This window comes from Natator depressus, chromosome 15, assembly GCF_965152275.1.
Source record: "Natator depressus isolate rNatDep1 chromosome 15, rNatDep2.hap1, whole genome shotgun sequence".
Classification (NCBI taxonomy): domain Eukaryota; kingdom Metazoa; phylum Chordata; order Testudines; family Cheloniidae; genus Natator; species Natator depressus.
Genome location: NC_134248.1, coordinates 28,712,871 through 28,918,094, shown reverse-complemented (window position 1 = coordinate 28,918,094; position 205,224 = coordinate 28,712,871). Strand labels below are relative to the sequence as shown.

At 44.2% G+C, this 205,224-nt stretch overlaps 6 protein-coding genes across 18 annotated transcripts; 3 read left to right on the top strand and 3 right to left on the bottom strand.

The window, feature by feature from the left end:
• Positions 1 to 11,516: 11,516 nt before the first annotated feature.
• UNG (uracil DNA glycosylase) lies at positions 11,517 to 19,219 on the bottom strand. The gene is made up of 7 exons (XM_074972342.1): positions 19,005 to 19,219; positions 18,059 to 18,271; positions 17,834 to 17,929; positions 17,254 to 17,351; positions 16,123 to 16,211; positions 13,982 to 14,160; positions 11,517 to 13,428 (listed from the first exon to the last, which is right to left on the bottom strand). The coding sequence occupies exons 1-7, from the start codon at positions 19,095 to 19,097 to the stop codon at positions 13,288 to 13,290; spliced, it is 909 nt and encodes a 302-aa protein (XP_074828443.1). The 5' UTR covers positions 19,098 to 19,219; the 3' UTR covers positions 11,517 to 13,287.
• Positions 19,220 to 21,825: 2,606 nt separating this feature from the next.
• ALKBH2 (alkB homolog 2, alpha-ketoglutarate dependent dioxygenase) lies at positions 21,826 to 26,753 on the top strand. The gene is made up of 3 exons (XM_074972481.1): positions 21,826 to 22,501; positions 23,282 to 23,480; positions 24,297 to 26,753. The coding sequence occupies exons 1-3, from the start codon at positions 22,231 to 22,233 to the stop codon at positions 24,604 to 24,606; spliced, it is 780 nt and encodes a 259-aa protein (XP_074828582.1). The 5' UTR covers positions 21,826 to 22,230; the 3' UTR covers positions 24,607 to 26,753.
• Positions 26,754 to 27,982: 1,229 nt separating this feature from the next.
• USP30 (ubiquitin specific peptidase 30) lies at positions 27,983 to 47,744 on the bottom strand. 3 transcript variants are annotated; one of them, XM_074972745.1, is made up of 13 exons: positions 47,645 to 47,744; positions 45,975 to 46,084; positions 44,630 to 44,812; positions 42,593 to 42,696; positions 40,460 to 40,558; positions 39,677 to 39,719; positions 38,248 to 38,342; positions 37,354 to 37,413; positions 35,732 to 35,818; positions 35,016 to 35,096; positions 33,661 to 33,880; positions 32,426 to 32,534; positions 27,983 to 31,161 (listed from the first exon to the last, which is right to left on the bottom strand). In XM_074972745.1, the coding sequence occupies exons 1-13, from the start codon at positions 47,704 to 47,706 to the stop codon at positions 30,897 to 30,899; spliced, it is 1,518 nt and encodes a 505-aa protein (XP_074828846.1). In that variant the 5' UTR covers positions 47,707 to 47,744; the 3' UTR covers positions 27,983 to 30,896. The 3 variants fall into 3 exon arrangements, with proteins under 3 accessions (XP_074828846.1, XP_074828847.1, XP_074828848.1); XM_074972746.1 differs by lacking the exon at positions 47,645 to 47,744 and adding an exon at positions 47,429 to 47,484; XM_074972747.1 differs by lacking the exons at positions 35,732 to 35,818; positions 37,354 to 37,413.
• A 91-nt stretch (positions 47,745 to 47,835) lies between these two features.
• Positions 47,836 to 91,660, top strand: SVOP (SV2 related protein). Of its 6 annotated transcripts, none has more exons than XM_074973199.1 (17): positions 47,836 to 48,566; positions 60,037 to 60,112; positions 62,305 to 62,465; positions 65,105 to 65,190; positions 66,378 to 66,476; positions 69,512 to 69,583; positions 70,168 to 70,292; positions 73,377 to 73,440; positions 75,146 to 75,271; positions 76,381 to 76,509; positions 77,655 to 77,728; positions 78,044 to 78,120; positions 79,827 to 79,934; positions 80,698 to 80,809; positions 82,283 to 82,364; positions 82,604 to 82,693; positions 85,343 to 91,659. In XM_074973199.1, the coding sequence occupies exons 4-17, from the start codon at positions 65,113 to 65,115 to the stop codon at positions 85,547 to 85,549; spliced, it is 1,443 nt and encodes a 480-aa protein (XP_074829300.1). In that variant the 5' UTR covers positions 47,836 to 48,566; positions 60,037 to 60,112; positions 62,305 to 62,465; positions 65,105 to 65,112; the 3' UTR covers positions 85,550 to 91,659. The 6 variants fall into 6 exon arrangements, 5 of the variants coding, with proteins under 5 accessions (XP_074829300.1, XP_074829301.1, XP_074829299.1 ...); XM_074973198.1 differs by lacking the exon at positions 47,836 to 48,566 and adding an exon at positions 53,947 to 54,190; XR_012642031.1 differs by lacking the exons at positions 47,836 to 48,566; positions 60,037 to 60,112 and adding an exon at positions 53,964 to 54,190 and having other exon boundaries at positions 85,343 to 86,734; positions 91,375 to 91,657.
• Positions 91,661 to 92,049: 389 nt separating this feature from the next.
• DAO (D-amino acid oxidase) lies at positions 92,050 to 118,215 on the bottom strand. 3 transcript variants are annotated; one of them, XR_012641975.1, is made up of 12 exons: positions 109,839 to 109,989; positions 107,792 to 108,001; positions 106,312 to 106,426; positions 105,838 to 105,914; positions 105,136 to 105,201; positions 101,711 to 101,765; positions 100,828 to 100,932; positions 100,125 to 100,207; positions 98,177 to 98,294; positions 96,765 to 96,863; positions 94,754 to 94,870; positions 94,529 to 94,663 (listed from the first exon to the last, which is right to left on the bottom strand). XR_012641975.1 is itself a non-coding variant. In XM_074972480.1 (11 exons), the coding sequence occupies exons 2-11, from the start codon at positions 107,983 to 107,985 to the stop codon at positions 94,532 to 94,534; spliced, it is 1,044 nt and encodes a 347-aa protein (XP_074828581.1). In that variant the 5' UTR covers positions 107,986 to 108,001; positions 117,954 to 118,215; the 3' UTR covers positions 92,050 to 94,531. The 3 variants fall into 3 exon arrangements, 2 of the variants coding, with proteins under 2 accessions (XP_074828581.1, XP_074828580.1); XM_074972480.1 differs by lacking the exons at positions 94,754 to 94,870; positions 109,839 to 109,989 and adding an exon at positions 117,954 to 118,215 and having other exon boundaries at positions 92,050 to 94,663; XM_074972479.1 differs by lacking the exon at positions 94,754 to 94,870 and having other exon boundaries at positions 92,050 to 94,663; positions 109,839 to 109,988.
• A 720-nt stretch (positions 118,216 to 118,935) lies between these two features.
• SSH1 (slingshot protein phosphatase 1) lies at positions 118,936 to 183,300 on the top strand. 4 transcript variants are annotated; one of them, XM_074972352.1, is made up of 15 exons: positions 118,936 to 119,001; positions 125,982 to 126,022; positions 149,146 to 149,249; positions 157,842 to 157,906; positions 158,596 to 158,717; positions 162,047 to 162,115; positions 162,666 to 162,731; positions 164,102 to 164,296; positions 164,545 to 164,638; positions 165,627 to 165,755; positions 170,485 to 170,531; positions 171,914 to 172,060; positions 173,968 to 174,168; positions 175,193 to 175,814; positions 176,348 to 183,300. In XM_074972352.1, the coding sequence occupies exons 1-15, from the start codon at positions 118,936 to 118,938 to the stop codon at positions 177,623 to 177,625; spliced, it is 3,246 nt and encodes a 1,081-aa protein (XP_074828453.1). In that variant the 3' UTR covers positions 177,626 to 183,300. The 4 variants fall into 4 exon arrangements, with proteins under 4 accessions (XP_074828453.1, XP_074828457.1, XP_074828454.1 ...); XM_074972353.1 differs by lacking the exon at positions 125,982 to 126,022 and having other exon boundaries at positions 118,975 to 119,001; XM_074972354.1 differs by lacking the exons at positions 118,936 to 119,001; positions 125,982 to 126,022 and adding an exon at positions 146,012 to 146,029.
• Positions 183,301 to 205,224: the final 21,924 nt, after the last annotated feature.

Below are 205,224 nucleotides of genomic sequence, written 5' to 3'. Positions count from 1 at the left end.
ATGCTGGCTAAAGCCACCTGTTTGGTTGGTTTTTGGAGAGGGCAGCAGGCATGCTGCTCCCAACAATGAAGGCGTGGAAAGGCATTTCTATACATCAGTGGTTCCCGAACTTGTTCCGCTGTTTGTGCACGGAAAGCCCCTGGCGGGCCGGGCCGATTTGTTTACCTGCCGCGTCTGCAGGTTCGGCCGATCGCGGCTCCCACTGGCCGCGGTTCGCTGCTCCAGGCCAATGGGAGCTGCTGGAAGCGGTGCGGGCCGAGGGACGTACTGGCCGCCGCTTCCAGCAGCTTCCATTGGCCTGGAGCAGCGAACCGCGGCCAGTGGGAGCCGCGATCGGCCGAACCTGCAGACGCGGCAGGTAAACAAACCGGCCCGGCCCGCCAGGGGCTTTCCCTGCATAAGCGGCGGAACAAGTTTGGGAATCACTGCTATACATGATTGTCTAGCTGACTTTTTGTTGAAATCATTATTTTAATGGTGCTGAGATATTACTGGATTATTGATGATGTCTTATGGCACTTAGAGCCTTGGATTCTTTTTATCTAAAGCTAAATAAATAAATTCCATGAGTAGTCTCATTATTTCAGTAGCAACAGTAAGCATGTGCACAAGCGTTTGCAGGATCTGGGCCTTAAGGGGCAGAAAACAAATGCACCCATTGTAACAGCTAGAAGACTATTACAATCAACAGCTGAAAAAACATACAAATGCAACATTTAGGATGTCACTTTAAAAGTAAGTAGTTTTTATATTCAGACCTGGGCTTTCAAAACTCTACATAGCATTTAAAACATTCAGTATTTAATCTTTAAACAGCTTTTGTAAGAGTTCAGAGTAACATAATCCATTTAAATAAGGTCAGGTTTCAGAGTAGCAGCCGTGTTAGTCTGTATTCGCAAAAAGAAAAGGAGTCTCTAAGGTGCCAAAAGTACTAACAAATTTATTTGAGCATAAGCTTTCGTGAGCTACAGCATCCGATGAAGTGAGCTGTAGCTCACAAAACCTTGTGCTCAAATAAATTTGTTAGTCTCCAATGTGCCACAAGTCCTCCTTTTCTTTTTAAATAAGGTCGTAATTTATACTGCTCAGTTTAGATCCAAGTAAGGAACATCCAGCCCCATTATCAGTTCTTCTTCATGACCATAGGTTTCCAAGAAGCCAGATACAACCCGCACTAGCAAACAATCACATTATCTCCCTGCACAGATCTGCTTCTATTTCCACATTAGCCATATTAATTTTTAAATAGCAATATTAGTTCCATTACAATTAAGACACTTACCATCCTATCTGGTCTCTGGATCTTCACACATGCCCTTTGTTTCATGACTGCCGCACTCTGCTTTCAGCATTACACAGTTCTTGAAGACTAAATATTTATTGTACCTTGTCAGGCTACTGGACAAGAGGTTGAGCATCGGAGACTGTATTTGGCAGTGGTGACTGTGATGAACATAAATTTTAGATTATAACCAATCCCGGCTGTACAAAAGAAGCTTATTAGCATTTAACCAACTGAAGAGAGTTAATAATCCTCTGGTAAGAATGACAGACAGTGCAGCAATATATATACTTAGGCACTTGCTATGCTTCCTAACACAAAGTTTACCTTAACGGATTCCCAATTTTCCATGGTTTGTTTGAAATTCAAAGCCAGGCTAGATATCTAAGTATCTCCAGAACTAGAATGATCTGAAAACATGCAACAGAAAACCCAACCTACTTTCGTAATGCATGACCCACACCCGAACAGCCCATCTAACGAAAGCCATATGCACAGAGAGGATTATTTTGGTAACCTTCCCATGGCTGCTGGTATTTCCAATCATCAGAGGCCTTATAGGGTTAAAGACACCAAATGTCACCTGCGTTCTTTGCATGGTTTCACATTTCATGCAGTTTCCCTAAATTAAATTGCTCATCTTACTTGTGACATTGATATTAAATAAAATCCCTTCAGTCGTTCTGCTTGAGAAACTTTTACCAAAGCCATGTTTAAAAAAAAAAAGGCCAACAACGACTCCACATCAAGCATGTGGAGAGCAGCTACAAGTTATTCTGTCGCATACCAAAATGGGATTAGATTTATGTGGGACAAAGGTCACCCAGTGATGCAAAATGAACAACTGCTTAATGCTGTGTGCTCAGCACAAACATTTTTTGTGTCAGCCTGCTATAAAATTATATAAACAAATAAGGGGAGATTGATCTATTGTGGAAAGTTTTAAACACACACACACAAAAGTCCTGAAAATAAGTAAAACTGGCATTGTGCATAAAATCATTTGTAGCTATCCTATGGCAGAGTACAGCCGAATTAAAAGCTGAAGATATCTAATTCTTTTAATGATTAACATTTAATTAAAATTATAAGACCAAGACCTATGTTTGGTCTTATTTTTGTGTGTGCATATGGGTCTATTTACTATTGTTCCAGGAGAAGTCAGATCAGGTCATGAACTGATTTCAATTTGGATTCTGCATCTGGCCACCAAGAGTTATTGGTAGGTGTAGCATATTAAAAAGACAACATACATGTAGAAGGTCCACTTCCAGGAAACAAAAGGAGTTTCTTTTGCATGGCTATTAACCCAAGATTTTTCTGCCTTCATTTACTCAAAGCCCTAACACTGTCCAATCCAAAAGCTCCCACCTCATTTTTTTTGTTTTATAGATTAATTGACTTCACATTAAAAAAATTATTTTATCAAAGCCCATAGTTCTGTGGGAGAAATTAGTTGGTTACTAATCGTGCAAGGCTTCTACACAAATATATATACTACAATTTATAAAGCTAAAGTAGGTTTCTTATTCTTGGTATCAGCCCCTTATTTGTGGTTCCCAGTTCCTTACTCAAAGTCCAAAATTATTTAAAAATACATTAATGTAGGATTAAATTTTTAGAAAAGGTCACCAAATTAATGATTGAATGTGATAAAAATTTTAATTACAGATTACTTAATTATTTATTAAATAACCAAATAAGGAGCTGGGTTTTGACTGGCTGTTTGTAAGAAAATAAGTTTTGGATGACCCCAAGCGACACATCCTTGTGACTGACAGACTGTTCTGAAGGTGCCAGGACATGCCACTCACCAACCCAAAGCTTCGTTCCTGCGCAATGGGCTGCCACATGTCACACCCTCATCCCAATTCCATATTTGGCATAGAGTTTGAATAAGGCGCTGTTTTTTGACAGACTGTAGGTGATTAAACAGGTCTCAGGTCACCCAAAGCCACAGTCCTCCTCAACCATCAGACTGTTCTGAAGGAGCTGGGAAATGTTAACTCCCCCACCCGAATCTTCATTCTTGAGCAATATGCTGCCACATGTCACACCCCCATCCCAATCCCAATCGGGCAAAGGAGGAGGGTTTTGACTGACCCACTGACTGGGACAAAAGGAGTCTCAGGTCACCCCAAGTGACATGTCTCCACAACCAGTGAATAAGTCTTTCCCTGAACCAAAGCTGTGCTCCTGTGCAATCGCCTGCCAAATGGCACACCCCCACCCCACTTCCATTCTGAATAAGGAACCAGAGTTGACAGTAGGACCATTCTGACCTAGCTGAGGCATGGAACTCCCTGACTTGAAACATTTTCTTTGTGAAAAACTGTGGCCCTTGTCACAAGTCCTTCTCACCCTCCAGATGCACAGACATCCTATAGCGGGACAAAAGGAGCAGCGAACAGGAGAGGTTCAGAGGATGAAGCTGTGCATCCTGTGCTTGCAGGGAGATGGACTTAGCAAGTGTTGTGTTGTTACATCTGTTTGTTCTCCACAGAATATTGTGTGGCTGGCTGTGCGCCCCTGAACTGACCAGCTGAGTCAGGTTTGTTTGTGTCTCAAAGAGAGCTTTGTTGCTGGGACCCTTCGAACAGAACCAGTGTCTGAAGTCTTTAAGTGGTTATTCCCTCCCTGTTTCCAAGGAAGGGAGCTGAGCAGTGAGGCTTGTATACAAGCCAATTGCCAGGTCAACATGAGTGGCAGATAGGCTGTTCCTGTTGTAGGTATGGCTCTGCACCAGAGGTAGCAGATATGGATGATGAAAGAACAAACTGCTGCGACCTGCTTTGAATGTACTATGTTCTCATTTCTGCTGGAAGACAGAATAGATTTCTAGCACAGAAAATGCAAGCTGGGAACCTTCCTGGAGGAGAAGACGTGGTCTGGAAGCATGAGTTGCCACATTGTGCAGCAGCCAAGAAAACAAAGTGTTGGACAACCAGATTTGGAAATCATGGTCACAGATTCACAAGGTCACATGGTCACAAGGGAAGGGATCATCAATAAGGGAATTAGTGAGAGTACAAACCAAAGAAGTGGACAGGCGATTTGAGACCAAGAAGGGAGAGAGCCAGGAGACATTCAACTCAACTAGAAGTATCACAGAATCATAGAAATGTCAGGCTGAAAGGGACTACTGCATCCGCTTCTGGTGCCCACGTTTTAAAAAAGGATGTTGAAAAATTGGAGAGAGCACAGAAAAGAGTCACAGAAATGGTTCGAGGGCTGGAGGAAATGCTTTATAGTGACAGATTTACAGAGGTCAATCTGTGTAGCTTATCAAAAAGAAGATTTGATTAAAGTGCGTAAGTACCTTCATGTGGACAAAGAGCAGGTACCAAAGGGCTTTTCATCGAGCAGAGAAAGGCAGAACAAGAACCAATGGCTGGAAGCTGAAGCCAGACAAAGTCAAGTTAGAAATTAGGCACAAATCTTTAACAGTGAGGGTGATTAACCATTGTAACAGACTGTCAAGGGGAGTGATGGATTCTTCGTCTCTTGAGGTCTCCAAATCAAGTGGATACCATTCTAGAAGAACAATGCGGAGTCTGGTGGCACCTTAAAGACTAACAGATTTATTTGGGCATAAGCTTTCATGGGTAAAAAAAACCCCACAAGAAGTGAAGAAGTGGGTTTTTTTACCCACGAAAGCTTATGCCCAAATAAATCTGTTAGTCTTTAAGGTGCCACCGGACTCCTTGTTGTTTTTGTGGATACAGACTAACTTGGCTACCCCTCTGATACTTGGCATTATAGAAGATATATTTTAGTCAAACAGAAGCTGTTTTGAGCCCAGCAACAAGGGTAACAACTGGATGAAATTTGCTGGTAACATACAGGAAGTCAGACTAGATGGTCCCCTCTGGCCTGAAAATCTCTCAGTCTATGAAACCCCATTACTGGTCTTTTTGCACACACAACTTTGTCAAAGTTTTCCTCTCCACTTGGAAGTTTAGTGCAGTAGCTGGTTGTGTACAGACCATAAAAGCCTCCTTATGGAGAGGTAGACAGCACCACATTATGCAGCAATTCTATGCAGAAATTTATGAAGAAACTTCCCTTCTATGCAAAACAGGGTCTCAGCATGCAAATCCTTCGGAATGCTTAAATATAGGGGTCACCGGTGATCAGCACCAACAACTGCTCAGGTAAATTTTTTTTATTATAATAAATGACTTCTTTGCTTATTTTATAATTTCATAGTCAAAGTAAACAAGTGCAATGGATTGCATCAACTGAGTACATGTCCTTTCATTAATCGTGATCCCTGCATCTTTCTGTGCATCACAGGAAATAAACTGAAAGAAAACAAGATGCATTTTGGTGGAATCCTCTTAAAGCAATGACCTGCCTCTTTTCAAACACCACTCACTGACTATTCAGACAAAAATGACATGCCCCCAACCCCCGAAAAATCCTTCATCTGTCCTCTCTGTAGCTCTTTTACATGCAACTTGAATAAATCATTAATATTTAAAATAATGTTTTAAATATTGCTTAGTTCAACAGAAGTCATCAAAATTATTTGCATAAACAACAGGGTTTATTAAAGCAAAGCTGTTGTCATTATAGGTTCAAAGTTGTTGAGATAACGTACAACACCAGGAAGCATTTTGTATGTTTCCACATGCTTAATCAAATTTAAGGCTGGCATTTCTATGATGGAATTAAAAAGGAAAGGTGGTGACATTCTAGCCACCGAAAAGAGTTATCCAAATTCTGTTAAAGTGCACTAAGACACATCGGTGTTGTACAAATCTCAGAGCAATACTAAAGACACTAGCAGGTTCAGTAATTGTAGTATATAAGAATATGGTAGTATTCATTTAAGTAGTTTGTGAGCACTCTTGTGGTACTCTGTTTTCTATGTTTTAGAAGCCATCAGAAACCACTCAGAGCAGCAGTGTGCATTCAACTAGGCCTTGTATTTTTGCATAGAGTTAATAAACATGATTATTTGGGAGTCAATGGTGCCCAAGCAGCGTCCCCTTATTATTTTTGTTACATAATGAGCACAGAACACAACATAGAATCATAGAATCATAGAATATCAGGGTTGGAAGGGACCCCAGAAGGTCATCTAGTCCAACCCCCTGCTCGAAGCAAGACCAATTCCCAGTTAAATCATCCCAGCCAGGGCTTTGTCAAGCCTGACCTTAAAAACCTCTAAGGAAGGAGATTCTACCACCTCCCTAGGTAACGCATTCCAGTGTTTCACCACCCTCTTAGTGAAAAAGTTTTTCCTAATATCCAATCTAAACCTCCCCCATTGCAACTTGAGACCATTACTCCTCGTTCTGTCATCTGCTACCATTGAGAACAGTCTAGAGCCATCCTCTTTGGAACCCCCTTTCAGGTAGTTGAAAGCAGCTATCAAATCCCCCCTCATTCTTCTCTTCTGCAGACTAAACAATCCCAGCTCCCTCAGCCTCTCCTCATAAGTCATGTGCTCTAGACCCCTAATCATTTTTGTTGCCCTTCGCTGGACTCTCTCCAATTTATCCACATCCTTCTTGTAGTATGGGGCCCAAAACTGGACACAGTACTCCAGATGAGGCCTCACCAGTGTCGAATAGAGGGGAACGATCACATCCCTCGATCTGCTGGCTATGCCCCTACTTATACATCCCAAAATGCCATTGGCCTTCTTGGCAACAAGGGCACACTGTTGACTCATATCCAGCTTCTCGTCCACTGTCACCCCTAGGTCCTTTTCCGCAGAACTGCTGCCTAGCCATTCGGTCCCTAGTCTGTAGCGGTGCATTGGATTCTTCCATCCTAAGTGCAGGACCCTGCACTTATCCTTATTGAACCTCATCAGATTTCTTTTGGCCCAATCCTCCAATTTGTCTAGGTCCTTCTGTATCCTATCCCTCCCCTCCAGCGTATCTACCACTCCTCCCAGTTTAGTATCATCTGCAAATTTGCTGAGAGTGCAATCCACACCATCCTCCAGATCATTTATGAAGATATTGAACAAAACCGGCCCCAGGACCGACCCCTGGGGCACTCCACTTGACACCGGCTGCCAACTAGACATGGAGCCATTTATCACTACCCGTTGAGCCCGACAATCTAGCCAGCTTTCTACCCACCTTATAGTGCATTCATCCAGCCCATACTTCTTTAACTTGCTGACAAGAATACTGTGGGAGACCGTGTCAAAAGCTTTGCTAAAGTCAAGAAACAATACATCCACTGCTTTCCCTTCATCCACAGAACCAGTAATCTCATCATAAAAGGCGATTAGATTAGTCAGGCATGACCTTCCCTTGGTGAATCCATGCTGACTGTTCCTGATCACTTTCCTCTCATGTAAGTGCTTCAGGATTGATTCTTTGAGGACCTGCTCCATGATTTTTCCAGGGACTGAGGAACACATGGCTTATGGTCAGTGTTTATATCTGTCACACAATTAAACACGGTTCTATCAGTTTAGCCAGTTTTCCTGTCCTTAACTCATGTAACAACAAACCAAAAGTTCCCATAGACTTCATTTCTAACCATCATACAATTTCTGTGAAAACATTACAACTGCATTTGCAGCAAATTTGCCAAATACTGCTTTTGTTGATTTTTTACATGCATATTGCATACTGCATTTTTCTTATTAGTTAAGACACAAAATAAAAATTGGGGTAATACATTTGTCAGACCAGAAATAAAAGTTCACCTCTGGGAGTGGCATATCCCCAGCTCTTCATAACAAAATAACGGTCGTAGTGATGTGTCACTTGGGGTAACCTGAAGCTTTTTTGTCACATACAATCTGTCAAAACCCAGTTCCTTATTCAAGTCCTGTGTACAAAATGGAAGTGGGGTGGGCACATCATAGCTCACTCCACACTGCTCAAGAACAAAGCTTTGGGTCAGCAAATGAATGTCCCAGTGTTATGCTGATCCTACTACTATACAAGCTCCTTCACAACAATCTGACAGACATGGGGACACCTCACTTGGGGTGACCTGAGACACATTTTGGCACATACAGTCAGTCAAAACCCAGCTCCTTATTCAAGTCTTGTGTAAAATATAGAAGAAAGGTGGAGGCATGCTGCTCAAGAACGAAGCTTCAGGTAAACAAGTGCCATGTCCTTGCTCCTTCAGAAGAGTCTGTCGGTCACAGGGACACATTACTTCAGGTGACCAAAAACTTAGTTTGTCATTTACAGCCAGTCAAAAGCCAGCTCCTTATTGGATTTTTAATCAACAAATAATTAAGTAATTAGAAACTGAATTTTTATCAGATTCAATCTTATTAATTTGATGAAATTGCTAAAAATTTAATCTTACACTGATGTATTTGTAAATAATTTTGGCCTTTGAATAAGGAGCTGGACCATGGATAAGGAGCCGGACCATGGATAAGGAGCCAACTTCAGCTTCTTGTGCAATTTTTCACTGCACTTTTGGGATTCCAAACTCTCCCTCTAGTGGTTAATTTACTATGGTACCTGACAGCTGTTGCTTTCTTTTGGGACAGAAATAGCGTGCTGTCTGGAAAGAAAAGTTTGTAACACACAGCAGGGAGGTCTAATCTTCTTGGGAGGTGAATTTCCATTAAAGTTTCTCTGTTTATCTCAGGATGTGATAAGGAGAAATAAATCCTCACAACGTCATTGCCTTTCTAAGCAAGGAAAATAAACTGTAGCTAATCAAAGGCTTTTAACAAGGTATGAAGGACAAAATCTTGCTTTAGATCACAGAAGAGAGAGTCCGAAGGTATCATCCTAATCCTTGTTTAAGCCACATTATCAAAACCACAAGTCCCTGAAGAGAGGCCCAGGATTAGAGGAGCAGGACTGTGATGCAAACTAGGCCGGAGATACATTTTCAGAGCTGGAAGGGAGTACAAGCCACTGCTCCTAGGACTCTCACCACTCAGTTCACCCACCCTTCTACAAAAAAAAAAAAAAAAAAAAGAATAAATCAAGCTTGGTATGTCAATGGGAAGTTAAACAATAAACGCTCTTCCATAACCCCTAAGCGAGGAGTGACAGATCGCAGTGCAAGTAACAGGCAAGAAAACCCTCAAGTTATCTTCTTCAAAGACCCGTGGCCAGGGCAGAGAGGTTCCTGCTGCTTTGCTTCCCTCTCCCAAAATCAATGCCTCACCGCTCTCCGAACTCCCCCCTTTTGTCGCGCTGCGCACTTAGGGGTTAACTCTGGACAGCCTGGTTCACAAGCCCACCGGTGACAGCGGTTTGAATATTAATCCAGCCTTGCCCCAGAAAGCCCACGGTGAAGGGAGCTCCCTGGCCTCTAGCTTCCTGCCTCCCACGGGTGCGGTGCATTGCCCTCCGCGCTGGGGGCCCTCGGGGGGCTTTGGAAATAAAACTGGAACACCAGACACGTCCAGCAGCCACCAACCCGCCTGGTTCTCCCTGGGCTCACCCCGCGCTGGCCACGGGGCAGGTCCCGGTTTCAAAGGAAGGGGGGAGTACGGGGGTGGGGGAAACAGCGTGGGGGGGCGGGGAGCCCCCGAGCTGTAAACCCTGCATGTGATGGCAACCACGTCAGGCCGAAGTGGGGGGGGGGGCAGCAGCAGCTCTGGGGGAGCAGCTCTGAGGAGCAGGGGGCTTGGCGGACCCCCCCCAGGCCGCGCAGGGAGGCCTTGGGCCTGGCTCACCTGCCCGGGGAAGGCGCTGGCGGCGGCGGCTGCGTGCCGAGGCCAGGGCCAGACCCAGACCCGCCCCCGCCCCCCCGGGGTGAGGGTAGCACCGGGCGGGGGAGTAGCGGCAGCCCGCGCCCCACCCTGCCCGCGGGGCCTGGGGAGGACGCGCCGCCCGGGGGACCCCGCAGCGGGGGCAGCGCCCCGCGCCGGGGTGGAGGCCAGGCCGCACCTCACAAGCGGCCGGCTGCCATGGCAACCGAGGCCGGGCTCCGGGGGGGGGCGCGAAGGGATCCCCGCCCCCGCGCGCCCCCTGACGTCGCGTGAGCCCGGGCGCCGCCGTGCTGGCACCTGGGGGTGGGGGGAGCTCGGGGCTCAGCCGGCGGCTCTTGCCCCGCGGCGCCCCGGGCAGCAAAGCGGCTCCGCGCGGGCCTGGCCCGGGGCGCGGTTTTGTGCGTGGCCGGTCCCCGCGGCCGTGCGCGGAGTTCGCCTTTGCAAAGGCCCAGCGCGGAAAGGCTGGGGGCTGTGAGTGTGCATAGGGCCCCCTCGCACCTCCGAGAGACGCGGCCCCGCGTGTGCCCCGTGCGGCTCCCTGCCGGCGCTTGCCGCGTCTCCGTGAGGCCAGCACGGCGCTGGGGAATTCGGGCACAACGGCTATCCCGCAGGTGTGAAAACAAGCCTGGACACTCGGACCAGTCTGTTTGCATTTCGTTTTGAGCCCAGATCACTCCGATGCGCTCCCGGCTTTCATCCTAAGGTCTCAGAGCACTTTACAAAAGGAAACGCAAACCCAGAGCATTGCAAAGCGACGTCTATGTTTGACACGCTAGCCCGTTTGCAGAGTAACCAGCTCCATGCCTCCTTCAAGCCCTCCCAGCCTGGAGCTGCTGGAAATTCCAGCCACAGTAAGAGTATATAAAACACTGGGAATAGTTCCCCTGGAATTGTACAAATGCCCATAAAAGTTCCCTACACCAGAATTAAGGCCAGGGGCCACGCTGTGTAGTCTAATATTCTCCAGTAGGGGCCGTAGGGAATGTTGCCTAGGGACTGCTGCATGGCCTAATTATTGAAGGATACTATCGAGGCCCAGTTTGGTGAAAGGTGTAAACCTTGCACATGTAAAGCGTTCTGCAGAGGGAAACAACTGATAATGATCTGTACTTCAGCTGCTATGGAGGTGGCCAATATGGGTAATGGGTATATTTCATACAGGTGTTTGGTTTTTGTTCTTAATTTACAGGATGCCAGCTGAGGAAACACTCTCAGAAAGTGATATGTTCTATTTGACTCTTAGAGTAGAAGGAAGATTTAGATGAGGTGACCCATTAGGTTTTATTGTCATTTGAATTACAGAATTTAGAAGTACCAAAAAATATTTTGAGGGGAAAAAACAGGTCTGTGAAAACAGAAAGTAGGATGGAGAAGTAGGAGTAAGAGTTCAAGTTCAAAGATTACTATGTTTAATATGAATTTTTTTTGGAAAACAGGCTACAGCACACTTCTGAGAGAAAACATTTATGATAAGAGGAACTTAACACGGGGGATGCTAAGTAAATGATTCCAGCACAATAGCATAAAGAAAGTAGAATTTTTATTTAAAAACAACACCTTGGTTAAACAATATCTATAGAAAACATAGAATCTTTTCTTTTGTACTAGTGTTACCTCCTGGGACAAAGATTCAGAAATGGCTTCTCCATACATAGGTACTAGTGTAAAATGTACTAGTATAGTACAAAATAAGGATGCAGTTTCACAGAAGGGATACACTAAACTTTTTCTCTACTCAGTGACAGTTAATAGAAAAGAATCAATTAATTCAGAGCTAGATCTGAAATCCTAGAATGTCATCAAGGCCCCACCTTGCTCCCACTGACATCAGGGGGAGTTCTGTCACCAACTTTGTGGGAGCAGAATGAGGTCTTCAATTTCTATTGGAGCCAGCCATCACGGTGGCAAACAGATCCTTTTCTCCATGAACATTTTGCTCACTGTCACTTCCATACAGCAGTTTGCAACATACTGAAAATAAAAAAAATAAAAGGCAATAATTCACTTTGAAGTAGTTGACCCAACTCCTGTAGATCTTACTCAGGCAAAACTTCTATTATTTTCAATGGGAATTTCAACTGAGCAAATATTGCTGGATCAGTATGGCATGAGAAATAGGTTTGCACAATCTAACCAGATGCCAAACAGGGACTATGAACAAGATTGCTCCCCCTTGTGATGTGCTAAAGAACAGATGTATCTTTTCAGAAGAAGGAACTCTGTAACTTTAGAGATGCTAGGCACCTCCAACTTCAGACCAGCTCTGAATGAAAGCAAAACTGTAATTACTGGTGGGAGAAAGGTACACACTGGAGGAGAGGAGGTTCAAAAAAGTGAAATGAAGACAATTCTGTTCATTCATGACTATGAAATGCACAGAACCAATTCTACATCTGAGGTGTCCTGATTTTACTGTACATTCAAACATGTTGAAGAGTGACATGAAATGTTCTAATACCATCCTGAAGGATCACCTTGAAGTTCAGCTGTCATCAGCAGGTACATATGCAGGTGACAAAAGACACGTAACTAAATAACATGAGAATACGTCTTCTGGAAGTCAGGCTGTTGTGGTAGTTAGAAGGAGGTGTTATATGCCCAATGGAACTTTATGGTGAGTTTAATACCATCAAAGTACTTTGCATATGAAAAAGAGAAACATCACTAATATTGGTCACAACTTCCCCAATTGTCTGGGATATCAGCCCTGAAATCCTCAGGGAGTTCAAAGGCGTGTTCAGTAACACCACACATCTAGTCCAGCTGCCTGATAGAAAACAATCGATATCTGGAAAATTAAACTGGATTAAACAGATCTTTAGCAGAACAAACAGTAACTAGCTTTTTTGCTGTAAGAGTATAAAGGTGCTTCCATTTTCCCCCATGTTTAAATCTAGATTTTATGTTTGGATAAATACAGGGGAGAAAATAGCAAATAAGATGTGTTTCACTAACCATAAAAGGGTGCTCACAAGAACTGAATTTCGTATAAGTTTAACTCAATACGAGAATTCCCTATATAGTTCCATTTGAGCAAAGAACAGACATGGTTTTTGGTTTGAGAACAGGCTAAACAGATTTTAGCTTAAAATTTTTTGACAACCTAGAAGTTTCATTATTCTTTACATCAAACTCTAGTTTTCCCCTTTAACATATACAGTATGTAAAAAAGAAAGATACTTAAAAGGTAGCACTTCTGCAAAGTAGGCCATTTTGTTTTTCAGTTAGACCAAGTCTAAAGAATAATTCTCATGCCAGCCCAATTTTTCAAGAATGGGATGATCCTTGATAGAAGGGCTATTTCAGGTTACACTCCCCAGTTCACGTTTGTAGCTCAGAGTGCTTTCCAGTCAATGGGCTTCTTGCCAGACTTCTTCAGCAGTTCATTGGTTTTAGAGAAATGCCGACAACCGAAGAACCCTCTGTGCACAGAGAGAGGCGAGGGATGGACAGTCTGTAGAATATGGTGACGTTTCTGGAAGAAGTTGGAAATAAGAATGAGAAATTTTGCAGGTTTTCAGATCCTAGATGGAGGTTGCTCATCTGTGCTATTATCAAATACAGAAATGAAATTGCAAGTATCTTTTCATTATTCGAGTTAAAAAAAGAGCACATAGGTTTGCCATGAAGCCCAGGCTTTCTGCACTCAATAAATGGCTGCATTTCTAACAAACAGCAACAAAGAGTGTAAGATGTTCTGGGAAGTTTCCTAGGGGAGATGAACTACACATTGTAATGTTGAGGCTCTTCACACAACAGTATCTTAACTTCTTCCACACTGATTGTTCTTGTTCCTAGAGGATAAGCACTCTTGGAACAAAAAGAGGTGACAGAAGTGGACACGCACAGTGGACAGTGAACTTGAGACCCTTAACTGTCTACTTGCCTTTTTAGTTTAATAGTAGGCAGCAGCAACCAGTTTTTCCACTTATGACCAAAAGCCCCCTGTGGATGGCATCCTATGAAAATGTCCCAAGTGAAGCAAGAAGCAATAGGACTTCTAGAAAGATGGAAGAATTAAACCATACCCTGTCAATAGAGCTGCCTTTCTTCTGTGCATACGCTCCCCACAACATGAAGACAAGTCCATCCAAATTATTGTTTAGCCAGGACACCACTGCATCAGTGAATTGTTCCCAGCCTTTGTCCTTGTGTGAATTAGGTTGGTGTGCTCGGACTGTGAGGACAGCATTGAGCAAAAGTACTCCTAATCACAAACAAGACATGAACATATCAGTGTGGACAGAGAATACATGAATTAGTTTGCAAAGTAGTAAGCTCTCTTCCAGTCTTTTGCTCGATCTGCAATGGTAAAAAAAAATCATTTAATCTTTTGTTCACGGGAAACTATCGATAAGAGATACCAGTACAGAGTTTTCAAACAATCCATTTGTCGAAGCAGGGAGAAAATAAGTCACTAAGAAACCCATTTAAGAAACAGACCCATTTAGGGGCTAAATATAGTTCCTGAAAGTTAATAGTGCTTTAATGGAGTTTTCCTTTAAAATTACAGCATGCCCGCATAAACAGATTTACTACTATAATGCTGAGTCAGTAGCATTAAATCATAGGACTGGAAGGGACCTCGAGAGGTCATCTAGTCCAGTCCTCTGCACTCATGGCAGGACTAAGTATTATCTAGACCAGCCCTGGCAGGTGTTTGTCCAACCTGGTCTTAAAAATCCCCAATGATGGAGATTCCACCACCTCCCTCGGCAACTACACAGCAGCCAAGCACAATTAAAAAAAAAAAAAAAAAAAAAAAGCGAAAGTAAGTAAGTAAATAAATAAAAAGGATGCTATTTCACTCACTCCTCAAAAAGCTATTCCCCCAGGCAAATAGAATTTTGCAAGAGTTATTATAGAGAATACACCTCAAGAAAAATTTTAAACTCTTATCTTTGTTAAAAAGGCCAGCACATTGCACATGTGATTTGTCGGGAGAACATGAAGACAATTATGTAGGTGTAAGGTCAAGGCTGACATGGTTAAGCTGTGCATAAGCACATGCTCACTTTTTACATGCTTCGACTCAGTATTATTTAACCGCTTTACGAACATTAAAAGGCTGGGGTTTTTAAATGGTTCCTTTTAATAAATCTCAGCCAAGTAGTTTGGAAAGTACCAATAGATCAGGGGTGGGCAAACTACGGCCCCTGGGACCCTCCTGCCCAGCCCCTGAGCTCCTGGCCTAGGAGGCTGGCCCCCAACCCCTCCCCTGTTGTTCCCCCTCCCCACACAGCCTCAGCTCACTGCTCCGCCGGCGTGATGCTCCGGGCGGCAAAGCAGTGAGCTCCTGGGGCAGTGCAGCTGCAGAGCCCGGCCTGACCTGGTGCAGCCACAACGCCAGCCACCGGTGCTCTAGGCAGCGCGGTAAGGGGGCAGGGAGCGTGGGGCGGGGTTTGGATAGAAGGCAAGGGAGTTGAATGGGAGCAGGGGTCCTGGGGGGGGACAGTTGGATGTGGCGGCGGGGGGCAATGAGGGGCAGGGGTTCCGGTGGCAGTCAGGGGACAGGGACTGGGGGGGTGGATGGGGCAGCAGGGGGCAGTCAGGAGCAGGGGTTCTGGGGGCAGTCAGGGGACACGGAGGGGTGGATGGAGCAGGTGTCCCGGAGGGTCCACCAGGGAACAGGAAGGTTTGGATGGGGTAGGAGTCCTGTGGGGGGCCATCAGAGGGGTGGATGGGGGTGGGGACCGGGCCCACACCCCCCTCCTCTAACAGGCCCTCCATACAACTTTCAAAACCCGATGCAGCCCTCAGGACAAAAAGTTTGCCCCGCCCCTGAGCTCAATTAGCATTGCTACTACAACCTACTCACTGAGGAGGAAGATCCCCACTTAGGCCGTGTCTACACTTAAAAGCTTACAGCAGCACAGCTGTACTGACAGAGCTGTGTTGCTGTAAGAGCACTCAGAGCCGCGTTATGCTGACAGGAGAGAGCTCTCCCTTCGAAATAATAAAACCAGCTCAACGAGCGACGGTAGCTATGTCAACAGCAGAGCATCTCCCACAGACATAACACTGTGCACAAGAGCGCTTATGCTGGCAATACTTATGCTGCTCAGAGGGGTGGTTTTTTACACCCGAGCGACAAAAGTTTTGCCAACGTAACTGCTAGTACAGACACAGTCTAAATGAAGAGCCCAGGAAGGATGAACGGATTGATTACCTTGCTTGGCCCACCCAGTTAGATCTCCATGACCGGGATGGGTGAAATCTTCTATGTCTGCAGACAGCTCTTTGTAAATATTTTCTAAACTGCAAACAAAAATAATGGAAGAGATTTTTAGAATATTTCTGTGAAATTATCAAACAGACAAGTTAATGATTGTGTATATTACAATTGGAACTTTTACCAAGAACTAAAAAACTGAACTCCCATTTAGGAAAGTTATAGTCATCTGATGTGTATGACAGGTCCTTTTCTTCACCTCTCCCTTTAATTTATACCAAGTCCCTGATCCTGCTAACTTTTATGCAAATGCTTACTGAAGGCAATGGGACCACACTTCTGCTTAAAGTTAAGCATCTGCTTAAAGATTTGCAGGATGGAGGCCTGAGTAAATAGGGCCACAGAATGGTGTCTGTATGCAGTATAGGAAGACAAGCAAATTTAATCCAATCCATTTAGAAAATAAAGACCTTTGTGAAACCAAGACAAGAATGGTTCTTCTGTGCCATCAGGCTGCAGGCCATTCCTGTGTAAAACCCTGACAGTACAACTGGATCTGCATGGAAACCCAATTTCATAGGTTTGGAGCCTAAATCCGTGGAATACATCACCACCTTGGAGGAGCCAGAAGTCTATCTAGAATTCATCCATTTATTTTTGCAGTAATTCTTTCCCAGAAAGCTCTGGGTGCAGTGGTACGTGCCTGTAATCCCAGCTACTTGGGAGGCTGAAGCTGGCAGATCTGGGCTGTGCTGCACTATGCCAATTGGGTGTCTGGTGCCACAGACAGCCTGTTCAGCGGGTAGCTGAAGGACTGGCTAGAACAACATGAATGATGTGTTGTGATTAGTGCTCTCTCTGTGAGTACTGATGGACCCATTGATCAAGGTGATCTTTCCCACAAAGCATACACCTTAAAATTCAATATAAGTCACTCTTCTGATACCTTTCTGCTCCCCAACAAGTAAAAATACTCGGTCATATGTTATAAAATTAATTTTTTAGCAAATCACAAAACAATTACCTCAAAGGCAGTCAGAAAGGCAAAGTCACAAACAGCTGTATGTTTATAAATAACCTACCTAGTAAACAGTGGCAGATTTTTAAACAGATAAAGCATAACCATACCTAGGTGGAGGTGGAACAGGTCTCTGGACGCTAAAGCAGAGTCCATGAGCTTGACTGGGTCCATGATAAGGATCTTGTCCCAAGATGACAACCTTTACCTGAACACAGACACTAATTAGTACTGATAAGCCAGCAATATTTCTTAATATTTCAAAATATCTAGTACTTAATATATTGCTACAAAGCAAAAATTTCTAGATCAGAGCCAAGCTGCATCTGAAAGAAAGCAGTGCAGAAACGGGGAGGGCCCGGGGAAAAGAGGCCAAGAAGACAGCTAAAGTTTTTAAGAGCATTATGTTGTAGTTATGGATGGAAATAACCAATGTATAAATCCGTATTTCAGTATCTAGATGAGAAAACAGGGGCAAAGTATACAAACGCTACAGGAGACAAAGCAGGGTTCACATCCTAAAGCACATCCTAAACTTTCCAGGGAGAAAACCATGAAGAGTCGAACACATGCGTGGCATCCTGGAGCCTGATTGCAAATGCAGCTTTCATCGTATTATCAGAAACATCAGAAGGCGGCAAATCCTGACTCTCTCCCCGGCACTGCAGGGGTCGCCCCAGGGACACTTACCTCTCGGATGTCGCACATCTGCGTCCAGGTGAAGACTTGCTGCGGCGGTGGGTAGATGGTGTGACGTTTTCGCTCGTCTGCTACAAATGCCGTTAGCTAGAGGAAGCAGGGTGGTGCGCGGTCAGTACAGGCAAGGGAGAGCGGCGGGCACCGGCCAGCTACAGAGGAGCTGCCACAGCAAGACGCTCCTCCCCCGGGCAAAGCCTCCCGAGCTCACTCACTCACCTGGGAGAAGTAGGGCTTAGTGAACTCCCCCGCCACCGGCCGCCTCCAGCCCTCTCCGAACCCCGCGGGGACGCTCCGCGAAGCGAGTCTCTGCAGAGCCGCCTCCTTGTTCCTGCGGATCCGCTCCAGCTGCTCGGGGCTCAGCGGAGGGGAGCAGGGCGAGGCCTTCCCCGATTCATCTTCCACCGGCTTCTGCTTTTTGGCGACGTTGGCCTGGCGGTCGCGACACAAGAGACGGCTACAGGGGGGGCGCAGCACGCGGCGGCCCGGCCCCGCGCGGAGAAACCAGGTGCAGGCCAGCCCCATGGTGGAGGGAGGGGCGTGCCGGGCCGGGAGGACGCAGCTCGCTCCCAGCCACCCCGGGGTACCGCAGGCGAGCTGCTGTAGCCGGAGCGTCCGGGCCCGAGCGCAGTGGAGACCGCTTAGGGCCCCCAGCCTGGGCGGGGCTAAGTCACAGCTGCGCCCTGCGCCGCGCAAACATGTGGCTACTTCGCGGGAAAACAGCGCGTGTTTCCCCCTGGGAGCGCCCTTCCTATTGGACGTTCAGTCACAGAAAGCGCACCTGGCACTCTAGCCGCGCCCTCCCGTTCCTCATTGGGCGCTGGCAGGGCCACCGCTCCCCTTATTGGCCCCTTGCTATGAAGACCCGCCGACTGACCTCCCCGCGTTATCAACCCCGCCCAGTCACACTCCTCCGATTGGACACGGAGAATAGAAAACAGCTCCCTACTGGCCAGTGACTACCGAAGTCCCGCCCAGTTGTCTGGCCCCACCCCTCTCCCAGCTCTGCGCTCCCATTGGACCGTGGGCCACGGAGAGCCCTCCTATTGGTCAATCCCCCAAAGCGGCGCCGCTTTGATCGGCGGGACTTTTAAATAAGTTGTGCTCCGGGCTCGCCGCCTCGCCTATCCGGATTGCCCCCGGGTCCCGCCCGGCCTCTCGGTACCTCAGCGTCCCCGCCCTGCTCCGGGGAGCGCTCCCGCTTCCTCGGCGGCGGCGCCGCGCGGAAGAACGAGTGCAGCGTCTTCTGGCCGATCATGCCGGCGGCGGGTAGGCTCCGCGGGTCCGGCCACACACGGGACCCGGCGGCGGTCCGGCCAGCCGGGGACAGGCGGCCTCTTCCCCACACGGGAGCCGGCAGCGGCAGTGGCCGGCGGCTGCCTGGCTGAAGGACTGCCCGAAATTGGCGCCAAGCGAGTGCGCATGCGCGGGGAGGGGGGCATGGGCATAGCACGTGCAAGAGAAGGTCCCTGGACGCAGTCAGCGCGTGCGCATTAGGGCAGTCTCCTCCCCCGCCCCTCAGAGCCCTCACGCACGTGGGTAGCAGGCCACGGTTTTCATTCCCAGTTCCCGTGTGGATCTAGCCCCCCTGCCCACGCTCAGTGACTCACCCCGCCCTCCTTTGGGTCTGTCCTGCTCCCTCCTGCTGTGTGTATCCCACCTGTCCCCCACACTCCCCTCTGGCACCCCCATGCACCCCTCTCCCGCCGTTCTCCTGAGGGGTTCACCCCCGCTTCATAATCCAGGTGCTGTGTGGCCTGCAGGCAGATGGGGTGGAAGCAGCACTGAGGGGGGCAATGACAGAGCATCGGGGGGAGGCGGGCTGCACGGCCCGTAGAGTGCCCAGCCCCATGGGGCCCTGACCCTGACAGCTCTTTGGGTGCTGCAGTGATAGAAACGGAAGAACTGGGCCTGAATAAAGCAGGGGGATGACACCAGGAAGGGACACGAGCCTCAACTCCAAAGGGACTGCCCAAGTAGTGGAGAAGCTAGTTCTGCCCTCTGAAAGCTTTGGCTGTGCTTGTGTGGTTTGTCATCCCAAGAAGGCAGAGCGAACATGCACGCTTCTCCCCTCTATTCTTGCAGTCAGCCTTTGTCCATTCCCAGCCTGCCCTGATCTTGTTTTCAAACTCAGAAATTGGCACTTTAAGGCTGGCCACCACATCTCTCCGTAGCTTCAGTGCAGTGCAACACAGGTGGGTTTTGATGGATCAGAACAAGGGCTATTTGGCAAGCAAAATAAAATAACTTAACTCTTTCATGACAGGTTCCTCAGAGCTCTTTACAAATACTAAGTAACTCATCTTATCATCCTGTCAGAGGAAGCTGAAAAAAATCAACAGGGACTTGTGTGCATTACAATTAAAGTTTATTATTATTGTTTATATGACTGCACCTGGTTAGTAACCTCAACACATTAGGGCCTCATTGTGCTAAGTATTATACAGATGCTGCCCCTGCCAACCCTGAGTTTACACTCTAAATAGAGGAAAGTGACTTACCCAAGGTCATCCAGCAAGTCAGTGGCAGAGCCAAGACTAGAACCTACATCTTCTGAGTCCTAGTCTATCTCCTTATGCAGTAAACCAGGCTGCCTCTTAAGTTGTGCCAAAGACACTAGGGGTCCAGAACACCATGGCCCTGTCAGTACAACTGTGAATAGCACTTGCACCTCAGTTTCGTTCCATGCATGCCCCTCTTCTGCACTGTCTCCCTCTCCTTTGCATTTAACCGATCCCCTCCTAAGTACACCTACACCAAAAATAAATAAATAAATATTTAAATATGGTACTAACATGGCATTTGCCACAACCCATCATTCACTCTGCTGGTGTGTTCTACCCCTTTTCCCACCCTGAATCTATCTGGTCTGTTTAGATTGTTAGGTCTTTGGCATAGGGACTGTTTACTATTCTGTGTTTGTACAGCACCTGACTATGGGCCTCATTCTTGATTGGCCGTCAGGCACAACTTTAATAAAAATGATTAATAATATAACTGATGTGGGATAAATCCCTCATTTGGTCATTTCGTTAGCAAAGGAGTGAACACACATGTGACATGGATCCTGGAATGCATGCATGAAATGCAGCCTTAAATTTTCTAGGCCAGAACACTAGGAGCTGTGCTATAATGAGTGTTTACTAAGCCATACACATTACAATAAAAGTAGATTTCAGAGTAACAGCCGTGTTAGTCTGTATTCGCAAAAAGAAAAGGAGTACTTGTGGCACCTTAGAGACTAACCAATTTATTTGAGCGTAAGCTTTCGTGAGCTACAGCTCACTTCATCGGATGCATACTGTGGAAAGTACAGAAGATCTTTTTATACACGCAAACCATGAAAAAATGGGTGTTTACCACTACGAAAGGTTTTCTCTCCCCCCACCCCACTCTCCTGCTGGTAATAGCTTATCGAAAGTGATCAAGGTGGGCCATTGTAAGGAGAGTGATCACTTTCGATAAGCTATTACCAGCAGGAGAGTGGGGTGGGGGGAGAGAAAACCTTTCGTAGTGGTAAACACCCATTTTTTCATGGTTTGCGTGTATAAAAAGATCTTCTGTACTTTCCACAGTATGCATCCGATGAAGTGAGCTGTAGCTCACGAAAGCTTACGCTCAAATAAATTGGTTAGTCTCTAAGGTGCCACAAGTACTCCTTTTCTTTTTACAATAAAAGTGCCATTGAGTTTTGTAAAGCCTTATATGAAGCCCTCAAAGCCACACAAAATAAATAACATTGTTTGGCCCAGTCACCTGTTAAACAGGGCTGTGTACACTTATGATGCATATAAATAATGTGGTGGATTCAGTAAGCAGGCAGATAGTGGTTTCTAATCATTTATAAATGATTCTAAGAAGATCCAGTAGGTGGTGCCAGGGGACCTTGCTACAAGCTTTGCAGAGCACAACAATCGCTTGGCTGGGAGAGCTGAGCAAGGGTGGAACATTTGGCTCACTGTCTCAGACAGGAAGTAGTGGGAGGGAAGTAGCTATTGCTGCTGGAAATGAGGCCTGCCAGAGCTGTCTCTGTAGCCTAGATGCTTTTAGCGAGCTGAGGGCCCAGCCAGTTTCAGTGGAGTCCTAAGTAATGATCTGTCTGACCTTAGGAGCATTGCCCAGACTGAGGATTACCCTGGAATAACCGAGTGCATTGGAGCCGGTACTCCATTCCGCAGAGGTACAGCGATCCCCCATCTCAGTTAGGATTCACATTAAGGTATTTTTAAGTCTCTGTTACTTGGGAGCAAGGATTTTACAGGTGTGTTTCAACGAAGCATTTAAAATTTCCCAGGACACTGTAGTTCCACACAGCCCAGAATCTAACAGAGTGAAATCCCATCAGGCCCTTTATTTGCAGGCTGATGGCTGTTTCTTAGGGGCAGCTAGGAATGGATAAATTCTTGGTCAAAAGGCCTTCCCCATGCAAGAACAAACAAGAGCCCTTAGAGATGAAGGGAGGAGAGCTGGACTGTATGAGAGATGGGGGAGAGAAGAAAAGGCCCCGGTCAGAAATGCCAGGTGCAGATGAGTTCTTGGTGCATTCTCCATGGAAGCAAATCCGGGCTGAGGGTCTGAACTGCGATTACAAGATCCTGTTCGGCAAAACTGAGGCTGACAAGATTTTCCAGGAGCTGGAAAAGGAAGTGGAATATTTTGAAGGTAAACAGACTAACGGACCTAATGTCTCTTCCATCTCTAATTGCCATGACAAATTCTGCCTTATGACTTCAGTGCAGGATTGGATAGGTGGGAGGAAGTTTTTACGCATAAGGCCCAAGCCTGCATGCAGTCTGCACACTCAGACTCTTACTTCTAAGTGGATTCCCATTGGCTTTAATGGGATTAAAGATCCCAGTGGGTAGATGTGTTTGCATGATCAGGTAAGTGGCAAACGTAGGCTCTGATCCTTCAAATATACATATGCTTAACATTAAGCACATAAATGCAGTGGGCTCACTCACATTCTTAAGTTTATGCGTGATCAAGGCCCCAACATGAAACATGTTTCATGCAAAACACATGAAAGGTGAAAGGATTCAAGTTTTTAGCTCTGTTATTTTACAGTTATTCCCTCCCATTCAACAACAGGGAGTGACGTGGGAGAAGCTCAGACCACTGTGCTACTTCCATCCCTCATGAGGAGTCTCATACATGTAGATCTCTAGTCTTAGTCAGCTTCCCGTCATTTTTCTGGACAGCAACACTTAAAAACTGAGGGGTTTTTAAGCTAAGATGTGCAGTACCACTTAGTTGCATTGTCATTCTAAGTCACACTCAGAGCAGCTGCACAGCAAGGAATATGTTGTACTCTGCTCTGCAGAGGGAATGATTGATAATTGCACTTGACGTAACTCTAAACTTAAAAAAAAAACACTGCTACTTAGCTATCTAAAAGGAGGGCAAATTGGTCTTGACTTTCCCAAACTCTTATTCAAACAGGTGATCTTACCAAAGTGCAAGTGTTTGGCAAATGGCACAACATCCCAAGGAAGCAGGTGACATATGGAGATCCTGAGTTAACATACACTTACTCAGGTGTTACCTTTTCTCCTAAGCTATGGATCCCAGTTCTCAACCGTATCAGAGAGCGCATCACCCTGGCCACTGGACACACTTTTAATTTTGTTCTTATTAACAGGTAACATTTGATTTCTGATGGCAGTAAGCATCTCTCTGTTCAAGCAACAATTTGATTGTAGGACATTTTACTAATCAGGTATCATTAAGCAGTTATTCGCCACTTCATTTTACCCTCGAAAAGGAATTTGTGGATATGCAACTTCCAATTTAGCGTTAACTAGCTAATAGAGTACTTGAAAGCATTCAAAAAGCTAAGCTCTTTCTTTAGTGTCTGCATTGTAGTATCTAAATGGAGATAGTTCTGTTACAGCTGAATGATTAAACACCGGGGACCCAATCCTATGTTCCTTGCACACCTGTTGAGACAAGGAGTAGGCTCAGCTGAGTGGCATCCCAGTGACTGCAAACCAAGCAAAGAATTGGTGTTTAAACTGGGTTATTTTTGAGGAGGAAAGAGAGAAGTTAGGGAGGGAACCTCTCTCCAAGATATGCGTTTGTCTGAAACAATGTGGCATATTTTCAATGTGTTCTGCAGAAGCATAACCAAGTCACGGGAAACTCTCTTCCATTCAAGCCCTGCACAGAATGCACATTTGTCTGTGAGGCTAAGGCAGTTACGTTTCAAGGGAGCCCCTCAGTCTTTCCCATCCAGATAACCAACTCGCAAGCGTGTGGGTCAGTTTTGTGTGGTAGAAAAGCATCCAGGAGGGTGAGAATGCTAGACTCATTTGTGACTAAATTAAGATTTGAACTCTGGTTTCCAGTAACAGTCTCCATGTGTGGGTATAAAAAATAAATATGCTGAAGTAAAGCAGTGTCTTGGCATACGCTTGTACAGTTGATGGAAGAACTAATTTAATCCTCCCCCTCACAGATATAAAGATGGCTGTGATCACATAGGCGAACATCGAGATGATGAGAGAGAATTGGTTCCACAGAGTCCCATCGCGTCAGTGTCCTTTGGAGCCCACAGAGACTTTTTCTTCAGGCATGGTGCTTCCCGTGGGAAAAACGCCTCATGCCACATCGAGCCAGTCAAGCTGCAGCTGGCCCATGGCAGTTTACTAATGATGAACTACCCCACCAACGTGTACTGGTATCATAGCCTGCCCACCCGCAAGAAGGTGCTAGCCCCAAGAATCAACCTGACATTTCGGAAAGTGATGGCTTTAGCAAAAAAATGAAGTTATTTAACAACCTGACGTCTAGCTTTAAACAGCCCCTTTTACCTCTGAAAATGAGAACTTTCTTTCCATGTCATAAGTCGATTTCTCTTTCAAACACTGCCTTTTCCTTTGCATATATAGCAAGAGATAGGAACCTTGCTGTGATGCAAGCTTTGTCACATGAGTGTATTTAAATTAGGAAAGCAAACGGGGGGAATAACATGCAGTTGTTTAGATACAAATATGGCAACCACTTGATCTTGGATGTCAAGATTATATTCCTACAGCCAAGTACTACTGTAGACTGATAGTATATTTTTCGAATGCTATTCTCCTTGGTTCAGAAGGGAGGTTTATTTTTAAGCCCATGGTAGTCCTATCAGTGAGTATGCCTTGTTTTTTGTTTTTAAGTCTCAAATGTGTACAGCTGCCTACTAAATACTAATGTACCATAGAATGTAATAATTCCCAGTAAGTCTGAAATGTATGGGAGCGCATGACTGCTCTACAACTGAGTCATGTATATTTTTTAGATAAAAATAAAAGATTCTTCTACAAGAAGGGAATGCTGATTGTTTAAATGACAAACTTCCCCTTTACAATTTGATTGTAACTGGTGCAGGTTTGGAAACAGGACTGCACAGTTCTGGAGCGTCTGAAGATATATACCAACAAAGCAACAAGAACTGTTACTTATCTTACAGTAACTATGGTTCTTGGAGATGTGTTGTCCAGATGGATTCCACTTTTGTTGCGTATGTGCCTGAGATTGAATTCTTTTGGCCAGCAGTGTCCCCTGGGATTGCACCTATTCCATAGATAACCTCACACACCGACCTCCCGAGGGCAGAAGGGGATAAAGCAGGCCTTCCTCAGTTCCTTCGCCAGTACAAATCCAGGAGGTATAAGACGTCATCATGAAGCCCTGCACATCAGTGGCAGTAGTCATTAAATATGCTGCCATATTAGATGGGTCTAGAGCTGCCTGCAGAGATGTTTGGCCCACTAACTACCCCTCAGACAGTAGGGGACTGTGCTGTGGAAGCTTCTCTATGAATTGTGACACCTTGTCCCAGTTCAGATAGTTGTATTTTGAGAGCAGTGCCTGATAACTGGAAATTTGCATCTGGAGACTAGCTGAGGAGTTAGAATAAGTCAAGCTTCGTAGGATTCTTGTTCCTACATCGTGTCTTTGGATGCCCCTGTTGCTTAGATCTTTCATCTATCGCCGCCACCACCACTAGTGATCCAGGGGTGGGGTGATACTGTAAACATATTCTAATCTCAGAGGGTAACTGATAGCACTTGTCAGCTCTTTTGGAAGTAGATGCCACTGATGCTAGGATCTGTCACAACTCCTTAGTTGGTTCTAACAAGTAATGTACATGACAAACCTACCAGGCATGAAGGAGTGCAGGAGGCCTAGTAATGTGTGACTTTTCTTGTACAACCTCCACTAGAATCTCTGAATTATCTGCCATGCATTTTGGAAGGCCTTGAAGTTAGCTGGCTGGCTAGGAGTAGGAGTGACTGCCTCATCTGGTGAGGAGGAAGAAATTTCTGTTGGGAACAGCTGATCTTTCACCTCCTGATGCTATTCTTCCTCACTGCTCTCTTCTTGTTGTAGGATGTGGGTTTGCACCAGCTAACCCTGTTGAGTAGATCTCTCTTGTCTTGGAGGGAGATTAATTCTAGAGGGGGTAGTAGAAGGTGATCCTAGGTTACATATGCTAGGGAGCCCAAAATGGCCAAGATTGCATGCTGTTATAATACAAGGCTGGACACCACATGGGTGGAAACCATAAGGAATGTTCTCTATGAGATCCCGGAATCCTGTGCTTATTAGGGTGACCCATGACTTTCTATCAGACCAGTGATGCTCAAAAGTGTGAAACTGAGGTGCAGAGGAAGACCATCTTCCTTACTATGTGAAGGAGAGAAAGAAAATGAATACTCTTCCTCATGCTGGGGAGCTACCCTGTTAGGTATCATAGGATCCTCCTGCAACGCAGACTTAACAGGTGAGTTTATAGGTACCGTGGTAGATTAGAAGTTGGTACCAAGACAGAAGCACCTCTATTGACTGATGAGGATAGTAGGGGTGAGTCTCGTTGCTTGGTTACCATAAGATCACTCGGTACTGAGAATGTCTTCAGAGCCAAGTAAATCTGTACTGGAAACATCTGCACCATAGAGTCTGGTGTCAAAATCATGGGCACCAAGGTTATCCATACTGAGGATTTGGTAGCTGGGAAAATGCAGACCAGAGTTTCAGGTGCCATCTCTAGTACCTGATGTTCAGCTAGTTCTGAGGTGTCAGAAGGACCCGGTCTGGGCTGTGAACTGCCTTTTGGCTGAAGGCATGAGCTGATTCAAAACCATGGTGGGTTTTGTCTTACTGCGTACGAGGGTGGGTGACCCTTGCCTGTGCTTGTCCTTGGAACAATGCTTCTTCCTACCCGTTTCAGACAACGGCTGGGTGGAGGAATGCTTGTCTGCTCTGCCATACCCAGTAGCAGAAGGGTACTGTCTCTTCGACAAAGAATGTGCCTGGGAACTCAACAGGGCACTTCTCAAAAGAGACAGAGGCAGCTTAAGAGGATTTTTAGGTCCAGGCTCTGAAGAGACCCTCATTGAGCAGTCTAAAAGGAAGAGCTAGGAGGCTTCCCTGGGTTTGTTATACACTTGGGAAAAGAGCGGCAGACTGAACCTTTATCAGGGCTATATACCCGAGACAGAAGAGTCTTCAAGAATGTCAATCATTGAGCTGTACAGCAGCTTCACAAGAGGGACAAGTTTTAAATCCGGAGGATTTAGTCTCAGCCACAGTAGCTATGTACCATGGTAGCCCCTAAACATACAAATAGATGTACTGCCAAAAGGTGTAAGAAAAACAACTATTAACTACACTAACTAATGAATTATACTAACCTAACAACCATTGCTTAGTGTGCAGAGTATGTGGATGCTACAGGGGTTCTGTCCCACTGCCATGGGCGGTAAGGAACGGGTTGGGGCCTATATGCCCTCAGGTTGTAGCTGCAGGCATGTCCCCAAGAGACAATGCTGGCCAAAAGAATCCAAACTCACGGTTAGGGGCTCCATACACACAAACACTCCAAGAACTGGTTGCCTATGCATGTGTGCTGGTGTAGCCCTCACGTTGATATTTTACTGTGTGTATACAAGATTTGTTACACTAACTAAAAACTCGTGCTTTGAGTACTACAGACTTGTCAGTGTCTTCTGTTCAACCACGGAACAGAGCAAATCAGGAGCTCACAGTGGCCGATATTGCAGGCCACTGCATTAGAAAAGGAAAAGACATCGCTGCTGCCTCTCACTTGTCTTTTGTTTCAATCCATCACCACCTGTATCCAGATACCTTTTCTAATAAGTTGGTTCTTTTATTGCTACTGTACAGGACAGGTACAAAAACTCCCGTAAGGGAACAGGCAGTTCGAAGACAGCAGTGTTGGAAATGAAGTGCAGTGGTTTGGACTCTTAACATCATACCTTTTATTAACATGTGCATTAAAACAAGAATAATTCAATTAAAGAGCTGTTTTCTTAGTTCTACCAGAGTAAGCAGAGGTCAGTTTTCTATATGGTTAATGTGTCATAACATTCCTTTATTCCATTCATAAGCACCTTTTCAACAACTCTAGCCTTTGAGAAATTAAAATGCTGTTATTGGCTGGCAGAGACTAGCCCCACAATCCTACAAGCTGAGCCATTTGGGTGTACCCCTCCCCCTGAACAGAGACATATTGCTTTCAAAAGGTATCTGCCCAGGAGGCTCAGCTGGCCAGACTGCATCCAGGGTCTGACTGTGAGGGGTGCCAACCATCTGCAAGTCTCTGAAGCCAAAGTAAGTTGTGGGTTCTCAGCATCATGACCAAGATGCTGACACTTCTCCACAACCAGTGCTAAGAAAAGAACTCCTGTTCCTTCCTTGCAATGAAGATAAGAGATTCTGCCCAACACTCATTCCTATTGCCCAAATGAAACTTCCAGTTCAGTGGCAGTATGGCAAACTAGTAGCTTAGCGATGTGTGACAGTGAGCAGCCTTTCACTCACCCCAAACTGGCACAGAGAAATGTCGCTAGTGACGAGCAGGTGTATACAAAAGGAAGTTTTCAGAAAACATTACACATACACACCCAACTTGCAGCAGTGTGTGGCTTCACACAATCATATTGAGGCTGCTGAGTCCTAAAGCCTACACAGTCCTCCCAGTGGGTAGTATCTGACACACCACACATTACTGCATAATAAAGTGACTTGTTCAAATACTATCAATGAGCAGACACTCCCACAAAATCAAAGGAGTTACAATTTCAAAGCAGACCCTGTTGAGCCTCGCTATGGCAGCATATACACTGTCAGATGGAAATGTTTTGAAGGTCAGAGGTACAACTGGCAGGATTTCTGTAGACAGATGCTTTGCATGCATTTCTTGCCCCACTGACAACCAGCACTGCTTTGCAAAGCCCATAGTGCTCACTTCTATCTATCTGCAATAGAGAAGCGTCAGCCTCAGGTATTCTTGTTTTGCTTTTGTGGGTCACATGCTGAGTTTAGGTCTTATTTCAATAGTCACAAAGTTCACTGGTATTACATATTTTTTTAAATAGTAATAAAATTAGTAAGGTAAAAAAAGTGCTTCTAACACAGAAGCCAAGGTTTCTTTGGACCGGATAGGTCAATGGATTTATACAGACTTCTCTGGGTTATGAGCATTATTCTGAGTAGAGATTATGATCCCCACTCTGGAATGACTTCAGCTAAGTGTTATATATATTCATAGCCTATGATCTTGTGGCTGTTTTTCTCAGTCTTCTATTAAAAAGCTCCGAATGCATATGAACAACATTGGGCTGTTGAATGATATGGATCCAAAATATACAAAGTTACAGTAAAAAACTTTTTGGAAAAAAAAGCTACTTTAGAGAGGCAGTAGATATTGTCTGAAAAAGTCAGTCACACCCAAAGTACATAAATAGAAAAGAACTCCCACATCTGTCCATTTTATCCCCATTAATTTAAAAACAGCCAAAAGGATTTCTTGCCTCTGTCCCCATCTTTTTTTTTTTTTTTAAACACATCAAAGAGCACAGAGCAGCAATATACGGTTAATATCAAACTCTTTAAAAATAGCAATATCTAATGCAGTGATACCAACCTGTTCAGGCTACTGCACTATTTTACTGGACTAAGTGCCAACCACTGCCCATGCAATTGTGTGTATTCTAACCCACCATGACACATGTTGCTTTAAATCCCAGGCTCACAATCACAATCGGTTCAAGCGCCATTGCAGATCAGAAGGCATTCATTAGGAGGGATGATAGGGAATGGCAGTGTTCATCATTAAGATAGGAAAGGTGAGTTTAGAGTACCAATCAGTCACCTTTAAGATTAGCACTGAGAAGCACAGTCTACCTGATGCTCTAAAGCAACAGTATCGAATTGTTTTACAGAGACAGAAGACATTACCATAGTGATTGCTAGCAGACACTGCTCTCTCTTCACATCTTTTAACAGTATGAGGATATGGAACAACAAATCAGTGTCTCAGTTCTAATTGATCAACAATTTGAGTATTTCCCTGAAACAGAAAACTGCAGTTTGGATTGACATAAGTACTTCTATGATGTACAAAGAAATGAAATATTAGGGGAAAAAGATACAAATAGGAAAGGATCAGGCATGTTTGGTAGAGACAACTTGTTTAGTTGCTTAGCTGGGGTTATGACAAGAAATGTGATTCAGTTAATAGTTCTTCATATCACTTTGATATCAATGTTTACCAGAAAGTAGACAATGGTAATGTAACCATTTAAATAATCTCAAGGCACTTCATTTTTTTAAATCATTGCCTTTGATAACAGTAATTTCTCATCAATCACTTCTCGGGCTCCCCGCTAAGAAATATCTTAAGGTGACACTAAGCAGCTCCACCTGAAAACATGCATACAGGTCAGAATAAAAAGATGTGGCCCTGGAAAGTCCTTGTTTTAAATTCCATGTTTCAAATCTGTGGTGCAGAGAGAATATTATCTGAACAGCAAATATGCTTCTCTAATGCAGACACACTCTGGAGTGCCCAGCACTAGCAGACCAACTTTGGGCAGCGTCGTTTTGGTATCAGACACTAGTTCCCTGCAGTAGCCAGGCTCCATTGCCAGGAAGGTGTGGACTATCGAAGGGCATCCAGTGGGCTATTTGCACAACAGTCAGGAGGTGCAATGTACATCTCACAAGAGCAGTTTTCTCAAGTTTTATCCTTCTCTAGAGGTCCAAGTTATTCTTCAGCCCTGAACTCCTGAGTTTGGTGCTGCACTCTTGAGGGAACACGCTCATAAAAGAGCAGGTAAGCACTAGATGAAAGCACTTCTTGCAAACTAGCTTTGCGCACAGTGTCATCTGAAATCCACAACCACTGGTTACTAACCGAGAGTGCGGTCTTGGGAGAAGGCGGAGAGCGGCGATATGTCACAAAGTGTCCAGAATGCATGTCCCCATGATGAACTACAACAGCCATCAGACGGTAGAGGTACACTGGGGAACTGAAGGGAAAATGAGAGAAAGGAAGAGGTCAGCAGCACTTGTGTATCAAACATGTACCAGGAGAATCACCAATCACTTCAATTTTCAGTAGCAAGTTCATTTTAGAGCATGTTTTTCGTTCCATGGACCCCCTTCATAAGAGATGCACTCTCACACCAACACATTCCCTCATAACACCCGAGGCCTTCACTGTGATTGTCAAAATGCTTCACTCTTCTCCATCCGGGAGAACAGAACTGCTGCTTTGAGGACTAAGGAAAACAGTTTCTGGAATGTCTTCTAGAGAGGGCCACTGCATACTGTGCAGCACACTGGCTCTGAATTTTGCAGGGAGGCCTCCCACCTGTTTCCTTTAGTGTGTGAGTGCTAAGTTCTACAGCAGCATCCATGGTAAAAGTTATCCCAGGACGTGATTTTAACAGAAAAAACATAAAACTACATGACACTATCCCTATATAATAATGGAAGCCTCTCAAGTACTTGCTCCATGCACCTGTTTTTCTAACCTATGAATCTCACCATACCCCTCCTGAAACAAGTCATGGGTGCGAGCAAAGGCAAGGAATACCTTAAGTCAGTATATACCCCAGGGAAAAGATACATGATTACAGATAAGAACAGACGTTATAGGAGCTATATATCAGCCACATGGGAAAAGTGAATATTCTCAGAAACTAGGAGAGCTCTGGGAAAAATATTTAACAGGACAAATATTAGGCCTGATCATCACAAGAGCGGAGTGCCCACAGCTCTAACAGAAGCTGCAGGGAGTAGCAAGCACACAGCTCCTCTGAAAAACAGGCTCCTTAAATACAAGATTTTTTTTTTTTTTTTTTTAAGTCTACACGAAATGACAAACACTTATTTGTTCTCAAAAGTCAAGAGAAAAGAAAAGGGAGATATCAGGGAAGAGGCAGCAGTTAGAAGATGATGGCTCTGCAATAAGAAGCTTGCTGCACTCGCGATTTTTTCTCCATCAGAGCAAAAGCAACCAGAGAAAGGAGATTTTGAACTCTTCACTTATAATTCACACAACTCCTTTTACTAGCTGGGGACACAGGGAGCAGAGTAGAACTGAAAATCACCCAAACAGAAAGGGGTAGAAATCCTTTGCTAACGAGGAGGACACTTGCAGTAGCTGGGATAAATGGTAAATTATGTGACTACTGAATCACAGTAAAGATGGAATAAAGGAAATTATTAACCTACATCAGTTTTAAGCACAGGTAGAAATTATGAAATAACTTCAAAAGTCTGTCTTACCTGCAGTCTGGAACTACTGCAAGTGGGAAAGTTATCGGGGACGTTAATAATGAAGGAGAGCAGGCACCATTCATAAAGAATGATTTAGTGCTACATGTCTGCTCCAGATCTGCCAGAGAAATGATACATTCAGTGATTTAACTGATCTGCAGCTTAACTATTAATATTACAAATAGCCCTGTGCTCTCTATGGCACCTTTCATTAGAGAATTTGAAAGCACTTTACCATTAATTAATTAAATCTCACGATTCCCTAATGAGGAAGGGGAACATTATATCCAAGGACACTGTTAACAGCTCATAGTACAATTGGCTGCAAGAGACCTGCTCTTTTTGGGTTATTTGAAGTAGTAGTTAGCCTTCGATTCAAGTAATCATTTGAAGACTTGGGACCAGCAGCAACAAGGGAATTAAGCTCTAATGATCTGATACAATATAGCCATAGAGATTTGAGCAATCTGTTTCCAGTTTGTGACGATTTTCTTTATTTCTTTAAGCAAAAAGTTGTGGCATTATTAAGCAAGGGCACAGTCTGCATGCCTAACGCCTCCTCAATGGCTGTTCCTGCCAACAAAAGACTTCTTTAGAGCTGAATTCTGACTTTAACAGGCACCCAGCACACTGAAGGCTGACTGGATCCAGGGCCATTTTTCAAATGCACAGTTTTTGACACAGGATCCTATAAACTCTTTCCTATGTGAACAGGCCCCATGAACTCTATGGGGTTCCTCACATGAACAACGGTTTGTAGGATCAGGCCCCTTTCATTAAACACTGTATAATTTGCACCTTGAACTGCCCTGCAATTTCAGTTTTGACACAGGGTCTGATTGTTTTAGTTTTGACACAGTTTTGACACAGGGTCTGATTGTGACCACATTATATGAAAGCTCCAGGGTCTGCTCTCCCCCTGCAATACAGTCATAGTTGGAGCTCCCTTGGTTTAAAAGTTGTGGTCTACGAACAAGACATTCTCTGTGAGGACCTATCGACTTTGGAACTCACTCATCCTTTGGGGCTAAAGCAGCACAGTTCTCCACAGCCCACCTATACTCCAAGTATTTTGGAATGGGAGTGAACAGTAAATTTGTAAGAATTGTATTTTAAATATATGTCAAGGGGCCAAAGACTGCTGGGAAAGGGGATCTTTCTAGGTTTTAGTAAAATCAAAATAAATATATTTTTTCTTATACTCTGATAAACTACCTGATATTTTTTATTTTCAGATCAAATACCTGAGGCTTTTACTGCTGACCCATCCTTTGTTTCAGACAACATCCATGGATTGCCTTTCTGGTTTAGATCATGCTGGCTTGATTTATGGACAGGGAGGTGGTATTTGTAGATGTCCATGATCAGGAACTCGTTGAACTGCACATGTTCATGACGTTTCAGAGGCATGCCTTGGTCTGACCAGCTCAGCCTTTGCAGATGGATACATAGACACTGAGGGAGCTTCAAGCACATTCCACAGAAATATGTCAACAGACATATTAAAAAGAAGAAGAAACGACTGCTTGATTTAAAACTATATTCTTGGAACTAGAATTAAAGTCCAAGAGAGTAAATGGTGAAGTGGATTACTAAACTGGTTTCTCATCTGCTACTATATCTGTATGTAAGCCCATTAGAAGTAATACCTATAATACAAAGTATAAAGCCTGACAGTCAGAAGAGTGGTTTCTAATAACACTAGCATAATTTATTAGATAGGATGATGGACAAAATTAACAGGGTTTGCCACATGTGGGAAAACTCAATAAAAACACATGCATGTTTAAACTTGTCCAGCGCAGACCAAAGATTCTGATCAATATAATCCCTTGGGGACAGAGGATCCGGGTCCCTTGCAGTTAGTGCATTCTACTGTACCCAGAGCTAAGTTTTCATGTGCAATGTTTCTGTGCCTGGTCACAGCGAAACGAGCAAGCGCCGTGGAAAACAGAATCAAACGGTTACATTGTTTTACATCCAAAATGCAGCACAGGGTTTTACTGTCTCTTTCAGTTAGGTTATTAGTATTACTGTCGTGCCTAGGAGCTCTAGTAGTAGACCCAGACCCAATTGTGCTGTGTGCTGCACAAACACAGAACAATCTAAGTTGTTTCAGCTGTTTATTACCATGTTCACCCACCCAATCACCTGGACGCAGAATGGGGTTTATTTATTTATTTTAAGAACATGCAATTGCTTAGGGATGGCAAAGTGCTTAACAAAATATACATAGGAATTATTTCATTCACCACTGAAATACAGAATCACATATTTTTATTGCTGAATCTCAAGGGACATATAAGCCACAACTCAGCAATACATATGTTTACACACACGGTAGAATTAAGGTGAGATTATTCATGTGTTTAACGTTAAGCATAGGCTTAAGTGCTTTGCTGAGTCAAGGTGTTATGGCATACAAAACTGCCAAATGAGCTCACATTTAAGTGCAAAATAGAATATGAATGGGCTCCAAGCTCAATGCCAAGAAGTGGGTATCAAAATAACAGACTGAAGAGATAAGTCACTGGATTGTTTTAGAAGACACTTCTGTAAAGGCTTTAAAAAATAAATTTGCCAGATCAATTTGTCTCACCTTCCCTAGCTTTAATTGTTTAACAAACGTTGTTCTCTGGTTTTCTGTGGTTTGCCCATTCAGTGTCTCTTCTGCCTGAATCTGAAATCAAAGGAAACACAATTATAGCCATTTAATTATCCATAATATTAAATTATACAAACCAATATTGGGGGTGTGCATATGCCAAAAAACAGTAGTTTCTTATCTAGGGCTATGCTCAGGTTTAAACAGTTTGTTTTGATTTAACCATTTCCCAGCTATTTGTAACCTCAGAAGTGCAGAACTATACCAGTGCATGAGAATTAAGAAGTGAAACTAAATAGAAACATTTATAGAAAGTGCCCATGAACACAGAAGTTCTGGGTTCAAGTCTAACCTTTAGCCATTCTCTGTCTGATCTTAGACACGTTACTCTTGCTCCCTGTGCTACAGTCAAGTTACAAGTATTTGTAAAACAATGTTTAAAGATCAGAAAAAAAACATCCCACCCAGGATATTATAAAATGTAATACTTGGCAATCTCTGAGTATTCCAGGATCTGTAAAGTGCTTTACAAACTACTAATAATTTAAGACTCCTAACAGCCTGTGAGGTAGTATCCACACTTCAGAGATGACGAAACTGAGGGTTCAGCAAGTCAGCAGCAGTGCAAGGAGTAGAACCTAGGAGTCCTGACTCTGAGTCACTTGATCTAGAAACTGAGCTGGAAGAGTATATAAATTAAAATTACATACTTTAGTGCAATTGTCACATACAACATCCTTTACTGATTCAGAAGAGATGAAATGGTGGAGGCAGTGGTCCAGTGTCATAGGACGACCCTGAGTGCGAGAAAAAATAACTTTGCACTGATTTTATGATGTACACAATTAAATTCTGTTAAAGGATTTTAGTCATCTATTTAATAGGAATTAATACATTCTGAGCTAAATCCTGGCTCCTCCACAAAGCTAGAGTAGAAGGGCTTTGAGCAGAGAACATACACAAGGTTGGTGGGGGAAATGGAAGCCTCCTCCTTCCGCCCAGTTTATCCTTATAGTCTATGTGCAGGAGTAGTAGCCATAGGATCGTAAGACTAGAAGAGACCTCAAGAGGTCATTTAGTCCAGTCCCCTGCACTAAGGCAGAATTAAGTATTATCTAGACCATCCCTGACAGGTTTGTCTAACCTGTTCTTAAAAACCTCCAGTGACAGAGATTCCATTACCTCCCTCGGTAATTTGTTCCATAACACTTCCTGTGTCACCTTCTTAGTAGGGTTTTGAACCAGTGGATCCCTGGCCCTCTTACAATACTTCCCTCCACAATTACACAGTGCCCCATGAAACACCTCCTGCAGCCCGACCCCTTGCCCAGCAGGAATGTGGCCTTCTGGCTGTATTTTATGTCTCATGCATTAATTGCTTTCTTGCTATTTTTCACTGTCTTTTCGATGGCAAAAATCTATACTGCTGGTGAGCTGGGGTCATCTTCAACTTGGGTATACAAGTAGAAAACTAGCACAGACAAAGTGTCAAAAGCCTGGTTCTGTTCTCCGCTAGGCATTGGCACAAAACTCCTATGAATGCAAATGGCTGTTCCATGAACACACTAAGGGGATAACGGACCCCTTGTCTGGAGACACAAACTTGTAGCACACAGTATATGAGGGGCCCAAACTTTGCAATACCAAGGACCACACAAATTTTGAATACAAGTGGACTATTGGTAATCTAATAATAACTTTGCACACAACAATAATATTTGTCCAGACTTGTATCTCCTTTAGAGCAGTGTTTCTCGATGACCGGTATGTGGACCAGTACTGGTCCCCGAGATCTACGTGACACAGTTTAGAAAGGCAGCAAGCTGGTCCCTTGTATCAAAAAGGTTGAGAAACACTGCTTTAGAGATTAACAGAAATGGCTTCTTCCTTGAAATTACCAGCTCTAACAGCCTACAATTTGGCAGCTTTGTCCTCACTCTACTCATAGAGAGAAAGCAAGCAGAGGCACATTCTAGGACTTTGCAGGAAACACACGGCCCTCGGTTGCACTTTGGTATTTCTAGATATGCAGACAGGGCCAAATTTATCACTGGTGTAGGCAGACAGCTCCACTGGTATCAATGAAGTTACACTTGGTTACCTCGGCTAGAAATTTGCCCCACTACGTTCAGAGTAAGATACTGAATCAGAAAAATCTACTAAAACAACAACAAAAATTAATAAAATGTAATAAAATTAATTCTAAATTACCGATTTACAATTTCACCCCATCATCTTAAATTCAGACATAGGACTAGAGTCTAGAATAAAGCTTTGACTATAAGGCAGCATGTAGTACAGAATGGATCATGCTTCAGCAGAAAGCACATACCCACATGGCTCCTGGAATACTCAGCGAAAGACTGTCAAATGTATCACACCTCACAGGACTCTGAAAGAAAACATTTCACATGTCCACAGGGTTACAGTCCACCTTCAGCCTAATGAAAACAGGCCCAAGCACTCTCTACTTCTATGGACCTAAGTGGTAGTTAAGGGTACTAACACCTCACAGGACTGGACTCTAACTAGATATAACCTGATCTGGATTTGTATTTCTATAGCAAATACAGCAAAACTAGTTACAAACAATCAAAGATCGGGTAAAAATATCTTCTGGTTAGTTCAGTGGAGGGCAAGTTCATTTTTTTCTGCAAAGAAAGAGTTTTGGAAATTGTTTTGTAAATATTTGAGTAGAATTTTTCAATGGCAGCAGAAGATATTCTGTAAGCATTAGGTACTGTTTCCTCTGTCCAGCACAGAAGTCAACACTCCCGGCTCAATCCCACATTTACTGCACAAGAATCAACAGGAACACTGGCTGTTTGAAGACTGAATGATCAAGTCTTAAAATGCTACCTGTGCTACCGCATGTCTCTTATAACACGAATGTGTCTGCAAGGGAAGGGCAAATACTAAAAGCAATATTTAAGTTACAATCACCACACTTATAAAACAAAGCATGGTCACAATTTTGTTTTTTTCATTATTACTACATATTTGTACGCACCAATGCTGTCCTAGGCACTTTACAGACAAATACGAAAACAAAGTCCTTGCCCTGGTGTGGTTACAATGTAAGTCCCCAATCCTGCAAATTTTCAGGATTGCACAAAATAAAACAAAAGATGGTAGTTGTCACTAAAGAATCCACTAGAATGTACTTTGATTAAGCTTTCCTTTTTTATTTGTTTATAATTAATATCAAACACACAAATTCTTGTACCTGGTGTTTGCAGTGTTTGCAAAGCATGTTACTTGTCAACCTTCCATGAAAAGGATGTTGAGACTTCCAGTGACTTGACATGGGGTGAAGTGACCCTAAATACAAAGTTGTAACTGTCTTTAATATTTAGTACTTCCATGTTCATCATGATCATTATAATACCTGGATTTTTTATTTCCTTGGGGTTGGTTTTTTTAACAGCTGTTAAAACCCAGGTTTTTTAAAAACACTTTACTTTCGGTTTACAAATCTTTAATTAACATTGTCTTTGGAGACATTTAAAGATGCATTCCAGGTCACTAGAAACAGATCAAATAATTGTTGTCATAACCATACAGCTAAGGGTAGCCTAGAATTCCTCTTACCTGTAAGGGGTTAAGAAGCTCAAATAATCTGTTTCAGAGTAGCAGCCGTGTTAGTCTGTATCCGCAAAAAGAAAAGGAGTACCTGTGGCACCTTAGAGACTAATAAATTTATTTGAGCATAAGCTTCGTGAGCTACAGCTCACTTCATTGGATGCATTCCCGATGAAGTGAGCTGTAGCTCACGAAAGCTTATGCTCAAATAAATTTGTTAGTCTCTAAGGTGCCACAAGTACTCCTTCAAATAAGCTGGTTGGCACCTGACCAAAAGGACCAATGGGGAAAGAAGATACTTTCAAATCTTGGGGTGGGAGGATAGGCTTTGTTTTTGGTGTGTTCTCTTGGGAAGCAGAGAAGCATCAGGTCAGAAAACTCCTTCTCCTATAAACCATCCTAAAAGTCTCTCATATTACAAATTGTAAGTAAAAGCCAGGCAAGGCATGTTAGATGATCTTTTGTTCTGCTTGTTAATTTTTCCTTTGCTGGAAGGAGGTTTATTCCTGTTTTCTGTAACTTTGAAACTAAGCCTAGAGGAAGTTCTGCTGTGTTTTTGAATCTTTTGTTACTCTGTAAAGTTATTTTCCATCCTGATTTTACAGAGGTGATTTTTACCTTTTTTTAAAATAAAATCCTTCTTTTAAGAACCTGACTGATTTCTCTATTGTCCTAAGACCCAGGGGTTTCGGTCTGTGATCCCTTGGTAACCAATTGGTTAGGATATTATTCTCAAGCCTCACCAGGAAAGGGGGTGTAAGGGCTTGGGGGGATATTTTGGGGGAACAGGAACTCTAAGTGGTCCTTTTCCTGATTCTTTATTAAATCACTTGGTGGTGGCAGCCTACCGTCCAAGGGCAAAGAATTTGTGCCTTGGGGAAGTTTTAATCTAAGCTGGTAGAAATAAGCTTAGGGGTTCCTTCATGCGGGTCCCCACATCTGTACCCTAGAGTTCAGAGTGGGGAGGGAACCCTGACAATAGTAATATTACTTCAATAAGTAAAACAACTACTGTTGCCATGTCTATAAGCAAATGGAAACATTTAACATTTTTTCAAGGTAGAAAATGTTACCTCTTGTCCTGCAGCTTATTTGCTTTTGGGTTATTTCTGGCTGCTACAGAGGAGGAAAAAATATTGTATTAAATCTCACCTTACAAAATCTTAAATATGCTCTCATTTTAGTCTAAAAATTGTACCTTTAAAAATCATATTTAGGGACAACCAATGAAACTGAAAAGCAATTAATTTAAAATGGATAAAAGAAGTGTTTCTTATATAATGCACCATGAATGCTGGAACTTGTAGCAACAAGATACTGAGAGCTTACAACAACTGCTTACAACAATTGCTAAAAGCTGAACAGATAGAACATCCAGTTACATTAGATAGAATAAAATTGCTAATTGTGGAAGATTAGGAAGAAACTTCTCCTCTGAGTAGTTTATTCCATAATTGTCCATTATATAGTTTCTTGTATCTCCCTCTAAAGCACTTGGTGTATTGACAACTGTTAGAGACAGGATATCTGATTAGATGGACTAATGGTCTTGGCCATTATGGCAATTCCTATTGTCCATCCATACAGTATACTGAGATTCTCAAATGGATGGTGCTGTGGGCCCAATCCCATGTGATGCTGAGTGCCCTCAATTCCCACAGCTCCTTGCATGACTGGGTCAATATAAATGCAAAGTACTAAAATATTATATTGCTTTGAAAAGTTTTCTTTTTCAATTTGCTAGTTTTATTAATTCATTTTTATCGAAAGATGGAAGAACAGCATTGCATATTTAGTATCTAAACAGGCTCTATCACTTTAAAGGAAAAGGAAATAACATTTTTATACAGCTTTACCTGTAATGAATGCACATCAAACAAGTGTGTGATCCGGGGCTGACGATCTCGCTCATCTTCCAATGAAGATGTAAGAACATGGAATAGTTCATGAGCATCCTATTAAAGGGTGATATACAACTTAGAGGGAAATCAAACAAGACAGCATCAACAAACATACCAAGAATGTGTGTGCACATAGGAATCTGTAATGGCAAAATGGGGTGTTAATTTTTCCTTTAAGAAGAAATTATTACACTTTTAGGACCCAGTTAATTTAATAATAACCACTTAGGCTGAGAGGAGATATGATTGCTCTCTCTAAATACATTTGGGAGTAAACACAAGAGAGGAAGAAAAGATATTTAAGCAAAAGGACAATGCTGGCACAAGAACAAATGAGTATAAATTGGCCATGAATACATTCAAGCAGGAAATGAGAAGGTTTTCTAACCATTAGAGGAGTAAGGTTCTAGAACAGCCTCCCAATACGAGTAGTGGGAGCAAACAACCTTGCTCATTTTAAGATGGAGCTTTATAAATTTATCAACAGGGATTATATGACGGCGTTCCCTGCAATAACAGGGGACTGGACTTGATGATCCACGAGGTCCCTTCGAGTCCTATATCCCTATGCATGTGCTACAATTTTGCTAACAATCTTTTCTGCAAAGCTAGGCCCACAACAGTGTACAAAATTTTTTTTAAATGTATTTGTGGCATATAACACTGAAAGAATACCGAAGAGTACATATGCAAAAAATATACTCACAATAATGACCCAAAAGCCTGCTTTCCACTGAGGTCAGTCGTGAAATTGACTAACTTCAATGAGAGCAGAATTGAACTCTTACGTCATTTGTTTTGGATATGAAGTATAAAATATACAACGATATTTATAGAAGAGCAACTGAACCAATTTACTGACCCCAACCAACTTCACACACTTAGGAGCAGAAAATATTTTTCAAATACAATAGATTCTACTTATTCTCCTCAGTTGCCAGGAAAAAGTTGCCCTTATCCGGCAGTTGCTAACAAGGAGAAGGCAGGTTTGCGAGGCTGCAGCGAAAAGGAAATGCTGGGATGTGCCTTCCCTGGCTGCACCCCTGCAAACCAGCAGGATGATGGAGTTTCTGTTGGGAGCTGGGGGCTCATGGGACTGCACCATATCCCTCTCTGTGCTCTCTGGGGATCAGAGCTTAGCATGTGCCAGCACTTCCTTCCCTGGGTGCAGCCCCCGAGCAGGGTACAGCCTGGAGAGTGCAGGGAGAGGTGCCATGCAGCTCTGGCATGTGGGCTGCAGCCTCCCTACCCACTACTGCCCCGTCCACAGCCTCTTACCTTCTGTGCCATCCCTGTGCGGCAGCATGTTTGTTGGCCTGCAACCCCAGAAGGAAGCATTGGGATGGGCTGAGCACCAGCCACAGGCAGGTTTGTAGGGCTGCAGCCAGGGTAGGCAATCCTTAGCACTTCCTTCCCTGGCTGCATCCTTGCAAATCTGCTGACAGCTGGGGCCTTTCTTACAAGAATCAAAGGAATGGTGTTACTAAGCAGCATGCCGTTGCCAATATCTGCATCCTGTTAACATTACAGTCAATGTAATGGGATTGGTTCCTGGCAAAACGCTACTATTAACCGGAAGTTGTCAATACCCACGTTGCTATTAAGCAGAATCTACTGTATTGGGTATCTCTGCACAACTTGCAGACATATGCACTGTGTACAAGATCTAGAAGCCCCGTTGGTTATGTGTAACTAAATCTGGGAGCCTTAAGAAAACAGAGGGAACTTCCTTAGAAACAGAAACCAGGTTATTTTATCATGGCCCTGTTGAAGTCAATGGCAAAACTTGCATTGACTTTAATGGGGCCAGGATTTTACCCCCTGGAATCTTGTCACTACTGGCAGCATCATACCAAACACTGACAGTTGAAAGGCATTAGAGTCTGAATCAGGCATCTCTAAAGCAAACTGAAGATGTCATGTATTAATCACATTGCTGCTTTCTTTTAGTTACTAAAGACAACTTTTCACCATGCTGAAGAGGATTCAGATTTGATACTCAGATCTATAAATACCATATATTACATAAGGCACCTATCATCACAGTATCTAACATATACTATAATCTAGTTTGAAATTTGTAATCACCTGCTCTTCAAATGACGAGATCTGCCACCTGTACAGCCTTAACACTTCTAACAAACAGCTTGCATCCAGGACATCATCTTCTGTGACCTCTTGGCAGGATAAAGCTGGAGGTATTAAATTCAAAATGATAAATGGAGCCACTAAGATTGGTTAGATCACAAAACCTGGATATAGTGGGCCTAATTTCTTTTCACTTACAACAGTGGAATGATTTGTTAACACATGCTTAAGTACAAGGAGCTGCCCCAGCCACTGATCCACAGCTGCGCAGTTATTTCTTAGTTATGTCTGAGAGGAATGATTTGCAGAATGCCTTTTTTTCCCTTCCTCAACAACTGTACATGATTGTAAATCCTTGTACTCCAGTTATATTTATTTTAAAACCTCGCCCTCTGATCTCTCCTTCAGATTCCATAATAACAGTGCAGGTGGGGGCAGGGAAAGGAGCAAGACCCTGGCACCTCATTCAACTTTACAACAACTTTGAACAGGAAAATCCCTTTTCAAGGAAAGAGGAGAGTAGAGGGGACTTGGAAAATGAAATATTACTTATCGTGGAGCTAATCCTTCCTTCAGAAGTAGAGGTTTGAGAGATTCCTTGGTGGGACTTAGGAAGGAACTAATAACCTGAGGACAGGATGGATAAAAATCAATGATTTTTTTTTTTTTTTAAATCCAAAAGATCAGATTTTTTTTTTTAAAATCAGATTTTTTTGATAAAATGCTTTTTGAGGAAAAAACCTATCTAAAGGTAGTTTTAATTAAGATACATTACAGCTCAAAGATATCTCATCATGGAATAGGGATTATAAATTCTAATTCTATGGTATGAGACAATATATTCATGTAATGGCAAAGAAAAAATTTTGTAAGTGATTTCCAATAGTTCATGGATTAGGAACCCAATTTTATGGGGTTCCAGGGGCTTCTGTATAGATTATTTAGGTTAATCTTTCTATCTACCCAATGGGACTCAGTGCTCAGCCTAGAAGATACCCTCATAGACGCTTAGTTTTGCAGTTCTCAAACTGTGGATTTGTGTCCCCAGAGATAACAGGCTTGTTAACAGCAACAATGTTTTAAAATAAATAAATATATAGAGGTGAGACATAACAGACCTCAACCTTATTGTCCCTCTGCAGATTTGTGTACACACAATCCCTTACCTCTCTCTAAAAGTGCAAAGTTTCAAAAAGTTCAATGAATAGAAGATTATTGAGGGAGGAATAGATCTGGACAAGGAGAAGAAGTCTGGAGATAAATGTGAGAAGGGAGGGACAGGCAATAGAAGAAAAAGTGAAACTGTTTGAGCAGCATATTCCAGAAGTCTTGAGGTCTTTCTGTATATAGCCTTCATTGATTTGAGATCTACCATATCATTCTCTCACTAGAAGGGAAAACCTATAATGGCAGCAGGCAGTAAAAGAGACCCAGTTTGGGAATATTTTAATGAAGTTCCTCTACCTGCGAAGAATATGTATTAAGGTTATAATAAACAACAAGAACGCACTTTTATGTAGAAATCCATGACTAAATCGAGTCTTCCTGATTTAAATCACCCTACCTCAGGGAGCTGCATTGACTCAATAGTAATGAAAATCTGAGCAAATAAAAAAATCTGAGCTTTCAACGGAGTTAATGGACCCCAAGATACAGTCATTTCTTTGTACATAGAGAACACCATCAAGTCAGCTAATTAAATTTGCCTATTAAATCCCCCAATCTTCATTAAAGTATAAGAAATTTAGTTTTCTGATCTTTTTATCCAACATCACATATGCTCTTTCATGTATTTATTTGAGAAATTTCCTTCTCTCTAGGAAATGTTTACATTAAATTATAGTAAATGAAAGTACTTTCTGACTGAATTCTGAGCGTGACAACTGTTGTGAGACACCTTTGTGATATTAAAAATTAAAGATTTCTTACTTTCTGCACCGTGCAAATTAGTTTCTTAAAAACAGTAACATATTAGGTTTTATCAGTTATTTTCTTGTTAATGTAACCTAATCCCTTAAAAGTTTAACAACATGATACCTTTCAGGAGGCACAGCAAAGTAAGGGACAAATATTGGTGCTCCGATGATTCATTCTGATCAGTCTTGTATTGGGCTGTAAAGTCCTCCAGCCACTTGATGAAAGATGGACAAGCAGATAAGCCTTGCAGCAAAGAGTTCATGAAACAGGTGTTTCCTAAGTTGAGAAGGCCAGGCACAAGCCCTGGAAATATGCATTAACAATTTACATTCTAGAGTCTAGGACAGTTTTTTTTAATGGAAAGTGACATGGTGCATGTGATCTTTTATTTGGTATTTACAACTGTTATTTAAGAAATCAGAAGACACTCAAACATACAATAGTGTTATGGTCTCTAAGAATCATGCCATTATAAAAAAAAATTTAAACTTTCTCTGAAAAATGTTCTTGACTGAATTTTAGAAAGCTGTACTTTAACACTATCAAGCATGGATTACTGTAGGATTATCTGCAAATTACCATATAAATTGAAATTAACAACTGTAATGTATTTAATTTTCAATTTGTGACTTGTTATACTATCTGCAAGGTCAAAGGCCCTGATTCTGGGGTCCTGCCTCATGACTGCGGCTCCTAGGTGTTACAATAATACATAAAATAATAATAATAATCCTGCTAACATTTATATATGTGCTTAATTTTTTACACATGTGAATAGCTTGTATGAGACTATTCAGATGTGTGAAGTTAAAAACATTCATAAGTGTTTCCAGGATGGGGGCCTAAACTATGTGCCTTTGCACACCTGGTCTCAATTTAGTGAGATCTCCTTCCCTATGAGATTAGTATTGTATTAGGGATGCTCTCCAGTTCTCAAAGATTTGTGTAAAATATTTCTTTACTCTAGCTATTTGTAGTATGAATATTTACTTTCCAAAGCAGAAGACATTAACTTATCCTGTGCTTATGTTCAATCAAAAGGTGTTTATTTTGTGTATTTGTTTAAATTTTATTGAATTTCCGTAGGTAATACAAACATATTACAAAACACAAAGCATGCCTAATATGTATCATCATAATTTTTAAAATTTTAAACTTACATAGAAAATAAAAATCTTTTATTGATACAGACTAATTCAGATAGGAGGCAACATGATCCACTGACCAAAATTTAAATTTTGCTATATAACAAAAGGTTTTACAAAATCTAATGATTAAAAGAAAAGGGAAAACATTTCTAACATCCAAAGTCTCAGCTCAAAAGAAATTTAAACCCACAATAAAATGAAAAGTTTACTATTCTCTCCTCCTTTCTAGAGAATATTATGAGAATTTATTAATCATTAGCACACATTTTTCTGTTACTGGATATGGATAATTTTGATCAGTTTAGAACTTTCCCCACCTTTCCTGCGTTTCTTTCTTTCTGTGATGGGACCCCAGAGAACATATATGCCTGCTGCCAGAGCAGCAGCAATTCCACCAACAACACCCCAGTTCTTCATTACTTTATGCCTAAAAAAGTAAGGGGAAAAGTCTGCTTGCTGTCTTCTACTGGAAAATCAGTAACAACATTAACACATCATGTAGGAATTATAGGCAAGGACACTGTAATACACAGAACACTAGTACTTGTGGCACCTTAGAGACTAACCAATTTATTTGAGCATAAGCTTTCGTGAGCTACAGCTCACTTCATCGGATGCATGAAGCTCACAAAAGCTTATACTCAAATAAATTGGTTAGTCTCTAAGGTGCCACAAGTACTCCTTTTCTTTTTGCGAATACAGACTAACACGGCTGCTACTCTGAAACCTGACACAGAACACTGTTATTTTTCTCTGGTACAATCCTATTTTTGTGTGTTTTTACCCCCAGTCATGTCTTTGGTAATTGTTACACCATCAGTACATCTCTCCTGTAAACAAAGGATCCAAAGTTTGCAAATCATAGGACTAGCTTTCAGCACAAGTTGCTAATATATGGTCCCTCTGAGTTGGGGTGCTGCGCTCAATCCAGTCACCCTTAGGCTGGCAGTATTATAGACACAAGTGCCTGCTGTTCCCTGGGGGCGGGGGGGGGGGGGAGGATCTCTCTATATACATGTTTCAGAGTAGCAGCCGTGTTAGTCTGTATACGTAAGAAAAGGAGTACTTGTGGCACCTTAGAGACTAACCAATTTATCTGAGAGTAAGCTTTCGTGAGCTACAGCTCACTGCATCGGATCCCATGAAGTGAGCTGTAGCTCACGAAAGCTTACGCCCAAATCAACTGGTTAGTCTCTAAGGCGCCACAAGTCCTCCTGTTCTTTCTATAGACATGGTAACACACAAGAAATAAATCCTGGCTCACGGCTGAATGAAACCGGCCACATGACAAGTCAGTAAATTAAAGTTCAGAATAACGCCAAGCAGTCAGAGTCCACATGCCAACACCGCCCCCTCCTCGGCTCTGAGGTAAATTATTTTCTGGATGTGTAACAACGGAAAGTGAAACGGGCGGGGGTGGGGGGGAAATCTTCAGTGAATTCACAACCCAGGAAGGGTTTCAAAATACAAAGTCCCCGCTGGCCGGCCGCCTTCCCGCTGGGGCGAACCGCACGTGTATCGACCCCCCGGCGCCGCGAAATGCCCCGGGCTGACACCGAGACCCGAGCGTGCCCCCGGGCTGAAGTGAAACCCCAGCGCGCGCTGCCGCCCGGGGCGGCGCTCCTGCCTCTCGGGCAGGGCGGGACGCCCGCTGCGGCCACCCCTCCGGGGCGAGGAGGCTGCAGCCGGTGGCCGGGCTGGGCCCCGCCACTCAACGGCCTCCCTGCGAGCCGGCGCCAAGCTGCCCCCTCCCGGGGTGTCAGATACGTACCCGGCCCACCTGGGTGCTCCGGCCACTGCCGCGCCGCCCCGGCCTCCATGGAGGGGCCCCACACGCTGCCCCCCTCAGGGCCTACTCTCCCCTTCGCACCCGCCCCCACTCTCCTCCTACCCAACCCCATGCTTCCTTCTCGCCCCTCCCCCCTCGGAGGCGGCGGCGGCGGCTGTAGTAGTCCTCCCCCCCCACCCGGTTCCCGCCGTTCCTGACCTGACGGCGCCTCCGGCCCGCAGGAGCCGCCTGACCGCTCTGTCCGTCTCCCCGGCCAGCATGCCCCGAGCCCTTCCTACTGCCGCCGGCCGGAACCGAAGACACCGAGAGGCGCGGGGTTCAGGGGGCGGAAGATGGAGCGGACCGGAAGCGGCCGGGTCGGACCTTGTTAGCGCGCGGATTCCCTAGCAACGGGCTCCTGGGGAGCGGCTGGTTGCTACGGCCTGGAGACTGGCGGCAGGATTCCTCCCCTTCCCCCCAGCCCAGCTGCGCTCGGCGGGGCCGGGTCGATCCGGCCGGGCAGCTCAGCAGAGCAGCCAGCTGCCCTCGATGTGTTGCCACTGAGCCAGTGGGAGGTTTGCTCCTGGGGTCAGCTCCTTGTGCGACAATCCCAGCTGGCCCTACACGAAGAGCGAAGTTTGGCGCTGGGTGCAGAAGAGCTGCAAAGCACAACCCCTGACGCCCCAGCCCGGGAGGCCACGAAGGAGCCAGTAGTCCTTGTTGTTGTAATGGAAATCTCACCATTTTTCAGTTACTCTCACCATTTTAGGGGCCCCGAATCATGCTTTTTGAACGCTTGGGGTTACTTGTAACAACACCGCAGCCGCAACTCACAACATCATTTTGCAGCATCGCGAAATGTCGCCAGAAAAGGTTTCTGCCATGCCACAAAGTGTCACCAGGAAATGTCACTGCGCTGCCTCAAAATCTTGCCCCGAAATATCTCGGTGGCTCTGCAAATGTCTCTGCATTGCCACAAAGAGTTCTGCTTGCGCACCTGCCCTGCGGCCACCTCTCCTCTCATACAGCAGCAAGACTGTGGGGGCGCTGGCATGGCTCTGTTTGTGTTTCCCCAAGCTGGTGGGTGGATTTCACTCTGAATAAATTTCAGACCCAACTGACTTAATTTACAAGTTAACAGGTGAGTTTTCTAGCTACCATTGCTGCAAGCTACTCAACTGGGATCTAAAGACAAGCTGAGTTCTGTCTGTCTCATGCATCACTGCTAGGAGTAAAGATGTTGCAGTTGGAAATTAGCTGTCCATGTTGATTAATGGCCTCCAGAATAGAGGCTCCAGCTCATTCTCCTATAATTGGATTGGCTCCGAAGAGCTGACAAGAGGAAAAATTAAAAGTCAGATCTGCTCACCTTCCTCTTATGAGTAGTCCCACTGATTTTAAGAGTGAGTGCCGTTAACTAGAACAGTTACTCATGTGAGTAAAGTGAACATGATTTGGCTTTTGGTTTTATCGATAATGTAAGTGGATGTGACAAAATATAGGCCAATTTAATGAGTGAATGTTTTTTTAAACTACATCTTGAAAAACAGAGTTACTGTAATATTAATAGAATACTTTTGAACAGTTAAAAATCACAGATTATAAAGATGAACAGAAGGGCTTTCACTTGTTCACAGACTTCTATGTTTGTCTTGCAAGTCAGGGATGTCACAAATGTCTAAAGCAGGGCAGGAGTTACTTTCCTTAGGCTGCTTTAGGGGTACATGATGTTTATCATCCACTCTAGCAAAGGTAGAATAGAACTCTGGGCTTAACAAGTCAGCCAGACAGAAACTGATGCGGAACACTTTTCTTTCAATAAATATTTATGAATAATTTTGAAATCTTCACGTGTATTCAGTTTGGGGTTGCCAATTTTGGTTGGATGTATTCCTGGAGATTTCATCACATAATATAGTATTTAATTAAAGATTAATCTTTAATTCCTGGAGACTGCAGGACAATCCTGGAGGGTTGGCAACCCTAATTCAGTTAGGCCCAAATCCTCTCTGCTGTGCAAAGCCAGAATAAACAGGCATGCCTGGCACAGCAGCCATTGGAGAGAAGATAGAGGAAGAATCCTCCCAGACTGTGGAAAGGCAGTGGATCTGTTCAGGAAATGCTACTGAGACTTTTGAGAGCACCTCAAGATGGCAGCTGCCACTCATTATTAGGGGCCTTGGCAGTTAACAGTCATTTTCATTTTCAACTAATTACTAAATTGATTCTAAGGGCTTTTGTTAGCCAAATGTCTGGCATATTAGATGTCTTTCAGGCCGAGCTCCTATTTGCCTGAGATCATTCAGTGCATGGCAGAATGACAGAGGAGCAGCTGTTAGAGAGAAGGAGAGCAGCTGGAAGGGTAGGGGGAATAGACAGCAGGGGGTTGATAGAACTAGGGGAGCATTAGAGAGAAGATGAGAAAGAAATTTTAAAAAAGAAACAAACCTAGGCCTGGCAGCTGTAGGATGCATATTGAATGTATCATTCTCATAAATGTCTAATGCCTATTAAATGCTTAGTGCACGAGGAGAGGGACAGTGTATGGCAGTGCTTCTCAAGCTATCTGATGTGGGGGACCGGCAATTTTTTTTTCCAGTGTGCGCGCAGACCGGCAGCTGATGGCTCGCGGACCGGCACCGGTCCGCGGACCACCACTTTGAGTAGCACTGGTGTAGGGAACCTTATATTGCTATTTTAGACCTTTAATTTATTGCATAAATTGTCTTATCCAGAGGCACCTGGCTTAGTAAAGGAGTAGTGTAGTCACTGTATTGTTTAAAAAAAAAAGTTCTCTCTGCTACAGAATGACCTTTTTCAAATAGGACATTAATTTAAAATGCCATTTGCTACCAAGATTTTGGAAGAAGCTGTAGCTACATACAGTTGCTGTGATCTCATCTTGTCAGAGACAATTTTGTGGATAAATTTCACTCTGGGATTAGGTCAGTCTGCCCTGCTGAGCCAATTCTGGTTAAGGGCTGTAATGACAGCTTTCCCTTAGCAGTTTCAGTTCAATAACTCCCCTCATTGTAGTGGATTTATCTGCAGCATTTTATTCTGTGGAACATAGCAGCCTTCTTGGATCATTTAATGAATTGAACTGTGTTTGCCTTAACCTGGATTTTCTGAAGAGAAGACACAAATCTTCTTGAAATTTATGATTAAATTTTGTCGGGTGGTCAATCCTGTCTGCTGAAGACTCTTTAACTCTGTATGTTCTGTCTTGAACTATTATCTTCTTTTATTAAAATAAATGTATTGCCTTAAAAAACATTGAGAATCTTTCTATTCCAGGGTTATGGACCTCTTTCATCTCTCTGTGCTGAATCAGTCACTGCCTCTGAATGTTTCCAGTATTCAAGTGACATGACAGGGGTGTGTGGAGGGATGCTGGTTTATTTTAATAGTCCCTCAGAATAATTCCTTGCTCCTCCTTTGTTGGCCATTATTTTTCATCTTGTCTCTATAGCCAGGACTTAAGAACCAGTTGGCTTGTCAAGAATTACTGCCAACTCTACTTTCTTAATATGAGAAAGCAGCAAATCTAAAATGTTAGCCAGTGGTCAAGAATTAATCAGTATTGGGTTAAACTATTAGCCAGCAAACACTAACAGGAAATATTGTCTGGCTCTAGCAATATCTTTTGTTGCTGATTCCTTTGTTCTTTTGGCCTTTGTCTTATGAGTCTTTAAGGGAAGCACTGCAGCACATTCCCTACCAGATGGCCAACGACAATGCTGGCCAGCACAGAGATTGGGGAGAACCATTGGTTCCACCTACTCTTTGTTCCTCCTTTCCTCTTAGGGGAGCTGTTACTAATTGGGGAGCAGACCCTGCACTCCATTCAGCACAGGGACTGCAATTCTACCTGGCCCTTGTATGGACTGCACAAGGAGAGAGGAAGCTCCTCACTCCTACTTGCCAGTGCACACCCACATAAGAGTTAGCTGGAATCTAGCCCATAGGTGTGGGTGGTTGGGTGGGCACAGATGAACCCACTATTGTGAACTAGGATGTATCTTTCAAAACTCTAGGAGAGGTCTCTGCTGGAGTACTGTGTCCAATTTTGGGAGCCACTTTTTAGCAAAGATGTGGACAAATTGGAGCGAGTCTAGAGGAGAGTAACAAATATAAAAGGTTTAGAAAACCTATGAGGAAAAGTTAAAAAAACAGGCATGTTTAGTCTTGAGAAAAAAAAGACTGAGGGAGGACATAACTATTTTCAAATATATTAAGAGCTGTTATAAAGAGGACTATGATCAGTTATTCTCCATGTCCACTTTAGGGAAGTCAAGAAGTAATAGGCTTAATTTGAAGAAGGGGAGATTTAAGTTAGATATTAGGAAATATTTTCTAACTATAAGGGTAGTTAAGCTCTGGAATAGGCTTCCAAGGGAGGTTGTGGAATCCCCATCATTGTAGGTTTTTAAGAACAGGTTGGACAAACACCTGTCAGGGATAGTGTAGGTTTACATGGTCTTGCTTCAGGGTGGGGGGCTGGACTTGATGACCTCTCAAGGCCGCTTTCAGTCCTACATTTTTAAGATTCTGTCTCTTGCTGTGACCTCTTTATTCCATAAAGGAGACAGAGTGGCCCCTTGGGAATTTCCATAGCACAACAGTGGTGTAGGGCTCATGTAAGTAGCCTTATGACATGCTCCTGTGCAGCTGTTAGCATAGGATCATGCCAGGGGCAAGAGGAGAAGTGCCTAGCATACTCTGTGCTCTGGCTATTCTAGGCTATGGAAAAGCCCATAGATAGCTATGCAAGCCTGCCTCAAATTACACTGGCTCCTGGGCTTGCTTTACCTAATGCTGGGGGTGGCATCAGACCTTGGAGCTGCCCAGAATTATGGAGATGGGTTTAAAGTCACCTTCACACCTTTTCCACCTAGGTTCTGACTCCTGTGCTGCATCTTGTCGGAAATGCAGGCTAGAATCTAGCCCATTGTTTCCCATGGAGGAGAGGGGAAGTCCCAATTGTTTCAGTGCACAGTGTGCAAATTTGCCAATTCTGGTTATAGGGAAACCCCTCAAGTTATTTTGTAGGAATAAGTGACTTCACAGTAACAGAGTCCCGCGGTGAATTAGGGAGCAACTGTGTCATCCCTAGAGAAGATGGGAAATGTATCTCCTGCTATATAACTCCTGGCAGCCCTTCTGTATCAGCAATGCACATGTTAAAGTATGTGCATGGTTGGAGGGACTGGCTGGCCAAAGAGCAGCAGTTAAGGGACAGCTGCTACCCATAGGATTTTCTCACCACAGCCACAGCTGTTCCTTGCAGTATTAACTCCCCGCCCCTGGCTTTCACCGCACTTGAAAGATGAAGTTCCAAACAGGCATAGAAGGGGAGTCAGGAGCAACATGGCCAGTGAACCAGCCATCCGAGGGGTGGGAGGCTGGTCAGTATACAGAAGGCAGGCATTCAACCTGGATGTTCCTACATATGCAGCGTTGGGGCTGGGATTCTCCAAAGATCCTCAGAGTCAACATTGTTCAGTGATCATGCCCTTGCTTCTTCTGCCTACACAAACCCTGCCAAGGGGAGAAAGCAATACTGTTTCTTCATCATCCTCCTAGAACATTTTTCCTGTAATTTTTTCTGTTGGGTCTTTCTGTGGAAAGGAATAATAGATATATCCAGTCACACACAGCTAAATTACCCTTTCCATCTATAGGAAAATCCTGTAGAAGGAGAATATCAACAGGAAAAGGTGTGCTAGGTTGATGGTGCATTCTCTCAGATAATGAAGTTACATATTTTGCACAACTTCACTCAAGTACAAGTGCACACACATGTAAACACTGTGAGACCTCTACAACAGATCACCTTTACTAGGCAATCTCTTGCCTTAAGAGACTGCTCCAATGTATCTCCAAACTAAGGGCCTGAGCCTGCAAGCTTCATTCATGTGAACAGCATGCAGTGAGTTCACACACATAAATGTTAGCAGTCTCAAAGCCTTAGGGTGGAATTTTAAAAAGTGCCTAAGTGAGTTAGGCACCTAACTGCCATTGATTTTCAGTGAGGGTCAAGCACCCAACTCCCAGGGTCACCCAAAATAGGTTTTACTCTAATCTATCTACCATCATAAGTATGTGTGTAGGTGTTGTCTGTCATTTATCTAAATTAATTTCATTTTCTGAGAAACCCCCATTAAAGGAAGCAGCTGGACAGCTCAGCCAGTTAATAGCTAGTCATTTTAAGGACCCTCTGCTGCCCCTTTTGTGAGTAGATTCACCCCAGATAACTTTGAACCTCCTTCTATTTGTGACTCCTCATTAGAATGTTAACTGCATTTTCCTGTAGTGTTTAATATTCCCTGAGACGACATCTTCCTAATAAGCAGATGTTTTCACACTAAGTATTGATCACAGGGACTGCAACCTCATAGAATCCGATAAAATACTAAAGCAAAAATACAGCAGCCACCCTGCTAAAATAGTAGTAAGGAACCTGTGAGCTTCTGTGGCCAGAGCAACCTCCTGCCCTGGACTTCCATCAGCAGCAGCTTCTCTCTCTCTTCCCCAGGTCTTCTCTTTCTTTCCCCTCCCTTCCTCCACTCCCTCTTGGCTGCCGCTTTGTTTCGGTGGCTGCTGGTGCAGCTGCTGCTGCTGTAGCGGAGGGAGCTGTCCAGCAGCCAGCGCTCCTGAAATCCCAGCCTCTCTCCATTAACCACAATGTAAGAGCAATGAGAACAGCTCTACCAAACCCAGCCTGGCAATGGAGGATGATTTATTCCAGCTAAGACAGCTGCCGTAAGTAGCAGGGGGAGACAGAGACACACAGGGATTTTTTTTTTTAACAAACTGCAGGGTGCGAATCCCAGTGATTTTTTTCAATTGAAACTATTCCTGGGAAATGGCTCAGGCCACAGGAAGCAGGCCATTTTCCTAGTCTGTCTGCCCAGGTTCAGCATCCTTGATCCCTGGATCTGCTGTAGGGAGCTGTTTGCTTTATTAACTCACTCAATTTTTATTTTTACTTGAACTTCGGGTGGGTGGGTGTGCATGTGGGAGGTGGTTATATAATCTCGGAGGGTGCAAAGCGTTCTAGTGAGAGGAAATATTAGCAATGCATTTGCAATGTGGATTGCATCTGTAAATAACATCGTGCCAAGGTAGGCATCTTCCCTAGCCTTCTATTTCATGCAGCCAACTGATTGCAGATCACAACGTTTCTTCAAAGGGTATGTTTGCAGCGAGGGCCACTGGTGTTTTTAAACTGTGTGGTTTGAAGATGCAGACATTGCTGTACAAGGAATGTTTGTGCATGACAAACTCCTTGCTGTTTGTACCTAAATGCTAGATCTGTGCAAAGAGCTGATAACAACCTGATTGCTGGCTTTGTCATTTTGAAATGGTTTCACTTCTTCTGAATGTGAGAGGTATCCTTTAATAATTACATTTTCTCCATGCTTTGTTGCCTTGCTGCTTAAAACACATCCATATTTATAAAACATTGACTCACGGAGGCAGAGAATAAAGGATTGAACTGAATTAAAAATAATATTGAGATGATGTAAATTAAATAATTTAGTTAAATGTTTAATCAGTTAGGCTTATACAATGACATGAACTTCAGGCTGTGTTGAAAACCATTTGTTATGGTGCAATTCTGCTTTTCAGAAGAGAAAAGATGCATGTTTTCATTAGGCCATCTTTTTTCTATTCTGTTATTTTAATGTACTTAATATTTATCTACAGTGCCTTACAGTGTAGGAATAATTGGATTTATTCAGTATTATGGGGTCTAGCACAAAAATGCAGCTCTATAAGGTGCTTCATTAGTGAAGAATTTCCGAGGTATGCATCAGTAAACTCATCACTGTGTTTTTCTTCTGTTTCAAATAGTTTCACAGGTTCTTTGTTCAAGAGCTGTGTTTTATTCCTTACAATGAGGTTTGGAGCCAGGTTCTTCAGTCTTTACTCAGGCAAAACTCCCATTGAAGTCAATAGGATTTGTTGATCATTTACAATATGTTTGTACAGCATCTAGCACCATGATGCCCCAAACTGGTCACTCTTTAGGTACTACCTCAATATACTTGTTAAATAATAATAAATAATTATTAATAGGTGGGGTTCAAGATCAGGCCCTTTATTAAGAGACAGGTATTTATTAGCACATATTTTGTATGAAACCTAATAATACACTGTAAAATAGTGATATATGTTGTATGAACAATTTTCAGTTATAACCTCAAAGAGAAATTGGGTATGACAGGCCCGATCCAAAGCCCACTGAAGTCAGTAGAAGTATGTCCATTGACTTCAGAGGACTTGGGGTCATGCCCTGGGAGTGCTGAAATTCTAGCATGTGGATTTACTATACAGATAATGGTGCTGCTAAAAATAGCAAAAATACAACAGAAAACAAGTCAATTCACATCCCACATAATTAAATCTGGTGCTCATAAAGCTTTTGTACATAAAATATGAATGGAACATTCATATTAATTGCCTTTTGATAATAAAAATCTTACTGAAGTACAACTTTCAGTATGTGTTTGCGAGCATACATGCTTTGTAGATCATATGATGACTACATATGCATTCTGTTGACAAGCTGACATTGTTATAATGACAATTCTCAAGAGAATGTAAGAAAGTAGTAAATTATTTCATTCATCTTTTAGGTCCAGCAAAGGAAAATTCAAAGCAATTCTGGTTTTACTGAGGTAAAAATACATTTGGGAGAATTTAGAATTAAATTTGCAAATGGAGTTGAGCATAAACCTGAACTGAGAACCTTTTTTATTTCTACTGAATGCAAAAATCCTTTACATATCCCACATCATTAACAGAACATGGGCTAACTCCTAGTTCCACTGAAGTCAATGGGGGTTTTGCCATTAACTTCAACAGGACCAGGATTTGGTCTTATATAATTAGATTTCAAATTTACAAATGCATGTATTTTAAAACAAAAATTGATGAACATCTGTTCTTCCTTTGCTTACCTGCCAAGGCCTAAATCCTTTCGACCAGATGCTCTGTTTGTCCTGTTGCAACTGTTAGCATTATTAAAGAAGTGTAAATAATGCAAGGAATTAATGCAAGGGATGTATTATTATGCAGTGGATCAAATCCTGGGATACCCTGAGTACCCGAAGAAGACCCCAAAACTTCTTAAAATATTTTGCAAGTCAGTTGTTCAAGGGAGCTATAGCAGTGATATTCCCACACAGGTGGATGCTGGACCTTTCCACTACCCATATGCAGCAAAGATTTTAGTGATGAATGACTACAGGTCTTCAAGTAGGGTGTAGTGGGAGAAATAATGCATGTGCCAGGATGGGTCAGCAATATGGTGTGGTCTATGTACTGCCTGATTCCACTAAACCAAAACTCTGCACTATAGGGAAACAGCAGGCCACGTTCACTACTCCTCTCCATGGCCTGTATTAGTGACTGTGGCCCAGTTGCACAGACACTCTGGTGGGATGGGGCTGAGGCTCAGCCCCTGATGTTTTTTTCATGGATCAAAGTCCTTTTACCTGAGCTTTGCTGATTCCCCAGCACTTTGCCCTATTTTAGGTCTAGGGTGTCATCAGCTTTTGCAGGAAAAATACAGAACTCAGGTGTCAGGGTTCCTTCCCCACTCTGAACTCTAGGGTACAGATGTGGGGATCCGCATGAAAGACACCCTAAGCTTATTTCTACCAGCTTCGGTTAAAACTTCCCCAAGGCACAAAGTCTTTGCCCTTGGATTAGGTAAACGCTGCCACCACCAAGTGATTTAACAAACAATCAGGGAAAGGACCACTTGGAGTTCCTATTTCTCCAAAATATCCCCCCAAGCCCTTACACCCCCTTTCCTGGGGACGCTTGAGAATAAACAAGATGAGCACAAATCAGCCTTGGATTTTTAAGACCCAAAAAACCCAATCAGATTCTTAAAAAACAGAACTTTATTAGAAGAATAAATAAAATAAGAGAATAACTCTGTAAGATCAGAATGGAAGATAATCTTACAGGCAGTCAGATTCAAAACATAGAGAATCCCTCTAGGCAAAACCTTAAGTTACAAAAAGACACAAAAACAGGAATACACATTTCCTCGAGCACAGCAAATTTCACAAGCCAAAACAAAGAAAACCTAACGCATTTTCTAGCTAGAGTACTTACTAACTTTACAGGAGTTGGAGGGCTTGCATGCTTGATCTGTTCCTGGCAAAGGTATCACACAGACAGACAAAAGCCTTTTCCCCCTCTCCAGATTTGAAAGTATCTTGTCTCCTCATTGGTCATTTTGGGTCGGCGCCAGCCAGGTAACCTGAGCTTCTTAACCCTTTACAGGTAAAAGGACTTTGCCTCTGGCCAGGAGGGATTTTATAGCACTGTATACAGAAAGGTGGTTACCCTTCCCTTTATATTTATGACATCAGGCTTGCCAAGTATAAAGTCTTTCACTTCACCTTTTAAAACTGTCATATGTGCATGTCTGACTGCAGCAGCTGCAGCATGTAAGGATAATTGGTGGGTATTTGATGTTGTTGTCCCTTAAAGAGAAGGAAAATGAAATTAAATAAGATAAAGACCATCACAGCTAATCTTTATTCTAGGCTAAAAATATTAAGTTACTGAAGACCAGAAGAGACACAATCAAGGCTAAGATAGTTTCTCCAAAAAACAAAACAAAAAAAAACCAAAAAAACCATATTACACTGAAATACAAGAGGATGTCAGTGGCTAAGCTCTATAAGTTACACAGGTGTTACAAAGGGTGGGGATAGAGTGAAAAAAGGTTTGAGGACTCTGTGACATTAGTTGTGCATTTTGAATAGAACTATTACAAAATATTTAGCCTTTAGCTGTATCCTGATTGTTTGGCACACACGTGAAGGTAATAAGATGGATCGCTCTTGGCTCTAAGCCATAGAGAGGCCTGGGATACAATTGTGACTACAGAGAGTGCCATTATGAAAATGAATATGGAAATGTTTGTGAGCAGTGTTCTGACATATACTGCAAATTCCAGTGTGATGGACTTTTAGGTAGACGCCACAGTTTTAACTTTCTATTCTCAATTATTTTTGGCGCCACCTTGTATATAGGAGGAAGGGTAGGATAACCTTCCACTTCCATGGTAGCATACAGTGTGCATCCAAAGAGTAGGAGGGACACCTGGTGATTAAAAGAGAGAATTTTGATTCCTTAATAAGTATTTGGTTGTCCAACAAACCAATGAAAGAAAAATGCATGGATCTGAGACCAGGGCCATAAAACAATATATATTTGCTAACTGGTCCCTCTCGAGAATACTTGCGCTGGATTCTGCAAGTTCTTTGACAGTGCACAGCAGGATGTGCAAGTTTTTTGAACGATGTGCTCGCTGCTCCTTCAGCCTCTCTTCTACTGCTAGGCAGGAGTCGTTTGGCAGTTGGGCAGCAGCACTTTCATTAATGCAGGATTGGGTTCCCCTGTACTCCCTACTCATCGCTTGATACCGTGTGCTTATTCTGCACTTGTGCTGTGCAGGGCCAAACTCTTAATGACTAGAGTTGGGAAGTGATTATTGCACGTTAGATAATAACCTTGTACATTGAAATAAGAAATAAGTGCTGTAGCGTTATGTTTTCTTTCAAAAGACTCAACGAAAATCTATTCCCCAGGATAATAAGTCCAAAATAATTTCCAAGAAGGGTGCAAAAAAAGTCTTTTTGATTTCCAATGGCTTTCGCCTACATGATTATGTAAATAAGGAAGTTTGCTAAACATTTCCTTCTGTTTTTTAATAAACAGCATGTAAATCACAAATCTATAAATCCAGAGATAGCACATTTATTCTTCATTTGCTTTACTACAGTCATGTGTACCTCCATTTTGTTGTATGTTGTGAATATTTATAGTCCTGAGCAAGTCTCCTTTCTGAAAGCAGCTTTATCCCAATGGGATCTATTTCTAAAATAATTGTACATGAATAAAAATGGCCAAATCTTGACTACCTTTCTTTGGGGAAAACTTGAAGAGGCTAAAGTTCAAAATGGCAGGCAATTACAGTAGTTTCTCACTGCTATATTTCTCAGTTGTGAATTTATCTTTTCTGGGGCAGTCTATAGGAATCATCTAAAATTATGGATCAAGAATTCAAAGGTTTTGCTATGCATATAATAACAGCAAAAGAAGCTACCATACATTTACAATGTCAAACTTTCTAGAAATGAAGTATTTGTTTGTATGCAAGAAAAGTAAAATACTGCTTAATATCTGTTAACATGCAGAGACTTTCACTGTGGTTCTTTGCTCTGCTGACTAGTCTCACAAATGGGGTTACTTTTTAGGGAGCCAGGATGAGAGGAAACAGAGGGCCAACTGCATGCAAAACTTTCTGGACCTGTTTCTTTGCTGGTTGTTGGTATGATCAAAATGCCCAGTAAACCTTTAGGGCAGTGTTGTAGCAGCCTGTACAAGCAGTCTTAATCCCTAGAACTCTCTTAAGCTCTGGGTTGCAATCTTGTCCTGCTGCTGCATCAAGTAGAAGAGGCTCTCTTCCCCCCACAAGTGATACCTGCACAACACAGGGCAGATTTTGTCCCATCAACTCATCTCAGGGCCAAATACTCAAGTCCTTACTTGGTTTTTACTCATTCCTTATTCAGGCAAATCCCTGGAAGTATGCCAAAGTAAGGAGTGAATAAAGACTAAGTGAAAACCGAGTAAGGACATCTGGATTTGGTAAGTAATGTTTGATGTTTTCAGCCTAACTGTTTACATTGATTATAACCATACTATCCACATAAATTAAGATTAAGAAAATGACTGGCCAATATAAGTGTGCCCTGAATCCTCTGGGGTGCTGAGATCTCATACACTTCAATGGGAGTTGAAGATTCCCCACACCTTGAGGGAGGTAACCAGCCACAAGATTGGACCTCCATTCCATATACATGGTCTAACTTAATAAAATCACAAGTATATTAAAATAATTTGCTCACTGTCACAATATCAGAAGATGGATCTGCAGAGCAACCAAATTAATAAGCAACCAAATAATAACTTTACATATAGTTGTTCATGTTAACAGCACAGAATTGTAAGTTATTTTCTGCCAGGGATTTTCTTTCTGACTACTTGTCTGTCTGTCTACATGCGTACAGGCACATGGATTAAATAAAGTTGTGTCATTTAGTTTCAAATGCTTTGTCCTTGTTGTAGAAATGGACTGTATTTAATTTTCTGCATTGTTTTCAGAAGATTGATTTGTGTCCCAGAGGACAATTAGAAATCTTGAAATTTGGCAGGTAGCTAAATATTACATAATGAAGCAGGATTCATAAAATAATTCAGTATTAGAAAACAACTGGCTATCTGCACTAAATTGACTACTTTCTTTTTTCTAGATGGTCACTGTGATAGATCTGTGACTACAAATCTGATTGCTTTTACATGCTACTGTCTTAAACTGAGCTTGTGTCTTTAGCATTATGGAATTGTCTAAATATATTTATTCAAATAAATAATCTGAATTAAAGTAGTTGTGTTATCTGTGTGTTTCTGGAACCTCAATATAGTAGGTGAAGTGATGAATGATAGTATTTAAAAATGAACCGAGGGATGCTAAATGGCTAGCGAGACTGGTAATGTGACAGCCTTTTACATTTGGTCACTACCTCATGTTCATCCCAAGTCAGTTGTGAAAGTGAATGGATATTGTTACTCTCTGATGGCTGTAAGGTACCCTATGTGAAATAATTTGGTGATTCTCATTTTGGTTCCCAGTAGTCAAGTGTCTGTATTTGCCATCATAATCCTTTCTAACTGGGCCGTGCCTTGCTGGCAATCTCGGCAGCAAGGCTGAGGATTGAATGAGTCCTGAAAATTGAACTTCCTTCTCACTTTCAGAAGGTGGTCCTTCCAGTTCAGGGTTGAGATAAATTTATAGGAGACTGTGGGGATACTTTCCCTTAAGTAAAAAGAAAAGGAGTACTTGTGGCACCTTAGAGACTAACCAATTTATTTGAGCATAAGCTTTCATGAGCTACAGCTCACTTCATCGGATGCATACTGCATACTACCGATGAAGTGAGCTGTAGCTCACGAAAGCTTATGCTCAAATAAATTGGTTAGTCTCTAAGGTGCCACAAGTACTCCTTTTCTTTTTGCAAATACAGACTAACACGGCTGTTACTCTGAAACCTTTCCCTTATGTGACGCATGTTACACCTACTCTGTGAACAGAGCACTTCAGTCTCCAGTGCTGTCAAACTGGCACTTTTTTGCCTGCACTAAATTCATACACTCGTTTTTGTTTTGTCAAAAAGTGATTTTATGCAGTGTTAACTGTATATGCAGCAGCCCTATCCTTTGAGTCAATTGGCATTAAGAAAACTTTGCTGTCAAAAAGATTAAACCTTGTAAATTGTTAATACAAACATTGAATTCAAGGCATCACTAATGGTCTTTAAAGCCTTGAATGATATGCGACTTGGATATCTGATAGTTCACCTCTTGTTTTAAGATAGGCTAGGAAACATCCACTTTCAGAACCTAAATATGAATGCTTAACATTTCAATGGCCAACTATGTGATTTCAATCAGGTGGTTAGATATCCAAATGCTCATCCATTGTAGATGCAAAAGGTAGGGAGACAACAGGAGGTTAGTTTTAAAATTAAGATCTTCCGTATCTAGTGGCTGGGCTTACACCTCAAAGCATGATACAAGACACATTTGTTTTGCTTAGTATTTGATGAAATGGTTTTGGTTTGTGCTTTAATCTCAAAGGGTCCTGCTACCACAGCAACAGGCACTATAGAAGTTAGTAAAATAATAGTTAATAAAACATAACTAAATGAAGCTTCAGCAAATCATATTACTATCCGAGAAAAGACCCACAGGAGAATTTACTCTCATTTCTATATTCTTAGGGTGGTCAAGTTTCGCCGAACAGGGGAAAGTTCCAGGTCAGACGAAGATGCCATTTCAGGAGAGCATGAAATTCAGATTGAAGGTGTTCGGACAGAGCTAGAGGCTATAGAGCTAGAAGAGGGAGCTGCAGTGCCAAAGGAATTTGCCAATCCAACTGATGGTAAGCAGGACTTTGGTTCTCCTCTTAGAAAAGGGATGTGGCTTCTACATTTCACTCAAACTGCAGCCAAGCCTGAGCCTACTCGTTTGAGAGAACTAGAAAACCTGCAGGTAAAAGTGATAAATAACAATATGGATTAATTATGATGCAGCTGATACGTCACCATTTAACTAAACCGTCTTCTGAGGGGGTTGGATTGTTTGCTTGTTTTGATGTTATCAGAACTGGAGCCAAAGCAATTCTCAGATCAAAACACACCTGAATTTAGGGGATGGTCAAAGTATGAATCCAGAACTGGTTCCATATTTTCCAAATCCTTCCTGTCTTCATAGCTTGCCAAACCAAAACTCTGGATCCAAACACTCCAAAATTAGGGACTGTTCAAGATCTGGATCTGAATTTGGGATCTTAAACCCATATCTAGATATTGTAGATTATAGGGCAATACAACTGACATACTGATCAGTTCAGATGAGTCAAAAGGTCAAATAAAAGCATATTTAGGATTTATTGCTTGATCCTGATCAGTGGGTTTGGACTGAGCCCTTGCAGCACTATTTCAGGAGGATGGAGGATAGTTAACTCGGTATGTTAATTTTGTAGTATACGTTCAATTACATGATGGCTGAAAGCTGATGGCATCTGACAGTTGTTTGGTAGCCTGCATGACACGAGTTGATGCAGATAGTTGAGTACTTAGTGGAATTGCTCCTAGCTTCTTTGTTTGGGGCATTTCAGCACTGAATACTAAATGTGCACATTTTTCTTTAGGTACTTGATTGTTACCTTTAGATAACAGAATATAAATGTGACTAATTTAATTCAAAATGTTCTGTTGACCTAGTATTAACAATCACAGTGTAGCTGGATATTTTTTGTTCATCCACTTCTGTTCAGTATTTTTCCTTACCGTTTCCCGCCACATCTCTCTCCATATCCATAATGAGAAGAACACAACACCAGTCAGGAACACCATGGCCTCCAGGAGGGGAAAGATGGGAGAATTACCTGTTTGCTACCAAAAAAGCACTTTTACTGCCTTTGTAACCCTCCATCCTCCTTGGAACTGGGTCTTGGGTCACCACATCTTTCCTCTGTTTGAGAGGGCTCGATAACTTCCCTTTAGAACTGATCACTGCTGCTCTTAAATCATCTTGCAGGGCTCACTAGAGCAGCAACACACGGCCTGAGGATGAAGCCTCTGCAGTGTTGCTGGCTCCCACTTGTCCAGAGGGAGAAACTGAGCTTAGCATTCCAGCTTTTGTCTGCTGGGACAATTGCCAGCCAAGGGAGCTTATTTACTTAAGAGGTTGATGTAATTTGAATGCACTGTAGCACTTGGAGTGACTTCTAGACTGATTGCATAGTATGGGCTGTGTTTCTTTTCCCTTTTCTGTTTCTTCTCATTCAGTTATGGTGGAAGAAGTGGGATGGAATTATAATGTGATATGCCCTCCTTCTTTAGAGTATTTTATTTGGGGTTTTCTGGCTCACTGTGCATTTTCTCTGTTGCACAGTTGTGCCTTTCTATTTATTTATTTTACTCTAAGTTTCCCAAAATAATATTCAAACCTGGGTGAATCTCTCCAAAGAGCTCAGCATACCAGGGAAGGTCTGGGACATGCATTAATATGGAGAGAATTTCTGTTCGTGATCCACCCTAAAGGAAAGCTCAAAAGCATTGAAGAGTCATACAACCTACGGCAACACCGTGTCTCTCAGACACATGGATGTGAAACCACATACTGACTTTCTGAAAAATCTCAGCACTGGTTTATTTGGGACCTGATTTCCAGCAGTGTATTACAAGACTAGCTGAAGTTTTACTTTTTCTTCAATGAGGGCATTTTAATGGAGAAGTTGACTTTATATTTACTGATAGTTGGTATTGGTAAAACTTGGAGACTTAAACTGATTTCAACCACTACAAAAATAAAAATGCATTTATACTGACATCTTTTTATTCTAAATTTTAGACAGATGTGGTTTGTAATGTCCAAGATAGTAAACTGGAGATGTTTGATAGTCTTCAGATGAGACATAAAACTGTGGTCCAATGCATGACCATTTGCAAGATTCAAAACCCTGGGGGCATTTTTAGAAACAGTATCAGTGATTGTCCACGTGTCCTGGCCAAATTATCAACTCAGACCATTACATTCTGCCTTCTTAGATTCCCTCTGTAATTTTAATTGGATAAAATATCCTTCACTTCCTGTCCTCTTGTATAGTATTGCTGTGTGCTGTTAAACAGCTGCTGTGCTTCACTCCAAAGAATGCTGCATTTCAGTGGTGGGTGAAGTGTCCCCCTTAAACTTAGTGTCAGGTCTTCAGCTTTTACAAATCATTGGAGCTCCTCCAAAGTCATTGGGACTACACTGATTTATATAAAAGTGCTGTATAAATGTAAGACATTATATTAATATTTAGAATTATTGTATTTGGGAAAATCCTTGAAGAGAATGGAAGTTTGCCTGAGTAAGAATTGAATAAAAACTAAATAAAGCCCTAAGGATTTAGCCCGTTATTAAATTATTATTATTAATTAGATGTATTATTAGAAGCTCTATCTTAGAGTGTGGCTCTTATAGGAGGGAAAGGAATGCAGCGCTGAACCAGAATTGTTGATTCTTTTCTAGATACTTTTATGGTGGAAGATGCGGTGGAAGCCATCGGGTTTGGGAAATTCCAGTGGAAGCTCTCTGTTCTTACTGGATTAGCATGGGCAAGTAATTGTTGCCAAGGGCAATGGCATATCAGCCCCTCAAGGAATCCATGTAATACACTAATATCCACATGATGTATTCATGCTCGGGGACAAACACAAACAAACAAAAATGTAATGAACAAGGACTTGAAATGTTAATAACTACCAGAATGAGACCTAGCATGTGAGGAGAAAGCTGGTTAGGCTTTTTCTGTATGTCTTATAAGACAGGGCTGGAAGGAACCATTTGGATCCTGTACTCTAAAACTTTGCTTCAGGTAGGAAGGGTCCCAAATTACACATACAGTAAATTGATCTCACTTTTCTTTAAAAACAAGCTAGAGATTTTTCCATATTTATCACAGTAGGCAAAGTGTTCTATATTTTCTGTGAATTCATCATCAACATGGTTTTCCTGATAGCTGAATATATCCCTGTTGCACATCAGCCCAGTGCTTTTAGGGGTTGGTATCCAGGGCAAATGATTCTGTTTTCTATTCTTTAATTGTCAATATTTTACTTATAAAGAGCTATAATGCCCCTCCTCTGTAATATTTTTAGGCTAAATGTGTCTAGATCCTTCATTTTCTAGTTATTGTCTATATATAGGATTACAGTCTGCCCTGATTTATATCCCTGTGGGTAACTGAGGTAGATTTTGGCCCATAGATGTTTTCTCAAAGTATTTGGACCAAATCCAGCAGTGTTGTATACGAGGTTATAAGTTATATGGCAATAAGTAGGTCTAACTCAGTCTGCTTTTAGGGGAGTCTAAAGCTAATACAAATCTTGCTAAGTAACCAGAAAAAGGAGTTAAAACAACTTAGATTCCCTGAGACTCACACCACCTTATGCACCACTTCTGAATTTGGCTCTTTGAATCCTACCTACTAAAAATTCTGATATCTTGTAGGCTTAACTACTTTAACATAGCAGACCATTCCAAGGCTATGGGGGCAAAGAGAAATGAGTTTTGAAGTGCTCATATCCCAGTGTAAAGCTAATGCTCAGAAAATATAGTGCTTATTTCACTGCACTGTGCAAATCTGCAATACAATATCTGTCTTTCAAACTGCACTGCCATGTTTTACCTCCACAGCAGGAATGGCTTCAGCAGGGAGGGGTTAACTTAAAAGAGGAATATACTCGGTTGTTATAATGATACTATTCAGGCAGTCATTATTTTTTCTTTATTGCCCTTCTAGATGGCAGATGCAATGGAAATGATGATTCTAAGTATCCTAGCTCCTCAGCTTCATTGTGAGTGGCGATTACCAAGCTGGCAGGTTGCATTGCTTACATCGGTAGGAAAAATAGCTGACAGCTCCTGTATTCTGTAAGGTTTTTCTACTCATTGCTGTTCAGACATTATAGTTTATATCACAATGTAAAATCTGTTCATGGCCTTTGCAAAGGGGAGGAGACTAGACTAGTATGGATCTCTCTGACTTTGGCTCACTGGTGTTGTAGGAGCCTTTCTTTTTAAGAGACAGAATTTGAAAATATGAAACCCAGCCAGAACCGCACATTTTGCCTTATGTGGGTTTCCCATTAAATGTAATTTCCAGCCAAACTTATAAATTGACCCAGGCTCATCCCAAAAAAACTCAGACGCCCCACCTTGACTCACAGAAAGGGTTTGAAAATTTTGGTCATCTTTTCAGAGGACCTGCTTTCTCACCCTGTTGGGAAAGTCTAAGCTCCTTTGTACATGGAAGGAGTGGGAGCCCTGGGGTAGAGTGGGATTTTCTGGTTGAGTTGGGCTCTCTAATAATCCTGAAAGTAGAGCCCTCAGAGAATGGTGCAACAGTGCTGGAAATGCAGATGGGCTTTAGGGATGAGAAAACCAGAGTGTAGGACATGGATGAGTGTGAATACCTTCTACTTACAATTATTGCTTCTTTGTGGCCTACAGCTTAACTCTCAAATTCCCATAACATTTTTCTCTCCCATGGCCTTTGATGGCATTTTTGAACTATACCAATATTGCACAAATTTGTAAATATGCTAAATACATTTAAATCAAATAGCCAGTGTAAACATCATGCCTTTCACCTAACTGACCTCAAACCAGCCCAGCTAAAGGAGGACCTTAGCCAGTGTTTCAGCATAGCACAGTTTTGATCTCAGTGTGTAAAGGGTCAAAAGGATGGAGTATCATCAAATATGACATGAAAGCTGGTAAATGTATAACTTTTAGAAATGGACCCTTTCTTGCACCACATATTGCTTGAGGCTGCAGTTCTTTCTTAGATAAAACTCCCATTGACTTCAATGGGATTTTTGGCCATGTAAAGACTGCAGGATCTCACCCGTGGGTGAAACCTGGTAGTCTTTGTCATTAACTTCCATGGGACAGGATTTTAACCTTATGTTTATTTGTGGAGTATGCTATATTTCCTGTAGTATCACTATTACTAAAGGTACAGTTTTTTCTTTAACATTATAATCTTTTTAATTGACTTCTCTGAAGTTGTAAAATCTAATTATGTCTCCATTCAAGGACGGTTATATAACCTGTGAGACCAAACCTCACACAAATTGCTGGTGAAACTGTCAGAGGTTAGAGAGGAGCTGAGTGAGACATACCTAGTGTCACCAGGCATCCGGAGGAGCTCAAAGCTGCAAGGTGTTGAGCACTCTAGCCTGATTCTGTAAAAAGCTTAGGGCCATGTTTACTTTTAAACATGAGTAGCCCCACTGAAGTCAACAGGACTGCACATGCATGTATGCTTCAGTGCTTTACAGGATCTGAGCCAGAATGCTTAGCATCTTGCAGAATCGAGCCTCAGATGAGTAGGATACCAGCATGCACACTGTAATGTCAGTCGCAGATTATCTCTGTGGACAGGGCTGTTAGGGGGCTTATTCCTTCACCCACTCACTTCCCTGGTCCTTCTCGCATGAACAGAGAGCAACAATACCCGAAGTCCAAAGGTGCAAACAATTCGATGTTTATTGGGGTGAACTTCCAGCAAGCATGATTCCAGTTTCCTTCCTTAGTATCCTCCTTCCCAGCTCTGACACCACAGAGCCTTACACCTGTGTCCCTGTTCCCATTCCTGCCCTTAGCCAAACATGATTCCAATTTCCTCACCCCCATTCCCTGTTCCCATTTCCCCCTTTAGCAAAACATGATTCCAATTTCCTTACCCACATTCCTTGTTCCCATCTCCCCCTTTAGCAAAACATGATTCCAATTTCCTTACCCACATTCCGTGTTCCCATTTTCCCCACACACACCCACCCCCTCCCACCCACGCCCACTCACTTCCTCATTGACTGCAGACTATATAGTAAAACTTGAGTTCTGCTTAGCTATACCTTAACCAATCATTTTCCTGAAATTTAACTAACCCATCCTAACATATTGTAACATGATTATGTAACCAATTATATCCCACCACCTTAATTAGTTTACACCCAGCAAAATTAATTATACAGCAGACAGGAACAATCACAGAACCAGACAGAGATTATACAGACAAACAATAGCAAAGTGGGAACTATAATGACAAAACAATACAGAAGTGAGGATTTCACATCCCAGTATTGATAAGTGAGTTCTTGCCAGACAGGATGCTATCAAACTAAGTTTCCTTTTACATTTTCTAGGCACTTCCCTTTCTCTGGAGGTGATAGGCACTATCAGGACAGGATTGTATTCCTAACAGCCCAATAGCACCTTCTTTCAATGTGACTAGTTTGGAATGTGAGGATGTGACCTGTCGCTTCCTAGCTTATGGCTGCCTCTGCTGCTTAGCCAAAGGTCTTAGCCTAAGCACAGGGCCTCAGACTGTCACAGTAAGAGAAGGCCCTTACACCAGCAGACAGTGATTTTGATTCTCTCTTTTATATCTCTAGAACTAGCCAAATGATAAAAATACACCTAAATTCTTAAAGTACAGGCCTTTGCAGACAGGCCTGAATATCTATATCCTAACAAGGGCCTTAATGACCTTTCATTTATTGGCAACTTACACTAACTAGTCGTCTCATAATTCATTATCACTTTGTTTATCAAAAATATATGCGTTGGGTTTTCAGAAATACTCAGCATCAGTCTAACTGGTCCCATTGAAATCAATAGTAAAACTTACATTGTCATCAGTGGGCCTGGAGTTAGTCCATTGTTGAGTGGTTTTGAAAATCCTACTTTGTATATGTAAAACTCCTTTAATGGAAACTGGACCCACAGCACCTTAACATAATACAGTAGTGACAATGAATGTTTGAATTTTCTGGTTTGATGGTAAAGTTGTGCAGCTTTCTTTTCTGAGCTCTTCTCTGGAAATTTATACGTGCTGTTAAGAGGAAGGCTGTTTCTGATTTTCCACAGGTGGTGTTTGTGGGAATGATGTGCAGCTCTACACTCTGGGGAAATATTTCAGACCAGTATGGCAGAAAAACTGTAAGCCTCCAACTTTTACTGAAATAGGTGCCATTATAACACAGTTACAGTGCACTCCACTTCAGTGCATAACATTTCTGAATTGCATAATCCACATACTTGTACAAGAATCAAGCAGGCCAAAGCCAACCCAGTTTCTGCTCCCAGTGAGGGCAACAGGGTTGTAACAGTAAATGAGAGCTGAGAAAAATAAAGAATGAAGTAAATAACTGTCTGACTGTGTTATGAAATGAAGCATGTTTTCTTTAAAGAGAGTCTTTATGATATTCTGGGCTCAGGTTCAGCAATGCATTAAAGCACATGGTAATTGTCCATGTTGCACACAGTATACTTATTTGCTCGTGCAAACTACAGGGATTTTTGCCTAATGAGGGCCACAGGCACGCAACATTTGCACATACAGTTCTGAAGTCTCCTTTAACTATTTTGGGCCTAGCTTTATGAAACCCTTGGCTCCCAGCTTCACAAAACTGTTCTCCTAGAGTACTTTCTGTGCTTCCTGATTTAGGAGATCTGGGCATTAGTCTATAATTTTCTAATTTGTGTTACAGCATCATCCTTTTTCTGTTGTTTGTTAAATGCAGGGGCTAAAGATCAGTGTGTTCTGGACCCTGTACTATGGGATCCTCAGTGGTTTTGCACCAGTATACAGTTGGATCCTTGTGCTCAGGGGACTGGTGGGCTTTGGGATTGGAGGGGTACCTCAGTCGTAAGTAAATATTCACGTTTCAAAATATTCTCTTTCCCGTTTTTCTTAACACTGAAATCAATGCTCCTGTGGAATTGTGTATGTGACTCTGTGTAGGGGCCTTCTGAAACTAAGTTCCTCTAACGGTGTTAACACGGATGTATTAAACTCTAGGAAGGCTTTTGAAATGCACAGTATTTCTGTGAGGAGGTGATTAGACCCCTGATGACTAACACATCCTTCTGAACAAACTGGGTGTCTGAATTTAATATGGTCAGAAGCGTTACATACTTGTAAGTTCTATTGGATTTTCCTGTACTAAACTAAGGCAATTAGTCATTGATGTTCAGTCTGCAGATCTAGAGCAGGTTTCAGAGTAACAGCTGTGTTAGTCTTTATTCGCAAAAAGAAAAGGAGTACTTGTGGCACCTTAGAGATGAGACTTTAAAGCAGTCAATGAGTTAGATCAGCCGCTTATTTTGGTGCTTTTACACAGAGCAAGTGGAGTGATAATCACTGGAGTTCTGCCTCCTACAAGCAGACAGAGCAGAACAGACAGGATCCTTCTCTGTCCCTTCAAGTGTCCAGGAAGTGGGGTGAAGGCAAAAGGCGCTAGCATCCCACTCTTGCAGCAGCAGGGAAGAGAGAACCGATAGTGTGAAACTCTCAAAGAGACGTAAAATAACCCAATAGCAATGGCTTGACATTGCATTTCCATGTTTGTATGATAAAATTGAGCCAATAAGTGATGATGCTGAATTTTGACAATACCAGGTCATGACATGAACACTACTAATTAGAAGTAGGGCCAACCTGGAGCCCCCTTGAACTTTGTGAAACTTTGGATTCCTATCCAAATCTGAGCCTAAACTTTGAGCCTCAGGCCCATCTGTGTAATGGATCCAAACTGGAATTCCAAATCCAAACAGCGTCCAACTTGGAACAGTTTGAATAGCTTCATGGATGAGGCCCATCTCTGGTCAGAACAGAGAATCAGGACATAACTCCATGACTTTGAGGCTCCCCTCACTTTGGAAGAGGCTTTCCAGATTTTCAGGGGGAAGACCCCTGCTGCAGCCTTTTAGTTGTAAATGGAAGGAAATGAGTGTAGCTGTTTACTCTCCCCTTCCCATTTACTGTATTCTCATTAATAATTGATGTGTTGCATCGCGAGAGGTGCTATTTCAGTGCCAGAGGAGCCTGACTTAGATTGATGGCTCATGGATTTGTTTACGAGATGAGTCAATATCCTGCGATGGCTGCAGCTTTTCTAGTGCCATTCCCACAAATCCAAATAAAGGAACCACTGCTCTGAGAGGCTTCTGTAATACTATTAGTATATTTCCATTGCTCTTTAGCCTCCCTCCAGTAAGACTGCTAATGACAGCAGTATGTGTGTAAACTAGGAAAGTCATTAATCTGCCACATGTTTATTAAGTGTGAGCCAGATTCCGCCACACAGCTCCCAATATGCGTTACTAGAATGGGGCAGAAGAGCAAAAGAGGCACAGCATCAGAGTTAATGCTTTGCATGGCAAACACTTATGAAGAGATAAGTCCCAATTAATGCCATTTTGCAGAAGAAGAAAGTAAAGCACATGACTTTCCCAGGGTCACAAAGTGAGCCAGTTACAGAGGTCAGAATAGAACTCAGATCTCCTGAGCCCCTGTCCCGGGCTCTAATTCTGAATGGTCTGATTGGCAAATGGAGAAATGTACTCACGGCGGCAGAAAGAGCTGGGGTTTGTTTTTTTTAATAGTCTTAGACAAGCTACAATATTGCATATGAGAGGCAGAATTTCTGTAGAGTTATTTAGTCCGTAGAGTCACATGATTGTATTATTGCATTCTGTAATGCATTTTGGGATAGAGTTTTTATGAAAGATGCTGTTTAAAATAATGCTTTGTACAATTAGAAATTAACATATTACATGTAGGAGCACGTTTATCTGCATATGCAGGAGCTGTCTATAGGAATCAGTGGCCTCCCAGGGAATCTTACTATGAGATACTATGTGACACTGAGTAGGACATAATTATTAGCATTCACAGCATCCCATAGATACAAAAGTAGGAGATGCAGAGCATTCTCCTGAAAAGAACAACCCACACACAACTGTAATCACTGTACTCTATTACATTATATGGGGAATGCTCTGCATTTTATTACACTTGACTCTATTTCCTTCTGTTTTTTAATCACTGATTTAATATTTGATATTTGCAGTGTTATCCACTGATTAACTGAGCTCTGCAAAGTCACTGAGAGCTCAGACCTGCACCTCTGAAATCAGTAGGAGTTTTGCCATTGACTTCAAAGGTAGCAGGATTGGACCCTAAAGGTGTTTCAGCAGCAGATACAGGGCCTGGCAAGTCAATGGAATACAAATATGGTAGGAGCAGAGAAATACAAGTCCTAACAGACTGTTTAAAACAGACAGGACAAACCTTTGGTTGGCTTCTGTCCCTTGTATTAATCCTCAGGAAACGCTCACACAACAACTGTACAATTCAAATGTATTGCCCTTTGGCACAGTGGGGTACAAAGGCATTGCAGAGAATCAAGTCAATTTTTTAAAATTCCCGCTTAATAAAGGAATGCAAATTATTTTATATGAGCAATAACAATCACAGCCTCAGGGTTTTCATCTCCTGGAGGACTGAAACCTAGCAAAGATGAGTGACCAGCAGTGAAATTCTCCTAACCAATTTAATTAAGCCCTGGGGAACTACCCTGCCCAGCAACTGTAGGAGTTATGCATTGAATTCCACTGTGTGAATGCCTGTCCAGACCAGAGCTCTGAGCAAATACACATCAAGGTCTGCTAGATCTAGCAGGTTTGAGTCCGAGGTTACAAAGCCACAGAGAGGATCAAATTCTGTCCTCCATTACACTGCTGCAATCCATATTAAAGTAAATGAGATTGTGCTGGTGTAAATGAGAGAAGACTCTCATCCAGTGTCTGTAGTACTGCTGGCTGTGTGGGCTGGGAAGGGTTTTTATGTTGTCACTGTGGTTTGGCAGTTTTAATAGGAAACAAATCAAACGCCTGAATATAGCTCAGTGTGCTAACATGACATTTTTCTCAATGTTTATCTTTACAGAGTAACCTTATATGCTGAATTCCTTCCAATGAAAGCTAGAGCAAAATGCATTTTATTAATAGAGGTAAGTGGTGTAGCAAGCTGTACTTGTTCCTTAGACTTGGAGGCCCAAATTCTGCTTTCAGTTGTGTCCATTCAATCCCACTGACCTTAGAAAATTCAAAACCGGCTACAACACATAGATGGCTGAATTCAGCTCTCTATGCCAGTGTCAGAGAGAGCTGAATTTAGCCCATAAAGTGTTAAAATGGAAAAAAGTATGCCTGCTTCATGGATGTTTGAAGGCAGCCAGGTGTTACTGTTGAGAGAGCTGTTACTTGATCTGCACTCAGCGGCTTTGAAAGGGCTGTCCCTGTGAAATCTTGTCCTCCCTGAATTCAAATAGCCTTTTAACAAAATTAATCTTCCAATATAGTTGCTGCCTAGAATTAGTTTTCGTTGCCTGACCTTCACTAAATAGAGTTCAGTAGATGAGCAACTCTCTTTCATGGTGTTGGTATTCTTTTACCCTCTTCTTGGTCTGGCTAGTTCTGAGCATTCTGGACCCATGTAATCACCCAGTGGAATCAGAAATTTATCCTAAGCATTGACTAGTTAGTTAACAGGAAAAGGAAATTAGTCCCTGAGGGAACTAAAAATCAAAGGGAAGAAAATATCAGATGGACCTGGGTGGCTTTCATGACAGAGTGTCCCAGCTCTGGCCTTACTAATAAGGGTCTCAATTCCTTCCTTCTTTTGCAGGCAAAGCTCCTGTTGGTTTTGATAGTTTTACCTATGTAAGGAGAACAGGACTCTAGATCTCACAGCAGTTTATAAGAATTATAGTTAGAGATAGATTATTATTATCCTAAGCTACTTTATTATGTCCGGGTATCAACTGAAGGGGATCTAGAATCATGTCTTAATCATTCACACCATAAGGAAGTTGTAGCTGTTTTGAGGAAACTGTAGGCGATGTGAAGTATATGTGGCCAAAATCTACTGTCAAGTGACATCATTGAGGCAGCCCCTGTAAATTGGAGCAGAATTTGGCCCATCAACCACAAATTAAGTGTTGACTCATTATTTACCTGTCTGCAGTTCTGCTGTAACAAATGAATACAGCACATTGATCTTGCTGAAGGTGAAATTTAACTGTTTGAAACCATCAACATGAGTAGCAGAAAATGTCCCATCATATGAAACCTTTTTTTTTTCCTTACTCAAAGTTTTCAGTAACCTGAGTTTTAGAATGGAATATGGATTTACGAAATGCTTGGAACATAGGGAGAGTTATGGACAAAGTCTGAAGACAAAAGGTATACAAATATAGAAAAGCCCTCCCATATATGAAATATGAGGCTATTTTATATAAGAAGCTGCCTCTGATACCAGTTTATTCGTCTACATTTAAACATGGCTTTCCAGAGAACATTGGTAATAAGTTTTCAGAGCTGAGCTTGTGGAACATGAGAAAAAATCCCATTCACAAATGGCTGGATTTCTCTTGGCTTACATCTGTGCACATTTTACATGTCTCATCCCTGATTCACCACCAATCTCTACGGTACAGAGTTTACAACAACAAATGCTGTATCTTGGCAGGGGATTAGACTGGATGACCCTTGCAGTCCCTTCTAACCCTATGATTCTCTGATTGTAGAACTTCCGGTTGAAGAGGGCATTAATAGAGATGGTCCTTCTCCTTTTTAGTTACTGTGCTGTTATCAATCATGCATCTCAGAATTCTTTTATCCCCCTTTGTGACCGTTTCCTTTTCGCTTTTGCAGGTCTTTTGGGCCATTGGGACTGTATTTGAAGTCCTCCTTGCAGTGTTTGTGATGCCCACTCTTGGCTGGCGTTGGCTGCTCATTCTTTCTGCTGTTCCACTCTTGCTGTTCGCCATCTTATGTTTTGTAGGTATTCTTTACTGGAGAGATGTTTGTGCAGCAAATCTAACATTTCACAATAAAAATATAGTTAATATGGAGCCTGATTGAGTGGAATGTGACAGCAATGAGTTTCCTGATGGTACCCTGTTAATAAATCTGAAATTATGATGTAAATGATACTGCTTCAAATGATGCTGTTTCAACAGCTCGTAATAGTAGGCTTTTCAATGAGAGTTGTTCTGATGATGTAATGCTTGTAATCTGATGCCCTACTGTAGAACGCTGATAGTTTGGAGTTCTGTGAAATCAGTCAGAACTGGGATTCTCTCTCTAATTTACTCATGCAGTTTCAGTCAAATTCAGTGGAATCAACCTCTTATTCTTATTAAAATCAGTTATTTTCTGATTCATCTTGGGACCCTTAAATAATTTTACTGCAAGTCACAGCTTCCATCTAATCTGTTGTCAATTAAAAACTCTGAGAGCGCATGGCAATCTCAGCATGATATGCTATTTATATATTACAGGTCAGATTCTTAAACAGATTCACATATTAGTGACACTTGAACTTGTCTACCCTGATTGATGAAAGTATATGTGATAGCAACCCATTCCCTTACAAGCTATATATACACTCCTGTCTGAGTAATAATTTGACTATTTGGCTGCTGTTATTTTTTAGCCATTGTCATTGTTTTTCAGGAATCTCTCCAGATAATTACACAGGTGTTTTAAAATCTTATGTGTTAAAAAAAAACTTTAAAAATGGACAATTTTGAATATCTTCAGACTCCTGCTAACTAATTGACTGTTTTGCCATTCCTGCTGTGAATGTAATACCAAAAAATTCCAAAGATATAGTCAAATCTTTCAAGAATAAAAAGCAAGTAATGGAGGAGACCTCTTGTGGGATAGTTTAGGGATGGATGCCTGATGATATGATGAAAGTGGTATCTGGAATTTCTTAAAGCCTGTTGCAGAAAGAAAAATCTGTAATTCATCAAGGGCTGGTTCTGCAAGCCTTCGCATCTCATTGCAGTTAATGGGACTACTCACATCTGCCCCAGTCAGTTTATTGTCCTGTCGTTGACAATATTGTGTCTGATCTGATCTGCTGTGCTTTGCTTTCATAGTGGCTGCCAGAAAGTGCAAGATATGATGTGTTATCTGGAAACCAAGAGAAGGCTATTGCCACTTTGAAGCGGATAGCAGCAGAAAATGGAGCTCCAATGCCTCTGGGAAAATTAATCATTTCCAGACAGGTGAGTACAGGAAACAGACATATTGACAATACTGGATATAATAGAAACTGTGCTACTTTCACAAGTAATCAGTGTTAAGTTTAATTTTCACATCTTTACCAGTAATAAACACTAATGAGAAGTGATCACATATGCTAAATTAATGGGGAATTACACCAAGGGCCTCATTCTGATTTATACTAAAAATGGTGGCAGTGTAAAGGGGCCTTTAAAATGGGCATAAATTACATTTACGCTCACTTTTAGGCTTCTTTATACTGAGACTCAGACCATGAGAATACTGAAGGGCCCAAATCAGAACCCCAGATCTGAACACCTCAGAACTATATGTGGAATTTTGGATCCCAAGTTGAATCTGAATTTTGCAGCTAACCCCCATCTCTATAATGAGACAACCCCAAATCCCAGAGCACACCCAAACTTTGGGGAAGTGCTGCACAGGCTGGCTTGCCTCTTTGTCCTTCAGAAATTCTTGGGCCAGCCAAAATTCTCCTGCTGAGAAGTGAAGAAATGCTTTGCTTGCTTTGGAGGTTTGGTTTTTAGGGTTGGATTGCAAAATGTTTTTTCTAAACCACAAAACTATGGATCAGATGCTGTCCTGTTCCAAGATCCATCCTGCACAGGAGATGGGGAGGAGAGTCATCAAGGAGGTGCTTACAGCCCCTTGACTCTCAAGCTGCCTTGGCCTCAGCCCCAACCTAAATTAGAGCTATCTAGAGGCTGTTCTAATTTACAGCAGCTACTAGCTGTCATCCCTAAGAGATCATACACCACCTGTGAATTGGCATAATAGAGCTGTGTCCCTCTCTGCATGCTGACACTCTCTCTTCCTCCCCGTGTGCTGGGGTGGTATGAGCCAGCTCTGATGACTTTACACCAGCTGAGAATTTCTTCTGGCAGGGGAATTCTTAACTTGGCAGCTGCGACCAGATTGTGGCTCCTTTATACTGCTCGTGTGCATGAAGGGACCTGAACAGGGCCTGAATATCTGGCCGCAAGCTGTGTAATATATATCAGATGGCCCGACATAAGAGTGGAAGCATGTGATTCCATGCAATCAAGTTTCCTCTGACTCTTTATGACCCAAAATCAATTTTAAATAGAAACCAAATCAAACAGTTGTATTTTTGCTTGTTTCAAAACAGGAAGACCGGGGGAAAATGAGGGACCTTTTCACACCCCAGTTTAGATGGACAACATTGTTGCTTTGGTTTATATGGTAAGAGGAGATATAAACTGTTCAATGCCAGCATGCTTATGTATGTTTTTCAATGGATGCATTTACAATATCACTAAAATGGAGAAAATCTCACTCCCCTCAAACCTGCATGACACTGTAATTTCTTAAACCACCAAATAACATTCACTCAAGATCCGGTGGCCTATTCATTTTCTGGGTGGAAGTAGGAACCATACTTTAAGAAAGTATTTAATGGAAGTCCTCACTTCCGTTAGGTTCCATTTTGATTCACATTGCTCATTATATTATATGTCTGACCATCTCAGACTTCCTCTCTCATTTCCTTCCTCGCAGGTTTTCCAATGCATTTTCTTATTATGGGTTAGTTTTATTAACTACAGAGCTCTTTCAAGCAGGGGATGTCTGCAGCAGTGAGTATTAGCTCTTCTCTTCTTTCTAAATATGCCCTGTAGATGAGAAAAAAAAGGTGGGATTCCTTTTATTGGACCAGCTTTTGCTGAAGGCTTGGAAAGGGTCACAATTTCTAGCGCACACTTTAGGAAACCTTGTTAAGAGTTTGTTAATTTTGAACATAAGTCAGCTCCTGTATCCCGCTTGCTGCTTGATGCATAGGGGTTCTGTGGTGGCCACAGGAAGGATTCCCCAAATCCAAGTTGTGAAATAGCAGTGGAGCCTGCAAAGGAGGCTTATTAGAGGCAAGTATCTATTCTTGTTGAGTAAAGTGTGATTCCATAAATGTGACTTTCCAGATTTGCCACTCCCAGGCCTAATTAGGTCTGAAATAGAGAAAATTGCCAGCTGCCATAGGGCTTCTGGGTGCTTGAAATGTAAAGAACTGCTGGGGGAAAAGATTTGCATAGAAATTCAGCATCTTTTCTGTTGCAGTTTGTTGTGTTATTGTCAGTGTTTTAACTGTATAAAGAAGATCTTTAAAACTCCTTGAAAATTAGATTCCCCTAGGGTGAGTGTTACTGTGTTCTGAACACACTAAATTAGGGAACACACCCTGGTGGTTGGGAAATTATACAAAGGGGATGGGTATTGCTGTGAGAAGGTATCAATTCAGGGTTTGCCTAGCAGCCTGGGAATAGAATGAGAAGTCTAACTTTGGATACTAGAAAAATGTGGGTAGTTATTGGGAGACAGTGTGGTCTGGTGATTAAAATGCAGGTCTAGGAAACAAGACTACTGGTTCTTTTCCTAGCTCTGTCACTAACTTGCTGTAAGGCATTGGACAAGTCACTTCACCATTTAAGCCTCAGTTTCCCCACTTGTAACTTTGCCCTACCTGGCAAAGTAGAGGAGTCTGTACTGGTAGAGCACACCTGCTTGTGCTACAGAGAATCACTTACATCCTGTGCTAGAAGGCGCTATACAAGTATGATGTGTTGTATGCTTTGGGTGAATGTGAGGAAGGTTAAAGACCTTTGGAAAGGGAATACAAAACACTGTAGACAACTGACATTGACCTTGCATTTTAAAAGGAAGGATCATGAGAGAGGGTTTGGCAATAAGAACCAGGAAGAGGAAAGGGGTTTGGGTTAAAGGGGGAAACAGGAGTGCTGGTCTGTGGATCTCAGAATCATAGAACCATATGGCTAGAAGGGACCGCAAGGGTGTAGTCTAACCCCCTGCCAAGATCTTGTTTCAAGCAATAGAATAAATAATCATAATACTTTGCTTTTCTGTAGCACCTTCTATCCAAGCTTCTTGAATCTCTTTATGAATCCTAATGAGTTAACCCTCACAACCCTCCTGTGGTGTAGGTAAGATATTATTATCCCCATTTTACAGTTGGGATTACCGACATCACTAGCCTGAGGTCACAGAAGCCTGTTCTGATTTAAAAAATAGTGTAAATCATGAGTCTGCAGGTCAGGGTTGCATCCTACTAGAAGCAAGACTGCTTAGGAATGGTTTGGTTTTGGCTCGGTGTTCCGGGTACGACATAGTCCGGTAAAGTGCACCTGCTGTGCTGCTGAATTCCAGCCACATCCACTCCACTGGTTTCAGCAGCAAGTTTATAGAATCACAGAAGCACAGCAGGCTTATGGGAGGGTCAGCAGAGAAGAGATTACTTAAAATATCACAAGTGCTTCTTTTTCTCCTCCCACAGTTTCCAGTAGAAGGAAAGCAGTTAAGGCAAAATGCAGCCTGGCCTGTGAGTATCTGACAGAGGAAGACTACACTGATCTGCTCTGGACCACTTTATCGGAGTTCCCAGGTAAGTGACCATATAAGTGCCAGGGCATCACTGAATGGAGGCTTACTGCAGAAGCAGTCTCTGGAAAGTGTCTTGAGAAGCCACAGTGGCCAGTCTGGTTATGGCTCCAAATCCAAACTGCGTGCCATGTATTCTGAGGCAGAGTAACAATTCAATAGGATTTTATCATCCAATTAATTTCTGTTGAAGCAGCAGAGTCATATAAACTTTCTTCCAGGTGTTGGCTTTCCAGAATTATTTTTAAAGGATCCTGGGTATGGTTACTCAGTGTTGGACCTGCTTCCTTCAACCCCTTCTGTGCACAGCCTTGCACACCATCAGAGCCATGACTTTTAAAGTCACCATTATTTAAATGAGCAGTGTGACGATAGAGCAAGAAAGATAGGTGACATATGGTAGCAATATGAATATTGTTCCATTAGACTTATAACTATATCCCTAGGTATTAATCGGCTTGAGATGGCATATCACAAGGCAGTGATTCAGCATATTATCACTGCTCTGGATTAAAATCTCAGCTCAGAGAAATCCAGCTCTGGTGTGAGTGCAACTCCACTGCCCACTGCCTGTGTTATACACGTTTTGTCCCTGGAGAACCCCCTTCCCTTGGATCGCCAGTCTGACTCCTTTCCTTGCAACAGGTTCACACAAAAAGGAAATAAATTACAAAGCCAAATAACATCGTGTGGTAATTGCTGGATGCTGCAGCTCAATCTGAACTCATTCCACAGATGTGGGCCAATCAATTTCTCTTCCCATACAGGTGTCCTGGTGACCCTATGGATTATTGATCGGATAGGCCGTAAAAAAACCATGGCGCTGTCCTTTTTTGTCTTCTCGTTTTGTAGTCTTCTGTTATTTCTCTGCGTTGGAAGGTACGCAACACAAAGTGAAAACTAAACCCTGATTCATTTACTCTTCCATATGGGACAATAGGTTGAAAGTGATGGTTTTAAGAGTCAAGAACTGACCAAGTTAATTTGTGAAAAGATTTCAAAGGAAAGTTAGGCTTTTCTCTACAGAGTGTTTAGAAGAAAAATAAAAGAGGCAGGTGGGGAGAAAGCCTGTCTTCTCCAAAGTCCGGTGTTCAGAATACGCCAAAGGGGATAATAGTTGACATCAAAGTAGGAAATAGCTCTCTGAAAAAAGTTCTAAATCAAGTCTTGTGCAGTGGGTCTCAACTACCGTTACATGTAGTGATGCTGGTATCTCTAGTTTTGCAGTTAGTTATCTAGGTTTCCCCCTTGCCAAATGAATGATGTACCTCTGGGCTGGAATCCACTGCTGTGTACCTGCCTCCCATTCAGTTACTCGTGCCAATTCGCAGCAGAGCTTGGCCTTTAATTGTAAGACTGGGGTTCAGAGCAGTCTAAGCCGTGTTATGGATTAGAATGTGCAATTATAGGGCAAGCGATAGGCACTGACTAGTGAAGTTGAGGTCTTGGCCTGGAAAACTGGTACATTTGACCTAAGAATTTGGAAATTACTGCACTGCTGGAAGGATCCTGTATTTTGGCATTGCAGCCAGTTAGGGCCCACTTTTCCAAAGAGCTCAGGGCTAAATTTTTGACTGCTCAGAACCCACAACTGAGGCCAGATTTTCCAAAGTTCACAGCACCCAGCGTCTTCCATTGTGACACTTATGGCCAGATTTTCACAAGAGCTGAGCACCCACCATTGACTCAGTGCGCTGAGCTCTTTGGAAAATTTGCCTCTGATTATGAGTGTTGGGCCTTTTGGAATATTTTGGCCTTCCTGTCACTTGTGCACAGTTCTTTCTCTACTCTGGGGCTGAGGGTGGGGGGCACAGAAATGGCATCTTAGTTGTTGCTGGACTGTTTTGTGTAGAGAGAGCTCCTAGAACACTTTTAGGCACTGTATAAATAATAATAAATCCTAACAATATGAATACATAACCAAGTGTGTTCAATTTCACACCTTTACACAGGAAGCCCACAGCCTGATTCTGATCTCATTTACTCCAATTGTGCTCCAGTTGAGTTATCCCAGTGTCAGACTAATGTAAGGTCAATCATTTAGTGCATTTTTTCCTCATCCAAATATCTTTAGGCTGGGACTAGTACATGTAATTTACTTCACTGGTCACTGGCTGTTGATAGTGCTCTGTCGAAATGCAGACTCTTAGAAAAGCCCAGGTGTCTGTAGTGATCACAGATTTTTTTGAACCATCCTTGTATTAAAGGTCCAGAAAAATGGAGGAGGGTCAATAAAAAATAAAATGGATCTAGCTAATAAAATTTAGCATCTTTTTTTAATTGCTACTTGTCTCTAAATTCAAATAAAGACTGAACTGAACAACCCAACCCCTGCTCTCCTTATTCTCACAGAAATGTTCTTACTGTGCTGCTCTTCATCGCAAGGGCTTTCATTTCAGGAGGATTTCAGGCTGCTTATGTTTACACTCCTGAGGTGAGTACGGTCATTTTTGTAACAAGAAGGTTTAATGGGAATGAGGCCCTGGTGGGACAGCTGAATTTTATGATCGTCTCATAATAGGCCTTATACAGGCTACAATTTCTTAAGCCATTATGTTGTCTGAGAGTTATAGACCTGACAGAACTTACATTTAGTATCGCTCTTTGATAAAGAGATGTAAGGTAGGAAGAGAGCTGTATCCTAGGGTTAATGTGCTGATGCTTTGTCTACAGGTTTACCCAACAGCTACTCGTGCTCTGGGCCTAGGAACATGCAGTGGAATGGCCAGAGTGGGAGCCTTAATAACTCCATTTATTGCACAGGTAAAAATCCCTCTCTTCCAAACATTTTAGTAGCACAGGAATGCGATGGAGAAAACGGCCTTTCTGTATTAAGGGCCAGTTGATGGCGGTCCTCACCCAAGTATGTTGGAGTGGAGGAAGTACATTGGTGCCTGTCAGAGGGTGAGCTAGCCCTTTAAGTGAGAGCTGGACTCAGCCTCTCCTGTGACTGATTTACCTTTCAATCCAGGGGTCACATGATGGGAGCATGTGAGTAGGAATCAGGCCTGCTGGGGGATATAAGGACAGTCTGAGGTCAGTTGTGGGAAAGTCTCAAAGCGGGTAAAGGGGCTTTGTGAGTGATTCCATGCAGGTGGCTTGCAGAGTGCAAACCTGCAGGGAGCAGGAGCCAGCTAGGAAAGGCCGGGGGGGGAACAAGCCTCAGCAGGGATAGGACTAAGAACCCTGCACCAAGGGCCGTGCCCTCACAGAAGGCTGCACGGAAGACTTGTGGTGTTTTGAACTTCATGTAAATAAATCAGACTGCTAAAGGGGAGGGTTATTGTGAAAATACCCACAGGGAGAGGTCTGACTAACTGGGGAGGAAGGTTTCAGAGTAACAGCCGTGTTAGTCTGTATTTGCAAAAAGAAAAGGAGTACTTGTGGCACCTTAGAGACTAACCAATTTATTTGAGCATGAGCTTTCGTGAGCTACAGCCGTAGCTCACGAAAGCTCATGCTCAAATAAATTGGTTAGTCTCTAAGGTGCCACAAGTACTCCTTTTTTTGGGGGGGGGAGGAAGGGAAACTGAGGCAGTGGGGGCACCTGAAGCCAAACGAGGTTAGCCCCTAATGTAGTGCCCTTTTCCCACCATTGCTCCCACACAGTAGAGACCCATACATGACAGTATAGGGTGCCATTAACACTGCTCATAATGATCAGTATCTCAGGAGGACATAGGCTAGAAGGGTAGGGCCTGGCCATTGCCCCATTATCTCTACACATTGGGAATTGACTGGAGACCTGTGCTTCATCTGAGCTAGATGTCTGCTCTCCCCACCGCATGCCAGGAGCACTGCACCTTCTTGAGTCTCCATAGGCATAATGCACTCAAAAACCCACACTTGGGTGGCCTACCTCTTCCCATGCTATCCCAAGGGATGCGGATTCTGAGAGTGTCACTGAGCCTGAAGTGGATTCCATCTGTAGTAGTAGTCACCACACCACTGAAAGGGGATTGTTGCACTGGAGAGGGTGTGTGCAGGGCAACCTAGATGGTAACAGGCCTCCACGTTTTTCTGATCTTTGAACCTTGAGAGAGATGATCCATTTCTCATAAGAACATAGGAACGGCCAGATTGGGTCAGACCAGTGGCCCATCTAGCCCAGTATCCTGTCTTCTGACAGTAACCATTGCCAGATGCTTCAGAGAGAATGAACAGAACAGGGCAATTTCAAGTGATCCATCCCCTGTCATCCAGTCTCAGCATCTGGCAGTTGAAGGTTTAGGGACACCGAGGGCATGGGGTTGCATCCTTGACTTTCTTGGCTAATAGCCATTGATGTACCTATTTTCCATGAACTTATTTAATTCTTTTATGAACCCAGTTATACTTTTGGCCTTCACAACATCCCCTGGCAAGGAGTTCCACAGCTTGACTGTGCGTTGTGTGAAGAAGTACTTCCTTTTGTTGTTTTAAACTTGCCACCTATTGATTTCATTGGGAGACCCCTCGTTCTTATGTTATGGGAAGGGATAAACAGCACTTCCCTATTCACTTTCTCCACCCTCTTCATAATTTTATAGACCTCTATTATTTCCCCCTTAGTTGTCTCCTTTCTAAGCTGAACTGGAATATAGGAGACTTTAAAGTGATATAATATTAAAGTCAATAAAGAGGCATTTTTCACACTAGCCAGAGGATCAGGATTAGTGGATAAAATCTGAAGAATAAGAAAATCAGAATAAGCAGGGAGCTCAGGCAAGATTTTTTCATTCAAAGGGCAATAACAAAAACAAATGGAATAAGCAGGCACAGAGAGTGGTTGAAGTAGAGACTATTGATGAGTTCCAGACACTGACATATATTTCTGTTAGCAATGGATCTGAGCCACGAAGTTCAGAGCTGAACCTTCCCAAAGCAGGTATTGTTCAGATATGGGGTTTTCATTCCAGTCCATCAGGACTTGCTGGAGAAGGAAAAGACTGAAGGACCCATTCAAAAGGGAGGGAGACAGTAAAAATGACAGAACTGACAAATGGGTCAGTACGTGAAGTCTGAGAAGCTATTTTCTGTTCCTTATTTTATTTGCATGGTTGCAAATCACTTTCATGAGACTCCTAAGAGAGAGGGTAGCCTAGTGGTCTGACTACAGGACTGGGAGCCAGGAAGTCCTAGCTCTGACACTGGCCTTGGGCAAGTCAGTTAATTCTCTGCCATGGTTTCCCTATCTATGAAGTCAGAATAACATTAGCCTATCTCAGATGGGTGATGTGAATCTTAATCCAAGGTATTCTCTGTGTATTTAAGGGATAAGTATTATCTAAAAAGAAAGAAAAGTATGTAATATAGTGGCTTTTAAAAAGTGATGTTTTCCCCTAAAGCAGTTAACATTTCTACCCCAGTCTTGTTTTCTTTAGCAATGGATTCAGTTCATCCTTTCTTACCCTTTCACTGACTTTCCCATAGGTGATGCTGGAATCTTCAGTCTATTTAACTCTGGTGGTTTACAGTGGATGCTGCCTGTTGGCAGCCTTGGCTTCCTGTTTTTTGCCCATTGAAACCAAAGGGCGTGGTCTGCAGGAGTCCAGCCACAGAGAATGGGGACAAGAGATGGTTGGGAGAGGATCCCACAACATGGGAGTCACCAGGTCAAATTCTGGATCACAGGAATGATAGGACATGAGCCCCCTCTGCCCCCTTGCAAGGAAGGGTGAAACAAGCAAGAATTGTATTTTTAAAAACCAAGCGTATAAAGCCGACCGTGCTGTCACTGCCAATGTCATGTGTCAAAATGCAGGAACTTTTGATTTGGACCTAAGCAAATTGTGTCTTTCCTACTCTTTGCTCACACTCATAAAAATTTACTTGTGTAATGAGAGACATTTGATCAGGATGTCATTTGAAGTTCAGAGAGAAGGGGATTTTTAATAGTCTGTTGTGCTTGCATGGTCAGATACTGAGCTTAAAATGTCCTGTGTCAAGCAAATAGCTAACTGAATGCAATTCAGTATCAGCTGTAATTTAAAAAAAAAAACAGTACTTTTGATGCCTAAACGCAAAAGATTAATATTTACTGTGTACCTGGCATAGCACACGGTGGGTTCCATACACTACAGAATAGGGTTTTTAAATTAGATGCCTGCCTTGCACTTTTTAGTCATCAACAACAACATGTTGTAACAGCAAACCAACCAATGCTTTCCAGTTCCCTTGCCTATAAGTTCTGTTCCTTGAAAATTACCAGGCACTGAGAAGGTTGTTTGGAACGTATCTTGAGTGTTTGTTTTCCTCAAGGCAGAGTAGTTTGAGTCTGTGAAGAGTGCTGTTGGATGTAGAGATGGGACATTATATAAGAAATGTAAATTCTAGCGGTTTGGAACAGAATTTACCTTTTGCCAGAAGCATTGAGCCCTCTGTCTGTTGCATTGGTGAAGACTGCTTCAGCTGTCCTGATGTCTCTGTGTGTGTGGAGATGCACGCTGTGGTTTACTGCATGGGTCCAGATATGTTTCTGTTCAATTTGCGTAAGTACATTCCCATAGTGGTGTAGCCAATGCCTATGACACAAATGTCTTAATCTGAACAGCTGCTTGTAGCACTTTCGATGGAACTGCCTTCATGTGTCTCCCAACAGGAGCAGGTTCTCTGTCAGCTGGGTAGAGCTCTAGGGTAGCTGCCAGTTGTACATGGAATGTAATGGCAAGTTATGAAGGAATGTAACTGGCGTCACATCTTAAATGAGAAGAAGTCCTGGGAAGAGCTATACCAGTGTCATCAGCAGAAGATTGACTCTCCCCTAGCAATTTTGGTGTAGTTGATACAGTTCTTTCTCTCACCACAGGGAGTGGTATAGTTCAGGTGAGGACAACTCAATTCATATGTACTGTCTGTGTAGCCTTTTGGTTTGTAAGGAATCTGTCTGAGAATGGGGATTCAGATTTCAAAACTTGATGGATGTAAAGCAAAGAAAGGTGTAACAAAATCAGACAGTTATCATCCATGGGTCTTGGTATTTTTCCAGAAATCCAGTCTATGGAATACACCATCAAAAGTAACTGAGAGGTACTTAATTCTAGTCGCTAGGCTGTGGGAAGCCATGTGTTTTCCATAATATGTCTGGTCAGTCGTTTCACAGAAATATAGGGTTGTGCATGCTATGGATTTTGCACAAGACCATATTTAACTACATGGTGGATCAAGCCGTTCCCTACAAAGGCCTTTTCTCTGGGGCTGAAATAGTTCACTGAGTATGCCGATGGGTGCAAAATAAGAGAACACAATCTACATGTGATATATGCCATCATGTGCCAGCAATGCCCCTCTGCCATGTACATTGGTCAAACTGGACAGTCTCTACGTAAAAGAATAAATGGACACAAATCAGACGTCAAGAATTATAACATTTATAAACTAGTTGAACACTTCCGTCTCTCTGGTCACTCGATTACAGACCTAAAAGTGGCAATACTTCAACAAAAAAACTTCAAAACCAGACTCCAACGAGAGACTGCTGAATTGGAATTAATTTGCAAACTGGATACAATTAACTTAGGCTTGAATAGAGACTGGGAGTGGATGGGTCATTACACAAAGTAAAACTATTTCTCCATGTTCCCCCCCCCACTCCACCTCCCACTGTTCCTCAGATATTCTTGTCAACTGCTGGAAATGGCCTACCTTGATTATCACTACAAAAGGTCCCCCCCACCCCTGCTCTCCTGCTGGTAATACCTCACCTTAAGTGATCACTCTTGTTACAGTGTGTATGGTAACACCCATTGTTTCATGTTCTCTATGTATATAAATCTCCCCACTGTATTTTCCACTGAATGCATCCGATGAAGTGAGCTGTAGCTCCTGAAAGCTTATGCTCAGATAAATAAATTTGTTAGTCTCTAAGGTGCCACAAGTACTCCTAGGTTGTTTAACTTATACCATTATATGAAATTACACATGGGAAATTCCTTAAAGGAATTTGAAGATCTCCAAATTACCAGGAAAGGCCAAGTCAATTGTTGGCATTCTGCCTGGAGGTGTCTTATGGTGCAGGAGGTGTAAGACTGACAAGGGACCCAAAGTCTAAATATTCACCTAGCATTAAAAGATGGTGGTTACAATGAAGTACTCCAGAAATAGCTGGCTGGTCTGAACAGGTTAATGTTACATTTTCATATTAATGTTAATATGAAAATGTAATTCAGTTCAGAGATATCCAGCTTTATATGTGCTTGATGTCATAGGAGAATGTTGTCCATTTCTAATACTAACACTTTACATTGGTATGAGTATCTCTGCCTGTCTATTAGTTCGGTATTCAGTGTTGACTCTCCAATGTGCTAAAAGTTCCAATCAATCTAAGGGAGGGGTTCTCAAATGTCCTTGCACCATGACCCCCTTCTGACAACAAAAATTACGACAAGACCCCAGGATGGGGGACCGATGCCTGAGCCCGCCCGAGCCCCAGCACTCCAGGCGGGGTGCCAAGCTGAAGCCCAAGGGCTACATCCCCAGGCAGGGGGCCTGTAACTTGAACCCTGCCACCAAGGGCTGAAGCCCTTGTGCTTTGGCTTTGGCCCTGGGCAGTAGGGCTCGGGATTCAGCCCCAGGCCCCAGCAAATCTAAGTCAGCCCTGGCCACCCCATTAAAATGGGGTCACAACCCACTGTGGGGTCCCAACCTACAGCTTGAGAACCGCTGATCTAAAGTGAACAGAAAGTATTCTTAATTAGAAGACAATGGGAGTAGTTCCTTCTTATCTCCTCACCATTCAGATTCTAACTGGATATCCCTCCCTCATGTATTATGCAACTAGAGTGGCTCAGTGCTGCCCTCAAATTCATGTGGCACACCTGCTTGTTTACCTGGGGCTCTCATGGTAATGTACACAAGATATACAGCATGTTTCTGAGGGGAGAAACAAGCCCTGAATGGGTTTAAATTGCATATTGTAACATTCAGATAGCCAGAGTGCAACTCCTATTAGCTTTTGGATTCATGAGCACAGCTGTGTAAGGTGGTCCCTGAACCTTGCAATGAAAACACTATATAGGGCCTAAGCCTGGTCTGTAATTTGGCACCTGTAACCAGTTGCAAGCACAAATGATAGAATTTAGATCGTTACCTGATGGGAAGCATGGTTAGACACCCAACTTCTATCATTTGTGCTTGCAGTGAGTTGCACTGGCAGTTAGTTGGATGCCCAGAATTGGAGGCTCTTTTGAAAACTTGATTCATTGTAAGTGTGTTAGAGGAGAGAACATATGCATGAAACCTACAACCTCATAGGATTGCTGTGTTAACAGGCTAGCTAATGAGCCTTTTAGCTTGCTATTGAGCTCCTCCTCCACTTAAAAATCTACTTCTGCCTTTCAAATGGTCATATGCACACACTGCTTTGATTTTTGAGTCAGCATTCAACAGTTTGAAGATATGATATTGCAATGGCCTTCAAAATGTGCATTCAGAGAGTTTTATGTGAAGTGTATGTGTGTGTGTGTATATATGTGTGTATTTATATACACACACTTCCAATAAAATATTTCATTTTAATAGATATTTATAGGCTATGTAAAGGCTTTTAATCCTGTTGAGAAGCTGGTACCTGTTTAACCTATGACATTTACAATATTACAAAAAGCCATTTAGAGGCATTTTTGCTTTTTATTTTATATAAATGCTGCATTGAAAAATGTACCTTGCTATAAAAATACCAGGATCAGCCCTGCTGAAGTAACTATAATTCATAGGCCTTCAGTCAAGAACAGTGGTCCCTACCTGAGGCCTGATGGAAAGCCCATTAAAGTCAATAGGAGTCTTTCCACTGACTCCCATGCCCTTAGAATCAGACTCTAGGTAAAAGGGGACAGGATTGGGCCCTTAAGAGCTGATTCTGTGTCACTGAAGTCAATAGGAGTTTTGCTACTGACTTGAGTGGGAGCAGGATCTGGCCTTTAAGCAGCTCAAGTGAGTGTCCCTGAATGCTGTTAATAATGGAGGAGGATGTTCCAGCATGTCCATTGAGAAAAGCTGAAGAACATTTCAGTTGATGCACTACAGCCTATAAATAGTCACGTCATATTTTGTTAATATGGCAACATTATTAATGTAGATAATTAAGCTTCCAAAGATTTTGTTTTAAACACTGTTGTGTATTTTTCACTGGGGAAGGAATTAATATAGCTAGTTCATTTTAAAAAATAAAATAAAATGAAATCATTTTGAATTAAACTTAGGAGCAAACAGAATTGTGGGGTTCACAGATACATTAACTGTCCAATTAATTAATGTGCAGAGCTGTTGTGGGGAACGTAATTCTCCCAGCATGCTCTGACAAGTGATTTAGTATTCCTAAATGCTTGCTGAAAGAACATTGAATGTTATCTTGTGTTTGAATGTACAGTTTCTAAGCTGGATACATTTTAATGTTTAAAAAACTTTGTGTATATTGAGCTTGTTGTACAATATTCTTTTTGTTCCTATGTTAATAATGCAACATTGGATAGTTTGATTCCACACTTGATATTTTATGTTGAATAAATTAATAGTTTTTACAGTAATGATGCTTTTGCTGCCCTAGATGTGTAATCCATTATGGGACCTTGATAACTGCAGGTGTTATGAAGGGTCAGTAGTTTCACAGGATATTTGTGTCCTGATTTTTAGATATCCTAGACATCTGAAACTCCCACTGATTTCAGTTGGATCTGTAGGTTCTAAAAATTAGACCCTTGTGTATTTGTTTTACACTTGAAGGGATACTGTAAGGTGAAAAATTACACGTTTTCTTATCTCCTTTATAAATAACCCATAGCTTATGAAAACTGAAAGGGCTTTAAAGACTTGATTTACTTTTCATTATTAAAGATCTTTGTTTACTTTTTGAAATGCACATAGCTTGTGCATTAGAATAGACTGTCCGTCTGTAGTAACTTTCTAGCAGATTCCACTCTCGTCCTCAGTGCTGCATACACTGCAAAGGAATGTTTATTTGTTAAACCTTCCCATTCAGATTGTATTTGATGGAAACATACTGGCTTTAGATTTTGCAAATGATTATTTTTATAAAATTTCAGGCCATATTTGACCTGACAATATCCCTTTAACCCTCAAATGATTTATTCTCCTTCTGCTGTCCGGTAATTCACCGATGGAATTTCCTTCATATCTGGGTCAAAATGACCAATGGGCTTCAAGCACTCTGTAACCTGAGGTTGTACATTCTTAATGTGCAGCTACAGTAGAAGCCACAACCCATCTGGATGGAGACACCTATCTGCTGGGATAGGAGTAAGCAATAGCTACAGAATGGGACTGGGTTGTGATGGTAGTGTCTGGGAGTGGACAGGAGGGTTAAGCTTTTGGAGGTTTCTCTGAACTTACTGGACTCTCAGGCCATTTCTGAGGCTCTCTCATCATTTCTTCCAGCGCAAGACCCTCCTTTGTTTCCAGGGAACATATTTATTGACATTTGACCTACTTTTGGCTTTGCTTCATGACAGTGTGTAATTGTTGTGGAGAACTGAGAGGCAAACAGTGCTGATTGGCAGCCCCTGGAGATTGGGATCTTTCGTCTACAGAGCAGGTACAAGGTGGACCACGGCAGTGCAAGCTTCCACCCCGCTTTCCCTGCTTATGTGCCTCAACCCTGAAGTAGGAAGGAAGATCTCCAGTTCTGTTCATCCTGGGAATCTCTGTTGAGACTGTTAGCAGAGCCTAGAGCTTAAGTATAGCTTGTATACACTGAAATGAACAAATTATCTCAATTACACAGGGTTCCAAACAGTGCCAGCTGTGATTGTGTTTTTAATGGTCACTTGCCCACTAGGAATAAGATTTAGCCAACTAGGTAATTTCACGTTATACAATTTCAGAACCTTCTGTTTGTCCAGGCCCTAGAATTGTGGCAATTCATCAAATGTTAGTTACAAATTGATAGAGCTAAAATACTGGAAACATGTAATGAAGATCTGGAGTGTTTCTGTTAAATTACAGGTTTCAGAGTAATAGCCGTGTTAGTCTGTATTTGCAAAAAGAAAAGGAGTACTTGTGGCACCTTAGAGACTAACCAATTTATTTGAGCATAAGCTTTCGTGAGCTACAGCTCACTTCAAGTGAGCTGTAGCTCACGAAAGCTTATGCTCAAATAAATTGGTTAGTCTCTAAGGTGCCACAAGTACTCCTTTTCTTTCTGTTAAATTAGCACTTCAGACCTTGTCAATCCCATCACTAACAGGAGAAGCATCATGCATGGGCACATTTAGATCTAACCTTTAGCAGGCACAAATATTAGAATCTGGCCTTTAAGCTGTTAGACTGCAAATAGAATCACACACCTAATCAGCTCTGTTAATATTTTTTAATAGCCAACTTAGGAGCACATTTGTCATCTCAAGCAATGAAGAGTAATAGCTCCCATGTGCTTTAAGCTCTGATGAACCCAACATTTACTTAGGGCTATATGATGATTTGTTATTGCAGATTTACACTGATGTAATCTTCTGAAGTCAACTGAGTTGTTACAGAATTACACCAGTCTGAGGAAGAGCAGAATCTGGTCCTTAATATCTCATATTGACACTAAGCGAAATTGAGTAGATGACTATTTCATTTGGTGGTTTCTGTTGAAGTGCCATCACAAATCATTAGGATTCACATTAACCAGTTTCATTTTTTTAACTCTCTTGACCTTACCCTTCTGATTGTGATTGACAGTCAGTTGAGTTGGGCACCTAAAGTCCATTTGTGCCTTTGAAAATCTCTCCCCTATGAATTATAGCTCACAACCACCCTGTACTGTACAAATGGGGCGCTCGAGACAAGTAAAATGACTTGTCCAGAGGGATGGAGGGAGTTAGTGTCAGAGCTGAAGTTCCTAGCTCCCAGGCCTATGTTCAGACCTCCTCCCTCTCCAAAGGGAGTGCTCCATCAAAGGCATCTTTTATTACATCCAGCTGCTCTCCACCACCTGGGACGTGTGACTCTGTCATGCATAGGCCTTTAAAAGAGGCAGAGAAAGAGAAAGGAGGCAGAGCTGTAGCCACATGCCTTTCAAACGTTCTGGTGCCTCTGCCTTAAAGCAACCGGCCCAGCATTTGTCAAGTGGCACAAGCCTAACCGGCATCCTGAACAAGCTGTGTTGCGTGGGATGGGAGCTGGTGGCTCTCAGATTTTTTACTGTTAAGTTAAAGGAGGTAAACGGTGACCCACGAGACCCTGGTCCACACTGTGAAGATGTACATGAAAAATGAAACCCAATGGGCTAGGCTTGGCAGTGTGCAGCCTGACAGCGTTACAGTGAGAAGAGCCCCACACTCCTAATGGGGTTACCCATTACCATGGCAACCACTGGGAATAGTCGTGAAGATGGGAAGGGCCCCATATTTGTAGACAAGGCAGCAGACCTGGGTTCTGAGGGTACTTCATGCTGTGATTCTGAATGCTGGACACAGCCTTCTTGGGGAGTGCTCTCCTTTGAGCACTCTCTGGTCTTTTGAGTTGGGGGCATGTTCTCTTGACCACTAAGACCTTTCCTTTCCTGCTTCTTATGCCTCCTGATCTGGACCCTGACCAGACCAAACTGAGGGAGGAGAGACCAGGCCAGAGCAAGCCAACTCATTGCTCAACACCTTGCTGATGACAGCCCTAATTCCTGCACAGGATATACCCCACCCCAAGGCCTTGTAACTTCCTGGCAGCCCATATGTAATTTGTACAGCAGGTGCAAGCTAACAAGAGTCAGACCTTTTCACAAGCTAATGTTTCCAGCGATGTACCAAGGTGAAAGGAAATGAGAGACTGAAGTGCCAACGTCTATTTTAGATGCAGGTGCAGCTATTCTGCCTATCATCTCTGCTATATGTAGAATTTGGCAAACACAGCCTGAGTTCCCTTAGGATGTTCCCTTTGGTGCTGTATAAATTATCTGAAAACCCCGTCTTCGGGAACATGTCTCGCAGTAGAATGTGTACAACAGCCAAATGCTTTAGCCCCAACTTCAATGTAAGAAAAACTACTCTGCCTTCAGCTTGTATCTTAGACCCGCTGCTACTTTCGCAGGAATTCGAGAGCCTCTTTCTATTAAGGAGCTTTTATCTCTTGGGCAAGGCTTACAAATCTAACTGTGTGCTGGCTGGCTGAACAGCAAGCTAAGACCTCAGCTGACATTGGATCAGCTTCAGGTCCTGTCCAGCAATGCTAACACATCTCAGAGATGAACTGCAAGCCAGCGAAGAGTTAACTGAACTCCGTCTGCCCTTTGGAGACCGACCTAGCAGCGTCTGGGTGCTTCACTACAGAGACCATTTACAATAACACAGGATTTATGTATATTTCCATGATGTAGTTATATGAGAACAGAGCAAGGATGAGCCAGCCACCTGGCAAACAATAGCAACAGGGAGTTAATTGGTAACAATCCGAAACCTGTACCCTAGAGACCCATCTTGGAGCTGCTGAGGGCATCAAACAGCAAACATGCATCACTGAGTTATTTCTTTTTGCCTTTGCCCGTGACGTCTGAGCTACTGGTGCTATTGTAGGACGGGTGATTCCTGCACACAACCAAGTTTCTCCCCATCCATCCTCCAGTATTGCTGTGGGCTATCACAGATTTGCCATGGAAGAAATGTGGCTGATCATTAGAGTATTTCTGTTAAATCAAAGGTGGGACTGTGGTGGTCGGGCCAGCTTCTTTTCTTCTAGAATCCTTCCGAAGATCCTGGCAGCTTCCATGGCACATCCCCAGTGGATGGTGAGTCCGAAACCACCATGGCCATAGTTGTGTATCACCTAAAAGAGACGGAAATGTGGATGTGGAAAAGCCCTGGCAACTAAACACTTGGGTTCAGATGCCACAGTGTAACCCTGCAAAACAGTGACCTGTCCAAGAGGAGTCCAATCAGCAGTTATAGTTTTGAGGCCAAGAGAGCTTCACAGCAGGAGGACGACAGCACATGACAGGGTATGGACTGCATCAGTATGCACCAGAATTGGATACTAGGTAAAAGCACATCTCAGTTAGTTGTTTTTCGCTTTCTCCTGTCATCACCTGAAAGTGATTAAGCCCCCAAGTGCTGCAAGCTGGCCCTATGGCCTAGCGCAGGGATGCCTTTGTGTAGCTGAGAGCTACTGTGGCAGCTTGCCAGGAGCCTGGGGGCTGTACCCAATTTACATAAAATGGAGCAGCTTGCAGCTGCCCTTGTTTTCACTCTGGAGAGATGTCCCGAATAGGTGAGAGCCCAGCCTCACCCCAGGGCCTGCATCTACCACAGAGCCCTCATGTCAGAATCACCTTCCTGACCACAACCACTCTTTAAATCTGGAAGCCTTGGGATGCATAGTGAATTCACTCATTGCAAGTTCCCTCCCTCCCCATGTATTGGGCCAGCATCTGGTTTTGGGCAGGGGAACAACTGATCTTTGAGTGGTTCACAACATGTAGCTCTGTTTTCAGTTTTATTCAGCAATCTCCTGGTTGAAGTCACAATAGCCTTGGCCACAGACAATTGGAGCCTGATCCAAAGCCTACTGAAGACGAGAGAGTCCTGTTGAAGGCTCTGGATCAGGTCCTTACCAGCTACCTTCAGTGCAGCTCTTCACCAGTTAAAATCACAACAGCAGCCACGGCACTTACAGTCATGTTCCTGCAAGTACAAACTGTGATACCCAACTTCTTATTTGTGCCTGCCAAGGTAAATTACTTTGTTTCAGCAAGAGAATGACTCAGGGTCAGGATCGATAGCCAAACGTCTGTCTTCTATCAAGATGATGTAGAGAGGATGTGATGATAAAAGAACAGAGTGATCTATAAATTAATTTTAGTACTGCACTGCTTTGCGCCATGCTAAGGGTCTCAATTAATATGCTGGTTTCTTTCCAAGAATCCTAACTTGGAATAATCTCCAGCTAAATTGAATATATTTTAATCAAATTTAATTACATTTCACAGTCGCCATCTCTATTAGAGCTTTAATCTCTTCTGCAGAGCTTTACACACATACACACCCAATCAAATCACAGAGTCCTAATACAGACCTACCAACGAAAATTAAAATGAAATCACTGAGGAGTGATTGGGGCATAAACAAAATGGGGCTGCACAGAGGGCCCTAAGAACAGATGGCACATATAAACTTGGATTCCTAGAGCTCCTTTATCACAAGATGCAGATAAGCAGGTACATTTCAATGGATGTTATCCTGGTGAACTTTTAACACACAGGCCAAATTTTAGAAACTAGAGTGCCCAAAATTAGACACCTAACTCCACATTTAGGCACTTAAAGTGGTATGATTTCAGAGGTGCTAAGTAACTACAACTCTCATTCATTTATTTTTACAATTCTGTGCCACATTTCGAGTAAACTGGGTCCCTGTCCACTCAGCCACTAGATGTGTTTTAAACTGGGAATCACTGGAAGAAATCTGAGGGTGGCCGATAATTCTTACAACAGACATTTCATGGCATTTAAGTTGGTAACATGGATAATGATCCTTGAGACCCTGAGCAGCTGGGTTAGGGTCAGATTTTTACGACGGGAGACATAAGGTCCACATGCAAAAATGCCACAGGCTTTGCGCTCCAATTTGTAAAATCAGCCCCTTAGTATACACAGCCACTTTCAGCATTAAGGGACTAGATTCAACACAAAAATATGAACAACCCTGCATGTTTTAAAGCGGAGCTGACCTCTATAGTCTGCATGAAAACAAAGCAATGTGAGTGAAATGTTGATGCTTCATTACCATCATCAAAATGAAAGCTGCTAAATTAGTTTTGCACTAACTGGTTATTCTGTAGAGGAGCTGCGTGATTGATCTGACAAAACGTATTGCTTCAAGTGCCATCACTCAGAACTCCAGCGGATTTCTACATACAGAATGCTGTGTACCTCTGATTTTAAAGGTCCATGACGAACTGCCTCCCTCTCCAACCGAACTGTGTCACGCACAGGGCGGAAGCCACTCCATTCATCCACAATCTTTGCCTTCTGGAGATGATAACATGTCACTGGTTTTAGCAGTTAAATGTCAGTAACACAACTGCATTAAACAACCAATTGGAGTGAGGAATTTTGTGGACTCTTGTCCGCTGGGAACAGAACTGAATCTTACCTGCTAACTCAGTTCACATAGTCCAGCCAAGGGCCATCAGACAGGAATAACTTTTGATCAGGACCAGTCTAGGCTACGTGAGAGCCAGTTACACAGACGCAAAAGGCTCTTGGTCCTGTTACCAATTGTGTGAGCCAGCCAGTGCCCTGAGCTGTTTTTCATGTTGTCCCAAGGAAATTTGGCAGCATTACTGGGAGTCGATGCAAACTGCCACATCTAAACTTCAGACTTTCCTTAACACAGCACTGCAAAGGGGCATGGGGGATTGTAACACAGCTATCATCGTGTAATATCAGAGATGGGCCTTGCATATCAGTTTAAGTCTGTGAAGTGCTTCAGAGCTCTGTGATGAAAGGGGCCTGTAGCAGGGCATATTACCCCTTTAAGGGCCAGACAGGAGCCGATAGCCAAGACAGCCTGGATGCAATCAAGGAGCAACCTGTCCTGCCTCTGGGGCTGGACTATATAAACAGGAAAAGGAAGCTGAGCAATTAGAGAGCAGAAGCCATGCAGGCTGCTATGGGTAGCATGTCCCAGATCACTGGGCTGACCTGGGCCTTAAAGACTTTGGGTTTTGACCATATGTTTGGTATCTCTGACTCAAGGCTCTGCAGAAAGGGCCTTATGAACAGGGTTAAGCTACTCCCCAGAGCTGATGCTTAAGGGAAAGGAAGAAAGCCTGCATGCCTCCTAGAGCACTAAGAGAACCAGGATCTCCACCTACTAGAGTTGATTTGGAAGCCTTCTTAAAGGGGACATATTTTTTTGTTAGCTTGGTTTTGGCCTCCTGCTTCTCAGATCCTGTACAATCCCATATACATGTATAATATTATGATATGCCCTCATGCAATATCAGACACTGGCTCGGGGTCTCCACAGTACTACGACACTGTACTGATGAGTTTGAAAGTAAGATGGCCATTACTTTATAAGGGGAGATCACCTGAACAAATCCATTCAGTCCATCCAGTTTGCTGAAGCTGGATCTCTGATAATTTGCATTACTGAGATAACAATTATTCTGAGAGGTTCATCTTCAAAACACTTTCCCAGGGGATTCAGCTTAGCCATGGGGGGAAGTTCTCCTTGGCCCATTGTCTAATACTTACATTATCCCCATATGCCACAACACACAAATCAGCTTTCTAAGGCAACAGCTGTTCTGTCAGCATTGGACGATATAACGTACCTGGAGACTCGGGAGCAGCCTGCAGCAATTTTCCCAAATTGTTTTGTGATCCTGGGGGCTGTTCTCTTTGTTCCAGTTTCCCAGCTGAAATATCCCTCCCAAGGTCACAAGCTTGCTCCTGGAACAAGGGCAGAGGGAAAGGGTTTACAGTGAGGGCTCAGCAGTGCCCTGGTACCACAGACAAGGATGCCATCCATATTACTAGCAACTGCCCTGCTCAGCTTCTACAGCTGGTGCAAGGGAAACCAGACTGTCCACACTACGACCAGATACTGAGGACTGTTTAACACAAACGGTTAGTCAGACCTAGTTCTCCTCCAGAATCCCTTCGTCAGTATGACAACACTTAGTCCCAGGTACTCTCAGAAACAGAGGCACTGTTCTTTCGCGACTGTGTAAACTGTGTCCCCTCCCTGGAACCTGCACCTGCCGTTCAGAGCTCCACAGTTTGCAGTTATTCTTAGTTTTTAAACCTTTGTTGTTTCCCTTGGAAGTCTGTCTTGTCCCCCAGCTATCATGGCTGAGAGCTGAAATAAACCCACTAGAAGGAATTACATCTGCAGCTGGTGATAAGACACCACTTGGAACACTTTACTTGGGAGCTACAATTGTTCAAAGTTCATATTTACGCAGAGGTTTTATGGCTAATCTTGAAATATTAGAGCAAAAGAAAGTGCCCAGAAATGTAGCATTCAGATTACAGCTAAGAAAGCTCTCCTCTCCCAAAGTGGGGCCAGGTCTCTGTTCTCCAGCAGAAGTGGAGACCATGCAACAAGCATGTGTTTGTTTATCCTGAGGCTTAGTTCTCTCCGTGTGTGCAGCTTCCAGACTCATGAAATTAGCTTCCAAATCCACATGAACACTCCGCTTCCGGAGCCACGTAGGAAGTGCAGGTTACATGCAGAAAACTAAGATTTTAGATGTATAATGAGGCCAAGGCCTGCCAGTCACTGAATTCAGCACCTTGGCTGAGTGGCAACTGCAGGATCAGGCAAAGATTTCAGAACTTCACACTGATGTGGAGACGATGACACAAGCAGGGTTTGTCCCAAGGGCTCATTTCTGGTCCTGCTGGTAGTGAACAGGGAAGCCAGTTACGTAAGCTAAGCAAATCTCTGCCAGTGGTGGAGACCCTTAGTCTCCTTCTATGACCCTTAGTCATAGAACAAATGGCCAAAGCTGCAATTTACATGTTGCAAGGTAGACTGGTGTGGAATGGATGACATTTCTCTCATTGTAGTTGGAATGCAAAATTCTAGGGAAGTCAATTTATAACCAGTTAAAGGCCCAAACCTGCTCCCACTGAAGTCAGTGGGAACGCTGCCAATCCTGCCCTTGATGTTAATGGGTATGTGACTGCTCGAAGCGCTGTACAGAAAAGGAGGACCCAGAGCACAAGTGCTGAATGGAGTGTGGAAAAAGAACAGGCTCCACACAAAAGTGCCTGGGCTTCAATGGAAGGTGGGCGTGCTCAGCACCTCTCAGGACCTGGCAGAATTCTGCTGAAGTAAGGACTATGGACGGCAGGGTTTGCCTATTGGCAAACAGCTGTGCAGGTGCAATGAATGCTTCTTGGTATCCCCAGCTCCTACCAGCCCAGGAAGCTCCAGAGCCAAACCTGAACCTTGCTAGACCGAGGGGAGTTTAACTGTGAACTTGTGCAAGCAGCCCTCTAAGTCAGTGCAGACACTGGGAATTGCCTTGCTTTTTCCATGCATGCCCACTGCTCTCCTCCCACACACCTAATAAAAGGAACATCAGGCAGGGTACAAATCCAAGCCCTGGTTTAATATTTAAAGTGTTCTTCTCAGAGGCTTGCTCTTGCAGGATTTCTGCATTATAGATGTCAGTGGGGAGCCATTTTAGAGTCTTTGTTCTATAAGCAACATTGGTAGAAACATTACTGATACCTGATGGATCCCAGGACAGTCTGTTAACTGTTACTTACCCAGGTATAATGTATGGTGAGTTATAGACTCCAGATTCATGATCATGAGTCAGGACAAAATGCTTCACCCAAGGGGCCAGGACCTAAGAGATGAAGAAAACAGAGCAATATAGATCCACAGATATCGGAATTGAACATCTAGGGATTTCTTTGCTCAGGTGGATGGAAAATTGAACAGGCCAAAGAAAGTCAACCCCTGGCCCGACACACAAAAGGAAGAAATGTTCACTCATCAGTAAACACCAGGAGCAGGGGTTCTGCCACGCAATTTCTTTTGTTACATTTATATTATATTTACGCCACGTCATCAGCATTTCTTATAATGCAGCGTCAAGACAGAGGGGCAAATGGATGGTAGGTAGGTGGGAAGATGAGTACAAGTGCTTCCCACCTCATTTACTGTGTTTTTTCAGAATAATAATAATAATAACTCTTCAAGACTTTGGCCAAGGATTTCACAGCATGTTACATATATGAACAACTGAGCCTTAAACCCACCACCCACACGTTACAGTTGGGGAAAGAGGTTTAGGGACCAGCCCATGGTGGCATTGTGAGTCCACAGCAGAACCAGGACTCTTAGTCCTGTGCTTTGGCCACCAGACCACACACATTCATACATCCCATGAGCTGGGCCTCGTGAGTCCAACCATCCAGCAAAAGAAACAAAATCTGGCACCCACCCCCCCAGTACCATCCTCACCTTTATGATTTGTCCTCGGCCTGGCATTAACCCTGGGTCTGGTTGCAGTTCCCCTGCATGGACCCCGGTACAGTTTATTATAACATCCACGCCTTTGGCAACCATCTAACAAGGGAGAGGTGCACAGCCATGAGCAGGACATGCAATCTGGGGAGGCAGAGGAACTCGTAGACCCACTTGGGGAGCACCCACCACTGGTTCTGCAGTTCTCTTCCAGGTGTCAAAGCCAAGCCAAGCACCTGAACTGCCACCCTCAGCTAGTAATGAATGCGCTAGTCCATAAAGCAGAGAGGACAAATCCGGCACTCAGATCCTCAGGCACAGCTCTCACTGAAATCCCATGTGTGCACATGAGGTCGGGATCTGTCACATCCTCCCCTGAAGGGGACACCGGGATGGCTATGGTAACTGAACTCCTATCTGCAGGTAAAGGGATAATGAGATCCCAGCACAGCCAGAGCACTCGGCTCATTTGATATTCTCCTGAGTGCTGTGCCAGCCCCCCCTTGCAATGCACATAGCACAGTCCAATGATCGAAGGGAGTAGGGTCTGCCTGAAAGAGGCTCCCGCTCAGGGATAGTTAAGACTGCTTCTCTACCCTGACTGCTGCATTCTAGTGAAAGCAAGTAGTTCCCCACAGCATCTTGGAGCGCCTGGCAGATTACACGCCAGATAGAACTGTTGCCTCCCCAACAGCTGTGGGAACCATGGTTGCCGTTAATAAGGCATTCATGCAGTGTGGTGTCTCCCCTGCCCTGCCCCTGCACAAGGCAAATGCTCTTCCTCTCCTCCCGCCACAACTCAGGAGTCTCGGACTTGTCTTTCTAAATGTCCAGCCAGCCCTTCCCCGGCAGATTGTCTCCAATTAAATTCCCGGCCAACCTCCTGGAAGGATTCAATCTTCTTATGAAAAAACTTGACTCCTCTCTGCTGTAACCTGAAAGAACAAAGTTCATTTGTTAATGACAACTAACAACAACAGAACAATTCAAACCAGCCACCAGGGAAGGGTTGTTACTCTTCATGTACTACCATATACCCCAGTCTTTCTCAATGGCTCTTAAACGGTCTCCTATCATTACCTCATTTCTTTAATGCACTGGGATACCGCTAACTGACAATCACACTAATCATGCTAAACCATACAGCATATGCCAGACTTTCACATGTATTGTAAATGGCTCATTCATTACACATTTTAAAACAAACAAAACCCTTTTCTGCAGCGATGCCCCATTTGCAATCTTGCATTGTTAACTTACTCCATTTTATTTCTTTTCATATACAAAATACAAAGTTAAATCCTAGTAAGGAAAATAGAAAGGAGCATAAACTCTGGCAAATGAAATGTAAAAATATAATTAGGAAGGCCAAAAAAGAATTTGAAGAACAGCTAGCCAAAGACTCAAAAAGTAATAGCAAAAAAATATTTAAGTACATCAGCAGCAGGAAGCCTACTAAACAACTGGACAATCGAGGTGCTAAAGGAGCACTCAAGGATGATAAGGCCATTGCAGGGAAACTAAATGAATTCTTTGCATCCGTCTTCACGGTTGAGGATATGAGGGAGATTCCCAAACCTGAGCCATTCTTTTTAGGTGACGAATCTGAGGAACTGTCCCAGATTGAGGTGTTATTAGAGGAGGTTTTGGAACAAATTGATAAACTAAACAGCAATAAGTATTCACCCAAGAGTTCTGAAGGAACTCAAATGTGAAATTGCAGGACTAGTAACTGTCATCTGTAACCTATCATTTAAATCAGGTTCTGTACCAAATGACTGGAGGATAGCTAATATGATGCCAATTTTTAAAAAGGGCTCCAGAGGTGACCCCGGCAATTACGGGCTGGCAAGCCAAACTTCAGCACTGGGCAAACTGGTTGAAATGATAGTAAAGAACAAAATTGTCAGACACATAGATGAACATAATTTGTTAGGGAATAGTTAACATGGTTTTTGTAAAGGGAAGTCATGCCTCGCCAATCTACTAGACTTCTTTGAGGAGGTCAACAAGCATGTGGACAAGGGGGATCCAGTGGATATAGTGTATTTAGATTTTCAGAAAGCCTTTGACAAGGACCCTCACCAAAGGCTCTTAAGCAAAGTAAGCTGTCATGGGATAAGAGGGAAGGTTCTCTCATGGATTGGTAACCAGTTAAAAGATAGGAAACAAAGGGTAGGAATAAATGGTCAGTTTTCAGAATGGAGAGAGGTAAATAGTGGTGTCCCCGAGGGGTCTGTACTGGGTCCAGTCCTATTTAACATATTCATAAATGGTCTGGAAAAAGGGGTAAACAGTGAGGTGGCAAAATCTGAAGATGATACAAAAAAGTACTCAAGATAGTTAAGTCCCAGGCAGACTGCGAAGAGCTACAAAAGGAGCTCTCAAAATTGGGTGACTGGGCAACAAAACGGTAGATGAAATTCAATGTTGATATAAGAAAAACAATGCACATTGGGGAAAAATAATCCCAACTATACATATAAAAAGATGGGGTCTAAATTAGCTGTTACCACTCAAGAAAGTTCTTGGAGTCACTGTGGATCGTTCTCTGAAAACATCCAATCAATGTGCAGTGGCAGTCAAAAAAGCGAACAAGATGTTGGGAATGATTAGGAAAGGGCTAGTTAAAAAGACAGAAAATATCAGATTGCCTCTATATAAATCCATGGCACGCCCACATCTTGAATACTGCGTATAGATCTGGTCGCCTTATCTCAAAAAAATATATTGGAATTGGAAAGGGTTCAGAAAAGGGCAAAAAAATGATTGGGGTATGGAGTGTCTGCCATATGAGAAGAGATTAATAAAACTGGGACTTTTCAGCTTGGAAAAGAGATGACTAAGGGGGGATATGATAGAGGTCTATAAAATCATGACTGATGTGGAGAAAGTAAATAAGGAAGTGTTATTTACTCCGGCTCATAACACAAGAACTAGGGGCCACCAAATGAAATGAATTGGCAACAGGTTTAAAACAAACAAAAGGAAGTATTTTTGCACACCATGCACAGTCAACTTGTGGAACTCCTTGCCGGAGGATGTTGTGAAGGGCAAGACTATAACAGAGTTCAAAAAAGAACTAGATCAAATTCATGAAGGATAGGTCCATCAATGGCTATTAGCCAGGATGGGCAGGGATGGTGTCCCTAGCCTCTGTTTGCCAGAAGCTGGGAATGGGCAACAGGGGATGGATCACTTGATGGTTACCTGTTCTGTTCATTCCCTCTGGGGCACCTGGCATTGGCCACTGTCGGAAGACAGGATACTGGGCTAGATGGACCTTTGGTCTGACCCAGTATGGCCACCTGTCATAAATATAAAGGGAATAGGATTTTATAGTACTGTATACAGAAAGGTGGTTTCCCTTCCCTTTATGCAAAAAGAAAAGGAGTACTTGTGGCACCTTACAGACTAACAAATTTATTTGAGCATAAGCTTTTGTGAGCTACCAGCTCACTTCATCAGATGCACTCAAATAAATTTGTTAGTCTCTAAGGTGCCACAAGTACTCCTTTTCTTTTTGCGAATACAGACTAACAAGGCTGCTACTCTGAAACCTTCCCTTTATATTTATGACACCGCTCTTATGTTCTTATGACCTTTCAGAAAGCTCCATTAAAAGAACATTGTGAAAGCTGCAAAGTTAAGCACTTCAAAGTTAAGAAATGCCAGAATTAAGGTTCCCGATGCAACCTTAATTCAGCCCCCCCAGAAGCTGCATTATGATATAGTCTTTAATTTCATGATCACAGACTATTTTCTTAATTTTTTTAAGGAACAAACTGGAAAAAAGAAAAGAAAAAGAAGTTGATCATTTGGACCCTAATATGTATGGATTTTTTAAACATAGGCAAAGCAACATGTTTTTCCCTAATTTCATCCTTAGAAATGGCTGAACTGTTTTTGCTAAAATGTTCCCAAAATATTCAGCCTGAGGCAGACACCCAGCATGGAAAATTTCATCCCAAACAATTAAAGTCTGGCAAAGTTACAAGCAACTGTAACAAGGTCTTATAATGAACAGTGTCAGCCAACATTAACCATTGGCAGTACTATCACCTAAAATACATCCAGCAACTTTGGGTCAAAGGAGAATCTTGAATAATATTTGGTGTTTTTCCCCCTTTTGTCTGAATGAAAATGGAATTTTCAAAATTATTTATAAGTAGGCTGATGGGTGAACTGAGTAAAGAAAGCTGCTTTTTATTCACCCTTAAATCTACAGATTACTGCACAAGTCTGAAAATGGGGGCATAATCCATCCATAGCAGAACAGAAGAAAGATAATAGGCCGGCACTCACCTCTTGGTCAGCCAAGGCAAATAGCTCTTGCCCTCTAAGATTAGTGCTGTGTTAAACCAACCATAGCTGAAAACAGAGGAAGAGAAAAATGGACGTGCAACGTCATGTGATCTCGTCTTATTGGCACAGAATTTGCTTTCACGTCTACTCTTTTTAGGGCATCTCCTGAAATATTTTTAGCAGAGGAAGGAGCTGAAAAACTCCACATGTCCCTCTCTTCTGTCTTATCTGAGTTGATTCCACCTTCTTATTTATGGAAAAGAGCTACAGCTCCATAATAACTCAATAATGCTTCGCACTTACCTATCAACATCCACTGAACCCGTTCACAGAATCATAGAATATCAGGGGTGGAAGGGACCTCAGGAGGTATCTAGTGCAACCCTCTGCTCAAAGCAGGACCAACCCCAACTAAATCATCCCAGCCAGGGCTTTGTCACATTAATCCTCATGACATCCCTGGGAGATAGGTAGTATGACTATCCTTGGGGGGGGGAAGTGATGCATGGAAAAATTAAGTCACATAGTGGGACAGTAGTAAAGGCAGGAATGGAACCCAGGAGTCCTGGGTCTTGGTCACCTGTTTTTTGCTCTAGATCATGCTGCTTCTCACTGTCTTTATGTCTAGTACACTATACCTATTGTATGGTGCAGTGCATGGGATTCCTGGAGGTGTAGGTATATTTATGCATTGTATAATACCTGTAACCAGGGAAGAGTTCAAGCTCTTTTGGTGTCAGATTCCTAAATCCCAGGACAATGTCCTTCCAAGGTGGATTCTGCAGAGGGGAAAATGTTCCAGGCTCGTTAATATTATTTAATCACTATAACACATTCCTAGAGTCCATGTAGCTGAACATGGGAAGGATGACATGGGACACCAGCGCATGGCTCAGTCCAGAGGAATGGAGGGCCAGACCCTCTGCTGGTGGAAACTGTCATTGCTCCATTGAAGTCAACAGAGCTACTTCGGTTTACACCAGATGATGGCTAGCCCGGCATTTATGTTTACATATCACTGGAGAACCAGCAAGTGCACAGTCCAGACAAACTGGCGACAAGATGAACTGTCAGCTGATCTGGTAAAGCTTTATACACCAGTAAACAAAAACCACAGGTTTGCCCCGCAAGACTTGAGCCATTGACCCTTGGTCCCTTTCATCTGTATCTGCTTACCGGAACTGGCTGTGTGAAGAGATTGTAGCCAGAAAGTAGGAAGAGTCCCATTTCCTCTGCTTCCGGTGAGTTCAGGTGTCCACACAGGTAATCAAATGTCTCTTTGTTCCAGAGCCTAAAATATAATATCACACAGATTTATCTTTCAGAAGGCATCCTAATAACATACCAGCTTCAGTGCGTGTACCGGCACTCCCTTCCTCCCAGGTCCCTTCAACTGATGGCAGTCTACTCACCTGAGTAAGGGTTTGCAGGGCTAGACCATGCTATTTATCATCACACCTTTAATATGGATTTACAGTTCCAGAGTCATCATTAAATCATAGCAGAAGGAGAAAGAAATGAAGAGGCCCAGCCAGGGGGATGGAAGGTGGGGAAGAGATGAACTCCTCTGGGATTGTAAATGAGCAAGGAGGCAGGTGGTGGGAGCTGCAGAGAGGCAAGCTCTCGCCTACGGCTGGTGAGATTAGGTGAAGGGGCAGAGAAGAGGCTGGTGCTAGCCAAATGCAGGAAGAGAGGCAGGAGGCAGACAAGGTCCCTGAAGGTGGCAGAGGCAAGTCCACAAAAGGCTTTATTAAAACAACTGGCAAGCTGACCCCAGCTCCTGGTGGAGTTTAGGAGCCATTGAGTCAGACTGGAGGGCGGGGGAGATGCCTCCTGTATATGGAGCAGCAGCATCAATTTGAGTAACTAACTGCTGTGGGATTGTCTGTCTGCAACATGCCCCCTTTCAGAGCTCATGTCTGAGCTCCGGAGCACTTTTGTTCATGAGGCAGAGGCTGGCGGAAGGTGGGATTTCTATTTTCAGCTCCTCTAGGCAAATTTCTTGCAGGGGACTGCCATCAGTGCAGTGGCAATGATGAGGCACGTGGCCTTGTTTACACTAGGGATCTGCACTGATGCAGCTAAGCTGCGGGCTGAAACCCCAGCGCAAGCAAGGCCTTAGAAACTTTCCGGAGACTGGTTTCACACTTAGTTTGCCAGCCCCTCCCAATCAGTGAAGAGCTGGCAGAATGTAGAGGAGCTAGGTTTCCTTCCAACCATTGATCAGTTTTGTACCAAGCGTGTCCCACATTGTGTGGGGGCATATCAGATTCTCAACAGCATCGTGCCAGGAGAGAGCACCTGCAGAAGGCAGAGCTAATGATCTTGATTACACAGCAGTGCTTTCGTCAGGGCCACTCAATAGCCATCAAGCTGAATAGCAAGGAGATGAAATGAATGACCCTCCAGGCAGACTGGACCCAACTGATTACGAGATCTGGAAGCGACCCAGAACATATTTGCCTTTAAAAGCATTTCAGCCTGAGCGGACAGTGGTTTGCAAATGATGAGGGGAATTGATCTGGGATGTAATAATTATTTAATTGCCATCACTGGGGCACCTGAACACACTGGTCAGTATCACCCACATCCTTGCTTGCCAGGCGCTGACCAAACAACATGACAACCGTATGAGAGCCAAAGCCGCCTCTCTTACGTTTCTTGAGCGTTTCTCTTATCGTCCAGGTAGGGCTGCCAGAGCCCTGCTGCTCCATCGCTGGTGGTGAGCGGCGTATACTGGTCAGCGTAGACCTCAATTTCCAGGGGTTGGACAACCGAGTGATACTGATCGTAGATGCACAAGGCTGTGGATAGCCCGATCACCCCCGCCCCGATCACCACTACGTGCATGGCAGCCAGGTCCCTCCTGCAAGGACAAGACAAATTAAACCAAACCCCCAAGACTGTGCCCAGGAAGGAAATAAAGTCAGAGTGCCAGGGGAGCTGCTTGAATGGGCCTGGTGCATCCCAGAGAAGGCCTGCCCCTACAAGGCTGCCCTAGAAGTCCTCTGATGACAATGGGACAGAGCCAGTCTGCAAGGGCAGCAGGCCCAGCAGCAAAGGGGCTAAGCCACATCTCAGTGTTTATATTTAACCCCATTTCTCCAACAGTAAAAGCAGCTGCTGACTCACCTCTCCGGCCCAAGGGAGGAGGAGTGCACCACAGACTTGGTAAGGGAGCATCGTGGAAGCTTTCCCCACTCTTAGCCTTGCAGGACTTGTGTAGACTGAATCGCATCCTCAGCTATCCCCACCCCTGTCTAGGTTGCTACACCAGGCTGATGAGCCCGAGCACATTATTCCTGAGACACTGCCCGGGGTCAACACACTTTGCTTCTCTTTTAAAAGCTATTTGCGACCGCCCTGGCCATTGCAATTCTGAAGCAGAATGGGCATTTGGCGAGCTCCTTTACATCTCAATACCTAGGATGCTCGCTCTTCCAGCTCCCATGGCACTGCTGGCTCGGACCTCTGGCAGTAGGCAGAGACTTGGGCACACAGGCATCTCTTTCCTCAGAGGGGAAGAACCGGGGGCTTGTGCTTTCTGGGCCAGCGTGTCGCACTCACCACGTTCCACTTGAAGGCTTCAGCCTGCTTTACAAACCCAGCAATTCCTCCAGCCACTCAAGCTAATATCTAACAAGAGAACTCTCTGTGCTCCGGAGTGGCTCAACCCACCTCCCGCGCCTGTGTTCTCTAAACTCTGCTCCCGCCTGCCAGCACTCTTGGCACCCCAACGGCTGGGCTCTGAATCCTTGTCCTAGCACAGCAGAGTCTTTTGTAGAAAGACACCCTGGAAACGGTCGACATTTACCCAGCAAAACCAACGCCAGAAACAACAAATGGAAGAAAGGTTTTATTGTACTGGCTTTGCAAACTTCCCCACTCAGCTCTGCGAATGTACCTGCAGCCTGATCTGCATATCCCAACACTGGGGAAGCCCCTAGAGCTACACTGATACCCTGCAGCTCAGAACTACAGCCTCAGAAAGGCAGGATCAAACCAGTCATTCCTAAAATTTGTGCCTCTTCCCCTGTATAAGCCTTAAGCCTCACCCATCCCTTAAAATACTGCATTGATGACAGCTCAGGGATCAAAGGGTTAAAGTGCACGTCTTTCAATTCACTGTTGACTGACTCAATGTTCCTCTGCTTCTCATGGCCAACATGCAGCTGCAGCTCTTCCCATGGGCTTACCAGAGCAGCTGTTGCTGCTAAATGCATCCTGGCCAACAAACCCCTCTCCGGGGTCCTGTCTGGCCAGCTCCCTTAGCAGCTGCTGCTCCCCAACCTGGTACTAGTGAGCATTCCAGCACAGGTGTGTGAGCAGGTAAGTGCTCAGGTGTGCTTGTGCGGATCTTTGCCTGCACACACACCTGAGAGCTCCGCTTCACCCTTTTGAAGATCGGCCTCATATTTTTAAAATAAATGTTAATTTACTCTGTTACCCACCCACATTCCTAGAACTCCCTCAGCACGCATGGAGAATTAAACTCTTGCATAGAGTCCTGCTCCTTCCATTACTGTGACTAATGATCTGATCAGATAACAGAAATTACAGTCAGAAAAGGCCGATGTGCCCCGCCCAGACCCGTCCCCAGGGCCAGGACAGACTACCCCAACTGTGCAAATTGAACAGACGGCTTTCTCGCCAGTTCTCCAGCTGATCAATAAACCAGAGACAAACACATTCCCCAGACTAACCTGCAGAGTGACAGGTCCCCAAGAACGTTCCTAGACCCTCCGCACAGAGCCTTCTGCACACAAGCTGTTTATCGCTAAGCATGAACTGTACAGACTGAAGGTCATTCACCAGCGGCAGAAAGAGCAGCATCAGCAACTCGCTCTTCCTAACAGCTGGGCAGTAGGTCAAAGTCTCCCAGACAAAGTGACACTGGGCAGGGAGATGGCGTTTCACAGTCCTGGCGGACTCACTCAGCCCAGAGAGCATGACTGGGATCTTCCCCAGCGCAGGGCAGAGCTCCACCCCCATTACTGCCATTGAGCTGCCTTGCCTGAAATTAGGGAAGGAAATGGAGTGACAGGGCCTCCCAGGACTCCTGAAAGGGGTGGTCACTGCCACTGGTCACCATGGAAATTTTTCGTTCCTCTGACCCCAGAGAAAGGGAGAGGCGTCTAGTGGGTAGAAGCAGAGGAATGGGAGTCAGGACTCTTGCATTCTCTTCCTGGTTCGGCCACAGGCTTCCTGCAGGACCCTGGGTGTGTCATTTACCTTCCTTGCCTCAGTTTCCCCTTCTGTAAATGGGAATAACTCTTCCCTGCCTCACACGGGGGCTGTGTTTACAAAGCGTTCTGGGATCCCAGCTGGAACAGGGAATGCCCTGTAGCGGCATCCCAAGCGTTAGTAGCTGAAGGAGCTCTCACACCACTGGGGTCTTTGTGCCTGGCTGTCCCCTGGCAATAGGCTGACAGCCCTGCAGATGGTTTACTCATCTCCATCCCTCCTGTTCATAGCAGTGCCTGGAGCTGGAATAACTCTCCCATGCAGCAGTGACTTCTTTACCTCAGGGAAGCAGCTGGGAGTATTTACTTAGCCATGGACCTCCACTGTGCGGAGCAGACCCCTCCTCCTAACACATACGCTTCCCATGAAAGAGCCAGGACCCCTCAGCTTCTAGGGCAATGGTTCTCAACCTATTTACTATTGTGGGCTGCATATATGTGGCTCGCCATGTGTTATGTGGGCTGCATCCACACTGCATGGCCCTGATGATGTCACATGGGCCACAGCTGTGTACTGATTGGGCTGCAAGCAGCCCATGGCCTGAGAAACGCTGTTCTAGAGTTTGTGCAGCCTGGAATGCTACACTCATCTGCATATTCAAATCCATCCTGTTTAACCTCTAGACACCTACAGATATAGTAAAATCTGCCCTAAGCAACCACACAAAGCAACCAAACAAGACAACTGCCTAGTAAGAGTGAGTCCTTATCTAACAGTCAAAGAAAATTGTCCTGGAAATCTTGGGGAGATTTCCAGGTGGCTTCTAACAACAGGAAGTTGCCTGTAGGAAAGGGATCAACCCTTAGGGCTGGTGACACATATTTATGGCATTTGTATATTTCTGTGGGTTTATCCTATCCAAAAGGTCATCTGAACAGCCACCAGTAGTAATGTGAGCTGGGCAAACAGCAGAAGCATATTGTGTTTACAGAAGGCCATGCTACAAGCTAATCCCTTGTGTAGCCGGTTTCTAGCAGTTCTGGCGTGAACTCTGGATTACAGCAGATGGGACAATCTTACCTTAGAGTGGCTGTACTGCTATCCATGTTTCCCAGTTTACATGTAATACTTTAAAGAAGGGAAGCTCTGTTGCAGTGAGGCTCATTCCCCAGTGTAATAATACCCCAAAAGGCCTCCACATCTCTTTCTAGAAACTGGTGAGATAGAATCACCAGTTCTCCACGCGGATTTGAAATGGTGCGGAAAAGTGCCTCTTTGACTTCTAGAGCATGTTTCATCTGAGGATCTCAATGCTTTAAAAATGTCAGTTAATTAGCTAACCCTTGTGAGATAGGTTAGCATTAGCACTCCCATTTTATAAATGGGGAAACCCCAAGGCACAGAGATTTGCACCTGAGGTCATACAGTGAGTCAATAGCAGAGTGGGAATAGAACCCAGGAGCTCTGACTCCTGGTCCACTGCTCTAAGTGACAGACACACTCTTTCTCAATCCTCCTCTAGCTGGAGAAACCCATAATTTCATCCCCTGCCTCGAAGATAGGTTTCTTTGAGATTGTGTCTCTGTGTAGATACCCATAATGTTGAAGAATGAGGGAAGCATACAGTGCATAGGCAGGCTGGTTACAGACCAAATTTTTGGTGAGTATTCCAGGAGTTGTCAGTAGCTTTTTAAAAATAAGTACAGAGGAAACAGAAATGTGGACTGTTCTCCTAAGTAATGAAACTTAACATATGTATATGGACTTCTGGGCCAAGGATTTCACTCTGAGTGGGTGGATGAATTTTTTTTCTCAGTGCAAGGGGCTGATCATTTATTTACTGGCTAATGTACAAAGAAGCCATCTCGCAAAAGTATCTGGGATGCTGTGCACAAACTAAAATTAAATCAAGATGGTCTTGGGGCCCGGAGGAATCCACCTCCAAACAATGTGAACAAAGGAAAGGATCCAAGAAAGGACAGAGGTGATTAAAAGAAAAGGTGCAAGGGGGTCAGAGGCAGCTGGAAGGAACAGAAAGGCCTTGCACTTGGCAAGGAAGGAGGCATGCAGCCATGTGTATATGCTCAGTCAGAGGAATGACAGAGAGAGAGTCAAACCTCCAAGCTTCTATGTCTTGATCCCCCTGCAGCCATTGATGCTGTTGACGATCAGGTGCTGTTGTTCCTTGTGGGCCCTGGCGCAGCACTGATGGGGCCAGTCGTGCCTGACAAATGTTCCTGTCTACCAAGAGCCTCCACGTGGAGTGACACAGAGGTCCCTGCTGTCTGCCCTTCTCTCCAGCATCCACATGAGACAGCTAGTGGGTACTCCGCGATCAAGAGCATGCTGACAACACAGCTCTATGCACCTCCTCCGTTGTTATACCAATAAAATAAAAACCAGCAGGATCTTATTAAAGGGGAAAAGGCAAAATGCCACATTTATTGTGAATACTGAAAGAATCATAGTAAGCAGTTAATTATAGCTATAACATTCCATTCAATTTCATATTTATTCACACATTCATTCATACACACACAGGTTCTGCAAGGTTGTTATCATAGTTACCAGCCTTAGAGTTGCTCATGCCAAGCCACTGGCCAGGTGGCCTGGACATGAGGAGGGAGCAGGGCCTTGTCAGATGCTCATCTGATGCTCCTGGAAGTTGGTTTGCAGAATCAGACCCCAAAGTTCTCACTTTCTAGAGTCCATTTTTATAGGAATTTCTTCCTATGCCAGTCTATGGGAATTGCTTCATCATAGTGTTGCTGAATCAATCAGCAGATAGCGCATTCCTGACAGCTCTGTGCTGCCAGATGTTATCTTGTTCTTTGGTTCGCCCAGCCTTGAGGCTGTTGGGTGGATTCCAGTCTGCCCTCCGGAGGTCCTCTGGTTATTTCCACTTGACACCTTCTTCAGCCGATGGACACTGGATTCTTAGGCTGGCACCTCCCTGAACATTCAGTTATTATCCACACCAAGCATCCATCCACATACATCCTCTATCTCTATTTTAATAACAATTGTTAACAAAGCGAGATGAATACAACAAAAGGGCGGGGAGTCTCTGGGTGCTGTTTCTGTTGTTACAGAGTATTGCTTTGAGTCTCTCTCTGTGTGAGTAGTTGTTGTTACAAAGAATTGCTTTGAGAACAGACTCTGTCTTAGAATGTACTAACACAATTAGCAGCTTGCAAGTTTCACACATAGAGGGAGAGAAACAGTACCAAAAACCAAGAGACCTCTTAATTAGTAATACCCTGGAATTTAAACTATGGGGAATCAAACTCATTTGTGATTTTAATACAGAACTTCTTTAATATGATCCAACACCGTGAGTGCACCCCTGCCATCACCCAGGAGCACCAGTTGGCATATGGATGGATGACAAACATTTGGTACAGGTTTGATCCAGGGAAGACAGAACTGACGATGGAGATAGGGAAACACTGGGAGGAACTGAGGACACTTTCCAGCCCCCAGTCATCCAGGCAGGGCAGAGCCTTGGGGCCATGCTTAGGGTCCTCACTGCGCCTGGACGCATAGCCCACACCAGTGCTGAGGGGTGTTCTCCACCAGCTGCAGCTGGCCCGAAGGCAGGGAAGCACCTAGCTGCTGCCTTTGCTCATTGCTCAGGTATCTTAGATATGACATCAGACACACTGATCGGGGCCCTGCAACAAGAAGGCCTGATTTGTATGAACCCCTAAGCTTCAGATGCCTTGGAGAGATCTAGGGGGAGAGGCAGTTGCTCAAGGGCCTAAATTATTAAGGGCTTTCTATACAATCAGTAAAGCCTATTATACTAATTACCCTATTACTTGTTTGCCTCTTGCTTTTGGCACTGCTGACCCCTCACACTTTCTCCTGTCTGGCAATTAGACTTTTTCCTTGCATGGTGCCATGCCTTTGATGCTGTCAAAATGCTTTACAGACAAGATCTGTAAAGGCCCTAGACAAATTAGAGGATTGGGCCAAAAGAAATCTGATGAGGTTCAACAAGGACAAGTGCAGAGTCCTGCACTTAGGATGGAAGAATCCCATGCACCGCTACAGACTAGGGACCGAATGGCTGGGCAGCAGTTCTGCAGAAAAGGACCTAGGGGTTACAGTGGACGAGAAGCTGGATATGAGTCAACAGTGTGCCCTTGTTGCCAAGAAGGCCAATGGCATTTTGGGATGTATACGTAGGGGCATTGCCAGCAGATCGAGGGACGTGATCGTTCCCCTCTATTCGACATTGGTGAGGCCTCAGCTGGAGTTCTGTGTCCAGTTTTGGGCCCCACACTACAAGAAGGATGTGGAAAAATTGGAAAGAGTCCAGCGGAGGGCAACAAAAATGATTAGGGGACTGGAACACATGACTTATCAGGAGAGGCTGAGGGAACTGGGATTGTTTAGTCTGCGGAAGAGAAGAATGAGGGGGGATTTGATAGCTGCTTTCAACTACCTGAAAAGGGGTTCCAAAGAGGATGGATCTAGACTGTTCTCAGTGGTAGCAGATGACAGAATGAGGAGTAATGGTCTCAAGTTGCAGTGGGGGAGGTTTCGGTTGGATATTAGGAAAAACTTTTTCACTAGGAGGGTGGTGAAACACTGGAATGCATTACCTAGGGAGGTGGTGGAATCTCCTTCCTTAGATATTTTTAAGGTCAGGCTTGACAAAGCCCTGTCTGGGATTATTTAGTTGGGGATTGGTCCTACTTTGAGCAGGGAGTTGGACTAGATGACCTCCTGAGGTCCCTTCCAACCCTGATATTCTATGATTCTATGATCTAACTTGAACAGCAGCTGTACCCTTGGGGGGTGGGGGGGTGCGTGTCAGAATTATTACCCCCATTTCACAGATGGGGAGGCAGAGGCTCAGGGAGATGGAATGATCTGCCCCAGGTCACACAGTGAGTCAATAGCAGAGCTGGAAACAGAGACACCCCCTCCAAACTGCTAGACTGCACCCTCCTCCTGCCAGGTTGGGTCTTCAGCCAGGAAGGACTGCGCTGTGTAAAAGAAACCAGCATATGACAGTACTTGGCTAATGGCAGCTCCTGCTGCCACCACTTCTGCTCTGAGAACATGGGAAGCTTCCTTGACCGGATTATGTAGCTGTTTAAATATTTCATGCAACATTTTTGTAGCAATTCTCTGTTTGATCAGTTACCTCTGACTGCCCACCTAGCGCTCCAGAGGCAGCTGTGACTCAGGTCTCATTAGGAAAAGGCTAATAGTGACACATGTGAAAGGGAATAATTTTCATGCCTGTCTAACATGGTCAGATGCTTTAAAATACCTTCTGTACACTCGGTCTGTATGGATTGCAGGGTGCAAAATTTGCACACAGAGTCCATCTCCTACAAAGCAGGGCAGTTCAGGGTCTGCTTGTTTCACTTTTAAAAGCATCTGTGATTATTACTGCAGATCTGTCGGCAGACTGAGCTCTTACAAATTCATCCACTAATAATATAAATAATAACAACAAATAAAAACACCTCTCTCTTGTACAGTGCTTTTCATCCATAGCTCTCAAAGCACTCTACAAAGGAGGTCAGTAGCATTATCCCCATTTTACAGATAGGGAAATTGAGGCACAAAGAGTGGAAGTGACTTTCCCACGGTCACTCAGCACAACAGCGACAGAGTTGGGAACTAAACACAGGTCTCCTAAGTCCCAGACCAGCACCCTATCCATTAGGACACACTGCCTCCCCATTAGTCTACACTGTTTAGTGAAAACAATGAGGAGTCCTTCCTTGTTGTTTTTGCTGATACAGACTAACATGGCTACCACTCTGAAACTGTTTAGTGAGTGGTTGATGTGAACGTACTTCAGCCTACGGGCTCCATTTGCCAGGGTTGTTATAATTCACTATCCGTGCTACGTGCTGGTCGCCTGAGTCACATGGTATGGTTTGTGCTCCATTACTGGATGACTCCATGAAATGTTTCAAGATGGCGGTCAGGTGTTTCCAGAAAGGCACGTTCCCATGAGCATCTGTGACGCTTTCTCATTCCACAAACAAATTGCTCATGCAAATATTCACAGGAAATGAGTAAAAGGGGCCGTGAATACTGTCCAGATACATTCACAGGGCTTACCTGAATGAATGTTTGTGGGTGCTTTGGCACAGTATTTATCCAGCTCTAGCTAGCACCAGGAAGGTTTTCTTCCTGAAAAGGGCCCTCATTTGGAATTAGTGGCTCAAATTCAATCCTGGTTTAACAAAATCCCCTGAATCATAGGGAGTTGCATCTGTATCTATGGGCTCAATCCTGCAGTTCTTACTCAGGCCAAGCTCCTACTGAGGTCAGTGGGTGGGAGTATTGCCTGAATAAGTCCCATGTGTAGATCTCAAGTTGTGCCACTCCATGTTTGCCCTGTCCTTTCCTGACAGAGAGGCCCCAGCCTCACCCTTTATGCTTATTCTAGAAATTGATTCACTCTTAAAAATAAATAAAAAGCATATTGGTCCCACAGGCCTGTAGAACTGACCCGGTCCAGGTGCAGGACAGAAACCGTAACGAGTTACTGCGAGGGACAGAGTGAGAGTCTGGAACTAAAGCCAATGTAAAGGCAGAAAAACAAAGGGAGCGTCTCTGATGTTTACAGTATGCAGCACTGATTGTCAGGGGTGGTGAGGGCTACTCTCCAGAGAGCATAGCTAATATCCTTCCATCTGGACAGGAATTTGGTCCAGCCTAGTGGATTCTGAGAGTGAGGGCTTGTTTGCCAGTCCCTTTATTCTAGAAGGAAGGTCTCTCTGCAGGACACTCCCTGGAGGCCTGGGGCACACACAGAGAGGAGCCCCTTTGCCTTGTCTTTGCTGAGAGTCGAGGGGAGCCAGCCCTCCTTTGTTCAGTGCTTCCACACAGTTAAGGGGAGTAGAACTGTTCAAACACTATTAGAGAGGACACATCAGTGAGGTACATGTCTCCAAGACAGACAGATGTAATAGGCTCCCAGAGGGACTGTGAAACACTTTTTGGTCTAGTGTGATTTTAATAAATGCCCCTGGCCATAATTACTCCAGATGACAATCCTGAGTATTCACATTAGCAACAATGTAGAAGGAGAGATCTAATAAGCCACGCTCCCCTATTCCCCAAGTATCATTATTCTCCTCACTGACATGGAGCATCTTTATAAGACGAGACAAATTATGCCCATAAAATTGTAATTGACTTTTATCTCCTTAAAATTCCTTGGCTCTTTCATCTGTGAACTAACAAGCCTTCAGTGCCTTTGTTCTATACAAATGGAATCACAAGTATTCTCCTCCTCCCTTTCTGCCCCATTTGCTTCTACAATAAACCACAAGAGTGTACCCCTTGTTTGCACCCGTGCAATGGCACTGAAGGAGGGCAATAGAATGGGTAGGATTTGCTCCATTACTTGGGAGATTCTAATAATTCCCTTTGTTTTCACAGTCATGGTTGCATCCGATGAAGTGAGCTGTAGCTCACGAAAGCTTATGCTCAGATAAATTTGTTAGTCTCTAAGGTGCCACAAGTCCTCCTTTTCTTTTTGCGAACCTCCCACATTTCATTCACTGAAGAAATCCCTTGTAATTTATTTTGCAAACAACACCATTAAAGAAATCAGTATTGCACTTGTCAATGAAAAGGATTCTAAGCAGTACCTGTTTTCTAGCACAGCCTCCAAGGGACAGACAGAAGGTTGCCAAGTGCCCGTCAGCTGAGCTGGATCCTCCCTCACCAGGTGTCACATAGGTCAACAGAACATGAGAACACGGTTTTGATTTGCACTGATAACAGTGCACATGATGCTCCTCTCCTGTGCACCAGTCACCCTCAGTGGGGATTAACGCCAGTGCAGTCCAGGCAGTCGCCCCAGTGACCAAACCAGACCCAACTCTGCTGCCAACAGGCCCCCTCCTGTGCAGATATCCCCGCAGCGGTGCCAAGCTTCCTTTGCAGCTTCCCCCGCCCACACATACACCCCTGCCAGAACGCACTGCTCACCTGCTGCTGCCCCCCCTCCATCCCCAGCCTGCCCCCACCTCCCCTGCTGCCCCCTCCCCACCCTCAGCCTGCACCCCAGCCCCCTGCTGCCCCCCACCCCTGCCTGCACCCCAGCCCGGTGCTGCCCCTCCCTACCTCCAGCCCCCCTGCTGCCCCTTGCCTGCACTCCAGCCTGCCCCCACCTCCCCGCCCCCAGCCTGCCCCCCACCTCCCCTCCTGCGGCCCCCCCACCCCCAGCCTGCCCTCCCTCCCCTGCTGCCCCCCCTGCCCTCAGCCTGCCCCCCACCTCCCCTGCTGCCCCCCGCCCCCTACCTGCACCCCAGCCCCCACCCCTCCCGCTGCCCCCCCTCCCCTGCTGCCCCCCGCCCCTACCTGCACCCCAGCCCTGTGCTGCCCCTCCCTACTTCCAGCCCCCCTGCTGCCCCTTGCCTGCACCCCAGGCCCCACCCTGCCCTCCTGCGGCCCCCCGCCCCCACCTCCCCGCGGCCCCCCGCCCGGCGCCGCAGCCCGCTCGCCCCCCCCGGCCGGAGGCTGCGCAGCAGCAGCGGATGGAGGCGGCCGGAGGCCGGGCGCCGCCGTCGCTGTAGCCGGGCCCCGCGCTCCGCCCCGGCCCGGAGCCGGCAGCCCCGCGCCCCAGCCATGGCCCTGGTCACCCTGCAGCGCTCGCCGACCCCCAGCGCCGCCTCCTCGGCCAGCGCCAGCGAGGTGAGCCGGGGGCGCCGGGCCGGGCCGGGCCGAGGGGGAGGCCGCGCCAGGCCCCGGGCGGGGAGCGGGGTCCGGGCCGCCCCGAGGGCTGCGGGCGAAGGGGGATGGACCGGTCCTGCCCCCCGCCCCGCTGTACCCCCCACCGTGCCCCCCGCCCCGCTGTAACTCCCCGCCCCCCCACCGTGCTCCCCGCCCCCAACCCCCGCTGTACCCCCCACCGTGCCCCCCGCCCCGCTGTACCCCCCACCATGCCCCCCGCCCCGCTGTAACTCCCCGCCCCCAACCCCCGCTGTACCCCCCACCGTGCCCCCCGCCCCGCTGTAACTCCCCGCCCCCCCACCGTGCCCCCCGCCCCCAACCCCCGCTGTACCCCCCACCGTGCCCCCCGCCCCGCTGTACCCCCCGTACCCCCCACCGTGCCCCCGCCCCCAACCCCTGCTGTACCCCCCGCCCCGCTGTGCCCCCCGCCCCGCTGTACCCCCCACCGTGCCCCCCGCCCCAACCCCCGCTGTACCCCCCACCGTGCCCCCCGTCCCGCTGTACCCCCCGTACCTCCCACCGTGCCCCCGCCCCCAACCCCCGCTGTACCCCCCGCCCCGCTGTGCCCCCCGCCGTGCCCCCCGCCCCCAACCCCCGCTGTACCCCCCACCGTGCCCCCCGCCCCGCTGTACCCCCCGTCCCCGCTGTACCCCCCACCGTGCCCCCCGCCCCGCTGTACCTCCCCGCCCCCCCCACCGTGCCCCCGCCCCCAACCCCTGCTGTACCCCCCACCGTGCCCCCCGCCCCGCTGTACCCCCCGTACCCCCCGCCCCCAACCCCCGCTGTACCCCCCACCGTGCCCCCCGCCCCGCTGTACCCCCCACCGTGCCCCCTGCCCCGCTGTACCCCCCACCCCATGCCCCCAGCCCCCGCTGTACCCCCCGTACCCACTGCCCCCGCCCCGCTGTACCCCCCACCGTGCCCCCCGCCCCGCACCCTGCCCCCCAACCCCCGCTGTACCCCCCACCGTGCCCCCCGCCCCCGCTGTACCCCCTGCCCCCCGCCCCAACCCTCGCTATACCCCCCACTGTGCCCCCCGCCCCTGCTGTACCCCCGTACCCCCTGCCCCAACCCCTGCTGTGCCCCCCACCCCCCGCCCCGCTGTACCCCCACCGTGCCCCCCGACCCCACACCCTGCTGTCCCCCCCACCCCCGCTGTCCCCCCTGCCCTACCCCTTGTCCCCCCACTCCCCGCAATACACTCACCCCCCGCAAATACCCCCTGCCCCCCACTGTGTCCCCAACCCCTGCCCCCCACTGTATCTCCACCGAGCCCCCTGCCCCCACAACACCCCACTATAACCCCTTGCCCCCCACCGTACTCCCTGCCCCCAACCCTCTGCAATACACCCACTATGCCCCCCGCATTCCACTGTACCCCCTGCCCTCATCTCTCTGTACCCCCTGCCCCCGTTATACCCCCATTCCCACCATAACCCCTGCCCCCCACTCCCTGCTATACCCCCACTGTGCCCCCTTCCCTCACCCCCACTGTGCCCCCGCCCCTGATATAACCCCACCCCCCACTGTGCCCCCTGCTATACTCCCACCCACCACTATACCCTCTGCCCCCCACACCCTGCTATATCCCCACCATGCCCCCTGCCTTCACAACACCCTGGTGTACCCCCAGTCCCGCACAGCCCCACTGAGCCCCCTGCCCCATACATCTTGCTATATAGCCCTTCCTCTACAGAGCCAATACTCTGCTATATGCCTCTGGCCCATACCCCTGCTGTACAACTCTGCCCCATTCTGTCCCCTGCCTCTATACATCCCACACCTGCTATACCCTCTCTGCCCTATTCACTCCACTATACCTCCTCTCTCTGCACCAGGCCCCACACCTTACTATACTCCTCTGCCTTATTACCACCCCCATAGGCCCCCACTTCTGTTATCTCCTCTGCCCTGTTCCTCTTCTCCTGCCCTATACGCTCCTGTGCCCTTCCCCTGCCTTATAAACCCCAAAGACGGGCTCTGTGTTCCCCTACCCTAACTCCTCGCTCTCCTGTGTCCTTCCCTACACCCCCATGCCCTCCCTTTACACAGCATCCCACTTGCCTGGGCCTTCCTCCCATATACTTCCCCCTGTGTCCGTTCTCCTATCAGGTTAACAGTCCTATTTGTCACCTGTCAAATCCCTGTCACTAACCTTCTCCCACTGATGATCTCAGCTGAGTATGGGAGGTGGTGGGGAATGGCTGGTAAAAATCTCATTGACTGTCCCCAGCTCAGGGATGCTCTTCGTTTACTTTGTTCATTCCAAACTGTGGACCTTGGACTCAGCCTTTAATTCCCTAGTGGCTCTGCCCTCGCTCCAGGTTGTTGGTTTGAGTTTACCAAGCCACAGAGACACGGTTTATTTTCTAACTGTGTTCACTGAAAAATATGAATGCAGTGTTGTTGTCACCGTGTGGGTCCCAGGATGTTAGAGAGATGAGGTGGGTGAGGTAACATCTTTCATTGGACCAGCTTCTGTTGGTGAGAGAAACCACCTTTCAAGCTACACAGTGGTCTTCTTCCTGTCAGAAGAAGAAGACCAGAAGAAGAGCTCTGTGTAAGCTCAAAAACTTCTCTCACCAACGGAAGATGGTCCAGTAAAAAATATTACCTTGCCCGTCTTGTTTCACTGAAAGTGTTATGAAATCATGAAGATATTTCTGTTTCCATAAGGGTTTTTAAAATCTTTACTTTGTTTAAAAAAAAGATATAAAACCTAAATTTTGAACATAAGCCATTGATTGTCCTGTGAACCCGTGAAAGAGAGAGACCTGATTCTCATCTCATTTACACAGTTGTAAACCAGGAGTAATCCCACTGAAGTCAGTGGGGTTACACGGGTTTTAATCTAGTGTATGTGAGAGATGAATCAAGCTTTTGGTGTGTCTGTCTTGTCTTTGGAGTGTTTCTGCATTATGTCTGTTCAGTATCATGTTCTGTAAGGGTATAAAGCCGTTTTTTTTTTTCCCAAGGAAATAGGGGTCTCCTTCCATGAGGATTGGCTCATGCCTGCCATTGGATGCAGTATTGGCTCATGCCTGCCATTGGGTGCAGTAGAGCAGTGGTTCCCAAACTTGTTCCACCGCTTGTGCAGGGAAAGCCCCTGGTTGTCTGGGCTGGTTTGTTTACCTGCCGCGTCCACAGGTTCGGCCGATCGTGGCTCCCAGTGGCCGCGGTTCGCTGCTCCAGGCCAATGGGAGCTGCTGGAAGCAGCGGCCAGTACGTCCCTCGGCCCTCACCGCTTCCAGCAGCTCCCATTGGCCTGGAGCAGCGAACTGTGACCACTGGAAGCTGCGATCGGCCGAACCTGCGGATGTGGCAGGTAAACAAACCGGCCCGGCCCGCCAGGGGCTTTCCCTGCGCAAACAGTGGAACGAGTTTGGGACCCACTGCAATAGAGTGTACTCCAAAGGCAGGGCAATTCCTTTTCAGAAGCATCTTTATGAGCCAGGAATAGAGATGCTTTAAGGGGTACCCAGAGAAAGGCTGAGGTAGGATATCTCCCCCTACTCTCCGTCCTAATGGTCCCTTCTGATCTAAAAGTCCATGAATCTATGAATCACCCCTGGAAATTTAAACTTTGATTTTTGGTTTGTATAATGTTAATTAAAAACAAAGAATTTCTAGCCAAACTGTGTCTGTGTTTTCCCTGATCTGTTACGCTCTTTCTTGTGAAGATGGATTTACAGGCTGAGTCTGTAGCAAATATGTATTTAGAGACTTTTTAAAAAGGGAATTATTGACCCAAAAGTTCTTACTATGCAAGAGCTCTTACAGCCTGCTTCTTAACAACACATAAACCAGTATGGATTTATAAAATGGATGCTAATGTTGTCTTCAGGGGAATTGTCATAGTGTCAATGTGGCATGCCAGAAACCCTTATGAATTTTTTTCTGAGCAGAAAACCAGTTTGCACAGTCGCTAATTTTTTATAAATTCAAATAGCTCCCTTGCCCTATCAGATCTCCAGCATCTTTTCTGCTGTAGGCAAAGCCCCAGTCCAGCATTGCAAGCTGTACAGGCTCAGCTGTCTGCTTGGGCAGGTCACGGTGCAGAGTCAGGGCCTAAAGATGGATCTATCTCTCCACGATGCAGATTTCAGGATGCTCTCTCCTGAAGAGCCAGGGCTTGACATCACTCAGAGTGCCTGGGACAAACTGGGGGATGAGTGGATGGTTGAATGGCACTGCCAGTGATGGGTCCAGTACAAGATAATTATATTTGTATATAACCCAGCAAATACCCAGTCAAGTTACCAGCCTTGTCAGTTCAGATAAATGTTCTGCCCAAAGAGCTAAAGCCAGTTAAGAAGGTTTCTGTCCTCTGTAATATTGAGCCCTTAATTCTTCCTGTTGTGCCTATTTTTGTTTATTTTCTAAAAAGGTCAACTTGAAGCTACTTTACACTCATCTTTTCAAACTGACTAGGTTTCAAGTTCTGAAGCTCCCTGATGATATTTGTGGTTTCATACATATTTTTACAAACAAATATTTTTTTTAAATTGTGAATGTTCCCCCGTTGCTGTGTAACAGACTCAGACAAGGGGGGGAGCTCACTAGGTCCCCAACCCTGCAACTGAATCCAGGCAGGTGGACCCTGTGTCCAGTGATTTCAGTGGATTTCTTGAAATCACTGATTTATTTGGGCATAAGCTTCGTGGGTAAAAAACCATTTTCTTCAGGTGCATCTGAAGAAGTGGTTGTTTACCCACGAAAGCTTATCATAGAATCATAGAATATCAGGGTTGGAAGGGACCCCAGAAGGTCATCTAGTCCAACCCCCTGCTCGAAGCAGGACCAATTCCCAGTTAAATCATCCCAGCCAGGGCTTTGTCAAGCCTGACCTTAAAAACCTCTAAGGAAGGAGATTCTACCACCTCCCTAGGTAACGCATTCCAGTGTTTCACCACCCTCTTAGTGAAAAAGTTTTTCCTAATATCCAATCTAAACCTCCCCCATTGCAACTTGAGACCATTACTCCTCGTTCTGTCATCTGCTACCATTGAGAACAGTCTAGAGCCATCCTCTTTGGAACCCCCTTTCAGGTAGTTGAAAGCAGCTATCAAATCCCCCCTCATTCTTCTCTTCTGCAGACTAAACAATCCCAGCTCCCTCAGCCTCTCTTCATAAGTCATGTGCTCTAGACCCCTAATCATTTTTGTTGCCCTTCGCTGGACTCTCTCCAATTTATCCACATCCTTCTTGTAGTGTGGGGCCCAAAACTGGACACAGTACTCCAGATGAGGCCTCACCAGTGTCGAATAGAGGGGAACGATCACATCCCTCGATCTGCTGGCTATGCCCCTACTTATACATCCCAAAATGCCATTGGCCTTCTTGGCAACAAGGGCACACTGTTGACTCATATCCAGCTTCTCGTCCACTGTCACCCCTAGGTCCTTTTCCGCAGAACTGCTGCCTAGCCATTCGGTCCCTAGTCTGTAGCGGTGCATTGGATTCTTCCATCCTAAGTGCAGGACCCTGCACTTATCCTTATTGAACCTCATCAGATTTCTTTTGGCCCAATCCTCCAATTTGTCTAGGTCCTTCTGTATCCTATCCCTCCCCTCCAGCGTATCTACCACTCCTCCCAGTTTAGTATCATCTGCATTTATTTGGGCTTATGCCCAAATAAATCTGTTAGTCTTGAAGGTGCCACCAGGCTCCTTGTTGTTTTTGTGAATGCAGACTAACAGGGCTACCCCCTGATACTTGAAATCACTGGGACTCCACATGGGCCCAGGGGGGTTGCAGGAGTCTGACCTCAGGATAAGGGCCCAACTGATAGTACGCTAAGTGGTGGTAAATGCACAAAGTAAACAAACTATAAAAATAGAGGAAATATATTTTTCTTCAAAGCTCTATCAGTCACAGTAATTGCTTTTTAATATCTCCTTTCCACTGAATAGATACGTCTAATATACAGATTATGCAAAGCTGTAATAGAACTTGTGTGTCGTCATTTTAATGTCCAATAACAAATTAAGAACCATAACTACTAGCTATGAGCAGCAAATTCTTTTACATCATTAACTCTGACCTTTTGAAGTCTTAATATTAAAAACCCCCTCTAACCTTGAAAATGTTATGTTAAACCCTTTTTTTTAGTTGAGGTCCACAAAAAACATTTCAGAGCATTGTTTGTACATTGTACAGCAGAAAGGGGCTCCAACTGGTTGTGGCCTTTGGCACTACTGCAGTAGAACTGTTAATAAAAACCAGTAGGACTCTTACACTTTTTTAAGTTTAAAGGCCAAATTAACTTCTGCTGATTTGTGTAAAAGGTGCATTTGTGTGGAGGCTCACCAGCTGTGTTAGGTTTTACTCGTGCTTCTAATGGCTGGGTTACCTTCTCTTGGTAGGTTAAAATACTTGCAAAAAAATCAGAAAAACAAATCTATGGCCGTTTAGGAACATGACATCTATCAGTAGGCTACACGCTTTGAACTGGGGATAGAGCTCAGATCTTCCTGGCCTAAACGCATAGGCACCTCCCAGAGATCAGCAGCATACGGCTTATAAAACCGAGTTGGACAGTTTTGATTGCATCCATCATATTGACACACTACCCCATTCATTGAAGGATTTCTTTATGCCCCGCTCTTCGCTAACATTCTGATGCTCTATTCAGCTCCTGTTGACTTCAATGGGAGGGCTGTGTGCACATCCCTTGTGATGTCTAGGCACTCCATCCGCCAGCTGATCTGCCCTCCAGCTTGCAGGATTGGTGTTTAATGGTTTTAAACTCCCTGTGAGCCCCTTTGACATCCTGTACCGGGTGAAATAGTGGGAGGGGATATTTTATGTGGCTGGATAGTACTATTTTTCTGTGGACATTGAAAAAAAATCATTGTTTTAAAAAGTGTGAGGAATTTTTGAAAATAAGATAGAAACAGCCAGTGCATAACACATTCTCTATCCCTCTTTTCCCTCCTTAGCTGGAGGTTGGCAGTGATGAAGATCGCAAATTAAACCTGAGGTGAGCAGAACCGTTTAATTCATGCTGTTCTAAACATTGTTTCCAGCACTGTTGAACTTCTGCCATGTGATTTCCTATGCCCTGATCCCACAATGAGCTTTGGACAGGCAGATTCTTGCTCCTGTGCAGACCCCAGGACCTCTAGTGAGCTGAGGCCAGATCACTGACCTCTCTCATTCAGTTATTTTATTTTTGATCTTGGCATTTAACATTTAAAAACTGAAATGAGGTTTAATTTTCTTGTCAGGAAAAAAGTGGAACATTGTTTATAAAATTAATCCACAACACTTATTAATTATCTTAATGTGTCTTGTCTCTAATAGTTTGGGCTTCTTTTGCCGGGGGGGAGCCTATGCCCTAGTTGGAGGTGGCTGGAGGAATGGTGGAAATAGAGCCATCCTCTGTTCACTTTTGACTGTTTAATGGTCAAGGATTGAATTCATTTCATGTTGGAAATAATAAGTTGCTGTTATGAAGTGAGGAGGGGGGAAAGGAAAGGAACAAAAGAAATAAGCGAGGAGAGGGCTGAGGTAAGTAACCCAGAGGAGATGGGAGAGGGCTTTCATGTGCAGAATCAATTGTTGCCCCACAATCTCCAAACGTAGCTGTCTGAAAGGTATGGCTTAGAAACTCTGCAGTATCTCAACAGGCTTGTTCTTGTCATTTGCTCTTCTCCTAGGTCCTACTCCCCAGTTTTAATGTCCGTTTAGGCAGTTTATTGGTTTTGTTTTCTGTTTGCCATTTGTCATTGATTTTTTTATACCTTCAGGCACACTGAGTTCATGGGATATTGCATGATGTGTCTCTGTTACACACTACTGGAAGCTTGATTCCCTTTACACCCTAATACACCAGCGGATTCCAGCAGATGCATAGATATGTTTTGGGGCTGGGATAGAACCTGTTTTAATTTGGAACCTGTATAATTTTCTGATTTTGGCAGTGGGTGGGGTTTTGAGGAATGGACTCTTTTTATTCTGCATAAATTGAAGTTAGAAAGCCGAGTCTTCTTCTCTGTAAACAGGTGAGGTAAGCTGCAAGCAGCTGTGTTACAGCCTCTGTTGTTTGGCTCAGCAGTGATCTGACTTGAGTTACAAATCACTCTAACAAGACTGACTATACAGCAGAGGCACTGTGCATTTGATCCTGCCAAGCAGGACTCTCTGGTTTGTACGTTCTGATTACAGGTTTTAGTTTTTATTTCTCAGTCCTTATTCTGTAGTGGCAGTGGTGTCTAGAAGTTCAAGGAGAATTAAGTACTCCTGGTTCTACTCCCAGCTCTGCTACTTATTCACTATGTCAGTGGTTCCCAACCAGGGGTCCGGGGCCCCTTAGGGGGCCATGAGCAGGTTTCTGGGGGTCCGTCAAAATAAACCAGAGAGCAGGGCTGGCATTAGACTCACTGGAGACCAGAACAGAAAGCCAAAACCCAAGCCCTGCCGCCCGGGGCTGAAAGCCGAAGCCTGAGCAACTTAGCTTCGTGGGACCCCCGCAGGCATGGGGCCCTGGGCAGTTGCCCGGCTTACTACCCCCTAATGCCGGCCCTAGCTTTTAATCTGCTGCATATGCAGAACACCAGTTGTTGTGACACAGGTGGGCCACGGAATTTTTATAGCATGTTGGGGGGAGGGAGGGCTCAGAAATAAAAAGGTTGAGAACCCCTGCACTATGTGACTTGGGGCCACGTTTAGCACCCCTGAAGTCAATGGAAAGATTGTCATAGATTTACCATGGCCCTGGGCCCATGCCTTAATCTTGCTGTGCTTTTGTTTACCCTTTTGTAAAACAAATAATAATATGTAACCTATTAGGAGGGTCCTGAGAACTAATTAGTGTCTATAAAATGTTCCTTTGCTGAAAGCTGCTGCAGAAGTGCAGATTGTTGTTGTTGTTCTTTATAAAGGGGCAAAGTGATGGTGCAATCGTAGGTCCATAAGTCACCAGTCTATGTAGACACAAGGCAGCAGAGTTCTAAGGAAGGTGTGTCAAACGGTGGGTTTCAGCCTGCTTGGTGTATCATCTGGTCGTCATGACAGATATCGATTCTGTAGAATGCCGGATTTCATTTGCAGAAAAGTATCAAGTATCTAACCAATATGGTCACAAAGAACCCTCTGAATGTAGCCTGACGTAATGCTGCCTCAGGGTATGTCTGTGCTGGATCTGGAAGGTTTAAATTAGGTGTTCAGCTGATCACCTGCGTTACTTAAAAATATAGCCATAAAGCCTCTTCATTAAGTTTTGAGCTGAACGAGATGGCGTATCCTTCTCAGAGTCATTTCAGGCTTAGGATTGGTGGAGTTAGAAGGTGTAAATTCCAGCTCCAGGAGTCACCCCTGTGCTAGCTCCGAGGGAGCAATTGCACCAAAATAGAAATGTAGCTGTGGTGGGCATGTGGCAGGAGAGGCTAACCGTCCTGGGTATGTACCTAGGGTATTGGACAGCATCGTACTGGGGTCAGCTAGCTCCTCCCACTGCTAGCACTGCCATGGCTACACTTCTGTTTTTACTATGCTAGCTTGATTAGAGCTAGCGTGGGTATGTCTCCTTGAGTTGGAATTTACACCTTCCAGCTCCAGTGTAACCAAACCCTAGGGCAGCCTGAAGCAGCTCTGAGAAGTGTGCATGGTCTCATTCAACTCAGAGCCACGTTAGCTCTGAAACTTAACGAGAGGAGGCTTTATGGCTAGTTAACATAGGCAAACAGCTGCACCCATAGTTTGAATGCCCAGCCTCTGAATATATATGCACAAGTCAGGCATTTGGACTCACCAGCGGCCAAATAAACAAAAGGGGAGATTAATACCAGTCTTAAAAGGGGTTTTGCGTAATTTTATTCACTGAGCGATGCTGCGAACAGCAGTAACTTTACGAACTAAGGTCTGATTCCCTGACCGCTCAGAGCGTAATGGGGCTACTTGTATGTATATTTGCAGGACTGAGGCCTAATAATTAGTTGCTACCCTTGATCTTTGTCTAACCCTCTTGCTGTGATGAGTGGAAGCTGTGCGAAGGATTGATGGGAGTTTATGTGGCACCATGGCCTATGAAATAAAATTTAAAAATGGATTGTAACCTTCTGCACAGAAGGAGTTTGTCTCCCCTTTCATAAGGTGCTTTCTGTAGAGTGACTTACTGAGACTCTACCTTGTGCCCATAGGGTGGCAGAGTTGTTCAACTTCATTGTTCTTTTGCTGCAAAAGCAGTCTAAAGCCGGGGTTGTGTTTGCTGCAGGAAATGAAGGCCCTGATTGGTGTGGCAGTGAGATATTTTTGTCTTAACTTTGAGATCCTAGACCGAGAGAGACTGACATGACAGCAGTTCTCTGTCACGTGTGGTGGGCATAGGGTTTGGCAGTGCGTGACTTAAAAGACCTCATAGGATCCTAGCAGTCAGAAAAAGGAAGAGCTGTTGGAACATAAAGTCCATCTGTCTGCCAGTGCTGGGTGAATTTCCCTGATACAGGATTTATCAGATATTACACATTTACGGCTTTTTCATAAACTTGCTGAACAGATTTGTCATTCACTGCAGAAAGTCCCAGAATTTTCATTTGTGATAGGACAGTTGGCTCAGTGTGTTCATAACATCAGGTTCCTTCTATAATTGCTGAAGGTTCTCTTCTTCCCCCCACGGCCCCTGTCACAAAGGGCTAGCTGGCGCACCTCTTAACTCCTCTTTGGAATTACACGACAGCCTCATGTATGCAGTGTTGTTGTAGCCGTCTTGGTCCCAGGATATTAGAGAGACAAGGTGGGTGAGGTAATATATTTTATTGAACCAACTTCTGTCACAGCTAAATACAAGATGGAACAGATTGTTTAGCATAGATAGTTAGCACATATTGTAAGGTTTCAGAGTAGCAGCCGTGTTAGTCTGTATTCGCAAAAAGAAAAGGAGTACTTGTGGCACCTTAGAGACTAACCAATTTATTTGAGCATGAGCTTTCGTGATGAAGTGAGCTGTAGCTCACGAAAGCTCATGCTCAAATAAATTGGTTAGTCTCTAAGGTGCCACAAGTACTCCTTTTCTTTTTGCACATATTGTAAGGGATCATTCATGGTGGAGAGGCCCATTAACACCTCAGCAGCCATAGGACAAAAAATGGGGAAGTTAGTGGGTTACAGATTGCTGTAATAAAGCATAAATCCAGTGTCTCTGTTCAGTCCATGATTTTTAGTGCCTAGCAGAGTAACGAATTTAAGTTCCTGGCTCGTCTTTTGAAAGTGTTTTGCAGATTTCCTTTGAGGATGAGGACTGAGAGGTCAGCTGTAGAGTGATCACTTTGTGAAAGGTGTTCGTTCACCCACAGGGGATAGGTTGTTTTTGTCTTTTATCATTTTCCTGTGTGCGTTCATTTGAGAGTGCGGTGATTATGGTTTCACCCACTTAGTTGTTATTGGGGCATTTAGTGCTCTGGATGAGGTACACCACATGTTGTAATAAGCATGTCTAGGATCTTGGAGGGTGTATGGGGTTGAGGGTTTGATCATTGTAGCAATGGAGATACGCTAGGATACTCACGTTGTCCTGGGTATATTCCTGTAAGCCATTTTTTGCCATCAAATATGTAAAGACAAGCCCCACTGCAGGCAGAGGGAATTGCTGGCCCTTATATGAATTTGATTCATTGCCTATGATACTTTGGTAAAGTTTCAAATTGCTGTGTGTAATTCTGTCTTTAGGGTTGCCATAGCTGCTGAATGCTTGTTTCTTGTATCTATCCTCGTCACAGGGCATTTGTGGTTTGATTTTTTTCAGAGATGCTGTACACCCACAGGATCCTGAAAAAACTTGTGTGCTCACCTTTAACCACGAGTGATTTCATTGAGTTAATGGGACTACTGAGATGCTTAGAGTTTTTGCATAAGATTTTCCAGGACCAGGCCAGTTGACTTCAATGGCCAAGTAATGTGTGCTCAGCATCTCTGAAAGTCAGGTGGCTTTAGACCCCGATTCCTCTCAGTTACACTGAGGCACCCTCAGTGAAGTTAAGAGTGTTGCACAGGAAGAACCCATCTGTGTTAAGCTGTTCTGGAGGACACGGGTAGTTTTTTCTTTGTACAACTCATCTAACTTCAAAACCAGAATTTACCCTGTTGTGACGTGAGAACTGGGAGAGTTTGTCACTTGGAGAGTCATAAAGCGAATCCTGTAATGTAGATAATTCATCTAATTACACTTCGCCTGTTCCCTTTTATCATCCATGACAATAGGTTGTCTTGTCCTAAGTCAAGGAGAATGTTTCACACCTAGCCAATCCCATTATGAATATTGGCTATTGCTCAAATACACTCGGCCAATACATCCAGATAAGCACTGTCTTAATTACAAATATACAGTAAGTTTGTTTATCCAGTCATTCCATAATGCTCACAATTACAGGGTTTTCAGTCACATTCTGAATGTGGTTGAAGAGAGACAATGTGTGGGTGCCTTCAGACGCTGATTGCCTGCACAGAGGATGACGTTAGAGCCATGATGCATTGAGGTCTGTCTGGGGGATACCTATCCAGACCTCTGATCTGGTCTGAAGGTCTCTCTTGAAAGAATTGGTTTTGTTTGACAACATTAACTACAGCTCTAGGAGGTAGCTCCACTCTGCATTGAGTGAGCTAGGGTCATTGTGGGGCACCTCAGCCTTGGAGGGGCCAGAAGGAAACCCCGCTACCCGCTAGCACAGTAATGTGGTCATGCGCATGTGCGTTAGACTGCCACAGTTTAACTCGCCCCATGCTAAGCGTGCAGCAAACCAAAGGCTGAGAGGGGACCTTGTTGCTCTCTATTAATACACCAGGTGGTAAACACCAGGGAAGGAGATGATCTATTTAAGCTGAAGGACTGTGGTGATACAGGAGCCAATGGGTATAAACTGGCCATGAATGAATTTAGGCTGGAAATGAGCAGAAAGTTCAGAGGAGGGAGGTTTTGGGCCAGCCTCCCAATAGGAGGAGTTGGGTGCAAACAACCTAAGTCGTTTTCAGGGGGCGCTTGATAAGGTTTTGAATGGCATTGTGTCCCTGCTGTAGTAGGGACTGGACTTGATGACCCAGGAGGTCCCTTCCAGGCCTAAGTGCCCGTGTTCCTGCAGCGCCTAGTCTCATAGCAGTCTCTGCATTGTGTCTTTGCTTCTTCACAGGCTGAGGGGTAGGAGCCATGTCTGAAATGGTTACGCAATGCTTCTGCAGCCCCACAACTCCTCTTGAGAGCCATGTGGCTGTTGGAGACTCCACCTAGCCTGATGGCTACATACAGGAATTGTGTTGGGGCGGCACTGGGCATGGGAAGTAAAGGTAGACCAAAGACAAGTCTCTCGGTGAAACAGACCTGTAAATGGGCTTGGATCCTCTGCCCGCCTCCCATTCCAGTTATCCTGAGCACACCTGGGCTCCTCCCACTTCTTTACCAAACAGTAAACTGGAGGCGGTGCTTTTGTGGCGCGTCCTTGGGAGAAGGGGTAAAGCTGCATGGGTCTCTGCTCTCTTTGTCGTCTGTGTGCCCGATGGAGCTCTGAGGCTAGCCGCTCTACTTTAGTAGAGGCAGAAGATTAGAAAGCTAAAGCAATAACAATGCAAATTAAATTTGTCCACAGCATGGCAGAGGATTCTGACTGGAAGAATGTGCCTTTGGGGGAAGATAGCTCTGAAGTTGTAAACACTGAGAAACTGGTGCTTCTGGGAGCAGGGAGTAGGGCAGGCCAGGAAATATGCTGCTGATTTTTAAAAAGAACATTATATTATACAATTATGGCCCAATCCTGCATTTCCGAGCCTGCAGGACTGGGTTCTTAGAGCTTTTTAAAATAACAGTTAAGGGGCAGATCCTGCAAATGGGGTTTGATGTGTAAATAAAGGTTTGCAGGATTGGGCCCTTATCTACCCATGAAGCCTTTGACGAACTCCTGTAGACCTTGTGCTGTTCAGGATTACTTTAGTTGAGTGTGCCATACAGTATCTATACCAGTGAAATGCTACACATTGCTGGCAGTGTGATCCAGTTGATAAAGAACAGGACAGGGACTAGAAAGACCTGAGTTCTTCCCTCCCCTATCCCAGCTCTGCTACTGACTCACTCTGTGACCTTGGCCAAGTCACCTAACCTATCCTGAGCCTCATTTACCCATCTGTAAAATGGGAGATAATACTTTCTCATCTTTGTAAAACGCTCTGAGATGCAAAGTGATGTGTATGTGTTAAGAATTATTGCTTTCATTCAGTACCTTTCAGCTGTCTCATTTATAGGACTTTTTATCACCTCTGAAGCTACCATAAGTTGATCTAGCTTTCAAAATGTAATGAGGAAGTAGCATTATTTCCCCTATCTTCGACTTTCAATGATTTACATGGCTGAGTACTCACTATTCCAGTGGGTTACCTGGTCAGGAATGAACATGCTCTGCTTTAGGAGACCATATTGGTTAATAACTAACCGAACACTCGCTTTTGTTGTTGTTTAATAAAAGAAAATTATTTTCTGATTGTGGTTTGGAAACCATTGAAGGCAGTGGAGTTACACCAGGGTGAATTTGTACCCTTCTGTACTTTGGCTTTGTGTGTCTGATGGAATCTTTGGATTTAGAGAAGTCACCAAACTGCTCTGTAATCGACAGCAGAAGAACTGGCTGCAAGCAAGTTCCTTCCAAGCATATTCTCATGCTTGTGTATAAACAGGGAGGTGATTAAACTAAAATCATATTTAAAAAATTCTTCCCCGTGATACCAGTAGTACCTTAAGTAATTGAAACTCAAAGAACTTTAAAAATCCAATTTACTGTTCTCCATTCTGCTACTTGTTTACTTTTTGCACTTCACTTAGCTCTGGTTGTGAAAAAAGACTGCTTCGTTTCAGCTTGTTGTTTTCCCCTGCTAGTCTTGTGCTGTGTTTACGATCCCAGCGCAGCACAGGGATGTTTATATACTTTAGTGAATACACATGTATCTTTAAATATTTTTATAACCCCCGCACACACACACACTCACACACCTTTTTTAATGTAATTGTTTTGTCCAAACTGCATGACAAACGTCCCTTTAAGTGTATAAGGAATGGTGTACATGCAGTGAGGGGAGAATAGATTAGTTGTATTTTAACAACAGACCTGACTGACTCTGAGCCTTTGGGCTGGGGAGGATGTTGGGGCTTGGGGAAGTCAGGGTGGCTATCTTGAGCATTTATTTGGGAAGACAGTAGCCTCACTGTGTTCTTGTCTAGCTACTTCGCTCCACTATTTGTTGCCTTAAAGTGAGTCGGTGGGAGATCCAGAGGCAGAAGTTGAAGAGTGTATTAAATGTTCAAAACAGGATGCTGAATCATATCCTGACAAGGCTGCCGCAGCCTGCCTTAGCGTGCACTGTACAATGGGGAAATGAGTTCTCAGGCCCCTGACCATTTGTAACCGTCTGCCCTGTGGGTGTGGCCTTGGAAAATGGCAAAGTTATAATTGGGGCTTCACATTCCGCGCTGTCTGGTGCAGGAACATTTGTAAAAAGTGGAGTAGGAAAAAGCCCCGGCTTAAACAACGGCTGGGAAGGTGGTGTCTCCATCGGTCGCCTGCTCGCAGCTGAGCAACACTGTGTGGTTATACAGACGCGGGCAGAGTCTCAGCAGGAGGCTCCAGGTGGCCACTCCATTGCCAGTCCAGAGACCTGCTATTCAGACATCAGGTGTGGCGTGTGCAGGGAAGGTGATGGGTGGCTTCAGACTCCTCCTACAAGCTCACTTCTTTCACGAAGGCTGTCCCTGCAACAAAAAATACGGTCACCATTTTTTAAAAAAGGTTTTTCTTTTTCTAGGCTTGGTCAGCACGTTTGTCTAACAAATATTGTTCTAAAAACCAGTTGTAAAAAACCTAATACAGGCAGGGCGTCTTCATGGATTTTGTTTCATTTCAATGGAAAGGGCTTTGTGGTTGTTTTTTTCTTTAGACAAGATTTAAAAATCCCTCTGCTGCCTCTGAAGCGGCAAAGCAACAGCACCATGCTAGTGCGAATGAAATGCTAAAAGGAAGCAAACTGCAGCCATTATTTATTCCCACGTAAATACAAAAAAGGCACCTCCCTGCTGCTCTCGCGCCCCCTCCCCCCCAGGTCATTGGAATCAAATAAATTGGTTAGTCTCTAAGGTGCCACAAGTACTCCTTTTCTTTTTGCGAATACAGACTAACACGGCTGCTACTCTGAAACAATCCACACAGACATCCATTACTGTGCTCCCATTCAACCAAAGTACATCAGTGCAAGTGACCTATAATTTGGAGCAGAAAGTACGCCCTGACCCCTCACACTCAAACCCTGTGTCTTCCCCCAGAGTCTTAGCAAATAGTGTTTGCAGCAAGACCAGGGGGTGAACAGATCCGGGCAGTTCATATTGGCTGGCTGGTTCCAGAGGCAGAGAGACCTCGTAGACAATGCCCTGCCTGTAGCTGATTCTCTCTTTTAGGGCTTGATCTTGAAGATGCTGTATGTATTGTTCAGTGGGGTGTGGAGTGCTCGAGCCCCTTGTGGGATTGAGGCCACGGTCAGGGGCAACAGTCAAAGTGAGTATGCTGACAAGCGCTGTAGTACACAGGGAGCGACTGAGTGGTGAATTAAATTAGAGTGGGGATGGATAAAGCTAGACTGGTTTAATGATAGATAGTGCAGAACTCAGGTGGTGGTGGTAGGAAAGAACTTTCCTTTTGAGTAGGTGATACCTTAAGCCTGGTTGTACCCCTTTAAGGGAGCTGGTGGGCAGCTTGAGAAGCTCCAGCAGTGTTGGTTTGTAGGGTTATGAGCATCCACATTCAGTCGGAAGAACACCACCCTGTTACGGTTGCTGTTTACTGTCCATCCTACGTTGACAGAACTGCTACAATCACAGCAGCTCATCTTTGCTTTTTTCCTGTAGAAATCCACGTTGTAAAGATCACTAGCAAAGGCACCTGCTATGGGATTAGGGGTCTGTGTGACTGACAGAAAATAGCCCCGCTCTTGCCAATGGGCAGACGGCTGCAGGGTCTCAGCATCTCCAAAAATGCAGCCAATTTGCCACGATGTCCTATCCAGATCATTCCTGGAACGCTGCCAGTGTGTGTGTTTGCCTCTCCCCAGTCCAAGTGGTCACTTCCAAAGCAAGCATCCAAGCATTGCCCACTTCCTTTGGGGCTGCTCAGAGCATACCTGCGTGTGGGCATTTCCCGCTTCCAGCCCACCACAACTTTGTAACAATGCTCTCTTGGTTCTTTCAAGTTGGCGGCCCTTGCTCTGGCCTTAAAAGATAGGTGGTTGGGGGGTGGCCCCAAGATTTCCACCCACCTCCACTGCATCATGGGCTGGCTTTGTCACAGGCTATTGTTTTCTTGGGCTTTCCTCGTTACCCAGCCTGGTGGCTGTACTCTCCCTGCCCCTGGGAAGGCAGGCAGCCTGGGACGCTTCAGCGCTGCTCTGCAGTGTGCCACTAGGGAATGTGCTGGCCTGGGCTGATCGAGATGAGAGGGTTTTTGGCTTTTGCTCAGTTACTCTGCCTGGTTTTGCTGAGTTTATTTTGTACACATCTCTGATGTGTCAAATATGCCCTGGCCTCTGCTGCCTTTTTTGGAATCGTTCTAAAACCCATCAGCTCTGCATTTTCTGGGCAGATGCACTGCTGGTGTTGCTGGGGTTTTCCATCACTCTCTGCACTGTTGTCTGTCTGTATCGTGGCTGACCACTGCTCATTCCATTTGTGGTCTTGTTTCTGAATCCTGGAAACTATTATGCACCTTCCTGTGCTCGGCCACCCAGCCTCACCTTCCCCTTCCCAGTGGCTATGGGGGCATGAGGTTGGGAGCCACTGGCAAAGGGCAGGTGACGAATAAAATAGTTTAAAGGTTTAAAATAATGAGTTTGGGAACGGAATGGAGGCAGATTGGTCAGTGTGCTGGCAGCTTGGCTGAGAGAGGAGCAGATTTCGCTCCTGCCTGAGAAGCAGCATTCCTGACACTCACTCTCTGAGGCACTAATGCACAGCACTGTCTGCTAGGCCAAGCGTTCCAAACTGTTCTCTAGCAGGGAGCAGTGTAACAGAGTTTTTCTCATGGACACCTCCCCTGCCATTCCCGGTTGTGTGGTCTCCCTCCCCTCACACAACCCCACTGCATCTATAGCAATTGTTTACATGGCAAAACACTCGGAAAGCATTGAATGTTTTTCAGTTCTTTTAATACAGTCTGGAGCTAGAAATAAGGAGGCAAGCCAGCACCATGTGCCTAGCTGGCTCGCTACAGACCACCAGGGCATTGGGGAGCAAAGTCTGCCCTAGGCTACAAAGCTGCCCCACTGTGTCTTTGCTTTGTTTTGTTTAACTCACTGATAGTCCCCTTCCAATAGCTGTGCTGCCACGTTGTAGCCAGGATCTCTTCAGATCAGTCTGGACTGTGATACCATGCAAGGGACAGCACTGGGGGGTGTTTTTCCCCTGTGTACCTAGCAATATAAGCAGGTGTGTAGCAGTTATGACAGCTGGAAGAAGCAAAACCATACAGGTCTATTCTGAATTGTTAGATGGTTAGGAAAGGATGGATGATCTTGTGGCTGAAACATTGGACACGGGACTCTGGAGTCCCCTTTCCCCATTCTGTGCTCACGCCCATGCTAGAATGCTGGCGCTTTGCAGACGGCCAGACAAGTGAATGCTTTGGTGTTTGTGGCCGTAGGGTGAAATGTCATCTTAAGGGTTAATGTATAAAAAAGGAAAAGCACCGCTTGTTTATTATTGTTTAATGAGCACTAATGCAAGCAGAGAGGCTTTTAAAATATCTGACACTGGACTCTGAGACAGCTGGTGTCACAAATGATGTCATTTTTCAGCGGGAAGCTCAGAAATGGTAATTGCAATAAAAAACATTCGTTCCAAGTCTGTTGCATACTTGCCTGATGCTGTGATGGGCTTCTTGCCTTTTTGAACTGTGTTATTAATGGGATGGGCACAATGCGTAGTTTTTCTTTTCTTGTAAAACAGTCTGTAGTTTTGTTTGGCTTTTCACCCGCCAAAGTACTGGGGATTCTTAGAATTTTCTCTTCTCTAGCCATTTGTAGTCGCTCTGCTAGCTTATTTTTGTGTCCGTCTTGGAATCCCAAAGGTTTTTCCACTTTCCCTTCCCTGCATTCAGATACAATTCTAGCTTGAGGGGCTTACCAAAGCTGCTCCTTCATTGCCTGGGGGAGCAACCCAGGCTGCCCCTTCCTGCTAGGAGCTGATTGTGCCAGCTTTGCTGAGCTTGCCACTCCACTGGGAGTAAAAGGGACAGAGCTGGAGCACAGAGCTCTGGCTTGCTGATGGGGCTGGGAGCTGGATTTTTGGAGTCACTTCTCTAATCCCTCTGAGCATGCTGGCATTGCACCTGGCCAGCAACGCTTTTCCCTGCGAACAATTCAGGGTGAGATTTTCCTGTCAAGCAGGAGGAGAGTGATGTGTGCCATTGAGGCTGACAAGGAGGCTAGTCAGGTCTGCCTGCAGGACGGTTATTGTTTATTCCTGACATAGCGCTATAAATGTGCGTTCTGTACAGTACAGATGAGGGCAGAGACCCTGCCCCAGAGAGCTTACACCCAGCGAGTTAAGACAAGAACAGTGGGAAGGGATGACAAACCCAGGGAGAGGTCTGGAGGAAGGCTGAGAGTGAGGCCAGTAAGACTATGCCACTACCTGTTGGCCTCCTGGAAGAAATGTGTTTTGAGGGGTGGAAGCCTGGCAGAGGGCAGCATAAAGGCAAGTATGGGGGGACGACACAAGTGGGGTGCAGTTTGTTGAGGGGCTGGGAATGTGGAGGAAGTGGAAGGAGGGAAGTTGTGGAGGGTCTTGGAGGCAAGAGTGATGAGCCCTGAATATGGCGCAGAAGGCAATGGGAGGCCAGCGAGGGGATATCCCAAGGGGCTGAATGTGCATGGCGGAGCAGTGCCGGATGTATGGCCTTAGACAAGCCAAGGTGTTGCATACTAATATAGGGACATGGTGTCTCCTGGGTTCACTTCCTGGCTCTGTAACGGACTCACTGAATGATCCTGGCTAATTTACTAAATTGCCAGTGTTGCCTTGCTTGACTCCTCTATGGAAGGTCTGTGACTCCATCTCCTGGCAGGATTATGGGGCTTAGTTAACATGGGTGAATCCTGTTGCCATCTGCAGGTGAAGGGTGCTGCGTAGCTGCAAGGTATTGTGAGCATCTTAACACACTGGGTCAGGATGAGCTCTGCCAAGGTCACTTGTTTACCAAGGAGTGGAGGGAGGCTGCCTCAAAGAAGAAGGTGATGAAGAACTTCCAGAGAGCTCCAGGTCAGCGGGGCAGCACACATGAAAGAGCATCCTCCAGCTATGGAGTCCAGAGGAGAGCTGGGAGGGTAACACTGGAGACTGAGGCAGGTGGGGCAGAAGGAGCAGCTAGGGGAGTATGTTGCCAGGGAGGTCTAGGGAAACCAATCTGGGCAGAATTTGGTGGTGGTGGTTTGGGGTGCGGGGGAGGAGCCAGGAAGATGTTCCTGAAATAATACACTGTGCAGCTGGTTCATAAGCTTCTTGCCAGCCATTTTAAAAACACAGAGTAAAATTTTCAAAAGTGCCTAAGTCCAATTTTCAGAAGAGATTGAGGTGCCATAGGGTGTGTTTACACTGCAGTTAGACACCCTGACTTGGGCTCACGGGGCTGTTTAATTGCGGTTCAAGCTCTGGGACCCTCCAACCTCGCAGGGTCCTAGAGCCTGCTGTCTTGCCCGAGTCTGAACGTCTACTCTACGATATAGTTAAATAGCCCCTTAGCCCCAGCCCCGTGAACCTGAGTCAGCTGGCACAGGCCAGCTGTGGGTGTCTAATTGAAGTGCAGACATACCCTAAGTCTCAGTGGAAGTCAGGCTCCTAAGTGCCTAAGTCATTTCTGAAAATGGGATGTTGGTGCTTTTGAAAATATAACCCCAGTTCCTTTGGGTCCATAATGGACGGACAGACAGCCTGCATGAGACACACTAATCTGCTCCAAATGGGGGCGCTTTAGCACTGTGGTAAACGTGTGTTTCCTTGCCCTTCCCCCTCCAGTGCTCTGGCATCCACGGTTGAACTTGGGGTGAATATGTGAAGCGTGATGTAGCAATCTCGAGGTACACTGGACTGACTTGAAGCACGTCACTGTAGGTCCATTTATGCTGGGGAATAAGCTTTGGTGGGTTTAATGATTGGTTTCATTTTTCTTTTTCCTTTTTGTTCTGAAAGAGAGTTTGTATCTGGTGCTGTGAATGGCCTACAGTGTCTGAAATGCTTCTTAGCATTCTTGTGCTGTGAATACAGCCTACGCCTTTCAGCCAAACAATACAGGCTCAGAAACTCCTTTTGTTGCTGGAGTGTTAAAAACATTTAGAGTGAAGATTGCCAGGATTTCTTGCTCACTAGCCCCCTTTTTGACTTGAAATGCACCAGAGGGCTGGAATTTTCTTGCATTATCTGATGTGAGTTGCTGATGGGGGTGCTGGGGAAGCCCTGCTGTTCCCCGCACACACTGGATCTTGGGGTACAGGAGTGTCTGTCTCTTGGAAAGAGAACATTTGCTATTGTGGCCAGATTGGTGCATGTAAGAGTGTATTTCCAGTTCCACTTCCTTTTAGTAAGGTGAGGGGGTTCTTTCTGAGGCAGGGCTTCCGTTGGTTTGGAGCACCTCTCACGCCTAAGGCCCCTTCATTGTAGTAACCTGTTTTCAGCTTAGGCAGTCTGGGTAGGGCTTGCTTTAGCAATCTCTAGTTCAGCCAAAGAGATGGGAAGAGCTTTACCATCTCAGGAGCGGGTAATGAAATGCACAAAGCCAAAATATTTTTAAAATATCCCCTAATTTCAAGTGCCTGATTTGAGACATGTAGGTTCTGGGGGGTTTAGAGGTTCTGAGCACCGGCAGCTCCCACTGACTGCAGAGGGAGTGTGGGTGCTCAGTGGCTCTGAAAATCAGGCCTTAGATGTGTCACGTTGGGCATCCAAGTTATGGCCCGCTCTTCAAAATGTAGGTCTGAGTGCTCTGAATGTCCTCTAGAGGGAGCTCTATTGAGAGTGCTTCTGTATGCTGGAAATAGCCCTTTGTAGTGCACTGTTCACAACAGGAGGTCAGGTGTGCCCGTATTTGGAGAGTGAAAACAAACCATGGTGGATTTTTAGCACCTCTTGCAGTGTCCATATTTCTAAAGTAGAATCTCACTTGTGAAGGGTAAAACACAGATTGAGATCGGTCCCTTGAGCATTTCCTTTTCTTCTGGTCCAAGAAATTTAACCAAGTCTTTTGCATGGCAATGCAGATCATTAGGTACTGGGTTGTTCCATAACACATTGTGTTTAAGCAGAAAGTGGGAATTACAGTGCTATCAATTAGCTTTATAAAGGAGACTCCATTTTATTTTATTTGCTGGGGCATGCCAGGCTTTCTGTACTACTGAGACGATGGTATGTGTTACACAGAGCAAATAAACATTTTAAATATTTAAATTTTGCATCCGATGAAGTGAGCTGTAGCTCATGAAAGCTTATGCTCAAATAAATTAGTTAGTCTCTAAGGTGCCACAAGTACTCCTTTTCATTTTAAATATATGATGCACTTTGTTAAAGTAGAAAAAGTGGAGAAATAAGCTGCTGTTGCTTTAAAGGGTTCTAATTTCTATTTCACAGATTTTACAGGAACATGTAAATGAGCTATAAAGTTAATTTTCTACCAGCTCTACTGTGTCACATAAAACCCCTTCCAAAGGCCCCTATCTTGGTCAGGAAGTGTTAGCTGATGTATCTCATATCAAGCCAAAGCAAGCAGTCAGTGCACTTTAATTGTCCTTTTGGCTGAAGAAGCAGGAAATGTATTGCTACACGTTTATCTTCCTGATACTTGCTTCCCTGAATCACCCCTTATATTTTGTTTGCATTTCAATATTTCAAGAAGTCTGCAAGTTTGCTCCTTAACTGGCTTCGCTAATGGGTCACTTCAGTAAGAGACTAACTTGTGAGGTGGTTCAGCCATTTGGAAACAGCCCTGTGAATGTGCTGTGAAGGGGGCCTGGGTGGTATCTCACACTTCTAGGAGTGCAACTGGGGAAACTAAGCAAAGGGCTCCATTACATTTTGCTGCAGAATTGCCTTGAGATATTTTGGCTTTTCTGAGCCAATGACTGGACTGAACAGAAAAGGAAAGATAGCTGGAGCCTCCTTTGCCAAAGGCATAGTTACAAAGCAAGTGTTTTTAACAGCGGAGCTTGGAAACTGATTTCCCCTGAACTAATTAGCTTGGGAATGGGGAGCAGAAGAGCATGTGAAGATAGGCAGCTGTTATATTGTGGGGTGTTCTCAAGTGTAACAAGGTAGGGAGTGGGATTGGTAGAAATGTGTATTTGTTTCATCTAAAGATGATGGGGTGGATTCTGCCATGGCACACAGAGGCACAACGCCCATGCCGTGAACGGGTGAATGCTAAGGTTGGGTTTGGCCAGATATTGTCAAATACACCATGTAAAGTCCTCCTTTTGTTGGAAACCTTTTAATTCTCGTGGAGCCAGACTCTCCTTTAGATGAATCTGCTCCCTCTTGTATTTTGGAATGAGGAGGCAGACGTCCTGTGTGGTGTTCGGCAGCTCTAGGCTAGTGATGGTCACTACTAGATGAGATCAGGTGCGAGCTCGCTGATCCACAGGTAACTGGGCGGGGGGTGGGGGGGAGCGATGGGGGGCGGAGCCTGTTGGAGAACGTGGAGAAAGTGCTCATTGTTCTCCATGCTGGATGGGAGCAGCCTAGGGATTGCAGCATCAGTGGTTGCTGAAAATGCTTTTGACCATGTGGAGGTCACATGCCTGTTCAGATGGCTGTGGTTAGGGGACTTGTCTGTTTGGTGGATTAAGGCTGTGTGCCTCGCTGCTGGGCTGTGGGCTAGCACTAAAGGACTGATGTCCTTCTCCCCCATCCCACACGTACACATCTTTAAATTGACCAGGAGGTAGTTACGAATCTTGATTTTGACAAAGAGATAGTGCATTGGAAATAAGGCGTGGCTTTGTGCCTGTGGAAGGCCTGGTTACTGAGTTTCTGGAGGGCAAAAGGCTGTCCAAGCTATACAAGTACATGCCAGAGGCTATAGAGGAACCATTGCCCATGATTAAAGTTTAACTGAAATAGAAAAAGAGCATCCAGGGAGTGTTTCTCTGGGCTCAAATTTGGGAGGAGGCCCTGAAACTGTTTGGGACATCCAGAATACAGGCTTCTTCACAGAAGCTGACACCCTAAATATGATAGCCAATTATCCGTCATTTACAGACCTTAACTTGAAGGAGGCTCAATGAGCACAGTTCCTTCAGTGGTGCTGCAGCCAGGACACAGAACAATGGGAGAGAATTGCTGACCAGGTGAGCAAGGAGCTGGAAGGTTAGTTATGTGTGATTTCTCCCCTGCAGTTTCCTATCCAGTGGAACAAAGATCCTCTATCACCATTTCCTGTGGCCAGAGTATGCAGCCTCTGCGGGGAAGTTGGTAATGCTTAGCCAGAAGGTGTGGAAGTCTGCCGCAATAGTTCAGAAATTGGGAAAATAAAGTTTGAGACTCAGAATTTCCGTTATTCTTTTAGAGACTAGTTGGACCACAATTCTAAGTAATTGAATCTGAACTCCAGCTGCCCTCAATGTACTTCATCAGATGTGATCAGCCGCAAACGCAGTGATAATCAGCTCATCATGCCCTAGGAGGCTCTGTGATGCTAAAGATGCTTTATTGCAGTGAGACTTAAAAACAAAGTCCCTGACCATTATGTTCATTAAAGATCCCATGACAGGTTTAGCAAGAGTCAGAGTATTCTGGGCAAACGTAAACTCTGGTGATTAAGTTCTGCCATCTTAAATTCCTCCTGCCGTTTCAGTTCGATATGTTTTTCTACTTCCTGTCCTAAACTGTTAAGGAGCTGCTGCTTTCTACCCTGGAGGTGCCTCTCCCTTGTGAATGAAATGACCTCTGTACTGAGTGTGGACATTTACTCCGAGATGAAGGGAGTTGGATAAATGTGAGTTGAAGATACAGTGTTGTGCTATATCCTGTAATGCACAGTCATTACCAGTATGCGAGCTTTCCCGTTAAAAATCAACTAAAATACCCTAAGCGTGCAAGTTTTGTGCCCACTGTGCACCACTGCCTAAGGCATGATGTCAAAATGAGCCTGTCAGGGAACGTTATGTAATTGGTTATGCTGCCAGCTGTGAGCGTCCGTTCAATAACATGCGTTTTGTCTTGAGGTCAAAGACAAGGTATTTTTAAAAGACTTAAACTGCTTTTTTTATATTTGGGGCCATAAGGAGACAGGTTTTGAAATGATCAGAAAGTGCCGCAAATTGTCTCTTTAAACAACTGAAATGTAATTGCAGTGTGTCTGCAGCCTTGTCCTTGTGAGTAACTTTTTGAAACAGCAGTAAATATTTTTCTTTAAAATGTGACTGGCCGTGTGGGTCAGTGGTTAGAGCCAAGGACTGTAAGTCAGGAGAAACTGGGGTAAAAATACTGAGTTGCTTTGTTTCTGTAGTTTAAGCAACTGGCCCTCTGTGCCTCAGTTTCCCCACCTGCAATATGGGCGGGGGGGGTCCTATTTACCCAGTTTGTAAAATACTTTGAGATGTACGGATAAAGGCCCTATACGAGGAGGGCAAAGTAGCATAAATATCAGAGGAACTACAGAACTTGGACCCGCAGGTCCTCACACTTGTAAACAATGGGACACATACTGCTCGCCCTCTGGTGTAGATCTGAAATAGCTCCGCTGACTTGAACTTGCTGGAATTACCCTGGATTTGCCCTGTTGCGACTTTAGAGAGGATGCCAGCCACCATGTCACAAGGTTCTTTGCCATGAGGGTTGGAGAACCCCTGCTTTCCTGACAGAGAAGGTTATCAATTGTAATACATGACATGGCAACATCTTCACAGCGGGGCTCTCAAAGCATTTTACAGACACTAGTGAATATCGCCTCACACCTCTGAGGGCAGGGTCATATTCTTGTCCCTCAATAACAGACTGGGAAGCTGGGACTCAGAGAGATGAGTGAATTTACTGAGGCTGGAGGTCCGTGACAGAGCTGGGTATAGAACCCAAATTTTCTGACACCCTCAAAACCCTCCCGGCCCCTCAAATGTCACTTGGACTCTGAGCATTGTATTTAGTCCGGAGCCTGAAGTGACTCCTCTTGGAAAGGGACAGAATTGATGAGAATTTGGTGTGTGTGGGCTGGTGGTTTTGTTTTCTGCCTGGTGTGTTTCCTAATTGAGAGGGGCAGGCAGGGCAAAAAACGTACAGAAGCAGCTTCTTCCTTTGGTTAACCCAGTGGTACTTGCTCGATGTAAGCATGTGATGATGGTTCATGCCTGTAAAAAAACCCTTGACAATTAGTCAAGGATTTGTAAGATGCCTTCTTCAGCGACTTTGGTTGTGACCAGCTGCGAACAAACAACAATACTAAGCTGTCTGAAAGGCTTCATTTTACGAGTATCTGAGTTACTCATGCTTCACCCTGTAAAAGAATGAAGCAAACTTTGGTAGCCATACTGTAAGCAAGGAAAGACTTAAATTGATGCTTTTCTTATAACTACATTGCTGTATTGGTATGCAGTGTATGGTTATGAAAAACAAATCGTCATCAGTCAATGTGACACTTTTTATCTAGTGATGTCCGAATGAATTTGGCGTTTATTTGGAGCCCCGCTGTTTGGCTTTGCATTTTCTGATCTGTGCTGTGTTGCTTCCAGAGTGTGCAAAGGAAAAAAAAAGTCTGTAGGAGGGGAAATGATTAAACAAGCTTCAGCTGTTTTTTCCCCCTTTGAATAGCCCTCTTTCATCAGGATATGTTAGGACAAGTGCTTTTTCAAGCCAGGATATCAGTGGAAGACAGTGTTCTCTAAAAGTCATCCAGTTCCTGGGTAGCATCAACGGACAAGAGATTTCTCTGCTCCTCACAGAATATGCGGTCTATCTTTCTTTTCTTTTTTTTTCCTAAGGGTTTAGAAGCAAAAGGATGTGAGTTTAACAGTTGGTTATGAATCTTTTTGATTTTATTGACTTCTGCCTGTCTCTTGGGCCAGCACAGTGCTTCTGCTGTTCAAAGAAATCCAGTCCAAATTAGTATGTACATGCCACTTGTTTTTATTCTGCTACCAAATGTTGCTCACTCGAGCATTGCCAGGGCTGCTCAGGCTCAGCAGGTTAGGGTTTGTTGTGTAGTGGGGGGTGGGATATTGGTTTCTGGTTTTTTTTAAAGACATATTTTACTGAAACACCTGAAAAATCCTCTGTCTCTTGCAGAGATAATGGTAACTGAGATCCGGAAACGAGTTCTGTTGCTTTTATCAAAATAACATGATTTAGAAATGTGCTCCTTTTTAAGAACCAATGTAGAAATTAGTTGGAATATTCTTTTTATTTCCTTTTGTTTTCATTTGTTAGCTGTATTCCGGAACGGTTGCTTGAAATGTTAGAAAGTACAGAAAAATCTCTTTTGCAGAAAGCCCATGTTCTTAGAGTGTATCTTTGGGATAGTGTAGGGCAGCGTTCGCATTATAATAAAACTTCTAAAATAAGAGCTTTCACAAAGGGGAGCTTTGACATGCTGATGTATTGGATCGCTGTAATTGTATTGGATCGCTGATGTATTGGATATTTGAAATCCACTATCAAAAAGGGTTATGTGGGGACATGAGAGCAGTTAGTGGTAGGGAAATATGAACTGTGTGCTTTTCAAAGAGCTGTCTTTTGTGAGGCTGGGGCCATGTCCGAGAAATGTGCATGAATTTTTTTTTTTAACTTCTTGTGTTCAGTGAGTTGTTTGACTTCTCCACCTTCATTTTCATGTAGATGAATACATGGCCACAAAAATCATCTCAGGCGGGTTGCCCTTTTACTATGACTTCACACTGGTCCCGAAATGTGGGATGATCTCATAAACATTAGATAATGCAACATTCTCATTTCCCTGCAACTGGAAATTCTCCTCTTTATTGTAAGAGATGTATTGACTGCCATCACTACAGCAGAGGGAAATATCAGACAAAGATGACCCACCCAGAGCTATGGTTACTAGTGTGGGGACAGAATCCTGTCTTCATCAGTTTATCTTTGTCTCAAATAGAGATTTCACAGTCATTGTTTGATCAGGGGTAAATATATTGTACTGTGAACATTTCCCATTTTCCAAAGGGAAATGTAAAGGAATTTGATTTGGAGACTGTTTCCCAAGTTTTTCGAGACAGGGCCGCCGCTAAGTATTTAGCTGTGGGTTATTTTAACTGTTCTTTCCTCTTATGTACAGCTGGAGGAGGAGGAGTTACAGTCAGAAGCATGACTATAAAGGTGGTACGTTCCTTAGCAGATCTGCTCCCAGAACGTATTCAGAGTCAGAGCTGTTCATGTTAGTGATGCTATTCTTATATAACTCTCTACCCTTTTGACTGCTTTACTCTCCCATTAGTGCAGCAGAACCAACGCAGTTATGGGAGAGAGAGCTGGATTCTTCTGTGGTGCACACATGATGAATGGAATTAACTAAATTCCAGTTGCAGAGCCTCTTCCTGGTGGTGTACAAGTCAGAAAGATCACAGCTTGAGTTTCAGATCCTAGGCACAATTTACATGTCTCCCAGTTAGAAAAAACTTTGTTTTACTAGTAAACAGAACAAGTGTCATATGGAGTCACTGTAAGAGAGTAAATGTGGAAATGTTGTTTTCAGTCACTTCTCAGAGTATGACCATGCTGTAAGGCTCTCACTTACTGTTCTAAGAAACATAACCTTGGAAACCTTGAGTGACAGAATTTTCACTAACTTTCAAACCAATCAAAAATTAAGATTTAAACCTGATTGAACTAGCCTGGGCAGCCCCCATGCACCTGGAAAGAAGGGATGGAGACACCACTGTATTCCCAGAGAGGGGAGAAGCGGAATGCCGTAATTCCATGTCTTTCACTTGGAAGTCCTCGCTTAGAATTGAGCAACAGTGTGTGAGCTCCTCCCCGGGACAAAGATCCAAAATAAGGCCAAGGAAAAAAATAGGGCAGATAGTTCAGGGAGCTTTGACCTGCGTGGGGTTGATTTCTGTAGCATAAATAATTTCCTCCAGTCATAGTCTCATAACGCAGTGTTTTAGCTTCGTAGATAATTGACAATAATAAAGAAAGATGAGAACCCCAGGTTCTGTGGTATGCGATGGAGGCAAATTTGGGTCTAAAATGAGGGACCTGCCTTGTAAAGATCATTACTTGATGTCTCGATCCTTAGAAGAAATGCAATGTAAGCAGTAACATCGGTAACCAAAAACTAGCTTTGTAGATGCTGATTTTCAGTGTTGTGGGAAATGCTAACTTTAGAAATGGACACTGACACAAATGGCAAATGCTCACCAGTACATCATGATAACATGTAATTAGACTTGAGCTGACCTTTACTGTAACTACTGATTTTGTTAGTTATGTTCTCAGATCCATGTTCCTCTCAGTCTTGGGGAAATAGCCTCGCACCTTTGCACATATTAGAGCCTGGCCTGCTGTCAGTGGAAGCTTTACGTGCATGAGGACTGTAGGATCAGGCTCCCAGGAAGCAAAAAGTCATTCTTTACTCGTTGCACAGATTGTGAGGGTTCCAAGCAGTTTTGTTTGACTTGTACGGTTTTCATGTAAAAAGGATTTTTTTTTGCCTTCTTGTAACTTAAAAAAATGATGTATAATTTCAGTTTCTTGATTTTTTTTTTCCATTCCTAAGAAATGTGTGCCGTGGAAACAATGACTGGTTCAGCACTTTACATAGTACCACTTTACATTAGTACCACACCATCTTAGCGGCAGAGTTCTTACAATTGCTGTTTTTAATTTGTAGAGTTTCATAATCAAATGATGTTGTATAATTACTTGGAAATTTACTTCCAGCTCTGTAAGAGTGCATGCAAATAACTCCTTTAGTGACCAAGCATTGTAATCCTGTTGAAAAATGACATACCCTCCAGATGTAACTCCCAAGTTTTGTAATGTTGGACGTTATACCCTGTAATGTCTGAAGCTTGGGACTTTCCATCTAAATGTATCCTGACCTTGAGAGTGTTTTGCTGATCTTTTTCTTAGGTTGATTTCCTGTGTCTTTTGTTTTCCAGCTTAAGTGAGAGCTTTTTCATGGTGAAAGGAGCAGCGCTTTTCTTACAACAGGGAAACAGTCCACAAGGCCAGCGGAATCTGCAGCATCCTCACAAGAATGCAGGTTATTGATTAAATCCCTTATTGAAATACTTTCTTGCATTTGCTTGTGTTGTGCACAGTGACAGCCGAATAGCGTGAACACGAAAGTGGGGGTCTCCCTCTCGGCATTAGAGTGTGGGCCATTGTGTAAACCACTGAGTACAACTAGATTTCCACCCCACTTACGATGAAAGAAGTTGAATTGGAACATATGAATGCCGTGTCCCTGTTTAAATTTCTGTAATTCTCTTGTAATTGTCACTCACTGAAGTAAAAAGTGGTCCTCTATGAACATCATGAAAAGAAAAGGAGTACTTGTGGCACCTTAGAGACTAACCAATTTATTTGAGCATAAGCTTTCGTGAGCTACAGCTCACTTCATCGGATGCATTCAGTGGAAAATACAGTGAGGAGATTTATATACACACAGAACATGAAAAAAATGGGTGTTTATCATGCACACTGTAAGGAGAGTGATCAGTTAAGATGAGCTATTACCAGCAGGAGAGCTGGGGGGGGGGGGGGGGAAGAAAACCCTTTGTAGTGATAATCAAGGTGGGCCATTTCCAGCAGTTAACAAGAACATCTGAGGAACAGTGGGCGTGGGGGGGGGGGAATAAACAAGGGGAAATAGTTTTACTTTGTGTAATGACTCAAGCACTCCCAGTCTCTATTCAAGCCTAAGTTAATTGTATCCAATTTGCAAATTAATTCTAATTCAGCAGTCTCTCGTTGGAGTCTGTTTCTGAAGTCTTTTTGTTGAAGAATTGCCACTTTTAGGTCAGAAATCGAGTGACCAGAGAGATTGAAGTGTTCTCCGTCTGGTTTATGAATGTTATAATTCTTGACATCTGATTTGTGTCTATTTATTCTTTTATGTAGAGACTGTCCAGTTTGACCAATATACATGGCAGAGGGGCATTGCTGGCACATGATGGCATATATCACATTGGTGGATGTGCAGGTGAATGAGCCTCTGATAGCGTGGCTGATGTGATTAGGCCCTATGATGGTGTCCCCTGAATAGATATGTGGACACAGTTGGCAACGGGCTTTGTTGCAAGGATAGGTTCCTGGGTTAGTGGTTCTGTTATGTGGTGTGTGGTTGCTGGTGAGTATTTGCTTCAGGTTGGGGGGCTGTCTGTAGGCAAGGACTGGCCTGTCTCCCAAGATTTGTGAGAGCGATGGGTCGTCCTTCAGGATAGGTTGTAGATCCTTGATGATGCGTTGGAGAGGTTTTAGTTGGGGGCTGAAGGTGACGGCTAGTGGCGTTCTGTTATTTTCTTTGTTGGGCCTGTCCTGTAGTAGGTGACTTCTGGGTACTCTTCTGGCTCTGTCAATCTGTTTCTTCACTTCAGCAGGTGGGTATTGTAGTTGTAAGAATGCTTGATAGAGATCTTGTAGGCGTTTGTCTCTGTCTGAGGGGTTGGAGCAAATGCGGTTGTATCGTAGAGCTTGGCAGTAGACAATGGATTGTGTGGTGTGGTCTGGGTGAAAGCTGGAGGCATGTAGGTAGGAATAGCGGTCAGTAGGTTTCCCGTATAGGGTGGTGTTTATGTGACCATCGCTTATCATGTTCTGTGTGTATATAAATCTCCTCATTGTATTTTCCACTGAATGCATTCGATGAAGTGAGCTCTAGCTCACGAAAGCTTATGCTCAGATAAATTGGTTAGTCTCTAAGGTGCCACAAGTACTCCTTTTCTTTTTGTGAATACAGACTAACACGGCTGCTACTCTGAAACCTATGAACATCATAATATTCAGCACCGTGTCCTTTAGTCTAGGGCCTTTGAGGAAAATCTGCTGAGCCATATGATGCTCTTTTGAATGCCATTCATGTTTTCTGCCTTCTTGTGAGAAGAAATGTCTATTTTTTCCACTTTACTAATTTGACTAAACCTGCTTTGCGTTCCCCTCTCTTTGTATAGCAAAAAGATTAACCCATTACACTGGGCTGTTCCCTTTTCTTGATCAGTGGTTTTACCATCTGTTCTGTGGGCACTGAAGCCTTGGTTCAGTAAGGTCTTGTCAGCTGACCAGTACAAGGGCGCTGTAGCCTAGTGGCCAGAGCGGGAGACAGGCGTAGTGGCTGGAGTCAGAGCCGTAGTCAGTCACCAGAGTCAGGATCAAAACTGGAGATCAGGAACTGGATACCAGAGCCAGGTGGTCGAGTCAGAGTCCATATTCAGGAGCCAGAGCCAGGGGTTAAAACCAGAGATCAGGAACTCGAGAGAACAGGGAGGGGCTCAAGGCATGGACAGGACAGAGACAAGGCTGGATGCAAGGCAGGAGCAGCAGGAACAAGGTAGGACAGGAGCAGGCACAGCGGCAGGCATGAGCATTGAGAAGTCCGGGAGCTGCTGCTGTTGCTGGCTTAAGAACCAGGCTATCAGGCAGCTGCTGCAGGCCAGCTGTATTCATGAGGGTGCCTGGAGACTAGCTCTGTTGCAGGCCCTGATTCCTGACAGGTCCGTAAGCACGGGCCTAATTTTAAGTGCATGAGTAATCCTTTTGAAATCGAATATAGTGCTTAAAATTAGACACAAGCCTTGCTGAATCAGGGCCTGAGATGGAAATCATGTTGATTCTATTACTAAATTTTTGTATATCAGGTAAGATATTTTATCCCATCCAAACATCCTAACCCAAATAAATACATAGTTATTATGTTTAAAGAAGTAATTTTTAGTTAAATCAATTAATTTTGTTGTTCCTACCTTGAAAAAATAGCTCATCAGTAATGGTTTGTATATTTTTATGCTATGTTATAACCTTGACTTTTAATAAGAACTATAACCGGAGTGCTAGAGGGAATGCATGATAGATGTATAATAAAAAGCAACAACAACAACCCCACTCCCTTCTGCCGATTTGTCCACTCTAGTGTTTGTCACTGGGCTGTTGAAAACAGCCAGTTTTAACAAATACCCTTTGAAATAAAAATAATTGACACTGTCGTTGTAGATGGAAAATGGAAAAAGAGCTAATTGCAGAATTATGTCATGCAAGTGAAAACGGGTCATGGGCAAGGATTACCAGAACTGCATTTTACTCTCTCTTTACTGTCTTTGATGTGTAACCAATCTGAGCCAGGCGCAGGGACCAACTCACATAAGGGTTTGAGTAGGCAGAATGAAGGCTTTTCCACAGCACATACGGTCTCCAAATGAACCATGGGGGTAACACAGTACTGAATGGAATTGTGGAGCTTCATTTGCAGATCCGCATGCTGCCTTTGGCATGTGCGTCCTTAGGATTCAACCTAAAAGGATCATAGCATTTACCAGCAGCTCAGACTAACCAATCCAGTGGCCAATGCCTGATGTTTCAAGGGATGGCAGCCCCTTTACCCTGTTAATTCAGCTGGCCAGTTTTGGAGGGCGGGAGAAGAATGGCTTCTGGCCCCATTTACATCATATTTATTCAATGGAGACTAAGAAAATGCAAGGTTACTGCTTAGTGAGGTTCATACCACAAAAGACAGGTGACTAGCCCGCTTCAAGCTGCTTTAGTGTGAAGCAGTCTGTAGTGCTTTCGGCTAGGGAATAATTGTTGAAATCGAGAAATAGACCAGAAATAGTTACCAGAAATCCCCACACCTCAGGGTTCTTTTGAAGCCTTCACTTAATATTTTGGTTATTGTAGCCTTACATAAACCCCATTTTCCTGTGATGTCCAGCTTAATCAAGACAGACACAAGAACAGTCTAAAGAACACAGTTCAGGCCCCACTCTTGCAAAGATCTCCAAGTGAGTGCAGAGGTGAGGAGCTCCTTGTGGGATCGGGGCCTAGGATGTACATGACCCAAAAGCCCTTGCCTCTTAGCTCCAATATTTCATTTCTTGGCTTTAGGCAGGAAATTCTAATTTAGATGCTACATCTAGACATAGCTCATAAACATGTATAACATTTTAAGAACATATATAGATTCTGGTTGTTTCCAGTGTGCTAAAAGGGAGAGAAGAGACAGTAGAGAATTTAAATTAAAAGTATATCAAGACTGATAAGAATACACAGGGTTAAAGAGAATGAGCCCCACTCACCCTGTATTTTTATGCCTTCTGTCTTTGACAGCTTTGGAATAAGTGGTTGGCTTAAAAAAAAATCGCCATCAGGGCGCGTTGCGTGAAGGAGCATGTGGGAAAGGCACAGTGTGGTACTGTATGTCTGCTGTTTAGTAAACACTCCAGAATAACAAAGAGCATGTTTGAATGCCAACCCTGGCTTTTGGTTTCTCAGACTGTCAGCAATTCATGTGCCCTGCAAGTATCCTATGGGAGGAACTGTATCTTGTATAGAAAGTTATGCTTGCGTTATCACATTATTAGACAGAGTCTCATTGTATTTTCACATGTATGACTTAATCCTATAACCCAGTGGTTCTCAAACTTTTGTACTGGTGACCCCTTTCATACAGCAAGCCTCTGAGTGTGACCCCCTAATAAATTAAAAAATCCTTTTTTATATATTTAACACCATTATAAATGCTGGAGGCAAAGTGGGGTGGAGGCTGACAGCTCGCAACCCCCCAGGTAAAAACCTGGTGACCCCCTCAGGGGTCCCGACCCCCTGTTTGAGAACCCCTGCTATAACCCATTTTTACCAAACAGGAATGTGTCTGCTTCTGTAGATTCCAAGTATGCTATTGCATGAATGACAGGTTTCAGAGTAGCAGCCGTGTTAGTCTGTATTCGCAAAAAGAAAAGGAGGACTTGTGGCACCTTAGAGACTAACAAATTTATTTGAGCATAAGCTTTCGTGAGCTACAGCTTGCTTCATCGGATGCCTTCAGTGGAAAATACAGTGAGGAGATTTATATACATAGAGAACATGAAACAATGGGTGTTACCATACACACTGTAACCAGAGTGATCACTTAAGGTGAGCTATTACCAGCGGGGCGGGGGGGTGGTGTGGTGGAAACCTTTTGTAGTGATAATCAAGGTGGGCCATTTCCAGCAGTTGACAAGAACGCCTGAGGAACAGTGGGGGGTGGAGGGGGGGGAAATAAACATGGGGAAATAGTTTTACTTTGTGTAATGACCCATCCACTCCCAGTCTCTATTCAAGCCTAAGTTAATTGTATCCAGTTTGCAAATGAATTCCAATTCATCAGTCTCTCGTTGGAGTCTGTTTTTGAAGTTTTTTTGTTGAAGAATTGCCACTTTTAGGTCTGTTATCGAGTGACCAGAGAGATTGAAGTGTTCTCCGTCTGGTTTTTGAATGTTATAATTCTTGACGTCTGATTTGTGTCCATTTATTCTTTTACGTAGAGACTGTCCAGTTTGACCAATGTACATGGCAGAGGGGCATTGCTGGCACATGATGGCATATATCACATTGGTAGATGTGCAGGTGAACGAGATGGACTTTACAAAAACTAGACAAGCCATTTACAACACATACTTCGCTTTTCTACAAAAGAAAAAGGACACTAAACTGTCTATAAACTACTACATGCCACAAGGGGCCACAACAGTGGTTCCCTTAACCTACTCAGCAATATTGTTAATCTATCCAACTATACTCTTAGCCCAGCAGAAGAATCTGTCCTATCTCAGGGCCTCTCCTTCTGCCCCTCCACCCCCACGAACATAATACAGTTCTGTGGTGATCTAGAATCCCATTTTCGATGTCTCCGACTCAAGGAATATTTCCAACACACCTCTGAACAACATACTAACCCACAGAGAGCTTCCTACCAAGACTACAAAAAGAAAGATTCTGGGTGGACTCCTCCTGAAGGTCGAAACAACAGACTGGACTTCTACATAGAGTGCTTCCACCGACGTGCACGGGCTGAAATTGTGGAAAAGCAGCATCACTTGCCCCATAACCTCAGCCGTGCAGAACACAATGCCATCCACAGCCTCAGAAACAACTCTGATATCATAATCAAAAAGGCTGACAAAGGAGGTGCTGTTGTCATCATGAATAGGTTGGAATATGAACAAGGGGCTGCTAGACAGCTCTCCAACACCACTTTCTACAAGCCATTACGCTCTGATCCCACTGAGGGTTACCAAAACAAACTACACCATCTGCTCAAGAAAGTCCCTGAAAAAGCACAAGAACAAATCCGCACAGACACACCCCTGGAACCCTGACCTGGGGTATTCTATCTGCTACCCAAGATCCGTAAACCTGGAAATCGTGGATGCCCCATCATCTCAGGCATTGGCACCCTGACAGCAGGATTGTCTGGCTATGTAGACTCCCTCCTCAGGCCCTACAGTACCAGCTCTCCCAGCTATCTTCGAGACACCACTGACTTCCTGAGGAAACTACAATCCATCGGTGATCTTCCTGAAAACACCATCCTGGCCACTATGGATGTAGAAGCCCTCTACACCAACATTCCACACAAAGATGGACTACAAGCCGTCAGGAACAGTGTTCCCGATAACGTCACGGCAAACCTGGTGGCTGTACTTTGTGACTTTGTCCTTACCCATAACTATTTTATATTTGGGGACAATGTATACCTTCAGATCAGCAGCACTGCTATGGGTACCCGCATGGCCCCACAGTATGCCAACATTTTTATGGCTGACTTAGAACAACGCTTCCTCAGCTCTTGTCCCATAATGCCCCTACTCTACTTGCGCTACATTGATGACATCATCATCTGGACCCATGGAAAAGAAGCCATTGGGGAATTCCACCATGATTTCAACAATTTCCATCCCACCATCAACCTCAGCCTGGACCAGTCCACACAAGAGATCCACTTCCTGGACACTACGGTGCTAATAAGCGATGGTCACATAAACACCACCCTATATCGGAAACCTACTGACCTCTATTCCTACCTACATGCCTCCAGCTTTCACCCAGACCACACCACACAATCCATTGTCTATTGCCAAGCTCTACGATACAACCGCATTTGCTCCAACCCCTCAGACAGAGACAAACACCTACAAGATCTCTATCAAGCATTTTTACAACTACAATACCCCACCTGCTGAAGTGAAGAAACAGATTGACAGAGCCAGAAGAGTACCCAGAAGTCACCTACTACAGGACAGGCCCAACAAAGAAAATAACAGAACGCCATTAGCCGTCACCTTCAGCCCCCAACTAAAACCTCTCCAACGCATCATCAAGGATCTACAACCTATCCTGAAGGACGACCCATCACTCTCACAGATCTTGGGAGACAGGCCAGTCCTTGCCTACAGACAGCCCCCCAATCTGAAGCAAATACTCACCAGCAACCACACACCACATAACAGAACCACTAACCCAGGAACCTATCCTTGCAACAAAGCCCGTTGCCAACTGTGTCCACATATCTATTCAGGGGACACCATCATAGGGCCTAATCACATCACCCACACTATCAGAGGCTCATTCACCTGCACATCTACCAATGTGATATATGCCATCATGTGCCAGCAATGCCCCTCTGCCATGTACATTGGTCAAACTGGACAGTCTCTACGTAAAAGAATAAATGGACACAAATCAGACGTCAAGAATTATAACATTCAAAAACCAGACGGAGAACACTTCAATCTCTCTGGTCACTCGATTACAGACCTAAAAGTGGCAGTTCTTCAACAAAAAAACTTCAAAAACAGACTCCAACGAGAGACTGCTGAATTGGAATTAATTTGCAAACTGGATACAATTAACTTAGGCTTGAATAGAGACTGGGAGTGGATGGGTCATTACACAAAGTAAAACTATTTCCCCATGTTTATTTCCCCCCCCCCCTCACCCCCCACTGTTCCTCAGGCGTTCTTGTCAACTGCTGGAAATGGCCCACCTTGATCATCACTACAAAAGGTGTGTCCCCCCCTCCCCCCCTCTGCGCTCCTGCTGGTAATAGCTCACCTTAAGTGATCACTCTTGTTACAGTGTGTATGGTAACACCCATTGTTTCATGTTCTCTATGTATATAAATCTCCTCACTGTATTTTCCACTGAATGCATCCGATGAAGTGAGCTGTAGCTCACGAAAGCTTATGCTCAAATAAATTTGTTAGTCTCTAAGGTGCCACAAGTCCTCCTTTTCTTATTGCATGAATGGTACTAACTGCGTTAGGGTAAAATGTTACTGTAACCTCAGCTGGGTCCAGTCCTGCAGCCTTCACACATGCAAAACTCCTATTGTGTTCAAAAGGAAGATGGCCTGAGTTAGGGCCACAGACTCAGGCCCATTGTCTTATATGAAATTCACAAATTTATTTATTTTTTATAGCCTTAATCTTTCAGGAATCTCTTGTTTCCCCATTATCCCCTCTCTCCCAATCCCTTGCCCACAAATCTTACTGTTCAGTGCAGGATGTGGTAGCTATGAGACAAATCTTGTTGGTTATAATTTGAACCAGTGGCAGAGGCATTCCTTTTGTATCTAATGCCTGCCAAATCCCAAAATGTCCAGGTCCCATGACAGACCAATTAGTCTGGTATCCAGGGAAACTCAATTCTGTCGTTATCATCTTAAGAATTCTCTGAGAGTCTGAGGCTTGAATGGCTTCCCAAATATTCTCTATTTACAGGAATTTAAGTTTCTCTATACATCAGGAGGACATGCAGAGCTTAGTGCACTAAGTAGAGACCATAGCAACATCTGTTGATTATTTCCCAATCATCTCTGTAGGTGACTTGCCCCAGCACCTTCAAGTGATGATCAACCTTCTGCGCTGTGAGGACAGAATCAAATTGGTAAGAGGGTCTGCCGTTTCTGCCCTTCTTTCAGCCGGAGGAGTCTGAAATAGCTCTGTAAAATAGCACCATGATCACTGGTATTTCTAACAGGGCCACGCTTCCCTTTTAAAGAAGGTAAAGAATCTTTTATTAAAACCCTGCCTGTTTGAGTAATGCAGACAGCCACACGTGTAGAGGATATGAAATGTCACATCAGAAGGGAAAGGCCTCGTGAATTACCCGAGGTAGGGTCACTGCGACACTGCAGTGTAAAAATCATAAAAGGTAAAGATGGAAGAGCCCTCTTAGTACCTTCCTATACCCCAGTCCAATGCAAGATTGGTACTTTTATCAACTTTCCTACTTAACCTACATTTTTAAAAAATCCCAGTTTATTTTCCCCTCAGACTTCATCTTTTAACAAGTTTCAGAATGGACACCGGTAATCTAGGCAAAGAAACTGCACTTCCACTGTGCCCCTTCCCTTCCCTCCCCTCCTATGGGCTTTTGGTTAAACTCGTGGCTAAATGTGTGCAGAGAGCGGATGGACTGTGTCTTCCTATGTGTTTCTGCAGCAGCTAACGCCACGGAGCCCTATGCTGACCGGGGCCTTTGGGCCCGACTGCAACACAAATAATGAACTCTAACAGTAATGGCAATAATGGTCATTGACAGCAGGTTTGCAGAGCTGTGTTGCCCTGTTTTAGGCTGTACGCTTGGAAAGCATGTGGACAGACCGAGTCAGATACATGGTGGTCGTGTATAGCAGTGGGCGGCAAGACACAGAAGAAAACATTTTACTGGGAGTGGACTTTTCCAGCAAAGAAAGGTACGTCTGGGAGACTTCTTGTGTGCCACGGTGTTCCTTGAACAGGACATTCTCTCTGTTGTACTATAAAGTCACCTGATTCCCATAAAAATGAGGGACCTGATGTTGTAAAGGCCTTCAACTCTTTGGCTGCATTGCAGCCCTGCAAACAGCTCAGGGCAAAGTACTGTGTGCACAGTTCTTTCATAGCACTGTGGCATCTGACTGATCTGCAGCCAGCTAAGGTAGCTAGATGTCTAATGGCCCCAAAATGTGTCTGCAGCTACTTAGAGCTGCAAAACTGAAGGCCGCTTTTTCAAATCAGGCCCAAAATGTTGTTAATGTCCTGGAGCTGGACAGTGATGGATCTGCTTTAATTTCTAAATAGCATAAAGCTCCTGCAAAGAATAAACAAACCCAAACTGCTGAGAGATTAGGGATTTATGTCTAGCTTTTCCCAAATTTGAGTTCTGTGTTCTGTCTGGGATACAGACCCATGTCCCGATAAGAGTTTTTACTATTTCCAAAGCCCCATAAAATATTAAGTAACCCTCAGAATCCTTGTGTTCTCCCCATTTTATAGATGAAGAAACAGAGGCAGAGAAGTCATTACTTGCCCAAGGACACAGGTGGAATGTGTGGTAGAGAGTCAGGACTTCTAGGCTCCTAGTTCTGTATTCAGACCACTAGCCCTCTGTCATATTACACTTGACTATACTCAAGGAGTAGCCAAAATGAAGGGTTTTTTTAAACATTTTCCCTTGTCTTCTAATAAATCAGAGTGGATTTTTCTGTACTATAAGTGAAGAGGGTAGATACGTGTTAGGAGGGAGTATATATACTAATAGACAGTAAGAAAATGTTTTGATTGACAGTAAACCCACTGGCTGTTCCTGGCTATGAAGTTCTTTCTTACTTGCTTTGGTGCTATACTTCCCACTGTTGTTAAGTGCTGTCAGAGGGGTAGAGGAGCTCCTAACCCAGCACTACAGAATGGAACATTAGTCCGCATTATAGAAAGTCTAGGAATGTTTGCTACATCTTGTCCAAAACTAAGATGGACTGATTTTGAAATAATTTCTACTGGTGGTTACTAGTGCAAAATGAGGGGGTAACCTGGGAAATAGCCCTGGCAGATATCCCAGAGCAGCCCTGAACTCTGGGTAGGGCATTCTCTTCATTTACAATGATCCCTGCGAGACTAAGGAAGCTGACAGAGCTGCACATGTAGAAAAGATCATCAAAGAAAGAAGGCTCAGGAGGCAGGGACATGTATATCATATGAGAGATGGGAGCCATGCTCCGCAAGCATTGCACTGGGTGCCCAAGAGAGGGAAGAGAAAGCGAGGAAGGCCAAAGGAGAACTGGCAGAAGACAGTGACAAGATGGTATCGAATGTGTTGGCATCACCTGGGAAGAAGTACCACAGCTAATGAGTGACCATCCTCAGTGGAGGAACTGATGTGCCCCATGTGTCAATGGCACAGGAGGGACTAAGGACCTTATGTCTTTGTAGATTAGATTTAAGAAAACCTTTCAGTACAAACCAGTGTCCATCAGTAATGGCAGTTTTACCCAAGCAGCCCTGGATCCTGTGTTGAGGTTGGAATGAGAGTCCTTGGCTATCGCCATTCTGAGTTACTAGCGTGGGGCTTTTGTACTGATACACATGTTTTCTTGGAAGGCTCTGAAGTGCGCACTGCCCACATGTGCACTGAAATTAGCCGGTTGGCTAATTTGGTCTGTTGTATCAATGGTAATGATTTTAAAAAAATAATCATTCTGAATTCTTTACAAACTGGCTGATGCATGCATGCTCATTTCCTTTAAAAGTTTACTATCTTGGCAGCTTAATTATTTACTAGTTGAAAGCATCTGGTCCGCATCATGGTCTAGTTTTCTTGACAGATTTCTTCTCTCGTACAGAAGTACTTTTTTGGATTAGATAATCTCATAAAACCCCCTTAACCCCTTACTCCAGTCAGAATGATTCAATGAAAACCCCACAAACCGCCCATTAAGGGTCCAGACAACTGGAAACACAGGTGCCTGATGGGCTGGAGTGCCTGCTGTCTATGTGCCACTCATTGAGGGACTTGTCCCTCTTTTGGGCTTTTAGTGGGGAAGATGAAGTAAAGGTCAAAGGTGGCCTATGATAGGATACGTGGCTTCTGGCGAGAGGGGGAAAGAGATGGAAATTGTAACTGTTGCTTCTAAAAAGTTGCTACTCCATCACTGAAAACCAGCACACCGGTGCCAGAGCAGCCCTGAAGATTTTCATGCATGGCTGTACAGTGTGTGTGTGTGTAGACACTGTATGTATAAGCTTAGATGTTGCAGTGAGAGCTGCTAGAGAGGAAGGTGAGGTTTTTAAATAAAGATACATAGTTGTCAGGGTTCCTTCCCCACTCTGAACTCTAGGGTGCAGATGTGGGGACCCGCATGAAAGACCCCCTAAGCTTATTCTTACCAGCTCAGGTTAAAAACTTCCCCAAGGTACAAACTTTGCCTTGTCCTTGAACCCTATGCTGCCACCACCAAGTGTCTTACACAAAGACCAGGGAAAGAGCCCACTTGGAGACGTCTTCCCCCAAAATATCCCCCTAAGCCCTACACCCCCTTTCCTGGGGAAGGCTTGATAAGAATCCTCACCAATTTGTACAGGTGAACACAGACCCAAACCGTTGGATCTTAAGAACAATGAAAAATCAATCAGGTTCTTAAAAGAAGAATTTTAATTAAAGAAAAGGTAAAAGAATCACCTCTGTAAAACCAGGATGGAAAATACTTTACAGGGTATCCAGATTCAAAACACAGAGGATCCCCCTCTGGGCAAAACCTTAAAGTTACAGAAAACAGGAATAAACCTCCCTCTTAACACAGGGAAAATTCACATAAAACAAAAGAGAAACTAATCCACCTTGCCTGGCTTACCTATACTGGTTGCAATATTGGAGACTTGGATTAGGATGGGTTGGAGAACATGGATTTCTGTCTGGCCTCTCTCAGTCCCAAGAGAGAACAACCACGTAAACAAAGAGCACAAACAAAAGTTCCCCCTCCCCAAGATTTGAAAGTATCTTGTTCCCTTATTGGTCCTTTGGGTCAGGTGCCAGCCAGGTAGGCTGAGCTTCTTAACCCTTTACAGGTAACAGGACGTTGCCTCTGTCCAGGAGGGATTTTATAGCACGGTATACAGAAAGGTGGTTACCCTTCCCTTTATATTTATGACAATAGTATTCAGAATCTACTCGGAATTAACAGTAGAAAGTAACCTTATTGTGTCCTGCATTTGAACTCCTTATACCAATAGCATTGAATGCTGTCACTTCTTTCCTTTTCCATGGTAGTAAAAGCTGCACTATTGGGATGGTCCTGCGCCTGTGGAGTGATACCAAGATACATCTTGATGGAGATGGGTACGAAACAAAAACATTTTAATGTCTAGAAGGATGAATTTGAGTGTCAGAGAGCGCAAGAGCCTAATAGCTCAGGTTAGAGCTCAGAGGATATTAGGGTTGATTTATTTTGCCATGTTAGAGTGCTGTTTTAAGAGTCTCTCTCATTTTTACACTTAAGGAGAATTCAAATTTAGGTTCTTTCACCCAGTCTATTTAATTGATCATTTATTTTTGCGTATTGCTATCCTTGTGCTATCTGATAGAATGTGTTAGATTTTATTAGTGATTTCTTAAAGTAAACAAATATGCAATATTTTAATTAATTGCAGTGCGCTTGGGCAAACTTTTCCCTTCGGTCTAGCCGTGTTAGACAATCAGGTTGCATAAATTCCCGTTTCTGATTCTAGTGAACTGTCAATGCCAGCCCACACGTACTGCAATGGCCATGATTTGTTTTGCCTTGCAGCATGGGCATTACTGTCTTAGCAGGAAAACAGTGGTGGTTTGCTGAATGGAGCATCTAATGCAAAAGGGGGCATTGTATGACTTTTTCTTCTCTCTCTGTTAGTGGATTTAGTGTGAGCACTGCAGGGAAGATGCATATCTTCAAACCAGTTTCTGTACAAGCTATGTGGTATGTATGTTGCTGATTTAGTTTTACTAAAAAAAAAAAAGATGATCATTTATATTAGCTTTTTTAAAAAACAAACAAACCTGCATTTAGCATTTTACATAGCTGTTATTTAGTACCTTTAGAAAAAAATTCCATTTGTAGAAAGCAGGTTGTCTCAGCAGGTAAATATGCTGACAGGAGTAATGAGCGTGCTCTACCATTTTCCTGATGGTAAATTACATGCTTCTGTTCCAGTATAAGCACTGAGGGAAATTCCATGAATAAGATGATTAAATATGAGAACTGAGTTGAACATGGAATTAATCAGGCTGCAGACCCCATACTGGCTCTCTGTATTTTTGTAACTATCTTAAGAGGGCATCTCAGGAGCTCTTGCCAGTCTCATGGAAATTCCAGTGCTCTTTGTTGCTGCAGTGTTGCCCTGGAGTTCCTGCTGTCTGATAACGTTCCATGAAGCCCAGGGTTTCACTTCGCAGCTTTTGATTATGTTGGCTGAGCTTTTATAATCACACCCACCCATGTACAGACATCCCAAAACAGCAAAATGGGGATATTTGAAAATCGTGAAATCCATGACTGCTATGACCACAGATTGCCTTTAATGGTGGTGATTTTTAAGGGACTTGTTCTGATATGTAACAAATTGCATATATTTTAGCACATACTTTATGCGGGCTGCACTGGAGTTTATGAAATCTGAGCTCTTGTAACATTTAATAGGGAAATGATGTGGATATGGAAAAAGATGTAATTTTAGGGATTATTTGGTACACAAACAAACAAACCCCTTGTTACTGCCATTTTAAAACTCTGCCCCTCTGGTTAGCAGCTTCAGATGTGGTTAATGTGTTCAGTGTAATAACATCTACAAAACTGAGAGATTTTTTTTAAAGTTAAATGCTATAATTTGCAAAAACAAATTACCCAATCTGGGCTCTGTTCTCGGTGTGTGCCAGGGGCTAGGAATGCTGTTAAATGTGCTTTTCGACTCCTTGGTAGAGGTGGTTTGAAGTGTCCACATTCTTACATTTTTTGTCTGAGTTTTTAAGTTAGCTAATGATTAAGACCCAGCAGGACACAAGTGGTGCATAGGCCTTGTGCTGGTCTCTTGCATGGGGTGAATTTCGTCCTGTGTTGAGTGGTTACCAGATCTCAAGAGGGCATCCAAACCATACTGCTTAGAGTTTTGTGACTCCTCTATCTGAAATCGGAAAAAGCAAACCTTCTGCTGTCAAAAAACCAAACCAAACCAAAGTTGGAACAAAGTTGAAAATAAGCCTCCGCTGAAAATCTCTAGGGCCCTGGCTTCTGTGTGCTCCTACTCCCCATGATGCTCAGATTCTCCCCTTCTTTGCTTTTGAAATTTGCAGGTCTGCCCTGCAGATCCTCCACAAAGCTTGTGAGGTTGCACGGAGGTACAATTACTTCCCAGGTGGAATGGCTCTGGTCTGGGCCACATACTATGAAAGCTGCATCAGTTCGGACCAGAGTTGCATCAATGAGTGGAACACGATGCAGGACCTGGAGTCGACACGCCCTGATTCTCCAGCATTGTTTGTTGACAAGTCAGTTCTGAGTTTTATTTTGAATGTCTTCGTTCACTTCAGAAATCCCACATTTCTCCAATAGTTTGATCTCATTTTGGTTCATACATATTTTTGTGAAGTTTTCCTCTGTCATCAGTGTCAGTTTAACTTGAATCTTTCCCATCCCTTCTCCATGTAAGAGTATCATTATACAGAGAGAGCATCGCTGAGGCCTTCTGCCCCAGTGAAATGCCTGTCTGGATAGTTCCTTTAATTTTCCTTTGCAGGCCAACTGAGGGGGAAAGAACAGAGCGGTTCATTAAAGCCAAACTCCGAAGTATCATGATGAGCAAAGACCTGGAAAATGTGACCTCCAAGGAAGTAAGCAAAACTGACCATTTGCTGGCCTGTGACCACTCGGTTCCTGTTGTTGTCCAGAGTATGGGAGGTAGCACTGGATAAGGGTCAGAGAGGACTGGGAGTCAGGACCCTCAGGATATATATTTCCACTGTGCTTACAAGATTCACTCCATGTCCTGGGATAAGATTTCTGTTCTCTGCCCCTCAGTTTTCCCATCTGTAAAATAGGATATCATCAACCTCACAGTGGGCTTTTAGAGTCCTTACAACAAGTGATTGAAATACTCCGATGGGAGGTCCTATCAGAGCCCAAGGTATAAGGAAACCTGGAAACTGACCCACAATGTACCCTGAGTGTGGACTTGCCTGGAGCTTTGTGCAGTGGTAAAAGCCATACAAATTGGTTGCCAACATTTCTTCTTAGGCTGCCCGGAAAATGCTCAGATTCTTCTGTTTTAGTAGAGTTACTCACATGCAGTGTTATAATGTAGAAAGCTGTGGTAGGTTTGGCTTTTAAAGGGAGGGGATATGGAGGAAAATCTATACACCTTAAAAATGTTCCTACCTTCCAACTTAAAAGTGAGAAACTTTAAAAGATCTAATTCCCTTTTCACAATGATGCTGCTGTTTTTCACTTCTTGTTTCTAGGGGGGTTTGCTTTTGTTTCTTCGGAGCTAGCACAGTGCAGGGTGTTGAGCACTTCAGGGGAATGCTTCATAGTGAAAAATACCATAACAGTTTTTTGTTCATATTGGGTTTTGCATGAAGCTTTATTTACAAAGCCTGAATTTGGGGCCTCACGTGACCTTTTACTGAGGTTATTTGTCTCTGAAAGCATTTACATACTTCTCTGTGGACTGTAGTCTCTCTCTCTCTCTCTCTAATGCATGTATGTATAATTTATTGGCACTCTCCTTTTAAAAGTGGACAATCATTCTGCACAGCCCACTATCTAGGTGGTATGCTATCATTTCCTAAGTGGCATACTTTGTCATTTTCTGCCCCACAGATACGAAATGAACTGGAGAAGCAGATGAATTGCAACTTGAAAGAATTCAAGGAATTTATAGACAATGAAATGCTGCTTATCCTGGGGCAGATGGACAAACCATCTCTAATTTTTGATCATCTGTATCTGGTAAGCCACGGAGTCAGAAGCTATGCTGGGTGTGAGGAGGGGGCATCAGTCAAACACTAGCCGCCACTGGGTATAAAGGCTGCAATGGGGAGAAAAACCAGCAGGTGCCATAGCCTAATGTTTAGCCTATTATACAAGGAGACTCTAGGCCTCCTTTCCTTCCTCTTCCTATGTCACTTCCAAAGGCCCACATCCCAGCAGCTCTTTCTGCTATCTGAGCCTTCATTCTGAACACACAGGGCTGCACTGATGGGCTGGCAAGAGGGACAGGGTGCCTTCCTGATCCTTTCTCTCCCTGTGAGTGAATGTGCTGCATCAGTGGTCCTCTCCTGGCCAGCTAAGCTCAGGAGCAGAACACATCATGGGCCTGGCGTGGTGGAGGGTCCTGTATGTGGTGACGTGCTGTGGGGGGACGTTTGTTTCACCTGGCCTTTGAAGAGAAGTAAAGGAGCTGAGGAGCAGACTGACATACGGGGGCGCACATAACACATGTAATGTTGGATTAGGACCTGCTTCTAGGCAGGAGGGTGATTTGGCTGAATGACATTTTGCTTTTGTAATTGTAGATAATTGGCAGGGGCTAGAGTCTTAGTATGGGAGCTTCTTATTCTAATGGAAAGAAAATAAATAAGAGGTTGCCAGTGGTTGATACAGTACACGGGAAAACAGCCTTCCCCCACGTCCTGAGAACTGCTCTGAGGAAGTGCTTCGTCTTTCCCTTTTCACCATTTATTCCCACTGCTGTGACTTTGCCATGTGCACAATAACTTGTTACCCTGCTTTGGAAGTAAGTAGATTTAATAAAATGGTGTCCCGGCCCTGATGTTGGGTGCACTGTGCACAGGAAAGGCTGCCTTTTATGGATTTATTTCATATTTCTAGGAATAGGAGTCATTTTTCTTTAAGATGGGGTAAGGACCTAGATCATGACACAGTCCAAATGTACTAGTTATGTGCCCTCTATTTTTGCCTTGCTGAATCAAAGGTAATGATAATACACTAAGAGAGTCAAAGTGCCTACCATGTAGATAATCAATGGCTCCATGTCTAGTTGATCAATGGCTCCATGTCTAGTTGGCAGCCGGTATCTAGCGGAGTGCCCCAAGGGTCGGTCCTGGGGCCGGTTTTGTTCAATATCTTCATTAATGATCTGGAGGATGGTGTGGATTGCACCCTCAGCAAGTTTGCGGATGACACTAAACTGGGAGGAGTGGTAGATACGCTGGAGGGTAGGGATAGGATACAGAGGGACCTAGACAAATTGGAGGATTGGGCCAAAAGAAATCTGATGAGGTTCAACAAGGACAAGTGCAGAGTCCTGCACTTAGGACGGAAGAATCCAATGCACTGCTACAGACTAGGGACCGAATGGCTCGGCAGCAGTTCTGCAGAGAAGGACCTAGGGGTGACAGTGGACGATAAACTGGATATGAGTCAACAGTGTGCCCTTGTTGCCAAGAAGGCCAATGGCATTTTGGGGTGTATAAGTAGGGGCATTGCCAGCAGATCAAGGGACATGATCGTTCCCCTCTGTTCGACATTGGTGAGGCCTCATCTGGAGCACTGTGTCCAGTTTTGGGCCCCACACTACAAGAAGGATGAGGAGAAATTGGAGAGAGTCCAGCAAAGGGCATCAAAAATGATTAGGGGTCTGGAACACATGACTTATGAGGAGAGGCTGAGGGAACTGGGATTGTTCAGTCTACGGAAGAGAAGAATGCGCGGGGATTTGATAGCTGCTTTTAACTACCTGAAAGGTGGATCCAAAGAGGATGGATCTAGGCTATTCTCAGTGATAGCAGATGACAGGACAAGGAGTAATGGTCTCAAGTTGCAGTGGGGGAGATTTAGGTTGGATATTAGGAAAAACTTTTTCACTAGGAGGGTGGTGAAACACTGGAATGCGTTACCTAGGGAGGTGGTGGAATCCCCTTCCTTAGAAGTTTTTAAGGTCAGGCTTGACAAAGTCCTGGCTGGGATGATTTATTTGGGATTGGTCCTGCTCTGGGCAGGGGGTTGGACTAGATGGCCTCCAGAGGTCCCTTCCAACTCTGTTATTCTATGATTCTATGTGGCTGGCTTTATATAAATCATCAGTTTGGAAGGTGATTTGCTTGTTCAGCCTATGAACAGGCTCAGAGCAGGGATGAGTCTCTTGTAATCTCTTGCCACTAGGTGGTACTCCAAACAAAACTGGAAGTTGCCATCCAGAACAAAGATTTAATTGAGACGGGAGCAATTCTGCACTTTGCAGCAGTGTCATCTTTTCCATGACAGACTCAGAGGAAATAGGCCTCTGAGGGTGAATCATATTTTAAAATCCTCTTTGTTCTCCATGCAATGTGTTATACATGTACCTCTGCAGTAACTTCTCCCATGGCTTTTAGGGGCCATCTCACCCACTCATCCCCAGAGCCCTCATCCCCCCACACTCCAACCATCTACCCCAGCCCTGAGCCCCCTCCCACACGCCAAACTCCTCGGCCCCACCCCCACCACATGAATTGTGTTATGTGCACCGATATGCATCACTTCCATATCGGTGCACATAACAAAATTCATTCCGCACATGGACTTAAAAAATTAGAGGGAACTCTGATAACGGCCACTTTATTTTGTAGAATGTCTGATTGGTTTTACTATGCAATTTATGTTCTTGAAAAGAGGGAATGTTCATTTGTGGTGGGTTTTGTGATGTGCTAGGAACCACCCTGAGTCTGTCTAACTCACTTCGTGCAAGTAAGCGAGCAGATCCAGTGTTTCTCACTACCAGCTGAGATTGGATCTGAACAGGCAACCTGGAGATGCATCCTTAGTGTCCCACATCCCATCTTCTTTTCCGTTCAGTCCCCTTCATAGGATCGCTCTTTGTGAGCTTTCTTGATTGAAATCCTGCTTACTATTACTTTGTAATCTGGGAACGTTCCCACTGTGCCAACACACTGCACGCATGTTGTCCAAACGTGCCATCTCTGTCGTTTTCTTTAAGTAATAGGGCTAACGCTTCCTTAGTTTAGAGGAGGGATGGTTTTGTGGCTAAGGCACAGCTTTGGGACTCAGGAGATCTAGGTTCTTTCCCTGGATCTGTGAAAGCTCCACTCTGTGACCTTGGGCAAGTTACTTAATCTCCTTGTGCTTCAGTTTTAGGGATCTGTAGAATAGGGATAATAATATTCTCTGTCTCTTGCCCTTTGTCTGTCTGGCCTGTTTAGGCCTGTTCAGCCAACAATATGATGTGGTTGCAAAAAAGGCTAATACCGTTCTGGGGCATGTTAACAGGAGTGTCGTATGTAAGACCTCGGAGGTCATTGTCCCGCTCTGCTCAGCCCTGGTGAGGCCTCAGCTGGAGAACTATGTCCAATTCTGGGCGCCGCACTCTAGCAAACGTGGACAAACTGGAGAGAGTCCAGAGGAGAGCAACAAAAATAATCAAAGGTTTAGAAACCCTGACCTGTGAGGGAAGGTTAAACAAACTGGGCCCGGTTAGTCTTGAGAAAAGAAGACTGTCAGGGAGGGGGGCCTGAGAACAAGCTTCAAATATATTAAGGACTGTTATAAAGAAGAGTGTGATCTGTTGTTCTCCAGGCTAATAGTAATGGACTTAATCTGCAGCAAGGGAGATTTAGGTTAGATATTAGGAAGAAAATTCTGCCTATAACGGTAGTTAAGCTCTGGAACAGGCTTCCAAGGGAAGTTGTAGAATCCCCATCACTGGAGGTTGCTTAGATCAGGTTGGACAGTGCAGCCTGAAATTACCTGAGGTGCGAAGTGCACCGGTCACAGTTAACAGGTTCTTTCCCTTCGTGGCTACGTAAATTATGTAACAGGTGGGATTGATGAATCACAGGAATATGAACATAAAAGTTGTATTTATCATCCAGATAAACCAAGTATTAATGCTACTGAACAAAAAACAGATACATATAATAAGAAAGTCTGTAGTGCTGTCATACTCTCAAACTCTTGGAACCCATGAAAAATACTGCTAGAAGAAGGTAGTCAGTAGAGTACACTGTAAGTGGGAGGTGACAGTACAGTTTACACCAGCCTCTAATCCCGATGTGCCCACCTAGGGTCGGGCACACACTTTTTACTCTTTCCTGTTAAAACCACGTGCTAATATATATTAGCCCAAAAGCTTCCTATGTCATAAATCAGGTCAAGAGCCATAGGTTAACAACGAACACCTGTCAGGGATGGTCTAAGTTTATTTGGTGCTGCCTCACCACAGGGGGCTGGACTGGATGACTTCTTGAGGTCCCTTCCAGGCCTCATTTCTATAATTCTATGGCTGTAAGCTGTTCAGGGCAGGGACTCTTTCTAGGTGTATTTTGTTTGGGACCTGTATGTGCTCTGTAATATAAATAATAAACCTCAGCCTGAGCTTCCTAGGGTTTCTTCCTGCAGACTGACCCCTCTCTCTCTCCTCCTACCTCCCTCTTGCCTCAGAAAGACTCTCAACATTTTATACTCTTGGGTTGTAGCTAATAGGACCAGTCTGGCCCGGTTGCTAGGATGAGTCAGCAGAATACCTCTGCATTGTTATACAAGGCCCTAGACCCTCATACCCTGTTATACTCTTTTCAGAAACCATTGTCTATGTTTTAGTTTAGTGCTCCTGAGAAAATACTGCCCAGATTGCAAAGAGCACAGTGTTTGATCAGTGACTGTACAGTGCCCAGCAGAACCAAGGCTTACTCTGTGTGTGTGTGTGTGACTTGTATCCTAGGGGTCTGAGTGGAATGCCTCCAACCTGGAAGAGCTTCAAGGTTCGGGGTGAGTACTGGCCCTTTCCGCTACTTAATGTCGGCTGTTAAACGTTAGACTCTTAAATCTTCAAATCGCTTGTTTTCAGTTGCGTGTTCGGGTGTCCTGTGAAATGAAATATGATACGTGCAGGCCATACTTCAGTGGATAGGGCACAGGATTGGGACACTTGCCTTCTGTTCTCAGTAGTGACCTTGGACCAGATGGTTCCTCTCTTTCTATCTCAGTTTTCCCACCTGTACAATGGAGATAATATTTGTCCTCATTTGTAAAGTGCCTTGAGATCTAGGGAAGACAAATCCTCTATAGGAGTCTAGTTAATACTGAGCAAGCTTATTGTTGTCTGAGGTGTGAATTCCCAAATACTTCAGAAGATTACGCATTACAGTATTTGGGGTAAAGCTCTTATCCAAATGGTGAAAAACTGCCTGGAGATGAGCAGAGTTGTGTGAATTGTTCTCCATTCCACTAGTGCAGACAGGTGGCTGCAGTCGTGTGTCTCAGTGAACTCTCATCACGACATCACTTCTTGGCTTTATTTGCTTTAAGTGTTTTAGGCCAATGGGAATTTTGTGTATAAATACTTGCTGCTTGCCCAGGACACATGTCGGCCCCTATAATGAGACTCTGAAAAGTTATTGCTCAACAGCAGGAATAGATGTTTAAACTGTAGTCCTTGGGAACAGATGTCTGAACACTTTTGAATGAGTAAAACAACTAGCACATTAATCCTTTGATCTGTAGTGATGGTATCCTTGACATCTATTTTTAAATGTCAAAGCTGGACAAATCCTTGAATAAATATCATGTGCTATTGATTTGTCTGAATTATATGAAATAATAACTTAATATGGGCATGCATTCTCTCCCAGTATACGCCAATTTTATTATAAAAATCCTGCTGTTATATCCTGCAGAAGTAGAGTAAAATGATTCAACTTTCATTTCTTATTTCTGGTTGGAAGAAGGAAGAAAGGATGAGCTTGTTACGAAAGCACAAGTTTGAGAATCAGGACTCCCGGGTTCTTTTCCTAGCACTGCCGTTGATTCATTGTGAGACTTGGATCAAGTTTCGGCACCTCTCTCTTCCTCAGCTTCCCCATTGGTAGAGTGGGCAAGTCATTTTTCCTCTGTTCTCCATCTTTACATGGGACCATAATAGTAGAGAGAGATGAGTTGGGGGCTTGATTCAGTCAGTCCTTCACATGTAGAAATCCAGCTGATTTAATCGGAAGCGGAGGGCTTAGAGGTTTTGGGCTGCTGATCGTCCCATGCAGTAAGAGCACCCATGTTACATTGGGTTGTGTATGGTTTATCACATGAATTCCAGTTCCCCTTCCAGGGCTGTGATAAGTAAACTCTCTGCCTTTGTATCCTTTTGCATCCTGCAGCGTCTACTACATTTTAAATGTCACCAGGGAGATCGATAATTTTTTTCCTGGTCTGTTCGCGTATCATAATATTCGGGTGTACGACGAGGAGACGACAGACCTCCTGGCTCACTGGAATGAGGCATATCATTTCATAAATAAAGCCAAGTAAGTGGATGGAGATGAGCGAGCCAGTGCTTGGGGACATCGGAGGTTGGGATAAGAACCTGTCATTGGAATCTGTGGAATGATGTCGAGTCCTTGCATGACACTGAGGCGCTTCCTCCAGCAGGGAGCGAGGGAGCTCCCTCACCAGTACCGTGGCTATTGTAAGGATAGTGTTGTGCCCTCGGCATGCTGCTGAATAGCATTTCAGCAGACGATATGGAACCATTTGCAGAAGCTTTTTGAAACCTGCCTCCCTCTGAATTCCCTGTTTGTCACAGAGCTGTGGTTCCCATTTCAGGGCAAGTGCAATGAGAAGTGTATTCAATAGGGAAGTAACCACCCTGCTGTCTAGTACTGGAAACTCATTCCTTTCGGAGAAGTCCTGAACAGTGTCCATGCATCTGTTCTGGCTTTGACTCTATCCTCAGCAGCCAGTTCCCCTGGACTCCTTCGTGCTCCCAGCTCGCTGTCCCTAAGTTTGGCACAATAACTCATTCAGTGCCTTTACTGCCATGTCAGTTAAGTAGCTCCACCAGGCCAATTAAGTAGCTGTCCCTTTGCTGCTTAATTGCTGGGCTCTTTGTGAGGCGCTGAAGAGGTTTCTGGGATCCCTGCTCTCGCAAAGGCCTTTGAAAAGGGAGTTCCGTTGGGCCCCTGGAATGCCCAAATACCACATCTGTTCCCGTCAGTGGTTAATCATTAACCCCTTCACAACCAGTCACAATCGTGCTGAGATTTTATCTTCAGCGCCTTGTTCAACTTGCTTTTTTGTTTCCCTTTTTAAAAATAGAATGTTTGTTTGTTTCCAGTAATGAAGCTACATTCTGTTTGTGTTTGCACCTAACGCCCTAAAAGATTCAAGAGCCCCTAAGGGTCCTTCTGATAAAGTAAAACATTTTGAAATCCTTGAATTTTGTCTGTGATAGAATAAGCAGAGCAATGGCTCCCGGCAACAGTTAGTGACATGAACCACTCACATTCTGCTGGGGTTTCAGCATGTGGCTTGTAACTTGATGGGCTTTTCTTCATTCGGATCTGCATGGGGTAGCTGGAGAGTGACACCTGGTTAATTTGGCGTCTTTCATTAATCGGCCAAATCCTGCCCTAAGTAAGGACCAAATCATTAGGGTTGCAGGGGTGTAACTAGCGGTTGAATTTGACTTGGTCCATCAGCCACAATGCCAGGATTAATAATGGGCTCAAAAAGTAAGGGACTGCATCTGAAGCTGTGGAGGTCCCATCCCTGACAGATTGTGGCACAATTCTGCCAGGTGACGTAATAGGCGTTGAGGTTCGTAAATACATAGCAGGAAACATTTATTCCCATGTGTAATCCATCATTCAGTTGCCTTGCCTCCACCTTTGAAGATGGGGACCTGGCGTAAGGGCCTTCTTGCCAGGCCCCGCTGAGCCTCCAACCCTGTTACTTGCTCTTCGGATTGCACCAACCTCTCTGAGGAAGCCTCTTTATTTGTGAAACTTCTTGCTCTGTGATTTTCATCCAGTCACTCCACCCTCCAGGGCACAGGTGATACAGAAGCCCTAATGTGCAGTGAACAGTGCAGGGGGGTCTGGTAGGGAACCCACCATGCCTGTTCGGTCCACATCTCCAAAGACAGGGACATGCAGATAAAGGGAGCTTTGGGTAGTATCTGAAATAGCAGTGTGGTTGGCGTGAGAGGAGAGTGGTTAGGGGGTGTCACACTTCTCCAAATTCTAACTTTCCTGGAGAGTTTATTTTCTTGGACCATTTAACCCAAACCAATTAACTCCCTCTGAGCTGTGACGTTGGCTCGGTAAGGTGAACAAATGACCATCCATGCACCGTATAAACCTGTGATAGTAAAACTTAATAAACAAAAGGATTTGAGATATAGTTTTTCTTATTTTTTTGCCTTCCTCTCTAGGAAAAATCACTCTAAGTGTCTGGTACACTGCAAAATGGGTGTTAGCCGGTCTGCCTCTACAGTTATAGCTTATGCAATGAAGGAATTTGGCTGGTCTTTGGAAAAAGCCTATAATTACGTGAAGCAAAAACGCAGCATTGCAAGACCAAATGCAGGCTTCATGAAACAGCTGCTGGAATATGAAGGGATTTTAGATGCAAGGTAAGGTGATGGGTGGAATGAGAAGGTGACTTGCAAGGAAACGAAAAGAGCCTGTTGCAGAGTAGGATGTCTCACAAAGCAGGATTAGCAATGTGCAGTTGTGTGTACGCGCATGTGGGGCCTATGCTGGGCAAATAAGTTAAAAATTATCAGAGTTGCTTGGAAAGGGGGGAACACAATTTTGTGAAAAACGGGACGAGAAGGCAGTTTTTGGTCAATGTTTTAGTAGCTGTTTCAGGCGCGGGTTGGAGCTAGGCCTGCTACAGGAAGCGGGTCTGGCGCAGCTGCTGCCACGGAACAAACACATTGAGGTGCCACTGTGCTACTAGGCTTAAATGGTGATCTGTTGGCTCTTCTGTCCACTCAAGGAGCACAATCACTGAGTAAGGGGTATTGGGCCCAGCGAGCTCATTGGGTGGCTGGGCTCCCATGCCTGGAGCTGGCTGAGTTCCTGAGGCTGCATAGACATGCATAGGACAAAGTCCTGAAGTTGAGGAAGTCTTCCTGAGCAAGGACAACTGGATTCGGCCCTTAGTTGGTTGTTGCTGAGCATCTTGTTTAAGTTATACTCGAGTGACTCTGGTACATGTTTTGTGTGCGCTTGATCCGGATGCTTTCAGCTGCTGCATAATTTCTGGGGGACTTTGTTTCTGTTTCTTCATTATGTGCATATCGCCTTCATTTCCATCACAGCTAACTACGGTGTGGTCAATGCCATTTAAATCACAGTTACCTGATTCTGGAGGACTTTGGTTGCTGTTGTTTTTCTTCCCTTGAATCTTACGTAATGACCCAGCCATTTGTTCCCTTGTTTAGACCAGAGCCTGACTGCTTCGTACATCCTGCTCCTCTGCCCTGTGTTGCCACTGTCCTCTGTAGTGGGTGATCTGCTGGGATTGCATGTTTCCTCCAAAGGTTTCTGAGGGGCGTGACTTGTATGGGGCAGGGCACTGTGATGCGTTTACATACAACAGCTGCTGAGTGTTTGATTGTAGTAATTTGTGCCTTTTATTTTTCTCCCCAGCAAACAGCGTCATAACAAGCTGTGGAAGCAGCAAGCAGAGAGCAATCTACCCCAGAATGCAGATGATTCTACGGGGCCCAGTGACTTCCTGCTTGATAGCTTAGACATCGATCTAGAAAACCGCCTATCTGACCTGGACGCACCTTCACAGTCCACGTACTTGGACAACAGAGCCAATATGGAGGCCGGGGGGTTTCACTACTGCTTCCGGCGCCTGTCTGACTCGCTGCTGGAGAACAAGCTGCCTGGTGACAGGGAAATATTTTTCCGGGTGGAGGATCTGGAGCGAGACGTACTTTTGGAGCAGGCCAATTTGCTGGTGGATCAGCCTCCCCCAATCCCTCCTGAGGCTGTGGCAGAGACAATGAAGGCTAAGGACAAAGTGGAACCATTGGCAGAGCTGAGAAGTTTCTGTGAGAAGGAAGTGAAGAAGTTGGAGTCCAGCATGCCAAAGGGGAGGAGTGTGCCCAGCCAGGCGGATCCGGGAAAGGAAAGCATCAGGGAGGAAAATCCTGTGGAGAGGTGGAAGCGGCGCTTGTCTGTGCACAAGGAGGAGAACTTACTGAACAGAGAGAACTTGAATAACAACAACAGCAAGAGGAGCTGCCCAGAGGAGTTCGAGGTGCGTATGGGCTTAAAGGTAGATGATTAGTAACACCCGACACCGTGTGCATGAGACAACTCTCCACGTCCTCAGAGTATGATGTAATTTGGTTTGGAAGTGAAGGCTCCTGTAGTAGCGCCTGTCTCCATGCTGAGCCTTGCCTTGTAGAAGTGCTTCTGAACATCGCTTTGCTTGCACAAGTTGTGGAGCCAGCCACCAAAGGGAGCATGCAGCTACGTGAACATGCTATAAACCTCTCAGGGGAGCCGCCTTTCATGACCATCACTTGAAATGGTTGGTTTCCTCCAACACTGTCAGCTGGGAATCCTCGTGGCTTGACTCCCACTGCTGAGCCCAGACTTCAGCAGTAATGGAGAGGGGCTTCCTTTAAAGTCCCTTGGAGTCCTTATAAATAAAATATTTCCTATTGTTCTGTGTCTTCCCTTTCAATCTGCAAATTTGTCTTGTTTTAAACTAACCTGACTCTGCTATTCTGCATCCACACTAAATTGTTTGTCTGACTTCTTATTGCCTATTCTTTCCTTTTATAGCGCGATGCCATATTTGGAATCCTCAGTAAGGTCAAGCCTTCCTACCAGTCATGCACTGACTGCATGTATTCCTCAGCCAGTGCATCCGCTGAAGCCTCTGGGGAGCAGTGTGAAACGCTGAATCCAGCTGCCGCATGCTGCAGTTCTACAATCTGCACTCAGCCTTCGCTCCTCTCCCATGTGACTTCTAACTTGTTGGACCAGATGCCTAGCAAGTCGCAGGCTGAGGAAGTAATCAGGGCTAAAAATGATGTCTTGCCTCCATTGCTGCAGGGAACTAGTGTTTTGGGAGGTGGCACCTGCAGATCTGTGGCGGATCAGCATTGCAATATTTCTGAAAAGCCAAAAGATGCACCAAAAACATCTGTCAAAGCACTGCTTGCCAGGAGAAATTCCCACTGTGAGAAGAGCCCTCTGAATACAGAAGTGATGAAGGAAGAGTCTCCATCCAGAAAAGATGTCAAACCAACGAAGGACCTGAAGTACTTGCTGTTTAGTAAAGATTTGGAAAAGCCAACCACAAACAGTTATTTGATGCAGCATCAAGAATCTCTTATTCAGCTTCAAAAAGCTGGTTTAGTTAGGAAGCATACCAAAGAACTGGAGCGTCTGAAGAGTGTGCCGTCAGAATCCTCGTCACTGGTAAGAGAGAGCTCCGTGAGCAGAATTGATGCTAGTATACCAGAGGAAAACCAAGATTTGGCTTTGCACCGAGGCCCAGTATCTCTTCTGGGTCCAGCACCTTTAATATCCGAAGACACAGAGAATGATGTGGAGAAGTTAGAGGCCAAACACCCCTTACAGGGACTGTCTCAGAAAACCTCCACACCTGTCCTGTGCAGGCTGGAGCACATGAGCAGTTACACAAAGGACTTTCTGAAGACCATATGCTATACGCCATCATCTTCCAGGAGTTCCAACTTGACACGCAGTTCTAGTAGCGACAGCATACACAGTGTGCATGGGAAACCTGGCCTGGTAAAACAACGTACTCAGGAAATCGAAACCAGGCTACGACTTGCTGGTTTGACTGTTTCTTCCCCTCTGAAGAGATCCAATTCTCTTGCCAAGCTAGGGTGTCTTAACTTGTCCTCCGAGGACTTATCGAGTGACATTGACATGTCAACAGTAATGAACTCAAAAGAGGCCAAATTGAGTGAGTCTTCCATGCTTTGCGAGTCACAATCCTCTCTGAGGAGTGTGGACGTAAGCTCCAAACTGCTAGCAAATTCAGCCACAGGAAACTTGAAGAGCACACTTTGGAAGGGCAAAAGTTGACACGTTCTGGTGTATGTGTTGTTTTTTTAAAATCAGCATTTATTGCCTGAACCCAATGCCATTTTATCATCTGAAACAAAATAGTTCAGCTGATGCCACGTCTTTACCCCCTTCCTTGTGCAGTAAGTGGGGAGAAAGAGGGACATAACTGACATGGGTGAATGGCACAGTGAAAAAAAACATTGCATGGCTTGGAAGAGGACGTGGTGTGTGAACTGCCTACTGTTCCTATAGGACAATATTCCCAGTACTGTTGCCAAGTATAGTTGTGTTAAAATATATATAATGTAAAAAAATGCTGAAAATATTGTTTCAAAGTCTCAACAAAAGTCATGGCATTTTAAATTTTTTTTTATTTTGCAAAACAAACATAGCACAAGTCTCTAGTTTAAACAGCCACTTGTGGAAAAACCTGTAGATGGCAACATAAACTCTACCTCTGTTCTTGCTGATTTCTGTGTTGATTTTTTTAAGGCTTATTCCAGGATATTTAAAGTTTTTTGAAAAGCATTCCTACGACATCAACTGTAAAGATCCAAAAGAGTGTTGACGTGTAGGCTTTACTGTACTGAGTAACTCTAACTATGAAGTCAAGTGAAAAAGTGTAGAGCTGTTGTTTTATTGACAGCGTGATCTGCTGACCCGATAGTTCTCTTTACTGTATAATCAGGGTTAGCTGTCACAGTGTCTTGTGTTAATAACAGAATGACATCTAGGTTGTGTGTTTTGAAGGCTTCTGTTAAAGTGGAGAAATGTCTTGTTCTTCAGGTATTGTTGCTCTTGTTGTGGTTTTATAGTTATCCCAGTAATAATGACAAGCCTGGCCAGTAGGTGACCATGAACCATTGTGAAATGTGTGTGATGCTGGAATCAGTGGTGTAGCACTTGTGTTTTGGAAGCCCTGCTTTATCAGACTGTTGATGGCATGCATTGCAGATGAGAAGACAACTGACCTGTCTCATCCTACGGAGGGCAGGCTTTATTGTCATTCTGTACGTTTGAAACCTGGGGAGATGATAAGTTAGTTTATTTGGTAGAACATTTCTCGCATCCTGGAGTTTGCAGCAGAAATGCAAAGCAGCAGCAGGTTATCTCAGGAAGGTGTATGGTTGTCACTGAGCTCTGAAGCTTTTTAGAAGTCCCCACATTGAGTAACATCCAAAGGGTTTATTTTTTCATCATCGGGAAGCAGTGCGGGAGGACGAGTATTCCTGCTCTTGTTTGTTTATAGTACATATTGTCTGGGATGCACAGGTTAATTTCAGTGATGGTCTCCTCCTGATGACAACAGAAGTGCAAATTCTGCTCTCGGTGAACGTGTGGTGCTCCCCTGGGCTTCCCTGATCTTACACACCCATCCAAGGGCAGAGTTTGGGGCCAGTGCAAGGAGGAGGCAGTAGTTTCACTAGCCTAGCCTAAATGGAATATTGCAATATCTCAGAAAGGAAGGAAAAGTGGAGAGCTAGATTAGTTTCCATAGTGTTAAACAATCATTAAGTCTTCTACATGGTACTGCTAGCTAGATTTCTGATATGGTAAGGCATTTAGGGCTCAGTCCTATACCCTCTGAAGTCAGTTGTGCAGGATTATCTCTTAGAGCAGAGCCATTGGCTGTATAGGCTGTTCTTTTTTCATCAGCTGCTTGGTACTAGTTTCTGTTGGAGGTTTATGGCCAACGCAGAAACACTCCATTTCCACTTAGTTCTCATTCAGGCAAGGGGGGGGCTGTATAATCTTGGGCACAGACCTCAGAATTCAGCCCTTGATGATGAAACAGAATTCAAGTAAAAATGGGGATGATCAAAATGAGTGAGTGAGATTATAAGAAATCTGCTTGAGCCACTTCCAGAGATAGGCCGGTTGGACACACAGATAACCCAGGTTAGCCCTAAAATGCTGTCCCTCAACAAAGGAGCACTCCCAACATCATGATAACCAGCCCCATATTCATTTGTGGGTCGTTGTCGTCACACCCAGTGACCATTTATTACAGAACGATTTCAGATAAATACTGTAGTACCATAGCCTTCCCGCCCCTGCCAGGTGCAACATGCCTCAAAGGAGGCCCTTTGCCTCTGGGGTGTGTAACACATTGTGGTAGAATGCATTTGCCAGCCTGGTAGAAAAAACACATTTAAAAAAACCTCCAAAACTCTGGGAGATACATTTTTGCCAAATTAAGGATATAATTTTCAAAAGTGCCTCAGTCACTGAGGAGTCTGAGTCCCATTGCATATCAGTTGGATTTAGACTTAAGTGACTTAAGCACTTTTAAAAATGGGACTTAGGCTCCTAAATTTTCAAAAATGCCTGAATTCCATGTGTTAGACTAACTTTGGTGTCACAGTGACATTTAAAGCGTGGTGACAACAAACTATGGATTTGTTGTGGTCCGTGGTTTTAACAACCAGGTCCATGTGAGTCTGAGCTGTTTTTTTAAAAATCTGCGTTTGCAGAGCCGTTGCTGGATAGTCTTTCAGATGGGGATGGAAAGTGAAGAGTGCAACTTTGAACAGCAGATCCTACAACCTGCCATTTAAAATGTTTGAGTACCCATTTGGGAAGTGTCCCGTGGTTTCCACCGTTTAGAATACCAAGGATTCCTTTTTTTTTTTTTCATTAACTCCCCCAATTTTGTACTAAAAGCAGGAGAAATATGGGCTGGGAAGCAGTAGATAAATATTTCTCCTTTGATAGAGGGGTCAAAAATGTATATACATCTTGAGCATATGGCAAATTTGCCATTTCATGTGTGAAAGAAGCAAAAGCTTCTTAAGCAAGGCACACAATGGCAATATCTCAGAGGACGTGAAACATTTTGTAATCCACGTTTTCTAGTGTCGGGAAACTGATGTCATTGTTAGAGTTGGACCTTCCCTTAGCTGCAATGTTTGTGTTATTGTCTGGCTATAAACCTTCAGAAGTGGATTTAGCATGGACACTTCCTTTGATGCTGTGATTGTCGTTGGTTCTTGGTGTGGTTCTTTTCACTGAACCCACCCTTTTGTGCGTCTTGGAAATCAATACTGACTAGATCACTTCAATACACTGTGAATTCACTGACGCATGCCCCCCTTCCCTCCCCAGTTGTGACATTTCAGTTTCGCTGTATCTGGGGTGTGGTGGTATATCTAAAATATTAATGTTGTTGTTATGTGCCTAATGTCAAAGCATCATGGGTGCGTTTCCAGGTCCATATCTACTGTAGTGTATTCCATATATTTTTATTACTTGTCTTTTAGTTGTTCTTACTTAGGTTTTATTTGTAAAAGATGGATTGGGAAGGAGGGGTGGTAGTGAGCATGGCTAAAGCCATGGCACTGTGCTTGATTATTGCATGGCGGCAAAAGGTTTCTTCAGAGCCTGTTAGCCCATGCTGAAATTATCAGCTAAGGTATTTTTGAAAGCTGTTAATCTGTTCACCAGCTCAATCCAAACCACAACATTGTGCTAAAAGCCAGTTGCACAGTTGTTTGGATTCTCCCTGTCTGCAAATCTGTGCACCTGTTCACACTGACAGTCTTCTTTCCCAAGGAGAGGCCCTTTCCCATCTGACACAGTTGGACAAAGACTGCCCTTATTTACACCCATGCTATTCCATTGAAGCTGGATCTGCAAGGCAGAATTTGACCTAGTTATTTTATTTAATTTCTATTTTCCCGTGGATTTTTGCTAGCCCTCTTTATCCAGATAACCTTAAAGGATCCCTAATAGTGTCACTGTAGGATAAAGCAGATAGTTAACCCCTCATGGCTAGGACTCCACAGTGTTATTAAGCAAGATCTTGTGCTTCTCTTGTGGAGAGATGGTCACTGAGGTCCAAATTTTGCATGCAAAAAGAAGTGAGTGTGGTGATATTTGTAATTCTCCCAGTTGTGTGTGCAGATCACGCATGTGTGCATACAACACATGGGCTAGGTTAGACGAGGATTGTTAAAAGTGCTGATCTCTGGTCTAATTGCTCCCACTGAAGTCAATGGGAGTCTTAACTGTTGATTTCAATGGGCGTAGAGGCAGGCCAATGATGAGTGCTTCTGAAAATCCCCTGTGTAATTGCCTGTTTCCAAGAATGGCAGGAGTGACACACACAGATGTGGCCATTTAATTTTGTTTCTGCAGGTTGTTTTGCACCTGTGAGTTGGCTGCTGCCTTGTGAAGATGCCTTAACACCTACTGTTCCCATCCCCACTGCCAGTGAGCTGTAATTCCATCTATTTGCTTGGGGTGGGGACATGCACTCCTCACAGCACTAACTGCCAGTAGGGAACCAATCCCAGGCAGTAAGACACTGCAGTGTATTAATACACATTGCCTTTGTTCACAAGGTCATTGCCACGTATGCCCAATTTGACATTTGTTGGCCAACCCATTGTAGCTTGTACTAAGAGAGAAGCTTAACAGGTGCTTAGACTTGAAGAACTTCTGAAAATGTCCAAGTTGTTTTAACAATACAAGTGAACAAACCTATTTCCTTCCTGTTTTCTTCTTCTATGACCTGCCAAACTGTGCTACATACAAACTACTGCTTTGGTAGTTTAGTTTTCAGTTGACTACAATGCCCATATCGTGATTGGAAAAAAAGAAATCACACAGACTCCGTTATTTTGTGGAACATAACTGTGTCACCACACACACAATGTAGCTTATCAAACTTGAAGATCCATTGCTGCTTAGTGCAACACAATACTGTTGATACATGTAGTTTATTTTTAATTTTTTTTAAGTCAATATATGCGTAGAGGCTATAGCATGCCAATTCAAAGTTTTTGTAGCCAAAAAATGCAGTGCTTGCAGGGTTGTTAGTCTCGATGCATGAAAATATAGTTGTTTTCTTTCTCTCCTATGTATTGTAATTGTTCTTTTACAATTGAGTGCCTTAATAATAGTTTACAAATACTGTGTATTTATGCTGAGCTGGTAAACGCTGCTGTTTTGCTGTTTTGTCTTGGTGCTTTGATGTTTCAGTGTAAGTAAGACCATTACTATTTGCGTGTATGATTCCTGTATAACTCTGATGGTCCCTGATCTCAGAACTGCTAATGAGTTTTCCTTTGCTAGGTGTATGGGTAAAACGATGGGCTTTGTAAATGGATCCCACATAAATTCCAGCTTCTGTTGCCCTGGCCTCATCGCTTATGATTTATCTCTGCATTGCTGCAGACAGTGCAGGCAAGGGAGGGCTTGACAAGACATTCCAAAGATGGAAGGCCATCGTTACACTTGGAAGAGTTACAGGCATGATCTAAGCCAAGGAACACTCCAACATCAAATCTGAAATGCACAGACTGGCACCTTATTTCCAGCGTATGCTTTTTTTGTTCCTTGTTTTAGAAATAGCACCGTTTCGGTCATCATTTCTCAATGTGTTCTTTAACTAAATAATATGCCCCTTCATGTCACAGACGTTGGTCTGCTCTCCTTGCCTGAGAGTTGACCCAGGGCCCATGAATAGTTACCACCCTTGTTAGATAAGCTGCGGACATGAATGAATGGGTGAATAACCAGTCGCTGTTTCAGTGCATTGCTGTACTCTTATGATAACAGTGTTCTTTTTATTTCATTGTATTTCTTGATTCTGGTTTTTATATTTAAATATGCAGTATCTTTTGTACTGTACATTTGCAGTAGGGGATGCATAATGCACTTTTTTTTTTTTTTTTTTTTTACTTTTGTTGGTAAAAGTGTACTGTATGTTACATGTGCTTCTTGTGAGGAAAATAAACATTTTTTTCTTTACAAGTGAGGTTTGCACTATCTCTTGAGTAACGTCCATACGCATAGTCAGCTTGTGATCAGCATTTCAAAGCAGATGACTGGCCAGTGCAAGCCTCCGAAACGTTGTGTACAGTATATTACAGGGGAGTCAATGTCAGTAAACAGCTGTCGCTGAGAAGGGGGTACTGACCTATAGGGCTTTGCGGCTGACCTATAGGGCCAGACTCGGTGATGATGAATGTGGGGATGTATGTCACAAGCCAGATTCTTATGTAAGTGGCCACCACTGCATTGCCAGCCCACCAAAGCCTGTGGAGTGGCGTTGGCAAAAGTGAGATCAGAATCTGAGCCCAGGAGTAAGTGGGCATGAACAGTCAGGGAGGGTAACTAGCACCAATCTCTCTGGTATTCGGTGGGGGTGCAAATGCATGTAATGTTTTGTGTCAAGTGATAGGAGTGGTGTGGGAAGCAGGAAAGAGGAAAAAGGAACCAGCAGGTGGTGGTGAGATCAAGCAGCTTCCCTCTCTCCCCCCACAAGTTTTATCTCCTCCACGCCTCCTTTTTGTTATATGCCCTCTTTCTCCCCTCACTGTGTAAGCCAGGCTTGTGTTGTACAATCACCGAGATCAGACTGGAGCGTGCTTACACCCCTTTCCACCTTCAGCTGTTGTCACAGTACCACTGCTGAGTGCACTGTGCCTATTTGGCCCCAGTAAGATCTTGTTACACCAGTGACTTGCTTTCTTCCTGAAACACCTGACCCAGGGAGTGCAGAGTCCAGGGGTAATGAGGAAGGAGATACAAAAATGGGGACTGGGTTAGAGAGGCAGCAGACCCCAGAGATCCAAAAGAAATTGGTCCTTGAGATGACCTAGCAACGCTGAGGTAACTGATTCATGCCGCAGCTTCTCCAAGTTCATGGTGCAGTTTCCTTAGTATTCTTCACTGTGAAGAGGTTTTAGCATCAGCATTTGACTCTCATCTCCCAGTGACTTTGCTGTCTTTTAACTTCGAGAATGTTTACCCCTTTGTTTGCTGGGTTTATTTAATCCCATTTACTTAATTTTTGGAAATAAAGTCTGAATGTGGGCTGCAAGTCTTTTTTAGTTTCTTTTTGGGGGGAGGGGGCTGTTTGAAATAAAAATAGAAATCCGTTTAATGGAGGAGGAACAGGAATTAAATATACAATGGCAATAGATTTTTTTAAGAGACTGGAGTCTGGATTTAAGGAAACTCTTTCAGACTCTGAGCATCTCAAAGCATCTTACCCAGTAATGAGTCGAATGCCAATAGCATGGTGTCTGTGCAGGCAAATGCAGCAGCTATTGCATGCGAAGCAATATTTTGTCCACAGCACGGGAGAATTTATTTTATTTGAGAGGATACATGGCATTATCTGACAGTGCCATGGGTTCTTTAACTCCCAGCAGATGTAGTGAGTGGAAACCTGCGTTTTAATGTCTCCTTCAAAGAACAAATAGCTAGCATTAAAGCAGATTAATTGTAAGTTACAAGATGTAACTGGGAAAATGAAGCCTTTTTTGTGATGAGTCAACTCTGCTCCAGACCAAAGTTCCATAGGACGTAGGATCAGCCCTTCCAGTGTATTCACCAAATTTTGCCTTTAAAGGCAAACAGCGAGCATCTGTCTCTTGTGCCTTTAAGGAGTCTTGTTACTGCCTGGAGTTGTTCTTGCTCTCTAAGCTGCTTCAGGGAAGAAAATGTCAGTGTTTACCTTGGCAGAGTAACAAAGCACAGGCTGAGGATGTTCTTCAGCTTTGGCATACTTGCTAATTGTCTGGGAGAAAGTCGTTAACCCCAAGAAGTATTGTTTTAAAATTACATTTTAAAAATTGATTCAGCTCCGATTTGACAGGAGATTGGCATCTGTCATTTAACCATTGGTCAGGAAGAACATGGGCAGTGCCAGCCCAGGCCTGAACCCCATATTGCACTGCCAGTTGGTTTCACTGATCTCCGGGAGAGCTTCAGAGAGGACCTCGTCTCCATAACCCATTGGGTCCTTCAGCAGAGGCTGCCACGCAAGCCCCAGTTAGTGCTAAGATGCTGTGAGGATGCTGGGAAAATAATTGACACTTCCACACGTATTTTAATCTCTTGCCAACATTAATTTGCCAACTTCTCAAAATACTAAGTGTGAAAAGTGTAGGCCGGGAAGTCATTGAAATGAGTCAGGTATTCAACACCTTTAAGCCTCTCTGGAGCTTGGTGTCATGTGAGCTATGGTTTGGTCCAAATATTAACACACACAGCTATTCTCTGCAGAGAGATTAGGGACAGGAGGGGATGCAGGGAATATTTCAAACCTGTTCTCACTTTATGGGTTTATAAAGTATCATCCTGGAACCACAGCTCTTCGTACAGCCCCATGGATTTGGCTTCTTTGTTTAGCCAAATGGCATGCTTTTCAACTATGCTAGTGACCTTATAGAGAGTCATTTATGGGGGAAAGATGAGCCCATGGAGAGGAATTCACCACCTGGGTGAGCAGTGCCTGTATGGAAAGGTAGCATAGCCAAGCCCTGGAATCTGTAGAAAGAACTGTGGCCAGTTCTTGGGAGCCTGGAGGAGAGACAGAGTTTATAAGTTGTGCGTGAGTGAGAGAGAGTGCTATGGATTTTTATTACACTTCTCGGGGTGAGACTGTGTGTTCATTTTGCTTAAGAATTGTCCCTCTGTTCTTCCCCATTCTCTCTTTCACCACCCTGCCTGACAGAATTGTCAGTCCTTGTAGGTTTCATGCTGATTACAACCCTAGTACCACATTCCATTCTCACTAACGCCTGCATCAATCTAGAGTGGCTCCATTGACTTTGGTGGCATTACTTCAGATTTACACTGATGTAAATGAAAAGGGAATTTCGCCTTGGATCATTTGACACCAGTCCCAGGCCCCTACAGCCTAGTATAGTTTCAGTTTAAATGGAGGAGGAAGAAAGTCCGCTTTTGGTTATAACTGGGCAGTGAAGAAAACAATGCCTCAAAAGCTGAGCCCTTCCCAGGGATGTTTTGACAAGAGGTGGGAGCTCTCTGTCAATTAAACAGGACTAAAGGCAGCTCTCCACGTGAATGAGCCCCAGCACTGGTGTCATTATGAGCTAAATTCTGCTCTCAGTCAGCAAATGAAGATGGCTGCAAAGTGGGCCACTGGACTTACCCAAGACATTGCTGAAGGGTTGTGCAAAGGTGGGCATCTAGGCAATGTGTACCCCACAAATAACTCCTAGTTCAATCGTGGTCTGATATGGGCTGTATTTAAACAGGGATAGGACACATTTCAGGATGCTGTCAAGACTGATGGCCCATAAAACTGGGTCACCTTTTGAGAATTATACCATGTGTGGATCCTTATTTTCAGCTGCCCTTTGTATAATTTTTTCTTACCAGTCAATTGTTCCTAGTTAGGTAGTGACATAAGATCAAGGAATGCACTGAACACATCTTTTCTTGGACCTGCATTAGCTCTGCCACCACATATGTGACCAGCCAGTTGTTGGTTACCTATAGCCACTCTATGCATATGCAGGTTATGAGGACAATAATTCAGACTCTTGGTGCCTCATCCTTAGGCAGTGTTATGAAAGGAGAGGAAAATATTCAGTCTTGGAGAAGGCCATATGGCATGCTTGGAGAGCAGCCACTGAGGTAAATTCCCATTCTTGTCTGAATGTGCCAGTTTAAGGTCAAATGTCTTAGCGCTGATGGGAAATGACTGCCTAGGCCAGATTGAGGATCTCTGAATCTGCAATAATGAGAAGGGTATTTGAATTTGTCATTCAGACTATCCAAATCTCAGTTATGCTCAGAACAGTCTCCAGAGAGCTGGTTTCAAAGTGCAGGGTGGCACCAATTTATTAATTTTGTATTCTGAACTGTTGATATCCACACCTACCCTTGTGAAACTTGTGTTCCTTTTATGGCTGGTTCCTTTTCCTATTTGTTGCTTTTGAAACTCTTTGCACAGGGCCCCGTGGTTGCTGCTTGATGTTTGTCTGAATTGTGCTCACTCCAGATTATTGGGGAAACACAAGGAAAAGGTACACACGTGAAGGCACTGTGATTGCTGTAGAATTAAACAGAGCAGAAATTGGCCGCTTTCATATTTAGCAATGGGGAAACATATACCACCCAGGAAAACATCTTGATTTGAAATTCTCTAATGATCCAAGCCTTTTATTTATTTTAGATGTTTGAATTAAATTAGATAATCTTTCTGTCTTTGTGGGCGGTTGAATGGCTCATGAGTAGTAACAAAACATGAAGACTGTCCTGTCTAGGTCATGGATTTGATCCCCGCCCAGGTCAGTGGGGGCTGAAAGTCACTGCCACATGACAGCTGCTCAGCAGCTTATGTGAAAAGACTTGGTGGTCTCAGGTCAGTTCCTAGTGGCCATGTCTGCATCACAAGCACTACTATCACAACCTGCACAGAGCATGGGTGTGGTGGTGAGACTGCTTTGTTGGTCCACACGGCAGCAGAGCAGAGCGGGTGACCTAGCTGTGTCAGCATTTGCTGCTGACTTGACGGACTAAATGAAATTGCAGTACAAACAGAATTAGAGCTAGAGCCCTGCCAGGAAGACCTGAGTGGAAATTCCTGCAGCCATGAAAACAGGGCCTTCAGAGGCTGTTTTCTCATAAACATTCGGCTCACAGAAAGAGAGAGCCATGGAATAGCTAGATGAAAAATGAGGGTTTAATGCCGAGCAGGGAACACCTCGTAATGAAAATCTGAGAAGGCAATTGTCACAGGCTGGCTGGCCCTTTAAGGAAAGTAGGGCTTAGCCGGGCGTGGGATGAGCAGCACCACCACCCTGCCCCCTGAACTTATCTTGATGGCCTGGGGATCAGGTGGCTCCGTTTCCATAAAGGGCTGGGGAGGGGAGCTGCAGGAGGGTGGTTGTTTCCTGGGCCTGGCCATGAATAGAGAGAGTGGTAGGGGAGAAGGAGGCTGCTGGGGCAGGCCTGGGAACAGTCCACCTCCCCAGGAAGACGGGCTTGGTGGCAGACTGGGAGACCCAGACTCGGGGAAGGAGTCCAGGGAGGAAGCCCCGAGGCTCAGCAGCTCCGATCGGAGCTGGGCCTCCAGGGAGAAAGTCCCTCCACCAGTGAGCAGGGCTGAAGAGTAGCCGGGGAGGGGCAGCAGACCCTGTTGTTTTTGTTGTCTTGGGACTAGAGACCACAATGTGACAAAGCCTCCTGAAAGAAGGGATAGGCCTGTTGGAGGGACTAGGAGGGAAGGCAGAGCCCCGCAAGGGGGTGGAGGGAGGGTGTGCTACACAGGCATAAAACCCTGCATGGGTGCTGGGAAGGGCAGAGCAGCAGAAAGCTGATCCCAAGGAAGAGACACAACTCAGTACAACACAGTCTGCCTGCTGCACTGCTCTGCACTCCCGAAACTGCCCTGTGCTGACTGGCTGTGTGCTCCATCCTGCCCCCAGTCTCTTCTCCCTGCCCTGTTCCCCTTCAGCCTGTTCCTGTCAGTGTCCCTCTCCCTTGCCTCTAGCTGATCCCCTCCTAACCAAACTCTTCTCCACCCAAGAAAACTGGTGGCACTAACATGACATTTGCCACCGTTCCATAATTCACTCTGCTGGTGTGTTCTACCCGTCCACCACCCTGGGTCTGCTGGGTCTGTTTAGATTGCAGGCTCCCAGGACAGGGGATGTGAGCTACTCTGTGTTTTTACAGCGCCTGGCACCATGGATGGCTCTGGGTTGGCCCTTAGCCACTACCATAATACATGTGATTGATAATAAAGGAAACAGAATTCTCTGAACCGAAGTCCTGAGATTGAGGTTATCTGTAAATCAGGTTTTTACAGCCCTGCCAAAGTTCCTGACCGTCCTGATATTTTTGCATTTCTCTTTAGATCAGAATAAAATATTTCATCCTGTGGAAGTACAATCCTCCACCCTAATCCCCCTGTCCTCTGTCTACCCCGTGAGCCTGGCTTGTACCATAGCTCTGTGTGTTGCAGCTGTCAAGTCAGCTTCCGGCCCTCACAGAGCAGTGCATGTGTGAGTATATTTAATGAGACCCACATCTGTCTGTAAACTGTCCCCTTATCGTAAGCAAGAATCCTCCCATGACACGGTAGATGTCCAGTTTTAGGGATGAAGACAGACACTGTACAGTGTGTGCTTGGTGGGGTGTTCTTAGCTTTCTGTCAAGGCCTTTTATGATTTGCCCAAACATACTCACATGTTTATTTGAGCATGAGCTTTCGTGAGCTACAGCTCACTTCATCCGATGAAGTGAGCTGTAGCTCACGAAAGCTCATGCTCAAATAAATTGGTTAGTCTCTAAGATGCCACAAGTCCTCCTTTTCTTTTTGAGAATACAGACTAACACGGCTGTTACTCTGATACTCACATGATGACACTCGTAGGAAAACTAATGCTCCAGGTAACATGCACTTGTGTTCAGTTTTTACACACAAGGGCCTGACTCTCTCGGGTGCAGAGAATTCACTTTGAGTTGGGACTGTTGGGTCTTCTGAAAATCAGCCTTGCAGTTCTGAAAAACAACAGCTTTCCCTGTGTTATGTGCTTCTGGGTCCCCAGCCCTGACCTCCATCTCTCAGCAAAACTATGTGGAAGCAGGTGTCTGTATGTGAAGGAGCTCTGAGTTGTTGGTTATTTACTGATTAACCCAAACGTTCTCATTAAATTAATTCCCTTGCTCCTCTGTGGTCTCCAAAGATGTGCTGAATGCCTCAATTCAGAAGCTGCTTGAAGGTTTGCCTCTTTAGGTTTTTGCACATAAAAATAATTTCTAAGCAGCCATTATGAGACAGGACTAGAAACCTGATGAAAGTCCTTGCTACTATTGCCGGTAAGTTAATATTTTTTTCTTGTTATGATTGAAAGTTATATCCTGTTATGATGTTGCCATGGCAAAACCAGACAACATCTGGAGCAACACAAATTCCGTCTGTTTTTGATGACTGGCATGGAATTTATTTCTAGGCTTGTTCCCAAACTGTGCTGCTTGAACATAAAACACCGAAGGAGTCCAATACCCAGTGTGTGACTGGGGCTCAATATGTAAGGTGGCCTGAATGGAACATTCCCCTAACTTCCCTCTCGGTGTGATACCTGGAAGAATATGAAACAACATCAGGACAGAACAACATAAAGTGAAGTCTCCTCCACTTACCGTGTGTCCCTGGTGGTCCATTAGTCTTCATCGATCAAATGCTATCATCAAGCGTAGCCCATTTCCCACCACCCTGACCCCAGGCACTGCAGGATTGTTTGTTCCTTGTGGCATGTTTTCTTGGGATCTGTCCAGTTTAGTTTTAAATGATTCAGGTGACTGGGGCTTTCCATCACTTCCCTCAGGAGGCTATTGCACAGTGGGAATGGGTCTGAGGAGTTAGCACTTTTTTTCCTGATGTTCAGCCAATATTTTCCTTTGCTTAATTCAATCCCATTACTCCTAGTTGTAAACCTTTTTGTGTCACCCTGGATATGTTGACATCTATGATATGGTGACAGCCATGAAAACAAAGCCAGTAACTGTTTTAATAAACTTGAATGTGGTGAACACACTGATATATTAGGACCAAGCAAGGGCAGGGGAATGACTAGATTCCAAGGCCAGAAAGGACCACTGGCCTCATCTCATCAGACCTCCTGTATAGCGCAGGCCAGAGACTTGCGCCATAATAATTCATAGAGCAGAATTGTCAGCGCTGGGGAACCCTTGGTAAATTGTTCCAATGCATAATTACTCTCACCGTTAAAAAGTTACACCTTATTTCCAGTCTGAATTTGTCTAGCTTCAACTTCCAGCCATCAAACCTTGTTAGACCTTCCTCTGCTTGACTGAGGTGATTAGAAGACCACGTGGTGATGTCTGGGCCTGTTTGGCATGATTTTGTTACCGTTCTAAATAGGGCACTGCACATAAGGGGAAACAAGCTGGTGGTGTTGATTTAGCTTTCACGGGGTGTTAAGATTTGTCTTGGTTTTGATTGCCCCTGCTCCTGGAAGCAGTAAATGGAATGGGTAAATAAACACTCTGGGATGTGATTGGTTCTGCTGGGTGAGCAATGGTGGAGGGGAGAGAAGAGGGAGTAAAAATGTAGCCACAGTCCCAGTCCCTGTGCTCCCTGAGCCAAACCGGTCATGGATGGGTGGGGGCGAGGTTCCACACCTTCCCCTTGGGGAACAGACTGCAGCTGACATTGGGGGAAGGAGAGCGCATGCTACACCTTTTGACCATGTGTGGCGGAGGCCATGGCAGATTGCTGTGGAGTGGTGCCAGCTTGGAAGTCCTCTATCCATGACTGAGTAAAGCATGGGTAGCAGCAGGGCAAGTTTCCCTCGCATGCTGACCCCTGCCAACATGCCTTAGTCCTGATTTGTAAACATCACAGCTGGCAAGAGGCAGGTTCAGTTCCCAAGGGCTGTTCCATCCTTGGCCCATCTGCTGAGTATCCCTCATGTGGTGTTACTGAAATTCACTTTATTTCACTGGGCCCATAGATTTTCCATTTTTGCCACGAGTCAGGTTATTTGTATTTTTGTAACGTATTTATGGTACCAATCACCACAGTATCTGAGCACCTCACAACCTTTACAGTTTTTTCCTCAGACAAATCTGTGCCAGCCTCACCCCGTTAGACAGGGACTTGCTTTTATCCCCTTTTTATAGATGGAGAAACTGACACATGGAGAGATTAAGTGATCTGCCCAAGGTCACACAGGAAATTTGTGGCAGAGCAGGGAATTGAACCTGGGTCTCTGAAGTCCTAAGCTAGTGCCCTAATCACTTCCTCAATGCACAGTGGTTTTGTAGACATTGTCAAGGAGAAGCTGGAGGCTCTGGCAGCTGCATAGATGAGCACTTGAAGCTTTTGGAACCTGTAGAAAAATGGGAAGGTGGTATGGGATTGTGGGATAAAGATGACGCAGGATATATAGTGGTGAAATAGCTAACTGTATCGATATGGCAATGACCAGAATTAAGTTTCTGGGTTAACAACCCATTGCGATGAACAGGGCAGCCTCCTCCTCTTTGCCGATTACTAGTTTCAAGCTGTCTGCAGACTCATGAAGACAGCTCTGTATCAATTTACACTCCGGTCACATTTAGACAGCTTCCTTGGCAGCCATAAGGGCTAGACATGTAAATGTTCTTCTAAATGGCAGCTTAGATTTGGCATCAGAGTTCTGAGGCAAGCGGTGGGTTTCTGCAGCAAATTGCAAGGTCATGAAATCTCAGGATACACTGGGCCCTGTTTATGGTGATCAGCAAGCTGATCTTGTTCTTTATGGAGTCTTTTATGAGCCTGTCACTTGCAGTCGCTGACTGCCCAATGTGTGTTACTGATTACACTGCGGGCAGAATGGGGGTGGAAGAGCCCTGGCCAGCATGTGGATACAGATCTCAAATTGCTAACAACTCTGCTTACTGCTCCAGCTTTGGGAAGCTAGTTGGGTAAGCAAGTGCTCTGACAGCCAATCTGTGCCAGCCTCAGCCCTTGCCTGGCGTTTAGCATAGTCCCTAAAAGTATTTCACTGCTGCCCTGTGCGCTACAGTGAATTTTCCAACCATGTGGAGGCAAAGTCACTGCAATAACAATTTCCTTTTATGCCTAGATTTAACTGGCAGCCACCAGCTCAAATCACAGGAGCCCTTGTCAGAGTCTGCCAGGTGCTTGATAAAGAACTCTTTGAAATAAAACACTTGATGTGAAAGGCCCTCAACTGGGGAAGCTCGAAGTTATGTCATGATGTCACTTGGCTTGTGACACATTGACCATAAGGCTTTAGGGCAATGGGGTTCTTCTTGCAGGGAGTTGCTTTGCAAATTCAGCTGGAAATGTTTGGTTTTTGTAAACTTCCCATCATCCCTAGGAGGCTGCAGACAACACTAGTCCTTCTTCCCTGATTTTAAAGCATCAAGCTGTATTTACCTTATTGTGCAGATCTGAAATCAGTTCTAGGGGTAATAAAACAACTGTGCAGATCTAGCCAATAAATGGATATGTTATCTCCTGTTTATGGTAGGAAGAGATATAAAACCCCACTTCCCAAGCAGCTTCTATTATTCTACTGGGAGCTCTATGGCTTTAGTACTTTTGAGAAATTGGGGACAGGAAAAGGAAAGGGCTTGCAAATGTTTTAGGGATGGAGCATGCATGGCTAGGTGGAAAACAGTCAGCACCACAGGCATGGCCCTTCAGATGTAGGTAACTGTCATGACAAAGGCAAACGCATATGAATCTGATGTCCTTATGTTGATAGGAAGTGGCCTGGCTTTAAGGCTTGTCACCCCACCACCTACTTTCTCCAAATATTGCTCCAAAAGTGAAGATGGGGTGGCAATGGGGGAGAGGGAGGCTATTCAAACCAACTGAGAGACCTGTTTAAAGCCCCTGCTCAGGAAAGGGCTGACAGCAGCTCCTGCACCTGAAGGGATGGTGACACAGTGTTGTTCAAAGCATGTAGATGGAAAACACTGCTGCAGACTCTTTTGCAGCACTCAGCGTGTGACCCCAAAGTAGGGCAGTTGTTTGTTTTGGGCAGCCTTGCTGTGGATGTAGACTTCCAAGTGTTATGCTGTGTTTTGTCTCGCTGTGTGCTGATGCTGTTCCCCACAGTGGGGCTAGCTGGCGCAAGGGGCTGATGATGATGATGTGGATAATGGAGCCTTTCACTTCTAGGTCACTGGTTCAGATCTGGCTCTGGATGGTGGCGGCAAGAAGTTATTACTTTTGATGGCTGTCGGGTGGCTTGTGTGAAGGGGGTGGGACATCTCTGTTTCAGGTCCTACTGGACAAGTGGCCACCTAGCAGAAGTCACTGGCACTAACTGGCCCTCTCATTGGCAGTTTCAGCTCAGAGGCCAAAGATTAAAAGGGACATGGAGAACTAGCTGCGCTTCCTCTTCTAGAACTGATCTTTACAGGCGAGGAGCAAGGTTGGTGGCAGGTGGCCGTGTGGGAGAAGCTTTCCCTGACCTGTGCCTGATCTGTGGATAAGCTCAGGATTTCAGCCTCCAGACCTGTCAATCTGGCACCTTTTGCCAGCAATCAAATCATTTAAAAAAATTCCCCTGAACTTCCACTGTTAAGTAAACAGATCTTGGGGCCCTATTTCCAGACCACTTGTGCTTTGCATTTGGCCAACTTTCAGAGGTACCTCTACTCTGCTCTTCGGCTTAGCCTCCAACAGTAAATAGGCAGAGACAAGGAGGACAGAACATATAAGTTTCAGCCTTGCCGAGCCATAGACTGAGTATACCACGTCGGCAAGTAACTGTTGAGGGATATGGAGAGAGTTCTGTATGCATAACGCACAGTTGCTCACACAGCTAAGGGACTGATGTATTTCTACTGCTTTTTTTTAATATTCCCACTTGCGATTCTGAGTGAGATACAAATAGGGAAGCCCGACACCTAGCACACCCTAAAAGGCAAAGAGCTGGGGAGAGCCTATGGGACGGAAGTAGGTCATTGGTGGGATGCCATGTTCACCATTAGTGAAAATGTCAGGCATTTGGGACTGTATATAAATGGATTAGGACTCTTTAAAAATCTCTCCTTCCCCCCTTCTGCCTCATTCTCAAGAGAGTTTACAGGCACTTATTTGGCAGAACTGTAATCTGGAGAGAGGAATTTTCTGCATGAAGGTTTGTTTAGCAATGCCCAAAACTTTAGTAAGGGTTTTTTGATAATTTGTGTGTGTTTTTAGTGTCTTAATGGAATCTTATTTCTGAGGCTGGTGTTGGGCTTCTCTGTTTATCTCTGGAATACTTTGATGTCACAGTAATTCACTTAACAATAACATATTCCTGCAGATAATTCCAGCCAATCTGCCTCTGCCCTAAATACTTTGTGTATACAGTATCTTTCCCAAGTACGCTGCGATCCAGACCAAGGTCCCAGCATCAGTGTGAACTGCACACAGCTTCCAAGGAAGAAGCGTTTGGGTAGAAGGGGTTTGTGACAGAGGCTCATGTTAAAGCACTAGAAAATGAACCAGGGGTGTGGACATATATTTCCAAGATCTCTATAAAAACCACAGAACAGTTGACAGAAGATGATCCATCGTAGATGAACTACAACAAATTATGTGACTGTAAATAACCATGAAAACAGCTGTGGGGATTGCAGCAAGATCAGTCACCAAAGGGAAACCATAGGGAATCGGCAGAAATTACTCTCGCAGTTGGGGAAAGGAAGGAGATTAACTGGAGGAGAACACAGATATATAGCAAATCCTGCATGTCAAGTGTTATGCACCAACAGATTAGAAGCCAGTGGACTTTGGATGTAGTTGTGCCTGCTCAGGTAGGATAAGTCTGGTGAACATCAAGTGTAATATCAATCCTGACCCCCTCCATTGTGAGGAGACGACATCCTGCCCTGCCACAGAGAATGGACTCCATCGTTCCAATATGTGTTTTCCACCTCTAGCGTCTGTGATTCTGAATAATCACAGTTGTGGTTCCCATAACCTAGTAACGGAGGTTTCCAAGCTGTGTCCGGTCTCACTGAGGAGTGAAATAAAGAGAAGGTGGTGGTGAAAACTCTGTGGAGACCCAAAGTGGGGAGAGAGCTCAGTTTGTCAGTTTCAAAGCATTTGGATAAGTGATTAAAGCACTGAGCTGCTAGTGATGGAAGCCTCTACCTGGCACCACTCTGGATATTTACTTGATGACAAAAGTAAGATGAGAAGGAGAGACTCTCCTCTCTCCAACAAAACGTCCAAGATGAAGTGCGAAGATTATGTTTTGCTGAGTAAGAAGCAAGTTGGCTATGAGTGCCTGGGACTCCGAACAGAGAGAGGTGAGCCCAAGGGCACTGATTATGATGTGCATGTTTCCACCAAGAAGTTACAAATAAGCAGAGGAGCATGTGAGAGACGGACCCAGGGGCTGATGGCAGAGGAGTCATGCTCTGAAAAGCGAACTGTGACCAAAGCAGGTGGGAAAGGTATGGAAGGTGAAGTCTCTTCAGAGGTGTTTGAAATGCAGTTTGGACAGCGGTGTTTGGGAGACAAGGCTGAAAGCAGGAAGGTGAATGCTGTTGTTTATAGGCTGGAGGAAGCTGAAATCAATATCTCCAGCCAAGAGGGAGAAATTCATCCATTTGTTCACATGGAACCTGAAGGGAAAAAGGAAATGACAGAGTACAAGTTGCCTCTGATCCAGAGAAATGCCAGCCACCAGGAAAGTTATCAAGGGGCAGAGCAGGCTGCAACTGGAAGTGCAAATATGATCAACACTTTTCAAGGAACACTGAAGAAGCAGATAAGCCGGTCAGACTCAGAAAGTAGCATAGAGAGCAGACAAGTTAACAAGCTGACATTGAACTCTCCCTCGGAGGAAAATAAACCCAGCGTCCAGAGCAGGTCAGATAGCAGGGAGCGAAAAGCCATGGTGATGGATTATACATTGCAAAGCAAAGAGGACAGAACAGTGCAATCTGCTTCACATACTCTTTGGGAAAGCAGCAATCCAGGTGGAAACTTTAGGCAGACAGTCAATTTTTCCTCTCTTACTGAAAGCTCTGCAGACCATTGCCCAAATGGTCAGACTGGTGAAAAGGATCCAGCAGGAAAGCTTGATAAAGATAAGCAGGTAGTGAAGAGCCTTGAGATAATGGTCTCAGCAATTTCAAATTGTGCTCTGGTTGCTGGAGATTCGAGAGAGAACGACAGCCAGGTCCTTCACCCTGAGAGTGGAGAAAACCTCATAAGTGAGGCAGATCCAGTGGTATCTGATTCAAACAGCCAGCAAAACTCCTCAAAAGCCCCTTCAACCAGGTTACAAACTGAAGGTCTAGCAGTGAGTTTCAGTGAGACTGTAACAATGTCAGAGGTGCTACAGAAACCACACAATAAGACTACTTCTAACAAAAACCAGCCAGAAGCTACATTTCCAGATAGTGCAACTAAAATCACCGGAGAAAGGATCCCAAAAGAAGGCTCAGCTCAGCAGGAGCAAAAGGGGGAGAAAAATCAAGAGGATGAAAAAGTGCTTAAAGTTGCAGATGTGAAGAAAACTTTTGAAAGACAGAAGTCTGCAGAAGGCAAAGCGTCAGCACCTCCGCACAGTACAGCCAGAAAAGGTGAGCCATGGCAACTCTGCTGGGGGGCAGGATTTCAGAATACTTCTCTGCGTTTATAGCTTTGGATTGTAGTGCTCAGTTTAAAATAAACCACAGGTGGTGGTTCCGGGCTGAGATGAGTCTGATGAAATGTGTTGGTGACCCTCTTCAAGAAATAGCTATCTGATTAATATTGAGCAACACATGGGGGTCCATTCATAGCAAACTGGGATCTAGCAGACCTCTACAGTAAGGTAGAGTGAAAATCCTAGATTGTTTCAATGCAGAGTTTAGTAAAACTGCCACTTACAGTTAAGTTGTTTTGTGAAAAGGGGGCTTTACTATACAAACGTTTCAATGAATAATAATACCTAGCTCTTGTATAGTGCTTTTCATCAACTACATGCTCTTTGATGCTGTTCTTTCACTCATTTCCCCATGTTCACACTTGCTACTGTCTCTCTGGACCAATATTTTGATTAATTTACTCCTGTTGATATAAGATGCAGTTTTTTCCCTTAGTTTCTTTTACTCTTGTGGTGTGACTTGGCTGTATTACTCTCTTGAGGAGTAAGACTATACTAGCCTGAAGCTGTGCCAAGCTGTGGGCAAGCTTACATTGTTAAAATGAAACCAGTAAAACTGTAAAAACAGACATGGGTCAGACAGACGTCAAACTAAAAGTAAAGACGTACGTTTGTAGGTGTGTTGTAGACCTATGCTGACTGCTGATGATCTGGTAGGTTATTATACATTTTCCTTTGGGGAAAAGTCACATTTTAAGACACTGGAAATCTATGTTAACCTTGAATATTTTCCAATTAATAAAAGCTTAATTTAAAAATAGGCCTGGATCTCCCCCCCCCCCCCCGCCTTGCACGTTACGTTGTCACTTAAACAAATGCAAAGAAGGTGGAAACCTGAATCAGAATGGGAACAAGGTGCAAAGCAGGGGAGAACAAGTGCATACTCTTGAGAAGTAATGGTTTAATGTTTATAGCCACATCAAGTCAGGTTCCAGGGAAAATATCAAACAGGTGCAAAATGAAATGTGTATGCAACTGCAAATTATCAACAACCCGAAAGACTTGGGTTAAGTACACCAAACATCCCTGATACTGATCCCTGGGTTTAAAGACCCAGACCACCACTCCGTGGGAGTTTTATCTGACTAAGGAGTATGGAGCATCTGGCTCTTAAATTCATTCTGAAATAATGTTTACATCAGCAAAGAGGCACGTAGCATTTTGGGGAACAGAAACTGCTGGTAGATGCAATAATTTTCTTACAGGAACATTAGTTTTAGCTATGGATATGGAATAGTGGCCCTCCATTGTGCCATGTTCATGATCTAACTGTTCCAAAACCAAAAATAAACAAACACACAGAGGAATTAATGCTTAAAAGAAATGCACCCACCTGACCCAGACAGTCCCTGGCTGATGGCAAGGATTTTGGCTGCATTCGTCTCCTTTTTCTGACTCTCTTGCAGCTTTTGTAATGGGACCTTTAACAGAAGTGAGTGAAAAGGGAGGAAATGACAAAAGAATTCAAAATAGATTGAATAATCAGGATGTAGATTTCAGATGTGATAAATGTAACAAGAAATGCTACAGGAATAAGGCTATTAAATCCACACATTACTGCTCATTTCCAAAAGCCTGTGTTTACAATGCAGAGCCTGGTTGAATTCTTTTTACTATTCAACACAAGAGGAAATAGTGGTCCCAAATTATTTATTGCATAGATAGAATTCTGCTTTTTCTTCTCTCTCTCTTCTCTCTCTCTTTTTTTTGGGGGTGGGAGGTGGGGGGTGGGTTCTTCTTTCTGGCCTGCCTCTTTATAGTTAATCATCTGCTATGTCTGAGACAGGCAACAAAGAAAACCCCATCTGTTGCAATTAATTGCAGCTTTTTTATTTAGTGTCCTAACATTTTAATTAGGAATTAGGACTGAAACATTAAAAAAAGGAAAAAGAAATCTTAAAAAACCACTACAGTGGAGAAGGTGAAACAAAAATATACTGAATATATATGTATCTCTCTATATATATATCTGTTGATAAGTATTGTGTGTAATATATTGCACAATTGTGTGTGTACATAATATAAAAGCCTTTTTATATAATGTACTTGTATATGATTTGGAACAATAGTTTTTCATTAATAACTACCCTGAACACAATTACTAATACTCTGTTTATTGGTCCTTTGCACTCTACAGTACTTTCCATCCAAGCATTTCCCGTTACAAACAATGCATTAATTATATCACTCCATTCACCGCAACAGACTGTCACAACACCCTTGTAAGGCAGGTTAGTATTATTATCTCCACTTTACACCTGGAAAACTAAGTCACAGAGATGTGAAGGGACATGCCCAAGGCCATGCAGCAGGGCAGTAGCAGAGCTGGGAATAAAACCCAGCACTCACGACTCCCTGTCCTGATGACACACGCTATTGAGCATGCTCCTGAATCCCTTTTTTATCAGATCAGACTCTTTTGTTGCACTAGTTATCGTCATTGCATAATTCTATAGCTCCCCTTTCTGGCCAAGAACTGCATGAATCATAAGGCCAAACAAAAGTGGTTTCTCTCTCTCTCTCTGTCTCTCACTGAACAAATGCTTAGCTAGGTCTGGGGAAGAGATCACCACAGGCCAGTGTTTCATTGAGATGCATAATTTTCTACCACATTCAAGAGCTGTTGTATACTGTTTTATCTTCGCTGCTCCTGAACATAAGACAAGAACTGAAATGCCCCCTCAAAATAAGGCTGTTTAATCACTTTAATGAAGCTATCCTCACCATTTGCTATAACATATCTACTGTATACTAAAGACCATAGTGTATGAAGAGAAATCTAATGCTGCTACACAGAGTGAGAATTATCTTGTTTCCTAAATTACAATCATTTCAGGTTTCTCTGTATTAAAGACAAAAAATGACCCCTGCATTTAAATAACTTTAAAGGGTAACATACGCCCCTAAAATATAGGGAAATATAAAGTTGTATCATTTATTTCAATGAGAGTGGCACCCAATTGCACCAGTGCTGAATTTGTCCATGTGTATGTAAATCATGCTGTTTTGAGGAAGGACGAGGTATAACAGCATGAGATAAAGGTGAAACGGCCTGATGTGTCCTGCAATCTGAGCCTTCATGTTGTTGAAATGTAATTTTGTTTATACTGAATTAACATGCTTTAAAACAGTAATTCTCAACCCGGGGTACACACAACCCTTGTAGGTGGTATGTCAACTCATCTAGATCAGTGTTTCTCAACCTGGGAAATTGCGAATCTCACAGGGGTCACAGGACAGGGTGGTCACAAGTGCAGAGTCGGCATTAGGGGGTGGCAAGCAGGGCTATTGCCTTGGGCTTTACACCACAGGGGGTCCTGCGTAGCTAAGTTACATGCTTCAGCCCCAGGCAGGGGGCTCGGGCTTCAGACTCCTCAAAGGGGTACAGTATTCTGGAAAGGTTGAGAACCACTGCTTTAAAAAGTAAATAAATAAATCATTGCAAATGTCCTGGAAAGATGTATAACCTGGGACATCTGTAATCAGGAAGTGCTCAAGCTAAACTATCATGTCTGGCATATTTTGTGTGACTCAGAAGTTAAGCTACAAAATAACAGGACTTTAAATTGCTGAGCTCCCTAAACCCCCTGCAAAGCAGTTTGCTTAATTTAGAACATACTTAGCAGTGAGAAAATTCAGCCCATGAGGTCTAAGCATATTGAAGTGTTTGTGCCAAATTCATCCTTGATGTATAACGCTACCAGTTCTGAACTACTGGATTGATATGTTGGTCATCTGTTCAAGAGCACATGCAGACACCGGTCCATCCTTCCCACCAGTGGGCAAGCCCAAGTATATAGTTACCCTCAGCAAGGTCAAAAGGCCAAAGAAAAGCTCTCCTCAGCTGGAGATGCAGTGGGGCATTGCAGCTGTTCTGCCACTACCTGCCCCCTTGGAACACTGTACATGCAGTATACACCTAGTTATGTCCCTCCAGGAAGTAATCTGTACTGTATAGTTTTCCTTTAAGGGTAGGTTTTCCCCATTTTTCCCCTTAAAACACCAACACATACATACCCTTATTAGGATGGAGTAGATAGAATGGTTATAGCAGGGACTGGGAGTCAAAACTCCTGGGATCTGTTCCTGGTTCTGCCATTGACCTTGGGCCCGGTCACTTATGGTTTGATTTTTTTCAGAAGTATTGAGCACCATAGCCTTTAGTGAAGTGTGGACCAGATACCTTTCCATGCTTTAATTTAGCTAAATTTAGCTACTGACATGGCTTTCAGAGTCAGGGGTTAGTGTGGGGATTGATGGTTCGCTCTGCTCCCTTTCCTCAAAGAAATTACATTATCATTTGGAGCATGTGTGGGAGGCGGGGAGAAGGGGGGTAGATAAAACTGTGAACAGCTCAACTTGAAGAAATTCTACACCTCCATTTTGTCACGTGCCAGCATGTAAATTTAAATTTATAGTCATCCTGGTAGTGGTGAGATGTTTGAGGAATATAAACTCTGTTGTGTAATCCTTTTAGCTACATTAATTTACTAGGTTTCAGAGTAGCGGCCGTGTTAGTCTGTATCCGCAAAAAGAAAAGGAGTACTTGTGGCACCTTAGAGATTAACAAATTTATTTGAGCATAAGCTTTCGTGAGCTACTGCATGCATCCGATGAAGTGAGCTGTAGCTCACGAAAGCTTATGCTCAAATAAATTTGTTAGTCTCTAAGGTGCCACAAGTACTCTTTTTCTTTTTATTAATTTACTAATAAAACATAAACTTCATTGGGAGAAAAATCAGCCTTTAATGTGATGTTTTAAAAATATTTTTGATAGATATAGGCTAATATTGATACGCTTTGTAATTGTAAGCAACACGCTAGTTAGAATAGTGTTAGCCTACAAATAGTGAAGATGACTGCCCTGAAGGGAATTGAAGAATTTATATAATCTTATACTTATTTTTCTATACTTCGATGAAGACAATCTATAAAGGTTTATGATGTCTCTGCATGTCTGCAGCCATACCAAGACCTAACCAGCTCATGGTCCTAGGTCAGAATTTGGGCGATATTTGGCCCTTTCTCATCTAGATGCTGGAGGAAATGGTGCTGAGGATTGATAGGTGGCTTCCTTCCTTCTAAGTCAGTATTGAGTGAATGTTCCAGCATGGTTTCAGGGAGGAACTGTGCTACAGTGTCTTTTGGTTGCAATGTAAAACAGGCCCTGTTAGTTGTGGTCATTGAAGATACCATGGCAGTTTTTGAAGAGACAAGGTGACCAAATTTCAGCTGGGTTCATTACATCCTCTTTATCTGAAATGTCCCACTTAAAACTACAGGGATGCAAAATTCTTATTCACTTCCTGTGCTGCCTACCCTGTTGTGTAGTGTAGTGTGCTATAACCATAGCTGTTATAACCCAGTGATTGGCAAAGCATCTCAGGTGTGCTTCCTAGCAGATTTACAGCAAGGGGACTGGCAGTCAAGATGCCCAGGTTCTAGACCCATCTCTATCACTGACTCACTGTGTTTGCCCTTCACCAAGTCACGTGAGTGTGTGGAAAATATGAATCACAATTCAAGTCTGCTAAGATAAAAACATTAGCTGCACTATTACTTAGGTAGTGCTAAATTTCTTTTTTAGTGTTTATTTTTGATGATGAAGGGATTTTTGTGGATGAGGGTGGAGGGGAAATGTGCTAGGCTGGATTTCAGAAGCAAGATCTTGTTCCAAAACGGTTAAGACACTGAAGGCAGCTCACAGCAGGGATGCACCCAATTTTAAACCTAATTTTTCAGTGGAGTAGCTATTAGCAGTGTGGTGTTGTTTACAATGAGGGAGACCCTTCCACTTACTGAAGCTGTGGTTAAACTTTTGTCAGGTTTTATATGTTTGTTTGTTTTGACTTGGAGCTACTGTATCCCATGCGGTTTCTGCCAACTGTGACCCAGCCAAGCCAGCAGGAGCTGTGATAAATTCGTCTCTGCTGAGACTCTCTTTGCATGTCTTACACCTTTATCTGTCATGTACCATGTATATCGTTAACAAGTAAAACCCCTGGGGTCTGTAATATGTGGCACAAAATGGACCATTTCATTTTAGTGTTCTGATCCCAATGCATCAGTGAATTGGGAGACATTTTTCAAACTTGAGTGACGTTAATGGGAACTGTGGGTGGTCAGCCCTTCTGAAAACCAAATAACATATTTAAGTGTCTAATTGTAAGCAGCCAAATTTGGTCAATATTTTCCAACGATATAAGGAGCCCAAATTGGTCTTTTGTTTTGGAAGCATTGTGAGCAATGTGAGCACCATAATTTGTTTACACATAGTGTGCCTTGCAGGAACAGAAAAATAAAACCTTGCAAGTTACATTATGTTGGGAGCCCTGACATTCATTGTATGTCTGTACTGAAGTCAGTAGTGTTGATCTATTATATAAATCTCTATTCTAGGTTATTTAATTGAACAAGAGAGAAAAGTTCTGTACCTAAGTGATGCCAACATTCAAAAAAATGTGGATTTATTTTTAAGGTCAGGAGGAGGAAATCTTTGGGTTTTAAGACAGCTGGCTTCCTTGTTTCTCACTGCAAAGTGTTATCCAATAGTCATTTGGGGTCTGAGAGCATCTCTCAGATCAGTTTATTTTGACTTGATTTGATAGAAAGCTACTTCCTCAGCCACCCTATGAAGAATCTAACATGCTTGGGCAAAACCAAATAGAATTACTAATGGCTCTGGAGTTAAATTTTCTTTTAATGTAGAATAAGTCAATTATTTTCATCTTTCACTTTGCTGGGTGTGTGTGCTGGATTCAAAGCACTGGTCTGTGCAGGTTTTGATAGTTACAAGCATGGGTCCAGTTATGGGGGTTATTCCATGCAAATATGGCAGCAGCTGGAGAGTGGCATGGGTGCACAGTGATGCCCCGAAAAGTCAGAAGATGCCAGCAGGACTGCGGCCCATGTGCCCCTTTAATGGTGCTCCTATGCATGTGTGTTCATTGCTCTTATAGGCACATATCCATCGCTTCTGTGTGCGCGCATCTATTGCCATGGGCAGCGCGACCATCGGTCCCGGGTGTGCGTCCGTCCCTCCTCTGGGGTGCATGTCCATGGCCGTGTCTGTTGCTCCCGGGTGCCCAGCCATTGGTCCTGGGTGTGCATCCGTCCCTCCTCTGGGGTGCATGTCCATGGCCATTGGTCCCGGGTGCCCAGCCATTGGTCCCGGGTATGTGTCCATCCCTCTTCTGGGGTGCATGTCCATGGCCGTGTCTGTTGCTCCCGGGTGCCCATCCATTGGTCCCGGGTGTGCGTCCGTCCCTCCTCTGGGGTGCATGTCCATGGCCGTGTCTGTTGCTCCCGGGTGCCCAGCTATTGGTCCTGGGTGTGTGTCCGTCCCTCCTCTGGGGTGCATGTCCATGGCCATTGGTCCCGGGTATGTGTCCATCCCTCTTCTGGGGTGCATGTCCATGGCCATTGCTCCCGGGTGCCCATCCATTGGTCCCGGGTATGTGTCCGTCCCTCCTCTGGGGTGCATGTCCATGGCCGTGGCCGTTGCTCCCGGGTGCACGTCCATCGCCCCCGGGATGCGCCTCTCTTGCTGTGGGGCACCTGCCAGCTACTCTTTCTGTTGCTGTCGTGACCGGCCCCTGCCCTCAGGGCAGCCCCTGGCCCTGGGGGCATGGGGAGCAGGTCCAGCACGCTGGGGGCGGGCGGGGGGGGCAGGGCGGCGGTTGGGCACAGCGAGGCGGAGCCGGGGGTGGG

Coding starts and splice junctions, on each gene's coding strand:
- UNG (XM_074972342.1), bottom strand. CDS start 19,097: ATGATCGGCCAGAAGACGCTGCACTCGTTCTTCCGCGCGGCGCCGCCG. Junction 16,212..17,253: donor CCTGTTCCACCTCCACCTAG/GTATGGTTATGC, acceptor TTTTGTTTGCAG/TTTAGAAAATATTTACAAAG. Junction 14,161..16,122: donor AACTGGGTGGGCCAAGCAAG/GTAATCAATCCG, acceptor GTTTGTGATTAG/GAGTACTTTTGCTCAATGCT.
- ALKBH2 (XM_074972481.1), top strand. CDS start 22,231: ATGGATAAATTCTTGGTCAAAAGGCCTTCCCCATGCAAGAACAAACAA. Junction 22,502..23,281: donor GGAAGTGGAATATTTTGAAG/GTAAACAGACTA, acceptor TTATTCAAACAG/GTGATCTTACCAAAGTGCAA. Junction 23,481..24,296: donor AATTTTGTTCTTATTAACAG/GTAACATTTGAT, acceptor TCCCCCTCACAG/ATATAAAGATGGCTGTGATC.
- USP30 (XM_074972745.1), bottom strand. CDS start 47,706: ATGCTGGCCGGGGAGACGGACAGAGCGGTCAGGCGGCTCCTGCGGGCC. Junction 46,085..47,644: donor CGGGCCGGAGGCGCCGTCAG/GTCAGGAACGGC, acceptor TTACTTTTTTAG/GCATAAAGTAATGAAGAACT. Junction 42,697..44,629: donor TTTGCTGTGCCTCCTGAAAG/GTATCATGTTGT, acceptor TAATACCTCCAG/CTTTATCCTGCCAAGAGGTC.
- SVOP (XM_074973196.1), top strand. CDS start 54,518: ATGTGGATTGCATCTGTAAATAACATCGTGCCAAG. Junction 80,810..82,282: donor TTATTTCTCTGCGTTGGAAG/GTACGCAACACA, acceptor TTATTCTCACAG/AAATGTTCTTACTGTGCTGC. Junction 82,365..82,603: donor CTTATGTTTACACTCCTGAG/GTGAGTACGGTC, acceptor CTTTGTCTACAG/GTTTACCCAACAGCTACTCG.
- DAO (XM_074972480.1), bottom strand. CDS start 107,985: ATGCACGTAGTGGTGATCGGGGCGGGGGTGATCGGGCTATCCACAGCC. Junction 105,202..105,837: donor GAACTCTTCCCTGGTTACAG/GTATTATACAAT, acceptor CTCTGTTTTCAG/CTATGGTTGGTTTAACACAG. Junction 101,766..105,135: donor TTGCCTTGGCTGACCAAGAG/GTGAGTGCCGGC, acceptor TTGTTCTTTCAG/GTTACAGCAGAGAGGAGTCA.
- SSH1 (XM_074972352.1), top strand. CDS start 118,936: ATGGCCCTGGTCACCCTGCAGCGCTCGCCGACCCCCAGCGCCGCCTCC. Junction 149,250..157,841: donor GCATCCTCACAAGAATGCAG/GTTATTGATTAA, acceptor TCATCTCTGTAG/GTGACTTGCCCCAGCACCTT. Junction 172,061..173,967: donor CATTTCATAAATAAAGCCAA/GTAAGTGGATGG, acceptor CTTCCTCTCTAG/GAAAAATCACTCTAAGTGTC.